Raw genomic sequence first — 288358 nt, 5'->3', positions numbered from 1 at the left:
TTTTTTTCTGAAGGCCTGGTGATTCTCTTCTGTTCGGATATGAGTTGGTAATGAGTTCCACAGTCGAGGTACTTGGACTGCAAATCTTGGTTCTCCTTTGCTTTTGTAACGGGCCTTGGGGATTTGTAGTAGATTTTGGTTAGCTGATCGGAGAACGCGATTGGGGTTGTGGTATTTTTTTTCTCACATAGATATTGGGGGGTGATGCCTTGTACACATTTGTGTGTCAGACAGAGGGCCTTGAATGTGATTCGGTCCTTGACGGGCAGCCAATGGAGGGACCTCAGGGAGGGGGAAATTGATTCCCAGGGTTTTTTGCCTGTTACCAGTCACGCTGCCGTGTTCTGGACAACTTGCAGACCAGCAATCTGGTATTTGGGGAGACCTAGGTACAGGGAGTTAGCATAGTCGAGCTTGGAGTTTATTAGAGTTCCCACTAATACTGTGGTGTCTTTTTTCGGAATGAAGGGCAAGAGTCTTCTTAGTAGATGCAGGAGATGGTGAGACCCGCTGACTACTGACCCAATTTGAGCATCCATTGTCATGTCGGAGTCAAAAATTACTCCTAGACTTTTGACTTTGGTGCTGGGGGTTATGGTCTGTCCAAATATCGGCGGGGGCGACCATGTTGTCCTGGCTTATCTCTTTGTATTTGCATGGACCAGAAGGAGTTCTGTTTTTAATCCATTTAGTTTGAGGTGACTCTCCATCATCCAGTTGTCTATCAAAGTGAGGGATTTTTCTAGTCCGAGGTAATGGTCCTTTTTGTTGTTTATACGAAAGTAGAGCTGAGTATCATCGGAGTAGGAATGTTAGAGTAGATCCTGGTTACTGATAATTTTGAGGAGTGGGCGAAGGTAAATATTGAATAACACAGGCGATAGGGGGACCCTCAACGGACTTCACATGTCAGAGTACGTGCTTCTGAAGAGAAAGGTCCTAGTTTCAATGTCTGGGATCGATTTTCCAGAAATTATGAGAACCAAGGTAGATCTGAGTCTGCGACTCTGGCTACCTCTGTGAGCCGAGTCAGCAAGATTTTATGATCTACTGTGTCAAACGCCGCACTAAGGTCCAGAAGTATCAGAAGACAAGATTCTCCTTCGTCTGCTGCTTCCCATATTTTGAGAAGTGCTGTTTCCGTGCCGTGACCTGGCCAGAAACCCGATTGTAGTGGGTCCAGTAGTTTGTGGGTGTCTAAATGCTGTTGTAGCTGTTGCACTACAACTTTCTTCATGACCTTGGAGAAGACGCTGAGACCTGTTATAGGTCGACATTGGTTTGGGTTCTTTGGGTCGAGGTTCTGTTTTTTTAAAATGGGTTTTATTACGCCTTATTTTAGGGAGGTCGGCACCATGCCTTCCTTAAATGATTGATTTATGAATGATTTTGCTAAATTGTTTCACGGATATTTTTGATTTTGTTAATGAAAAAATCTGATAATTCATTGCAAAAAATCTTGAGTACCATGGTGTGGGCATTGAAACATTTGACATTATTTGGCACCATTCAATAGAGCACTCTGTGTCTGTGTTTCACTATAAAATAAGGTTGCTTTGATTGTTAATCTGATTGGGGTGCTTTAGGTGTACTAGCAGATTTTTCGGAGAAAGCTATACTTCCCTGGTGCTGCCCTTGCATAGCACCCATCTTCATGAGGTGCCCAGGGCACCTGCCATACATGCTATGAAGCTGGCGCTTTAGGTATACTATACATATACTAGAATGAAAGTGAAGGGCGGGGCATGAAATGTCCCCGCCCCCACCACCTATGGGACTGTGTCATACCTGAAAATTTAATTAAAGTTTAATTTAAAAAAAAAATACTTACCTATGATTGGTTAGCAATGTTGACAGTTGCCCCAACCAACGGTCCTCTAGCACAGCCCTCAAAATTTCCACTCGCCTACTAGCATTTGGCGAGTGGATTTAAGCTGGGGGCGAGTGATGACAGGGCTGCATGAACAATCTCCCTCCAATCTGTGCCTACACTTAGAGTCCCGATGAGATTGGCGGCCGAAGAGGAAAGGTGCATGCTCGGGAAAAGTAGTCTAGTGAGCCGCGCACAGGCAGAGCAGTACACAGGTGCTCTCCTTACAATTCTTATTAAGCCATGGGACCTAACAGTATGACCTCTCTGAGCCTGCCCCCCTCCCCCGGGCCCCGACCAATGTAGCTGGAGAGCAGAAAGTAATGAGTGAGGTGGAGGATTGCAAAAATTACCACTCCGGTGCAGCGCTCACTGAAAGTTGCCCTGACATGAGAGCGGCAGCCTTCTAGTTTGTGCAGTTTTCTTCTCCTTGTGTTCTATGTAAGTGTCCAACAGTTCAGCCTGAGCACTGTGAACAGACTGGTCTCAATGTGTGCTGTGCGCTGTCAGTGTGCGCTGTGCTATGGTGTCAATGGCTGTGCAGTTGTGTGGATCTCAGCGCTGGATTGTACTCCCTCCCGCTGTGCTGCAGCTCCTCTCCTCTATGCCAGCCTGAATAAAAGGGGGAAGTGGGGACATGCAAGCGTGGAGCCGCACACACAGGCTCTTGATGATGAGATGAATGGGAGAGAGAGAGAGAGGATGGATGGGAGTTGCAGAGGAGACAGGAAGAGAATGGGGAAGAGACCCAGTTCTAGTGCCCTGTCCCTCTGGTCTGCCCCCGGTGCCCTGTCCCTCTGGTCTGCCCCCAGTGCCCTGTCCCTCTGGTCTGCCCCCAGTGCCCTGTCCCTCTAGTCTGCCCCCAATGCCCTGTCCCATTTTGTTAAAGTTGTTGTTGGTAATATTTAATTTTGTAACTTGATTTTGCATAAAACATTGTCATTCCATGAGATAATCTACGAGAGCGTGTTTACGGGTGCAATTAGGCGCAGGGCAGTGTATGGTGAGTAACTCTTGAGGCCTGGCTAGTAGCTCAGGACTTGAAATTTTGAGCCCTGCTCTAGCACCCTATATAAAGAAACAGGATGCGTCATTAGTGGGCAGAAGATGGAGAAGAATGAGAAAGAGAAGCACATCCCACCCTCCCTCCCTGTCGTGGCCTTTTCTAAGGGGTTTTAATTCCTTCTTGGAAAGGGGATGTTATATTTCATGTTTTTAAGTTTAGCTTGAGCTTAAATGGCTAAGCTAATTTTGTTTTATATATATGTGGTTTGTGGTGATCAGATGCAGTGTAGCTCCACATTAATGTTAACTTACATCTTTTTCCCACATCGATCCATTGCTTTGTTTAGACCGGGAGTCCAAACTCTATGTCAAATGGTGTCAGAGCACACACAGAGTTGACATCATTCACATTACAGTGTTTGGGTCTGGCTCAGGCCCAAGTGCTATACCCTGGGAGGAAATCACATGTTTCTACTAAAACTCCAGGTATTTCCCAATAATTTTGAAAGAGTAGCAGGTGAACATGGTGACTGACTGTTGGTCAGGAGGTCAGTGTCAAAGATAATGTCTATTTGGCATGAATAGGTAAAGTAACAGGGTCTCTTTAAGTGGACAATGGCATGTAGAACTTGGAAAGAAGAGACTTGTCATTATATCTGGTCATCAAATATATTAATATTCTGCATTCATATCATAAGTTTCGATTTTCTTAACAATTACTTGTCTAGGTCTCTTTTGTGTGTTAGTTCTCATCCTGCAACAGATGGGCCTTGTTAAATAAATTTGTATTTCTGTTTCTAATATCAGCTTTGTATGTTCATTCGACCATGCAGCATAGTGAAAAAGCTGAGAGATAAAAACATATGCTAAGATTAATAGTGGAATGTGGGTTCCAAAATAAAGTAGATATATAAATAAGTTTCACAACTGTGTGCCAGAGAGTGAAATATGATGTGTGCTCTTCTACCCAAAGAGTTCTGACATCAATTGAGGCTTCAAAAATGTTTTCAAGGGGTCTAAAATATGACAGACACAGCTATAGACCAGTGTGTTCCATTTTCACTTGGACTTAACAAATGAACAAACATTAAAAACCTTAACTGTATTCACTAAATCTGGTGGCAGAACTTGTGCTCACTTTGCCCACAGACTGGACACACAGTAATGGTGGTACGCAACTTATAAATATTTAAAAAGTGTGTAAGGTACTTTCTCTATAAAGGTTGTATTCATTAAGTTGTTGATTTCTGATGATTTTAGGTGTATAAAACAATTTTTGTGTTTATTAAACTTTTTTTAAAGCAACAATGAATTCATTGTGGCTATTAAATTGTGCTGTAGATTCCTGCCTTATGTTGAAAAGATTCTTCCACTGAAAGATCTTTTCTTAGATATTAACATGTTTCTCACAAGGGCAATGCTATTAATAGCTTAAAATATTAAGCTTCAAAGCTTGCACTCACAAACTCACTCATGCTGTATTTTTATGATTAACTAGAACTTTGAGGTGCTAGAGGGGGTTAAGACGCTGATTATCACAATAATGTGTAGAATGTTGTATAGCAAAGTTAGTGATTGATGTCTTCAGAACTTGGGTAACTGGTGATATGGACTGAAAATCTCTGGTATCATAGACTTTTGTCTTTGAACATGGAATTTAGACACCACATATTCCATATTTTTCATCGGCTCCACATTTTGTTGGTGCAATTCTGTCGACATGGGCATGCGCCCATTAATATCCTAATCACCCCCTGCGTCACAGATTTCCCTGCTGCCCGGGGCCCCCTCCCACAGAGATGCTGGCTTACCTCCTCTCCCATCAGCTCCTGCTGTGGGCACACACAGATTATGTTTCAAGATGAGTGGGGGAAGAAGTAATGTCATTTACCGGCCCCTTTCCCTTCTGAATGAATACAGTGAGTGATTGATAATGTGTGTTTGAGCTTTGGGCTGCACACCCTAATGCCCCTAATAGGCTGCGCACACTGCGCACACTGTCAATATAGTAATATGCAACTGTGTCGTACACAAGTTCAGGAGAGAGGTTTAGTGTTTTATTTGCTATGGAATGCACAGGTCAGTTGCAAACTGCATGTATTAATGTTCTGGTTAGGCTAAATAATAGGCTGTTGCTCATTTAGTTATTCCAGGTACAGGGGCCTGCTATTTTTTAAAGGGGATTTCGTTTTTAGAGTGTTTAACATATGAAATAATAAAAAAGATAGTTTTAATATAATATATTAAGCTATATAGATTCTTTGTTCAGGCTAGGGGTTAAATTGCTCAATTTAAATGTGTCTCTCTGTTCTCATTATTGTCTCGGAGTCAAAATCCTTGTCTGATGTGTGAATGATGTCTTGTATTCGTTTTTGTATATGAAAACCTATGGGTATTGAGATACAGAATTATAGTATTTTGCTCAAATATGTATCTAATGGTTTATGTGGTTGTTGGCAGATTACAAGAATTCTTGCACAATCTGATGCAGACTGTGAACATCATCAATCCTATGATTTATTGTTTCGTTCTGGATCATGTAAATTGTTATACAGTATGTACATTCAGAATGTTTGATACATCATATTTTACCTGCAAAGTGTTCTTTAGCAATGCCTTGATGCACAGCAATTAAAAAACATGTACCAATAGAAGGAGCACTATACCAAATGATAGATGAGTCCAAATTAGAGTTGGAGCGAATGGTTCCAGCTAAGCAAAAGTTTGCCATGAACATCGCCTGTTTACCCACAGAGCGCCCCACAATGCACTGTGTGCTGCTAGGGTGCATTCTAAGTTCTGATTGGGCAAAGCTTTGCCCAATTAGGGCATAGTGAATAGCTGGCTGATAAGGAGTGCGTCGTCAGTCATCAGCTGTCAATGGGCTTCCCCACTGACACCTGAATGAAAAAAACAAACATTGGCAGCAATATAAAAATGTATTTAAAAAATGGCATGGAGGTCACATGCCCTCAACATGAGGGGGTGCTTTGCATGATGATTACACCTTGCAGTGCACATTTACTTGAACGTGTCTGCTTTCAGAAAACATATAATTGTAGCAAGGTCTCTGGCTTTGTCCAGTCTAAGGAGCACTTTCCAGGCCAAATGTGATGGGTTGTGAGGCATAGTGGGTGCAAGGTGGACAAAGTTATTGGGCGCCAGACACTTCTTGGATGTAAAAGAGGTTTTATTTTTTATAATAGTCCCTTTTGTATTTGTTTGGGAAAGAGGGCACCCTTAAGTAGTTGTAGATTCAATTGGCAGACTCTGAGACCTCAATAGGAGGACAGCCATGCAGGAAAAAGCCCCAGAAAGGCACCACATCTGCATGTGCAGGAATGCTGTCTCCTATGGCAACAGTCTTAAACAGTTCCTAACTCAAACTTAACCGTTCCTTCAGCTTCACTACAACTGCCTCTTGTAGTTCTTCAACACTGAGCTTAACACTCAGCACTAGACCCTCTAATTCACTGACTCTTAATCCCTTGAGTGCCTCCAATCTTTGTGGTGGTTAGGGATGAGCTTCGAGTTCGAGTCAAACTCATGTTCAACTCGAACATTGCCCGTTCTCATGTTCGGCAAACAGCGAACAATTTGGGGTGTTCGCGGCAAATTTGAAAAGCCGCAGAACACCCTGTTAAAGTCTATGGGAGAAATCTAAAGTGCTAATTTTAAAGGCTAATATGCAAGTTATTGTCTAAAAAAGTGTTTTTCTGGACCCGCGTCCTACCCCAGGGGACATGTATCAATGCAAAAAAAAGTTTTAAAAACTGCAGTTTTTTTAGGGAGCAGTGATTTTAATAACGCTTAAAGTGAAACAATAAAAGTGAAATATTCCTTTAAAATTCGTACCTGGGGGGTGTATAGTATGCCTGTGAAGCAGAGCATTTTTCCCGTGCTTAGAAATGTCTCTGCACAAAGTGTAATTTCTGAAGGAAAAAAAGTCATTTAAAATCACTCGCGGCTATAATGAATTGTCGGCTCCCGGGAATTCAGAGAAAAGTCATTCATAAAAAAAAAGAAAAAGCGTGGGGGTCCCCCCAAATTCAATTACCAGGCCCTTCAGGTCTGGTGTGGATTTTAAGGGGAACTCCACCCCAAATAAAAAAAAATACTGTGGAGTTCCCCCAAAAATCCACACCAGACCCCTTATCTGAGCACGCAACATGGCCGGCCGCAGCAAAAGAGGGGGGAACTAGAGAGCACCCCCCCTGAACCGTACCAGGCCACATGCCCACAATATTGGGAGAATGCTTTGGGGGTCTGTGACCCCTCAAAGCACCATGTCCCCATGTTTATGGGAACAAGGGCCTCATCCCCACAACCCTTGCCCGGTGGTTGTGGGGGTCTGTGGGCGGGGGGCTTATTGGAATCTGGAAGACCCCCTCAATAAAGGGGACCCCCAGATCCCGGCCCCCCCCCTATGTGAATTGGTAATGGGGTACATTGTACCTCTACCATTTCACTAAGAACGTGTAAAGAATTGTAAGAATAAAACATACACACCGTGGAAAAAGTCCTTTATTAAAAAAATAAAAATAAATCCAGCGGTGGTAATCCACTCTCGGTCTACGCTCCAACGTTGTCGGTATCCTGCGAAGATCTGTTCTTCCAGGTCCGGGATTCAGAGCGCACGTATCGCCAGCCGCCTGTCTCCACTGAAGACAGCTTGGCGAATGACGCGGCTTGAGCCAGTGACCCCGCCCCCCTCTGATGCAAGGGAAAGCCTGGGCTTCCCCAGTGACGTAGTCAGAGGGTGCGTCAGAGGGGGACAGAGTCACATGAAGGGTGGCCCCGCCTCACCTATATAAGAGCTTTCACTGGCTCAAGCCGTGTCATTCGCCGGGCTGTCTCCGGTGTGGATAGGCGGCCGGCGATGCAAGCGCTTTGGATCCTGGACCTGGAAGAAGAGATCTTCTCATCACTGGACCCCGGCGGAGAGGAAATCACCCGTCGCAGGATACTGACAATGTTGGAGCGGGGATTGAGAGTGGATTATCACGGCTGTATTTTTTTTTTAATAAGGGTGTTTTATTTTTACAATTCTTTACACGTTCTTAGTGAAATGGTAGAGGTACAATGTACCCCAATACCAATTCACATAACATTTTTGTTAAAGGGGTCTTCCAGATTCCGATAAGCCCCCCGCCCACAGACCCCCACAACCACCGGGCAAGGGTTGTGAGGATGAGGCCCTTGTCCCCATCAACATTGGGACATGGTGCTTTGAGGGGTCACAGACCCCCAAAGCATCATCCCCATGTTGAGGGCATGTGGCCTGGTACGGTTTGGGGGCCGGCCAGGTTGCATGCTCGGATAAGGGGTCTGGTGTGGATTTTTGTGGGAACTCCACGCCATTTTTTTTTATTTGGGGTGGAGTTCCCCTTAAAATCCACACCAGACCTGAAGGATCTGGAATGGATATTTGGGGGGAACCCCACATCATTTTTTTTAATTGACGGCGGGGTTCCCCTTAATATCCATACCAGACCTGAAGGGCCTGGTAATTGAATTTGGGGGGACCCCCATGTTTTTTTGTTTTTTTTTTATGAATGACTTTTCTCTGAATTGGAGCCGACAATTCATTATAGCCGCGAGTGATTTTAAATGACTTTTTTTTCTTCAGAAATTACACTTTGTGCAGAAACAGTTCTAAGCACGGGAAACATGGCTCAAGCCGGTGTAACACTTAATTTAAATAGATGACGCCCACCTGCTTCCTACTTTGAATTAGGCGGGCTTACGCCGGACAATTTACGCTATGCCGCCGCAACTTACGGAGCAAGTGCTTTGTGAATACTGCACTTGCCTCTCTAAGTTGCGCCGGCGTAGCATAAATAAGATACGCTATGCCCGCACAAAGATGCGCCCAGGTACGTGAATCTGGACTTCTAACGGGGTTCTAAAGTTCACACAAACTTTTGGTCTATTCGCAGGTTCTGGTGCGAACAGAATGGGGGGGGGGTGTTCGGCTCATCCCTAGTGGTGGTATCTCCCTCAAGAGTCATCCATGCTTCCCTGCTGGGTCCCTAGCTTGGCATCCAGATACTTCTCAAGTTTTACTGCTGTTGACTGGCTCAGTCCCTGGCTTGACTAACAAGGCTGCACTGCAAGTATCACCTCCGCTGGTTGGGTCCCTGACTTGATCACCACCTGAAGTTTCCTGATTCCCCACCATGCCCGTTCAGTGAGAATGCTGCTCTGGTACTTGCTTCAGTTACTCTCTGTGGTCCCTGGTAATAAGGTGGTTGGTCCATTTGTGGTAACATCTTCCCTTCTACCTCCGACCACTGACAGGTTCTCTGGCCGGAAGAACCGCCACTTCTGGTTGGACTGCAAGCGGCAATCCCAACCCTGCGCTGCTCTCTTATTTCTGGATAGGCCCTCACATAGCCTAGCAACCAGATGCCCCCGGGATAGGCCCAATCTCCAGCATAGCAGCCCGGGGTCCACGACAAATGTCAACCCAGACAGCCGTCCAGGTGGCACAGAACAAATATAAATATATATTTGGCAATTTTTGAACCAGAGGAGCGGCTTGGCAATTTAAGTAATCATTTATATCTTTGGGGATTAATTAATTTACTTTTCACATTTGGCGCGGAAACACACCCCACTTGCACAGAACATAGATCACCTGACTTCAAGAAAACGCCTGCCCATTGGCTAAGATACCCCATATACCCATAACCTGACCTTAAGTTGTCCTTCTCATATCTAGTACCATCAAGTGCCCGGCCACCACCTGGTAGAAGAGAAAGGTACAACAAGGCCAAGCTTGGAGAGAAATCAATGGATCTCTAACAATTGACCAGGGTAACTACTCCTGGCAAGTAAATTTGTGAGGAGCATCCCTGACTAAAACCCAGGTTGCTACATCATGTTTTTTGGGGGGTGTTTATGTAATCTTTAGGCCTAAATAGATTTTTTAAGCATGGGTGCAAAAACAGCTCTGGCAGCAAAAGGATTAATTCTGCATAGATCAGTGCTCCTCTCCTGTAGTGGAAATCAGTGTGATCAGAGCACTCTGTCTTCCGGGACACACAGCCCTTACCTCACTGGACTAGTAGATATCCAATCAGCCCTGCAGTTGTGTATCTGCAGAGACAGTGTGTGAGAGGGTTAACTACACAACCAAGCCCCCATCATCCTAAGAGAATATCCCTCTTCAGGCTGCAGATAACAGACATTGATGGAATAAACCATCAGCTTGGACAGCCTCCTATCTACAAATGCCAGGCTCCATTTAGAGGAAGAAGGCGGAGCTACGTGGAAACTGTCAGTGGATGAAAATGTGGTGTACTTTTTGTTTCGTTTTCGTCACTGCAAAAATGCAGCTGACGAAAATGATGACGAAACTTCTTTCGTTGTCGAAATTAACACTTATTCTTAGTCATCTTTTTTCACAGTTACCTATACAAAAATAACTTCTCGCAAGTTTTAAATCCCTTTTTGTCTTTATTTGCTTTATATTAAAGTGTAAAAAATTTAATTTTAATCTATCCAGTATTATTTCAAACAACATGGTGCCCAGCCCAATCCTTTAAGGTCAAATGTTCTCCAGTGTCTCTTCCAAAATGTATTTAATAAATCTGTGTGTTGTTCCTCTTCATTGTTAGGAGTGTATAAATGATGCCAACAGCAAGTAAATTGTGGCTAACATAACTTGGTTTCTCTCAAACTCTGAGATTACATTATTCAGCTGCTACAGTGATTGTCAGTTTTATTACCCCTATATCTGCCTGTTTAACTGTTACTTTCTTCATTTGCTGTGTGAGTGATCGTGGCTTTAGTATAGATAAATATTGCAAATTAACAATATTTATGTTCTAGCATGCCTGCCAAAGCCCTAGTGGAAAGCCAGGCGCCTTCCAGTAACATATGTCAAGATAGACAACATACAGGAATGGTGTTAACCCTTATTATGCGAATGTTAGGTCTCCCTGGTATTCATCTGCATAATCTAACTTCATGTTGTATGCCATACTTCTGAAAATATTACAACTGAAAACATACAATGACAACTTAAAGACATTGTCACCAAGTACTGGGAGAAAGAGCAAAATATATCACCATGTCATTAAGTTCCTGTCATCTATTAATGGGTCTGAAAAAGTTGAGATTGTCAAGGGTTTGAATTTGAAAGAAATTTGTCTTTCCTTTTTGCTTTTACTCCTTGGTGGTACAAAGGATGCTTTCCACCCCATGTAATAATTTTTTAATATCTTGCTATAGAATTTTTAAGACTGTTTACATTTGTTCTTCCTCTAATTTCTTACAAGAAGCTCTAGGCTTCCTCTTCTAGCTCCTGCAAAAGAGCATGGCTAATGTATTTACATTTTTACCTCTGATACAATGTATACCTTCTGGTCTCTGATATGATTTCTCTCTCAATATTAGGATATCAGTGGCCAGCTGGATGCCCAATATGAATTTTAAGATCTTCTTTGAGAACCTGCAGCTTTCTAATGCTAACTGTAGCAAGCCATGACTTGTCAAAGTTGTATAACATGCACCTTTTTTAGTGCTGTGCACATTTCCCCCTCTTTTTAAATAGCAACATATTCATTAGACATATGGGGGTTGATTTACTAAAGTTAAATCCACTTTGCACTACAAGTGCACTGAAAGTGCACTTGGAAGTGCAGTCGCTGTAGATCTGATGGGAAGCTCTGAAATGAGGGGAAGCTCTGCTGATTTTATTATTAAATCATGTGCAAGCAAAAATGCTGTGTTTTATTTCCCTTGCATGTCCCTCTAAGATCTACAGCGACTGCACTTCCAAGTGCACTTGTAGTGCAAAGTGGATTTGCCTTTAGTAAATAACCCCCATGGTGTGCTTCCAATGTTGCATTTGGCTGCTGTAATTGCCCTCTGGAGGTCCATCAGAAATCTTCCCCATTGACTTCAATGGATTTCAGATTAAATGTCTTCCGTATGCTGAACATTTCGACCTGTTTGGCTGAACTGCCTGTGACTGTAATAGAGGCATATTTGAACAACACTATTTATACAGTAGCTTCAGATCCCCATTGGATGTCCTTATGTCCCCAAGCTAGCAATATCTGTACACATCATCTTTATGTCCTCAAGAACAAAGTGGTTAAATTTCATAGCATTCCTAACTGTTTATTTGCATTTACAACTTCTCAGACTTCTCACCTTTTAAAGTGACTGTAAATGTCTTTCTAGCTCCTCCTCTCTGGTGAGTGCCCAGTGGGACTTGTGATGGCTTTCTCCCAAGCCTTGCTGTCTGCATTTATAGACCCTCTGCTCCCTTGTCACTGGCTTTGATTGTCAGCTGCAATAGCTAATATCTCCCGCTGCCCCAGCAAAGCCAGTGAGGCCAGGAAGTGAGGAGAGAGAAGAGCTGCAGACAGGCATTGTGCTGGATCAAATGAGGACTCTGGTAACTAAAAGATATGTAGAGGGCTTGAGGGGGCAAAACTGATGCCTAAAGTTGTTTACCTTAATACAAGGAATGCATTAAAGTAAAATATTTTTAGGCTTTATAACCAATAAGATTTTCTTTTTAGATATTCAATTTAGAGATATCCAAGCTGCTTTGTAGTCTTCACTGAATTTAGTTGCTTAGTTGCATACAAAGAAGAGTTTGTGACTTTAAATGAGACACATGTACTGATGTGCCTCCATCTCTATTTATAGGAAAACAAAAATAGGTTTGGGACTTTGTGTGAGGTGTGTGACCAACTGTTGGTATATTACATGTGATCATGGTATACATTCACGTACGGAAAAGGTAGCTACATATAAAAGACAAATATTTTATTAGATAATCTAGTCAGCAAATTGTAAAAGTATACATCATGATTGAAACAATTAATTTATACATCAATGGTACTGTTGAGTCATAGAATGCTCATAGAGATGTAAAATATAGAAACTGTTTTATAAAAAAATCACAGTGGTATGGAATATAGAGATAAGCATCTAAATACACGCCAAAACCAAAAAGATTGCACCCTATTATGCTCTACGTCAGTGGTTCTCAACCTGGGGGTCGGGACCCCCTCGGGGGTCAAATGACGATTTGGAAGGGGTCACGAAATCCTGGGCTATCCCTGAAGCCCACACTGCTCTCCCAGCCTTTTCGCAGCCACCCAGCAGGACTGTTCCTGAAGCCCGCAGCCGCCCATTCAGTTCACGGCATGGCTGGGAGGCAGAGACTAGAGGTCAGCTGACTGGTGAAGAATGTGAAGTGGGAGGGGCTGGAGGAGACCCTATCTCCTGATTTCGGTATAGGTGTCACTGCTAGGAGACACCACAAAGCCAGAGACACAAGAGACACAGTGAGTAACACTACCTGTGATTAGAGTTGTCATTATAAGTCCCCACTACAGTTCTCAGATCAGCAGAGGACCTTGATCAAGAGCACCTAAGTTGGCTGATCAGAAATCTCCCCAGGATTGCCACTCTTTCCAACTACCCCCAGCACTGCTACTCATCCCCCAACTCTCCCCCAGCACTGCCATTCACCCACCCCCCTACCAAGGAGTAAGAGAAGGAATAAAAATAGAGAATACATGGAAGGGAGAGGAAAAGAGGGTGGAACTAAGAAAAAGGAGAGAGAATAAGAGAACAAAAAAGATGGCTAGAGAGAGGGATGGGGGAAAAATAAACAAATTAGGACAGCGAGGTATAAAAGGGAAAGAAAGGAGAACAAAGAGAAAGATTGGTACATCCTAAAATGTACCATAAAGGGTTTAATACTGTACGAGTGGAAGGGACTCGGGGAGCGCTAAATGTCTGTGGGTTAGGGCTGCAAATTACTTGTCTTGGGTGCTGACAACCCATGCTCCGAAAATAATTTTACTGTTAGGGGTCCCCACAACTTGGAAATTTTTATCAAGGGGTCACGGCTCTAGAAAGGTTGAGAACCACTGCTCTACATGTTTCATGAAATTAATTTCCATAGGAGCAGATGCAATCCATGTATCTACAAATGGAGATATATGAAATATTTTTTTTTTTTTGTTGGTGCCGCCCACTCCCTGGGTTCCCCTTCCCCTTCCCTCTTTCCACCTTCCCTAGTCTATACAGTTGAATTATTATGCTTTTGTGAATTTAGTAACATTGTAGTGTTATATCTATGGTTTACTTTTAACATCTGTTATATGCCTTTTCATTTAGCATGCTTATAAGCTGTACTGTATATTTGGCATTTATTTTCTGTGTGTACTTTTGAAAATGTTATAAAGATACAATTTATAAACAAATGGAGATATATAAACAACATGTATCTAGTTAATTGACACATAATATGTTAAAAAAAAAACAATTCAGAGCAATGCCCTTCAGAAGTTTGACTTACAGATCAACTAGGCTGTTAACACATGGTGTTTAGGACCGAGGGCCTACTGGGGAGGTCCACCCAGGAAATGTAGGAGCAATACCCGTGCACGTTAGATTGTGATAGGGACTACAGAAAAAGTGAAAATCTCCAATGGGGAATCACTGATGACTCAGCTAGTCGTCCACATAGGGTTCTATAAAAGTGTATAGAATGTATATATTTGCAATATAGGTATATTAATTAATAAGGTGACCTATATATAGTCTGGCTACTAATTCCCCAAACCAGGAGAAAGAAGAACTATAGAGTGAATATAATAGTGTACCAATATATACAATACCTAAATGATAGGATAGAGAATCCACTAAAACATATAAAGTGCACAATAGTAAATTAAAAGTGTGTTCCACTTTACAAGAGTATAGGCTACTAATTCCCCAAACCAGGAGAAAGAAGAACTATAGAGTGAATATAATAGTGTACCAATATATACAATACCTAAATGATAGGATAGAGAATGCACTAAAACATTTAGCGTGCACAATAGTAAATGAAAAGTGTGTTTCACTTTACAAGAGTAGAGAAAGAAAAAAAGAAAGGAAATAGTGTCAAAATGTGAGACCCCAAATGGGAAAAACCCACAGGGATCTGATGAAATATCAGTCCTAATGTGTTATTAAAATAAGGTCCAACAACTAACACCACTAACTAGTTTACCTTGTGTTATCTGATGTGTCAAATATGCCCAGGGAAAGTACAAATTCAATCCTCGTACGAAGAGGTATACCCCCTCAAACGTGCATTGGGATATCTCCCAGCGTCACACAGGTGTTCCATATGAGGAGATGCGTCATCGGCTGATCAGCTGTTGCCAATCAGGTATTTGGCGCCACGGAAACCTCCCTCATAGAATGAACGATGTTGACTAACCACGTGTCGGCGCCACAGTAGTGACAGCACGCGTCTGGCACGGAAGGTGTGGCGCTGATGCGCTGCTGCCACAACCCGCCTCCACCCTCACATCAAAGGAAGATACGAAAGAAGGGGAGGGCGGTTGGAGCACATCGCAGTTCCCATAACTTGGACAAAACCAGTGGCCCTAACTGTCCACACCAACTAGAAAGGAACAAAATAAAAACTGTGAAACTAAATCATATAAATATAACTAAAGAAATTGTTACCATTAGTCTCTTTGTCGCTTTTTTAAATACATTACCCTGAGTTATGAGAAAGAGAAATAGAAATAGAGAACACCCTGCTATATGCCTTTATAGTTCTTTATTATTCCTCACTTGGTATTTAGATCCACTATACATTTCCTTAAGAATTATTATTATGTTTTGGTGTATGTCATATTTCCTATTACCTTATACATTTGATTCATTTAAATTGGAAATACAAGCAAAACAAAACTTTAGTTTCATATAGAGTGCAGAAAGGTTTCTTTCATTCCCTGTATAGAAACTGAAAATGTTTTTAATTCAATAAACAATGACATTTGAACTGGGAATGTTAAGAACCTCTATAAGATGTTTATCCCTCTTTGCGTTTTTATTAGGGAGATGCAAGTGCAACAATAAAAACATATTAAGTATTACATACGGAGAACACCAACCAATTGTAAATTTATATTTTTCGTTCAGAATGTCCAAAAGAAAGCTAATGCATTTGGGATGTTCAGAATGGCATTTCTTCTTAAAATCTCAGATAAAAGAGTGTATACCCAGATTATAAAGTATTACAGAATATGTATATGTGTACTAGCATTGTGTTTTGAAAAGGGCTATGACCTTCGTCAATTTTTTATTTTTTTTGTCATTGTGGAGACTTCCACTCACTTAATGTTCTGCTGATACAACAGAAAGTAAGAAATTACTAGACATGTTGCACACTGAAATATTTTGTTTCGGAATTTTGTTTTTATCTGAAAAATACATTTATTTAGTTACTCCCAAAATTCGTTTTTATTTATTTAGTTTCATTAAAAAATGCATTTGTCCGAAAATCTGAATTAATTAAGATCGAATCTGTCATTGAAGGCTTATGTGTCTGTCGAATGTTCTAAGAAGATTCGACGGAGCAGCTAAACTGTATGACGCCGCGATCGTACAATTTCGGCCGAATGTTCCGCCTACAAGCTATAGAAGAATTCTAATGTTGTATGACTAGTAATAATGAGTAATGACTATTAATAATTATATTTATTAATTATTATTACTAGTCAACCAACATTCAAATTCTTCTATAGCCTATGGGCCTAGCATTTGACTGGAAATGTACGATTGCAGCGTCGTACAGTTTAGCTGCTTGTCGACTCTTCTTAGAACATTCCACAGACACCATAAGCCTTCAATGACAGATTCGACATTTGTATGTTTTTCGCTGCTTCGTCGAATCTTCGTTGTTCATGTCGAATACTCTACCCCAAAACTGCCTCTATAATGTCGAATTTTTTCTCTCTATGTCAAATCTTTTCTCTCTATGTAGAATAATATTGGACTATTAGAGTTAAGGTTAGGCACATTCGATTACAGGTTCGATAGACACAGATTTCTATTGTCAGCATCATGTCGAATCTCCTATCTATATAGGATTGTTGCAGCAACGAAAACGAAAATAAAGCATTTTTCTATGTCAGATCTTTCGGATTTCAGATTGTACATGTTCGTTTTCGTTTGTTAAAACGATAACGAAAATACCTGAAATTCTGACAAAAAATTAATGCACATGTCTAGAAAGTACCCAGCATCAAGATGTAGGACATGACTTAAAGTGGATGTAAACCCTGACATATACCCAGTGAAGTATACAACCTCAGATGATACACAGAGATGAAACAAATCTCCATACATAAGTTTTACATGTATATCTGCTGCTTAAGCTTATATTCTTTAGAATTCTTACATTAGGTATGAATTTCTACTTCCTCGTTCAGCAATAGCAGTGTAGTCTTGGCTTACACTCACTGGGAGACAGCTGATTGAAGGAAAGGCAGACACCCTCCTCCAACTTGGCAGAAGAACAAAAATACTTTCAGAGCTGTGACAAGACAAGACAAGCTCTCTGCTAATCTATTTATAGCAACCTCCCTCGACACAAATTTTCAGCTGCTTTTATCTCCCATCTAGTAGAATGTGTCAGAAGTTATCATGCTGATAACAGAAGAACGAAGTAGCATGAAGACACAGGACTTTGGGCTTTAGCGAGAGATAAGAAAACACTACAGATATACAGTATCTCAAAAAAGTGATCCTCAGAGAATAACATGTTGAACATCCAGTGACCAGTATGAGAGAGTGAGAGCTATAACACCAAAATGTAACACAATTGCTTCCCATTCACACCTGAGACCTTTTAACACTAACGAGTCACATGAGTCACATGACACCGGGGAGGGAAAATGGCTAATTAGCTCAATTTGGTCATTTTCACTTAGGGGTGTACTCACTTTTGTTGCCAGAGGTTTAGACATGGCTGTGTGTTGAGTTATTTTGAGGGGACAGCAACTGTACACTGTTATACAAGCTGTACACTCACTACTTTATATTGTAGCAAAGTGTAATTTCTTCAGTGTTGTCACATGAAAAGATGTAATTAAATATTTACAAAAATATGAGGGGTGTACTCCTTTTTTTGACATACTGTATGTGCCTAGATTTCATAAATCAGGTTTACATTCACTTTAAAGGCTTTAACTAAATTGTTATAAGGAGCAAAAAATGTTGTCACAGTTGCCCCACAGTTCATGAAAACCATCTACTGTCTCCCACATACAGTAAAAGCAATTTTGGGTGGATTTCTTCTTTAACCACTTCAATACAGGGCATTTTCACCCCCTTCCTGCCCAGACCAATTTTTAGTTTTCAGCGCTGTCGCACTTTGAATGACAATTGCACGGTCATGCAACACTGTACCGAATTGAAATCTTTGTTTTTTTCCCCACAAATAGAGCTTTCGTTTGATGGTATTTAATCGCCTCTGCAGGTTTTATTTTATAAACAAAAAAAGAGCGACAATTTTGAAAGAAATAGTTTAGGCCGATATATAGTCTTCTACATATTTTCGGTAAAAATAATTGCAATAACCGTATATTGATTGGTTTGTGCAAAAGTTATAGCATCTACAAAATAGGGAATAGATTTATGGCATTTTTTTCCACTAGTAATGGCAGCGATCTGCGATTTTTATTGTAACTGTGACATTGCGACGGACATATCGGATACTTTTGACACGTTTTTGGGACCATTCACATTTATACAGCGCTTAGTGCTATAAAACTGCACTGATTACTGTGTAAATGTGACTGTCAGGGAAGGGGTAACACTAGAGGGTAATCAAGGGGTTAATATGTTCCCTAGGGAGTGATTCTAATTGTAGGGGGAGGGGCCTCACAAGGGGAGGAGACCGATCTGTTTTCCTCTATCCACATCAGTCTCCCCTCCTCTGACAGGATGTGGATCTGTGTGTTTACACACACAGATCCACTGTCCTGCTGTAATCGCGGGTGCCAAGCGATGCGGTGGGAGCGCGCGCCACTGGTGGTGACCGCGCACCCCCTAGATGGCCGGGAAACTCAAGACGTCATATGACGTCCACCCGGAGGGAGGGAAGGTTCCTGCCGATGTCATTTTACAATGACTCGATAAGGAATCGGTAAATACCATAGGCCTGAGAAACACCATACTCAAGTTTCTGAAAAACGATCAGTATTGTATAGAACAACTTTGACTCCAGAGAAAACAAATAACAACAATAAAAACAGACAGAAAATGCATTATGATAATTTACTTTCTGAATTTCAGGTAGCGATATTGCCCAAAAAAAAAAAAATCCTAGTTCTATATGAACTGAGCCATATATCTTCACCCTAATCAGAAACAGAGCATTGCCCGGGAAACAACCGATCTTCACACAGTCAGACAAATATTAATCACATCCTGCTTATTTTGGTTCTATACCGAGTAGAATTGTGTAACGTTGTGCTGTTTATGTACTTTCAGCTGAAACTAAGTACTAATAAACTCTAGTAATTCCTAGCAATGGTATTGTGTGACAAAGCCCATCTGGGAGGTCTCACCTTTGCCTTTTTTACATTTGTATGTAATAGCAATGTATTTACATTTAAAACCTTTTATAGATTACAGTATTTATAGATTAAGTGTTAATAATATAGAATTTGAAATAAATAATGGGATTATGTGGATACTGGCTTTAAGTAAATAAAGATCCCATTTACTGACAAGATCATTTGTATTCAACAATCTACCTCAACCTATATACACAGGCAATGTTAGTACTGTATACAGTGATACAAGAATACATAGGTATTTCCCAGCAACGGTCTTGTAACTAATGTAAACAACAATAAATATGAAAGTTTTGTGCAATATGTTAAAGCAAAAGATACCCAATACTTCATATGCAACAATGGCTCATAGTATACAGGAAGATTGGAAACACAGGTGTAGCTTTTAGCTACTTAGCTATCATTTAATAAGAAGCCAGAAAGGAAAATCAAATATTACATGTTTCATTAACAGGTGTTACAAAGACAATCTGAAAGGAAATCTGTATTAAAAAGAAACATAGGTGCTGTCGATGCTACTTTCCTGGGGGTCATGCAAATCCATTGACTGATAATTGAGTCACTGACCCTGAACAAGCATGCCCTTAGTAAAGTCAGATAAAAGTCAGAACTCCTGATCTGCATACTTCTTTCAGGTCATTAAAGTTATTAAATCAGCCAGGCAACTTGCTTTTGTCAGAAATCGTGGTGAGCAATAGACATGTGCTTTCGTTTTCGTCCGAATGCATCTTCGCCCGAATTTCAGGTATTTTCGTTATCGTTTTAACAAACGAAAACGAATGTCCAGAGAACTAAAAGCGAAAGATCCGACATAAACATATGCTTTATTTTTGTTTTCGTTGCAACAACAATTCGATATAGATAGGAGATTCGACATGACGCTGACAATAACAATCTGTGTCTATCGAACCTGTGGTCGAATGTGCCTAACCTTAAAGGGTCACTAAAGGAAAAATTTTTTTTTGCTGAAATGACTGTTTACAGGGTATAGAGACATAATAGTTAACTGATTCCTTTTAAAAACGATAAAAAATAGATAAAAATCAATCATATAATGTACCTGTAGTTTTTTAGTTTCGATTTTGCATTTAGTTTCGTTTTAGCATGTTATGCTGTATCTGTGCTGGACAGTGCCATAGAGCAGTATTGGTTTGAAAACTAAACTAAAATCTCCCAGTACTGTGGTGATCAGGAAACAGACAACCAGGAAGTATCCAAAACAGAGGAGAATTACAGCAACATCAGAGCAAAAACGAACAATGAGGACATGAAACCAGGACTGCCATAAGGTAAAGGAAGCTATTTAGCTAAAAAAAAATTCCTTTAATGACCCTTTAACTCTATTAGTCCAATATTATTCTACATAGAGAGAAAAGATTCGACATAGAGAGAAAAGATCACTGCTGGAATTGGGTGGGGGAAGTAAAATAAAAATAGTGATGATGATGAATGTTATTGGCTGATTGTAACCAAAGAGGAGGAGCAGTAAAATAGCTAGAACTAACTTGACAATTCAACATGAACGACGAATATTCGAAAAAGCATTGAAAAACATATACACGTTGAATCTGTCATTGAAGGCTTATGGTGTCTGTCGAAAGTTCTAAGAAGATTCGACGGAGCAGCTAAACTGTACGATGCTGCAATCGTACATTTCCAGTCAAATGCTCAGCCCATAGGCTATAGAAAAATTCTAATGTTGGTTGACTAGTAATAATAATTAATAAGATTAGAATTTTACTATAGCTAGCTTGTAGGCAAAATGATTCGACCGGAAATGTACAATCGCGTACGTACGATGTACGATTAAAAGTCGCTGATCGCCGCCATTACTAGTAAAAAAAAAATATTAATAAATATGCCATAAAACTATCCCCTATTTTACCAAAAATATGTAGAAGAATATGTATCGGCCTAAACTGAGGGGAAAAAAATTATATATATATTTTTGGGGGATATTTATTATAGCAAAAAGTTAAAAACATTGAATGTTTTTAAAAATCGTCGCTTTATTTTTTTTTATAGCACAAAAAATAAAAACCACAGAGGTGATCAAATACCACCAAAATAAATCTCTATTTGTGGGAAAAAAAGGACGTCAATTTTTTTTGGGAGCCACGGCGCACAACCGCGCAATTGTCAGTATAAATGATCCCCAAAGTTTCAGAGGTCCCTTGCGCAACTGCACAGTCTGCAGAAATAATGGGGCAGATCCACAAAGGTAATTTCAAATTTTGCGCGTCGTATCTTTGTTTTGTATCCTCAAAACAAGATACGACGGCATCTCGGCTAGATCCGACAGGCGTACGTCTTAGTACACCGTCGGATCTAAGCTGCAATTTTTCGGCGGCCGCTAGGTGGCGTTTCCGTCGAATTCCGTCGAGTATGAAAATTAGCTAGTTACGGCGATCCACGAACGTACGTCCGGCCGGCGCATTGTTTTTACGTCGTTTGCGTTCGGCATTTTCCGGCGTATAGTTAAAGCTGCTATTCTGAGGCGTACTCAATGTTAAGTATGGCCGTCGTTCCCGCGTCCAATTTTTAATTTTTTACGTTGTTTGCGTAAGTCGTTCGCGAATAGGAATTTGCGTAAAATTACGTCACCATCGTAAGCATTGGCTGGTTCCGGTTTAATTTCGAGCATGCGCACTGGGATACCCCCACGGACGGCACATGCGCCGTTAAAAAAAAACGTTGTTTACGTCGGGTCACGACGTATTTACATAAAACACGCCCCCATTACATCCATTTGAATTCCGCGCCCTTACGCCGCCAGAGATACACTACGCCGCCGTAACTTACGGCGCAAATTCTTTGAGGATTCGAAATAAAATAAATAAGTTACGGCGGCGTATTGTATCTTAGATACGCTGCGCCCGGCGCAGAGGTACGTGGATCTGCCCCAATATGTGTGTCTTTGTCAAGGGAACATACACATGCCTGCAGATTGGATAAAAAATAAGAAGCAGTTCACTGAAGTGATAATTCCCCTATTCTCTCTCCTCTCTTTTGGTGAACATGCTCACTATCAGCACTAATTGGCTTAGTGCTGCTCATTCATCCTGAGTGATAAACCCCATACACACGATTGGACTTCCTTCTGACTTGTCCGTGGATTTTTGTCCGAATGGGCGTTTGCAGAACTTGTTCTGCATACACATGGCAGAACATTTTCAGCCAACTTTCACCAAATTACATGGTTTTTCAGCTCTTTACCGCCACCCTTTGGGCAACTTCTGCTATCGTTGTCTGATCTTTAGCATTGGTTCTGAGCATGCGTGTTTGTACTTTGGACTTTAGTCCGATGGACTTGTGTACACACAATATGATTATCCTCCATCGGACATTTGTTGCTGGAAAGTTTGAGAGCATGCAAAGCGAACATTTGTCTGTTGAAAAAAACTGAAACAATTGTCCGATGGAGCATATACACGGTCCGATTGTCCGATAAAACAAGTCCCCGGACCGTTGTTGTCAAAAAGTCAGATCGTGTGTATCGGCCTTAATTATGCTGAACAGGGAATGTTCAGAATGAAGAAAAGTTCAGGTACTTAACACTAGTTGCTTGTTAAATATGAGCATTTAGAGATTTTTAATTAATACATTACTGCATCATTTAGTGTTTTAAGATATGGCTGCCAACTTTATCATCTAAATAAAACACAGTATAGTAAATTTCATTAGAATGATAACCTACTGAAAGGATTAGTCAAGTTTTATATTTTAATCATAAAGTTCAGTTATAGTTCTTTAAAGTGTAAGTAACCCCCCCTATCATTTTCAGCCAATGAAGCTGCCATTTTGCCTCTGTTTAATCTACAACTGGCATGATGCTGCACATGTCTAGACACCAGCCATTGGATGGTTTGACAGTTTGGTTGAGAGCACAACCAATTGGAGTGTTACATTTCTGGCACATGGATGGGTTTGCTTCCGCTTTTGCTTCCGCTTTAAAGTCCATTGCAACCCACTCTTTTCTTGTATTGTATGTATCTGTCCTCTTTTCACAGGCCAGAGGGGTTTTACCAAAAATTACCACTGTGTCACCCCCTGCATCTAGCTGTCCAAAAACTTTTATTACCTTTATGCTTCCTCAGTATTCTGCAAATGAAGCGGATTCCATCAAGTGGTTAAATATCTCAGTAATAGAAATACAAATGGCTAATGTAGTCTTATGCCGCGTACACACGATCAGTCCATCCGATGAGAACGGACCGATGGACCGTTGTCAGAGGTTAACCTATGAAGCTGACTGATGGTCCGTCACGCCTACACACCATCAGTTAAAAAAACGATCATGTCAGAACGCGGTGAACTAAAACACAAAGACGTGCTGAAAAAAACGAAGTTCAATGCTTCCAAGCATGCGTCGACTTGATTCTGAGCATGCCTGGATTTTTAACCGATGGTCGTGCCTACTAACGATCGGTTTTGACCTATCGGTTAGGAATCCATCGGTTAAATTTAAAGCAAGTTCGATTTTTTTTAAACGATGGTTAAATAACCTATGGGGCCCACACACGATCGGTTTTGACCGATGAAAACGGTCCATCAGACCGTTGTCCTCTGTTTAACCTATCGTGTGTACAAGGTCTAATTCTTAACAATTGAAAAATGTATTTCAACGGTTGCTTTTGTTAAATGTATTTATTTATATAACTATTTTAATGTTTCCAATAGCTGAACATTAAGTGGAAGGTCTAGTATAAACTTTTTATAAAAAATAAAAATAAATTGAATTTCCACAATTGTTCTGATTATGCTTTGAGTCTTGAGGGTGTTGCCTCTAAGCTCAAAACATTAACCATCTGCTCTAATATGACCTTACAACACCCAGTTCCCTCATCTTATTTCATAACAGTAATATATATATATATATATATATATATATTTTTTTTTTTAATGCATTTTTTATTTAAAAAATGCAAGTATGTTAATTGCCTTCTTATTTCCATCATTGTCCTCATTTTTTGCATTCCCTATATCATAAAATAAGCTAATTTCATCAGAGAAGTCAATTAAAAGATACAATACAGAGGAGAGTGGAACATTCCAATGTACTGCCAAATCAGCCAGGGATTCCTTTGAAATATCAATTAATATAGAAGTATGCTGTGTATGTGTATAAGCAGTTGGATATACCAATGCAAACTATACTCCTGAGTATTCTTAACATGTGCATGGAACTATATGCATTATGAAGTGGTTTTGAAAGTAAAATCCCTAATGTGCTAGCTTGTGTCAGAATAACAATAACATCTGTCTTATAAGCTAAGCTAAGGCTACATTTTAAGGGATATTAAACATAGAAGAATGATGGTTTCAATATTACACCATTTTGGAAACTAAGGGGATATTGGAAGTGCAAATTAAATATTTGAACTGAAGGAAATTCATACATAGGCCCCTACTAAAAAACTTAACTGTGGTGGATACTTGAAAATTAGGTAATTAGGTCAAGCCACTACAACCCAGCAAGAAAAAGTTAACAGTAAGAGCTCTCTTCTCTTAATTTTCTTTTAATGTATTTTAATAGGGATAAGGTTTGGATTCACCACTACCATGGGTTTGAAACCAAACGTGCAGGTTTGAGATCTGCGAACCTGGTAATTTTTTGTGCAAATTCACCCAGGAGAACTTTTTCAAACCATTAAGAACTACACATTCTTTGAACTATGAACATCAGGGTTAGAAGGGCAAATAAATCTGATCAAGCTATAATGTAAGTGTATTGTAAACTGTATAGGGAAAGCTGTCAAACTGCATAGATAGATATTAGGAAACCGTACTTTCAATCGGTCAGTTAGGAAACTGTATTTGTATTCTGATTGATAGCTCTTTGGTCAATCAACCCTTTTGGTGCTTTTTTGTCCTTTATTTTGTGATAAATGCTATATACAGTGTCCATTCATACCCCTTGAAATTTTTCACATTTTGTCATGTTACAACCAAAATGTAAATGTGTTTTATTGGGATTGTATGTGCTAGACCAGGGGTCTCTAAACTTTTTAGCCCGGGGGCCACATTGTAGATTTTCTAAGTATTCGCGGGCCGAAAAAATGTATTTAGAAATAAATGAATAAAAATGTAAATAATCTCAGAGCCTTTCCTCATTTCTGTGTCCCCCACCCTGATAATACACCCAGATACCCCCCTAATATGATAACACCACTCATACCCACCCCCCCCAGCCTGATCACCACTACCCCAGATACCCCCAGTCTGATCACACACACCCCTATATCTCTCCACTCTAATCACACCCCCCCTTCCTCATACCTCTCTCCTAACACACACCTTTGGGTTTTGCATTTCTGCAGACAGTTCCTCCCAGTCCTGCGGCTCCTCCTCCAGATGATGACAGTGGAGGAATCTGCAGCACACCAGGGTGGGTTAGCTGTCACTGGAACAGGCACAATACCTTTCTAGAAATCTGGCGGTGGCAGCTGCACAGAGAGGGAGCCTCCTCCACTCCAACCTCATCACAGGGCTGGTAATTTGCACCCTAGGCAAGACCAGCTACAGGCCACTACAGTATGGGTGGAAATGCACCTGCATATGTGGTGTCACTAAAAAAATAAATGTCTCTGCATTGATAGTGTTGCTGGAAGGACAAATGTCTTTGTACTGGGCTGTGAAGATGTTGGTGCTATATAGACATTTATATGGGTAGAGTGGGGAAGGCTCTTGCTGTCCTTGTACATAGCTACAGTCAGTGTTGACACTATACTTGGTGCAGTAGAATGGGGATGGATGGTGTACAGATAATGGGGAGCTGCTCCCACTCCTTTTTTATGCCACCCCCCTCCATGTACACACTGCTCCCCTGTCATAAATATATCTCACAGCCTATCAGTGGCCTGTATTTAAGTATGTCTTTACAGGGCAAGCAAGAGGGAACAATGCAGGGGAGGCACAGTACATGAGGCAGGGGGAATAATACATGGAGCATGGGGACAGGAGGGCACAGTATAGGTTGGCACAGTACAGGGGGTCACAGTACAAGGGGGGTGTGACGGTATTGGTAGGATATCCCCATCAACGTTCCCTTCTTCCCATAACGAAAATCACCCCAATATTCCACGAGAAGGAATATCCCTGCAGTCGCCCAGAAAGCCACACATGCCAAGCTTACTGCTGGAACAACACAGAGTTTAATGTTATAACACACACAGCTTATATGTCATTTCCAAAACTGTTACAATGACAAATCTCCGCCCCCCTCTTACACAGTGGGGGGTCTTCAATACAGCTCCTTTGAAATAAAGATATTTCTTTGAACTAATCAGTATCTAGCCGGTTCGGCACCGCATATAGAGAGATAATTACCACAATGAAGCAATCAGCATAATTAACATGAGCCACTTATCTAATCACAGTAACCAGTAAACACAGGGCTAGAACAATTAACATTTGAAACAGGACTAGCTGCAGAAGGGTAAATACCATAACAGCCTTAAACAAGCAGGGAGGATTAAACTGAAGCATATAGGTAAAAAGTCCTTCACAATGGCCCCCCTTTCTCCCTGCTCCGGCAAACCCGGTTGGACCTTCCCTGGTCCAGTAGGGTTGACGGGTTCAGAGCTTTTAGTCCGAGTTTAACTCCGTTTGGCGTGACTGACCTCCCTTGGCAACTGCTTCAGACTCAGGTATGCCACCGGGTCGTCAGATCCCACGCCGTTCAGTCCCCAAGTCTTTGTGCGATCTGCAGAGTCACCAGAAGTCAGTGTGAAGACGGCGAATGGGTCTGTGCGCCGCCATCTAGGTGTCCATCTAGGTGTCCCGCTATGGGAGGGGCAGGTTATGGCTCTGAAGTGACAGTCACAGGAGATTCATAAAAAGAAAAAGTTATATTTGTTAAAATGCTGTAGCACCGGTGCTCAGAGTCCGGGGGGGGGGGGGGGGGACTCTGAGCCCCATAAGGTCAGCCACCCCCTGCTCCCTCCGCAGCTGCCGGTTCTCCTCTTTGAGCTTCTCCAGCTCCATCTCCAGTTCATGGAGCCTGGGGGGTCAGCCCGCTGTGACCTCAGGTGGTTGTTCTCCTCCTCCATGCGGCTTATGCACTCCTCCAGCTCTATGTACTCCTGCTTGCTCATGTCCTGCAGGCTTTCCACGTGGTCCTTCATCATCAGGAACTGGGTGGTGGTGTAAGGGGCCACCGGTGGGCCCTTGGCGAACATCTCGGCCCGCATCTGGGGCGCCCGCTGCGATTCCATCTCCTCCAGTCGCTTCTTCTCCTCCCAGGTCCGCTGGTTATATGACTTCCAGGACCTCTTCTTCTTGGAGGGTAGCTGGCGGTGCCTCTTTCTGCCCAGCTCCCTCCAAGGCCCCTCCGGCTCATGGCTGTCGCCCATGACCAGCTGACAATGGTGTTCCCTGTTGTCCGTAATAACAGATTGTACCATGAGGGCTTCGTAAGGGGTGCCCAATGGTTCTTCCTGACCCAGCTCCTGGGGATCCCAAGCCTACACAATGGGCTGCTGCTGGTGGGCGGTACCCCGGTTGAGACCAATTTGACCTGGTGTTGTCATTCATGGGGCAATTCTGCTTGAAGTGACCCAACTGTTTGCACCGGAAGCAGCGTTGTTCGTTGTCCTCCTGGCGTGGGTAGCGAGGGCTAGATGTCATCGGTCTGTTAGGCGGTTGGTATCTAGCGGCTGGTGGGTGTGAGGGCGCCGTTGGTTGTGGAGGTTGTACCCGTGGTGTGACCTGGTTTGTCTTGCGAGTATCCGCATATTCATCCGCCAACTTCGCGGCCTCTGGTAGAGTCATGGGCCTGCGATCTCTCACCCAATCCTTGACGTCCGTCTGGATGTGATTGTAAAATTGCTCCAGGAGCATTAGTTGCAAAATGTCCTCTGCGGTGGTGGCCTGGCTGCTGTTAACCCAGTTAGAGGCCGACAGGGACAACTGGCATGCCCATTCCGCGTAAGAGTCTTTCGTGGTTTTGCGTGAGTCCCTGAACTTCTGTCGGTGGGACTCTGGGGTTACTGCATAACGAGCCAGGAGCACTTCTTTAACCCTGGCGTAGCTATGGATATCCTGATCTGGCACGGTCCGGAAAGCATCAGAAGCTTTGCCTGACAGTTTGCCTGACAATATTGCAACCCACTCTCCTCTAGCTATTCGGTGCAGGTTACATTGTCGCTCAAAATCCGCCAGGTAGTTATCAATTTCACAGTCCTTTTCATCAAAAGCTTTAAAAGCGCTAAACGGAATCTTCCTTGTGTCTGCTGTGCTGTACTCACTGTTCGGAGAAGGTGCGGCTGCTTGTTGGACTGCTGCCAGTTTTAACTGTAGTTCTGCGTCCCTTATTTGTTTATCCTTCTGTAGCTCTGCGTCTCTTATTTGTTTAGCCTCCTTCGCTAACAGGTCCATCACTCTCAGCACCACATCTGCCGTTGGGTTCGGGCCGAACCACGCTAGCTTCTCTCTCATTAGCTTGTTGGCTGGCGATTCCTCCTCCTGAATCACTGGTGTCTCCATCTCTTGTACTGCTGGCGTTGCTGCAATCCCGTCCTCCTGGTCTATCTCCATTGATTCTGCTATGATGACCCGCTTGGTTTTGTTGCTAGCAATCCTTCCACGAACTTCCAGTAGTTCTTCCAGTGTCTGCTTGGAATCCGGGTGTGAAGGGGAATAGAAGGGAAAAATCCCACTGCTGCCAACCAATTGTGACGGTATTGGTAGGATATCCCCGTCAACGTTCCCTTCTTCCCATAACGAAAATCACCCCAATATTCCACGAGAAGGAATATCCCTGGAGTCGCCCAGAAAGCCACACATGCCAAGCTTACTGCTGGAACAACACAGAGTTTAATGTTATAACACACACAGCTTATATGTCATTTCCAAAACTGTTACAATGACAAATCTCCGCCCCCCTCTTACACAGTGGGGGGTCTTCAATACAGCTCCTTTGAAATAAAGATATTTCTTTGAACTAATCAGTATCTAGCCGGTTCGGCACCGCATATAGAGAGATAATTACCACAATGAAGCAATCAGCATAATTAACATGAGCCACTTATCTAATCACAGTAACCAGTAAACACAGGGCTAGAACAATTAACATTTGAAACAGGACTAGCTGCAGAAGGGTAAATACCATAACAGCCTTAAACAAGCAGGGAGGATTAAACTGAAGCATATAGGTAAAATGTCCTTCACAGGGGGCACAGTACAGGAGGTGTTACAGAGCTCTGTCACCTGGAAAGGGCATAGTATCCAGGAGTAAAGTGTCAGGCTTACCATGACCATCTGAAGATCAAAGCCATCCACGACTCCTGTGTGTAGCTCTGGGTGATCTGACTGCTCTAATGCTTCTCAGTGAAGGGGAAAGATAAACACACACCTGCATATTCTGATGTCTTTTATCCACTCAGCCTGCCGGTGTAGCAGTTCTTTGCAGGCAGTGTACCCCTCTCTGCATGCAATGCACTTTCTGCTCCATGGGGCAGCGGGAAAATGCCCAGCTCCCGAGATGTTTAAACACAGGGTCCGCCCCCGAGTGTCATCAGACAGAACTCTAAGCATGCCCCATTCCAAGCTCAGCTTATGAAGAACGGCTGGCTGTTAAACTGTGCACGTGCAGTTTGTATTTGCCAGCGTTCGGCAGAGTGTCATTGTTACTGATAGGCAGCTACCCCATGTTCAGTCTGCGGCGGATGAAACTTCAGGGGCTCCCCATACACCTCGGGCCCTTGCATTAAGATGGCCTTGCCTCCTCAGTGTCTCCACCCTCTCTGCAGTGTCAGTCTCCAGGTCTCCTGCGGGTTCCGCTCATTGCTCTCCCATGCCCCCTTCCCCCTCGCCGGGACATGTATCTTGCAGGACCCTACCTGACTTCAGCACACACAGCCAGCCCACATCCATGCTGCCCGACAGTGGGGCCCCGCCTCCTCCCTGCATGCATGGTAATCTGCCCACCGCTCCACCTTCCTCTGCTTCATTGGATCCGCTCTGTCAGCGGTACACATACATCGCCCGCCTGCCTTCTGCTCTGTCCCACTGTGCGTGCGGGGGAATTTAAGCAGGCAGTCTCTGAATGAGCTGCGGGCCGGATAAAACATTCAAGCGGGCCGGATGTGGCCCGCGGGCCGGGGTTTGGAGACCCCTGTGCTAGACCAAAACAAAGTGGCACATAATTGTAATGTAGAATTAAAATGATAAATGATTTTCCTTTCTTTTTACAAATAACTGTAGCCAGGGTTGGCTATTATGCCTACAATCTAGAGACATTTTTTGTGTTATTAATGTGGGATTGGCTCCCTCTAGTGTTTCCTGGACTCTATATGTTAATTAAATTTTTCCTGTGTTAGGATTTAGAGCAAAGCATCATGGGATGTGTAGTTCAGAATGCTGAAGTGACTATGCCAGCATGACTGATCTGAACTATAATTAGCAGAATGCTAAGTGGACAGAACAGATTGCTGGGAAAGGACATAAAAGGGCTGGTGCAGCCTATATCAGCCTCTCTGGAAGCCGTTTGACTCTGCCAGCAGGAGGTCTGTGTGACAGTGAGTTGCTGATGATTTGCGGCCAACACAGTGGGGAGCCGGACAGCTATACCCAGAGGGATCTCTGAGGATAGCATCACTTCTTCCATGCAGCAGACCAGAGGGTGTTCCAGGTCATCCAAAAACGCCTGCACTTCAGATGCCAGTGGACTGCAGCGTGGCCTGGCGGACGTCATTACTCAGAGCCAAGGTACAGAGAGAGAGAGTTCTGGCTGGAGTCTTCTTATCATTTGCATCTTTGCCAACTTAATCTGAAATCCAGAATGGTGAGCGGGCATAGCCCATGTTATAGTTAAGGACACTGCTTTCGGACATCATTTACACAGTTCAGCTGGTGGTACTTGTAGTCCCACAGAAGTTAAATCCTATGTTATAACAAACACTGAAAGCAGACACCTATGCCCACATTATTGATTCTAGTAGCCATATTGGATAAAACCTTTAGGATCATAAAAGAAGGAAGTCATAATACAAGGTTAAACTAAAGTTCTGCCAAATTTGCTACACTCTGTCATCCAGGATTACTTTATTTACAACATAAAGAGGCTAGCTGAAGACATCTGCATTTATTATCCTTTTTTCCTCATCTGTTTAATTGCATTGGACTGCTAAAGGGAGCCATCCTATTTGAATGTAATAGTTTGCATAGTGTTTCTCTATATTGTGCAGGATTTACTGGCCTGTGAGTTGAGGAGGCAGAAGGGAGAAATCTGACACAGAAGATATAGTGTCAGTTGTCTACCTTTCTGTTAACCTGTTCATAGCTTTTTGTGATTGGGTTAATATTTGTGTTCATTTACAATCAAGGGAACTTTGCACTAGTATATTCTTACTAACCGACAAAGTTGATTTATACGCATTTTGTGTTTTATTAATACAGTAAACATATTTGAACTGTTTCTTCAATACTGTGTGAGTCTCTATTTACTACTACAGTTGGTAATATGACGGAACCCAGGGTGTCAGAGGTAAGGTAGGATTTGCAGAGTCAAGGTAATCAGTGGGGTACAGAGTCTATTAGCAGGCCTCACTGCTACAAAATTATCTGAAAAGTGTGGTGTGCATTTGTATTCAGCCCCCCCCCCCCCCAGAGTCAATATTTTGTTGAACCACCAGCTGAAATTACAGCTGCAAGTCTTTTTGGGGATGTCTCTACCAGCTTTGCATATCCAAAGAGTGACATTTTTGCCCATTCTTCTTTGTAAAATAGCTCAAGCTCTGTCAGATTGAATGAAACGCGTCTGTGAACAGCAGTTTTCAAGGACAATTATATAGAAAGCACTGTTCATGTAATACTGTGATCACATCACAACATTGGGGACACAACTTTTATAATCCTAATGATACAAGTTTAGCGACAAACTAATCTATGAAGATATACCTTGCACAATTATGCTTGGTAACACAGAAGAAGACATAGGTTGCCAAACTCTTGGGCATTTTCTCATATTGTTGTTTAAGCTGAGGAATATCTTATATTTGTAATGCATATTCTTAATTTTATGTTTTTGCTTGTGTCAACAGATTCAGCTATTTTCCCGTGGCATATGGAGGATGGCCCCTTTACCATCATAGGGGCTTGGGCTTGGGTAGAAATCCTGTGTTGGTATTTGTCTCCCGAGATAGCGTTTTCCTGTTTCCGACCAGCTACGCTGCACAGGAAGTTTGTAGTTCGACATATTAGGGATAGTGGCAACCTTCACCTACATTTGAGGGATAAAATATTTGTTGATTACAACAGAAACACAATAATTTTTTAAGCTACTTAATTCCATCACCCCTGTACTTATCAGGCAGAGCCTCCTTGCCAGAAAAATTGGTATTTGCATTAATAAAATGCTACAGGAAAAAGGCATCTCTCTTCCATTCTATTTTCCATTCTATTCTACAATACTACATAAATATGATAATTCTATAATTGTTAAAAAATTTCGGACCAGGTGGACTTACCTTTTAGACCAAATGGGATACCAACCTCTAGGTGCATGGTGTAGCAATGGAAAGCCCTATTGTGCACAAACCTGTACCTATGGAGTGGGAAGCAGGATGTTTTTGGAGATAAGAGCTTCTTTATGTACCTATGCCATGTTCTGTTTAAAGGATTTGTTATTTAGTACTTTCGTAAATACATCGCAACACACGGCTAATCCATATTAAGATAGACTTTCTCTTAAGCCCCGTACACACGGTCTGACTTTTTGCCAACAAACTTCAAAATTAGCGTTTTCCAAAAAATCGACCGTGTGTACGCTCCATCGGACAAACTTTTTCGGTTTCAAAAGTTTGGCCAACTCCCTTCAGACAAAAATCCACGAAAAAGTTTGTTTGAAGTCCGATCGTATGTACGATGCTTTACACTGTACAATGTGACTCAGCACAAAAGAGATAAGCTGATTGGCTAAGATATTAAGTAAGATACATCACTCACTAACTACACTGCCCAGTGCCCAATCAAAAGAACGATACGAGTACACAAATTTACGAACAGACAAAGAGAAGGATTTACAAAACACACAAATGAAAATACGAACATATGAATGAAAATACGAACAGACAAAGGATTTAAAATACGAAATGCAAATCGTTCATTATAGATGTCATTTTCGTTCTTTTGCTGTTCCGGTGTTTCGTATTGTGGTAAGATTGTGCAATCGTACGTTCGTATTTTCGCTTGTTCGGTATTTAGCTTATTCGTAATTCCGTAATTTTCGTATTTTGGTTCTTTCAGCTTTTCGGATGTTTGAATTGATCCGAATATACGAATACTAACAAATTCGTATGAAAATCCATTTGTTACGAACGGGAACGCACATGTCTACTCAATCTGCCCTCTGGCCAGATCCAAACATTATATATAGAAACAGTATTTCTACTGTGTCTATATATGGCAGCCTCGCGCTGTCAATGGTTGTAAAGGAAGGAGTGGGTATTGGCAACTGATGATATGACCAACACCATTGACATTACATGGCTAAGAAAATATGTGTAAGGGGGGGGAACTAATGCGCAAAACCACTCTAGGACACTAAAACCTAATATTAATATATGAATAGGAAACAATAAAATAAATAAAATATGAAGGCAGCAGCCACTACTAAAAGATGCTCACGCACCAGCAACAATGTAAAGTATGGGGGGGTGTAATGGCGCTTGCCACTATTAACTTAATAATGGATAAAAATAATTAATAAAAATGTGTTTCACTCCTTATTCCTTAGAGAAACCTCCAAACATCAATTACAAATGATGAGAAGGATGAATACCGTGAAAAATAATGAATATCCAAAATAAGATTGACTAAAAACCATTAAGGTCATCAGACACTTTTCAAATAAATATCTCAAAATGATAATAAATAAAAGTGCGAAAATAAATCCTTCAGTGAATAAATAGTGACATCAAACATCCAGTGTGTAATATAATAAACAAAAAATGTTGCAAGAAAAAAATTGCAATAAAAAGAATATATCAAAAAAGGGGGTCCATGTGCACAATCCCTGTGCTAAAAAATTCAAACAAATAAATCAGTGCTTCAATAATGTTTTCAAACAGTGCGTAGTGTTTCAAAGAATAATAATCCAAATAAAGTATTTCCAAAGTGCAAATGTGCTTGAAAGATAACTGTAATCCACCGTACAATCTTTAAGTGTAACTGTGCAGAACCAACACCAGTGTATGGTAGTACAAGCCTCTCACCTTAAGAAAGGCTATAATGAGCCTATAATGAAATGCTGAAAAGCCCAGCAGGTATCCCTGTAGATCAGTGTTTCTAGGACAAATCCTTCTCCATAATCCCAGCTGCAGCTCTCACAGGTCCCAGTCAGAACGCTCCCAGCATGGATGGCACTCAATAAAACACATATGATATCCCCATAGTGTAGTATGCAAACATAGGTTTTAATGAGAAAAAGGAAATGCACTCACATTTAGAACGATAAAATAAAACATCAGGCAGCATAAAGCTGACAGGCGTGTGTCTCTGAGTAGTCTCCGTTCTCGGCCGCCGAGAACGGAGACTACTCAGAGACACACGCCTGTCAGCTTTATGCTGCCTGATGTTTTATTTTATCGTTCTAAATGTGAGTGCATTTCCTTTTTCTCATTAAAACCTATGTTTGCATACTACACTATGGGGATATCATATGTGTTTTATTGAGTGCCATCCATGCTGGGAGCGTTCTGACTGGGACCTGTGAGAGCTGCAGCTGGGATTATGGAGAAGGATTTGTCCTAGAAACACTGATCTACAGGGATACCTGCTGGGCTTTTCAGCATTTCATTATAGGCTCATTATAGCCTTTCTTAAGGTGAGAGGCTTGTACTACCATACACTGGTGTTGGTTCTGCACAGTTACACTTAAAGATTGTACGGTGGATTACAGTTATCTTTCAAGCACATTTGCACTTTGGAAATACTTTATTTGGATTATTATTCTTTGAAACACTACGCACTGTTTGAAAACATTATTGAAGCACTGATTTATTTGTTTGAATTTTTTAGCACAGGGATTGTGCACATGGACCCCCTTTTTTGATATATTCTTTTTATTGCAATTTTTTTCTTGCAACATTTTTTGTTTATTATATTACACACTGGATGTTTGATGTCACTATTTATTCACTGAAGGATTTATTTTCGCACTTTTATTTATTATCATTTTGAGATATTTATTTGAAAAGTGTCTGATGACCTTAATGGTTTTTAGTCAATCTTATTTTGGATATTCATTATTTTTCACGGTATTCATCCTTCTCATCATTTGTAATTGATGTTTGGAGGTTTCTCTAAGGAATAAGGAGTGAAACACATTTTTATTAATTATTTTTATCCATTATTAAGTTAATAGTGGCAAGCGCCATTACACCCCCCCATACTTTACATGGCTAAGAACACATGGCCAAATTTGGTAAATAAAGTCATCCCTATACCCATCCCTTCACTTATATAGCTGATGAAAGCTCAAAATGTGTAAATTAAATTAGTGAGGAATAGGGCTGGAAGTGTTGCTTGGACCAGGTTTGTCTTTTTTTGGCAGGCATTGTGATTGATGATGGATCCATCTTGAAAGACTCATGAAAGAACATTTGGGACATTTTCAATTAGCTGTGTGTTAATTTATTTTGAGGGGGACAGCAAATTTACACTGTTACGTATACAAGCTGTACACTCACTACTTTACATTGTAGCAAAGTGTAATTTCTTCAGTGTTGTCACATGAAAAGATAGAATAAAATATTTACATAAATGTGAGGGGTGTACTCACTTTTGTGACATACTGTATATCACTTTGAGGGTTAATATACCAATATACACTGCTCAAACTAATTAAAAGAACACTTTGAAAACATGTCAGATCTCAATGGGCAAAGATCTCATGCTGGATATCTATACTGAAATGGAATGGGTAACGTGTTAGGAATGAAAGGATGGCACATCATTTGATGGACATTAAAATTTTAATTTAAATTATCCACCTACAGAGGGCTGAATTCAAAGCCACCCCGAAAGTCAAAGTGAAAAGATTATGTAGCAAGCTAGTCCATTTTGCTGAAATTTTATTGCAACAACTCAAAATGGTTCTCAGTAGTTTGTATGGCCCCCATTTGCTTGTATGCATGCCTGACAACATCAGGGCATGCTCCTAATGAGACAACGGATGGTGTCCTGGGGTATTTCCTCCAAGATCTGGACCAGAGCATCACTGAGCTCCTGAACAGACTGAGGTGCAACTTGGCGTCACCAGATGAGTGAGTGAGAAACTTGTAAAGCGCAACACCTGCAAACTGAATCGCCTCTGGGCGCTGTATCCATTTCATGGGTGAGGAACCCCTTGACCTCAGATGGACCGAAACATAATGTCCCAGAGGTGTTCTTTTGGATTAAGGTCAGGTGAGCGTGGGGGCCATTCAATGGTATCAATTTCTTCATCCTCCAGGAACTCGCCACATGAGGCCGGGCATTGTCGTGCACCAGGAGGAACTCAGGACCCACTGCACCAGCGTAGGGTCTGACAATGGGTCCAAGGATTTCATCCCAATACCTAATGGCAGTCAGGGTGCCATTTTGAAGCCTGTAGAGGTCTGTGTGTCCCTCCATGGATATGCCTCCCTAGACCATCACTGACCCACCACCAAACCTGTCATGCTGAACGATGTTACAGGCAGCATGAAGTTCTTTGCGGCTTCTCCAGACCCTTTCACATCTGTCACATATGCTCAGGGTGAACCTGCTCTCATCTGTGAAAAGCATGGGGCACCAGTGGTGGACCTGACAATTCTGGTGTTCAATGGAAAATGACAATCGAGGTCCACAGTGTCCGGCAGTGAGCGCAGAGCACAGTAAAGGACGTTGGGCCCCCAGGCCACCCCCATGAAGTCTGTTTATGATTGTTTGGTCAGAGACATTCACACCAGTGGCCTGCTGGAGGTCATTTTGTAGGGCTCTGGCAGTGCTCATACTATTCCTCCTTGCACAAAGGAGCCTGCTGATGGGTTAAGGACCTTCTACGGCTCTGTCCAGCTCTCCTAGAGTAACTGCCTGTCTCCTGGAATCTCCTCCATGCTCTTGAGACTGTTCTGGGAGACACGGCAAACCTTCTGGCAATGACATGTATTGAAGTGCCATCCTGGAGGAGTTGGACTGCCTGTGGAACCTTTATAGGCTCCAAGTATTGCCTTGTGCTACCAGTAGTGACACTGACCCTAGCCAAATGCAAAACTAGTGAAAAACAGTCAGAAAAGATGAGTAGGGAAAACAAATGTCAGACACCTCCACCTGAAAAAACATTCCTGTTTTGGAGATAGTCTCATTGTTGCTCATCTAGTGCACCTGTTGTTAATTTCAATTAACAGCAAAACAGCTGAAACTGATTAACAGCCCCCTCTGTATACACCCCTCCCCCTCTACTACTTAACTGACCAGATCAATATCCCAGGAGTTCTGATTCAAAGGTGTTCCTTTATTTTTTGTGAGCAGTGTACTACAAACTGAAATGTCCTAGTATTATTATACATGTTATATTTCACTCTCAGTGACTTTTTCAGTACTGTATAGTAGCCAAGTGGATTTTGTCATCTGTTACTGTTGTCAGAAAGCAGGCACCACCAGTAGTGCTACATATGCATTTTTAACAACACTGTGCTATTCCAAGTTACCCATAGCAGCAGCAAATACAAACATGTGATTTTGAACTTTCACATGATCCGTGCTTTATCTCCCTCTGTATGCACAATATTCATTGCAGTGCCAATTGATTTGAGATATTTTGTTAAACAACTTTAGGACTGTGTCAACAAATTGGTTCAATTGTGAAGCACTGTATAACATGAACTATGTGTTGTATATACAAGGACAATTGTAAAAGAGGGACTATTGTTTACCTTACCTTCAATGCAGGTTTCCCAGGCTGGAGTTTTTTATTGGGTGATGTGATTTACATTTTTATATTTGAAAATGTGCACATTTCATATCTATTTTTTTCTAGTGAGACCTCACCTATGTCTTGTCTGTATACACAGCTTTTTCTTTGCAATTTTACGAAGATTTTATCAATGATTAATTATTATTATTATACAGGATTTGTATACTGTCAACAGTTTGCACAGCGCTTAACAAAATAAAGGGACACTGCAGGAAAGAGGAAAGAAGATTCTAGCCCCAGAATGTCATGGCACAGCAGACTCAATTAAATAGGGCACTTTGTTTTAAGAAATTAAATTTGGGATTAACTAGAGGAGGTGTCCCGTTAACCTTTATTAAGGGAAGAGCTTGCCTAAGTTAGCTTTAAGTAGAGCTTCACCACCAGGGTAATGCAAATTTACAGTCTAATAAGCAGGTTGTAGAAAGGGTTGTGACACAAGAAGCTACAGAGCTGTAATCCTAATTACCAGCATTTATTTTTGTCTATGGATTGAAGGTGAAAATAATAAAAAAAATATATATTTTGGAAGGGTAACAAGCTTACATATATTTCAGCTATGCATTTAGCTGTTGCGCTTCAGTTATACTTGAAATATATTGGGTCATCTCAGAATAAAGTACTGTTAAATTATGACAACTATGGGTTAACAGGAAATAACACTATCAGCTCAACTCTTAACAGTTGTACAAAAAATGTTGCTTGCTCTGCCTACACTATATGTTTTAACAAAAGAGTCAATGTAACAGTGCAGTTATCAAAATCTGTAATGGTCAACATTTGTCAAAGGATTGTGATGCTATTTGCTCATTATCCGTACAATCTTTTCTCAAATATTAGAGCTAAAAATTGGCCGCTATCCTGTCACAAACTTGAATTCCCTAATCAAGTCTGATTAGAAAAGACACAGATGTAAATAAAGATAGTTTTCCTGTTGGATGGCAAGTAGATCATTTGCTGCAAGAAAAGAATTATAAAAGTTTTCAGTAATATACAGGTATGACCAGAAGGATCGCCCATGATCATGAAATCTTGTCATTTCTAAAACTGTGTTCATTTTAGAGGATAGTAAGGTTGAAAAAAGGAAACATTTCCACTAAATTCAACCAAAAGAAAAAACATAAATACGATAAAAACTGGAATGCTCAGAAAACTTACAGCTTATCCAAAGAAAGGCAAAAAAAACTTTTATAGCATGGTCCAATATGTTCCAATAGGGAAAAATTCCTTTCCAATCCCCTAAGGCAATCTGATACTTCCTAGACCAACAATCTACAGCATTATTACTTATGAAAATTAATAGCCAGTTATATTTCCTGCATTTAGAAAAATGTCTGGCCTTTTTTTGAACCACTTTAATACCAGTATGTAACATCCACTTACTTTCCATGTCATTTTCAGTTTTCAATGCAGTGATAATTTGACTGACAATTATTTGGCCATGCAACGTGTACCTAAATTCATTTTATCTTTTTAGAAAAACAGACTAATGGATTTGAAACAAAACAATATAACTTACTTATAGTTAAAATTAGAAAAAAAATGCCTGGACCGTACAAGCACCCCCCACCCAAATGTCCCATTTTTGTAAAGTAGGCACCCTAATTTTTGCCACAATTATTTGGAAATTAAGAAACATGCTGGTATTGAGATACCTAATCTTGTGTGTGTCTACAATATGATGCCTTTAGACAGTCACTTTACCCCAGACCAATGTTTCAGTTATAGGAGAGGATGCCAGGTAGCCTTACCCATCAATTATGGGATCTTGGCACACATATCACCACCAGAATCTTTAAGAAGAGAGGTGATCCATGCAAAACGGATATATTAGTGATGGATGGAGAAGACTATAGATAATACACAGTGGGAGGATGAAAATGCGGGGGTCAATAGGCAGATATGCAAGGTGGGAGGTGAGGTGGTCACATGCATAGAACTGAGATGTGCAGAAGAGGAGGGTGGTGAAAGATTTAAAAACAGTCCCACAATCAAATAGCTTGAATTTATTGCTATCTGTGATCTTCTATTAGTGAATGACTTTTTAGTTCTTTACTTCTCTGTGTAAGGGAGAACTGTATAAACTTTTCTCTCCTGCCATCCACTCCCCAAACACTGCTCCTTTTCGGTAGAAATGGTCCCCTAAAGTCCACAGGGAAATCAACCTCAGTCTGGATTTTTGTTCACTGTTTACTCCTGCTGACCTATCGTTATCAAAGAAGATAGGGGGAAGCTTAAAGGCCTTGAGGTCGGTTTACTAAAGGATTGAAGAATGATGTATGATAAATTGTGTGAATATTCACATGACAAAATTTAAGTGAAGCTTCCAGGTCCAGGTTCCAGGTCAGTGACCCATAAGTCAATGAAGCCAGAGAATCAACATAGCATCCAGGCAGCTAGCATTTTCAGGATGCCAGTTTTCATGTTTCTGTTAGGAAATGTTTCTTTTCAAACCTAGTATTATACAGATGTCTCATCAAAGCCATAACCCATTTTTATTATCACTGTGTTGGTGCCATTTTGCCTATAGGACCCACTCTAACATGATCCACACTATAAGGTATAAAATACTCTGCTTATGTACTCCTCTTGACAAACTATTGCAAACAGTTTATTTTACTGTCAGGAGATTTATTCAAAAAAGAGGCAAAGAGAAAGCCAGGACCAGGAGTTTTTTGTACCTTATGTAGAGGGAGCGTGAAAGGTGAAACCCATAGAGGTGGTAGAAATAAGTACACGTTTGTTCTTATTTTCTCTGCTCTGATGACTCAGTTCCCTTTCTTATAAACAAAATGGAAAACCTTTATACACACAATGAAATATCTTTAACAATAAGAGATTTTTACTTGCATAATCATCTACAGATCTATCTCAACCATTGTACTGAATGAATGGGCAGACCTAAATAAACAGAGTAAAATAAATTTGGATTGGGTGGGGGGGTTCCAACCTTTTGACCTTCCTGAGCCACATTGGAAGAAGAAGAATTGTCTTGGGCCACCCATGAAATATACTAACAATATAGATAGCTGATGAGCAGCAAATTGCAGGCAGATCAAAAGTTACCAATCACTGATGTAGATAATGTACCTGTCTGAGTAATAAAACGTAATAAAAAATAAATAAAAATTATTGTAAATGAGGGCAACATGAAACAAGTGCAATAGTTGACACTGTTTTTGATAAACTAATGCATCAATATCTGGTTTGATAGATGTGGTAGCAACTCTCAATGAATTCTCAAGGTGTTCATTCAATATTTTGGTTCTAATTTGCTCTCCGTGTGATTTATCCATGGAAATAGTTTCTCACAAATATAGGTGCTGCCGAAAACTGATGACATAAATAAGGAGTGATTGTGAAGAGTAGGAGATTTTTCTTTGGGAAGATGAAACTTATAACAGTCCAATAAAGAGACACTGCCAATTTTTTCTTTGGCCACATGTGTTACAGGAATAGAAAAAAAAATCTAAATTTTTAAGTAAGTTTACAATTTTGTGTCGGCCCGTTGTGTTGGGCCGTTGTGTTGAGTACTAGAGTACATAGCCATCTTGGGCTGAATGTGGCCTGTGGGCTGCAGGTTGAACATCCCTTTGATTAGGATTTTATCTGAATTGCCTAAAACGGAACTCTGGGCAACGTTTTAATTTGTGTAGAAAGGTATGAGCACCTGTCAGTTTTTATTGCAGACCATGTACCTGTTGGAGAGATTTACTTTCACTTCCTGCCTCTGTCACCTAACAGGAAGTAAGGAAAGCTCTTCAGGGATAAAATAAACTTGATTGAGGCTTCAACCATTCTCCATTGTATTAAGAAGCATTTTTATTGCTTGTGTTTCAATTGCCGAGATTCTTCGCACTTCTAGTCCTAAGTGACACAACAGCAAACGAGCAGAAACCCTTCCTACTGGTACATAGAGAGCACTTTGGCTTTAGACACACATCACCCCAATCTACACTCCAGACAGATACAAAAACACACATAATTTTAGCGCTGTATTAATTTAGATACAACTAATAAAACTTATGGGCCAGATTCACAGAAGAGATACGACGGCATATCTGTGAAACGCCGTCGTATCTCTCAGAGTATCTATGCGACTGATTCATAGAATCAGTTACGCATAGATAGCCCTTAGATCCGACAGGTGTAATTGTCTTACGGTCGGCCGCCGCTGGGTGGAGTTTGCGTCGTATTCCAGCGTCGGGTATGCAAATGAGTATTTACGGCGATCCACAACGGTTTTCGCGGTCGTTACGTCGTCGCTAGTAATAGTGTCCCGTCGCAAAGTTAAGGCTGCTTTAACATGGCTTAACTTTAGTCGAGCCATGTTAAAGTATGGCCGTCTTTCCCGCGTCGAATTTCAATTTTTTTTTTCTTGCGTAAGACGTCCGGGAATACGAAAGTACGCTACGCACGTCGCCGTTCCAAAAAATGACGTCACTTCGTGCAAAGCACGGCAGGAATTTCAAAACGGAGCATGCGCAGTACATCCGGCGCGGGAGCGCACCTAATTTAAATGGCACACGCCCCTTTGAATTAGGCGGGCTTGCGTCAGAGGCCGCCGGCGTAAGTTTTCACGCAAGTGCTTGGTGAATTAGGCACTTGCGATGAAAACTTGCGGCGGTGTAACGTATATACGATACGTTACGCCGCCGCACTTCTGCGTGAATCTGGCCCTAAGTACCTAGATTTCACGCAACCACTTCCAGACTGCCCCATAGCACTGCCTAAAGATGGCCCTCCTATGCAAAATCACATGTATATACATGATATTGCACTTCTGTCTAGGGGCAAGCATCTGCGGATGTCAGGCACTGGATGGCCGATAGTTGGGCAGAGACACAGAACAGAGTGTAAACAAGGCATAGCTCCATTCTGACAAGGGGGAAGTAATGAATTGTGTGTCCCTGTAAAGCAGGGAATAAAATCCATCACTTCTCTTAGTTAAAGCAGCACATACAGTACATAAAAACACTGGCTAGACACACAGTAACCCTTTAAACGTGGACTGAAGAAGCGGCATGGCGGTGTCTTGATGCCAAGGATAAGGAGACTAGAGTACTACAGATAATCTATAAAGGTTCCTATATAGATTTAATGAGAGGATGTTTGCAGGAGAACCAATATGAGACCACTGGTCCCCTGGAAGTGATGATCTCTGATTGGATGTTTGTCCTGAGCCTTTATGACCTGTCTACAAATTGAAGGTCGTCTATAGCCGGTAAGCATGGAATCTCTTCACTCATGGTGGAGATTCACACAAGGAGATTATTCTTTATTTGGTGATGGAAGATCACTAGTTCAGCAAGCACTCAAGAGGATAATCTCTTATTTCACAAAGATTATGGACGTATAATTGTCTCCGTTCTTTTTATGTATATATTATACTAACTATAGAGCAACCACTAATTTTAGAGCAGCTCTGGATTTGATGAACGATTGCCCTAGATGTTTAACCCCTTTCCAGCCAGTGTCATTAGTACAGTCATAGTGCATATTTTTCCACAAAGTGTCAAAAGTGTCAGTTTCTGATTGTCTGCTGCAATATCGCAGTCTCGCTAAAAGTTGGTGAACGCTGCCATTACTTGTATTAAAAAATGAATAAATAAAAATTCCAATATATATACCATAGTTTGTAGATGCTACAACTTTAGTGCAAACCAATCACTACGTTTATTGTGATTTTTTTTTACTGGAAATATGTAGCAGAAAACTTATTGGTCTAAATTTATGAAGACATTTTTTTATTGGATATGTTTTATAGCAGAGCAAGTAAAAATTATATATTTTTTTCATAATTGCCAGTCTTTTTTGTTTATAGTGCAAACAAAAAAAAAACGCAGTGGTGATTTAATACCACCAAAAGAAAGCTCTATTTGTGGAAAAAAAATAAGTTTTACTTAACTGAAGCAGATTAAAATCCGGTCTCCTACCCTGCCAGACAGGGCTGTGCTGTGTGACAGTGCTGTGTATATCTCAGAATTGGATGGTCGGAAATACAAATGCGTTGGCAAGTAAAACAGCTCTCTTGTATGTAGTTAATCTGTCTATTTAGCTGTTAGCCTTGAGTTCAGTTTTACTATTCTAAGCATGTCAGTGTTTTCATGTGATCAAATATTTCAGTTGACCAACAATACATGAAGAGTCCTCGATAACGCTAGAATTGTGCTGGTCGCCCACTGACCTCATTCAGGTTACACTTCTGTCATGAATCATATGCTGAAAAACACTCCTATAAAGAGTACTTGATTGAGTTTTAATGTTGTTTTCCTCTGGCTTTCTAGTGCAATGCACACAACATAGTGCTTATTAATCATTAGGCTATTCAGTATACATCTGATAAAAGCAATTTGCCAGTTATGGATTGTTATTAAATCACTAGCTAAGTAACTGTTATCTGTCCATTAACCCTGTACTGTAAATAGTTCCTTTATGTGTTAAACAATTGGTAGATGTGATACTTATAAATCAGGATGGATTAAGTGTAGTCTGTACACCAGCTGTGCTCTAAAAAAAACTGTAAAAGGAAATAGCCTTCATTTTTTTGTTTAATTACCATTTAGTGTATATACAGATGCATTAAAACATTGTAATTTGTTTTATATTAGGAATAAGCCAAACACCCCCACCGGTTCGGTTCGCACCAGAACTTGCGAACAGGCAAATAATTTGTGCGAACATGCAAATAATTTGTGCGAACATGCAAACACTGTTAAAGTAAATGGAACACGAACATGAAAAATCAAAATCAAAAAGTGTTTTTTAAAGACTTTAAAGGCTTATATGCAAGTTATTGCCATAAAAAGTGTTTGGGGACCTGGGCCATGCCCCAGGGGACATGTATCAATGCAAAGAGAAGTTTTAAAAACAGCCGTTTTTTCAGGAGCAGTGATTTTAATAATGCATAAAGTGAAGCAATAAAAGTGAAATATTCCTTTAAATTTCGTACCGGGGGTGTTTATAGTATGTCTGAAAAATTGCAAATGTTTCCCATGTTTAGAACTGTCCCTGCACAAAATGACATTTCTAAAGGAAAAAAGTCATTTAAAACTACTCGCAGCTATAATGAATTGTCAGGTCCTGGCAATACAAATAAAAGTATTTGAAAAAAACAGCATGGGTCCCCCCCAGTCCATTACCAGGCCCTTTGGGTCTGGTATGAATATTAAGGGGAACCCGAACCAAAATGTAAAAAAAAAATGTGTGGTGTCCCCCCAAATTCCATACCAGGCCCTTCAGTTCTGGTATGGATATTAAGGGTAACCCTGCGCCATTTAAAAAAAATGGTGCAGGGGTCCCCCTCAAAATCCATACCAGACCCTCCAGGTCTGGTATGGGTTTTAAGGGGAAACCCCCACCAAAATAAAAAAAATGGCGTGGGGTTCCCCCAAAAATCCATACCAGACCCTTATCTGAGCACGCAACCTGGCAGGCCACAGGAAAAGAGGGGGGAGGAGAGAGCATAACTAAAATATAAAATAAGTGATAAAATAGGAAAACTGTTTTTACTTCTTGGGGGGGGGGGGGAGTATTTATTTTAATATAATTTGTTTTTAAGCACATCGTGTGCTTTGATCATGATCAGTTTTCATGTTAATTTGTAATGAAAACTATAGAAAAAAATAACAAAAAAATTACAAAATAATGGGCATTTTCATTGGGGCTTTTAATTCTTTTTTATGTGTATTTTGTTGTTTTTGTGCAATTTGTAGACAATAAGAGTTTAAATAGCAACTTAGGTATTTTAAAGAGACAATAAACGTGTTTGTCCTTTTCTTTTTGCTTGTGTATGTAACTGTTATTTATACATTAAGAAGCATTAAATAGCTGTAAAATACAAAAAAAATGCAAAACACTACAATATACTGTTTCCTAAAATGATTCACAGAATCCTTTCTATACCAGACCCTTATCCTAAATGGGAGTCTGATGAAGATGTTAATGTGGGGCCTTCACAAAAAAGGCATGGGGTTCCCTCTACAAATATATACTAGACTGTTATCCATGATAGTAACCCTCCACAAGAACAACAATAAAAAATTGCCGTAGGGTTCCCCCCAATTCTATTCTAAACCCTTTTGGTATTGAAAAAAGCATGCCCCCCCAAAAAAATACCAGACCCTTATCCTAATATGCAGCCTGGCAGCCCAAGAAATATCACCATATCATGCCATATGCCCTCAACATGAGGCAGTACCTTGTTAGGGAGGAATTTCCTAGCAAACCACCTTGTCCCTATGTTGATGAGGATGAGGACCTAATTCTGGCTTAGTGGACGGGGGGGGGTGTCTGTGGCAGAGGGGATTATCAAAATATACAATCTACCTTTAACAATAATGCAGCACCCAGATACCGGCCCCCTAAGTGAATGAGTAAGGGGTACATAGAAAAAAAGTAAACAGTAAATAGAGATTCTTTCACAGTTGTTGACAAATTCTGTATACAAAAAGTGTCCCACAATGTGCATCCATTATCATTCACATTATCCAGCAATGCAGTTTCACCTTAATCATGAAAAATCATGAAAAATGCCTGTCACCCCCTGAAAGAAAAAAATCCCATTGCGACCAACCAAATTGACCTGTCCAACAGTATGTGTTAAAAACAGAGGTTTAGTTGCACACATTTGCAAATACATGCGTAAGCTACAGAGCTGTTAAAACCAAGGGGTGGGGTCTCCAGGGTGATGTCAATTACCTATTATGGTCATAACCATGTCATACTATTCCTGCCCTTTAGTTTAAATGGCTGTAATCCCTGGCCAGTAAATGAATGGGGACAGGTGATGTCCCTGGTTGCAGAGGACACAGCAGGTACCAGAAACCACGGCTTCCGTAGCAAGCATTGCAGATAGGAAACTGTCATAAATAGTAACTATAGAAATCTCACTACTATATATATGCCGTTTGGCTCCCACAAATGCCCAAAGAGAAAAAGCTTAATCTGAACTTGTATTTGTACCAAATCTTACATTGAACCCTAGTCACCAGATTTGCAGTTACTCTGCAACAGATCTTTTTTACATTACTTACTGACCATGCCTTGTTCTGTCACTGTGTGGAGCTGGTGATCTTGGTAAAGACAGGGCTTTGCTCCTTCATGTAAGAGCCCCCAGCATGGAGAACAGTGAGCAGCTCAGTTGTGATATAATCAGATCTCACTCCAAATCAGTTGGAGGCAGCAGTGCCTTAGATCCCAAATTACCAATATACAGATATGAGGCTGTAGGCACAGAGGTGCCTGTGCATCCTTACATAGCAAGAAAAGAACTGTAATTTTTCAAGAGGAGTTTGGGACAAGATAGCAAATCTTGACTTTTTGAGTTTAGACCCACTTCAAACATCTCAAACTCCCTAATATAAATTTTAGAAAAGTGAGTCAGAACAGTTTAACTCATCCCTGTTCACCATGTTTGCTAAACTATTTTACCCAAATATATAGCATGGTCCACTGATTCCAGTATGTGTAATATACAAAAGAAAGCTTTCCTCTCTCCCTCCATGTCCCTTCAAAGCAACATACACAAGGAGGAACTTTTAAACTTGGAAGTGTAGTGAAAACTTTACACAAGCTCAATAGCTCTGGCGAGATGGCTATCACACAGTAAGTCCTCCTCCGATGGGCAGACAACAGTAGCTCAACCTATAAAAATACAGAAAGGAGACCCATGTTGAAACCTGATAAAAGAGTCCAAGATTATTTTAACTGTTGGTAAAAAGTCATAAAAAAATCCTAAATATTTAGTGGGCAATACCAACCCACCTTCATCGGGTCTCAACACAGGATAATAATTGGATGAACTATATTAGAACCAATATTAAATTCCATATGAGTAAAAACTTGACAGCAGTTACTTCTCAATAACGTTTTAGTGCACATGGCATTTTTCCATAGAGGAAACAATCCTTTCTCTGCATGTGTGTTAAAAAAATAAAAATAACTTTAACCAACCTATAAATGTGTTGGTAAGGTATTGTGCATAGATCCCTGATCTTTAATATATTTGATTTAGATATTTTCTGGTTTATGTCCCAACAATATATTTAGCAAGGGCTCTGCTGTTTCAAACCAAGGAAAGTTTCCCATAAAATCCCATTATACTGCTCAAACACAGCTGGTAAATCTCATGTAAGGTGAGTAACTGTTTGTGTACTTTCTGTCATACAAACCTTTGTTAACAAGCATGGTTCACAAACAGTGCAGGATTATTCTTTCTCTGTTTGATCTTTTAGCAATGACTGTGACAGATTTCCCAATAAACATTTCTATTTTACACATGTCAACAATACAACAATTATGTCTGGGAAAATCTATTTCCTCCTCGATATCAATAAGTAGTTAATACAACAATTTGAAAGAGTTTAATACATTTTAACCCCTTAATAATTTTAAGTTTAAGGTCAATTATGATAAAACAGATGCTCTAAACCAGACCTGGGCAAACTGAGGGCTCGTGGCCACATCCCGTTCTTTGCCTGTCCCTGTATGGCCTATGATGCCTCCACTGACAGAATGCCCTGCTGAGCCTGTCAGCTTCCTCAGTGAGGCTGGGAGAGGCATGCTGACAGATGTCTGTGGGCAGAGCTGCAAGAACTGGAAGGAGAAAGCCTGAGGAGCTGATTGGCCCAGCAGGGAGGATTAGTTCTAGCAAAAGAGCATAATAGTAGCTACAGTATGTAAGAACACTACAGAACCCTACAATTTAACCAATAGTAAAGTTTGGATTAGACTGTGGTGCGGGATGCATGTTATGCCCTATATGCAGAGATTTGTAATACTAGGTACATAGTCATTTCAAAATGTATTTTTTTAAAGAAAAAAGAGAGATCTAGAAAAAAATAGGAATAGTCTCACACTCTCTAAACATACTGTATGGAAGGCCTATCTCTCCCAGGATTCAATATATAATATTTTGTAGTGGTTCTCACTAGAACTGTGGATTGGTTCCATAATAAACAAACCAAATTGTGGACTGCTCTAAAAAAAAGTATCCACTCAAAAAAAAAAGCACTACCTAGAATATAACCCCTTGTGTAGGGCAGTATACCTCTCTCAATATCTTCTACCCCAGGTTGTAAGGGTTGACAAAATATAATTGGACCAATGACAACTCTATTTTCTAATCTAAAATCCCTACTCTCTTTGCACTCTCCTACATTCCTACATAATTTTAGCATGCCGGGACTTGCCCTCACCAATAGAATCAGACAAGTCAATTTGGTTGGATCTACTCTAACTTCCTAAACTTCCTAACTCCCTCCAACAACTCTCATTCACCAATAGAACACTTAGTCAGTTTGAACAATACTTCAGGAACACATACCACCCATTTTGTGACCATCAACTATAAACTGCTACTAAGTTAACTGTCTCCAGGCAACCTATAATTTGGGGAAAAATGAAGGATTCATATCCAGCTTGTAATGGAACAAAGCCCCCATAATAACACATAAATAGAGCTCTTTATTCGGGCAAGAGGGCCACGGATCGCTTAACCTTACCAGGATCTATTGTTTGGTGCCTTTACCAGTGAGGCTTGATGTAGGATGGCAGTGTCCACTCATATTGAGGCCTGCAAACATATACCACTACTCTAACAAGGCTTTCATTATGCAACAAGATGGGACTAAATGGTGTGTATACCTTTCTTACGTGTTAAATGCTCCAGGCACTTTGACAATACACTTCATATTACATAAAGGATCTCTTTGGGTACTCTACTGATTTATCTCCAATGACCTGGGTTACGTTTATGCTTTTCCCCCACATGCAGAATAGGATTGGTTTTGGTTTGCCACTGTGGGGCCTTGCTCAGACAAACCATTGATTTATACTCTCTTTATATGCACTAGAAAGCTCCCGAATAAGATAACTCTTTTGCGAAACATGTAGAGCGTACGCAGTGTTGTCAAGGTGATATCCCCGCTACTTTAGGAGTCTTGATACCTCCAATTGATGTGGCTGTCTAACACACACACATAGCTCTTTAGTACCCAATCACATGTAAGAAAAGTTTAAAAAAACAACATTTTTGCTAGAACATTATTGGATGATGGAAGTGACCAGAACATTACCTCATTCACTAAGCTCAGGGGCAAATTTCCTTCCAATGTGCAACTTCCCCTGCAAAGTGAGCAGCCTATTTGCCTTTAAAAACTCCCCCCCCCACTGTACTCTTGCAAGACATGAAGTCAACTTTCACAGTATATAGAAACCCACTTAGGCCATACTGTTCTTTAAAGATGAAAATGCAATGGGGTTGATTTAACAAAGCGAAATAGGCTGTTCACTTTGCAAGGGAATGCGGTGAAGCTCTGCTGACTTCCATATTCCAATCATGTGTATGCAAAAATACAGTTTTTTTTTTTCTTGCATATGATTAGGTATGTACTCTTTTCAAAATGAGTTTTCACCAAATTCACTAAGCTAAGGGAACTTTCCTTCCCTTGCAAAGGCAACAACCTATTTGCCTTTAGTAAATCAACCTAACACATAAGGTTTCTCAATGTCTTTAAAAAAAAAGAAGACACATTACAAACTTTTTCTTTAAATGTGCATAATAAGATTGAAATGCATTAAATTATGTCACATGCTATGTTTTTTGTCTTATGATCTTGAGTAATTAAATTGGAATTCCAATCTCTGGGGGATAGATTTACTTGTTCTTGAGAACTGCTGACACGAAACAATACACGATAGTGCTTAAGAGCAGATAACAAAGAAGACTGCTACTAACTAACCATAACAAAGTTGCAACATGTTGTGACATAAAGAGGAAGACATTCATTTTTTACCACGTTTCCATCTTTTTAGACGCATGGATTAAATGTAAAAAAAGATTCCTTCTTTCCGGGTCTTTTGGTAAGCCTTACAAGCTATCCATAATGAAGCATCACTCACAATTTCACTTTGTGGTCTTGAATCACTCACACAGTTTAGGCAAACATGAGTTACTGTTGTGTACTGTTCTATATTAGATTGTGTTTTCTTTTGAAACCACAGAAGCAAGTCATATTTCACTTAAGCTAGTGTTTTTTCCTTATATCAGTTCTGGAATTTTAACTTGCTTTGTGTTGTGTTTTTTTTTCTTGGTGGTGTATAGAAACATGTGCATCAATATTGTATATACAGTATATTTTATGATCTGTACCAGATTTAGCTGTATGTGATGCATTGATCTATCGGTAGGCTGAGTATAGGAGTAAAAAGAAGTAAAAAAAGGAATCAGGGAGAATAAATCAGTTTTAGCATATCAGTATCTGGTTAATCAAATACCTATGAAGCCACACCCCAACATGGGAAAAAAGAGAATATTTCTCATATGCAAAAGTAAAAACCACTAGATATGTAAAACATTTCAAATTATATTTTTTCATTAAAAAGACCAAGAATGTATCTTGGCTATATTGTTAGGAGTCCTTAGTAAGAACAGTCACCTAGCTTGAAGATTTGTTTAAAATATTTACTCATCAAGAACATTGGATGAAACCAACATGTTTTGGGGGTCAGGACTTTCCTTCTTCAGGGTTTTAAAAAGCAGTTTGTAAAAGAATCAATGTTTCGTAACCTGACTGTGAAGTGAAGACAGCTGACTAAATCAGCTTTGGTGGGTAGTAGCTGGCAGCGGGCTGGGTGGCTGCTCTGCTGGGGGCCTTTCCTTTCCTGAGGATATGTGGCATCTATGCTCCATACAGAGTGCCTTCTGATTTCTCCTTTCAATTTATTAATGACCATGATATATTTTATAAAAAATCTACTATGATTAGTCACATGAGAATATTTTCAGTGTTTAAATCGCATATGCTTATGCATCCCTGAAAGAGTGGACAAGAAACACGTGAAAACAAGCATATGGAAAACTGTAATGTTTAACCATGAGATTGTAATGGATCTTTTTTCTATGGTCTATGGTCTATGGTCTAATTAGACAATTTGTGAATGTTATATAAGTGGTGGTTTTGACTATTGCATATCGGAAATATCTCTTCACCTTTATGTGTTGGTGTGTGGCTTTAAGGTGCAATGTACCCATTCATGTATCTGAAGTTTGTGCAGGATTTGTTACTGGATAGAAGATGAGAAGAGATTAACTTACCTGAATAAGATCTGTGTTTTTTTTTGTTTTGTCACCAAGGCAGATTTTAGTATAGAACATTCACCAAGTAAAAGGCAGAGAGGACATGTCCCCCACAGACATTGTTGTAGTATGGCAGATCCAATGCATGTCCCTTCTAGAAGGTAGTGTGGCGTCTAGGCTAACACTATATCTCTAATATTGTGGCTCTCCTGGTAAGTTATCCTCATAATGCAGATTAGGGATGAGCCTGATGTTCGAGTCAAACAATTTGGTGTGTTCGCAGCAAATTCAAAAGCCGCGGAACACCCTTTAACGGTTATAGGAGAAATTAAAAGTGCTAATTTTAAAGGTTACTATGCAAGTTATTATGATAAAAAGTGTTTTGGGACCTGGGTCCTGCCCCAGGGGACATGTATCAATGCAACAAAAAGTTTTAAAAACAGACTTTTTTTCGGAAACAGTGATTTCAATAATGCTTAAAGTGAAACAATAAAAGTAAAATATTCCTTTAAATTTTGTACCTGGGGTGTCTATAGTATGCCTGTAAAGTGGCGCATTTCCCCATGTTTATAACGATCCCTGCACAAAAAGATATTTCTAAAGGAAAAAAGTCATTTAAAACTACTCGCGGCTATAATGAACTGTCAGGTCACGGCAATACAGATAAAAGTAATTGAAAAAAACAGCAGAACCAAAATTTTAAAAAAAGGCGTGGGGGTCCCCCCAAATTCCATACCAGGCCCTTCAGGTCTGGTATAGGTTTTAAGTGGAACTCCACACCAAAATGAAAAAAAAATGGCATGAAGTTCCCCCTAAAAATCCATACCAGACACTTATCCAAGCACGCAACCTGGCAGGCCGCAGGAAAAGAGGGGGGACGGGGGAGCATCCCCCTCTTGAACCGTACCAGGCCACATGCACTCAACATGGGGAGGATGCTTTGGAGACAAGGCCCTAATCTCCACAACCCTTGCCCGGTGGTTGTGGGGATCTGCAGGCGGGGGCTTATCGGAATCTGGAAGCCCCCCTTTAACAAACAAGTGTTTTTTACAATTTTTTCAACTTTTTTTGTGAAAAGGGGGCTTCCAGATTCCGATAAGCCCCCCGCCCGCAGATCCCCACAACATCCGGGCAAGAGTTGTGGGGATGAGGCCCTTGTCCCCATCAACATGGGGACAAGGTTCTTTTTGGCCCTACTGGGCCAATTCTGACATTTCTCTCCTACATGTAAAAATGTAGAATCTTTTTTAGCACCTCCAAGCATTATATATATTTTTAATCAGAGATCCTAGGGAATAAAATGGTAGGGTTTGCAATATATGACACACGGTATTTGCACAGTGTTTTTTTAAGTGCAATTACTTTGGGAAAAATACACTTTAATGAATTTTAGCACACAAATGCAATAAAATACACATGCTGCTAACATTTAAAAGATGATGTTATGCCAAGTAAACAGATAACTAATATGCCACACTTTAAAATTGTGTACACCATGGAATGGCACCAAACTACACTACCTAAAACCTCAATTGGCAAAGCTTTAGAAGTCTTTACAAGTTACCAGCTTAGAGTTACACAGGAGGTATGGTGCTACAATCGTTGCTCTCACTCTGACCACATCTGTGGTGCGAGGACCATTTACATATGCATGCAGGACTTATCTATGCATTCGCCTTAGCACGTGAGCATGGGAGGCAAGTGCACTTTAAATTAAAATAAATAATACAATAAAAAAAAAATTGAACATTTTTAAACTGTCTCTTTCATAGGTTTTGTCACTTTCTTTGCTATCAACAACATCCCTTGTGATAGCATGTGCAGTAACACGCCCTCTTTACTGAGACACCTAGGGTCTATTAGACCCCAGATCTCTCTATACAAAAACATAGAATTTCCAGGCTCAAACTTACTGACCAATCAGCAACCAACCAAATTCACCTGTCTAACTGTGTGCGTTAAAAAAAAAAACGGTTTAGTTGCACGCATTTGCAAATGCATGTGTAAGCTGCAGGCCCCATCAAGGCACTCTGTATACTGGAGTCCTAACTATAACATTGCATTTTAAGTCTCCTCAGTAGGAGCACATGACTGCTGATGGATAGATAAGGGGCAGGTGACTGGAGGTAGCCCAGCCCTCATTAAAGGGGCAGGAGCACACTGCACACTCAGCAAATGGAAGCAAATGTACCAGTGTGCTGCCTGACCCTAATGACATAAATACAACAAACAAAAGTCACTGCCCCTACCTATGACTGGTCTATACAATAAGGAGCGCTGGAAAGGGCGCATATACATACAAAAACTTACCGACCAATCAGCAACAAACCCCAGATCTCTCCTCTGTCCTTAAAAGCATCTGATCAAACCAAAATTGGTTTGATCAGATGCTTTCACAAGCCAGTAATTGCTTGTTTACATCCTGGGGAAACTGCAAGCGACAAAACACTCATTGCTTCTGATTTATTTGTTAGATCATAAAGATTATTGGGGATGTTCTGGTCCTCAGTCATCTCTTCAATAAATGGTGGAACGAGAGAGCCCGGAAAGGTGAAGGAAGGCAGTGGGAGTAGCAACTATTTTGCCTCTAGGGTTGCTTTTATATTAAAGAGCATCACTGGCAGAAAAAAAAGATACCGGGATGATGCCTGTAGCTCTTAAAGTCATATGACGTCCTTTGAGTGGGAAGTGGTTAATGAGGTCAGCTGCTGAAGTACTCCCTCCTTCTACTAAGGGCCCTTTCAGACGGGGCGGATCAGTAATGATCTGCCCCGTGAACCTTAGTTTGCTTAGCGGGACACTGTGCAGGGACCGCCCTGTCTTTTCTTAGCTCTCCTCTATGGGGGGGATCGGATGAACACGGACCGTCTGTCCATGTTCATCCGATCCGCAGACGGAAGGAAAAATAGGGTTTTCCTCCGTCTGCAGAATCGGAGGAATGTGGAGGCGGGCGAGATCTGGTGTTAGCGGATGTTCATCCGCTGACACCCGCAATCTCATTGGGACCAATGTTCAGTACAGACCAAAAGTTTGGACACACCTTTTTCATTCAAAGAGTTTTCTTTATTTTCATGACTATGAAAATTGTAGATTCACACTGAAGGCATCAAAACTAAATATAAAAATAAATAAAATATATTTCATATTCTAGGTTCTTCAAAGTAGCCACCTTTTGCTTTGATTACTGCTTGGCACACTCTTGGCATTCTCTTGATGAGCTTCAAGAGGTAGTCACCTGGCGCAGCAACCCATCACTCTCCTTCTTGGTCAAATAGCCCTTACACAGCCTGGAGGTGTGTTTGGGGTCATTGTCCTGTTGAAAAATAAATGATGGTCCAACTAAACGCAAACCGGATGCAATAGCATGCCGCTGCAAGATGCTGTGGTAGACATGCTGGTTCAGTATGCCTTAAATTTTGATTAAATCCCCAACAGTGTCAACAGCAAAGCACCCCCACACCATCACACCTCCTCCTTCATGCTTCACGGTGGGAACAAGGCATGTAGAGTCCATCCGTTCACCTTTTCTGCGTCGCACAAAGACACGGGGGTTGGAACCAAAGATCTCAAGTTTCAGACCAAAGCACAGATTTCCACTGGTCTAATGTCCATTCCTTGTGTTCTTTAGCACAAACAAGTCTCTTCTGCTTGTTGCCTTTCTTTAGCAGTGGTTTCCTAGCAGATATTCTACCATGAAGGCCTGATTCACACAGTCTCCTCTTAACAGTTCTAGAGATGTGTCTGCTGCAAAAGGTGGCTACTTTGAAGAACCTAGAATATGAAATATATTTTCAGTTGTTTCACACTTTTTTGTTATTTATAATCCCACATGTGTTAATTCATAGTTTTGATGCCTTCAGTGTGAATCTACAATTTTCATAGTCATGAAAATAAAGAAAACTCTTTGATTGAGAAGGTGAGTCCAAACTTTTGGTCTGTACTGTATGTCCCTTTTTCATCTGCACACGGATGGATGAAAAAGCGGACATACGGTCCGCAAGTGTGAAAGGGGCCTAACAGTTTTCTCATCCTGTAGGACAGGTACCAAGAAGTCATGGAGGAGTTTTTTATAGAAAAAAATGGATGTTGAGATGAGGCTGCTCTAGAATACAGGGACAGTTTTTTTCTTATCTGTGAGAAAGGTACAATTTTGGTACTAGGGATGAGCTTTATGTTCGGGTCAAACATGAGTTCAACTCGAACACTAGCTGTTCGCCCATTCGCCGAATAGCGAACAATTTGGGGTGTTCACGGCAAATTCAAAAGCAGTGGAACACCCTTTCAAAGTCTATGGGAAAATCAAAAGTGCTAATTTTAAAGGTTAATATGCAAGTTATTGTCATAACAAGTGTTTGGGGACCTGGGTCCTGCCCCAGGTGACATGTATCAATACAAAAAAAGTTTGGAAGCCCCCTTTAACAAAAAGGACCCCCAGATCCCGGCTCCCCCATGTGGATTGGTAAGGGGTACATTGTACCCCTACCATTTGACGAAAAAGTGTAAAAAAATAATTAAAACCACAGTACACAGCTTTATTAAAAAGAAAAAAAAAAGAAAATAATTCCAGCGATGTAATCCAGTCTCGATCTCCAGCGATGTAAATCCATTCTCTCGATCTCCAGGGAGGATACAACGCCGACACGATCCTGCCTCCACGGGAGGCACCCGATGAATGACGCGCTCCAACCTGACAGCTCTTATATAGCCCATGTTGAGGGCATGTGGCCTGGTACGGTTCAGGAGGGGGGGTGCTCTCTCATCACCCCTCTTTTCCTGCAGCCTGCCAGGTTGCGTGTTCGCATAAGGGTCTGGTATGGATTTTGAAGGGGACCCCCACGCACATGTTTTGCCTTTATATCCATACCAGACCTGAAGGGCCTGATGTGGAATTTGGGGGACCCCCCACACTTTTTTTATTAAAATTTTGGTTCTGGGTTCCCCTTAATATTCATACCAGACCCGAAGGATAATGGACTGGGGGGGGGACCCATTCCGTTTTTTTTCAATGACTTTTATCTGTATTGCCGGGACCCAACAATTCATTATAGCCACGAGTAGTTTTAAATTCGTTTTCTTCCTTTAGAAATGTAATTTTGTGCAGGGACTGTTATAAACACAGGAAAAATGCGCTACTTTACAGACATACTATAGACACCCACCAGGTACGAAATTTAAAGGAATGTTTCACTTTAAGCATTATTAAAATCACTTCTCCTGAAAAAAATGCAGTTTTAAAACTTGTTTTGCATTGATACATGTCCCCTGGGGCCGGACCCAGGTCCCCAAACACTTTTTATGACAATAACTTGCATATTAACCTTTAAAATGAGCACTTTTGATTTTTCATGTTCGTGTCCCATAGACTTTAACGGTGTTCGCGTGATCAATTTTTGCCTGTTTACATGTTCTGCTGTGAACCGAACCGGGGGGTATTCGACTCATCCCTAATTGGAACATAAGGAAGCTAGAATTTAGAAAAGAAGGTGAACTTAGCCTTTAATATGTTAAAAATTTGAATTCAAAAGTTGTCTTTAACCTCCCTGGTTGTATGATTATGTCAGATTTTTGAATCTCAAAGAGGTACATTGTTTTGCATAGAAATTTGGTGTTTTATATTGTAGGCCTGTAATTCTTAGGAATAACGCACTTAAATCTGTCTAGTAGACATCCCAGGTATGATCAAGTTTGAAACACAAAATCATAAATTATAATATAATAAATAACTATAAATAATTATAAAAAAATAATAATATAATAATAATAATAATATATTTTATTCAATAATGTAATAAAAATCAAAAACTCTGAAATTTGCTCAGTCGCAGAATTGTTGCTTTCATTACTTTCAGTGTTTGATGACTCACTTCCCCACAAATAACAATAACTCAATTCTGCAAGTGATTCTAATTCATTATCACTGTTTTTTTGCTGGTCTAAAACTGCTTTTGATCTAGAGGGATGCTTTTTGGATGCCATGGATGTTCTCATGTTTCCAGGCAGAAAGAATGGTATATATAATATAAAAGTGCAGGCAGGGCACTGGACAAAGCATTAGGGACAAAAGGGAGGTGAAATGGTTTCATACAGTAATGTAATCTAACAGATTACAGTGTATTGTATGTGTTATGTTTTGTGTCGATTTTTAATTCACCCCATGCGTTGCGACAGTCATAGGGAACGGAGCCTGGAACATTGATGATTCTGGCGGAGGATCCGGTGGAGGATACAGCGGGGGGACAAGATAAGTAACCTATACCAGGATACTGCGATGCAGTGTGGCTTGGGGTTACCGCTCTTGGTACTGAAAATTCACCCGAGCCACTCTCGGGAATACCACCAGGGAGGTTAACCCTTTTAATTTTCCATTGTGCACTGCAGGCATGTTCCACCACTGCCCCTATAAGTAAACAAGTCCAGTGCAATAATATACAGCTGGAGTAAGTGCATGTAGACTGGTAAAGGCTAAAAGAGGCTAGAGTAGGTCAGCATTACTGAGATGCAAAATAAACTATTTAAAAAAGGTGAAAAGAGCATTTTATAATAATAATAAATGACTGTGTTGTTTATTTGTGTGCCAGACGCAAGGTTGAATTTACAAAGACATTCAGGGAGATATAGTGCAGAGCTGGTACATACTGTATTAGGGAGATGCAATACATCAAGTACTATAAACAGATACAGAAACAAATATGTTATTCAATGGCTGTTACAGCTGTAGAATTCCACTGCAGTGCTAAGTAGCGCTGCCACTGTATAACATATACCATTTTATATTATTTTTAAGATGAAAGCAAATGCCAAAATAAAAAAATAAAAAAATATTACAACAAATGAATGCAGAAAGACTGGGATTACAAATTCAAATCAAAATGATGCAAATCCTTTAATAAATAAGTTAATGTCATATTTGTTTTGGATCATTTCCTGATTCACTAGGCTAGGAAGATTCTTCCATTAAATAAAGCACAGTCAAATTAAGTTTTTATAGTGTTTTTTTTTTTTAACAGTAGGCTTCTGTTACGCAGTGTGTGTGAGACACAAACATATAAAATGCAATCGCATGACCCTAACAATACAGTGAAAACTGATGATATCTTTATGCATAGACAACACTAGGATGAACTGAAACTAATATATGAAAAGGGTTTTTTTTTTGTTGTTGTTTTTTGTTTTTGGGGGGGGGGGGGGGGGGGGGGTTAATGGATGATGTAATATGTGTATGCCTACTGTATCTGGATTTTTCTAATGTATTTTGAATGTAGAATGCTCTAATTTGTATACGATGTTGTTGAAAACAATAAAAAATACTGAATTAAAGAAAAATATATATATGAAAGCGCATCACAGACTGCATTGCATTACAGTAAATTACATATTTTCCAATCATGGATCACCTATACAGAGCAGAAGAGGTTTTAGCAGGATTGAGTCTATAAACACAAAATCTATCAGAGGTATACAGCATAGCCATATGCAGGGGTTTAAGTCCTGGGGAAAAAATATGCATAATTACTAAACCGCATGTTTTAACTTTAGTTATTTCTAAATCCCGCGATAACTCGTGGCAGACCTCCGCAATGTCTCCTGGGAACAATGACAAAAGCTCCCAGGAGACATTGCAGCATCGAGGAAGTGACGGAATACCCGCACACTACCCGGTGAATCCATATACAGGAAGCGGCCAGTAACATAAAGGATTACTAAGGTTCCCCTGCCCCTGACAGTGACTCGAGCTGGGTATCGCCGCTTAGTGAAGGATTGGCTCGGGTGGCTCGGCTGCTCTAGTCCTGCAAAGGTAACTGCGTTCCTGCTATGAAAAAAGTGCAGGGACTCTGTTCCCACGCGTTCCCGCAGGACTTGAGCCCTGGCTATATGACATAAGCATGAAATGAATTTAACTGTATATAGCAGTTATTGCATATGCCTATAATGAGAATATAGACCACATTGCCAAAGAGGAGACTATTGAAATAGTTGTATCATAACAGAAGATATAACTATTCAGCCATTAAATTCTTGATCCATCTGGGTTTTCTGGACAACTGTAATACCCAAAATGCTCATAAAACAATACTAAAATTAATCTTGTGTTTGTAAGATCTGTGTTTAGCACAAGTGTCAATTTTGGTAACTGAAATGATGTTGGATTTAATAATGCACAAAACTGAAGTTGTTCTGATGCAACATGTACTGGGTTATAAATACAATCCTCAGGAACTTCTTTCTGGGCATGATTCATTCTTATGACCTTTCAAAAATGACTATGTTGTTTGCAGCCTCCCAAAATATGAAGTACTATAGCCCTCTAGAGGCCAAACTCAGTACCAGACAAAGCACCATAGCAGTATCACGCTTAAGAATTGCACATTCATAGCCTACTGCATTAAAGTGAAAACTGAAACGTTTTTCACATTGGCAGTATAATATAGAGCTCAGACCCTATAACAATCTTTGTCAACAATTATGTCAAAAAGTGAATATTTTATTTCAGCATATAACACAATAGCGCTGATACATTAAGTGCTTGAATAGTATAATATATCTTGTTTCCCATTGCAATGGTCAGTTTCTAACTGCCAATAATGCAGCCAGGATTTCAAAGCAAAACAAGGAAGCTGTCTAGTTTCTATAGATTAAAAGATATTTACACTTTTTAAATCTCAGACCCAATATGTGCAGAAACCACAGCAGCATTTGGGGAGATCTACTAAAACTGGGGCACACAGAATCTGGTGCAGTTGTACATGGTAAACAATCAGCTTCTAACTTCAGCGTGTTCAATTAAGCTTTGACAATAAAACCTGGAAGCTGATTGGTTTATATGCAGAACTGCGCCAAATTTTGCACTCTACAGTTTGTCCATGTGAAAATCGTGTATTTCTTTTTTTAATCAAAAATCTAAAGATAAACTTTGGGGAAATGTGCTTATTCAAAGGTAAAATTAACCTATCATTAAAATGACACTAAGCATTATCAAATCTCATTATTATTTTAAGCAAAAAAAAAAAAAAAAAGTATATTTTTCTTGATATGAAATGTTATATTTACTCCAAGTTTCCACTTGCCAGATCACATACTGCATATTAGATGTTTATGTGTATTGCTTTTAATTAGTCAGACCCTGTCTGGAAGGCTTGTAGTTAGAAACAGTAAAGAGATCAGCAAAGAACCAGCAAGAAGTGGAGTCTGCATATGCAGCAATCAAAGACATCTCTCTCTGTGACACCGGGCAATGTCAATCATAGCTCCCAACTGTAACTGATTTCGAGGGACTGTCCCTGATTTGGAGCAACATCCTTTTGTCCCTCTCTCCTCCTTATTGTCCCTGATTTTGGTCTCACCTATATAGTTGTATATAAAATACACTTTTTATCTATGAAAACGTGTTTTCCAGCGCTAAACTTTCATCCAAATTCTAAATTGCTTCATTTATAAATTCCAAAAGTCAATATAAAGGAATAGTAGTGGTAAAAAAAAGCACTTCCTGACCAGGCCGATTTTTAGCTTTCAGCGCTGTAACATTTTGAATGACAATTGTGCGGTAATGCAACACTGTACCCATATGACATTTTGATCATTTTTTGTACCCACAAATAGAGCTTTCTATTCTTGGTATTTGATCACCTCTGTGGTTTTTATGTTTTGCGCTATAAACAGATTGCCCCCTAGTGTTAACCCCTTCCCTGCCAGTGACATTTATACAGTAATCAGTGCATTTTTTACTGCACTGATTACTGTATAAATGTCACTGGCAGGGAAGGGGTTAACACTAGGGGCGATCAAGGGGTTAAATGCGTTAACTAGGGAGTGATTCTAACTCTGGGGAGAGGTGAATGACTAGGGGAGGAGACTGATGGGTGTTCCTCTATACTAGGAACATGCAATCGGTCTCCTCTCCCCTAACAGGACGTGCGCGCATTGGCTCCTGAGTTTCTTTGCAGAACTACAAATCTTACCTTTTTGGTCAAGTTTTTACAGGCTCAATAAGACTGTTAGGCATACAGTGCTTACTAAGGGTGGTGCCATAAATCTACTCCCTGATGAGGACAATAACCAGGCTTAGACATTATTCTGTTTGTACAGCAGCTACTTGCAGCACAGAGAAAGCAAGGGAGAGATGACACCATGATCTCAAACAACCAATATGTGCATCTTACATAAGCTCCTCCTTACTGCAGACTTTACAGGGGTCAGCGTAGAGGTTGCCATAGTGGGTTGATCAAAAAAAAAATCCAAATTCTTCCATCCACACAATTCAGGTGACTAGAGGAATCCCCCCCACCAAGGCATTGGGGTTGATTTACAGTTGCTCCAGAGCTTAGAAAATGAGGTAAAGCTTCACTTTACAAATAATATCCAAAAAACAATACTTTTGCTTAAAGGAGTTGTGAAGGAAATGTTATTTTTTGCTGAAATGACTGTTTACAGGGTATAGAGACATAATAGTTAACTGATTCCTTTTAAAAACGATTAAAACTAGATAAAAATCAATCATATAATGTACCTATAGTTTTTTAGTTTCATTTTTGCATGTTATCCTGCCTCTGTGCTATACAGAGCCATAGAGAAGTGATGGTTTGGAACATGAAACTAGAAACTCCCAGTACTGTGGTCATCAGGAAACAGACAACCAGGAAGTGTCCAGAACAGAGCAGAATTACAGCAACATCGGAGCAAAAACGAACAATGAGGACATGAAACCAGGACTGCAGTAAGGTAAAGGAAGCTATTTAGCTAAAAAAAAAAAAATCCTTTAGTGACCCTTTAACTACTTAACCCCCGGACCATATTGCTGCCCAAAGACCAGAGTACTTTTTGCGATTCGGGACTGCGTCGCTTTAACAGACAATTGCGCGGTCGTGCGACGTGGCTCCCAAACAAAATTGGCGTCCTTTTTTTCCCACAAATAGAGCTTTCTTTTGGTGGTATTTGATCACCTCTGCGTTTTTTTTTTGCGCTATAAACAAAAATAGAGCGTCAATTTTGAAAAAAATGAATATTTTTTACTTTTTGCGGTATTAAATATGCCCCAAAAATATATAAAAAAACATTTTTTTTCCTCAGTTTAGGCCGATACGTATTCTTCTACATATTTTTTGTAAAAAAAATCGCAATAAGCGTTTATTGATTGGTTTGCGCAAAAGTTATAGCGTTTACAAAATAGGGGGTATTTTTATGTCATTTTTATTAATATATTTTTTTTACTAGTAATGGCGGCGTTCAGCGATTTTTTTTCGGTATTGCGACATTATGGCGGACACTTCGGACACTTTTGACACATTTTTGGGACCATTGGCATTTTTATAGCGGTCAGTGCTATAAAAATGCATTGGATTACTATAAAAATGCCACTGGCAGTGAAGGGGTTAACACTAGGGGGCGGGGAAGGGGTTACGTATGTTCCTTGTGTGTTCTTACTGTGGGGTGGCCTCACTAGGGGAAACACTGATCTTCTGTTCATACATTGTATGAACAGAAGATCAGCGTTTCCCCCGCTGACAGGACCGGGAGCTGTGTGTTTACACACACAGCTCCCGGTCCCCGCTCTGTACCGAGCGATCGCGTGTGCCCGGCGGCGATCGCGCCTGCCGGGCACACGCACGGGAGTCGGGGGCGAGAGAGAGGACGTTATACTACGTGCTCTCGCCCAGCCGAGCCGACCTGCCGACGTAGAACGGCGGTGCGCGGTCGGCTAGTGGTTAAACATGATTGGATGATGGAAGTCAGCAGAGATCTCCCGTATTTACTTGCAGAGTGCAACTGCACTTGTAAAAGTGCACAGTCTATTTGCCTTTAGTAAATCAACCCCCATTGTTTTCTGACAGCGGGGACTCTCTGCTGTCAGAATACGCTGATCAGCAGCTGCAGCGGCTAATTGAGAAACAAATTTAACAAGCACATTGGACAGAAGTTGATCAGGAGCAGCCACAAACTGATCCCTGCTAAATGCCTGAATTTCAATCCTACAATGGCCACCTTTAACTACAACTTCTCCAACACTAAATGACAAAGCACTGAGGCCCAGATTCTCAAAGGAGATACAACTGTGTATCTCCAGATACGCCGTCGTATCTCTGAGTCTGAGCCGTCGTATCTATGCGCCTGATTCATAGAATCAGTTACGCATAGATTTGTATTAGATCCGACCGGCGTAAGTCTCTTACGCCGTCGGGTTTTAACTGCATATTTACGCTGGCCGCTAGGGGCGTGTACGCTGATTTATGCCTAGAAATATGTAAATAAGCTAGATACGCGAATTCACGAACGTACGCCCGGCCGACGCAGTACAGATACGCTGTTTACGTTAGGCTTTTCCCGGCGTAAAGTTACCCCTGCTATATGAGGCGTACATGCGGCGTACCAATGTTAAGTATGGACGTCGTTACCGCGTCGAATTTTGAATATTTTACGTAGTTTGCGTAAGTCGTCCGTGAATGGGGCTGGACATTATTTACGTTCACGTCGAAACCAATATGTCCTTGCAGCATACTTTGGAGCAATGCACACTGGGATATGTCCACGGACGGCGCATGCGCCGTTCGTTAAAAACGTCAATCACGTCAGGTCACATACCATTTACATAAAACATCCACATTTGAATTAGGCGGGCTTACGCCGGCCTATTTACGCTTCGCCGCCGCAACTTACGGAGCAAGTGCTTTGAGAATACTGCACTTGCCCGTCTAAGTTGCGGAGGCGTAGCGTAAATAGGATACGCTACGCCGGAAACAAAGATACGCTCTTCTACGAGAATCTGGCCTTGAGTCTGCATTACCACATGCACACTGATTTTCTATGTTTAAATTTCCATAACAGCCTACCTACTGCCCCCTTCCACCCAATGCCCCATAGCAGCCGCAAGGGCCTCTATGATTATAGTTATTTCACTGGTTCTGAGTTAATGTATTTCCTTTCCTCCTAGTAGAAACAACTTTGCTTCCAACATGTACTAAAAATTATGTCTGTAATTTAATTGGCTGCTGTTACATGCACTTTCCTTCCTGGATTTTTTTTTCTTTTTCTTTTTTTTACTTGATGCACACAATTCTTTTTGCTATAAGTGAAACTCTGCCTTGTGAAAATGCTAAAAATGGCTCCATCAGAGCATTTTCAGAACATAGTTACTGTACATAACTTGAAAAAATACATGTCCACCAAAGTAAAAAAAGAAGATATTAGTGAATAGGTTATTGGGACGGGAAGAAGTAAAGTTACTCTTTCTAGCCGAGGTATTACAATAATTTGCAACATCTTTATGTAACTCAAAGAAGGGTAATACCATGACAGCACATGTATTAGAAATGTAAAAACGGTGAGTCTTTTTTTGGAAAGCCTAAACATAACGAGATTTGGAGAATTCAGGTATTATATTTATGATTATCCCATGCAGGCGCTTTTTGACATTCTTAAAATAAACCTTTAAATTATAGACCCCAGTGTGACCTCAGAATAGTTTGTGTAGGGTTTGTGGTCACAGTGGTGTCTTTACTCTTTAATTCACCAAGTGAACGGCTGCTACAGAGAATGTTAACTCAGAAACATGTAACTTTTATCATTTCAGGGTTGTTGCATTATATGTGTGCTATAAAACAAATCTGATTATATCTATTAAAGGATATCGAGATGCTCTTGTGTCACTTTGCAAAACGTAGGTAGCCTTGACGTGTACAGACAACAGTGGACTGTATTATGATATTTCATGCAGATATGTTGTAAATGAGCTAAATATGGAAAAATGTGGAGCCAGAGACAGTTATTAACTTCAGTAATCTTACAGTAGACAGTTAAGACTACAGTATTGTTCATGGGATTATACATACAGATTAGCTGTGGATTACTTTTATTGCGTGCTGTCATATTTATTTATTTTTTCAAGAAAAATCTTTTTTTCTTTTTTTTTTAACATTTGTTATGCTTTTTGGGACTTTGTCAAACTTTTAAGTGCTTTATTTAAAACGTATAAACATATGCACATATTCCTAATCTGCTAGGTGGAGTTTAGACCGTGGCATGGAAATTTAGTTGCATTAGATTATTTGACTGTCTGCCACATATACACTGTACAAAAGGTACAGCCAATGACATTATTTTCTGTATTTTTTCTAGACCGGGGGGGTAAATTTTTCCACACTCAGTCCTCATACACACGACCGAGAATCTCGTCGTAAATGAAACGTTGTTTTCCTCAACGAGGTTCTTGTCAGGCTTGTCGAGAATCTTGTCAAGCTTTCTTTGCATACACACTGTCAAGACAAAATCTTGTCGTTCTCAAACGCGGTGACGTACAACACGTACAACGGCACTATAAAGGGGAAGTTTGATTCCACTGGCGCCACCCTTGGGGCTGCTTTTGCTAATCTCATGTTACTGCGTGTTAGTAAGTTTGGTAAGAGACAATTCACGCTTTTCAGTCTGTTACAGCGTGACGAATGTGCTATCTCCATTACGAACGCTACTTTTACCGAAGGTGTGCTCCCGTCTCATACTTTATTCTGAGCATGCACGGGTTTCTAAGCATACACATGAACGTGTTTCTCGTCGTAAACCAGCCAGACGAGAAACACGACAAGGAAATTGAGACTCCCAACGAGAAGTCTCTTTTTTTCTCGTCGAGATCCACAACAGTTTTCTCGACGAAAAACATACACACAACCGTTTTCCTTGGCAAAAATGCTCTGCCAGCATTTTTCTTGATGGATTTTGTCGAGAAAAACGGTCGTGTGTACGAGGCCTAAGGCGTCTTTCACATGGACCTTGCTGCTGACTCACAATTCATGGTGAATCACATTGTCAGCAGTAAATGGATTGCAATTGGCAGGCGATCAGGAGGGTATATGCCCCTTCTACATGCCTGTTTGAAAAAAAAATTGACACTGAAATCCCTCTTCATTGTGCCACAACCGCATCTATTGGACATAGTTTCATCGCTGCCAAGTCACCTCTACAGGGCATGATGGCAGGCGGTATCGTCTAGGGAACATGAAAGCCCTATTTTTTTTAGCTGCAAGAGCGTGTATGGGGCTTTCAGGTGGTCATTGCCTGGTTTTGTTAGGCAGCTGAGGTGCGTTAAACTGCCTGTCTATGTGAAAGTGTCATTCTTACAAGCATTAGACAACCGACATGGCAGGATTCTTAATTTATTTCAGTTTTTGCACCCATAGATGTACTGCTAATAGCAAGTTAAAATCATTACCCTTTCACTGCTAGAACTTTTTCTTACATTTTTTTGCACATTTTAGGTCAAAAGAATACTTAACCACTTCAGCCCCGGAAGAATTTACCCCCTTCCTTACCAGAGCAATTTTTGAGATTGTGCACTGCGTCGCTTTAACTGACAATTGCGCGGTCATGCGACATGGCTCCCAAACAAAATTGACATCCTTTTTTCCCACAAATAGAGCTTTCTTTTGGTGGTATTTGATCACCTCTGCGTTTTTTATTTTTTGCGCTATAAACAAAAAGCGTCAATTTTGGAAAAAATTCAATTTTTTTTCTTTGTCCTATAATAAACATCCCCCAAAAATCTATAAAAAAACAAATGTTTTCCTTAGTTCAGGCCGATACGTATTCCTCTACATATTTTTGGTAAAAAAAATCGCAATACGCGTATATTGATTGGTTTGCGCAAAAATAGGGGATAGTTTTATGGCTTTTTTATTAATAATTTATTTTTTACTAGTAATGGAGGCCATCAGCGATTTTTATCATGACTGCGACATTATGGCGGACAAATCGGACACTTTAGACACTATAAATGTGACTGGCAGGGTAGGGGTTAACACTAGGGGGCACTGAAGGGGTTAATATGCTTCCTAGTGTGTGATTCTAACTGTAGGGGGAGGGGCACACAAGGGGAGGAGACCGGTGTGTTCCTCTGTACTGGGAACACAACATCGGTCTCCTCACCTGACAAGACCATGGATCTGTGTGTTTACACACACAGATCCACGGCCCTGGCATGATCACGATGCCCCCCAGACGGCCACCCAGGATGGGAGATCCCATCTGGGCGATAGGGAAGTGGTTAAACACCCACACATTATATTTTTTCCAAAAAAGAGACTCTGTAGAATATAATCATGCCAGTTGTTTTGCCACTTATACCTACAGGTAAGCCTATAATAAGGCTTATCTGTAGGTACTGTAAATATCTCTTAAACTTGTACTGTTTAGGAGATATTCAGAGTGCATGCAACCCGTGACGTCACCATGCCAGGCCTTCAGAACCCATGCCGTAAACGTGCACGGCGGGAGTGACATCATCGCACCCCAGCCACTCATGGAGCCAGAGGCCGTGAACCCAGAAAGAAGACTGGGTGAAGATGGAAGCTCTCGGCAGTGACAGTGTACTGCTGTAAGGCTTTGTTTTAAGGTATGTTTCTCATAATGTGCTAGTATGTGATACATACTAGCTAGGGTTGAGCGAACCCAAACTGTAAAGTTCGGGTTCGTACCGAATTTTTTTTTTTTTTTTTGACCCAAACCCGAATCCGAATAATTTGCTGAAAGTTCGGATTCGGAGTTCGGCTATGTAATGGCACTGCACAAAGTGTCATTTCTGAAAGGAAAAAAAGTCATTTAAAACCGGCTTTGCGGCTATAATGAATTGTCGACTTTGTGGCTATAATGAATTGTCGGCTTCGGCAATTCAGAGAGGATTCATTCATAAAAAATAGCGTGGGGGTTCCCCCAAATTCTATTACCAGGCCCTTCAGGTCTGGAATGGATATTAAGGGGAACCCCGCCGTCAATTTTAAAAAAAAATGACGTGGGGTTCCCCCCAAATATCCATTCCAGACCCTTCAGGTCTGGTGTGGATTTTAAGGGGAACTCCACCCCAAAATCCACACCAGACCCTTATCCGAGCATGTTAACCTGGTCAGCCGCAGAAAAGAGGGGGGGACAGAGTGCGCCCCCCCTCTCCTGAACCGTACCAGGCCACATGCCCTCAACATGGGGAGGATGTCCCCATGTTGATGGGGACAAGGGCCTCATCCCCACAACCCTTGCCCGGTGGTTGTGGGGGTCTGCGGGCGGGGGGCTTATCAGAATCTGGAAGACCCCTTTAACAAAGGGGACCCCTAGATCCTGGCCCCCCCTATGTGAATTGGTAATAAGGGAACACTGTACCCCTACCATTTCACAAAGGAAGTGTAAATTCTTGTAAAAAAAAACACACCGTAGAAAAAAGTCATTTATTAATTAAAAGAAAAGGAAAAAAACTCCAGCGGTGATAATCCACTCGTTCCTGGCTTCCTGCTCCAACGTTGTCCTGATCCAGCGACGGGTGCGGGTGATCTCCGGTCCAGCGACGGGTGCGGGTGTATCCAGCGATGGGTGCGGGTGATCTCCGGTCCAGCGATGAGAAGATCCATCCAGAGCGCAGCATCGCGACCTCCTCTCACCGCTGGACACAGCCCAGCGAATGACGCGACTGAAGCTGTGACATTTCTTATATAGGGGAGACAGGGCCACCCGTCACGTGACCCCGCCCCCTCTGATGCACCTTCTGCTACGTCACTGGGTAAGCCCAGTCTTCCCCCTTCCTGGGCTTCCCCACTTCCTTCCATTACCAATTCACATAGGGGGGGCCAGGATCTGGGGGTCCCCTTTGTTAAAGGGGTCTTCCAGATTCTGATAAGCCCCCCGCCCGCAGACCCCCACAACCACCAGGCAAGGGTTGTGGGGATGAGTCCCTTGTCCCCATCAACATGGGGACATCCTCCCCATGTTGAGGGCATGTGGCCTGGTACGGTTCAGGAGCCGCACTCTGTCCCCCCCTCTTTTCTGCAGCCGGCCAGGTAAACGTGCTCGGATAAGGGTCTGGTGTGGATTTTGGGGGGAACTCCACGCCATTTTTTTTTTATTTGGGGTGGAGTTCCCTTTAAAATCCACACCAGACCTGAAGGGTCTGGAATGGATATTTGGGGGGAACCCTGCGTCATTTTTTTTTTAAATTTACGGCGGGGTTCCCCATAATATCCATTCCAGACCTGAAGGGCCTGGTAATTGAATTTGGGGGAACCCCCACGCTATTTTTTTTATTTTTTATGAATGAATCCTTTCTGAATTGCCGAAGCCGACAATTCATTATAGCCGCAAAGCCGGTTTTAAATGACTTTTTTTTCCTTTCAGAAATGACACTTTGCGCAGGGACAGTTCTAAGTTTATTTATTTTTTTATTCAAAAAGCTTTTATTTGAAACTTAACAGATACATACATGTCAAATAAATCCAGTATGTAGCAATACAAATGGACGCAGCCGTAAAGAGATGTACATATCCATAACATGTAACAAAGATATAGGGAATACAATATAAGCCATCAACCATCGCCACTGAAATTTGCGGACGCAGCCGCTATAGAGAACAGAACATTGAACATATAGCTTGCCTCGTCCGAGGAAAGCATCAGTGACTAACGGGGTTGTGGGTTAAGCACGTCACATAGCTGTAAATAAAAGAAAACATCAGAATGACTAAGAAACGTGAGAAACAGCAGTAACCTAAATGTCGAACTCTGCTTGGGTTGACATCCTTAGATGCCTACAACATCTTTAGGGAGGAACATATATAGCCACCAATGTGTTTCGTGCACACGTAACTTTGAAAGAACGAAAAAGAGGTAAAAAAAAAAAAAAAGGAGGGAAGATTCTGGGTATGGTAGGGGATCCCATCACAGCTCTAGTAAGTCCGACCACTGGGAGGTTTTACACAGTATCATTAGACCAAAAGGGATTTGTATTCGTCAGTCGTAGTGAAATAGATCCAGCAGGCCCAAGTCTCAAAGAATTTAGAGGGTGTGTCCCTCGCCTGGTGAATCAGTTCCTCCATCTCCATTGTTTTATGGATACGTTGGAACCAATCTGGAACAGACGGAGGATTGGGAGAAAGCCATTTGAGTGGTATACACATTCGAGCCGCATTCCCCATGTGCATTGCTAGAGACCGGTTATAGCCCTGCGGGATCGACTGTGCATAATGGAGGAGAAACTGAGCGGGCGTGAAATCCAATGTGATTGTAGTGACTCGGGATATAAAGTTGTAAACTTCCTTCCAGTATGATTGAAGCTTGGGACATGTCCACCACATGTGGAGAAAAGAACCCGTTTCTCTTTTACATCTCCAGCAAGTACTCGAAAGTACCGGGTTAATGCGGTGCAGCTTGAGAGGGGTTTTGTACCACCTGGAGATAATCTTGTACGCATTCTCCTGTGTCTGTACATTGACCGAGCCTTTGTGTGCCAATCTGTAAATATTCTCCCAATCCTTTTCCGAGAGGTAAAGTTCGAGATCTTGTTCCCACTGTCGGTTGGCCCAGTTGTCTTTACATGTGTGCGAAGAAAATAAATGTGTGTAAATAGTCGAAATTAGGTGCCTTTGTGGCCGTCCGCTAGAACATAAGATTTCAAACGGAGTTGTAGCCCTGGACCAATTCGATCCCGAAGCCTTTTTAGCAAGGAAATGGCGGATTTGACAGTATGTCCAGAATGGGAAGACGGTTTTGGAAATTTTGGAAGCAAGCTCCGATTGTAACAAGAGCTGCCCCTTTGGCGAAAAATTGACCCGCCTGTACGGTATTATGGGGCCAACCGTCTAACAAAAAGGCAGGGTGCATTCCGGGGATCTAAGTTTATTTTTATGTGGTTCAGGTTCGGGTCAAGTTTCGGGTCCCGAACCCGGACTTTTTTCCGAAGTTCGGCCGAACCCGCAGAACCCGATCATCCAGGTGTCAGCTCAACTCTAATACTAGCACATTATGATACTCCCTTGCAGGGAATTTTTTTTTCTTTAACTGCGGTTTACTACCACTTTAATAGTTGCCCTACTGTTTATAAACTCAAAAAGGATTCGCCCCGGGACTTTAAATGAAGTGGGTAACGTTTCCGCCAGTAAAGATAACAGTAATTGTATAATATATAATTTATTCAAGTAAAATTGTTTACATGTGTAAAGTAAAATTGTTACATACATAGATAACACCAACAATTGCCAATTGAAATGATACATAAACAATAAATATTAGTACACAAGTATAATAGTGGACAGAGTTCAAGTGCATCATACTACCGGACTAGCCTAGTTTCGCAAGATCCAGCTCGCTCTTCAGGGGTGTGTAACACTGTACCACTGAGCTTGACCATGGCTACAAATGTGTGGCCCCAAGACGGCAGCGGCAGGTGTCTCAAATGGGAGCTGAGGGGGCGGAGTCAAAAGGGGACCCCTCCAGGGGCCAAACGGAGAGCAGGCATGGCATAGGTATAGTGATGTATCCATAGAGACCTCATAGTCCATAAAAAGTATAGGCTGAGTATGGTGAATATCCCAAGTATAAAAGTAAGACACAGAAGGCAGAGATTGCCGCTGCCGTCTTGGGGCCGCACACTTGTAGCCATGGTCAAGCTCAGTGGTACAGTGTTACACACCCCTGAACAGCGAGCTGGATCTTGCGAAACTAGGCTAGCCGGGTAGTACGATGCCCGTGTACTCTGTCCACTATTATACTTGTGTACTAATATTTATTGTTTATGTATTGTTTCAATTGGCAATTGTTGGTGTTATCTATGTATGTAAAAATTTTACCTTACGCATGTAAACAATTTGACTTGAATAAATTATATATTATACAATTACTGTTATCTTTACTGGCAGAAACGTTACCCACTTCATTTAAAGTCCCAGGGTGAATCCTTTTTGACTATATGTAATAGGGATGGAAGTGTGTCACTGGGGACACCAGACCTTCTTTTTTTTCGTATACTGTTTATAAACCTACAACTTCAGTAAAAATTATACAGTATTTACATTAACGTATTGCACACAATCACGATATATAAAAAAAAAAAATACCAGTATTAAAGTTGCACCAATGCACACTAGTATCTGCATGATAAAGCAAGCAGCTGTCAATGCCTGTACATGTCCTCAAATACTTTCCAAACCACCCTGGGGCTTGTCTTTAGTCATTGTCCCCAGAGCTCTTTAACGGAAATTCTATTAAGTACTTCCACTTCCAAATACTGTATCCAATAATCAGCGGGGCCAACCATCACCGATTTGGGCCAGTCATGAGATACAGGTAAGGAGAGAAGAGATAGGGATTAGGATCCCTTGAGGCTTGACAGGTGCTATGGAGAGTATCTATGAAGATGTGCACCACTTAATGCTTATATGTTGATGCCAGTTTAGGACAAATGAATACAAAGAAACTCTCAGACTTTTTTTTTTTCAGCAATGGCATTTCTTTGTTTGCCTGCCTTTCTGATCATAAGTGCACAAAATGCCGTGAAAGAACTTCATAAATGTGGAATATACAGAGTGAAAGGGAGCAATTGTATAACGATCATAACTGCATTCTCGTTCTTTGTTAGTACATGACCTTTAATTTGCATAGAGTCTTTCCGGTACAATAAACGAATGGTGTCTTTACATGAACTTGAAGATTTCATTTGGTATAGGGTATGGAATTTCCATTAACTTGCATGTTTCCTTGTAAGTTCATTTGTATGTTGGTCATATAGTGCACACTATCATTACACACCTTGGAGGGTCTATTTTTTTCTGGTTTTAGACCACACACAGCATTAATCCTGCGCCCTAAGAAAAGCCACAGCCATGGTCTTGTGGCTTCCTGAGGCACTAAGTACCATGAGCTAACTACTGCTAGAGAATTGCTCTGTAAAATGGGACTGTATATCCATTTCCATTTGTAAAATATAGAACCAGTCTAATCTATAAGGCTGCAAAAATTGTCCTTCTACAAAAATCTGCAAGAAAAGGGCCATTTTCTGTGCCAAGAACAATTTGTCATTCTTTTACAGAAATGGAAAGTTATACCTTTAAACTAAATTCCACAGTATTATTTTATTCATGATAATTAATTTCCCAGATATTGCCATTTCCTTCTATGAATAATATATTTATAGGAGAATGCAGCGACAAAACTGTGCCAAAATTATTTGAATCTGCAAGATCTTTGTAAAATGGTGACCCTGAATAGATATCGGTATATGAAGGGATGTGTTTAAAAGAATGAATACTCTTGAAAACAGAAATTATTTTGTCTTCGTGTATAAGGGCATTTTATTACTTCAATTCTCAATTCTTAACCTCCCTGGCGGTATCCCCGAGCGTGACTCGGGGTGGATTTTCCATGCTAGGATCGGTATCCCCAAGTCACGCTCGGGGTAGCTGTGCAGAGTTTGCAGCGTCGCGGCTTACCTGCTCGCAGCATCCACAGACAAGTTACTCACCTTGTCCCTGGATCCTGTGATGCATCCCCGCTGTGTGAGTGAGCGGGTCCTCGCTCGATTCACAGTGTCCCCGTGTGCCGCCGATCTCCGTTCCCTGCGACGTTACGACGCACGGGGGCGGATAACGGCGCCAAATTCAAAAAAGTAAACAAACACATTACATACAGTATACTGTAATCTTATAGATTACAGTACTGTATGTAAAAAATACACACCCCCCTTGTCCCTAGTGGTCTGCCCAGTGCCCTACATGTTCTTTTGTATAATAAAAACTGTTCTTTCTGCCTGAAAACTGTAGATTGTCCATAGCAACCAAATGTGTCCCTTTATGTCAAAAATGGTTTTAGAGCAGCTAGAAAACAGCAATAATAAATTATAATCACTTGCAGAATTGTGCGATAGCGATTTGTGGGGAAATCCGTCATAAAAGAATAAAAGTAATGACAGCGACAATTCTGCAACTGAGCAAATTTCAGTGATTTTGAGTTGATTACATTATTGAATACTTTTTATTATAATTATATTATTATTTGTTATAATTATTTATAATTATTTATTATATTATAATTCATAATTTTGTTTTTTTAAAAACATCATACCCGGAATGCCTACTAGACTCTTGTTTGGTCAGATTTAAATTAGTTATTCCTAAGAATTGCAGGCCTACAGTATAAAATGCCAAATTTCCTTGCAAAATAATTGTACCGCTTTTGGTACGTAATTCCAGACAGAATCATACCGCCAGGGAGGTTAAAGAGGACTAGTTATAATTGGGCTTCAAGAATTTAAATATATTAAGTATTATTACATAAAAAAAAAAATAGAGAATACAATACTGTATTACATATCTGCTGGTACCTAGAGGGTTCTAATGTTCCCTCATAGCAGGAGTATCTGTATCATTATAGCTCATCAACAATGTGCATATACTGTAGGTGCATTATCAACTTTTTTTTCTTGCACTTATCGGGTGAAACTAAAGAAATACCATGCACTGTTTTCTTTATAGCACTGGAGCATTTTTTAAAGAGACCCTGTCACTTTGCCCATTCGCGTCTCTTGCTAGCCTAATGCCTTGTACACACGATCGGAAATTTCCGATGAAAAAAGTCAGACGGAATTTTCTCATCAGATATTCCGACCGTGTGTGGGCCCCATCTGACTTTTTTTCCGTCAGAGTTTAGAAATAGAACATGTTTTATTTTTTTCCGATGGAAAAAAATGCTATCGGAAATTCCGATCGTCTGTGTGGAACTCCGACGGAGAAAAAACATGCATGCTCAGAATCAATTCAATGCATGCTCGGAAGCATTGAACTTCATTTTTCTCAGCTTGTCGCAGTGTTTTACGTCACCATGTATTGGACGGTCAGAATTTGGTCTGACAGTGTGTATGCAAGACAGCTTGAATGGAATTCCGTTCCTGTGTACAGGGCATAACTCCAACCGACTTTTAGTCACCTTTGTAGCATTTCCCTGCTGCTCCTTCCACTGCTACACTGTCAGAGCTGCTGCAAAATATTCAGTGCACTGGGTATGGAGGAGCATGTGATCTCATCAGACAATTTAGATTTAGCCATTCAGACTAAAAAAACAAAGAGAAAACCAATGTGCTCCCATCTAACAAACAAAAAACAAGTCAGAGCTGCCACAGGCACTGAGGTTTCTTCTCATCAAACGATATACATGTAAGTACCGTATTTATCGGGGTATAGCGCGCTCCCGCGTATAGCGCGCACCCCTAAAGTTGCCCCCATTCCTGTGGAAAAAAAGAGTTTTTTGTACTTACAGTTTTGGTGTCTTGCGCGGCGTCCATCGGCGAATCCGGCGTCCGTCTGCGGCTTCGGGTGTCCTCTTCGTCGGATCCGGCGTCCTCGCGTCCTCCTCGCTCGTTTCCCGCGCCGAGTTTTGAATATTGCCCCAGCATATACCGAGCTCAGTACACTCGGGCAGGCTCGGCAACTGTCGCGCTCACGTCCTGTACGTCCAGGACGTGAGCACGGAAGAAGCCGAGACTGCCCGACTATACCCGAGTGTTCTGCGCTCGGTATATGTCGGTGCAATATTCAAAACTCGGAACGGGAAAGCGGGTATCGGCGTATATCGCGCACCCACGATTTTGCCCTGATTTTCAGGGCAAAAAAGTGCGCGATATACGCCGATAAACACGGTAGGTATTAATAACTTTATATATGCAAAAAAAAGTCCAAATGTGTAAGTGGTGTTGCTTCATATCCAACGCCCGTGCTTCATTAAGCATAAACAGTGACTGTGACCATGCATGCTTACTTCCAGCAAAAACTCCCAAGGATCGGCTGACACTTTACAATCAAGACTCCAATACTGCCCACTCTGCTTAGCCCAGGGTAATGTGAAATGGTAGCGTGTGATGTCACTTCCTCTCCAGACCAGAAGTCGGCCATATTGGCACTGTGAGGCCTTTTTGAGTCTGTTGTTTTACAAAGCTTTGTAAATGGCTTGCTACTGTTTTTTTATATATATAAAATTACTGCACTATGGAGGCATTTGCTTTGTCATTTTGAGCTGATTGAGTGGATCCACCTTACTGTGGGCTAGCAAAGTGGGCAGCAATGGAGTCTGATTGTAAAGTGTTAGCTGACCCTTGGTGGTCTTTGCTGGAGGTAAGCGTACATGCTGGCCGGTGGAGGATCACAGTCACTAATTATGCTTAACGAAGCACAGGTGTTGGATCTAAGGTAACAACACTTACTAAACATTTGGACTTTTTTTTGCATTTGAACATAAATACCTAATTACATGTATGTTGTTTCATGTGAAGAAACCTCACTGTCTCACTTGGATAGTTTTGTGTTACTATATATATATAGGACTATTACAGATTTTTCTTGTGTTCTTTGCACTGATTTGTGTTCTTTGCACTGATTTGTATATGTATTTATACATTAGGGTGTTGGAACACTTTGGGGTGCCTGCGGTAGCTCTGTCTATTTTTATATGTATGCACTTGGAACATTTATCATTAAGCTATATTTCTTTCATCACTTATTTATTCCATTTGGTGGGCTTACACCTCTGGAGGGTATTTAGGGGGTAATCCACAAAGAAGCGACGCAACGTAATTTTTCCTATTTAAGTTACACCGCCGCAAAATTTCTACCTAAGTGCCCGATCCACAAAGCACTTACCTAGAAATTTTGAGCGGTGTAACTTAAATCCGGCCAGCGCAAGGCGTTCCTCTTCTCCAGGGGGCGATTCCCATTTAAATGAGGCGCGCTCCCGCGCCGGCCGTACTGCGCATGCTCGTGACGTCATTTTTCCGACGTGCATAGCGCAAAATTACGTTACGTCGGGCTTTGTGGATCGCGACGGGACAATAAAGTTGCGTCGGGTAAAAAAAAAGATACAGCGCCAAAAAAAATAATTAAAATTTAAAAAAAATCGCGTCGCTAGCAAGAAAGGTCTGTTTTTACAAGGTGTAAACAGTTTACACCTTGTAAAAGCAGCCCTAATTTTGCGTTTGCAAAATAAAACTTACGGAGAAAAAACGAAGCTGAAAAGCTTCGTGGATCTCCGTAAGTCCTAATTTGCATACCCGAGGCGGCATTTCGACGTGAAATGCCCCCAGCGGCGGATGCGGTACTGCATCCTAAGATCCGACAGTGTAATTCAATTACACATGTCGGATCTTCGTCCTAACTATGGGAAACTGATTCTGTGGATCAGTTCCATAGTTAGGACCAGGGATACGACGGAGTAACAGCAGTTACTCCGTCATATCTCTTTTGAGGATTTGGCCCTTACTATTTTGTAGTTAAGTTCTGCAGTGTTTAGTGCATTAAGTTGCGTTTTTTTTGTGATTTCAGCTGTTATTGATACACTTATTACCACTTGTTGATTACTGATTGTTCTTTCACTCAGGGGGGTTTACCTATGTAGGGTGTTCACTGTCACATTTTGATTACCTTATTTAGTGAGCATCGTTTAATTTATATTCATCTGACAATTTAGTGCTTGGCCTGAGCAGCCAATAGTTAGATCTGAAAACTGTCATGTCATGGAGGGGGTATTATTATAAATCACGTATAAGCTCTGAAATCATCTAATATGCCGTTTCATTAGGTATTTTGGGGCAGCTACAGCAAAAGAAGAAGCATCAGGGAAATACTGCAAAGTTTGGGGGCTGGTTAGTCAAAAACTCTTTGCCCTTAATTTCTTTTTAAGCCTAAGGGGGTTTGAAGTACTGTATATGTAAGTTTACCACTACTGCCATATATTGTAGTATAATGCAAAAAGGTAGCAGGTGTGCACACATATAAATGAAGGATCAGTTCTGTAATGTATGAGCTGTTCAGGTGGAGAATGTTAATATACATGAAGACCCCTAATACATGTAATGATAAATCATCAGTTTATTGCCATAGCATACCTGAGTTAAACAGCCAATAAGCGTAGATGATCGTTTTTTTTATCTGATTGTTCATAAATGTATGCTATGTTTAGATGCTTTTTGTCTTTGCATGACTACAGGGAGTGCAGAATTATTAGGCAAATGAGTATTTTGACCACATCATCCTCTTTATGCATGTTGTCTTACTCCAAGCTGTATAGGCTCGAAAGCCTACTACCAATTAAGCATATTAGGTGATGTGCATCTCTGTAATGAGAAGGTGTGTGGTCTAATGACATCAACACCCTATATCAGGTGTGCATAATTATTAGTCAACTTCCTTTCCTTTGGCAAAATGGGTCAAAAGAAGGACTTGACAGGCTCAGAAAAGTCAAAAATAGTGAGATATCTTGCAGAGGGATGCAGCACTCTTAAAATTGCAAAGCTTCTGAAGCGTGATCATCGAACAATCAAGCGTTTCATTCAAAATAGTCAACAGGGTCGCAAGAAGCGTGTGGAAAAACCAAGGCGCAAAATAACTGCCCATGAACTGAGAAAAGTCAAGCGTGCAGCTGCCAAGATGCCACTTGCCACCAGTTTGGCCATATTTCAGAGCTGCAACATCACTGGAGTGCCCAAAAGCACAAGGTGTGCAATACTCAGAGACATGGCCAAGGTAAGAAAGGCTGAAAGACGACCACCACTGAACAAGACACACAAGCTGAAACGTCAAGACTGGGCCAAGAAATATCTCAAGACTGATTTTTCTAAGGTTTTATGGACTGATGAAATGAGAGTGAGTCTTGATGGGCCAGATGGATGGGCCCGTGGCTGGATTGGTAAAGGGCAGAGAGCTCCAGTCTGACTCAGACACCAGCAAGGTGGAGGTGGAGTACTGGTTTGGGCTGGTATCATCAAAGATGAGCTTGTGGGGCGTTTTCGGGTTGAGGATGGAGTCAAGCTCAACTCCCAGTCCTACTGCCAGTTTCTGGAAGACACCTTCTTCAAGCAGTGGTACAGGAAGAAGTCTGCATCCTTCAAGAAAAACATGATTTTCATGCAGGACAATGCTCCATCACACGCGTCCAAGTACTCCACAGCATGGCTGGCAAGAAAGGGTATAAAAGAAGAAAAACTAATGACATGGCCTCCTTGTTCACCTGATCTGAACCCCATTGAGAACCTGTGGTCCATCATCAAATGTGGGATTTACAAGGAAGGGAAAACAGTACACCTCTCTGAACAGTGTCTGGGAGGCTGTGGTTGCTGCTGCACGCAATGTTGATGGTGAACAGATCAAAACACTGACAGAATCCATGGATGGCAGGCTTTTGAGTGTCCTTGCAAAGAAAGGTGGCTATATTGGTCACTGATTTGTTTCCGTTTTGTTTTTGAATGTCAGAAATGTATATTTGTGAATGTTGAGATGTTATATTGGTTTCACTGGTAAAAATAAATAATTGAAATGGGTATATATTTTTTTTTTGTTAAGTTGCCTAATAATTATGCACAGTAATAGTCACCTGCACACACAGATATCCCCCTAAAATAGCTAAAACTAAAAACAAACTAAAAACTACTTCCAAAAATATTCAGCTTTGATATTAATGAGTTTTTTGGGTTCATTGAGAACATGGTTGTTGTTCAATAATAAAATGAATCCTCAAAAATACAACTTGCCTAATAATTCTGCACTCCCTGTATATTTTATTAGGACAGAGGTGTACAAGGTGTGGCAAATATTTCTACATAGCATAGAAACTCCTGAAAAAAATATTTATATGCGATGCTTCACTCTCACATTGTTATGACTGTAGCACAGCCTAGTTCCCTGTATGTGGTATAACATTTGAAACAGAGAAAAAGCAGACCATGTCTTTTACGTTTACAAGGAAACCATTGGAACAGTGCAGAAGACTTTCAAATACTAGATAGGTTTGGCAAAGAACAGAAAATACAATTAAGATGGAATGATGACAGACCAAAAAATGCTTTGTAGAGAAATGAAAACCACATAATTTATAACGTAGTCATAAAAAGTAAGAATGATCTTGAAAAAGTCAATACAGAAAATAGAAATAAAACTAAGTTTGCTCATTCAAATGTAAAAATAGCGCCATATATCTAAGTTTTAAAATGTTCACAATGTGATTTTTTATTTAACCCATAGTAGAATGAGACTAAACGTATTTTACGCTGACTTCACTTTTCCGGTACACTTACACCCCCTTCCTGCCCAGGCCATTTTTCAGCTTTCAGCGCTGTCACACTTTGAATGACTATTGCACGGTCAAGCTACACTGTACCCAAATACATTTATCATTTTCTTTACACAAATAGAGCTTTCTTTTGGTGGTATTTAATCACTGCTGTTTTTTTTATTCTTTACAAATTTGAAAAAAATTACATTGTTTTACTTAGTTTCTGTCAGTAAATGTAACTAAGTAATTTTTCTCCTTTACTGATGTGCACTGATTAGGCGGCACCGATGGGCACTGATAGGCTGAATTGGTGTGCATTGATGAGGTGGCACTTATGGGCACTGATTGGGTGGCACTGATGAGGAGGCACTAATATGCCGCACTTATGGGCACTGATAGGTGGCACTGATATGTGACACTGATGAGCACTGATAGGCGGCATTGATGGGCACTGTTAGGTGGCACTGATGCGCACTAATAGGCAGCACTGGTGGGCACTGATAGGTGGCACTGGTGGGCACTGATAGGTGGCATTGGTGGGCTATGATAGGTGGCACAGATAGGCGGTACTGATGGGAACTGATGGCATTGATGGGTGGCACTGATGGGTGACACTGATGGGCAGCTTTAATAGGTGGCACTGATAGCCATCGCTAATGGGCACTGATTGGTGGCACTTGTGGACAGTGGTGGGCACTGATTGCTGCCACTGGCGGGCACTAATTGCTGGCACAGGTGGGCAATGGTGGGCATGGATTAGTGATACTATATTGCTATATTGTAATCAGGGCACTGATGACATGTGTAGATGTCGCCCTGGCATGGAGATGCCGCTGCTTGGCTCTCCTTGCCATGCACTCTGACAGTGTGAGGCAAGGAGAGCCGATTACTGGCATCTCCGTGTTTACATGTGACCGGCTGTGATTGGACACAGCCGATCACATGGTTAAAGAGCCGCGGACACACACACTACCCACTGCGCCTCCCGGAATATGTACATCACATATCCCTGGAGGCATAGCCTTCCATTCAAGAACAGGGGGAGGGGTGGGCTTATCAGCATGTCATTGAGTGGTCACTGAACTCGGGAGAGCAGGGGGGTTCTCAATAACATCAGAGAGAACATGGTTGTGGCTGGGCATGAGAGGATCTCAGCGGGTCAACACTGGATCCATCGGATGGGTGAGTATCTGAAATGTGCAAATACCACCATCAGGTAAGCGGGCCCTTGTTCCTAGCAATTAATCAAGTTTAATCCTCTAAAGGAGATCTATCTATTTCTAACATCAGCATTGTAATTGCAATGAAAACAACAGTTTTTTTTAACAATCCAAACTAAGCTTACTTTTAAAATGTCCTTTCATGTTGTGAGTTCTACCTGTCTGCTAGCCATCTCTTTCCACAACTTCCTGGATTTTCTGTATATGCTTTGCCCAATCCTTTGGCTTACTTCGACTTCCCATAGTAAATTGCTGCTTATAATCAGTAATGATGTGGTGTGTTTTCTGTACCGCCTCCGACTCCTGAACCTCCTGAACCTCATTCTCTCAGGACCTCTGTAGAAGGCAGGCTCTGTGAAATGTGTGACATAGCAGTACCTACTCACAGGGTAGAGTGAATATTTGTCACAGAATTCAAGGAAGTAAATGTGTGGGATTCTTCACAAAGTAAGTTTACAAACTTAAAGATCATTCAGAATTAAGTGATTGCAAAGGTTCTGTTTTTTGTTTTAAATAACAGTCATGTTAAAACCTGCTCTGTGCAGTGGTTTTGTACAGAGCAGCCCCGATCCACTTCTTCTGGGGTCCCCCGCTGGTGCTCTTTGCTCCTCCTTTACAGTGTCTGCCCCCAGAGCCAGTGTTTTCTATAGGGGCAGACATTCAGGTTTTTCTCCCGAGCCAGCTCTGTATGGTCATAAACACACTCAGTGCGGCTCGGCCCCATCCCCTGCTTTCTGTTCACTGGCTTTGACTGACAGTAACAGGAGCCAATGGCTCCCGCTGCTGTCTCTCAGTCTATGAGGAGAAAAAGAGAGCAGCGCTTCTGTTTTCAGGCACACTGCTGGATTGAGTATTTATGGGGGCTAGGGGGGACAGCTGCACATGGAAGATTTTTTACCTTAACCTCCCTGGTGGTATTGCCGTGTGTGGCTCTGGGTTAATTTTCAGTACCAAAAGCAGTAACATCAAACTCGGGATTACATCACAGTATCCAGGTACAGGTACTTACCTTGTCCCTAGGATCCTGTGATGTACGCCCGCTGTGTCCCCCGGCAGGATTTACTGATGCATTACTGTTCCATTCCCTGCGAGCATCGCGACGCATGGAGGTGGAGCCGACGGAAATTCAAAAAGTACAAAACAAAACACACACAACACACACACACACAATACATTGTAATCTGTTAGGATTACATTACTTTATCAAATATTTGACAAATAAGTTTTGTCCCTAGTGCTTTGTCCAGTGCCCTGCCTGCACTTTTACCATTGTTTCTCACAGTTCCTCACAGGTGATTATCTTGTTGCATTATGGTCACAGCGGACCTAAATAAAAACCGTCAGCCTCACCCCCTGCTCCGTTCGTGTCACTCGTCACTCGTTTCCCTAAGGGAAAGTTACACGGCACACCAAGGAAGCGTCCGAGTACCGACCATCGCATGTGTACTAGTGTGTTTTTGAAGTGACGAGTGAGACGAACGGAGCAGGGGGTGAGGCAGACGGTTTTTATTTAGGTCCGCTGTGACCATAATGCAACAAGATAATCACCTGTGAGGAACCCGCTGCTTAGTTCACTATTGAAGTGCCTTGATTTGCTGTATCAAATGTGAGTACAATGTGTGAAGCTTTTTTACTGATTTTAATTAAACAAGTTTGATATACTTCACCATTGGAGTCGCTTTACCTTTCATGTGGAACAACGATTCGGCTTGTGAGAATCACTGGTGGAATTGGTCAGTTCGTGTGGAGAAATATTTTGCTGTTTGTGCCAAGCATGAGAATGCAAGGCATATCGCATTGGTAAGCGTAATTCTTATGGGTGTGGAGTCACTGAGCACTTTGGTGTGGTGAAAGGTCTCATATTAAGAAGATTTGTTTTCCTTTGGACACTTTAATTGTTTTCACCTGGAATATTATCACCTTGGATTTTCTATGTGGATGCTTTTTCACATATATATTTATACAATTTTTTCACTTTATTTATATATTCCTGCATTCCTTACCATATTTTTTGTATCACGAATGTATTGTTTAATATTTAGAAACGTTTAGTTATTTTTTAGCGCTACTATTTTGTTCATTCAGAATTTCTGGTACACATTATTATTATTTAAGTAGCTGCTTTTTTTTTTGAGGTTCGCACAGTCATTGGCGCAGTGGGTTGGAAGGAATCAGAAGGAGCGCCTATTATTCTCTTTTTTTTCACTATTTGTTTAATGACTAGCCTGCCTGCCTGCTCTATCTAACTCAAAAAATGACACTCTCTCTGTCTTAACCACTGCAACACACTACACAAGGCCGACTTCCAGGCGGCCTTATATAGTGTGGGGCGTGTACTAAACCCCCTAAACCATAATTGGCCAAATCCACCCTGGCTTTGGCCAATTATGGCTCTCCGTTTTTTGCGCGCTGTGATTGGCCAAAGCATGCGGGTCATAGTGCATGCTTGGCCAATCATCAGCCAGCAATGCACTGCGATGCCGCAGTGAATTATGGGCCATGACACGCCACTCGAACAGCCCATAATGTTCGTAATTCGACGAACGAACGAACATATGATGGTCGAGTCGAACGTGAGTTCGACTCGAACACAAAGCTCATCCCTATTAGCTACTATACATCAAAATTTTCCAAGAAGCAGAAAGTGGGAAACAGGTGACCAAAGATGACATTTGGAAATTTCTGGGCCTAATAATACTTCAGGGAGTGGTGGGAAAACCCCTGCAGAAGTGGTATTGGACAACTATCAAATGACTTGTCACTCCATTCTTTGGCACGGTCATGTCAGAGTACAGAGTACAGATTTTCCCTGATCATGAAATATTTACACTTTGAAAACAATGAAGAATTTGATGAAACTACTCATCCTGCACCAAAACTCAAGAAATTTTGGGAAGTATCTCAAATGATTCTAAAGAATTTCCAACGGAGCTATGTGCCAGAAAGAGATATAAGCATAGATGAAAGTCTAATAGCCTACAAGGGAAAGCTCAGCTGGGCACAATACATTGCATCAAAGAGAGCACGGTTTGGCATAAAATTCTTCATGCTATGCAAATCGTCAACTGGCTAAATTTGGTATTCAGTCCTATAAACTGGGAAAGGAACAAAATTCAATCCAAAATACAGCAACTACGGAATGGCAACATCTTCAGTTTTTTCACTCATTGAACCATTGCTAAATCAGGGCTATTGCGTAACAACCGACAACTTTTACACGTTTCCTGAACTTTATGAGTTTCTTCTGCAAAACAAAACAGATGCCTTTGGAACCATTAAGGCTAACCGGGGCAACTTGCCGCCAATGTTTGGCAATAAGAAGCTGAAGACTGGAGAAATGGTTGTCTGGCAGAAAGGCAAAATGATAGCACTGCGATGGCGTGACAAAAAAGATGTGTGCCTAATGAGTACAGTTCATAATACATAATACATAGTTCATAAAAGTAGTGATAGACTACAATAGGCATAAGCCAAACACCTCCCGGTTCGGTTCGCACCAGAACATGCGAACAGGCAAACATTTTTTTTTCGAACACGCAAACACAATTAAAGTCTATGGGACACGAACATGAAAAATAAAAAGTGTTAATTTTAAAAGTTAATATGCAAGTTATTGTCATAAAAAGTGTTTGGGGACCCGGGTCCTGCCCCATGGGACATGTATCAAAGCAAAAAAAAAAGATTTAAAAGCAGCCATTATTTCGGGAGCAGTGGTTTCAATAATGCTTAAACTGAAACAATAGAAGTGAAATATTCCTTTAAATTTTGTACCTGGGGGGTGTGTATAGTATGCATGTAAAGTAGCGCATGTTTCCCGTCTTTAGAACTGTTTCTGCACAAAATGTAATTTCTGTTTAAATTTGTTTTATTCACTTTTTTATACACAAATATAACTTACATTTTATTTCCTATAAGCATATATAAAAATTTACATTTAAAATGAACACAGCATCACATTGAGAACAATAACAACAATATGGGTCTATCCTACATCCTCCTGATTTTTCTTCTCTCTTCTACCTCAACTTTCCCCTATCCCCTACAAAATTTAATTTCTAAAGGAAAAAAAGTAATTTAAAACTACTCGCGGCTATTAATGAATTGTCGGTCCCGGCAATACAGATCGAAGTCATTGAAAAAAAATGCATTTTTTTTAAAATGGCGTGGGGTCTGGTATGGATTTTAAGGGGAACCCCACAGCCAAAATTAAAAAAATGGCATGGGATTCCCCCCAAAAATGCATACCAGACCCTTATCAGAGCACGCAACCTAGCAGGCCGCAGGAAAAGAGGGGGGACAAGAGAGTGCCCCCCTCTCCTGAACCATACCAAGCCACATGCCCTCAACATGGGGAGGATGTCCCCATGTTGATGGGGACAAGGGCCTCATCCCCACAACCTTTGCCCGGTGGTTGTGGGGGTCTGCAGGCAGGGGGCTTATTGGAATCTGGAAGCCCTCTTTAACAAAGGGGAACTCCAGATCCTGCCCCCCCTATGTGAATTGGTAACGGGGTACATTGTACCCCTACCATTTCACAAAGAAAGTGTAAAAAAAAAATTAAAAACACACAGACACAGCTTGGGACAAGTCCTTTATTAAAAATAATAAATAAATTCCAGCAATGTAATCCCATCTCTCGATGTCTAACGAGGTTCCATTCTCTAGCGACACTGCAGTCTCCACTCATTTTCCATGGAGGAACGAAACCCCCATGACGCGTAAGAGGGGGCGGGGTCACCCGTCCACATCATTGGGTAACCCCGGCTTTCTCCTTGCGTCTCCCCCACTAAAACAGTTTATATACTTCTTGCTATTGTCCCTTGCTAGTGTCCCTGAAATAATACATTATAATATTTATTTAATCATAACAAATGCCTTCTCTCTCTCCATAGGTATGCACATATTTCTATTCAATACAATCCTAACTAGACTGGTATCTTTGCGTTAGTATTGTATGCACAAATGTGTACACAAGACTGCCACAGCTATTGACACCAAGTGGGCTATTTAAACATGAGTTCTACATAGACTCATTGCTGAATGGTCTTTCAGTCTATATTGCCATGATTCCTGAACCTGAATGTGCGCCTGATCTTTGTTGCTAACCCAACTTCCATCTGAACCGCTCTTGGATCTTTCTTGCCTAATTATTATAATTACTGTTCACCTGGTACTGACCCTGTCGTGGGACCTGACTCTGCTCATATCTGAACCTTGGGGGGCTTAGATGGAATTGTGCAGGAGGCCACCCTCTTAAGCTCCTTGTACAGGTACATGAAACATAATAAAGCTGTTTTATATTGTGTGCAATGGTGTATTAATGTAGATTCAAACCCTTACAGAATGTCCTTTAGGGAGAAAAATATTTACTTGTTAAGGCTGCTGATGTGTATCCTGCAGCCTCCTTATGCTTCTTAACATGCATTGTCTACAGTCATAACAGGCTGAATATGTTATTTTGTCTTGTTACAATTTTAATGTTTCCTTAACCAGGATTCACTCACATGCATTTCACTGATAAATGGCTACATTTTTATAGGGAATATTTCCTAATTGTTTGTGGCTGCAATTTTTAAAGGATTTAAAAAAAATCATTATAATATTCCTGGGCATTGTGCATCAGCATAGAAGCTCATTCTTCCTTTACGAAGGCATGCAACAGAGTGACTTGTAGGCAAAAGACGGTGGGATAGAGGGCCAGAGCATAGTCATTCCATAACATAAAATGCCCAATTAGAGACCTTTAAATTAGTATCACCAGCTGTTAACGCTTATATGACATTTTATGGATGTGGTTACATATGCTATGGTTGACTTGTTTGAATTGCAGTATTTTTTTAGATTATAACTTTAAGCTTGGGGTGGTTGGGACACATCAGGCAGTTGTTGCTGACAGTGCATACATAGGTTATTATTACTCATTGTTTGAAAGCAAAAACATAAAACAATTAGTGCAAGAATACTGGGCACCTAAACCATTTCACATAATATATTTAACTGCACCCCATTATTCCCAAAGATAAAATAAAATGTTGGCATACACTAGTTAGACCTATTATCCCTGATTAAAACTGTCCTGTTGCCTACTACTGTACATGGCTGTATTCTCTGTGTTATTTATTTTTTTGTAATTTGGAAACTCTACAGTATACTGTATGCTAATACTAAGGCCGGGTACACACGGACAAACATGTATGGTGAAAGCGGTCCGTCGGACCGTTTTCACCATACATGTCTGCCAGAGGGCTTCTGTACGATGGTTGTACACACCATCGTACAGAAGTCCGCGCGTAAACAATACGCGGGGCGTGTCCGCGGTGTCGCCGCGTCGATGACGCGGTGTCGCCGCGACAATGACGCGGCGACGTGGGCGGCCCGCCTTTAAAATGCTTCCACGCATGCGTCGAAGTCATTCGACGCATGCGAGGCACGGCGGGCGGCTGGACATGTACGGTAGGTCTGTACTGACGACCGTACATGTCCGAGCGGGCTGAATTCCAGCGGGCTGTTTTAAAACAAGTCCAGGAATATTTGTCTGCTGGGAAAAGGCCCGGCGGGCAAATGTTTGCTGGAATTCGGCCCGCTCGCGCCCACACACGACCAAACATGTCTGCTGAAACTGGCCTGCGGGCCAGTTTCAGCAGACATGTTTGCTCGTGAGTATGGGGCCTTACAGGTAAATTAAAGTAGTCTGCAGCAGAACACAATGCAAATTATATACCTATTTGAAAAACAGTCTCAAAATGTTTCAATAGCTGTAAAAAGGATTATAAATGTGGGGTCAAAGCAACATTAAAGGGGTTGTAAAGGTAATTATTTTTTTTCCTAAATAGCTTCCTTTACCTTAGTGCATTCCTCCTTCACTTACCTCATCCTTCAATTTTGCTTTTAACCTCCCTGGCGGTATGATTCTGTCTGGAATTACGTACCAAAAGCAGTACAATTATTTTGCAAGGAAATTTGGCGTTTTATACTGTAGGCCTGCAATTCAGGAATAACTCATTTAAATCTGACCAAACAAGAGTCTAGTAGGCATCCCGGGTATGATTTTTTTTTAAAAACAAAATGATAAATTATAATATAATAAATAATTATAAATAATTATAACAAATAATAATTTAATTATAATAAAAAATATTCAATAATGTAATCAACTAAAAATCACTTAAATTTGCTCAGTTGCAGAATTGTCACTGTCATTACTTTTATTTTTTTATGACTAATTTCCCCACTAATCGCTATCGCTCAATTCTGCAAGTGATTATAATTTATTATCGCTGTTTTCTAGCGGCTCTAAAACCATTTATGATATAAAGGGACACTTTTGGTTGCTATGGACAATCTACAGTTTGCAGGCAGAAAGAACAGTTTTTATTATATAAAAGTGCATGTAGGGCACTGGGCAGACCACTAGGGACAAGGGGGGTGTGTATTTTTTACATACAGTACTGTAATCTATAAGATTACAATATACTGTATGTAATGTGTTTGTTTACTTTTTTTAATTTGGCGCCGTTCTCCGCCTCCGTGCGTCGTAACGTCTCAGGGAATGGAGATCGGCCGCACACGGGGACACTGTGAATCGAGCGAGGACCCGCTCGCTCACACAGCGGGGATGCATCGCTGGATCCAGGGACAAGGTAAGTAAATCAAGCCTGTGGATTCAGCGAGAAGGTAAGCCGCACCGCTGCACGCTCTGCACATCTACCCCGAGCGTGACTCGGGGATACCTATAGCAGCATGGAAAAAACACCCCGAGTCACGCTCGGGGATACCGCTAAGCAGGTTAAATGTTCTTATTTCTTCTGAGAAATACTCACTTCCTGTTATTCTGTCTGTAACTCCACACAGTAATGCAAGGTTTTCTCCCTGGTGTGGAGTGTCGTGCTCGCCCCCTCCCCTGGAATACAGGAGAGTCAGGACGCTCTCTACGTTGCAGATAGAGAAAGGAGCTGTGTGTTAGTGGGCGTCCTGACTCTCCTGTATTCCAGGGGAGGGGGCGAGCACGACACTCTACACCAGGGAGAAAGCCTCACATTACTGTGTGGAGTTACAGACAGAAGAACAGGAAGTGAGGATTTCTCAGAAGAAATAAGGACATTTAAAAGCAAAATCGAAGGATGAGGTAAGTGAAGGAGGACTGCACTAAGGTAAAGGAAGCTATTTAGGAAACATATTTTTTTCCTTTACAACCCCTTTAAGCATAAAAAGATATGTCACTAGATGGCATCACCCTGGTATGTACTAATCCAGCTACTATATCTTGTAAATGTGGGACTGTAAATATGCCCTTATATGGACATATTTAAGCTCATAATTATCACAACAATATTTTTTACACGGTATATAATTTATTACATACAAAGCTTAAAAACACTTATATCCTGTAACTTTCCAAAAATATAAATAGACTAAAGAAAAAAAAATATTATCTCCAATATGTGTAAGGAGATAAGAAATGTGTATTATATATGAACAGATGTATATCATTCAAAGACACAGAAGGCTAGATATAAATCTGTGTATGCATTTCGTGGACACATTTGATTCCTCAAAACTGGAAGATAAGCTTTCTTATATCAGTTCCAGAAAGACAGAGGTTCATCTAAAATAAATTACAACCATTACAGATAATAATATACATGTAACAAAACCACAAAACAAGTAAACTGTCCCTCTAAACACCTAGTGAAGTCTAGAGGTGAGAACAAAAAGATAAAAAAAAAAAAGGGGAAAAAAAACCCAGCAAGGGGCCCAAACTCAACATCCACACCAACTAACCATATTCTCAACATCTACACTTAACTCATACCTATGACACAACCCCCACACAAATAAAGCAGGTAATGTGGTTGGTTTCTGCTGTCTCCTCCCCCAGCCTGTGGGAAAACATGCATGTTTAAAGGAGAGGCGTATAAAGACTCACCCCACATCTTAAAGAATATAAATGCCCAACAAAAAATAAATGACATTTACTGCAATAATACCCAGACCTCTTGCTCATAAATAATAACTATAGCTATAAGTTACTTACTGCAGGTTCAGTAATGTATACGACCAGTGGTCTCCAAACGGTGGCCTTTTGCTTGCCTTTATCTGGCATTGGGCACACCTAAATCATGAAAATCGAAGCACCAACAACTTCTGTCAGATAACAGGGGGACGTATAGATCAATATGTCACGGGCCCCAATTAACTGATGATGGAGACTTCAGGCTTATTAATCTATCCTCACAGTATTTTGCTCAAGAGGAACTTGACTTACTCCTCTTAAGCCCTAATTTCTGTTCATCTAGGAACTTTGATTACTTTGATATTGTTAAACATATTCATTTATTTGCTTGAAATTTTAACTTTAAGTGCCGTTTTCAAAGTCTGAAAATCAAGCAGAAAAAGTTTACTTTGGAAGGACTTCTGTCTTGTTGGCATGAATTTACATGTGCTGATTACAAAGCGCTTAAAATATATACCAAACTTGAAAATTTGAGCAAACCTATAACAGGAGGTGTGGGAGGGTATCATTGGTATCCTCTGAGATTGAGACTACAGAAATAAATCTAGCAAATTCCACTCTCCAAAAAAATACTCCCGTTGAAGTCTGTATTTACTTGGTTATAAAAGACGTTGAATTCATCTCATGTCAGGCTACATCTATCTTATAAATATTCTTTACTAGAAAAAAAAAATCTGTTTATTAAACCATCGGATAAGGAGGGAAATATTGTCATTATCACATGAAAACAATATATATAGATGTATGAAAAAATCCTAAAAAATCTTCCTTGGTACCATAAAAAACTCACAAAAATGTTGTTCAACCTCATATCAGACTAATGCCCTGTACACACGATCGGTCAATCCGATGAGAACGGTCTGATGGATTTTTCCATCAGTTAACCGATGAAGCTGACTGATGATCAGTCGTGCCTACACACCATCAGTTAAAAAAGCGATTGTGTCAGAACGCGGTGATGTAAAACACAACGACGTGCTGAAAAAAATGAAGTTCAATGCTTCCAAGCATGCGTCGACTTGATTCTGAGCATGCATGGATTTTTAACCGATGGACGTGCCTACAAACGATCATTATTTTTTTATCGGTTAGGTATCCATGATTGACGTTGAACTCTTTATTCAAGTATCCTTCACTCTAAAGGCTTAAAGAATAACTAATGAAAGACAAAAACAGAACATTCCATAGCTCAACTCACCAACCAGTTTGCCAACCGACCAAATTAACCTGTCCAACAGTCTGCGTTAAGAAAAGGGGTTTAGCTAGCACGAATTTGCAAACGCATGCGTAAGCTGCAAGACCTCTTCACGGCACGCTGTGTATGCTTGCAGTCCTAAACGCTATTGAATTTATGAGTGTCTCCACAATGGAAGCACATGCATTAAATGGATAGATGAGGGGCAGGTGGGCCTGGAGGCAGCCAAACCCCCCTTAAAGGAACAGGAGCACACTGTACATAGAGACCTTGCAGCTTACGCATGCATTTGCAAATGCATGCTAACTAAACCCCTGTTTTTAACGCAGACTGTTGGACTGGTTAATTTGGTCGGTTGGCAGACTGGTTGGTAAGTTGAGCTATGGAATGTTTTGTTTTTCATGCTTTTTCCCTTCCACGTGCTCCTTGCTGTGAAGGCCAGTTATAGGTGGGGGCAGGGGCCACTTGTTTGTTAAAGAATAACTAAAGGCAAATATTTTTTTTAGTTTTGGATAGAGTGTAGAGGGATTAGAATGCTTGTGAGGTTTTATTGCTGCTATGTGTCGTGTTTACCATTATCATTGAATGTGAAAGTAAAAGAAAATCCCAAGAAAAGTAACCTGTGGTTCCCCAAGGAGTTCCCCTAATTTGCAGGGATTTCCTCTCACTTCCTGTTTAGCTGTAAGTCAGGAAGTGAAGTGAAATCTCTGCAATGGCAAACAGATCTGGAAAACAAATCTTACAGGGATTATAACCTTCACCTTTTCCCGGGCATGTAATTGAAAGGATTGGGGTTCCTGCCCAAAATGTTACCCTGTAGGTTGCACAAAAAGGAGGGCCCATTTTTTGCATTGATACATATCCCAAGTGGCAGTGCTCCATTCCCCATGCCCTTTGTTTGACAATCTGTTGCCTATTAACCTTAACCTCTACAACATCTATACACATATAAGCAGTGTCAGGATGGGTGGGCCTGTTCTGGGGAAATCTTTATTGATGCCCAGACAGTTCACGGTCAACTACCAACTACTGGAAGCCTGCAGGGCAAGCAGGCACGCATTGATGTCAGCACTGTTCATCCAATCACAATGCCCCTTCTGCTGGCCTGTGGCATCACAGCCTATTTAAGGACCACCTCATATAGACACAAAAAAATAGATACAGTTGATTTTTAAGATTAACCAAAATAGGGAATTTGGATTAAAGATCACAATTTTTAGACTTTATTATAGGCTCAGTGAATTGCCTGTGAATCAATTCCAAGCTGATTCTCTCATCCCAAATAATGTAAAAATGGTAAATACTTGTGATTATCATATATTATTGAAATACATTGAAATTAACTAAACATATTACAGTCATTTTTCTTAAGAACTGTATTTGTTTCATAAAATATCTGTGAGTCACACCAATCCCGGCTGAGTGAATCAACACAATTTGACTTCCTTCTGCTGTTTTAAGAAACCCAGAAAACATGTGTATCCTTCTGCCAGTTCTTTTTTGGGGCCTGTGGTTCCATGTAACCACACTAATGAAAACCACAGCTCAAAATGAAATGGTTAGCAATGAAAATTCTGGGATTCCTGTATTTCATACTTTCTTTTATATTCTGCCATCTTTCTTACAGTTGACTTCCAAAACACATTAATATAATCGCTTAACATTTATAAAGGGCAGAAATATCTTCTAAAGATTTAAAGGGTAGTAAAAAGTTCTTTCCCTTAACCCTATGCTTTATAGATGCCACTTATTTATTCAGGCATGTTATGTAAATTTAAATATTAATGGAAAATGTATATTGTTAACAAATATTCACAAAAGTGAACAGTAATAATTATTGTCATCAAATAGTGGTTTGCCGCCACTTGAAAAAACTCTAGTGTCAACTGTCAGTTAACATCACTCACAATGAGTTGTGTGATCTCTGACTAGCTGCCTTTTATAAATGGTCATGAGATCTCATTTACACTTTTGAGCGATAAAACAATAAAACATACACTACAACATATACCTGTCACTAAAATGGGATTTATGTGATCAACAATTTTCTTAAGGTTAAGGTTTCTGTAAGGTTCTAATCCAATTTATTGTCTATGTAGATATCCATATAAAAATGAACAGCCATTGAAAACATGCTGTGAAGTACTATCTCTTCTTGAGAAGACCAGTCTACATGTTCCTCATAGAAATAGAAATAATGATAAAAAGGTTTAAACCACTTTAAGACCAGGCCTTTTCTGACACTTTTTGTTTATATGTAAAAATCTGTATTTTTCTGCTAGAAAATTAGATAGAAACTACAAGCATTATATATTTTTTAGCAGATGCCCTAGAGAATAAAATGGTAGGTTTTGCAATTGTTAATGTGACACTATATTTGCGCAATGGTTTTTCGAACATAATTTTTTGGGGAAAATACACTTTAAGGAATTTTAATGCACACAAACACAATATACAATTATGGTAAAATATAAAAGACGGTGTTACGGCAAGTAAATAGATACCTAACAATTGTGCTTGTGGAATGGCGCCAAACTATGGTATTTAATAATCTTCATAGATGACACTTTAAAAGCCTTTACAGGTTAGCAGTTTCAAGTTACAGGAGGCCTGGTGCCTGGTGCTAGAATTATTGTTCTTGTGCTGACATTGGTGGCAATACTTCACATGTGTGGTGCGACCACCATTCATGTATGCATGTGGGACCAACATTAGCATTTGCGCTCAAGCACGGGGGTTCGCAAAAAAAAAAGTTTTTTATTGAATTTTTTTACACTATTACTTAAAATTTTTGATCACTTTAATTGATGGCACAATAAATATAAACATGCTTTATGGAGAGATTTCTGCTATATTAGACCCAAGATTGGTGTGATCAGATGCTTTCACAATTTAAATACTGCGCTGTTTACATCCTGGGTATACCAAAAGTGATAAAATACTTGTCTCTTCCAGTCTTATACCATAGGGCTGATCGGGGACCTTCCGGTCCTTGATCAGCTCTATGGTAAGCCTGCATAACCTCTGAGTCTGGGCTTGGTAGTGGGACGGTAGAGACCAGAAAGGCACTAGCGGGCGGCGGGAGGAGTCATTAATTAGCTGCTAGGATGACTTTTACAAAAAAGACAATTGCCTACTGAAAAAAAAACAATACCGGGGATGATGTCCGTAGCTGCAGGAGCCATCCCAGTAGCCTTCATAGACAAGGAGAAGTCCGTGGTAAACCAAAAATACCACAAAAGGACCAAATACATATACAAAAAGAAAAATCATCCAGGAAATGTGATCTTCTATAGAAATGTTACAAAATGGGGGGGAGACCAATAGACCTTATAGTTGGTAAAGGAAGCACATCCATGTTCTTACATGTAAATATTTGGGCACAAATCAAGCAGAGGCAAGACACTGTTAAATGCCCCCCAATGAGATAGGAACAACAGAGAGACAGTCCCCCTTCAACACATCCGTCATGGCAGTAGGAAGAAGGAATGCATCTCATCATGATGCAAAAACTGGAATCATGTCACTGAAAGTGATGCCGCAAGGTTTTACTGCCGTTTTCTCTCACTTAAGCCAATGCCTGGAGCAAAAGCCAATTGAATTTTTTTGGGGGAGACTGGAGCTCCTCTTTAAGTTTATTTGCAGACCAAATAAAAGGAAAGACCATAGAAAACACCAGAAAGACTAGGATAGCCAATCACCATACAAAGATCTGAGAGAACAGGCCAGGGGAGAAAGGGAACCTCCATAAAACAAAAAAAAAGCACAAACAAAAAATAAAATCATGTGCAAGGAAAGTAAAAAAAAGGAGCTTCACTTCAATCTCTAAGCTAATCCAAAAATTTCTTGCAAAGTCAAAATTTACTTTGAAAGGTAAACATGCTCTACTCCTGATGTAAATCAACCCGAATTTATACATGTTTAACATTTTGCTTAGTGCAATATTGCAAGAGCACGTTTTTGCATAAAAAGTAAAGAATTGCTGAGAGGGCTGCTTATTTTGCAATCATGGGGTTGGGGGTGGAAGGTGACCAGGCTGTTTTACTTACCTGGACTAGAGAAAAGGAAGGTCACCGACCTGTCTGTGATGTCTAGAAGGGCTGTTTATAACTTAAAGCGGGGGTTCACCCAAAAATAAACTTTTTAACATTAGCTACATCCCTCCAGCATACTGCTAACATCTGCAGTATGCTGTTTTTTTTTTTTTTTGTACTTATCGTTATACGAGCCCTTGTTATCCGGCTCCGAGCGGAGGATTACTTCCGGGTATAGGCGTTCCTAAGCGAAGAGGAGTTGATTGACGAGCTGCTAAAGCGCGTCACGCCTTCCGAAAATACTCAAAGTCACACTCGGGTGTTTACGGCGCCTGCACAGTCAGCTCTACACAGCAGGCGCAGGCGCCTTAAACGCCCGACTGTCACTTCGGGTATTTTCGGCAGGCGTGACGCGCCTTAGCAGCCGTCAATCAACTCCTCTTCGCTTAGAAACGCCCATTCCCCGCAGGATTCCCCGCTCGCAGCTGGATAACAAGGGCTTATATAACGATAGATACGAGAAAAAAAAAACAGCATACCGCAGATGTTAGCAGTATGCTGGAGCTAATGTCAAAAAGTGGATTTTTGAGTGAACCTCCACTTTAAGACTTACTGGACACATTTTGAAATCTTGTACCAAGTAAAACAATTCTGTGAGACAGACTGACACTAGCCCACTTACAGAAGATCACACCAGCATTATATATATGATATCAGTCTTTTTTATTTTATTTGAATTCTTCATTACAGTATATTAAAGTGTTACCAAACCCACAACAGTAAAATCAGTTTCTATATACAGTAAAGCATTCTTGTTATACTCTGCACATGCTCATCTGAGTGTGTATTACTAAAGAGTTTTTTTTTCTTCTTGAGAGGGTGCATGTGATCAGCAGAGGGCCAATCAGCACTGTCCAGACAGAGGGTCAGGGGTCCTGCAGCCTCATAGGACAATCGGGGGAGAATAAAAAAAAAAATTCTTATATACTGCTGATGATAAAAGGTATTTAGCAATTTATATTTGCTAAAATATTGTATTTCCATGTTCTGTGTACTGTGGAAGTCCAGATATAGTGAAAGCAGGCTCTTGGGTTTAATAACACTTTAATTTTGTAGAGGCTGTTCTTATGCCGCGTACACACGATCATTTTTCGGCATGAAAAAAATCGACGTTTTTCAGCATGTAGAAAAAACGTAGTTTTTCCAACTTCATCATTAAAACGACGTTGCCCACACACCATCATTTTTAAAAAATGCTCTAGCAAAGCGCGGTGACGTACAACACGTACAACGGCACTATAAAGGTGAAGTTCCATTCGCCTTTGGGCTGCTTTAGCTGATTCTGTGTTAGTAAAAGATGATTCGCGCTTTTCTGTCTGTTACAGCGTGATGAATGTGCTTACTCCATTATGAACGGTAGTTTTACCAGAACGAGCGCTCCTATCTCATAACTTGCTTCTGAGCATGCGCAGGTTTTTAACGTCGTTTTAGCCCACACACGATCATTTTTTACAACCTGAAAAACGACATTGTTTAAAATTACGTTAAAAAATGCAGCATGTTCGGAATTTTTTTTTTTCGTTTTTCAGAACCTGAAAAATCATGTGAAGCCCACACACGATCATTTTAAATGACATTTTTTAAAAACAACGTATTTTTCATGCTGAAAAATGATCGTGTGTATGCGGCATTATGGCAATATCAAGGTGCTTTGCATATATGTCCAATGTGTAGAAAATAAGCAGTGATCTTTTTATTTTTACTTCTAAAACATAACATTACTATGGGAAATCCCAAGCTTTCACTGTTGCTCAAGTAGTCATAACTCTTTCAATATTTTGACTGGCCTCATTCCTGCTAAAATACAATAACATACCTCATGTGTAATGTATCCAACACTTCTGTTTCAGTGGACCATGATCCCTGGTACAAAACCAATTATAGAAATCAAGAGGGTAATGTAAATAGTCCTTAGGTCAGAGTAGTATCATTACAAATTAAAGTATAAGGCATACAAATTGTACAGGGAACACCATTTACTGCAGTTTTCTTTACCAGAGAAAATTACAAAATGATGAGGTAAAAGGACAATCTTAAGTAAAACATAGTTAAACATATAAGAAATAGATATTCATATTAAATACATACATTTGGATATTATAATATATATAAAACATATAAAAATATATTAAAAACTTGCCTACCAAATTGTTACATATATATATATACCAATTTGGTGGGCAAGTTTTAGTTCTTGTGAAAATATAATTAATTTTATATGCCAGAACATGGCAACTCCACTCATTCGGGACCAGTACTCTTATCTCTCCCTAGAATGAGATAGGAAACAATAAAATCCTGACAACTGTGGTGTATGTTTAGCCAGAATTTGTACAGGTAGGTCTAGAACATATTAACTCTAGATGTAACTTGTTTAACACAATTTAAGGTGTTTGCCACACAGGGAAAATGTACTGCATGAGTATTCTCAAATGTAGTGCAGAGGCAATGGTGTTGATTTACTAAGACCCCTTTCACACTGAGTCGGTTTTCAGGTGTTTTAGCGATAGAAATAGTGGCCCAGATTCAGGTAGATCCGCGCAATATTTGCGTGGGCAAAGGGCAACGATTTTTGCTCTGCGCCCACGCAAATATTTCGATTTGCCCGCGATTCACGGAGCAGTAAATTGCGCGGGCGCTATGCTAATTAGCCCGGCGTAAGGGCGCCTAATGTAAATGACGGGGCGGGAATCATTTAAATTAGGCGCGCTCCCGCGCCGAGTGAACAGAGCATGCTCCGTCGGGAAACTTTCCCGACGTGCATTGCGGCAAATGACGTCGCAAGGACGTCATTTGCTTCTAAGTGAACGTGAATGGCGTCCAGCGCCATTCACGAATCACTTACGTAAACGACGTGAAATTTAAATTTCACGAGCGGGAAGGGCGGCTATACTTTAGCATTGGCTGCCCCTGCTATTAGCAGGAGCAACCTTGCGCTAAAGTCGCCGTACGGAAAGTCTGTACCTTGCGTGCGCAACTTTTGTGAATCGGTGGTAGTATGCAATTTGCATACTATACGCTGATCACAATGGCCGCGCACCCTAGCGGCCAACGCAAGAATGCAGCCTGAGATAAGAAGGCATAAGGAGGCTTATGTCTGTCATATCCTAGGCTGCAGTCCGCGTAGCGATGTTCCTGAATCAGGGGCATTCGCTACGCGGGAGCAAAACAGCTATTGGCGCAATAGCTTCTTGAATCTGGGCCAGTGCCTGTAAAGCACCTGAAAACCGCCTCCCATTTTATTTAGTGTGACTTTTCACACTGGGGCGTATCCATATGTGCCAATAATAAACAGCTTATTTTAATTTACTTACTGATTCACTCTGCCCTTTATGTTTTGTTTCATTTAAAGTCCCAACCTTCCCTTAGTCCCCATTAGGAAAAGTCCTGCAAACAGCATCTTTGGGGCGGTTTGGGAGTGCTGTATTTAGCTCTCCCAAAACGCCCTGCCCATTGAAATGAAAGGTCAACGCTTCCAAAGCACCTAAAAAATGCTTCGGACACGGGCACATTTAGCGCTGACGTGGCCAAGGCCCCAGGGTGAAAGGTGTCTAAAGGAGTAGATAATATCCAATGTTCATTGAGCTTAGTAAAGTGCAACTGTGTTCACTGCACTTAACCAATTATATCCTAGCAAAAGAAAAGTATTTTTAATTTCTCTCAGCTCCTCCCAGTTAGCCATGCTCCTGTTGTGGACAGAAGAATTTCTGTAATGAAGACCCAGAGGGTTAATAATAACAGATATGTATCCTGCATCTGCCCACACAAATTCAATCCTTTACCTAACTGGTGCAGCAGAGACTGCCATCAGCAACTTGGCTATGTGATCCTTTAGTTCACCAACAGGCAGAAGACTGTATGTGGTATTAGTTTAATCAGGGCTTTTTTTCAGGGGGAACTTGGTGGAACGCAGTTCCACCACCTCTAGCTCAGACCCTTTGGTGCCTGCTCACTACAATTACTTGTAAACACACAAGTCTGGTTTCTGTGTTTACAAGTGACAGCTTTGCACTCTGTATGTAATGCAATCCTGGTATTTAATGCCCCCTTAAGACCCTACACTATTTGATGTGATTTGGACTGTGTGTGTAGGGGGAGGGGTTTTGTGGGGCTGTGGTTAAGTTCCAGCACCTATTGTTTGAGAAAAAAAGCCCTGAGTTTAATGTATTTATGTTTCCTCACTATATGATAACTGCCCTTTTCTTGAAGTTATTTTTCATATACAGTACAGACCAAAAGTTTGGACACACCTTCTCATTCAAAGAGTTTTCTTTATGTTCATGACTATGAAAATTGTAGATACTGAAAGATTTTGGATTGCTAAATCCAAAAATCAAAGGTGGGACTTTAAATGAGACTGTGGCCATCTGGCACACAAGCCTCCATCCCTGGCAATATGCAAAACAGGGGGACTAATGGGGACTAAGGAAAGGTTGGGACTTTAAATGAAACAAAACATAAAGGGCAGAGCGAATCAGTAGGTAAATTAAAATAAGCTGTTTATTATTGGCACATATGGATATGTTGCAAAGTAGGTACATGGTAATATGTACTGTATTAAAATGCATAATGGAAACATGATCGATCAGTCATAGGGGAGTTCCAATAGTATCATAGTAAGCAAAGTAACACGTGATAAACAATGCAACCAGCAAGAATGCAGTCCCAACCTTCCCTTAGTCCCCATTAGTCCCCCTTTTTTGCATATTGCCAGGGATGGAGGCTTGTGTGCCGGATGGCCACAGTCTCATTTAAAGTCCCACCTTTGATTTTTGGATTTAGCAATCCAAAATCTTTCAGTATCAACTGATTAGGGATGGAAACATTACATATATTTACTTTATTATCCCGTGTATTTTTGGTTACCTACTGTCTATGCCGCCCTGGATCTTGTTATTCTTGTTTAGGATTACCTACTACACGTTCATTGTGAGGTTTATTTTATCCGGGGGGTTGGGTTTTGTCATCTCACTACTTGGGAGCTGCGATGCGCACCGCGGCGTTCCCCCGCCCCCCTTGTACATTGACCACGGGGTTGGAGGACGCACTTGCTATGCATCGACGCCACGCCCCTCACGCACACACGTGGCGTCATCAATTGCCGACGCCACGTGATGATGCCTTGATTTTCCATCTACGTGCGACAATGGGGAGGAACTGGGCACCCGCGTATAAGAGATCCTGCTTGTGCGCGGCTGTCGCTCCTCTCCTGCACGTATGGCGTGACGTTCAGACTTTGGCAGGCACGGTCTCCCTCCTCTTTCACCACTCTCACTGTCTATGTTCACCTCCCCACTCCTCTTCATCTACCATCAGGTATCATTATTATTATTATCTTCACCACCTCTTTGTCACTAGATCACGTTGGTGGATCTATAGCCACCACTTTGTATGACTTACACTTCACCCACACCTGTCTCTCACTTGTTTGGGTTTCCCATATCTTTAGTCCTATCTCTTTGGTCTCTGCCTTTCCAGCCAAGCTCATTACCCTGATGCATGGCCCTTTTTTCACATTGTGTTACAGAAGCCCCATGGGCTCATACTTGTCACTTTATTATTGGAAAAGGTACTTACCACTTCATCACTTTTAACATCTTTAGATCGGATCTCTTTTGCCGCCAATCTGCTGCCATGTCAGCTCCCGCTGGGGTTACTCTCCTCTCCCCCCTGATGCCTCTGATCAACACTAGTATTTCCTACCCTGTTATACTTATTATCCCAGGTAAGAGTGTTTGGACCACCGAGTTGTGCTCCCCCTCTTCCCTCTCTAGTTATTTACCTCTAACTAGTATCTTACTACCATTTATCTCTTATTATAGGTATCCTTAGCTCCTACTTGCTCCTGATGAGTGGAAAATGTCCACGAAATGCGTCAAGCCTACCCCATAGATGTTATGTTACCGTAATCATGGATACCACCATGGGCATTTGAATGTTCGAATCATGTACCCCTATGCATTATTTATTATGGATTTATACCATTTTGGATACACTGTTGATCACAGTACTTACTATATGTTACATTATCTACCATGTTACCATTTTCATGATCAATCAGTCATGCCACTACTATATACTATACACATATTATTGATTTACCATGTATACCTAATTGTTGGTTGCATTGCTTATCATGTGTCGCATTGTCCATCATGCTACTTTTACTATCTGTCATGACTGACCGTTCATGTTTTTATTTTTCTAATCTTAATTTTATTATTAATACCAATACTGCTTGCTGCTGATCACAGTAATTACTATGTGCTATACTGTTTACCATGTTAATATTGGAACCTTGCAAGACCGATCGGTCATTCCTCCATCATGCACTTTAACATATTTATTGATCTACCATGTATATTACCATGCATTCTTGCTGGTTGCATTGTTTATCACATGTTACTTTGCTTACTATGATACTATTGGAACTCCTCTATGACTGATCGATCATGTTTCCATTATGCATTTTAATACAGTACATATTACCATGTACCTACTTTGCAACGTATCCATATGTGCCAATAATAAACAGCTTATTTTCATTTACCTACTGATTCGCTCTGCCCTTTATGTTTTGTTTCATTTAAAGTCCCAACCTTCCCTTAGTCCCCATTAGTCCCCCTTTTTTTGTATGAAAATTGTAGATTCACACTGAATGCATCAAAACTATTAATTAACACATGTGGAATTATACATAGCAAAAAAGTGTGAAACAACTGAAAATATATTTCATATTCCAGGTACTTCAAAGTAGCCACCTTTTGCTTTCATTACTGCTTGGCACACTCTTGGCATTCTCTTGATGAGCTTCAAGAGGTAGCACCCCATCACTCTCCTTCTTGGTCAAATAGCCCTTACACAGCCTGGAGGTGTGTTTGGGGTCATTGTCCTGTTGAAAAATAAATGATGGTCCAACTAAACGCAAACCGGATGGAATAGCATGCCGCTGCAAGATGCTGTGGTAGCCATGCTGGTTCAGTATTCCTTCAATTTTGAATAAATCCTCAACAGTGTCACCAGCAAAGCACCCCCACACCACACACCTCCTCCTCCATGCTTCACGGTGGGAACCAGGCATGTAGAGTCCATCGTTCACCTTTTCTGCGTCGCACAAAGACACGGGGGTTGGAACCAAAGATCTCAAGTTTGGACTCATCAGACCAAAGCACAGATTTCCACTGGTCTAATGTACATTCCTTGTGTTCTTTAGCCCAAACAAGTCTCTTCTGCTTGTTGCCTTTCTTTAGCAGTGGTTTCCTAGCAGATATTCTACCATGAAGGCCTGATTCACACAGTCTCATCTTAACAGTTCTAGAGATGTGTCTGCTGCAAAAGGTGGCTACTTTGAAGAACCTATAATATGAAATATATTTTCAGTTGTTTCACACTTTTTTGTTATGTATAATTCCACATGTGTTAATTCATAGTTTTGATGCCTTCAGTGTGAATCTACAATTTTCATAGTCATGAAAATAAAGAAAACTCTTTGAATGAGAAGGTGTGTCCAAACTTTTGGTCTGTACTGTATATATTGCGGTACTTGCTTCATAAAGCAACATGAAAACTTACACTTTCATTATAAAAAGCTCATGTAGATTGTTGTGTTTATTTAAAGAAATAAGAGCCTGACTACAGAGGAGGTGACTACAGAAGCAGTTCATAAGGCAAACAGAAAAACGCTTTATGCACTGTATTTTTTTTAATCAAGTAATTTTCAATAAACCTACTTATGCACTGCATTTTAAACTGAAAAATACACATTTATGGTGAACCATATTAAGAACAGGAGAAGGTTAGCATATAAGCACCTTAAAATATCAGTCAACTCTTTTGGTAAACAAGATAGGCATTGGAGAAAAGAAAGCAAAAAAATTGAAGACAGTCTATATGAAGATGAAACATAGATGGTGGGGATAAGCTTTGGGTTTGGCTTGAAGGAAAGGTTGACCCAAACTCTTGCTGCTGTTGCAGTTGGAAGTGATTCATTTAGTAGTGGTATCAACACTACCACTAAATGAATGATGTCCCGGGCTACCCGTTGGTGTGTTTCACATAGTAAACAGTTACAGGTATCCCAGGTGAGGTCATTGACCAAATTTAGTCATAAATATCTTTGTAAAGGGGGGAGAAGGTCGTGCTTATAGTGAACAGTGTATCAAAAACTGTGTAATATAGTAAATTAATCTAAAGTGCAAATACGTTGCATATGTAAACAAACATAAACCTGTGTACGCAAACAAAAGAAACAAGAAGAAGTCCAAATAGCATAGATATGAAGTCCAAATCTCAAGTAGAAAAGATAATAAGTTGCGTGAGGATATGCAGAAATTGAGAGGTAGTTCCACCGCCACCAGGATGATATGACAAGGTCACTCTTTGGGAGATACACCAACAAAAAGATGGATACCCTTACCAGAAATGGTGGACCTCCTGTACTAGCAAGGTCATACGAGCCTGCAGATATAACCCTCTGCGGGGTGTTGGTAGGTCTTAAAAATAGATATCACCCAGTTGTTACCATCTTCCTCACTCTCCACGTCGGTCCTCTGTGTCACAAAGGAAATATCCTTCCCACTGATGGAATATAAACCCACTCCTGGGCTCAAGCTCGAAATGTAAGGGGAAAAAAAATACTCCAGATTTTTATCCTTAAAAATACTTAATTTATTTAAAAAACTGGAATCATAAGAACAACAAATATTTAAAAAAAGCCGTCAATAAAAAGTTGCGAACACCCGTGCTTCCGGGGTCACGTGGGTTTTGGTGACGTCAGCCCTGACATGTTTCGTCACATGTGACGTTTTCAAAGGGCATGAATATCTTTGGTTAATGGTGTCAGCCAGCATCAACATTTAGCTTGTTGGCATGCAGCAGCTGTCTGGCAAGATGTAATTTTCTGTGAGAGTTCATTAGGAAGAAGACCACTGTGCACAGGTTATGGCCTTTGTGAGTGAGTGAGTGAGAAACTTATATAGCGCAACACATGCAAACTGAATCACCTCTGGGCGCCTTTGTGACAGCAGGTTGTTGTTCATTGTGATTGATGATTGCTGTATAATGTAATTGCTGATGGATTAATGCCATGATACTTTTCTTTTTTAATAAAGCACTTTGTCAAGGTGTGGGTGTATTTATTTAGATTTTCCTTTATTTTTTGTGAAAGACTAACAAGGGGTGCCATGTACCCTTTACATCTCCACCTGGAGTGTAGATATCTGGCAGCTTTCAGTTTCTGATAAGTCACCTTCTTCAGACACCCACATCCACTAGAACAGGGGGTGGGGCCCTTGTCCCTATCAACATGGGTACCCTCACAATGTTGAGAACATGTGACCTGGTATGTTTCAGGGGGTGTAATTGAATACTTGTTGTCCCTCCCTTATCTGACCATCCAGCTGCATGCTCGCAAACCTGTCTAGATTTTGGGGGGATCACATGCTGAAAAGGGGGGCACTATACCAGGCTACATTATCTGAAGAAAACAATCATTCTCTGAAAAATATACAAAATGGGGATCCCCTCTTAAAATTCATACTAGACTGTTCTGCTAGATAATGGTCTGATGTGGATTTTGATCATGACCTCACACAAAAAATAAATAAAAAATATATGGCTCAGGTCCCCCTGAAAATTAATATCAAAATCCTTAGATTCTGGCATGGACTTTAGGATGGTGTGGGGTCCTCCCAAAAAATACATACCAGACCCTTATTCAAGCATGAAGCCTAGCTAGGCAGGAAAGGGAGGGGCAGTGAGCATGCACCCCCTTCTGAACCATACCACACCTCATATCGTCAACATGGGGAGGGTACCTAGCCAGAAGGATGCAGGACAATGCACCCTGTTCCCATTTGAGGGGGCCCAGAGGATGTGGTGGTCTGTGGGGGGACTTTTTTTAAATCTGAAAGCCTGTTTAGCTTAGAGGACCCACAGATATTAATCCCAATATTAGAATAAGTAAGGGCTACATATTACCCCTGGTTATTCCTTCATAAAAAAGTTACATAATAAAGAAACATACAAACACAATGAAGATTAAGAACTTGAATTGAAAAAATCCCATGATGTAAAAAAAAAAAAAAAAATGAATGGCCTGTGATGTTGAAAAAATAATGCCCTACAATGTAATAAAAATACTTTCCCATTATGTAAATGTACCACAATGAACATTTTTTGCAGATACGCCATCACAACTGACAGATCCGTAGCAAACTGCTGAATGTAAACAAACTAGCTGAGGTGCTGGATAACGCCATTGTTTAAAAAAGGTCATTGCTATGTAACGTGCTTGGTGACGGGAGTGACATTGTATTCACGTCATGTGACTTTTGTTTTTGTACCAAAGGACCTCAATGTGTGTGTTTAACAAATCCTTTTTTTGTTATTGTGTTAACCAGGGTACTATGTACACCTTACTCATTCACGTACAGACTTCTACATGCACCGAACCAGGAATAAGGAGCCCTTGTCGTCATCAGCATATTGAAGACATGTGACCCAGTGTGGTTTAGGAGAAGGGGTACACCCCCCCCTTTTTTTTCCTGGCCAACCAGGCTCGATTGCTGGACAAGGGTCTGATATGAGATTTTAGGAGGACCACATGCCGTTTTCTTTCTTTTTTTTGTGTGGGATTCCCCTGAAAATGCATGCCAGGCACTTATCCTTGAAATAGATGTCGATAGGGATCTCCAGTCACTTTTTACAGACACAACAAAGCCAGCTGGGAAATGCCATTTAGCGCCAATAGTTTTTGTTAAAGTGATTGTAAACCGCATAAACATTTTTTTTTTTCAAACCTGCAAGGCAAAAGGCATAATCAGCTAGTATGCACCGCATACTGGCTGATTATGAAATACTTACCTCAGAACGAGGTGAAGAACACTTACCTGGTCCACGCCGAGCGAGATGTCATCTTGCTCCGGCGTGTCTTCCGGGTATCGCCGCCCCAGCGCTGTGATTGGCTGGAGCGGCGATGACGTCACTCCCGCGCAGGGCGTGGGAGATTTAAATTCGGCAAGGTCCGGCGGCTGCCGGTCCTTTCGCCGTGGATTCCCCCCTGCGCATGCGCCGCTGCAATCAGCGCCGCATTGCGAGGAGAATATCTCCTAAACCGTACAGGTTTAGGAGATATTCTTTATACCTACAGGTAAGCCTTATTATAGGCTTACTTGTAGGTAAAAGTGAAAAAAGTGGGTTTACAACCACTTTAAATACCACTTTTGGTGTAGTACACCCAAAAAGTAGGACATCCCCCAAGCATTTTATTTAAAGGAATTGTGTATTTTCAATGTTGCTCTCTATTATAAAAGACCAGCTTCCAGCTGAATAGCATTTTCTTTAAAAAAATTGCATTGGTACATGTCCCATGTTTGAGGATTTTTTCACTTGTTTGGCAAACATCCAGCAAATCAAACTTTGCGTGGTTTGCTCATCATTATTAGATAACGTAGTAGGGCAATATAGAAGAACAAGAGTATAGAGATAAAGAGCAAGAGATGAAAATGGAAAATAAAGAGCAAACTTGTATATCAAAGATAACCTTTTACAGACATGACACAGAACAGAATTGTACAGGTTTCTATGGAACCCTAAGTTAAAATAAGAATATATTTTGTTAAAATAAATGTGCACATAGGTTAAAAGAAAATGCACAGATGTTGCTTAGTTTATTGATTTATTTTTCCAGCTTTCCTTTAATACAAACTGAAGTGGCATTTTGCATTAACCAACATACACATGCATTCACTCTCTCTTTTTACTAAACCCAGCTGACATGACATTTGTACAATAGCCATCACATAAGAACATTCAAATATTTGCTAAGAATCTGCAAGCTGCAATGCTGTCAAACCATTCTACTATTTATTATTTTGATTACATTTGCAAAAGGGATACAAAAATATATATATATTTTGTTGAACACAACAAACTAATGACACCTTAAATAAATTGATTTAAAATTTGCCCTGGGGTGGTAATTAAACACCCTAAACACCCTAAATACAAAAGTGCCAGTTTATTGGTTACATGTTTTTAGTTACAGAGGAGGTCTAGGGCCAAAATGATTTCTCTTGCGCTAACGTTCGGAGCGATATCTCACATGTGGAGCTTCAACACCGTTTTCATATGTCGGCGAAAATTACGTATGCGTTCGCTTCTGCATGCGAGCACATGGGGACAGGGGCGCTTTAAAAAAAATTATAATAATTTATTATTCATTTTTCTTTATTTATTTACTTGATTTTGACACTTTTTTCCCCAAAAATACATGTTTTGATCACTTTTGACAGGTCCTCTTTACAGTGAGATGTGGGGTCAATAAGACCCCACATCTCACCTCTAGGCTGGGAAGACTGAAAAAAAAAATGATCCTGGCTTCGATCGTAGCAGTGAGTCTGTAAAATCACTGGAGGGTGGCAGGAGGGGGGGACGTATTGCGGAGTATTGCAGGGTATTGGAGTATTGCAAGGTATTGGAGTATTGCATGGTATTGCAGAGTATTGCGGAGTATTGCAGGGTATCGCGGAATATTGGGGTATTGCGGAGTATTGGGGTATTGCGGAGTATTAAGGTATTGCAGAGTATTGAGGTATTGCGGAGTATTGAGGTATTGCAGAGTATTGCACAGGGAATTGCAGAGTAATGTGGAAAAATGGGAGAAAGAACTTGGAACTAAAATCGACATTTCCGACTGGAATAAAGTCTGGGCCAATACAAAAATGTCTTCTCAAAATATAATTGCTTTGGAAACAAACTATAAAATAATCATGCACTGTTACTTGGTTCCTGTTAAAATTGCAAAAAATCCTCAATGCTCCCCATTCTGTTTTCGTGGCTGTGGTGGTCTGGGAACGCACTTACATACATTCTGGGATTGTCCAATTGCAAAAAAGTTCTGGAATTAAATTTTCCTCATGATATCTAAAATATTTAAGATAGCCATCATTCCAGACACGACTATTGCGCTTTTAAATATAAAACTAGTTCATATTTCTTACACTCAATTTAGGCTCTTTCTCCAGATCACCACAGCCGCAAAGCAAACCATTGCCAAAGCTTGGAAAACCAATACATTAATGATCTCTGAAGCTAAAAACAGATTAAACCAAGCAATGATCCTTTCCAAATCAGAAGCCATAACCAACGATACTATACAAAATTTTGAGAAAATATGGAATGCTTGGATGACGTATTTTCTTCCTATGATCCCTGACAATTTCCTATTAAGACCTTGATATACTATAATATTATACAACAATATGAGTGGAAACAAGTACTAAACATGAACATTTGTCTTCTGTACTAACCTAATAATATTCTTACAATATAGATGCTCCGGAGAACTTTCTTACCCTAGACTCTTTTCTCTCTTTCTTACCTTCATTCTTTCCCTTTTACTATTACTCTGTCCTTTTTTTTTCTATTTCCCTATTTTTTTGTATTACCATATTTAAATGGTACTGTTTTATACATAAATACTATATTTAGTTATTACTTACAATAATTATACATTTTTGAAGTTTTTATTGAATTAGTTGATTTTCAATTCGTTTTCTTTCCATAGTGACTATATATTAATTGAATATGCTTGCAACTAAGTGTATGAGCACATATTTACATATTACATTTTTCAATTGTTTATATTAACTTAACATTTCAATTTCGAGTTGATTACCTGTTTATGTGAAATATCTAATCTTCAGATATGTATAATTCCATCCAATTTATTATCATATACTTAACTTATATTACCATTTGTTGTAACTATTTATTACTAATTGTAACTGTCTTTATTATTTAATATTCAATAAACAAAATTGACAAAGAAGTAAATTGACAGCGGGGCACATTTCTGCTGTTTAATAATGCTTAATGGATATAAGTTGCTTGCAGGACTTGGTGGACATAACTATCTGAAATATTACAATGCATTAGTTTTACCACAGTCACTAAACTCTGGAAAAAATTCCCTTGCAATGTGCAACTTCCCTTGAAAAATAAACATCCTATTTGCTTTTATTTAACCACTTCCCTGATGATGTCGGCCGGAACCCTCCCTCCCGGTGGATGTCATATGACATCCTGGGCTTTCCGGGCGGCTAGGGGAAGCCCAGGTTGTCATATCCATGTCCTGTCAGAGGAGAGGAGACCGATGTGTGTTTCCAGTACAGAGGAACACACATCGGTCTCCTCCCCTTGTGAGTCCCCTCCCCTTGTAAGTCCCCTCCCCCCAGTTAGAATCACTCACTAGGGAACATATTAACCCCATTGATCGCCCCCTAGTGTTAACCACTTCCCCGCCAGTCACATTTACACAGTAATCAGTGCAGTTTTATAGCACTAATCGTGGTATAAATGTGAATGGTCCCAAAAACGTGTCAAAAGTGTCCGATGTGTCCGTCGCAATGTCACAGTCACAATAAAAATCGCAGATCGCCGCCATTACTAGTAAAAAAATAAAAATAAATAAAAATGCCATAAATCTATCCCTTATTTTGTAGATGCTATAACATTTGCGCAAACCAATCAATAAACGCTTATTTTCGATTTTTCTTTACTAAAAATATGTAGAAGAATACGTATCGGTCAAAACCAAACTGCGGCCCTCCAACTTTTGCGGAACTACACATCTCATGAGGTATTGCAAGATTTTGACATTCATTGACATGATGGGAATTGTAGTTCCTGAACAACTGGAGGGCCATAGTTTGAGGACCCCTGGTCTAAACTGAGGATTTTTTTTTATTTATATATATATATATATATATATATATATATACATATATATATATATATATACATATATATATATATATATATATATATATATATATATATATATATATATATATATATATATATATATATATATATAATTGTGATATTTATTAACTCAAAAAGTAAAACATTTTGTGTTTTTTTTTTCAAAGTTGTCGCTCAAACCGCAGAGGTGATCAAATCCCACCAACCGAAAGCTCTATTTGTGGAGAAAAAAACATAAAGATTTCATTTTCGTACAGTGTTGCATGACCACGCAATTGTCATTCAAATTGCGACAGCGCTGAAAACTAAAAATTGGTCTGGGCAGGAATGTGGTGAAAATGCCCTGTATTGAAGTGGTTAATCAACCCCTAGGTCTCACCTCCTTCCAGTGCAGTTGCTAAATTCTAAGCCTCAAAGCTTCTTGTGATTTTTTTGGCCTTGAATTAGTCCACTGTGATTGGTCTCCTTTTGGCCCTGGATTGTATATTCTTTTAGGTCTTATTCTGCCTCTGATTCCCCTTGCTTTGAGCTCTTTAACCTTTACTGACTGTCACCTTCTGCTCTGACCTTCCATTAGTGACTACTTAGGAGCTGCCTGGAGAACCCCAGGTCCCTCTGTGCTTTATCAACCCTTCCTTCCTTCCCTCTCCAGACATTCCTCTCAATTCACTGAAATCCCAAAGGTCAGGTTAGAAGGATTTTTGTAATATCGTGTACCTTGCCTCTCCTGATACCCGCAGTCCTGAACATACTTTTACTCCATCCACCACTCTAAGTACCCCCAGTTCTGAATCTACCATTTTCCTCTGTCTGCTCTTCCAGGTGACTCCAGTCCCACACCTAATATTACTCCACTTGCCTCTCCAAGTACCCCCAAGTTACCATATCTGCCTCTGCCGGTACTTTCAACATGTCCTAGACATACTGTTACCTCATTTATCCCTCCATGTATCCCCCGTCCTGGCAAGATAAGCTATTTCCCCATTCTCTGCCACCTTATACTTTCTATACTCTAATTATGTGGTCACACCCATGTTGTACACAGTGCCAGCTTAATATCTGCCTTTCAGGACCCCCCTTATACCAGGTGTGCTGTCCCCTAATTTTCTGCAGCTGCTCGAACCCCCCCATATTACACACTATGACACCCCAATATCTTCACTGGTCCTGTGTGTGCCCTGCACCCCTGTTCTCAGGACACTGTGATAGCCAATTATTAACACCAGTTTTTCCTTAATTATGTACCATTCTGGGCTATCCTGCCCTGTGTGGCCCCTGTGACCCTATCATGGCTCATCTGTCAATCTCCCAAAGACACCACCACTAACATGTTGAATTGTTTGGGGCTGGTTGGTAGCGTAACCATACAACAATGGGCTGGGTCAAGAAGAGCTCACAGAACTTAAGCAGGAGGTGAGGACAGGGACAGTATGTACAGAAGCCAAAGAAGAACAAAAGTATTCAGAATTTTGGGCTAGAATGGGAGGCACAAAGTAGTTAGAGTTGGCGTGTTTGGATTCCAAGCAACCAATTTTCTACTGTAGCATTCTGTAATTGCAGGGACCTGCACTGTGCAGGAATTTCACTTCCCTGGCCACATGTAACACCTCTCAGGCCTGGAACCCCTGTTACCAAATGGGGCCCAGGCCTGGTATAGGATGGCTGCCTGTAACCCCCTTTCAGTGGCCCTGGGTTCAGTCAAAGGCCACACTGAAATCAATGTAAATCCAACCTGAAATTTTGTTGGAATTGTATTTACATTTCAGGATCAACTCTGCTAACATTATTCTGTATTGGTTTATTAGTGTCATGTAATTGTTCTGTAGAATAATCTTGATACGCTTATTTTTCAGTCTTCAGGTGTCCGGTACACCAATTAAAAAAAAAAACGGCTGTATTAAATTATTACATTAAGACACAGCTAAACCTGCTTACTGTTACTGGTTAAACACAGTTCAGGCTTGTGAGTTCAGACCACTATTGGGCTGTACAAAATAATATTGATGTTATATTTAAAAACTTTCATGCCGCTAGAAATAATTTACCTCCATCTCCCCTAATTGCCTACTTGTCACACATCATCATAAGATGTCTCAAAGTCCCAACAGTCTTCAGAGAGAGATACTTTCTATGGTCAATCCCATATCTCTAAACAGACACAGATTCTGTCTTTATAAATCATGCACAATACTTGGTAATTGCCTGACATTTTTATATTTTGTTTAAGGTAAAACACATTGCCCTTTAAAAAGCTTTATTAAAGGACCACATTTTTGTAACAGATAATACACATTTCTTTACTAATGCTCTTTGGCATCAGCTGATTTCATCACTTAATCATGAGATTGATGTAATACACATAAGACCAGAGAACAATGCTTGAATAAACTCATCTAATAGCCCCTTTTTGTCTCAACATGATTTTGAAAAAAAATTAAAATTTGCCCATCACATTTTACAAATACAGGTTTAAGTACAAATCTGATTTCTCTGAAGCTCTTTGTTCTTAAAGTAGGTTGTAATAAATGTATTGGATTGACAAAGACAGCTTCAGAATAAGGAAAACGTCAAGTAATGTGGAACATACATTTGTAACCCATTCAACTACAATTTTACTTACGAGTATGGAATTCTAGCACAATAGATCTCCTATCTGTGTTTTTCTGTTGTACAGTGTATATTATAAAATAAAAATAGCATTTTGTGGCATTCCCATAAAATTGGTTCATTAAATCAATGTTCACTTATATCAGACTGATGTCTTCAAAGTAGAATGTTCTGGGTGTGAGCTGAGACTTTCCTGTCTCATAGCTAAAACACAATAGAGTCTGCCTGAGCGGCACTCAGCTATTCAGAGAAAGCAATGTATTCTAGCAATGAATACAAAGCTTCCTTTGATTGGCTGAGTCAGAGGTGATGACATCATCAGCTTGCCTCTCTGAAGCCTCGTACACACGATCAGTCCATCCGATGAGAACGGTCTGAAGGACTGTTGTCATCGGTTAACCGATGAAGCTGACTGATGGTCCGTCGCGCCTACACACCATCGGTTAAAAAAATGATTGTGTCAGAAAGCGATGACGTAAAACACAACGACGTGCTGAAAAAAACGAAGTTCAATGCTTCCAAGCATGCGTCAACTTGATTTTGAGCATGCGTGGATTTTCAACCGATTTAAAGCAAGTTGGCTTTTTTTTAACCAATGGGGCCCACACACGATCGGTTTTGACCGATGAAAACGGTCCATCAGACCGTGGTTCTCTGGTTAACCTATCGTGTGTACGAGGCCTGACTTAGCCAATCAGAGGAAGTTTGTATTAATTGCTAGAATACATCACTTTTTTCTGAATGGCTGAACCTGGAACACAGTACGGTATGCTGTATGTAGCTTCAGCTACATATAGTTTATACAGCACATCCAACGACCTCACATGTTACCGAGAGACACAGTTTATTGGGACCAGCTTGGTTTAAACAAACTATGTAAAGTATATCAAAAGCTTGAGTTCAAATTTAAGGGTTCAAATCCCAAATAGGTCAAGAATTCGTAGTTCTTAGGGCCTCAGAACTGGAAATATGTTCTTAGTGTCTCCATACTGCCATGTTCACATTTTTGAACCCCTAAAAAATTACTTTTAGATCTAGGGCCACATAACATTTGGGTGAACGTTTGCATTACTCACGATGCAAGCAATAGGTTCACTTAATTACTGAGCCTTTATACCTCCACCATTGTTTTTGTCTGCAAGAGCAAAGGGAGGAATTCTCCTGTTTGCTCAAGTCAGTCTAATCAAAGCTTATATAGAGCTCCTTGTTCAACCTGACAGCAGGAGTGTCTGGGGACAGGAAACTCAGAAACTCAGCGCTGCATTGTGGGCAGAAGGAAGGTGAATAACATGTTTCCCCATGCTGAGAGATACTGGCCATTAGTATTCATTCCTGGTAGTTGAGTGGTCTGACAAGAGAGCAAAGTGAAGGCAAATATGCGCTGAAAACAGTTTAGGCTGACCTGTAAGTGCAATGTCTGCTTATGTTGCAACCCCCCACTATGTCAAATAAATAACACAGTAAAAGCTATAAAAATCTGGAACATTTAAAAAAAAAAAAAATTAAATACTTACCTTACACCACAACTTTCTATCCTTTCCTGTAGCCACTGGTGATGTCATTGGTCCTCATCATACTGAGAAAGCTCAGGAGACCAAATGTCATTAACAGATGCTGCAGCACCGTGCAAAAATTCACTCTCTTGGGATTTGGGAACCTTAACTTTCCCATGATCGTGTGAGAATGTTTTCCTTAAGATTTTTTTTTTTTACAGGGGAGGGGACCTTGTATTGGCAAAGCATAGGTTTACTCTAAAACGCTAAGGCTGCATTTGCACTACAGCATTTTAAATCGTGGACAGATTTGCCAGGGATCTGCCCACGATTTCAGAGGGCGGAGGTGTGAATGACAAAACGTGGGACTCGCATTTGAGATGCTATTTATTTGAATGGCACCTCAAATCACTGTGCAGATCTGCTGTGATTTTTGCGTGATAAAACTCTCTGCAATCGCGGCAGCCTGCATCGCGGGACACATGTTGCCAAAAAATTGTTCAGGATCTACTTTGGGGTAAAATACGTCCCACGATGAGCGTTGCTGCGATTGCAGTGCATTTTATCACGTGACAATCGCTGCAGATTCGCACAGTGCTTTGAGGTGCCATTCAAATGAATGGCAATCTTAAATGCGAGTTCCGCGTTTTGTCATTCACACCTGGGCGCTGTCATATCGCAGGCAGATCTGCAGCAAATCTGCCCATGATTTAAAATGCTGTCATGTGAATGAAGCCTAAACCTCACTAGTTTATAGCCTAGACGATTTGCTTGCAGACTACAGTTGAATCAGGGCATCTATTGTCATAGTCCATTATTTACAAGTTAGGTAGATAATTACTCATTTTTCTTTTCTAACAATATAACATTCATATATAGTATGTTACTCTTGAAGAAAATTGGACAAATAACTAGAGGATTGGGGATTTTGAGAAACTACCAATGCAGTAGGAGGTTAACAATCTTGTGTTTACCAAATGCACAATGCAGTAAGCAGCACAACTAAGTGCCTAATGAATGTTTAATGCATTCTAAGTACACTGCAAAAGTTCTACAAAATTCGTTTTTTTTTTTTTTACTCTACTGCTTTTGTTTTCTTTAGAAAATGTTAACAACAAATACGTGCAAAGTGTGACAGATATGGAGGCATTGCAAAAACTATTTATATTTTCTAACCCACTGCTAATTTGTTATTTTTGTTATTTTTTTTTAAGGGAACCTATACTAACAGGTAGCCTGTAATGAAGTCAGCCTTTTTGCTTGTCTGCCAATGTTACAGATACTTTCTAGTATCCTCTGGTGGTAGTGATGTGTGGTTCTTACTGCTGCACTGAAAAGGGGTCACAAAATTGGAGTGGGTCCATGACAACCTGGGCTCAGAGGAAGTGGATTAAAAGACTCTGACAATCATTAAATTCATTTAATCCAGAAGACTAGCTACATCTACTGATGGAAAGAAATCATGTTTGGGCGATATTAAACATATACAGTATGTTCTCAAGGTCTGGAGGTTGTGGATTGGGGTATACACATTGGTCGTTACGGTCCTCCATGTAAATTTATGAGGAGACCCATGGGAGGCACTCTTACATCAACCTATCACGGACACCACCCTAATTACTTACATGTTTATGGTAAACTAAGCAAACTGTCTATAAAAAACACAGCTTCTTAGCTTTGAAGAGGTCAAAAACAAGGTTCACAGTACTCTCGTCAATGAAACATTAACCCCTTAAGGACCGCCTCCTGCACATTTACGTCAGCAGAATGGCACAGCTGGGCACAGGCACGTACCTGTACGTCCCCTTTAAGTGCCCAGCCGTGGGTCGCGCACCTGTGACCCGGTGCGAAGCTCCGTGACCGCGGCCGTGGGACCCGCAGACCGGATCGCCGCCGGTGTCCCGCGATCGGTCACAGGAGCTGAAGAACGGGGAGAGGTGTGTGTAAACACACCTTCCCCGTTCTTCGCAGTGGCAATGTCACTGATCGTCTGTTCCCTGATATAGGGAAAGGCGATCAGTGACGTCACACGTCCAGCCCCATCCCCCTACAGTTAGAAACACATATAAGGTCACACATAACCTTTACAGCGCCCCCTAGTGGTTAACTCCCAAACTGCAATTGTCATTTTCACAGTAAACAATGCATTTTTATAGCACTTTTTGCTGTGAAAATTACAATGGCCCCAAAAATGTGTCAAAATTGTCCGATGTGTCCGCCATAATGTCGTAGTCATGAAAATAAATCGCTGATCATCGCCATTAGTAGTAAAAAAAAAATATATTAATAAAAATGCCATACAACTATCCCCTATTTTGTAAACAAACCAATCGTTAAATGCTTATTGCGATTTTTTTTACCAAAAATATGTAGAAAAATACGTATCGGCCTAAACTGAGAAAAAAAAAGTTTTTTTATATCTTTTTTGAGGGTATTTATTATAGCAAAAAGTAAAAAATATATTTTTTTTTTCAAAATTGTCACTCTATTTTTGTTTATAGGTGATCAAATACCACCAAAAGAAAGCTCTATTTGTGGGGAAAAAAAGGACGCCAATTTTGTTTGGGAGCCATATCGCATCGCAATTGTCAGTTAAAGCGACGCAGTGCCGAATCGCAAAAACTGGCCAGGTCCTTTAACTGCTTAATGGTCCGGGTCTTAAGTGGTTAAAGGGGTTGTAAAGGTTTGTTTTTTATTTTCTAAATAGGTTCCTTTAAGCTAGTGCATTGTTGGTTCACTTACACTTTCCTTCAATTTCCCTTCTTTTTTTTTTCTTTTGTCTGAATTTCTCACTTCCTGTTCTTCCTGGCTGGGGGTTAGTCAGCGTCCCAAGGGAGGGGGCGAGCACGCTGACTAACCCCCTGCCAGAATGGCTCAGATGATGGGGGCAAGCGTACTGAGGAGAAACAGGAAGTGAGAAATTCAGACAAACAAAAAAAACATTTAGATGGGAAATCGAAGGAAAAGGTAAGTAAACCAACAATGCACTAGCTTAAAGGAACCTATTTAGAAAATAAAAAAACAAACCTTTACAACCCTTTTAATGGCTATTCTGGAGAACAAGTTTGACAAATTTCAAAAGATTTGATAGCCCTGGATAGACCACTTTCCGCCTTCTCAAATGACCTCCCAATTCTTAGAACTGTTAATGTTCCATGTAGTACAGCCTAAAAAACCCTGGGGTGCCCATTCCCCCCACCCCCCTCTATTTCCCCTCCTTTCTTCTCTGTCTTTCTCTTTTCTTCCTGCTTCATGCTTTTACACGCTCTCTCCCCTCTTTGTGGAGCTCCTGTAAGGCCCAGATGAATAGCGCAGGCCATGGCCGTCTATTTAATTTTTTGTGTGCCAGGCCTTTCTACTCATGTCACAAAATCACTAGGACGGTCTAACGCATGATATTGATTCGATTGCCTGAATGTTGTCTTTTTTTGGGGTATTTCTTGTAAACAAATATTCTTTATGTCTAATACAGAAAATGTGTTCGTTTTGTGATCCAATGGTGCCACCATTGATTTTGAAATTCGACCGAATAAACCTTAAATTTCACTTCATGTTCCTACAGAAAGGAATTTTCTTGTCTGGGAATCTTCTTTTCTTTCCGGGAACCTTTGTTTCTTTCTGGGAATTTTCTTTTCTTGCACATACACATTTCTTTTTTGATTACATTTCTCGCACGATTCTCCCATCATTAATTAGAAAAAATATGTTATTAAATGATGATTATGATTATTAAAATTCAATTGCCGCCTGAAAATCAGATGTTAATGCAGCCCAATAATGGTACGAAATATGAACAAAAATTCTTAGATAAGATTTTCGAAAGAAAGTTTTTTCAAAATTTGACCCGTGTATGGCCAGCATTAGATGTTCAACTTACTCTTATAAACTGATGTCTCGCAAGTCCTGTCTCAACCACGACCTATTGCAGTATAAGATGGTTGCCGCTCTCATTTTATATTTGGGGAGCAGTATGTGTGCAAAGTTTATTGATATTATTAATGTTCACATTTCTCTTTTTATACCTGAAAATTGTAATACATTTTCAGTAAATGAAAGAAATAATGGGGGGTGGGGCACTGAGTAGTACAGCAAAGCTGTTTTTTCTTTTTTTTCTTTTAATAGGCTATTTTTTTTAGTTTGAAAACTATGCAATAGTATAAAGCCATGTAGTTGTTACACACTTATAAGTTGAGTATGTCTAATTGTGTTGTTTCCAGTTAGACTAAGGTGAAGAGCTCTGTTTGCACATTAGATTAGCTGCAAATGAAATGTCTGTTTAATAGACATAGAACTTTATAGCTTTGACCTAGTTCATATTTGCTTTATGTTGTACAGAACAGTTTTCACAATCTATCATTTCTAAATTGTGGTACTTATGTAAAAGAAAGGTTTAAACCCCTGAAAAGAAAGAATTAAAATGCCTATGTTAACATTACTTTCAAACTCCACAATAATTATGTGAAGATTGTAAAAAGCAGAAATGTAATACATTAGTGTTTGAAGTACAGCGATGGTGGCTTCATAACTTTCATAAAAGTCATGCAATGGAACAACTGGCCTTTGAGAGGATGACACAGCTCTGCAGTATGTTAATGAATTTTGGTTAGTACTCACATTTTCAAATTGGTGGTTTGGCAGAATGTACACAACTACAGCCTCTCTAACTTTTAATATAAAATTCTTTACAATATTAAATACTTTTCATTATTTTCTCTAGGGGCCCTACAGTTTTTTTTTTTGTAACATGATAAACTTGCTAATTATTTCATTTGGGCTCTTATCTTTAAAAATAAATAAATAAAAGTATAGCCCTTTCTCCTACCTTATCTACATTCTAATGCTTGATCCTCTGCCAATTTTAGGATTTTCAGATGCCTGTATTCCTTACTCCACACTTTAGGGCACAGCAGTGACGTAGGGGTCAGAGGATGGAAATGGCCCAGACACAGGCATCCAAGGGTCCCAAAGGTGTTAAGCCCTATACACACGATCGCATATCTGATGGAATCTAATCCAATGGATTTTTTCATCAGATATCCGATGAAGCTGACTTTCATCAGTCTTGCCTACACACCATTGGTTAAAAATCCGATCGTGTCCAACGCGGTGACGTAAAACACTATGACGTGCTGAGAAAAATGAAGTTCAATGCTTCCGAGAGCATGCATTGACTTGATTCTGAGCATGCGTGGATTTTTGACTGATGGATTTCCCCACAGACGATCGTATTTTTCTATCCGTTTTTTAACGATAAGAAAAATGTAAAACAGGTTATATTTTTTTTCACTGATGGATAAAAAAACGATGGGGCCCACACACGATCGGTTCGTCCGATAAAAACGGTCCGTTTTCATCAGACAAACCGATCGTGTGTACAGGGCTTTAGATGCTCAAAAAACTGATGCTGGTACTGGTACTGCAGTGCTGGAAAGGAGCTGAGGAAGGAGAAATAGGTGGTGAGAGGAGAGTATTAATGGCTCTTCTCTCAAACAGTACTGTGGTTTAGGTTTGGGATCCTGTCCCTAAACTTGCTCAGGAAGTGGCGCACCTATACAATGTAGTAACGCAAAAGTGTAATTAAACGCAAAAGTGTAAACGCAAAAGTGTAAAAAAAATCTTGCTTGGTGTGGGGTTCCCCCCAAAAATCCATACCAGACCCTTATGCAAGCACGCAACCTGGCAGGCTGCAGAAAAAGAGGGGGGACGAGAGAGCGCCCCCCTCTCCGGAACCATACCAGGCCACATGCCCTCAACATGGGGAGGATGTCCCCATGATGATGGGGACAAGGGCCTCATCCCCACAACCCTTGCCCAGTGGTTGTGGGGGTCTGTGGGCAGGGGGCTTATCGAAATCTGGAAGCCCCCTTTAACAAAATGGTAGGGGTACAATGTACCTCGTTATCAATTCACATGGGGGCGGGATCTGGAGTTCCCCTTTGTTAAAGGGGGCTTCCAGATTCCTATAAGCCCCCCGCCTGCAGATCCCCACAACCACTGGGCAAGGGTTGTGGGGATGAGGCCCTTGTCCCCACCAACATGGGGAAATCCTCCTCATGTTGAGGGCATGTGGCCTGGTACGGTTCAGGAGGGGGGGATCTCTCTCGTCCCCCCCTCTTTTCCAGCGGCCTGCCAGGTTGTGTGCTCGGATAAGGGTCTGGTATGGATTTTTGGGGGGAACCCCACGCCATATAAAAAAAAAGGTGCAGGCTTCCCCTTAATACCCATACCAGACCTGAAGGGTCTGATATGGAATTTGGGGGGGACCCCCACGCATTTTTTTTATTTTGGTTCGGGGTTCCCCTTAATATTCATACCAGACCCAAAGGGCCTGGTATGGACTAAGGGGGAACCCATGCTGTTTTTTTTTCAATTACTTTTATCTGTATTGCTGGGACCCAACAATTCATTATAGCCGCGAGTAGTTTAAATTACGTTTCCTTTAGAAATGTAATTTTGTGCAGGGACAGTTATAAACACGGGAAACATGCGCTACTTTACAGACATACTATAGACACCCCCCAAGTACGAAATGTAAAGGAATATTTCACTTTTATTGTTTCACTTTAAGCATTATTAAAATCACTGCTCCTGAAAAAACTTACATTTTTAAAACTTTTTTTGCATTGATACATGTCCCCTGGGGCAGGACCCGGGTCCTTAAACACTTTTTATAAAAATAACTTGCATATTAGCCTTTAAAATTATCACTTTGATTTTTCATGTTCATGTTCCATAGACTTTAACGGTGTTTGCGTGTTCGAATACATTTTTTGCCTTCTTGCATGTTCTGCTGCGAACCGAACCGGGGGGTGTTCGGCTCATCCCTACTATGGAACCTAGTGTGAAACCAGTGGATCAGTGGAGAGTAAAGTACACCCTGACTAAAACTGTCACATATGGGGAATTACATTTCATTTGAGGTGTCTGTGGGGGGGGATTACACAGTCAGGGTTCTTTATTCTAACTAAGATAACAGTTGTCTTATGTTTTTCTTCTGGGAACCCCTGCTCTGATATATTCATATGTATGAACCATACCTATAATAATTAATCAAATAAATAAAAGACAATACTTTGTATAATGGATTTGAAATGGCCACGGTCCTTTATTATTGGTATTTAATATATTTACCCAGGGTAAAAACATGTACAATTTATATAAAACACGACACTCACTTATATTATACCATAAACTGTCACTTTAACTTAGCCATACCAGCTCGAGTTAATACAAGAACATGTTCTAAAGTCTGGATAACTGTCCCTTTTTGTGAGAAAAGGACAAAACCACATAATAAGGACCGCGGCGATAGGTGGAAGGTTGTAATGCTCCTGCTTCTTTGTTGATCCACCGCCGACTGCTGCTCTTATGCCCTTTAAATCCCTTTTATAAGGGCTAGCTCGTGCCACTTTAAACATGTGACATACATTAAGCCAATAATACTGTCTTCAACTAACTGACAAATTAACCCTTAGTCTGCCCACCCAGGACCCATATGTGGGTGGAGCAAATTTCTTTGCTCCTCCCCCTTTCCTTCTCTTTGCATTTGTATTAATAATTTTTTATGTTGCTAATAGATATATATTTCCTTTACAATTCTGAATGATTTAAAACAAGGATAGAATAACAATAAACATTTAAGCAAATTGCTAAATGATTTCAATAGATTGATAGAGAAAATAAAAAATGTTTGTGTGAACGTGGACATGTTTTTATTTACTTCAAAAACTATCAACTACATACAGTATATTCAGATTATTTATTTTTTTCAAAAGAAATGGATAACAATTATCTACTATTGTAATGGTTCTCTAACGACCAAGAATGAGCACATGGAAGTTACACTTAGTGATGAAAGACTGTTAAGATATTAAAGGTAATCTACCACTTACAAAAGATGCCTAGACATGCAGCAATTTGGTAACCTGTTTCTGCTGAGCCGTTCAGTGATTAATGTTACAATGTAATGAAAAATTTGCTCCGAGTAAAGCTATGTTAAACAATTATCTGTAGTGTAAAAAGTAATGTTAGAAGCCATGACTTCATGCATCTTCTATGCAGCTTTCTTTAAATGTCATATTATTAAAAAAAATAATAATAATAATAACATTTCCACTAGTGATTACTGATGATGGAAGCATTCATTTAAAACTGAAAATCAATTCATGCAGTGTCTATGAATGTGATCTTTCCTTGCATGTTACAGATTTTTTTTTAAAGCAGAACTAAACTCAAGTTTAGGTCTACTTTAAAGTTGAACTCCAGATTTTCCTTTGTCTGTCTTGTACAGGCACCTTTTCTGTACAGGAGTTACTTATACTGATCTCACTGTATAGTGTAAGCCTTTCACAATATGCGTTAGAACTTTCAGCAAGTCAGAGCCTGCATCATTTGCTGGCAGGACGACGTCCACCATCCTTTAGCTGTTTACTCTCCAACTGAATTGTCACTGTTCCTGTCTCTTTTATTCATTGAATTTCAGTTCTGTTATTTATGGAGGTTTAGCATCACACATAGGCTTCTCTTTTTAGAAAGCTATGTGCAGCCCCTTCTACCAGTCATGATATGCTTGCATTGCACAAAAAAGCACAGATACCCAGTAATGACAAAAATATGCACCTACACCATACCTATACCGCATCTTTACTGCACGTTTGCTACATGCTGGTTTACCAATAGTGGGCTAGATTCACATAGATTAGCGGATCTTTAGATCCGCGTAATCTATGTGATTTACGATCCGCCGGTGCAATTTTGCGAGGCTAGTGCAGTATTCACAAAGCACTTACCTCGAAACTTGCACCGGCAGATCGTAACTCCCCCGGCGGAATTCAAATTCCGCGGCTAGGGGGAGTGTACAATTTAAATCAGGCGCGTTCCCGCGCCGATTTAACTGCGCATGCACCGTCGGCAAAATTTCCCAGTGCGCATGCTCCAAATGACATCGCTAGGACGTCATTGTTTTCGGCGGCAACGTAAATTGCGGCCATCCGTATTCCAGACCGACTTACGCAAACGATGTAAAAATTTGAAACTCGGCGCGGGAACGACGGCCATACTTAACATTAGCTACCCCTCATATAGCAGGGGTAACTATCCGCCGGAAAAAGCCGAACGCAAACGACGTAAAAAAAAAGCGACGGGCGGGCGTTCGTTTCTGAATCGGCGGAAATCGGAATTTGCATATTCCTCGTGTAAAAAACCAAAGCGACACCTAGCGGCCGGCGGGATATTGAAGCCTGAGATCCGACGGTGTAAGTCACTTACACCAGTCGGATCTAAGGGAGATCTATGCGTAACTGATTCTTATGAATCAGTCGCATAGATCCGACCGTCGGATCTCAGAGATACGACGGCGGATCAGGAGATCTGCCATTGTATCTCTTGATGAATCTGGCCCATTGTCTCTAAGTACACCACTGCTTCTTAAAGGGCCCCAACAATAGCCGACAGAAGAACAACACAATGGACTGCCCCTCCAGCAAAACCATCCTGCACATCACTTTTTATTCTTTCTCCTTTTTTTTATTTTTACGGACAGTGCTCATCCAGTCAGTCTAGACCTAGAATAATAGACCTGTTATTTATGGAGGTTTGCATCACACATGGGCTTTCCCTAGGCAGGTCTTCTCTTTTCAGAAAGCTATGTGTAGCCCCTTCTACCAGCCATGATATGCCTGCATTGCACAAAAAGCACAGAGACCCAGTAATGACAAAATTATGCACCTGCACCATACCTATACCGCATCTTTACTGCACGTTTACTACATGCTGGTTTACTTATACTGTCTCTAAGTACACCACTGCTTCTTAAAGGGCCCCAACAATAGCCGACAGAAGAACAACACAATGGACTGCCCCTCTAGCAAAACCATCCTGCACATCACTTTTGATTCTTTCTCCTTTTTTTATTTTTACGGACAGTGCTCATCCAGTCAGTCTACACCTAGAATAATTGTCAATAATGCACTTTGGCAGTATAGTCTCCTGTATTTTGTAAATTACGCTTTTTTACTGCCCACTGGTGCACTTTAGGTAACCTTGCTACAGTTTATACTGATTTGATAGCAAAGTGTCATATTATGCTTAGTACATATTACTAATCACTCTGTACGCTAAATTGTGTTACTGACGTTGTTAATCAGTTTACATGTTTGCCTCTTTACCCACCATATCAGGTGACAATATATTAAAGAGCAAGTAAACCCTGATGGGTTTTACTTCCTTTTTAGTTCCCTGCATGTTTTAGGAGATATTTACTATACCTAAAGGTAAGTCTTATTATAGGCTTAGCTATAGGTCCTATAGGTACAAATTCCCCATGGAGGCGTACAGCCTCTTTAACTTTGCCTTTGCTAACTAGTTCAGTGTCTGTTTTCTTGGACATGGCAATTTTAATTGTTACCAGATATTACTTTCAATGATTTCTGTGGTATTTCATTCTTTGTACACTCAACCTAGTGTGTCAAAGGGACTGAAGTTCTTATGGAGGTTAAGGCAAAGAACAGAGCACCCATCCTAACCATCGGCTCCTATGGGGGAGCCCTTTAAGTACGCTAGACAAAACAGTCCGCTTTGTGTTGGCTTTGCAGAGCTGAATGTAGCTTAATGGATGTAAACGTATGTAAATGCAACTCCATGGATCTAAGCACATCTAAATATGCCTAAACTTGCTTTTAAGCTGGAACATCTAAACTCAGGAAAAAGTGGTATCAGAGGAATAAAAGTTGTTCATATTTCCCAGATATTTACATAATTTCGAAAAGCCAGTGTGCATAGGGCAAGGCCAAAAACGGATTTCATATCTTTGTTAACTTGTTAGTATTAATGACAGGGTCTCTTTAAGGCAAATAAAATGTGTCTTGCATTGTAAATCTATTCCATTAGCACATAAATGGTATCATTCTAATAATATATGTCTATTTTACTTTTATTATGTTATTCTTATTAAGGTTAAAAAATAAAAACAGTTATATTCTAATTTGATGCAACCTTAGTACTACTTATTTTACATAAATGAAAATCTGTAACTGAGCCAGTTCAGACTTTGAATTAATATTTAAACCTCATTATAGTTGAATTCATTACACGCATGGCGGTAGCAAAAATATTTTTTCAGACCATCAGCTGAATTTCATAGCTTTTCCTAAGTACATCTTTTTTATTAAACCAATTGTTTGCACATGCCTAAATGGAGTCAAAAATCTATCAATAAGATTAATACCAGATGTTTAACTATTTATCAAACCAGTGCAAGGGCTCTTTTACAAATGCTGCATTTTTCTAAGAGGAAAGAGGTAAATTAGGTCAAGTTACTTGTTATACTGTGTACAGTATCTTCCCAGAGATGGTACGTCAGCTGATGAGGAGTAATTACAGGGACATTTTTTTATCTACCGTACTTGCTTTTCCTTGCTTATTCTTGCTTTTTCTGTAGCGTAAGCTTCTAGCTAACAAGCACAAATGGAGCTTATAGAGGAATCTTACCCATAACAGCTTGGTAAAAATGAATATTTATTATTTGTATTATTATACAGGATTTATATAGGGCCAACAGTTATTGAAGCACTTTACAACATGAGGGCAGACAGTACAATTACAATACAATTTCAATACAGGAGGATATCAGAGGGTACTGCATGTTAGAGCTTACAATCTAAAAGAGAGGGTCAAGTGATACAAAAGGTTATAACAGTAATGCCCCGTACACACCATCACTTTATGTGATGAAAAAAAACGACATTTTCTGTGAAGTAAAAAATGACGTTTTTGAAACTTCAATTTTCAAAGACGAAGTTGCCTACACACCATCGTTTTCTCACAATGTTCTAGCAAAGCGAGGTTACGTTCTCACCACTTTTTCCATTGACGCTTGCTTCATAAGTAGCTTCTGGGCATGCGTGGATGAAAAACCGTCGTTTTAAACGACGTTTTTTACTACACACGGTCAATTTCTGTGAAGTAAAAGTTGACGTTTTGAAAAACGACACATAAAATTGAAGCATGCTTCAATTTTTTTTGGTCGTTTTTTAGAAGACATAAAACGACGTTTTCCCCCACACACGGTCAATTAAAGTGACGTTTTTAAAAACGTCATTTTTTTTCATCACATAAAGTGATGGTGTGTACGCGGCATAAGAGCCGGTTCACACACAGGCAGCACGACTTTGGGGGCGACTCGGCAAGGCGATCTCAAGACTACTTGAGATGCAACTTGCAAAATGACTTCTGTATTGAAGTCAATGCAAGTCGCCATGAGTCGCCCCCAAAGTCGTACAGGAACCTTTTTCTAAGTCGGAGCGACTTGCGTCGCTCCTATTAGAACGGTTCCATTGAATAGAGCGGACTGTGACTTGTCAGGCGGCTGAGTCGCCTGACAGGTCGCCCCTGTGTGAACTTGCTCTGAGGTATAAGCTGATATAGAAAATTAAAGTACAGTTGCTAGGTGGAGGCAGGATAGGCTTCTCTGAAGAGAAAAGTTTTCAGGGATTGCCTAAAAGTGGATAGAGTAGAAGATAGTCGGACATATTGGAGTAGGGAATTCCAAAGGATGGAAGAGGCCCGGGAGAAGTTCTGGAGGCGAGCATGGGAGGAGGTAAAAACTAGAGAACAGGGGGTATTAGGAGGAATGAAGTGAACTCCCTTAACCACTTAAGGACCGCCTCCTGCAGATATACGTCGGCAGAATGGTACGACTGGGCACAAGTACGTTCCTGTACGTCCTCTTTAAGTGCCCAGTCGTGGGTCGCCGGCGTGCGCCCGCGACCCAGTCCGCGGGACCCGTGGACCCGATCGCCGCCGGAGTCCTGCGATTGGTCCCCGGAGCTTAAGAACGGGGAGGGCTGTGTGTAAACACAGCTTCCCCATTCTTCAGAGTGGCAGCTTCATTGATCGTATGTTCCCTGATATAGGGAAACACGATCAATGATGTCACACGTCCAGCCCCACCCCCTACAGTTAGAAAAACATATGAGGTCACACATAATCCCTACAGCGCCACCTATTGGTTAACTCCCAAACTGCAATTGTCATTTTCACAGTAAACAATGCATTTTTAAAGTGGTGGTTCCATCAAAAAAAAAACTTTGCTTTAAAATGTAGCTTACACCTAAATAAGAAAAAAATATTTTTTTTACCCACCCTGAAATGCCTGTTGCTATGCGGTCCCACGAAATCTGCCTTCCTATCCACCTAGGATCCTGATGTCAGCTACATCGACTTCTAACAGCGCTAATGCTCCTGGGAAATGATGAGTCATTCAGCCGTGCACCTCCCCTGTGCCTCCCCTGTACTAGAATCACGGTATTATGAGGCAGGAAGTGACGCGATTCCTTCAATATCTCAGCGCCATTTTCAAACCGGGCATAGCCCTTTGTTGTGATCACTACACGCCGAGATTTCTTGCCGCCTGCACCGGAGAACGAGCGCACAGACTGTGCTCTTTCAATTGCCTCCTTCTTGCCCTGCATCGAGAGGACTTGGACTCCACGGTCCCGGCTTGTTGTTGATTGGTTGCCATCACAACGGCATACACTTCCGCAGCCGACGCTCGTTGCGATGGCAACCCAAGTCATTGACGGCGCGGCGCTGCAGCAGTATTGCGCATGCGCGAGATTGGGGAGGGACGGGTCTTTCATTCGGGCGCGTCATCGCGTCATCCCAACTAATCCAGGAAGCAACTGCTTGTGGGTTTCACATTGCCCACAAGCAAAATGGGAAATCGCAGGAAGGCTGAGGAGAAATAAACATAAGGTATTTGTTTAATATAACTCGGCGGAACGGCGGGACTTTTAGACGTAGTAAGCGGTAATGTAATGATTGAAAGAAAGATAAATGAAAGGTCATATTTCTAAAAATTGAAAAACGGAATGTTTTGCTGTGAAAATGACAATGGTCTCAAAAATGTGTCAAAATTGTCTGATGTGTCCGCCATAATGTCGCAGTCAAGAAAAAAATTGCTGATCGCCGCCATTAGTAGTAAATATTTTTTTTATAAAAATGCAATAAAACTATCTCCTATTTTGTAAACGCTTTTTTCCAAAAATAGGTATCAGAATACGTATCAGCCTAAACTGAGGAAAAAATAAGTTTTTTTATATATTTGTGGGGGATATTTATTATAGCAAAAAGTAAAAAATATTGTTTTTTTTTCAAAATTGACGCTCTATTTTTGTTTATTGCGCAAAAAATAAAAACCGCAGCTCTATTTGTGGGAAAAAAAGGACGCCAATTTTGTTTGGGAGCCACATCGCACGACCGCGCAATTGTCAGTGCCTAATCGCAAAAACTGGCCAGGTCCTTTTCCTGCATAAAGGTCCAGGTCTTAAGTGGTTAAGGCCCCTTGAACATGGGTACATCTATCGTGTTTCCCGGAAAAAATAAGACCATGTCTTACAATAATTTTGTCTACAAAAAACAATCACAAAAATAAACCTTAGTTAAAAGTCAGTGTAAAACATATGTAATCCATTTTGTAAAAAGATTATATAATGTCCAGTGTGTCTCCTGTTGTAAATTTATTGTCAAAAATACCTTATTTATAGTCCCGCTGGGCGCTCACGTGATCCGCCATAGCTCTTCTTCCCCGCTCCTATCACTGCTGAGGGAAGGGTCGAGATCCCCGCTGATGTCAGCCCCGCTATTAGCACTGCAGAGGGAGGGGACACTGACATCAGCTGGGAGGAGAGGAGAAGATCTCTGGCGGGTCATGTGAGTGGCAAGCGGTGCTGTAAATAAGGTATTTTTGACAATAAGGTTAAAAAAGGAGACACACTGGACATTATATAATCTATAATAAATATCCCAATTAAAAAAAAAAAAATCGCAATAAGCGACTTTTTTGCGCAAAAGTTATAGCGCCTACAAAATGGGGAACAGAATTATGATTTTTTTATTTTTTTATTTTTTTACTAGTAATGGCGGCGATCTGCGATTTTTATGGCGGCGGACGTATCGGACACTTTTGACACAAATTTGGGACCATTCACATTTATACAGCGATCAGTGCTATAAAAATGCACTAATTACTGTATAAATGTGACTGGCAGTGAAGGGGTTAACACTAGGGGTGAGGAAGGGGTTAAATGTGTAGCCTGGGTGTGTTCTAACTGTGTGGGGGGAGGGGGGTGACTGGGGGAGGTGACCGATGCTGTGTCCCTATGTACAAGGGACACAGATCGGTCTCCTCTCCTCTGACAGCACGTGGAGCTCTGTGTTTACACACAGAGCTCCACGTCCCTGCTCAGTTACTGACGATCGCGTGTACCCGGCGGACATCGCGGCCGCCAGGTACACGCATCGGCTTCCCAGCGATGCGCCGGGACAGTGTTTACCCGCTGCGCGCCCCCCAGAGGCGCGCGCGGGTAATGTACTTGAAATGACGTCCAAAGACGTCCAGTTGGCACCTGAGAGCCGCGCTGTTGATGTCTTTTGTCAATAGCGCGGGTCTCAAGTGGTTAATCAAGCTGCAGTTAGAAGCTGATTGGCTACCATGCACAGCAGCACCAGATTTTGAACTCCAGTTTTAGTAAATAAACCCCTATGTGTTCAATGACAAATGCCGAAACACAGTTCATTCAACCGCTGGCTTTTTCTCATAGCCTGTCACTGTATATTTTGAAAAATAATGCAAAAACAATGTTCAATCAAAACCACAGCACACCCTCACTTCAGGTGTACTTCAACCTTCAGTCATATATCATCTACCCAGTTTTTCAAAAATATAACAGCTATAGCCTTTAGGCATGCTTTGGTAAAATTGGCCAGCAGCCGGACAATATATAAACATGGCCAGATAAAAGATGCTAAAATGTGGAAGCGCAAACAAGACAGATGTTTGGCTACTATAAAAGGTCAGGTGTACATTTACTCCTCATACACAGCCCCAAATGTAAGAATATGTTACTGTGGGGCTTCCCAGGTCATAAAATTTCCACTAAATATGGGAGGAGTTGCATAAAATTTTGTTGACCTTATCTATAGTAAAAAAAAGGAATGGGAAGTGGAGATATGTTAATGTTGGCCCACGCAGGCCAGGAACTTTGCACTTAGTATAGGCCATGTTGTGTGTGCTCTAAAAGGAGGACAAAATAAATGGTGGCACTAATCCCTGCCTTATCACAGCTCACAATTTCCATGTTGTTTTAATTTAATTTTAAATCAACATGAACATAAACATGCACAATTATGCACAATGATGCAAAATAAAAACCTAATGGATAATGATATCCATGGGCACATAAAATAAAATCAGTGGGATAAACAAGCTGTGAAAGAGTCCATAAGTCCAATTAATACAAATAAAAGCTAATGGTGGCAGCCGTCCTCAGAGAAAAGCCAGCTCTGTAAAATCGAATGAAAGGACAAAACAAGACGCGCCATATAAGTGTAGTATTAACATAAATAATTTAATAAAAGGATTAAGTACACTTACAGGAAGACGATTAAAAACGAGCTCATCTGGTTCTTGGGGAAGCTCCTCCAATTCATCTCACAGACATCGCTCTACGCACGGGGACCACAGAAGTTGCTGGTGCTGTGTAGTTAGCATTCATAGAAGCTGGGAAAACCACCGTGAACTGCAGGGTGGATGTGACATCACCAGAGACAGGGAGACAGTCAGGATACACACAGGAGTATGGGCACACTTGTATCTTGGCTGTCTCCCCATCTCCGGTGACATCACATCCGCCCTGTGGTTTACAGTGGTTCTCCCAGCTTCTATGGATGCTATCCAGCTACCACACACCACCAGCATCTTCTGTGGTCCCCGTGCATAGAGAGATGTCCATGAGATGAAGTGGAGGAACTACCCCATGCACCAGATGAACTTATTTTTAATTGTGTTCCTGTGAGCTTAATCCTTTGATAAAATCATTTATGTTAATACTACACTTAGGTGGCACTTCCTGTTTTGTCCTTTCATCCTGAATAGTGAGCAACTGGTGGGGTGAGAAAAAAAAGCAAAGATCTTCAGAGCCTGTTCTCATGTCATAAACACAAGGACAATGAAGGAGGTGGAGGAGTGGAAGAAGGAAAATTATGGGGAAGAGGAGGAGAAGTTGGAGGTGGAAGAGGGGTAGAAAGAAGCAGTCACATCAATAATGCTTGACACCAACTATTCTACATGTGACAGCACCTATACCTCTCCTTTTAGGCTTGCCTGGTTTTTCTTTGGTCGTAGGATTGCATACTTCATTATTGCTGCTTCCTGGCCTTTCCCCTGGGGACAGGACTTCTTCCTTCCCTCTACTGCTGCTTGCCATTTCCCCTGCATTATGGAAGTGTGAAAAGCCTATAGACTAATGCCCTGTACACATGATCTTTTTTTCCGTCGGAATAAACTCAGACGGGTTTTTTCGACGGAATTCCGTTCAAGCTGTCTTGCATACACACGGACACACCAAATTCCGACCGTCCAAAACGTGGTGAGGTACAATACTACAACGAGCTTAGAAAAATTAAGTTCAATGCTTCCGAGCATGCGTCGATTTGCTTCCGTTTTTTTTCTCCGTCGGAGTTCCATACAGACGAACCGAATTTCCGATAGAAACATGTTCTCTTTCTAATTCCATCTGAATTTCCGACAGAAAAAGTCCGATGGGGCATACTGTACACACGGTCGGAATATCCAATGAAAAAATTATGTCTGACTTTTTTCATCAGAAATTCCGATTGTGTGTACGAGGCATAAGGTTTCCCTTGTGCAACTTTTCCTCCAGTTCCCTGACTACACTGAAGTAAATCCCCCAAAAAATACAACTGGTTGCTGAATGCTGAATGCTTAGGAGAGAAAAGACTATGCAGGATTCGACATACCCCCCACATTTTGAACCTATGCAGATGAGTTCATCCCTACTTGTAAACTCTGAAAAAAAAAAACTGTCAGTGGGTTTGCATTATGTATCTGAGGATGTCCATTCTTGTTTCAACTTGCATTGAAATCGATTAACATCAAAATTAATTTGTTCAGTGAAACAAGGAAATTAGTTGATTAGTATGGGCTATAGTCCCCATTTTCTTAAGGTTCCTTTTGTTCAAATTTTCTTAAATTGGTCCTAGTATGTGAAATGGCTAGCTGCATCATCAGCACGTTTTTAAATACATTCCAAATATTCAATATTGATGTGAAATGTAAGTTTATTTATTTTTTAATTCTCCTGCACATGAAGGATTGTTTAGTCTAGGTTCACACCAGATGTGGTGGAACGGCATAGGGTGGTTATTCCAGTGAAGTACCATGGCATGACAAGGTAAAATGTCTTACCTCCCTATCTGTGTTGTGGTGGTTCGTGCTGAAAAAAGTACTGCATACAGTACTTTTTTCAGGACATTGCGATGTGAGGCAATCCACAAAGGCAGGCAATTAAACTTTATGAGATGTCTGTGTGACATCTCAATAAAGTTAGTTTTAAAAAAAATGAAGCGGTGTGATCCATTGGGAACAGTGCATCATCGCTATATAATAGGCTGGACAACTACGCACACCAGCTACTGCGTTGGAATGCAGCGACTGATGTGAACGAGCTCTTAAAGTGAAAACATATGCACTGCATGTCACTGTTCTCTATACAAAAGTAAATTAAGCCCTATGGGGGAATTAAAGATAGGTTTCTATATTCAGTGTAAGCTAAAGCTTATGAAACAATGGAAAACATTTTGGTAAGTAGTTTTGCTACAGTATAGTAGTCTCTTGCTACTTTTCTCATTAACAGAACACTTTAAATTATCTCCATTGCAAATAATCATTTGTTTGCTCTAATCTCACCTGCCAATATGCTGCCTTGATAAAATGTTATGTTACACTTGGACTACTGCATACAATGGGCTACATCACTACGGAAATGCAACTTCCTAGCATAGTTTATATGTTCCGTAATCAAAATACAAGATAAATGCTCTGCCATCTTGTTAAAAATAATAAAGCCCTTTTAAATATAATTTTCAGCATAATATTTAATTTTTTAGCAAAATTCGGTGCCATGTTTATAGAACTAGATCTAATAGGATTTGATGTTTCTAATGCATTTGAGGAAGCACTTGATAGCTTATTGGAGGGAGAAACTCCCTCTTCTTCAGAAACCTGATTGTAGATGTATCAATGAAACCCCTACATCCCGTATCTACAGGGAAAATCTTTTTCTTCAGACCATTCTAAATAGCTGCAGTTGTCAATGCCGAGGACTTCAGCCTTTTTCTTTTGTAAGCTTCTTTTCCAGGGGTGATGCTTTAAAAGAACTTACAGGAACAGGTTTAGAGCTGGCCCTGAACAATGGGTCTAGAATTATTTTACTCACTTTGACATGCATGGAGATATGTAATATGTACTGTAGGTGACCGCGATATTATGTCAATCTCGCTCCTTTTTTCGGCAAGATTGACCACCTACGCGATGGGAAAAAGCCGACATAGAAGTCGACGGGGAATCCGAAATGGATTCCTGACAATTCTAGACGCAGTGTTTGGTATGAATCATGAGGGGGAACTCCACTCCAAATTTTAAATAAAAAAACGGCATGGGTTCCCCTCCAGGAGCATACCAGGCCCTTAGGTCTGGTATGGACTTTAAGAAGAACCCCCCACGCCCAAAAAAACGGTGTGGGGGTTTCCCCACAATCCATACCAGACCCGTATCCAAGCACGCCGCCCGGCCAGTCAGGAAAGGAGTGGGGACGAGCGAGCGCCCCCCCCTCCGGAGCCATACCAGGCCGCATACCCTCAACATGGGGGGGTGGGTGCTTTGGGGCAGGGGGGTGCCCTGCGGATCCCTCACTCCAAAGCACCCTGTCCCCATGTTGATAAGGACAGGGCCTCTTACTGACAACCCTGGCTGTTGGTGGTCTGCTGGCGGGGGGCTTATCGGAATCCGGGAGCCCCCTTTAATAAGGGGGCCCCCAGATACTGGCCACCCACCCTATATTGTACCCCTACTCATTCACCTGGAGGAAAAGTGTAAAAAAAATAAACACACAACACAGGTTTTTAAAATAATTTATTAGTCAGCTCCAGGGGTCTTCTTTACTCTCTGGGGGTCTTCCTCTGACTTCGAGGGTCGTCTTTCGTCTTCTCCGCTCTCTTCTTCTGCTCTCCGGTGTCGTCTTGGCGCTGCCCAGTTCTTCTCCCACTCGCTCTCCGGTGCCTTCTTTGGGGGTTGGCCGCCACTATCTTCTTTGAAGCTCTTTTACTAGCGGCGGCCAGCCCGGTCTTCTTTGTCGCCTTCTGACTTTTCCGATGTTGACTCGTGTGGGTCCCGGAGCATGCTGGGACTGTGACATCATGAGAGGCCTATATAAATCGTTGCGCACCGCACACCCGGCATTACAGCAGGAGGGAGCGTCGAGTCAACATGGGAAAGAAGATAGTGGCGGCCAGCCCCGAAGAAGGCACCAGAGAGCGAGCAGGAAAAGAACCGGGGAGCGCCGAGATGATACCAGAGAACAGAAGAGAGCGGAGAAGACGAAAGACAACCCCCAAAGTCAGAAGAAGACCCCCAGAGAGCGGAGAAGACTCCCAGAGCTGACTAATAAATTATTTTAAAAACCTGTGTTGTGTGTTTATTTTTTTTACACTTTTCATCCAAGTGAATGGGTAGGGGTACGATGTACCCCATACTCATTCACCTAGGGTGGGGGGCCGGTATCTGGGGGCCCCCTTATTAAAGGGGGCTCCCGGATTCCGATAGGCCCCCTGCCTGCAGACCCCGACAACCAACAGGGTGCTTTGGGGTGGGGGGCGCAGGGCGCCCCCCTGCCCCAAAGAACCCACCCCCCCATGTTGAGGGTATGTGGCCTGGTACGGCTCAGGAGGCGGGGGGGCGCTCGCTCATCCCCACTCCTTTCCTGACCTGCCGGGTGGCGTGCTCGAATACGGGTCAGTTTTTTTGGCGTAGGGGGGTTCTCTTTACAATCCATACCAGACCAAAGGGCCTGGTATGCTCCTGGAGGGGAACCTATGCCGTTTTTTTATTTAAAATTTGACGTGGAGTTCCCCCTCATGATTCATACCAAACACAGCGTCTAGAATTGACGGGAATCCAAGTTGGATCCCCGTCGCTTCTATGTCGCGCTCACTGGAATGTGCTTTTCCTATTCCAGAGAGTGCGAGATGTCGGCACCCTGTCGCCGAGAACCAGCACGATGCCTTCGCGCTGGAAACACATTCTCGCGGACAGGTACTGTAGCACAATCCCCGTGAGGGCTTGAAAAAGTTTTTTGGGGGTTATGCTTGGGTGTAACTTTATTATTTATACTTTTTTCACTAAAACTTTATTTATATCACAAAGGGGGGGCCAAAAGATGCACATGCGTGTTGTTGTGATGGGTTCTCTTCATTGAGGCATTATTAAAGCTTTTTAGATCCCCGAAGGCTCACCTGCCCTTCATTAAAGCTAATAAAGCACAGATCATGCTTGTATGACATGACAGTAAAGAGGTTAACCTCCTTATTATTTTAGTAAAAAAAAAAAATACCTTTTATAGCCACTTTAAGGAGTGATGATGTGTGTATATTGTGTGTGTGTGTGTGTGTGTGTGTGTGTGTGTATGGTTGAGTGTGTGGGAAAGAGGGGAGTTGCAGAATTTTGGCTGATTTTGTCTATAAAGAATAATAGCATTTGTGCAGCTAGAATTCCAGTATGTGAGTGTAGATATGAAGGATATTCATCACCCACTGCATGTAATAAATCTTCAGTACACACATTTTTTATTTATTATAAAAATGATGCTGGAAAAATAAAAAACGTAATATATGTGTCTTAATATTTGCATGTCCTACGTTAAGTTTTAAATCTTTCTTAGTATCTAACATGCTTTTAAAGTAGTGTGCAGAGGTAATTTTTCACTCAACTTGACTAAAATCACAGAAAAATGAAATCAAAATATATTTAGTATAATTTGTTCATTTGACATTTACAAGGACCAATAATAGAAGCTTTGTAAAATGAGTCTAACTTCCTGAAAGTGGTTTCTTATACAAAGCCTCTTTCTCCCAGCTAAACCCCAAGCTCTTTGTGTGTACTGAGACACTCCGTGGCTTAGATTGCCAAGTGATATTTAACAGTGGATGTGGCTACGTTATTTATGTCTAGTACGTGGGTGTTATGAGGCCCATTAGAAAAGGAAATCAGAGTGGCTATTTTTGTTCAATCGACTTCTGCATGTGCAGACCTACAACATCTGCCACAACCTTCTCAATAAATAAAAATAGCCAATCATACAGTATGTTGATTACCATACAAAAAATTCAAGCAAAACAAAGCAAGGGGTATCAAACTGTAATTTTTTTTCTCTGTTTTTTTTAAATGTTCACAAACATAATGTGTTTCAATGTAAAGTCTGTAATAACAGTTTGGCCTTAAAGGGGTTGTAAAGGTTCATTTTTTATTTTCTAAATAGGTTCCTTTAAGCTAGTGTGCTATTGTTGGTTCACTTATCTTTTCCTTCGATTTTCCTTCTAAATGTTTTTTTTCTTTGTTTTCTTTGTCTGAATTTCTCACTTCCTGTTCCCCCTCAGGAAGCTGTATTGGCTGACTAACCCCCAGCCAGAATGGCTCGGATGATGGGGGCAAGCTTACTGAGGAGAAACAGGAAGTGATAAATTCAGACAAAGAAAAGAAAAACATTTAGAAGGGAAATCAAAGGAAAAGGTAAGCGAACCAACAATGCACTAGCTTAAAGGAACCTATTTAGAAAATAAAAAACAAACCTTTACAACCCCTCAGTTTTCTTGCAGGTTTTTCTCTTCAGGTTTAAAAAAAACATCTAATATGAGGTCAAACCTTAACCTCCCTGGCGGTATTCCCGAGTCTGACTCTGGGTTAGATTTTCATGCTGCGAGCGGTAACCCTGAGTCAGACTCAGGCTCGCCTCGCTGGATCCACAGGCATTGTTTACTTACCTTGTCCCTGGATCCAGCGATGCCACCGCGCTGTGTGAGCGAGCGGGACCTCGCTCGATTCACACAGCGTCCTCCTGTGCCGCCGATCTCCGTTCCCTGCGACATTACGACGCACGGGAGCGCAGAACGGCGCCAAATTCAAAAACGTAAACAAACACATTACATACAGTATACTGTAATCTTACAGATTACAGTACTGTATGTAAAAAATACACACCCCCCTTGTCCCTAGTGGTCTGCCCAGTGCCCTACATGTACTTTTATATAATAAAAACTTTTCTTTCTGCCTGCAAACTGTAGATTGTCCATAGCAGCCAAAAAGTGTCCCTTTATGTCAAAAGTGGTTTTAGAGCAGCTAAAAAACAGCGATAATAAATTATAATCACTTGCAGAATTGTGCGATAGCGATTTGTGTGGAAATTCGTCATAAAAAAAAAAAAATAATGACAGCGACAATTCTGCAACTGAGTAAATTTCAGTGATTTTGATTTGATTACATTATTGAATCATTTTTATTATAATTATATTATATGTTATAATTATTTATAATTATTTATTATATTATAATTTATAATTTTGTTTTTAAAAAAATGTCATACCCGGGATGCCTATTAGACTCTTGTTTGGTCAGATTTAAGTGAGTTATTTCTAAAAATTACAGGCCTACAATATAAAACGCCAAATTTCCTTGCAAATAATGCTACCGCTTTCAGCACCTTTTTTCTGAAAGATTCATACCGCCAGGGAGGTTAAGAGTTTCAATTTGTATGCATTCAGGCGGGCCCTTGCACTACATGGTTTTGGTAAACCTGAAGAGAAAAAACTGCAGGAAAACTGATAGTGTGTATGGGGCTTCAGAGTCAGGGTATTACAACCTAAAATTTTATGAACTGAAGCTAATGCAGACTAAAACAGGACTAAGTTATATGATACATAAACATATGAACATAACTTTAACTAAAGCAGGTCATAGACGGTTCGAATCTCGCCTGGTTCAGCAGGAACCAGCCGAGATTCGACCCATGTATAGGCAAGCTGATTGTATTCAAGTTGATCGATAGAACAACTTGGGTGCGAGCAGACTGCTGGATTTTACATGTGATCATTGCTAGCGGCTGTTAGTGGTTTCACCCCGCCGGGAGAACGCATGGCTCCACGGGTGGGATTCCCCTGTCAACACTGTGTTGATGTGGAGGAATCAAGCGATTTTCTTTTCTGCATACTGTGGTTATGGGAAAGAAAGTCGCTCCATCTATGGCCAGCCTAAAGCTCAAGAAAAGCTTTAGATGGAGTAAGCAAGAGCTAGACCTCCTGTCAGGTTTTTATTACTATCTGTGTCCTAGTTAGGGTGATTCAGCCTCTTTTTGCCCTGATTTCCACTGTAAGGCTTCATGTACACTGGCAGCTCCTGGCAGCTCCTAAACTTGAGATTAGGAGCTTTTGGTGTTTTTTTTTTTTTTTTTTGCCACTGCTCCTGAACTCAGCTTAATAAAAGCCTATGGAGTTGATTTACTATAGGCAAATAGACTGTGCACTTTGCAGAAGTGCAGTTGCGCTCTGCAAAAACTGTTTCTCCAGAGTTTAGTAAATGACAAGAAGCTCTGCTGACTTCCATCATTAACTAGCAAAAATGCAGTTATTTTTATTATTTTATTTTCCTTGCACGTGATTGGGTATTCTTTGCAAGGTGAAGCTTTTTCTTCAAAGTGCACCCAAAATGCACAGTCTATTTGCCTTTAGTAAATTAACCTCTACGTGTCCATGTACACATAGGCTTTTAGCAGAGTTTAGGAGCTGCTGCATTTAGGTGAGGTTAAGCCTTTCTTCTCCTGAATGCAGAAGAATCCCGTTCAGGTTAGGAACATTTTGTAAATCAACCCCATTGGGGAATTACCCGCTAGCTGTCACAGCATGGGTGCAGGAGGTGCAGGGGCTGGTGCATTCATAACATGTTACATGTTACACCCTGAATATGGGTGTAACATGCAACATGTTATGAAAGGTGAACTTATCCTTTAATAAAAGTGCAGGGCTTACAGCAGTCATATTGTCAGAGTGCATGGGAACTGTTAAGGGCTGACAATATTTATTTTGCCATTGGTACATGTATCCCATAGCAGTGCTGGGCTTCCCAGTCCTTCTTTCTTAACAACAGCTTGCTTAGTAGTGCTACAAATGGTCAAATGGTCAGATATGAAGAAACAAAATTCACCCCCATAACCCCCATAGACTTTAGTTGTGTTTGTTAACAGGGTTCGCTAACTTGAGTAAGATTTGCAAAAAAGTTCACAAACTCGATCCAGGCTGATTCATTTATCCCTATTCTCGATTGGAAACCTATAACAAAAGAAGAAAAATAAAAAATGGCAAGGTTTTGAACCATTTCTTACCAATAATTTGAAAAGTTTTGGAATAGGTAAACTTTAACTAGGAAATCTTTTGCTGGCTTACCAATTCCTAGGGCACTCTGTCACTTACCTGCTTTGGTGCATTAGTCAAAACGCCAAAATGGAAAAAAATTCCACCTGAACCTTATTTTCATGGGCGTATACCACAATGCACAGAAGTATGTTTTCTTGCATTGTGGTGCACTGCAATGCACATGCATTGTGAAAGTTCAGTTTTAATGGCCCCTCACAATGCAATAGAGTGAAACCAGCCTTAAAGCATCATTATAAATGATTTTATAAATGCACAGTTATAATGCAAACAAGTAGGTTAGAACATTTGTTTTAAAGTACAATAATGTTAAAATAAAAAAAAAAATTAAAGCTACACATGTGTCTTGAAAGAGTGTGAAGAAATATAATTGTTTCAGTTGTCTGTCCATGTTTAGCCTACTAGCTCACATGGCTATACTTTCTCACACAAGAGTGCTTTTGTTCCGATTACAAAAAGTCTTACATCATACCCAATTTAATAACCAGGAGTGCAAGTTAAATACATGTACAACATTCTTTTAGACAAGGGAAATCCCTGTTGTTGACCTGACTTAATAAAATGGTTACAAGTGGATCAGTCCTGGAAATTGTCCATAGTGTGCCTGTCATCTGAAATACTCATACCTGAGTTTATCACCCTATATTACATGGTAATATTTTTATCCATAACAAATCATTTTATTTATTTTTAAGTACTTTTACAGACTTTCAAGTTCCTGATTCAGCAGACAGGATATTCCATGCTTAAGTGGATATCTATATAAACGATTTGAATAATATTATTATATTTTGCTCTAGTTCAGTGAAAGAACAAGTGATGTAGGCTTAATCAATAAGTCCAGTCAATATAGGGGACGTGTCATTTGAGAACTCTTGTGCTGCTATTCCTGATTTACTTCATATGTATTTTGAGTCACTTACTCTCTTGGGCTTTATGTTGAAATTGCATTAAATACAAGTTCTAACCTTAGCCTGGTGCCCCAACTGACATGTGGCCTGATAGGGTTTATTCAGCTGGATCATTCAATGCAAAGTACAAGCCTGCTCTGCTTTGCATTGACCAGAACATTGCATTAGGACTGCACTGGTCTATTGATGTTCGTTGCTTCCCCTCAGGCCTCGTACACACGACCAATTTTCTCGGCAAAAACCAGCAAGAAACTTGCTGGGATTTTTTTTTTGCCGAGGAAACCGGTCGTGTGTACATTTTTCGACGAGGAAACTGTCGAGGATCCCGTCGAGCCAAAAAGAGAGCATGTTCTCTTTTTCCTCGACGGGAATAGAGAAACTTGCCTTGTCGAGTTCCTCGACAGCCTAACAAGGAACTCGACGAGGAAAACAATGTGTTTCGCTCGTCGAGTTTCTCGGTCGCGTGTACGAGGCTTCACACATTGAGAGCATGTAAAAGCTGAGAAGAAGAATGCCACCAGGAACACAGGTGGAGAAAAATTAGAATCCTTGTCATGTTTTACTATTGTCTCCAGCACCAATGGGGAGATTTCCCCTTACTTCCTGTATGCTCAAAAGCACTAGGATGAAGGGAAATCTCTTCAATGGAGCATAATATAGACATACAGCATGTGTCTTTAGGAGAGTGAGGGCTGAAGGGTTGGAACTTCTAATAGTCCTTCAATGCTACAGTATGTGTAATCACTGTGACAAGGAATTTACCTAACAGGGGTGCACACAGCAGCAAACACTGTCCAGTTGTTTTAACCCCTCTTCACCCGATTAAAAAAAAAAAATGGATAGATTTCCACTTTCCAGTTTGAAAAGATACAGGAAACAAAGGAGAATTAGGAGGACATGAAAATACATAGAGCATCAAAACCTCTGCTGTCCTGTTGAAGGTCGGTCTCCTCTCAGTTGAAATTCTCCATCTATGAGTTAATAAAGGGAGCAATGCTCCTCTGTGTCTATGCTCTAGAACTTCTACCCACAGAATAAGTATTATAAGACATCATTACAGCACCTAGAGTACAGGATGTTAGGAAATTCCAACACTCTGAATTCTAATGTATGATTCTATTCATACAGGCAGGGCAGGACTTAGGGTGGTGGGGGCCCCTGGGCTTGAGTGTTGAAGGGGCCCCCTGGAGCCGAGAATTGGGGGGGATCGAAGTTGTTGAGCGGGGGGGGGGGGGCGAATTGAAGTTGTTGAGCGGGGGGGAGCGCATTAAAGTTGTTGAGCGGGGGGGGGGATTTTGCAGTTGTTGAGGGGGGGGTGCCTCTCACCTGTGCCAACAGCCGGGGCCACAGACTGTCATTAGCCCGGCTCTCGGCTATCTTCCCTTCAGCAGCCACAGTCCTCCACACACCACTCCGGTTCCTCCTGCTTCTGTGCTGCCTCCTCTTGCAGTGCGGGAAAATTAACCCTTTTGCGGGACTGCGGGAAGAAGCTGTCTGTGCGGGAAAGTCCCACAGAATCCGTGCGTGTTGGGAGGTATGCGCAGGGCCGCCATCAGGAATTTTGGGGCCCCTTGCACAGCTTAAGGCATGGGCCCCTGAAGCAGAGAACCTAGGGGGGGTGGGGGTGCTGCCGCCTGAAATTGAGAAGCGTGGGGGCTGCCGCAAATTGAGAAGCGGGGGGGGCCTTTACAAAAAAAAGAAGAAATAAAGAAGAAAACAAATATATATAAATATATGTAGCCATCCGGGGCCCTGGGGACCTCTGGGCCTTTTAATAAAAAGAAAAAATAAACCTCTGGGCCCTTTAATAATAATAAAAAAAAACATTTATAAAAAATACATAAAAAAAGGGAGGTTGCCAAACCCGGGGGCCCTGGGGACCTCTGGGCCCCTGGGAACCTCTGGGCCTTTTAATAAAAAATAAAAAAATAAACAAAAATAAAAAAATAAACATTTATAAAAAAAATAAAAAAGGGGGGTTGCCACATGGGGCCCTGGGGACCTCTGAGCCCTTTAATAAAAATATATATATATATATATATATATATAAAAAACAAATTTAATTTTTTTTATAAAAAAATAAAAAAGGTGGGTTGCCATCCGGGGGCCCTGGAGACCCTTGGGCCCTTTAATAATAATAATAAAATATATATATATATACATATATATATATTATATATATATATAAAAATAAAAAATATATAAAAAAAACATTTTTTTACAAAAAATAAATAAAAAAAAGGGGGGTTGCCATCCGGGGCCCTGGAGACCCCTGGGCCCTTTAATAATAATAATAAAATATATATATATATATATATATATAATATTATATATGTAAAAATAAAAAATATATAAAAAAAAACATTTTTTTACAAAAAATAAATAAAAAAAGGGGGGTTGCCGTCCGGGGCCCTGGGGGCCTCCGGGCCCCTGGGGACCTCCGGACCCCTAAAAAAAAAAAAAAAAAAAAAAAAAAAATTTTTTTTTTTTTTTTTTTTAAAGGGGGCCCCCTATTGGGTGGGGCCCCTGGGCTTGAGCCCAGTCAAGGCCAATGGTAAGTCCGGCCCTGCATACAGGGTGTACTCTAAAGTGTAATTAAACCACTTTATTCTCCTATGTTAACCCCTAATACGTGAATAGTGACTTATTAAAATTGAATACTATATAAAATACTGTGTATGTGAAAGTACACACATTTCTTTATTTCAACAGAGCAGAGCATTAAAAACAATTAAACTATTTGCAGGGCCCTGCACCTAATGTATAATAATCATTATAAGATGCTTCAGACAGCCAACAGAGTCTCTTCAGCAGTTTTAGTTTGCTCCTAGCTTGATAAAAGGCTAGACATGGTCCAAAACATGTGTGAAAACAGAATTTGACTGGTTTGTATTGCCTTGATTTTGTATTGAAGCCAAACAGCCTTCAATAGGAACAAAGACCTGGGTGCAGATGTAGTACAAGTTTGGCTGTACTACAGGTTGCAGAAGGATTTGCTCCAAAATTCAATTTCCACACATCATTTATAATCCAAAGTGAAAGTTTTCACCATGACAAGATACGTCAAACATGTACTCCAGAACAGCATACCTAAAGAGGCGCTGGGAACTTTTAAGCCCTGTACACACGATCGGATATCTGATGGAATCTAATCCGATGGATTTTTTCGTGGGATATCCGATGAAGCTGACTTTCGTCAGTCTTGCATACACACTTTCAGGCTAAATTACGACCGTGCCAAAACGCGGTGACGTAAAACACTACGATGAGCCGAAAAAAATTAAGTTCGATGCTTCCGAGCATGCGTCGACTTGATTCTGAGCATGCATGGATTTTTCTCCGATGGAGTTCCACACAGACGATCGGATTTTTCAATCGTTTTTTTATCGATAGGAAAAATTTAAAACATGTTCGATTTTTTAACACCGATGGAAAAAAGACCAATGGGGCCCACACGCGATCGTGTGTACACGGCTTTAAACTTTCAAGTGTAGTCAGATGAAGAAGAAGTCACAAACAAGCTCAATAGCTCTGACGAGGTGGCTCCCACACAGCAAGGCTTCCCTCAGTGGGCACCCAACAGTAACTCCAACCATAGAAATACAGAAAGTAGTGCCAGACCAAAATTGGATAAAAAAGTCCAAGATCATTTTAATTGTTGATAAAAAAATAAATATAAAAACAGCCAACTAGTTTTGGAGCAACATCACTTCCCCTTCATTAGGGCTTAACACATGATACAACTTGGATGCACTGAGAGAAATCTGTGACTTCACAGATCTATATTAGAACCAGTAGTAAACTCTCTGCTTTTATATGATTTTTTGATCAACAATTAAAACAGAGGTAGAGCATGCAGGGAATTTCCCTCCTATATGATTCAACTGTGATCAGTGTAATCAATTGGAGCCTTATGCCTTGTACACATGATCGGAATTTCCAATGAAAAAAGTCCGACTGACTTTTTCCATAGGAAATTCTGACCATCAAAAATTCAGATGGATTCCATCAGAGTTTATATATAGAACATGTTCTCTTTTACTCCGATGGAATTCCGTCGGAATTCCGATTGTGCTTTTGGTCGGGCAAAAGCCTGATCGTGTGTACAAGGCATTATGCTTAAATTGCATAGAGAACTATGGACAATTAGTACAGGTAACCCAAAATGATGATAATGTCCATGGCAAGTTCCCGTTTTGTATTACACCCAAATAGGTAGGAAGTAAGGAATTATATCCTACATAGAGACACACACTGAAATAACCCTTTTAGAAATTATTGAAACCTGAAGAAAAATATTGTAGCTGGATTTGGGCTTTATGTTTTGAGTTCCCCATTTATTGGGTTTGAATCTTTATAATATTTTGTGTATATATTTATGTGCAATATATTAGTATCCTAGTTAAAACTGAACTCAAGACAAACAGCCAAAAAACATGTTGAAATACATACTGTATCTAAGATCTTTTTACTTCCCATATTTGACACACTTTTGTTAATTTATTTCTGAGCCTTACACAACTCTGCAAGAGTATTTTCTTTACTGCAGTTAACCACTTAACCCCCGGACCATATTGCTGCCCAAAGACCAGAGCACTTTTTGTGATTCGGGACTGCGCCGCTTTAACTGACAATTGCGCGGTCGTGCGACGTGGCTCCCAAACAAAATTGGCGTCCTTTTTTCCCCACAAATAGAGCTTTCTTTTGGTGGTATTTGATCACCTCTGCGGTCTTTATTTTTTGCGCTATAAACAAAAATAGAGCGACAATTTTGAAAAAAATGAATATTTTTTACTTTTTGCTATAATAAATATCCCCCAAAAATATATAAAAAAACAATGTTTTTCCTCAGTTTAGGACGATACGTATTCTTCTACATATTTTTCGTAAAAAAATATCGCAATAAGCGTTTATTGATTGGTTTGCGCAAAAGTTATAGCGTTTACAAAATAGGGGGTATTTTTATGGCATTTTTATTAATATATTTTTTTTACTAGTAATGGCGGCGATCAGCGATTTTTTTTCGTTACTGTGAGATTATGGCGGACACTTCGGACACTTTTGACAAATTTTTGGGACCATTGGCATTTTTATAGCGATCCGTGCTATAAAAATGCATTGGATTACTAGAAAAATTAACACTAGGGGGCGAGGAAGGGGTTAAGTATGTCCCTGGGTGTGTTCTTACTGTGGGGGGGGTGGCCTCACTAGGGGAAACACTGATCCTCTGTTCATACATTGTATGAACAGAGGATCAGCATTTCCCCCGCTGACAGGACCGAGAGCTGTGTGTTTACACACACAGCTCTCGGTCCCCGCTCTGTAACGAGCAATCGCGGGTGCCCGGCGGCGATCGAGCCCGCCGGGCACACGCACGGGAGTCGGGGGCGAGCGGGGGGCGCGCCCCTAGTGGCCGCTCAAAGAGCTGCCGTATAGCTACGGGCTCTCGCCCAGGAGAGCCGACCTGCCGCCGTATAATGACGGTGGCTGGTCGGCTAGTAGTTAAAAAGTAGCTCAACTTTTGTTGAGAAAAAAAAAGCGTTCCCCTCTGGGTGATCTATGTACATTGCAAGGATTTTAACAAACTTTGTTGCAGATTCCTACCTTTTGTTAGTCTGAAGAAATATCTGTTTGTTTAACTCAATGTGCAAAGTGAATGTGAATGGGAGTTTCTTTATAAATATCAAACAGCTGCTGCATCTGCAGGATTCCAAATGAGGAAAGGGCGGGGTCTGCGTCCCTTTATATGTTTCCTTTTGAAAGTATCTCAGCAAAAAATGAAATTTTTGTTGCAGGGGATGAACAAAATCTGACTTGTGTCTTAGTGCAGACTTCTGAGAAAATAAGTGATCCAAGCACACAAGCTGGAAATGATATTCAAGCTGCCACATTGCATTACATTATACAGAAAACGATTGTAGATTTAAACGGAAAGAATTGTAATAACATTCAATTACAATATGGCATGTGTAGAAATCATATATGCTATAGATTTGCTATTTTTTCCTACGTAAGTAGAGTTACCCTTTAAATAACACAGCTTGGTCAGTCAACCTGCTGCATTTATTGGCGCTTTTCATATCTACCTGGAAATGTGGATTTAACCGGTTAAGGACTGCCGCACGACTATTTACGTCGGCAGAATGGCTGGGCACATGGACGTACAGGTACGTCCCCTTTAAGATGCCCAGCCGTGGGTCGCAAGCGCGCCGTCGGCAGCACGCTTGCGACCCGGTCCTGTCCTCCGTGACCGCGCCCACGGGGCCCGTGGACCCGATCGCCATCGGTCACCTGCAATCGGGTCACAGAGAGGAAGAACGGGGAGAGGTGAGTGTAAACCAACCTTCCCCGTTCTTCCTAGTGTGGCTGTCAGTGATCATCTGTTCCCTGTGTTGGGGAATGACGATCAGTGATGTCACACGCACAGCCACGCCCACCCACAGTAAGAACACTCCCTTAGTACACACTTAACCCCTACAGCGCCCCCTCCTGGTTAACCCCTTCACTGCCAAATGTGTCAAAAGTGTCAGATGTGTCCACCATAATGTCTCAGTCACAAAAAAAATCGCTGATCGCCACCATTGGTAGTAAAAAAAATATATTAATAAAAATGCCATAAAACTATCCCCTATTTTGTAAACGCTATAAATTTTGCACAAACCAATCAATAAACGCTTATTGCGATTTTTTTTACCAAAAATATGTAGAAGAATACGTATCGTCCTAAACTGAGGATTTTTTTTTTTTTTTATATATTTGTTGGGGATATTTATTATAGCAAAAAGTAAAAAAGAATTGCATTTTTTTTAAATTGTCGCTCTATTTTTGTTTATAGCGCAAATAATAAAAACCGCAGAGGTGATCAAATACCACCAAAAGAAAGCTCTGTTTGTGGGTAAAAAGGATGCCAATTTTGTTTAGAAGCCAAGTCGCACGACCGCGCAATTGTTAGTTAAAGCGACACAGTGCCGAATCGCAAAGAGGGGCCAGGTCCTTTACCTGCATATTGGTCCGAGTCTTAAGTGGTTAAACATCCTTCAGATTGTATCGTTAAGTTGTGATGTTATGTATAAATACATTATTGTTATTATTATATTGTTTATTGGTAAATTTTTGCAATTTTATCATGTATTTGACATACAGTACAGACCAAAAGTTTGGACACACCTTCTCATTCAAAGAGTTTTTACTTTATTTTCATGACTATGAAAATTGTAGATTCACACTGAAGGCATCAAAACTATGAATTAACACATGTGGAATTATACATAACAATAAAGTGTGAAACAACTGAAAATATATTTCATATTCTAGGTTCTTCAAAGTAGCCACCTTTTGCTTTGATTACTGCTTGGCACACTCTTGGCATTCTCTTGATGAGCTTCAAGAGGTAGTCACCTGGCGCAGCACCCCATCACTCTCCTTCTTGGTCAAATAGCCCTTACACGGCCTGGAGGTGTGTTTGGGGTCATTGTCCTGTTGAAAAATAAATGATGGTCAAACTAAACACAAACCGGATGGGAATAGCATGCCGCTGCAAGATGCTGTGGTAGCCATGCTAGTTCAGTATGCCTGAAGGCCTGATTCACACAGTCTCCTCTTAACAGTTCTAGAGATGTGTCTGCTGCAAAAGGTGGCTACTTTGAAGAACCTAGAATATGGAATATATTTTCAGTTGTTTCACACTTTTTTGTTATGTATAATTCCACATGTGTTAATTCATAGTTTTGATGCCTTCAGTGTGAATCTACAATTTTCATAGCCATGAAAATAAAGAAAACGCTTTGAATGAGAAGGTGTGTCCAAACTTTTGGTCTGTACTGTACATGCTGAACCTAAAAGCAACCAAAAAAGTTTTTCAGCAAAGGAGACATGCAAGTTTTCATTTTTTTGCCAAAAATCTTTTTCCCAGTTCCCGGTGAGTTTTGGTTTCTATGTATTTTGGATGGTGCAATGTACAAAGAATGGTGATGGCTGCAGTTCACCTGTAGCGGCTACCTCTCACAAATGCTGTATATGTATATATGGTAGCAGTTTTATTTATTTATACATTTACTACATGTACAGTATTAAGTTGCAATGCACCTGAAACAGTAGATGAAGCAATATACTTCCCCTTAAAATGGTTGGGTCCATAAAGCATATACTGTTTTTCGTTCTTTCTATCGTCGATTTTTCAGACGATAGAAAATTAGAAAAGTAATGGGCAGAAGGAAATGAGTTTGGTGTTCTTATTACTTTTGGGTGTATTTGCTCGTTTTGCCCCAGGCAGCAATAACTTAGACTATAGCCCTAAATATCATTGAATGCAGCTGAGGTTAAACTTTTTGCTGCTCTATAAATCAAGAAACTTGTGAAAGTGCTGTAACTAGCTTGTTGAACTGCTCGCTGATAGGAAATAATGGACATATCCTTCAAAGACTTGTGAGTTACATTTTCCTGAAAATGATAATTATCTTTAATGGAATGAACATATATTCAGTTCTCAACTGATTTACTGTAGTAACAGTACCATCGTGTAAAGGCCAGAAAACTGTCATCCTAATGAAAACATGAAAAGGATATTCAAACAATTGTCAAATGTTGTCAGAACGTTCATACTCCCACTGCACATTTGTTTTTGCATGACTTTGTCAAATATATGAAAATCTTAAAGCTCTGTTGAACATATCTTTTCAATTAATGGGATGCAGTCATTTCTCCAAAGTGAGGGGGAATCTCATCCTCTGAGAGCTGTCACCAGAACATATGTTCCCATTGGGAAATGTTGCCTCCATTAATTTTCTAATGACAACTGTAAAATGCCAGATTCCCCCTCATTGTCTCAGTGACAATTGTAACAAGGGCATGCAAGCAGTATAAGTGAATTTGCCCATTGGGGGACATAGAAAACACTATAAACCTAGAAAAGGTTTAAGCTGGTCTCCAATTTAAAAGCAGGAAACTATTTTTTGGTTTTAAATCTTTTTTATTAAAGCAACTGTTAATGGGGTTGTAAAGGTTTGTTTTTTATTTTCTAAATAGGTTCCTTTAAGCTAGTGCATTGTTGGTTCACTTACCTTTTCCTTCAATTTCCCTTCTAAATGTTGTTTTTATTTGTGTTCTTTGTCTGAATTTCTCACTTCCTGTTCCTCCTCAGTAAGCTGTTCAGTGAGCTGTTCTGATTGACTTTTCACTGCTCGGATGATGGTGGAAAGCTTACTGAGGTCAAACAGGAAGTGAGAAATTCAGACAAAGACAAAAAAACACATAGAAGGGAAATCGAAGGAAAAGGTAAGTGAACCAACAATGCACTAGCTTAAAGGAACCTATTTAGAAAATAAAAAACGAACCTTTACCACCCCTTTAATCAGGGAAGCAAACAAAGAAACTCTGAGGCCCCGTACACACGTCCGAGAAACTCGACGGCAAAACACATCGTTTTGCTCGTCGAGTTCCTTGTGAAGCCGCCGAGGATCTCGGCGAGCCAAGTTTCCTCATTGACTAACGAGGAAATAGAGAACATGTTCTCTATTTGGCCCGACGAGATCCTTGTGGGTTTCCTCGGCCAAAAGTGTACACACGACCGAGTTTCTCGGCAGAATACGGCTCCGATCGAGTTTCTGGCTGAATTCTGCCGAGAAACTCGGTCGTGTGTACGGGGCATAATAGCATGCAAAAACACTGTCACTATTTTAGAAAAGTACCCTTAATGCCTTTAAACTCTTTTTTTAAAGAAGTCACATGACTTGGGGATATGCTCTGTTTGCCACAGCAGGAGGACTCATCATACAGCAAGTGTCAGTGAAAAACTATAGGTCAGAAGAGCTGCTATCAAAAATGCAATGCAATTTTTTTTTTATTATTATTATTGGATATGTTTTATAGTAGAAAGTAAATAATATCGTTTTTTTTTTTTTCAAATGTTTTAGTCTTTTTTTGTTTATAGTGCAAAAAAAATGCAGTGGTGATCAAATACCACCAAAAGAAAGCTCTAATTGTGGGAAAAAAATTACATACAGTTTGAACTTGGGTACAGCATTTCACGCCTGCGTAACTGTCAGTTAAAGTAACGCAGTGCCGTATAGCAAAAAGTGGCCTGGTCATGAAGGGAGGTAAATCTTCTGGAAGTCAAGTGGTTAAAGCAAAAAGCAGTGCTGCAGATTGTTAAAAAAAAAAAATTTCTTTGCTTCACAGAACATTTTTCTTGTCTTTATAGTTTTTTCAATCAGATCTTTGTCACAAAAAAATGCATTCTCTTAAAAGAATCATATTGCACATATTTCTGCTATCGTTATGAAGAAAAATTAGGGATCTATTTTTGAACAGCACCTGTCAAAGTTTTTTTCATACCAATCTTTAAACACTTTCAAAATGTGACCAATTTGCAGAAAATTAGGAGCAGATGACGTACACCATAGGTCTGTTTTCTTGCAAAACACATTTAGAATAAATGTGCAATCTGCATTCCTCACTGCCTGAGCCTTCATTTTGGTTTTTGAGGTACAGCTTTTTGTAAAAATAAAAAAACATTCCATGACAGCTTTGTCTTTATGGACTTTCTTCAATAAAGGTCAATTTTGTGTTTAATCCCTTGTCAATATATATACACAGGTGTTAAAAGATATAGGGGCAGATCCACATACATCTGCGTGGGCGCAGCGTATGTGAGATACGCTATGCCGCTGTAACTTACTTTGCTATTCTTTGAATCCTGAAAGAATTTGCGCCTTAAGTTACGGAGGCGTAGGGTATCTATCGCGGCGTAAGGGCGCGGAATTCAAATGCGGTGAGTAGGGGGCGTGTTTCATTTAAATGAAGCGCGTCCCCGCGCTGAATGAACTGCGCATGCCCCGTCCGTCAAAACTCCCAGGGTGCATTGCTCCAAATGACGTCGCAAGGACGTCATTGTTTTCGACGTGAACGTAAATGGCGTCGAGCCCCATTCACGGACGACTTACGCAAACAACGTAAAATTTTACTTAAAGGAGTTGTAAAGGTAAAAGTTTTTTTACCTTAATGCATCCTATGCATTAAGGTAAAAAAACATCTGACAGCACCGCCCCCCCCCCGAGCCCCCGTTTTACTTACCTCACCGTTCGAAAGTCCCGGGCGCGTGCTTGTCGTCCTGCTCGGTTCCCAGCCTGGCCGTTGATTGGCTAGGCTGGGCGGATTGATAGCAGCGCAGCCATTGGCTGGCGCTGCTGTCAATCACAGCGGATGACGCGGCGCGCCGGGGGGCGGGGCCGAGTGATACAGTCGGCGGCTATGGCCGCTGCTGTATCACGGGAGCGCGCTCGCAAAAGCTTTCCACCATGCGAGGGAGCTCGCATGAACGTGGAAAGCTTTTGCGAGGAGGAGCCGAGACAGCCGCCGAGGGACCCCAGAAGACACGGATCCGGGTCACTCTGTGCAAAACGATCTGCACAGTGGAGGTAAGTAGAACATGTATGTTATTTAAAAAAAAAAAAAAATTGTACCTTTAGTGTTCCTTTAACTTAACATTGAGTACGCCACCAGATAGCAGCTTTAACTATACGCCGGAAAAAGCCGAACGGAAACGACGTAAAAGAATGCGACGGCCGCTCGTACGTTCGTGGATCATCAGAAATAGCTAATTTGCATACTTGACGCGGATTACGACGGGAACGCCACCTAGCGGACGTCCAAAAATTGCATCTAAGATCCGAAGGCGCACGAAGACGTACGCCTGTCGGATCTAACCCAGATGCCGTCGTTATCTTGTTTTGAGGATCCAAAACAAAGATACGTCGCGGGAATTTTGAAATTACGCCGGCGTATCAATAGATACGCCGGCATACTTTCTGTGTGGATCTACCCTAAACTGTGTAAGGATTTGAACTGCCACTACCAAGCTCTTAAAATACTATTTTCCTGGCTGTTTTGTTGATATTTCCAAAGCCACAGACCTAAAAGAAGTTTGCAGCAGTTCTGACCAGGGATGGGCTCAATGTTTGGTTTGAACAAAAGTTGTTTAGGAGGTTATCCAAACACCTTATGTTTTGTGGGAGCCAAACATCACATATAGTGACGGTATTTCTACCACTATGATATATGATTGTGTAGCGCCCTCTACCTTAGGTAGGTGTTAGAGGTGAGGATTTTTGTGATAAGCTGCCAGGCAGGTACATTTCGGCAGGCCTATGCTGCATGCTAGGCCTGATTGTTTTTGATCTCGGGGATGGGGAGTTGTTAGTGTAGCAGTGGGTTTGACTACCTGTCCATCAATTCTTGGGCACCTCCCCTGCTTTCAGGGAGAATGTTCTGGAAGAGGGGCTGGGCTGGGAATTGGAGTTACAGGGAGCTTATGTGAGGAGCCCTTGCCAATCCCCAATTGGAATTGGCAGGGGGCCGGCCCCCTACATAACGTCAGGTCCAGCCCACTGGAGGGGAGTTGTCAGCTGGGTGAAGTGAAGAATGGAGTGTTAGACTGCAGCAGGAGGCCCATCGCCATCTGGGGGGGCGCGTGCCTTGGCGGAAGAGCTCGGGAGCTGGGAGGGAGCCTCTCTCCCTACACGGTCATGGAGGAGGTGTCCTGGAACAGAGGAGCTGGAGAAGCAGTCAGTATGCATGTCCGGGTAAATTCTTCACCAAGGAGGGCAGGAGAAGTTTGGTGAGTGAGGCACAGTGGATATCTGGAGGAGGCATGCTAGGGGAGCTGGATGCATGGCCAGAGGAGAGACTGTGGGGTTTTGTGTCAAATCAATGTGGCCTGCGGGCACAGGATTTGCAAGTCAGGCTAGCTGGGATTAGTAGTCCACCAACTATCTAATGCTGCTAAACAACTAGACCGCCAAGAAGGGATACTGCAGACCCCTGGCCTAACATAATTCAGCAAGACCAGCAACCATCAGGGATTTTTCAGAGGAATCCCTGGTGCAGTGTAAAAAATTATGGGGCAGCGATGTTAACACTGTACAGTGAAGTTTGTGCAGGAGGAGAAGAGTCATTGGAGTAACAGTCTGCAGGAGTTGGGGCAGAGGAGAGACTGTAAGTGTTAGAGTCCATCATTTACTCAAAGTGCAAGTGTTCAACAAATCTTTAATAATGATGGCAAAGTGATCTGTTCTATGGGCATCCCATACCCTTTCCCCAACCAAGTTATATCCTCCAAATAAACAAAAACAAAACAAAAGCAAATGACTGTTCATTGCCTTTGGAATAGTGATGTATGGAAGTCTGGCAGCAGGGTGAACATGGTGGATGTTAGTAACTACTGTAGTAGCAACCATCTGCTTTAATTGCTTCTTTCTCGCCTCAAAAACATAAAAGCCAGCAGCTAAAAGTACTGTAGCTGCTGACTTTTAACATAAGGACACTAACCCAGATCCAGCTCTGTCCTCACCTAATCAAATTCATCAACAAGCTTCGGGTCCATAGCACCAAGATTATCTGTAAGGGAAACCGGCTGTGAATGTATTGTGTCCAGGGGCGGACTGACCATTGAGTCACTCGGGCACTGCCCGAGGGCCCCATGCCACTAGGGGGCCCCATCAGGGTTGCCAGGCTCAGTAAAACCAAGGACAGTATGTAAAAATCTGTGTTTTTTTTAGATCTGTCCCTGATATGTCCGAAAATGACATGCTTTTAATGTGAATATCACAAGATTTTAGCTGCCCGCCTCTGCACTACCTCCTGGCGTGGTGGCCATCTGTAAGCCAGAGGGGCCCCATACTCTTCTATTGCCCGGGGGCCCCATGAGTTGTCAGTCCGCCCCTGATTGTGTCCCAGAAGCCTGCTGGTGAAGGGAGGGGGGGGTGGTTAACTTCCGCTCAGATCATCTAGATGATCAAAGGTGTCAAATCCAGGTAGCACCCCCCCCCCCCCAAAAGTGTTGAACGATAAATATTTGCGGGGAGGAGGCCTTAAAGCAGGACATGCCCTTAAGGAAGCAGCATCACCTTGATCCTTTACATCACCAGGCTCCTTTCATTTGACGGTTCGAGGGGCGCTAACATTACTACCCAATATGCCCACATGGCTACCTTCACTCCTCATTTCTCCCCAATATGACCATATGGCCACCTTCACTCCCTATCACTCCCCAATATGCCCACATGGCAACATTCACTCGCCAATATGACCACATGGCCTTTTTTGTGGGGGGGACCCACCATTAACATCTATACCAATCCCTTATTAACCTCCCTAAAGTGTGGCAGATTTAAAGTGGTTGTAAACCCACTATAGGAAAAAAACTAACACCTGCAAGAAAAAGGCATAATTTATCTAGTATGCATAGCATACTAGCTCATTATGTAATACTCACCTGGGATTGAAGCCCTCGCTGCGGTGCCTGACACAGCACCGGCCCGCGACATGTCGTCCCGGAGTTACTTCCAAATATTGCGGCTCCGGCACTGTGATTGGCCGGAGCTGCAATGATGTCACTCCCGTGCCAGTCACGGCATGGCCTCCTTTAGAAACGCCACGATCAGCGTTTCTAAAGTGCGCACGTCTCTATTGTAAGTGGAGGTTTAGGAGATATTTCCAGCACCTACAAGTAAGCCTTAATCTAGGCTTACCTGTAGGTAAAAGTAGTTGTACAGGGTGTACAACCACTTTAAGCCCAGGTTCACACTGGGCTGCGGGAGTGAAGCCGTGTGAGTTCAACTGTAAATTGTGGGCCGAAATTGCAAAAAGTAGTACAGAAACGACTTTTTGAAATCGGTGCAGTGCCACAGATGTCACATCGCACCGATTAGGGCGGTCCCATTGCCGGAAATTGCCGGCAAATGCCGCCGTTTTGACATTTCAAATTGCATATCAAAACGCACCAGTGTGAACCAGGGTTTAGTGTGTTATTACTCAGAATTACAGGCCTACAATATAAAATGACTAATTTCTATGCAAAACAATGTACCGGTTTGAGATTCAAAAATATCACATAATCATACCGCCGGGATGGCTACGGGTCTGGTATAGATGAAGAGAATTTCCATCCACTTTGTTTACAAACAAAAGTAAGAACATCCAAAGCTGTCATTTACTGGCAATTTAAACACAATTTTTTCTTTGTAAGTGTTAGTTTTGCTTTATTAGGTTGTATATGCATACTTCACATGCAGGTTTAGGACATCCCCAGCTATGTATTTTTAACCACTTCAGCCCTGAGCCTCGTTTTGAGATTTGGTGTTTACAAGTTAAAAACTGATTTTTTTTTCTTTATAGAAAACCCAAACATTATATATATATATATTTTTCTCTAACACCCTAGAGAATAGAATTGTGGTTGTTGCAATACTTTCACTGTATTTGCACAGCGGTCTTTTTTTGGAAAATACACTTTTTTTTATAAAAAAAATAAGACAACAGTAAACAGTACAAGAAGCGGATCAGGTTATGTGCTGCCAATGAGCATGCTAATAGGAACAGAAAGTAGAATGACAAAGAAGTGAGCTCACCACAGTGCTTTTCATTGTCTAGTCACATGCTGCAAGGCAGGTCCTTAACAGCCTGGACTCAGAGGAAGTGGGTTAATTAATGTTGGTCATCATTCAGCAAACAAGAGTACAAACATCTAGTGGTGTGTAGTGCTACCCCTGAAGAAGCTGCTTGGCATATTGGATTCTCTGTTCTTTGGCCTAAACTCTGTGAAAAAAACATATCCGCACCTGGTTTCGTGAAAATGATCACAACAAAATGTATGGGTGCACAAATATAGACACCCTGCATATGACTAAACTATAGCTCCCAGGAATAAACACCAGACTGGTCTACTAGAAGAAAAGTGAATATATTATCATAGATTAGAGTAAATGGCAAGACATGCATAAATGAACAGGTAGAAACATCACCTTGTTCATAGTGAGCTAAACAATGCAATCACTAAGTTATAGCAGCTTAGATTAGGGCACTGTACCAAGTGAGCAAAGTTAACCCAGCAATAAGCATTGTCAGAGCAAAAAAAGTATTAGTAGCAAACAGTAAATAATTATTCCGACAGTAACTGCTTTGCAACCAGTAGTCCATGACCACTTCAGAGTTCATCCTATATGGGTGCCTGTGACTATGTGCCTGTGTGGATAGATGTCTGTGACTATCAGTGATTAATGTAAAGTCCTTGTAAAGTAGCTAGTTGATAGGCAGCTCTTAGCTCCAAACCTTCAACGAACTAATGGTGGGGCCCATTCTTTAATGTGGTGCACATGAGTATGTCCCCTCAAAATCTGCATGCAGTGAAAGAAGCCATTGAGAAGATGGACAATCTCTCTATAGTTTCAGGCTCTGCTAGCAGCAGTAAATCAATTGTGGTAGAGGTCTCTCACCTGAGCAACTCCGGTTTACAGCACACAGGTTATTGGTGCTCCAGTTCAAAATCTCAGGCCACAGAGTTCTAGCAGGGAGATGCTCACACAAAAAACAGCAGTGCACACACTACAGTCTCCTCACAGCAAAATAGAAAGTCCTCCCTTTTATAGGAAAACAGCTTATTTTTTTCTGGGAACTGAGAATTTTAGCCCGCTGGTCCATTGATTTTCACAGCAAGATTCCTCTTCTGAACTACATCTCCCACAGTTCAATGCGGCCTATACTAAAGTCTCTTGAGCTCCTTCTGCTTATAATCTCCTTCTGCTTATAGTCCCCTTCTGTTTATAGTCCAGTGGGGGCACAGAGAGCAACTACACTACAGTGTCCTAAATTGCTCTCTCTGTCTAGCCAAGCGCCTGGCTACAGGTGAGAAAAACATTGTGTGGAAAAGCTTCTGTAAGGGAATTCCAGTATGGAGATTTGCACATAGATATGTGCATGCACATATCATTACTAATAGAAATGAGCATAGGCACATTGCTCACAGGAATGCTCAGGAGCGTGCCCACAGTTTCTGACTTTTAAAGGAATAATCTTTAACACTGTCAGTGCTGACTGGCCTTCAGCTTTTCCTATATCCTGGGGGGATCCTGTATCTGACATCTGTTGATGACCCAGCTTTTTACTGACCTGATCCTGGATTCTGCCTGACTTCGGATCTGTTCCTGACCACGCTTCCGCCTACGTTTCTGTACCTTGTTGCCTGCCTGCTACTGACCTTGGTTACTGCTTCCGACTTGGCTTCAAACCACTTCCGAGTGCCTGCTTCCACTGTCCTTCATATCTGCTCCAATCATCGCAGTGTGTTCCTGCCTAACACCTGCTGAGAGCTTCGACAAGCCATACTTTTAGAATCTGCCGTACATGCAGAGTGCCCCTTTAACCTCAGTTGGTCCAGCGTGCATCACATCTTCTCCTGGCCTGATGTCCAAGCCTGCATCTCTTGCTGCAAGTTCTGCTATCAACACCTGCTGGCACTCGTATTCCTCCTGTCCCTTGGCATCATCTGTTCCACCTTCAGTGGGCCTGGGCTGGAGATACAAGAGAGGTCAACCTTGTCAATTCAGTCTCCTACCAGGCATATGATAGCTTCTGTTTGAAGGTGGACAAACTTTATGTTTTTAATTTATCTTGTAACAGGCTATTTATTTATTGCTAATGTTTGCTTGAAGTTCATCTTTGAAGCAGAACGTTGGCTCACAAAATTAAAAAGAAAAAACATAAGCAGGAAGGTTTTATTTTTTTATTGCAGAAGACACATGCTATGTCTCTGCTTCAAAAAAGCTTCTTACCTCCCTGTTTGCTTACTTATTCATAACTTATTCTATGTTCAATGAGCTATGCCTGTGCAACTCAGCGTACATTCTTAGCATACCTCAGTGCCAGGATGAATTCATTCCACTGTACATGCATATGCGTTATAACATCACTCTGGGACAACCAATCAGGATGTCTAAAGATGCCAACGCTGACTGGAGCATGGGGCTTACAGATGTTGCATTGTTGGTCTAGATCTAAGTGTAGTCAATTTTAGCTCTACTTTAACTTTCAGCAAAGGTGCTCCCACAGCTGCTATAATACCAAGGTGAGAAAGAAAAAGTGCAGCGCTAAATATTGAGTGAAGGGATTCAAACAATACGGTAAGTAGTACAATTCGATGAAACAATTCAAATAGAATTGGACCCAGGAGACACTCACTAGATGATATGGTGAGTGAAAAAAAGGAAAAAAATAACTGAAACAATGTAATAGTGTGGAAAGCCACTAGGAGGTGGTGTTCCTGTAGGAAATGTGTGCAGCACACTAAAGTGGGTGATGTGACACCTGTAGGTGATGACGAATGGGGTGAACCAATCACAAAGTCCAAGCAAAAAATGTATATATATGGCAATCCGATATCGGACTGATATGTACAGTCTTTGAGAGATGGAATTGGTCGGAAATTCTTATGAAGGAAAAACAAAACGGCCACTCAAAAAGAACTGGTGTAAGATTGTCCTCTCTGGTATGCCGATCAGACGATCAGTGTAGATGGTGAAAACCTCAGCAACGATTCACAGTGATATCCAAAAAGATAAATAAATGGATACTCTTACCAGAATATGTGGACATACACGTCAGCGACGGTATGTCGATCAGGCATACACGAACTCCTAGGCAAAGATGGTGTTGATGGGAAACGTTCCAATATGTCAAACTTTAATCCCCGGGAGTCGGTAGAATCCAAGCGGCAGAAAAACAAATCTTGCAGGAGAGATTCACAAACAAATCTTGCAAGAGAAGTTCACAAGCATAAATATGCAGTGAGCGAAGCCGTCACGGAATCATGTAAAGAAAAAAGTGACTCACATGGTGCGGTAAATCCTTTAAAAAAGCCTTTTATTAAGGCATGGAAGGCAAGCAAATAAAACAGAAAACTGGATACAAAACATATAAAAATTGGTAGATAAAAAATAGTACAAGCCGGGTCAGGGACAAGTACAAGTGATCACGTATTTAAAAATTGCGTCTTGAGCAGGTAGCGTATGGGCTATGTACCCGACATGTTTCAAGCAAAAGAGCTCTTCAACTGGGGCATATCCCATACATGTGCCCAACGCCATCTATTTATGCCTTAAAAAATTAAGCAATGATGACACCATGCCTGGAACAGCTGAGACAGCTGGGGGGGGTGTAACCAATCACAGACCTCTTCATCTAATACCGCCCACTGCTGTCAGCAAAGGACGTTATGCAGTGTGCAGAGCTGATTCCTGTATAACTATAGTGAACCACCATTGGTTGCCCAAGCGTCCAGGCGGGGCACGTTGCGTGTCATTTACGCCCCCAGCACAGCACATAGCGTCTGTCACTTCCGCCCATAACACAGCACCTGGCGCGTCATAACCGCGTCATGTCCGCCCTTGATGGAGCTGGGAATGCGGCAATCAGGAAGTCATACAAACTATTGCACGCATTGAGGGCGCAGTGTCTGTGTAGTCCAAGACACACACGCGCGTCGCCACGGAAACCGCGGAGACGCGACGTGTAATACACGTGACACATGTGCGCGCCGCGCTGGAACGCGGACCAGCGAACCGGCCAATGGCAGGGAAGACAACACGGCCAATCACAGGAGAGGTCAGCATAATGTGTATGCAGGTCGGCGTCGTGATGTCATCACGCTGCGCCCTCACAGTGCGTTCCATGTATGCCATTGGCCCGCATAAGCAGATCAAAGCAAACGTGGACATCCGACCTACAGTTTGAAGGGAAATGACCTACGCGTGCCCAGGCCAATTAAAGCTGGGTACATAAAGGCTGTGCGGCATCATTGCTATTATTAACAATCTATATATAATACAATAATTAAAACCTTTGTGAATAAACAAACACTGTAAATAAAAAGGTAAATAATAAAACCATACATCGACTTGCTATGCAAATGCAGGGGGATGGATGACTAAACTTATACACTAAGGGAAATGTGAAACCGTACCCTAGTCAAAAAAGGGGATAAGAATACAGTGCAAAACGATGATTTATTAATAAAGGCATTGATATCCCACTCTATATTGAGTCCATGGGGGAAAAAACAACGTAACTGATATATCCAGAACATCTCGAGCTGGGACACGCCCCTGATCTTGGATTCGCCCCTCCAATGGGGGGTAAATTTTCCAATGATCTGGAAGCTTGTCCCCTCTGTTTTTTTGTCGTGATGTTCCAGGTAATGTTTGGGCACACTGTGATTAGTTTTACCTAATCTAATCCGTGTTATATGTTCGTTTACTCTAATAGCAAATGTACGTATAGTCCTGCCCACGTATTGTTTCTTACATGGACAAGTAAGAAGGTAAACGACATAACGTGTGTCGCAGGTTACAAAATCCCTCATGTGATAAATGGTGGATGTCACCGTAGATGTAAAACTGTCTATCCTTCTGCTGGTGAACACATTCAAAAGGCAGACATTGCATCTCCTACATGCATGAAAACCTTTCATTTCTGGAAAGAATGATGGTTTAGTGGGAGGGTCTGATACATTAGGAGCAAGCTTGTTCCTCAATGCCATGGCTCCTCTAAATACTACTCCAGGTCTATCAGGAAGTACAGGACCTAAAAGGGAATCGCTCTTCAATACATTCCAATGTTGGTTAAGTATACTCTTAATCCGTTTATGTTGAACCGAATACTGGGTGGTAAAAGCCCATTTGAATCTGTCATCTGGGGGGCGTTTTGGTTTTTCTACAATGAGAGAATTTCTATCAGTCTTAAAGACTCGATCGATATCCTCATCCACTTTGGCCGGTGAATAGCCTTTTTCAACAAATTTGACCTTTAGGGACTCAGCTTGTGTGACAAAATCAGACAAGTTGGTGCAGTTCCTTCTAATACGAAGCAATTGGCTGAAGGGTATAGATTTCAGCCAAGAGCTGTAGTGGCAGCTGTCGGTGGGGATATACCCATTCCGATCCGTTGGCTTAAAAAATGTTTTAGTAACCAATTGGTTGTTGTCCACTGAAATTTCAAGGTCAAGGAAGTGTATAAGGCTGTGGCTGAGATCGTATGTGAGAACAATGCCCATCCCATTGTCATTAATTGTGACCATGAATTCATGGAGGGATTCCTCGTCGCCGTGCCACAGGAGGAGGATGTCGTCTATGTACCTGGCCCATAACAGGACCTCAGGGCGGTGGAGGGCATAGACGACATCCTCCTCCCATTGGGCCATGTACAAGTTCGCCAAACTAGGGGCAAACTTGGCCCCCATTGCGACCCCCTTGGTTTGAAGAAAAAAGCGCTGGTCATACCAGAAATAGTTGCCCTGTGTGGCAAATTGTAATAAGTCCATGATAAAATTCTGCTGTACAACCGGGAGTGTACTGTCCCTGGAGAGGGACAGTTCTACATATTTAAATCCTAACTTGTGTGGTATGCATGTATATAAGGACGTAACATCCGCAGTTACAAGTAAACAACCCTCGGGAAAGTCCACTGCCTGTAGTTTGCGAATGGTGTCATCTGTGTCCTTGAGAAAAGATGGCACAGCACGCACCAGGGGTTGTAGGAAGAAATCTATATACCTCCCAATACGGGAGGTTACAGAGTTTATCCCACTAACGATGGGTCTACCTGGGGGCTTGGTGACACTTTTGTGTATTTTAGGGAGGAAATACATAACTGGGATGCGAGGAACGGTGGGTATAAGATAATCTTTTTCTTTTTTATCCAGGATTCCGTTTGTAAAACCCTTGTTGATTAAACCCAAAAGAGATTTCTGAAGTGTCTTTGTGGGATCGGAAATCAACTGGGAATAGGTGCTTGTGTCATCTAGGATGCGGCACATCTCCAAGTGGTAGTCAGCCTTATCCATAATGACCAAACCACCCCCTTTATCCGCAGGCGGGATTATTAAGTCCTTTCTCTCACAGAGGGACCTGAGGCCTGATTTGATGTCGGGGTGATCGTAGGTGCGTTTTTTGGGTATAGATTCAAGATCCTTAAGTACAAGGTCTCGGAACACCTTGATGGAAGATGCTGTAGTGGTTGGAGGATTGAACAATGACGGGTTGGACATTCCTGAGTGAACTATCTCTCCAAGGGGTGTATAGGAAGTTTTAGGCTTGTAGGAGTTAGACAAAAAATATCTTTGGATGTTTAATTTTCGGGTGAATTTGTGGATATCGACAAAGGTGTCGAATTTATTAAGTTGTTTCGATGGCACGAACTTTAATCCTTTGTCCAAAGTAGTAAGTTCTGCTTTAGAGAACTCCACTTTGCTCAAATTGAAAATGCCACTACCTTTCACCGTCTGCCTCTTTTTCCTTGCCCTCCTCCCCCCTCGGGTGCCCCGTTTTGTTCTATGCCCCTTTTGGAGCCCGTGCGGACCCTGGGAAAATCCCCCTCACGGGAGGGTTCAGGATGTGGGTGATTGTAGGAATAGGGCGACCTATTATAGGAGTCTTGATCCCCCTCAGTATAGGGATAGTATCCCCTGGACCCACCATGGGGTCGTGAGTCCCCCAATGGGGAGAACCTGTTGTGGGTATATACCGGGGTATGATCTCTGTAAGACCGATCATGGTACCCGCTGCCACGGTTATCATAAGAGTCACGGGGGGATCTGTCTCTCGTGTTGGACTGATGGGGAGATCTATCTCTAGCGTATAAGTCTCGAGGGGATCTGTCTCTACTATGGTAATAGGCAGAACCCTGATCTTTGGGAGCTTGGTAGCTGCCCCTTCCTTTCCCACGTCCACCCCTCCCCCTGGATTGACCTTTGATGTGATTACTAGGGATGGAAAACTTGCCGGGAGGGTCTGATTTCTTAAGCGGAGGAGCCTGAGGGATGGAAACAGGAGCCAAAACTCTAGAGACGTTAGTCTGGGGAGCCGTTGTGTCCATCTCTGTCGAGATCACCTCAATTGATGGCACAAGTGACTCGTTCTTTTGCCATTTAAAGACTGAACCAACTTTATAATCGTTGGTATCCCGGATATATTTTTTTTGTTTTTTAAGACGTTGGTCTCTCTCCTCCTTTTCCAAAACACTTTGGAGGTTAGAGGAGAGGGAAATGTAATCCGAGGATGTTTTATGTGGGAGGAGTTGTTCACGAAGGGCCTTGATCTCTACGTCTATGGCCTTTAGTTTGTCCTTCTTTTTCCCTGTAAGGAAATTTAGAAGATTCAGACCAGCCTCATTAAAATAACGGGACCACGTTTGGGTCTCTTCGTCTCCTTGTTGTGGGTGAATGTCCCACCTTAATCCTCTCGGGACCATCTTCTCTTTTTGGTATTGATCCAAGAAGGCTATGTCCCATTGTAAGTGGATTTCGGTGGTCATGAGATTTTTGAGTCTCATGAAGACCCCACTAATTTCTACACTGGTGCCAGTAACTGTAAAAACACCCTCAGTGTTTAAAGAGCGGGTGGATCTATAGTCGAAGACATCCATAGTGAATACTATAAACAACCAAATAAATGGTGAATAGTGGAAAATTAATACCAAGGGCACGCAACAGAAAATACTTAGCTAGTGAGATGTACTTAAAGCGGTGTTCCAGCCGCAATTTTTTTTTTAAAGTCAGCAGCTACAAACACTGTAGCTGCTTACTTTTAATAAGGACACTTACCTGTCCAGGGAGCCTGAGATGCCGGCCCCCCAAGGCCATCCTAACTAAGGGAAACAGGCAGTGGAGCCTTGCGGATTTACTGCCAGTTTCCTACTGCGCACGTGCGAGTCGCGCTGCACTTTGTGAATGACCAGCTGTCTTCTGGGACACACACCGTTCCCAGAAGACAGTGGGCCCCATTTTCCAGGAGACAATGGGAGGGAGGAAGAAAATAAGGAGCTCCACGGAGAAGCAAGTGGCAGATTAGGAAGACTGTCTAGCAACGGGTGTTTCTGTTTTTTTAGGGTGGACCTCCGCTTTAAGTCATACAAGTGTAATATATGATTGCTATGGGATACTGCACGTTACCTTACAACTTTATAGTGAATAAGGCCATTTATGTAAGTATATTTCTTCTGAATTACTTTTTTTGTGACCACAAGCACTGATTGGTGTAATATACAAAATGTAATAGAACATTGAAATTGTCATACAGTCGGTATATTTTGCCATCAGTTATACAAGCCTTCCTTCATCCCTTCTGTAGTTTGAATAAAAGCAGTTTCAGTTTTCTATGTTCTAAAGTATCTCTTTATGTCTTTGTTCTCCTTTTTCTTTTTTTTTTTTACCTATTATAATTCTACTACCTAGTTCTTTCCCTTGTGAATAAGTAATTTGCATGCATTGTTTTTAATGTATTTTTCCATGAGTAAGTTAATGGAATGTTTGTATGGAAGTACAGTGCTCAGCTGTTTTAGATCAAGCAACATGTCCTACATAGTAATCAAATTAGAATAGTTTACAATTTTAAAATGTGTGTCAGATAACAAGCTGTACACAACATATACCACACAACTTTTATCAACATGAATGAAACCTAAAATTATCTAAAAATATATATATATATTTTTTTTAGGAATTCTGACAGACATCTGCACTTCACCTAAAGAGAGATATGAGAATGTAAAGCCAGGCATAGATGGATTGAATCTTAGCCAGTTCAGCAGGGACTGGTTGAGATTTCATCCATCTATGGGCATGCTGGCTTTACCCAAGTCAATCCATCGATCGACTTGGATACAACCAGTTGTTGGATTTTTTTACATGTCATTACAGTCAGTGGCTATAGCTGCTAGCAGTAATCATTGTGTTCTGCTGGCTGGGAAAGTTCCCCAACAGCAGAACACAATAGTGCTGCGGGAAGTATTCCCCTCTCAAAGTTGAAGTGCTAGCAATTTAGCTAAGCTAGCATTCAACCGCTGGGCATGTGGATGGCTGGGAGAGAACTTCTTTTGGCGCTGCAGCAGCTGGGGCAGGGAAATTTGCCTGGTACAATCTGCCATCGGTGTACCGATAGTAGATTTCCCGCATGTACTAGGCTGTGACACACCTAATTCTACACCTTCAGTCCTATCAGTGCAGGCTTCAGAGAGGACTGAGGGTATAGTGGGGTTGGAGATCCCATCTGAAAGGGGCAAGGGGAGGTCCGCTTTATTCTTTGGTGTGGGTCTTTGAGGTACGCTTGCCAACAAACTGCATGGCAGGTCGACATATGTCTGGTCAAGCATGTGGTGCCCAAGCGGGTGATGTTTTGGCCACGCAAGATACGCTTGAGACATATATTGCAAATAGCAGCAGTGCGATCTGATGCACTCGTCTCAAAAAAGGCCCACACCAAAGAACTTTTGGAATAACGCTGAGACACAGCAGCGCCCCTGCATATGCGTAGCTCTGCGTTGTGATGCAGTCAGTGTGCTGCCCTTAAGCTGGCCCCTGGAGGGCATCCTGCTTTATTGGAGATGTGCCTGTGCCTCCTCCTCCTCTCTCCTATCAGGCACCCACGTAGAGTCAGTGACCCCATCATCCCCTCCCTCCTCATCACTGTAGAAAACCTGGCAGTATGCTGCAGCTGGGGGAACATGACTGACAGATTGCTGTCCTTCTTGGGCACCCCCTCTCTCTGGGATCACGTTACTGCCTTCCTCTAGCTGTGTACCATCATTGGAGCCTTCAAAACACTGCACATCCTCATGCAGAATGTACCCAACACTGTGGTGTAACAGTTCGGGGACTCCTCAGGAGGACATAGTGGGGCTAGGGAAGGAGTGACTGATGCCATTGAGCAGAGGGAAGAGAACGCCTTGGCAGCTGCTTTGCCAGACAAAGTACCCTGAGCCTGGGTGAGAGAGGATGAGGACAGCTTGGTCTTCCACTCTACAAGGACGAGCGTGTCCAACAGCCATGTGCTGATGAGGATGCACCGTGTCCACGACCAGCACTGTTGCCTCTAGACGCAGAGCCTGCTTGCCCTCGTGACTCTCAGCCTCTCCTTGTTGTCCTTCCAGACATACTAATGGCCTGCAGAGGACAAAGGCAGTACACACACCTCGTAGCTTTAGGTGCAAACTGCAGAGGACACGGGCAGTACACACCAAGTAGCTTTAGGTGCAAACTGCAGAGGATAAAGGCAGTACACACCACGTAGCTTTATGGTGCACACTGCAGAGGACACGGGCAGTACACACTACGTAGCTTTAGGTGCAAACTACAGATGACACGGGCAGTACACACCAAGTAGCTTTAGGTGCAAACTACAGAGGACACGGCCAGTACACACCAAGTAGCTTTAGGTGCAAACTACAGAGGACAAAGGCAGTACACACACTACGTAGCTTTAGGTGCAAACTGCAGAGGACATGGGCAGTACACACCAAGTAGCTTTAGGTGCAAACTACAGAGGACACGGGCAGTACACACCAAGTAGCTTTAGGTGCAAACTGCAGAGGACAAAGGCAGTACACACCATGTAGCTTTATGGTGCACACTGCAGAGGACACGGGCAGTACACACCAAGTAGCTTTAGGTGCAAACTACAGAGGACACGGGCAGTACACACCAAGTAGCTTTAGGTGCAAACTGCAGAGGACAAAGGCACTACACACCACGTAGCTTTATGGTGCACACTGCAGAGGACACGGGCAGTACACACTACGTAGCTTTAGGTGCAAACTGCAGAGGACACGGGCAGTACACACCAAGTAGCTTTAGGTGCAAACTGCAGAGGACACGGGCAGTACACACCAAGTAGCTTTAGGTGCAAACTGCAGAGGACAAAGGCAGTACACACCATGTAGCTTTATGGTGCACACTGCAGAGGACACGGGCAGTACACACTATGTAGCTTTAGGTGCAAACTACAGATGACACGGGCAGTACACACCAAGTAGCTTCAGGTGCAAACTACAGAGGACACGGGCAGTACACACCAAGTAGCTTTGGGTGCAAACTGCAGAGGACAAAGGCAGTACACACACTACGTAGTTTTAGGTGCAAACTGCAGAGGACACGGGCAGTACACACCAAGTAGCTTTAGGTGCAAACTACAGAGGACACGGGCAGTACACACCAAGTAGCTTTAGGTGCAAACTGCAGAGGACAAAGGCAGTACACACCACGTAGCTTTATGGTGCACACTGCATAGGACACGGGCAGTACACACTACGTAGCTTTAGGTGCAAACTACAAAGGACACGGGCAGTACACACCAAGTAGCTTTAGGTGCAAACTGCAGAGGACAAATGCAGTACACACACTACATAGCTTTAGGTGCAAACTGCAGTGGACACGGGCAGTACACACCAAGTAGCTTTAGGTGCAAACTACAGAGGACACAGGAAGTACACACCAAGTAGCTTTAGGTGCAAACTACAAAGGACACGGGCAGTACACACCAAGTAGCTTTAGATGCAAACTGCAGAGGACAAAGGCAGTACACACACTGCATAGCTTTAGGTGCAAACTGCAGAGGACACGGGCAGTACACACCAAGTAGCTTTAGGTGCAAACTACAGAGGACACGGGCAGTACACACCAAGTAGCTTTAGGTGCAAACTGCAGAGGATAAAGGCAGTACACACCAAGTAGCTTTAGGTGCAAACTACAGAGGACACGGGCAGTACACACCAAGTAGCTTTAGGTGCAAACTACAGAGGACACAGGCAGTACACACACCACATAGCTTTATGGTGCACACTGCAGAGGACACAGGCAATACACCACATGAGAATACTGCAGCTAGCACAATCACCTGCCTGCCAGTAAATTAGGAATAGCTAATCTAGCTAAACTATACAGTGTATAAATATATGTACAACACCTGGGATGCATATATATCCTCTACACTCTAACTTTAACTGACTAGCCTGCCTGCTCTATCTACCTAGGAAAAATGACACTCTCTCTCTCTCTAACCACCGCCGCAACACACTACACAAGGCCGACCTGCAGGCGGCCTTTTATAGTGTGGGGCGTGTACTAAACCCCCTGAGCCATAATTGGCCAAAGCCACCCTGGCTTTGGCCAATTATGGCTCTCCGTTTTTTGCGCGCTGGGATTGGTCAAGCATGCGGCTCATAGTGCATGCTTGGCCAATCATCAGCCAGCAATGCACTGCGATGCCGCAGTGAATTATGGGCCGTGACGCGCCACTCGAATTTGGTGCAAACGGCCAGGAACGTTCGTATTTCGGCGAACGGTCGAACATACGATGTTCGAGTCGAACATGGGTTCCACTTGAACACGAAGCTCATCCCTAATCCCCACTGAGCAGGCTGATGACAGGTCCATGTCTGCTCCACTATGGAGAGCAGACGCAGACACGGTCTGCTATTCTCTATGGTAGTGGTCATCAACCCTGTCCTCAGGGCCCACTAACAGGCCAGGTTTTATGTACAGGCATACCCCACTTTTAAGTACACAATAGGGTTTATTTACTAAAGCTGGAAAGCGCAACATCAGGCTCACTTCTGCATAAAAACCAATGAGCTTCCAGGTTTTATTACGAAAGCTTAATTCAACAAGCTGGGGTTAGAAGCTCATTGGTTTCTATGCAGATTTTGTGTTTTCCAGCTTTAGTAAATAAACCCCATTGTGTACATAAAAGTGGGATATGCCTGTATTACCTTGGAGAGATGGAGACTAGAATACTGTAATCACTGAGCAGCAAATTATATCACCTGTGATGTATTTCAGTTATCTTGCAAACCTGGCCTGTTAGTGGGCCCTGAGGATAGAGTTGATGTCCGCTGTTCTATGGGATGGTCGGTTGGAAATGGACTGCATGTACATTTCCATCCAACTGTCATGTGATCAGCAGGACGGATTCTGTATGTATCCCTGTCAGTTTTTAGTGGAGTGAATCGGATGCCAACAGGTGATAAGGGACATGTCTGCTGACAACCGCAGCTCCATTGAGAACAATAGGTGGTCCGATTGGGTCTGCCTGAAAAACTGGCAGGCAGACCACTTCAACACTGTTCAAGTTTTATTTTGTGGATGTTTTTTTCCATTGGAGTCATATCCTGTTTATGGAATTTTTTATGGAATACATTTTTAAACTTTTTTACACTGTGAGGAGGTGTTACTTCTTTTCCTTTTTTTACCCCTATGCCTTGAACTCACTATGTTCAGTTAAGGTTGAATATTGCTTTGTTCTATCAAGTCAATCGATTCATCGCAAAAGATCTTCACTCTGTCGCAAAGCAAGGAGTTCGGAAGCAGATTTGATCTGATCAATCGTTTGATTGTCTATGCTCGTTGGATCCACCGCCGTATGGTGAGTTGGGTCCACCAGATCCGGTAAGAGTACCCCCTTTGATCGGATGGTGAATATACTCCTGGGTGTGAATGACCTACATTGATGTTGAAGGAACCATTTCTTATTCTCCATGCAAAAATCTGATGTTTTTTATACCATCATTTCTCTGGACAGTTTATTTTTTTTTGTCTTATGGACACTTGCACTATTTAATTCTAATGAGATTAATATGTTACATATTGGATATATTGTTTTTGTGATTTTACGTCACCTTTAGGCCCCATACACACGACCGAGTTTCTCGGCAGAATTCAGCCAGAAACTCGATCGGAGCTGGATTCTGCCGAGAAACTCGGTCGTGTGTACACTTTTCAGCGAGGAAGCCGACGAGGAACTCATCGGGCCAAATAGAGAACATGTTCTCTATTTCCTCGTTGTTCAATGAGGAAAGTTGGCCCGCCGAGATCTTCGGCGGCTTCAACACAGAACTCGACGAGGAACTCGATGTGTTTGGCACGTCGAGTTCCTCGAACGTGTGTACGGGGCCTTATTTTGTGATATTGTTTCACCTTACCACAAATTCCTATCACATTGGGATTTCTTTTGTCTTGCCTATAGTGGCGCTGCATTTTGTTTTTATATTTTGTTACATAATCCGTTGTTGTGTTGGCAGCCACTGTAGACACACACTTTGGGAGGAGTGCAGTATTTTATTATTTATTAGACGTGATCAGTCTGCTGGTGTAAAAGGGGCTACAGAACTATAGGATTTAGGAGAACCAAGTGAATTTTCCAGATTCTAGCACAGGTGCAGTAATTAGTAGCTCCCTGATTGCTTCCACCTTTTGCTGTTTAGAATGAAATGTATTCATGTGTCTCAAATGTCATACAAAGAGTCATACGATAGCACAATATATTTCTAGTGCTTTGTAACGCAACCAAGACCTGCAGTGATGACGTCAGTTTATGTAATACATAATCAGGTCTACGGAGTTAAAGCCAAATGAGACGCTATCTATATTAAGTTAAACACGTCAATTTAAGCAAATGAAACGTATTCTGGGTTAGCACAAATTGTACCAGAAACAGCACAGTGCCTGCATCTTGTAACAGATCCTGAAAATCAAATCATGGAAAATACATCAGCATGTACCAATACTTGACTTAATACAATCCAGATTCAGCTAATCTTCTATGAGACCACCCTATTTTATATTTTGCTTTCATTAAACTTCAGGGAAAAGGAATAGATTTAACATGGTGCGAGGATGTGTGTTTGCATAGACACTTGTGTAGTTCCACATTAGTGTTAGTTTGAAATACATCAGCTGTGCAGGTATAAAATACTTGTTGGAGGAATGTTAAGAGGCAGAGCCATAAATCACTGGTTTTAAATACTTAAAGCAGGGGAAAGTGAGACCATCACTTCACCACGATGGGAACAAAATGACTTTCCCAACTGCAGTAATATAACAAACATCGGCCATAAAAAAAAGGGTTGTAGAAATCAATCATGATATAAGTGAAATTTTGATTGCTTGCTTATTGTTAACAATCAGCTCTGCTAAGTGGCCAAATAAAACCAAATAAATTGAAACTGAAACGCTTATTGGCACGAGAGCAAGAGAGACATCTGTGCAGGAGAATTTGGGGTTTTAAGTTACACACTGTATTCCTTGTCGCCTAGCAACAGCATTTGCAGTTTCTTTTCATGTCTTCTTTTCTACTCTATCCCATGTTTACAATCTAATTACCGATGTGACATCATAATCCAGCCATTGAGTGGTTGTCACTGGGGCCTTACTTTTAAGCAAACACTACTTAACAATTCATATGTCCCGCCGCAGATTTACAAAATAGATCAACGTGTGTTTTTTCATTGAAAGGATTAGGACAGGGAAGTCTTCTGAATAAGGCTCTTTCTTCCCATAGTATTAGAACACCTGAGAATGTTTCAAAAATAATAAAGTGCCTAGATCACAGTACAGTATCAACAAGGCAGAAAATAAATGTATTTTGGTTGATATCTTTGTGAAAAAGGATAGAACATTTATTACCAACGTGTAAACCTTGTTCCTAGAGCAAATGGTGCTATTTAACTAAATGAAACTTAAGCAGTAAATGCCATGAGTTCAAACAATATTTTGTCACCAGTTACCTTTGATGTTTTTTTCTTCTATTATGATTTGTGGCATCTCATTTTTCCATTTGCTTGCACAGCTAGTGACATGCATTTTGACTAGGTGCAAAAATCTCGAACTAATGGAAAAAAGCTTAGTTACATAAGCCATGCAGTGAATATAAGAGCTCCTATTTGTAGGTGACATGTTGCTGTGAATGAATGCTACTTTAGGAAGCTAGTCTAAAAGGTTTCATAAACAAGAAAATGTTTATGCTAATCGTGGTCAACTTAGAAATTGAAGGAGGCCTAAACGCCTCCACCAGGTCCAGGCCACATGCTAGGTTAGTATTTGAATTGTATTAACATAATGTAAAATGCATTCAACACTGTGCATGCGTTACAATGTGTTATTAATTCTGAATGGCACCCCAAATCCTTGGTATGGTACTAAATTATGCAAGAGAAAAAAAAGAGCGGAGGGCGCACCGACCTAGTGTGATACTGATAAAATGAATTTATTCAAATATTAAAATCAATGGTTATACTCACAAAATTGGAGTTAAAATCAGGCTTTAAAAATAGTGCAGCAGATATCCAGCAACATCAGTGGAACACGGTATTCGTTTGAACCAACAGTCAATGTTACAGCTGACGCGTTTCAGGGGCGTACCCCTTTCTTCAGAGCTTTATGGTCTGCAGTGCTCCCTCGCCGTAGTGCTTGTGGGAATATATATACACACACACACATACACACACACACCCATGTGCACTGATATGCATGTGCTGATAGGTCAGGGTCATGGCTAACTCCTCCCAAAAAAGGAGGGGGGCTCGCCTTTGGCCCCTCCTCCTATCCCTCAGAGCTATTCTGTCTGCATGGGTTTAGATGTGGACCGGGTATTCAGGGAAGGGGTTACTCCTGTATGTGATTCCCCAAGTGGAGATAGCATAAAGAGCTTACCTATCTCCTGATTGATGCCACTCTCACATGCATTGCCCGAACGGCTCCATGCATAACAGCCGGAACGCACGCCCGCCATGACAGAACGAGGGTGCGTTCCAGCGATTCGCGCGCATGCGCACGACGTGCCGCCCGCCGTGCGCGGCGCATATCTGACGTCTCCCTATGTGCAGAGGGGAGACAGGACGCTCCAACCTCTGCAGCCAAAGGGCTGAAACGTCACTACCGCTCTATGGTGGCTTCTCCTATGGAGGAAAGACATCGATGTCCACCCTCTAGTGGTGGGAGGGTGGAAAGGTCACTACCCATGCAGACAGAATAGCCTATATACATGCCTAGAGCTAAAGACAGGGGACAAAGTCCCTATGTGATGCCAGCCCCAAATTTGAGGCTGGACTAGTATGAGACCACCCCCATGGGAGAGATAGGTGCTCAGTCACATTTATATAGTAATTAGTGCATTTTATAGCACTGATCGCTGTATAAATGTAAATGGTCCCAAAATTGTGTCAAAAGTGTCCGATACGTCCACCGCAATATCGCAGGCCTGACAAAAAAATCGCTGATCGCCGCCATTACTAGTAAAAAAAAAAAATCATAAATCTATCCCCTATTTTGTAGGCGCTATAACTTTTGCGCAAACCAATCAATATACGCTTATTGCGATTTTTTTAACAAAAATATGTAGAAGAATACGTATCGGCCTAAACCGAGGGGAATTTTTTTTTTTTTTTTTAAATTGGGATATTATTATAACAAAAAGTAAAAAATATTGTGTTTTTTTTTCAAAATGTTCTGTCTCTTTTTGTTTATAGCGCAAAAAATAAAAATCGCAGAGATGATCAAATACCACCAAAAGAAAGCTCTATTTGTGGGGTAAAAATTATAAAACTATAATTTAGGTAGTGTTGTATGACTGCGCAATTGTCATTCAAAATGCTTCAGCGCTGAAAGCTGAAAATTGGTCTGGGCACGAAGGGGGTTTAAGTGCCCAGTAATGAAGTGGTTAATAAAACGAAACCCTCCTATCCTTTCCAGCCAAAAAAGCTGTAATCTTAAGACCCGTACACACTACAATAATTTTTTTTTTCATTCAACACAGCGGGTTGAATAAAAAAAAAAAAACACAGCTCAGGTCAGAACCGCTGTACTCACAATCCAATGTTAGTACAGCAATCTCCCCTGCTGAGCTATTGTGTTCTGACAGGGGAGAGGCTATTGGCTTAGATCGCTGATTGAGAACTGGTTGTCAGACCTTTTAAGGCCATGACCCTTCACCCTGTGGACTGCACATGTGATCAGTTATGACACCAGCCATTTGATGGCTTGACAGTTCATTTGAGAGCACAAGCAACTGAGACAGTTATCATTCACAGCATGCCTTGAATGTGACTGTTTCAGTAAAACAGCTATACAGAGTCCTGGAGTTCCCTCCCAGCAAATCGAGCAGCCAGCTTTCAGGTATCGATTGCCAAACGCTTTCATTGGCTGGGCCGAGATGACGTCACTCGAGATTTCACTCATTCGGAAATTTTACAAGTTTGTACAGGGGCGCACAGGCATGTAAGTAACCTTAATGCAGAAGACACATAGCATGTTTCTTCTGCATTACAAATCCTGCCTGATTTTTGCCTTAAAGTTCTGCTTTAACCACTTGCCGTCGCCGCACCGTCATAATACGTCCACAAGGTGGCTCTCCTAGGCGAGAGCACGTATTATGACGTCCTGCCTTTTAGCCGCCACTAGGGGCGCACGCGCGCCCCCCGCTCGCCCCCGACTCCCGTGCGTGTGCCCGGCGGGCGCGATCGCCGCCGGGCACACGCGATCGCTCGGTACAGAGCGGGGAACGGGAGCTGTGTGTGTAAACACACAGCTCTCGTTCCTGTCAGCAGGGGAAATGCTGATTTTCTGTTCATACAATGTATGAACAGAAGATCAGTGTTTCCCCTAGTGAGGCCACCCCCCCCCCCACAGTAAGAACACACCCAGGCATACTTAACCCCTTCCCCGCCCCCTAGTGTTAACCCCTTCACTGCCAGTGGCATTTTTATAGTAATCTAATGCATTTTTATAGCACTGATCGCTATAAAAATGCCAATGGTCCCAAAAATGTGTCAAAAATGTCCGAAGTGTCCGCCATAATGTCGCAATACCGAAAAAAAAAATCGCTGATCGCCGCCATTACTAGTAAAAAAAATATTAATAAAAATGCCATAAAAATACCCCCTATTTTGTAAACGCTATAACTTTTGCGCAAACCAATCAATAAACGCTTATTGCGATTTTTTTTTACGAAAAATATGTAGAAGAATACGTATCGGCCTAAACTGAGGAAAAAAAATGTTTTTTTATATATTTTTGGGGGATATTTATTACAGCAAAAAGTAAAAAATATTCATTTTTTTCAAAATTGTCGTTCTATTTTTGTTTATAGCGCAAAAAATAAAAAACGCAGAGGTGATCAAATACCACCAAAAGAAAGCTCTATTTGTGGGAAAAAAAGGACGCCAATTTTGTTTGGGAGCCACGTCGCACGACCGCGCAATTGTCTGTTAAAGCGACGCAGTCCCGAATCGCAAAAAGTACTCTGGTCTTTGGGCAGCAATATGGTCCGGGGCTTAAGTGGTTAAGTGTGCCGGAAATTAGCTTGGGCTGGCACATCGGGAGCCATTCTAATTGTATTTTTTGCGGTAGAGCTGCCCAAATCTAAAACATGTCCTCCCCTATGTTTTACTGTAACCCCACCATCCAATGTTTTTCCCTTTTCTCATCTGTCTCTATTAAGCTTCCCTATAACTGTCTTCCATAGGTTATGCCATAAAAAAATGAATGCTAAAAATTAAAATTGTACCAACAGGCAGGCTTTTTTTGCAGAAGAAATATACCATGGCTCTTCTACAATAAAGAATTCTTAACTGTAATAAGACTGATTGAAGATGTTGCCAGCGTGCTGGAGGGAAGGTAAGTATAGTTCTATTTTAAGTTCTGATTATTTGTTTATATATTTTAACTACACTTACTATCACAGGTTTCCAATAGGAATGACAGGTTTGAGTTGAGCATGGGCTTGGTGCAAGCCCAACCCATATGGTTTGCAGAACATGGTGAACTAATGTAGCCATCTATAGCCATAGCTTCCAACTACCAATATTGCACTTACTGGCCTCTGAACTAAGGTCAGGTGGTTTAGACTGACCAATAATGGGGGCTTTGTTATGTGCCAGCCCCTCACTATAAAAAAAGTGTGGGTCCCAGTCAGGTATATTTACAATATGCCTAGCGGGGATAGGGAAAGTTTAGGAGTGCTGCTGACAAAGTTCATAAGAACAGATTAATATTGGACTTGTAGGCACTTGCTCATCTCTTATGCCGCATACACAAGGTCGTCTTTTGTCTTGTAAAAAAACATTGTTTTTTCTCATGAAAATAAACGAAGTTTTTCAAACTTCATTTTAAAAAACGACGTTGCCTACACACCATCGTTTTTTCAAAATGCTCTAGCAAAACGTGGTTACGTACAACACGTACGACAGCGCTCTATTCCATTCAAGCTCGCGTCATAACATGCTTCTGAGCATGCGCGGGTTTAAAAACGTAGTTTTAGCCCACACACGATCATTTTTTATGACACAAAAAACTACATTTTGAAAAAAATTAAAGCATGTTCGATTTTTTTTGGTCGTTTTTTAGAAAAAAACGACGTAAAGCCCACACACGATCATTTTAAATGACGTTTTTTAAAACGACGTTTTATTTCATCACAAAAAACGACCGTGTGTACGCGGCATAAAAGTAGGCATAAACCCTTACTAAATGCCCTTAAAGGAGAAACATGCTACATATCTTGGGGATTGTGGGGTGGGGAGGGATGGGTAATGCTGCTAATGTGTGTCCTGCAGTCTTTTATGGTCATATGCAATGTTTGCAGTCATATCAGGATGAATGTGTGTTTTTGATAGGGCATATTTTATATTTTTTGCTAGCTGCAATTTTTTTTTTTTTTCAGTGTGTCTCTTAGCCCACTTGCATTTCTCTTCTAAGCAGCTACATGTGTATTTTCATAGGGTAGATCATTTTTAAATAATCAGTGATTTAATTATGCTTAAAGTGAAACAATAAAAATGAAAAGTTCTTTAATTATAGGGCCTGGGGGTCCCCTTAGTCTGCCCGTAAAGTGGTGCATTTGTATTGTGTATAGAACACGCTGTAGCAATCAACAGCTTAATTTTTCTTCCAACCATAAGGCATTTTCTTGGTGCACATTGGGCACCTCTTTCTGGGTGTCTCTGCTTTGCTATCTTTGGGCTCATGTGCTTTGTCCTGCAATAAAATAGCCCCTTAAACATTTAAGGGGCTATTCAATGAGTCAAGCTAAAATATGTCATGCAATGCTTAAACTGGTTTGCCTAGGAGACAGGAGCCACACTGGAGCATAGATTCTTTCAGCTCTGAAGGGGCAGGCCCAGAGGTGGTTTACACCATGCCAGCTTGAGCCAGGAATGGTGGTATGTGATAATGGCACTAACCTCCTGTCCACGCTTCGACAGGGAAAGCTGACACATGTGCCATGCCTGGCACATGTCCTCAATTTGGTGGTGCAGCATTTCCTAAACAGGTACCCAGGATTGCAAGATCTTCCGAAACAGGCCAAAAGAGTCTGTAGCCATTTCAGGCAGTCATACACAGCTAGTGTTTGTAGCAATAGGAGGAAGGAGATGGACAGCCGCACTCCGAAATAACTTTTCAAAAAAGTTGTCTTTTATTTTCAAGCAGGAACATGCATAATCACCACAACCATAAACCAGGACAGCCGACTAGTTTCGCACTCTTGCTAGTGCTTAATCGTGGCTGGTGTTTGGTTGCCTGAAATTCAGCAGGAACTCCACCTACCCGTAAACCATGACATACCCACCAGGTGGAACTCAACTTTGACAATGCTGCAGCGGATGCACATGCAGCAACAAGCCGTCAACGAGTACCTGTGTGAGTATGGCACAAGAACAGGCTTAGGGCTTTTTCTCCACATGCCAATGGCTGCAGATAAAGGATGCATGCACTGTACTGTCACCATATGAGGATGCGAGAAGGATGGTGAGCCGTCACAACACATGCATCAGCAGGAAGAAGAGGAGGACTTCCTTTCTTTTCAAGGCTTTATGCAGACACCTTTCTTGTGACGCCACAGAACACACAAGAGTAGAGGGAGGAGGAGGATTCTGGCAGTTTTTTTTGGCATTAAAGCAGAGGACGACATACGTCAACCCTTAAGAGATGATTTTTCGTCCCCAGAACCCATGGGAGTAGTTCCAGAGAATGTAATCCTCAGTGACCATGAATACTCTGCTTCTCATGCCTCCGCAAATGCCTCCTTGATCCTGATAGCACGGGTAACATCACTAAACAGAGAAAATAGTGCCATGCCTGAGGACAGACCACATCCACCTTTGACTGTGGACACAGACGCTGCTGGTCCCCTCACAGTGGCATGGAAAATTCTGCCTCTCTTTGTTGGCCTCCCAGACGTGATGGGGGGGCTTATTACCAAAATGTAATAGAGAAGGGGAAACGTGTAATTGGATGTACTTTAATCAATGGAAAGTGGTGTTTTGTGAGAAATGAAAAAACTATAAAAAACAAAAAAGGGGAAACAACAGTGTTACAGTCAGAAAAACTGCAACTGACAATTCAAAAAAATGGCACAGGACAAAAGAGCAAAAAATAAAATAACATGCAGCAACCAAAAAACAAGAAGAAAAGGTGGTATATAGAATTGTATACAGCACTAAATGTTATGTAATGCAGTGTAAAACATTGCACTACACAGATACACTCTACTGATGCACTACAATATACTGCAGTAAAACTGCACTGACGCACTATAATATACTGCAGTAAAACTGCATTGACGCACTTCAATATACTGCAATTAAACTGCACTGATGCACTACAATATACTGCAGTAAAGCTGCACTGACGCACTACAATATACTGCAGTAAAACTGCACTGACGTACTACACTGACACCCTTTGATATACTTCAGTCAAACTGTGTGGGATGGGTCTATGAGCAATATCACCATGACTTTCTTCAATAATGGCTCTGACAGTGGTGTGTGCCCTGATTGGGGAAAGACTTCATTGCTTCAGCCAATCAGGGCTTAGAATGCACTGTTCAGCATGCATTGTGGGGCATTCGGTGGGTCAAACAAATGACCAAATGCCCTTCCAATTCGGGTGTTCACCAGCTAATGTTCGGGACAATCTTTTGCTCGGCTCGAACTCTACTTAACAGAACAAGAAAAAAATCATATGAAAATTTATAGAGCATTTCCAAAATCAGTACATTATTCAGTACCTGCTTAAACACACTTATTTTTCATTCACAAGTGTGTTGCGTGATATCAGGCATCATCCATATGTGTATTTCTTACTTGTTGTCACATTTAATGCATAGTGCAACTCATTCATTTCATTAATTGGGCTGCCTACAGGCAACAAGAGTGGCAAAGAAGCTCATGTATCATCTTGAGCTTCACGCTCTGCATGGTCTTGACTCTTAAAATGCTTGTTTTGCCTGCCATGTTGAGGGTGCCATTAACAATGAACTTCACTGCAAGCACAACATATGTTTTTTAGAGTATTTTGTGAATGTGTGCAAAATTGCATAATTCTGCATTAATTTACACACTACTATGATGTGAATGCAGCCTTATGCCGCGTACACACCATCACTTTCTGCGATGAAAAAATGCAACGGTTTATGTGCTTTAAAAAAACGACATTTTTCAAACTTCAATTTGAACAACGACGTAGCATACACACCATCACTTTTTCACAAAGCTCTAGCAAAGCGCAGTTCCGTCAATCACGCACGACGTCACTATAAAGGGTCGTTTCCATGCGGAAGACGGCCTCTTTTGCTGATATCGTGTTGTTGCGTGTTAGTAAAAGTTTGGTGAGATACGATTCGTGATTTTCAGTGTTTGTGCTTTAAATTTCGTTTTCTGTCGTACAGTTTGTCTATTTGTCGTCGGATCTGTGATACAGTGCTTGTACTAAGGACGTATTTGTTTTGGCATTACGTTTTGTGTGCACGGTGCTGTTTAGCAGGTTGTTCTTCAGAGGCCATTCTGTACTTCAGGGCGTAATTTTTAGTCTGATCTGATTTGACGACCGTTTTCTAGCCATGTTGCGGGTACGAACTCGTCGCCGAGATCGTGCTGTGCTTGTTGTTAGGATGTGTGCTGCATCCCGGCGACGGTCCATGAACAGGGTGAGGAGGAGGTTGTGGACCAAGAACTGGTTGCTATGCAGGGACCAGTTCTCTCATATGCCTCTGCTGCGGGAGATCCGAGAAAATAACCCTGATGATTTCAGGAATTTTCTTAGGATGTCTGACCCCGTATTTCAGCAGCTTTTGGCTTCGGTGTCGCCATATATCACCAGGCAGGACACCGTTATGCGGGAAGCCATCACTGCTGAGCAGAGGCTAGTTGCTACGTTGCGCTACCTTGCAACAGGGAGAAGTCTGCAGGACTTGAAGTTCTCGACGGGCATCTCCCCCCAGGCTCTGGGCCTCATAATCCCGGATACCTGTTCGGCCATCATTCAGGTTCTTCAGGAGGACTATGTTAAGGTAAGTGGTGTTCTTTCAATGGTCAAACTATGGCCCCTAAAAAAAAAAATAACCTGTTTCTAATATGCTCAGAATGTTCACTTTGTCTCCATGTATGCTGTTCTACACAATTTGTAAAGCCCTACATGTTTATTGTATTTAGCCAACCTGTCCATCATTCTATGTTGTGGCCAAACCCACCTAGCATAGTCCCTATATCCCCGTTTATTTGTGGCCTCCATTGTAGTGCTGCATTTTGTGTGTCCCTATATCCCCGTTTATTTGTGGCCTCCATTGTAGTGCTGCATTTTGTGTGTCCCTATATCCCCGTTTATTTGTGGCCTCCATTGTCCAAACCCCCCCCCCCCCCCCCCCCAAGATTGTTTGACTACATACTAATATTTTTTTTTTTTTTTTTTTGAGAGGTGGTTTCTCAGGTGACAAACTCATCTTGGGCCCCCACTCCCCCTAATTATATTTTTTGAACATCAGAGGGGGTGATTAATGCTTAGTGTTCACATGTTATTTTTTAATCTTAACCTTTTTTCTTTAATTTTTGGTGGGATCCCTTGAAATTGTAGATATATTCTGTGCACAATGTTTGTTTGAATGGATTTTTTCTTATCTTTCTATCCAGTTCCCCACCACGCCACAGGAATGGCAGACTGTGGCAGCGGACTTCTCCCAGCGTTGGAACTTTCCGAACTGCGGAGGAGCCATTGATGGCAAGCATATCCGCATTGTGCCCCCACCCCATAGTGGATCCCATTTCTACAACTACAAGGGGTTCCACAGCGTTGTTTTGATGGCGGTGGTCTCTGCCAACTATGAGTTTATGTATGTGGATGTAGGGAAAAATGGCCGGATGTCGGACGGCGGTGTCTTTGCGGAGACGGAGTTCGCCCAACGGCTTCAGTCGGAGGACCTAGGATTGCCACCTGCGGAGGAGAACGAAGAGGGTCTGCCCTTCGTGTTTGTTGCAGATGAGGCTTTTGCTTTGGGTCCCCACCTCATGAGGCCATTTCCCCTACGCACCCTCACCCATGAGAGGAGGGTTTTTAATTATCGGCTGGCCAGAGCAAGACGTGTGGTAGAGAATGCCTTTGGAATCATGGCCAGCCGATTCCGATTGTTTTTAACAGCAATCAACCTTGCGGAATACAAATGGAATCACGTTATTTTATGTTGTTGCATTCTCCACAATTTTTTAAAAAGACATTCACAAAATTACCTCACGGTATTGCCTGATGAGGCAGATGTTGTGGCTCCGGAGCCGGGACGTGAGGCTAGCCATAGAGGCTTGGCCCCCCAAACCGCACGTGCAGTGCGTCAATCCTATGTGGACTATTTTATGGGGAGGGGGCCATTGCAATGCCCGATCTTCATTAAATAATAAAATATTCTTTTTTCTTGATTAAACAGTGTAAATTTATTTTGTATCTTTTTTTTTTTTTTTTGTGTATTGTTTCTTTTTCCTAGGTTCTCATCCAGCCATGTGTTTGGGATGTCCTAAATTCCCATGAGTGTAAATCTTAATAACTCTACAAATATGCCTGAGTAATTTAATGAGTCAGCATTGATACCAATAACTACACACACATTTTTTGTAGTGCAATTATTTTTATTTTTTTAATTTTTTTTAATTAGTACAAAATAGAATTTTTTATTATATTTTTTTTAATTAGTACAAAATATATATATTTTTTTATATTTTTTTGTCTTTTTTTTAATTAGTACAAAATATATATATTTTTTTGTCTTTTTTTTAATTAGTACAAAATATATATTTTTTTTTATTGTTTTGTCTTTTTTTTAATTAGTACAAAATATAATATTTATTTTTTATTTTTTTGTCTTTTTTTTAATTAGTATAAAATTGAATCTTTTTTAAATTTTTTTGTCTTTTTTTTAATTAGTATAAAATAGAATCTATATTTTTTTTTTGTCTTTTTTAAAATTAGTATAAAATAGAATCAATTTTTTTTTTTTTGTCTTTTTTAAAATTAGTACAAAATAAAAGGACCACAAACAATTAAACCCTCCCCAAAACATTAATAACATTTTTGAGCTGACGTTCCAGCGTCTTCGCTTTGTGGCGAATTTCCCGGCAGGCCAGACGTATGTCCTCGACTTGGGCCCTGCATGTCAGAACCTCGGCGATGAGGAGCTGGGCACTATACGTGTCCAGTCCCTGACCAGCCCGATTTCCTCCTGAAATGTGGAACCAAAACATGTGTTAAAAGATTGTATGCCTATATCTATATTCACTGAAAATGTGGTAGATGTTACTTTACCGGATGTTGAGGCAGGTTCCCCTTCATCTACATCCCTCGGGGGTGTGGCTTGGTTGGCTTGTGCCTCCTGCCTTGCTGCTTCATTGTGCCCTACGAGATTGAAGAAAGGGAAAACAGGAGGTTAAAACATTAGAGCGGCCTGAAATGACCCAAAAATATTTGAAACTAAAAAAAAAGAGGGCAATATTGTTGTTTTTAAAAAGCGTTCAAAGAAAATAGACCAGTATTTAATCCATTCACAAAGTAATTTAAAATCTGGTAACAATTGGTTTATTTTTCTATATGTAAGCTAACCAAGTATCCCCTGGATCTGCTCACCCCTGTGTGTCACCCAACATAGGTTGTGATTGTGACAAACAATTGTGCTACTGAGTACACATGTTCAATAAAAAAATGATGAGCAAACGCTCCTTTTTGGGAATCTCAAGGTATTTAAGTTTGTGCAAAAATAAGCAGAAACACATTGACATCAATACCAGAATTGAAGACACCTTTAAGCCCCAAAAATGTCACAACTTTCATATTTGTGTCGAATAATTGGTCCTAGGAGCCCACAATTCTTACAATTACGTTTTTATTTATGATACAGTGCTTCAACTCCCCTTTGCACATGCAAACTAGGCATGATGCCATTTCTCAGTAATATGGTATTGGATTATTGAAAGTCAGCGAATGAACGACGACTACGACGACTGAATCATGCGTCCACATTCATAATATTAATTATGGTCAACCTGCAAAAAAAAAACACATGGCACAAAGAACACACCCAAATAATTAATACACATGGAAAAAACTTACTTCTTCTTCGAATCACCCTATTTATTTTGGCAAGTTGGTGGGGTTCCCTCTTCTTTAAATCTGACCACCTTTTGCGCAGGTGCTCTCTGCTCCTGCGTTTTCCAAACTTCCGCTGGAGCCTACGGATGACCTTCTCCATTATTTTGGCTTTAACTTTATTTGGATGCATGTAGGGGCCATGCTTGGCATCATAGTCCTCCCTCCTCAATATGGTGACCATCTCAACCATTTCATTAAATGACATGTTGGAGGCTCTGCATCGGAATCTGCCGCGTGGTTGGGCCTGGCCTGCCTCCTGGCTTGAGCTGGAATTGTCATCCATGTTGTCCATCATTTCTCCCTCACCAAACGACAGAGAAGGGGCGTGGAAAGGACGATACCGAACATCAGGGGCGGGGTGTCGTGCGGAGCGTCACGCGTGCGTAGTGTAAAAAGGGATTGGACGTGTTTGTAAACGCCGTGCATAGTCTGTGGAAGAAGGCGGAAATCACGATCTTTGCTAACGATGATACGTAAGTTATTTTTTGCGACTTTATTATAGTGAAGAGGGAATGAGTTTGTGGGCTAGTTAGGGGAAGTAAGCTAGTGGCTTTAATGACATTAAGGTTTTGGCTTCTGTTTCATGTGCAGAAAGAATGGATCCCTTCAAGGATGCGGAGTTCCTGACAGAATTTATTCAAAAATGGAAGGAACATCCTGTTCTGTGGCAAACCAAAAATACAATCAATAAAAACAAAGATGCCAGGGAAAAAGCAAAAGAGAACATGCTTGAATTTCTGAAAACAAGGGTCCCCAACGCCACAAAAGCCACAGTGAAGAGCAAAATAAATTCCATCAGGGGCACCTACAGGGCCCAACGGGTCCAAGTCCTGGCCTCAATGAGGTCTGGGGCTGCAGCTGACTCCATCTACAAACCAACCCTGTGGTACTACAGTCAGCTGCAGTTCCTGGACGACCACATTGAGACCAGGGCATCCATGTCTACCCTTCCCCCAAGAGGTAGCTCCCAGCTTCCCAGCAGCCAATCCTCCAGTCTTCTCTGCAGACAAGAGCAGGCAAGCTCGGAGGAAGAGCAAGAGTTCCTGGAGGACCCCAATTGTGACCCATGGAGCATGGTATGTGTTTTTTGTATGAATTTAGTTAGTATATGACAAGTCTAGTAATAATGTTAAATTTATGTTACTATTGTTCTAAATTCTAAGTGAATCTCCAAAGTTTTGGGATAAGATCAATAGTCAGTAGTGGCAAAACAGGATGGGGACAAAATTGCCCAATTAATAATGTTTCTGAAGGAGTGGGTGGCATTTTCAGAGAGGCCAGTAGGGGGGGGGGGGGTAACGCAATACACCTGCAAGGGGTCCCAGATGGAAAACACCCTTTTTGAGTACAATCTAGTTGACACGAAATTTACTAATTAATTTTTGGGGGAAAAGGCCACTTATTTCCTAAATTAGGCCTGCAACAACCCACATAATTCCAGGGGGACCATGTCTGAAGGTGTGTAAGGGGCCACATAATTAGGGATGGCGACCCTGTGTGTAATATATATTGACATTCAATTTGCATCACTCATGATTTAAAAAATGTGTGTGATTAATGACAAACACAAATAAACTATGTTCCTTTTTTTGATACACAGGCAGACCAAAGCCAGGAAGAGACAGGGCCCACAGTGAGCCAGGAAGAGACAGGGCCCACAGGGAGCCAGGAGGAGCCAGGGCCAACTGCAAGGCAGGAGGTGGCAGAGCCCACTGGGAGCCAGGAGGTGGCAGGCCCCAGTGGGACCCAGGAGGCACCCCGGCGGGATACCATCTCCCGGATCCCTCCATTCCGCAATCCCGCTAAACGGCTCAGGAGTCTGCGCCAAATGGAGGAGGAGACCCAGGGCCTGCTTCGCCAAGCTACTGCAGCCATCCGAGAGCCACCCAGTGAAGTTGAGGGGTTTGCAGCGCTCATTGCAGCCAAGCTCTACAATCTGGAGCAGAGCCAGCGTATGCGCTGCGAACAACTCATCTTCAAAGCCATAAGCATGGCATCCCTGGGGCAGCTCGATGACGACACCGACATTGTGCGGATTGCTCCTCCTGTCCTTGCTGCTCCTCCTGCTCCTGCTCCTGCTCCTCCTCTTCATGAGGCTGCTCTGGCTCCTGGCACTTCATCTCCTCCAGGAACCCAGCCCCCAAGGACTCGGGCTACAGGGAAGGCTGCAGGGAAGACTGCAGAGAAGACTGCAGGGAAGGCTGCTGGGAAGAAAAAGCCCAAAAAATAAAACGGTGCCCCGTATGGAATTTTAATGTTGACTCACAGGCTGAATTGGTGGCTTCGGGGACCCTTGTTTTCAGCAAAGTTCAAGCATGCTCTAAAGTGCTGCCTTCCTTGGCATCTTTGTTTTTATTATGTTGTGTTTTTGGGTTGTCACAATTTTTTTTTGTGAATTTTTGGGCAGAATAAATGCAATGTTAATTTTTCAGCCAAATTTGACCATGTTTCTTTATTGTAGATTTGAGAGATCATTAGTGAGTGGGCAGACCCATTCCCAAAAAGGTCTTGGAAACATTAACAAGGTCAAAAAACATGCTTGTGGGTGAGTTCAACAAAAAATTATGTTGTTGCAGCCACTTCACACACTCCCAAATCAACACAAAATAGAGATTTCAAATAAAATTGGTGACAAAATAAAAATCCTAAAAAAAAAAGGTGGACCAATATATATATTTTAAATTTTAAAGATGGAAGATACAACTAAATAACAGAACACAAACATAAACATTATCAAACAAGAAAGAAACTAATTAAAAGCTTGTCATAACTATGTAACAAGATCAGCCGCAACAAACGTCCATTTCTGGGTAGCAGTTAAAAGCAGGGGTTAAAGAAGCGCTTTTTTTTCTTGTATATAAGCTGAAAAAGACCTTAACGAATGTGCTTATTCCATTCTGAACAGTCGTTTTACATGAATGAGCGCTGCCGTCTCCTAACTTGCTTCTGAGCATGCGCGTGCTTAAAACAACGTTTTTACGTACACACGGTCAATGTTTAGAACACAGAAAGCGACGTCGGCCAAAAACGACACATAAAATTGAAGCATGCTTCAATTTTTTTTTGTCGTTTTTTAGAAGACATAAAACAACGTTTTTGCCCACACACAGTCAATTAAATTGACGTTTTTCAAAACGTCGTTTTTTTTCATCGCAGAAAGTGATGGTGTGTACGCGGCATTAGGCCTTACACAATGAGCTGCATAAACAGATAAAATATTTCCACAACAAAAAGGTATCTTTGGTATATACGGATTTGATTATTTAGGCAAAGTCAGCTGATACATCCTGATATTCATCACACTTTCAGTATTTGTCAGGCAAGAGAGTAAAGTCTGCTTTAGCAATCAGAAAATAATATAATGTTTTGATCTGCTTGGCCTTTGTGTGATCGCCTCAACCTGTTGAATAGAATACTTTTTCTTGGAATACATTTCAATCCTCTTTAGATTGGGTTTTTCACTCAATTTGAGTGGAATATCTTTGTTCCCAATGCAACAATATAGCAAGACCATACTTCTGTGACAGAACAAAAAGGCCGTCCTGCCTTTAATTCAGGAGATATGATCACTTCAAAGCATTTCACTTACAGTCTTGCTGTCCCTGCAGGCTATGTTTGCCTAAACGGGGGAGGAATGCCAGGGTAATATAATACAATTTAATAAATGATAAATATAGAAGATGAAAATATATGGTGTATAGGCCTATTTTTTTGTTGTACTTAAAGCGGGAGTTCACCCATTTTAAAAAAAAAAAAAAATCTCCCCTTAGCTTCCTGCTCGTTCGGTCTAGGGGAATCGGCTATTTATATTAAAATATGAGCAGTACTTACCCGTTTTCGAGCTGCATCTTCTTCCGTCGCTTCCGGGTATGGGTCTTCGGGAGCGGGCGTTCCTTCTTGATTGACATTCTTCCGAGAGGCTTCCGACGGTCGCATCCATCGCGTCACTCGTAGCCGAAAGAAGCCGAACGTCGGTGCGGCTCTATACTGCGCCTGCGCACCGACGTTCGGCTTCTTTCGGAAAATCGTGACGCGATGGATGCGACCGTCGGAAGCCTCTCGGAAGCCTGTCAATCAAGAAGGAACGCCCATTCCCGAAGCCCATACCCGGAAGCGACGGAGAGGATGCGTCTCGTAAACGGGTAAGTACTGCACATATTTTAAAATAAATAGCCGATTCCCCTAGTAATAACGAGCAGGAATCTAAGGGGGAAAAGTGCCCTCTAAGGGTGAACCCCCGCTTTAAGTTACATTACTGTCCCTGTCTGTATTTGCATTGTCAGAGCAAGAGTGGCCTTACAAATAAACACACAAACACACAGCCATCCAGTCTGCAGCAGCTGTCATCTCTCCGTCACTGGCTGTGGATGAGCAGAGCTGCATCACAGAGATTGTGACAAGCTGCTCCTGCAGCCATGGCCGAAGGAGAGCTGACCCACCGCACAAGATATAGAGACACTGTGATTGGCTGCAGTGAAGTCTGGGATGGAAGATCCTACCCAGGTAACTGTAAAGGACTGCTGGGAGCTGCCAAAATCTTGGTGGGGTGTAGCACAAGAAGACAGTTTCTATTAAGGAAAGTACTGTATAGGACTACAAGGAGGGATGGTGTGCTGTGAGAAGAGAAAAAAGAAAGGAGAATACTGGACCGGGGCAGTCTCACGTGGGGAGTGAAGGAAGGTGGTTTGAGTGCTGCTGAGTCAGAGATGCAGCTTGTCACCAGAGTTTGCCACTGCGGGACTGTGCTACTGTACTCACCTGGATGCCACTGCCATTGGAGGGACCCAATAAGCAGACGGATAGGGGCATCATTGGTTTTGTGGGAGGGATCATTGCAGAGTTGCTTGCAATGCCACAGGTTCCAGACCAGAAGGTCTGGAGGTGGCTTGACAAGGACCGCTGGGAGCTGCCTGAAACTAGGTGGGGTTTAGCACAAGGAGACAGTTTCTATTAAGCAAATAACTATATAGGACTAAACATCCAAGAAGGAATGGTGTTCTGTGAGAAGAGGAAAAAGGAAGGAGAATACTAGACTGGGGCAGTCTCTTGTGGGTAGTGAGGGAAGATGGTTTGAGTGTCAGAGATGCAGCTTATCACCAAAGTTCACCACTGTGTTCAAGTGAGACTGTGCTACTGTATTTGCCCGGAAGCTGCTACCATTGAATGGACCCAGTAAGCAGAAGGATAGGGACATCACTGGTTTTGTGTGAGATCATTGCAACAACTTGCAGAGTTGCCTGCATTGCCACTGGTTCCAGACCTTCAGGTCTGGAGGAGGCTTGACAAGAAGCTGCACAATGCTGAGAGGCCCCTGGCCAAAACTTGGGACTTTGTTTGGGGATGGCAGCTGGTACTATATTTGGGGGGGCAGCAATCTGTCCGCCGCTGCCCCCCCTCAGCCTGTAGGTCAGGTCTTCTGCACCCCTCTGGTCACTCCGTTCACCCCCTCAGTCGGTCAGTCAGCATCCGAGCACTAACCTCATCTATGGCACGGGCTTCCTCCAGGCGGTGGGTGGTGGCTTCAAACTGAGTCCTCCTTCCTCGGCTTCATGACAGCGCAGCTTACCCTGCGTGACGTCTCCTCTCTCCTCCTCCTGGACCAAATGGATTGCTTCTCCTTTCAGCTAATCAGAAAAAGGATCTCAAGACCTTCTTTCTGATTAGCTGAGAGGAGAATCAGTGTGACAATAGCGAAAAATATATTTGCTGTTATCACACAATTAAGCCTATTAGAGCCTCAGGCTCTAATCAAGGGCTTAAAAAAAACTATTGGAATTAATGCGTCTGACGCATAGATAGGGGGAGTGGCAACACAGCTTGAGAGCTCCAACACAGGAATCTGTGTCCCAATGTTTAGTACCATACTGGCCAGTGGGAGGGGTTTTGGAGACATTCTAGGACCATGCAGCCTCAAGGCAAGTATTTAGGATTCAGGTACCCTAAGGAAATTGGGTCAAAAATTCCTGGTTCTCAGATTGTCTTTGTTGTATTGTACATGTCTGTTTAATTTTTTGACGGTTCATTGCTGTTGCCATTTTTTTGTTTTGTTTTTTGTGGTTGTTGCTCCATTGAATGTGTAACGAGACCCTTGCTCGCTCGCTTCCGCTCCCCCGACACTCCTCTGCTACTATTGAGTCAGCTTGCAGATCACAACGTCTGATGGTTCGGTCATCCAAGGCTCCGGGATCCGAACTACAGCTATGTGCCGTTCGGAAACCATTAGAACAAACACCAGGCAGGCTGTATGTAAGTTCAAACAGGAAGACTTTTATTGGAAGCACACAACACACTTCTATACAGAATTTGGAACATTCTGCCCCCAACAACCGCTTTCCTATTGGTCAATTGTAAAGTACATGTAGTCCTCCTTCAGGTCCTCTTAGCCATGCAAATGAGGACTTGAAAATGAGTCAGCAAGGATTGGTCTGATAGCTTGAATAGAAGGACTGCTATGTGTAATGAGACAGAAGCCCCAGGGGGCAATCAATGTACACAATAGCCAGACACAGAACAATGGAGCCGTCTGGAGCCTTAAGACAGAGCAGAAGACCCCCCACTGTGTAACAGATTTCAAGGAGGAACACTTCCGCATTCCAAGGTCCATGACAATACTTCCCCTGGGAAACAGTCCAACAGCTACAGTGGGACCCCGAACGGGTCAACTCGAGGATGTTGGAAAAGTAGTCTTCAGGTTCCAGGTCTTTCTGCCGGGGTAACCCCTCCCGTCTCAGTGACAGCATGTCCCGGGTCCCCAGTATCTTTTCTGGCCCATAGTCTGTCGGTAGAAGGCACGCCCCCAGTCCCTTCCAAACCACACAGTGACAGTGGGTTCTGTCACAGAATGCATAGCCCAAATAAATCCTTCTTCTTCAGCCTTGATGTGTCAGAGAAAGTGGCATTGCTGGAAGCATTGTTGTCATCCTGAATCAAGTGACCCATACATCAGAGGCTCCTTTGAGGGTAAGCTTCTCATTAGGAAAAGCTGGTATAAAGACACTGGTCATGGGGCTGATTTGGCGAAATGTTTCACATCCACCTTTACAGCAGCACTGCAATGGTCTGTGGACTGGCCCTATAGATATTAATCAGCAACAATACCCACAACTCTTCGGCCAGTTGGCAGGGATATGAAAACATTTCCCTTTGCGATGGGTTCCACATACACCCCAGGAACCAGACTCAGACTAATTTATTCATTCCAAGAGTCAAGCTATAATAATTTTATAACATTGTCTTCTTAAAGGTGGACCTACTAAGGCAGGTTTGCATGAATAAATTCTTGCAATGACGACATAAAGCAACAGTATTATCTTTCTTCAAAACTGTACCTTTTATCACTAAAAGCCTTCCTTGGGTTCCAGTAAAATGGCTTGTAGGTGATATCATCATGGAGCTGTAGGTGGGAATATTTTTTTTTTTTTTAATCTTTGTGATCAGACTGCAATAGTGTACCAGTTTGTCTCTGACAAACATTTATGGACACAGGCATGAACTGCAAAGATAACAAGTTTTACATTATTGTTTCATCTCTGAGCCAGCTTTTCAGTCCAGAAAGTAGATACTGACCCAAAGGTGTGCGCAGGGGGTGTGCCAGGTGTGCCTGGGCACACCCTAATCACTAAACACAATACCAATTCCCCCCAGTGTTGCCCCCTGCCCCGCAATGCTGTTGGCTTCTCTCCTCTCCCCTGGCTGCTGAGGGGAATATTTCAGGATTTGGGTGAAGAGGCTAGTAAATATGTCATTTACCAGCCTCTTCTTTTACTAAATAAATACAGTCGCTCAGTGTGCTCATTCATAACTGAAGCATGGTAAACTGTTTACTATGCTTTAGTTTGTGAATGAACAGGAAGCCGCTCAACACAGACATCTTCCCATTCATTCACTATTCAGAGAAAGGCATGTGTGTGTGAGGTTTGGGGTGCACACCCCTATGCAATAGGCTGCGCACACCTATGACTGACCCTGATAATGCCTGAACAAAGAAAGCCTCAAACTTCTGATGAGAAAGGCACATTGGCTGCACCCCTGACTCCACCCACTTTGCCCTGCCCATGTATATCCCACCTTTTAAATGAAGCGCCCATGAAATGCAGCCCACCAGCTTCCATCAAATGCAGCCTACCAGTGCCCATCAATGAATGTTTGCTTGCTTCCATTAATTTGGGAGTCAGGGCACAGACACAGTCCTCCGCCGCCACCGCGCCTCTGACACTATGTGCAAATGGAGCCGCGGCTAGCTGCTGAGGCTGAGACTTAGTTGCTTGCTGCAGAGAGAAGAAAGTAGGAACACCAGTGGCCGGGCACCCTAGGCAGCAGTGCGCCCTAGGCGGCTGCCTAGTTTGCTTAGTGGTAGCAATGGCCCTGGTAGGGGGAGTACTGAGATCTCCATGAGAAGTAATAAATACCTGTAAGTGTTACACTTGCATTTTACTTATGATGCACTTCACCTGAAAAGGGAAGTTCTGCTTTTTCTCCCCCTCCCCCCTTCTGTAACAGGTTTGGATCTTTTTCTTTTTTTTTAGGGAGCAGGTTCCCAGTTTTCACAGAAGCCTACTCCCACTCCAACCTAGGCGATCTGAGCAGAAATTTCCCCCCCTTCCTCCCTGCCTGCAGGTCCATTCACAAACCGCAGCGTGACTCACCCATGTGCAGTGGGGTGGGGAGCTACTTGTGAAGCTGTAGGAAGACACAGTTGGCTTCCCACATCCAAGTTGGCAGAGCCAGTGACCCAAAGACCAGTGAAGAACTGGCCTGGTTGAGGATAGCACTGGATCCCCTGGACTAGTAAGTGTATGTAATTAAATGTCAGCAGCTACACTATTTGTAGCTGCTGAGTTTTAATATTTTTCAGACCGAAGATCCTTTTTAAGACTTTATAACATAATCATAAAATATATATCGAATGCTTTAAAACTGGAGAGTGCAAAATCTGATGTTGTGCTGCATACAAACCAATTAGCTTCCAGTTAATTGAACAAGCTGAAGTTAGAAGCTGCTTGGAGAGAGGTGTTTTTAATAGTCATTTAATTACTGAAAGTCTGTTCTCTTAATTATTCATTTATTTATTTTTATAAATATTTTTTATTTTATCTCCACATGGTGTTACTTTTTTTACCTCATAAACCCTCAATGCTCCTCATTGTCCCTCATTTGGAACCAAACCGTATTGTCCGTCTTCCTCCTTAGCTGTCATTGAAATGGTCTGATTGTTGTTAGACTACAATACGTTTTTCATCCGACCTCTGAATTATCATAGTTGTTATTTTGGAAAGGCAGAACATTTAACCAATCACTTTTTTGTGCATATATTATTTAGGGTCTGTATAGCTTGGGACTATTCCCAAATCTTTGTCCTTTCCCATATCTTTGTGCTAAAAGGTGTCTCTCCTTCTTGCATGGCACGTGCGGTGAGGTCAGTGGCTGTTGAGGCACTTGCTAGTATAAGAGCCAGATACATACAGGTTACATACGCTGCGATCGTTAAAACAAGAGCAATAATTCTAGCACTAGACCTCCTCTGTAACCCTAAACATGTTACCTGTAAAAAAAATGAAAAGCATCGCCTATGGAGATTTTTAAGTACTGAAGTTTGGCGCCATTCCACAAGTGTGCAGAAACATGACATGTAAGGTATCTATTTACTCGGTGTGAAATCATCTTTCATTATACAAAAAAATCAAGCTAACTTTAGTGTTTTGTTTTTATTTATTCTTTCATTCATGAAAAGACTTGTTTGAAAAATAAATTGTTGCGCAAATACAGTGTGACATAAAAAGTTGCAACAATCACCATTTTTTTCTATAGGGTGTCTGCTAATATATATATATATATATATATATATATATATATATATATATATATATATATATATATACACTGCTTGCTCAAAAAAATTAAAGGAACACTTTTGAATCAGAACTCCTGGGTTATTGATCTGGTCAGTTAAATAGCTGAAGGGGGAGGGGTGTATACAGAGGGGGTTGTTAATCAGTTTCAGCTGCTTTGCTTGTAATTGAAATTAACAACAGGTGCACTAGATGTGGAAAAATGAGACAATGTTTTTTTCCCTACTCATCTTTTCTGACTGTTTTTCACTAGTTTTGCATTTGGCTAGGGTCAGTGTCACTACTGGTAGCACAAGGCAATACTTGGACCCTATAAAGTTTGCACAGGCAATCCAACTATTCCAGAAGGTTTGTTGTGTCTCCCAGCACAGTCTCAAGATCACGGAGGAGATTCCAGGAGACAGGCAGTTACTCTAGGGGAGCTGGATAGAGCCATAGAAGGTCCTTAACCCATCAGCAGGACGGCGCTTCTTTCAAATTAAGTGCAATGCACTACACCTGGTTACAGGCCTATAAAGGCACTCAGCTTAGACACAAGCCTCGTTCTATTATTGTCAGCCGTAGCTCTGCCACGCTACAGAGAAGGGTGTCATCGCTCCCCATGCCGGAAGATCGCTCCAGCCTCAACTACCTCTTTAGTGTCATCTGCAGTTATTGCAACTGGGAGCCATTGCTGGGGACAACCTTTAGAGATTTCCTTGCTGAATATCCTTCACCACAACTTCCCTAATTGCCTATCCTGAAGCCTGCAAAATGGATAAGTAGCTATTCTATTACTTGTAGTGCTATAGCAAGATCTGCTACTTATGTGCCAGCTATACAATTTCTATTGTTTATCATGCCTTCTGACTATCACAATATTTAGGATATACTGTTGTGCTAAAGGACTGTCTTCAAGGAATATCTTAAAGGGACATCTACACTCAAATGCCCTGAGCTTTATTCACCTCCCATACGTAACTAGTAGTTGCCACTACAACTTGTGTATTACTACATGTACTCTCAAAGTACCTGAGCTATACTGCCGCTCATATGTAACTAGTAGTTGCCACTACAACTTGTGTATTACTACTTGTACTCTCAAAGTACCTGAGTTATATTGCCTCTTATACGTAACTAGTAGTTGCCACTACAACTTGTGTATTACTACATGTACTCTCAAAGTACCTGAGCTATGCTGCCTCTCATATGTAATTATTAGTTGCCACTACAACTCGTGTATTACTACGTGTACTCTCAAAGTACCTGTGCTATATTGTCTTTCATACGCAACTATTGGTTGTTACTACAACTCATATTTACTACGTGCTTGACAGAAGTATAAATTGCTTATAGGCCTTGTCCTAATTAGTTGAACATGTTCGCTCTAACTTTTCTATGCTAGGAGTTGATGCTATTTCGTAGCATCTCCCTTAGTGGCCTAATACATCCCTATATGCTTAAAGTGATATGATGTAGAGAACCCCCAAACTCCTGTTTGTGAGGAGTGACGCCCGGGGTCCCATACTGATAATCACTTGCATATTGAGGTGTATTGGAATATTGACCTTAAACTATATTTTTAGACGCTAAGCTTTGGTCGCATGTTGTAATGCGTCCATGCTTAGTAGCTCAACGCCTTTCTTTATGTGACACAGAGATGATGTATAGATCCCCCAAACTCCTGTTGCTAGGAGTGACGCCTGGGGCCCAATACTGAGTTGTCACATAGAGAATCATATTAAAATCCTTGCTAACCGCAGTTGTGGTTTACTCCGTTCACCAGTGCTGTTACAAGATGAGAGCAGGTTCACTCTGAGCATATGTGACAGACGTGAAAGGGTCTCCGCAGAGAACTTTATGCTGCCTGTAACATTGTTCAGCATGACCGGTTTGGTGGTGGGTCATTTATGGTCTGTGGAGGCATATCCATGGAGGGACGCACAGACCTCTACAGGCTACACAATGGCACCCTGACTGCCATTAGGTATCGGGATGAAATCCTTGGACCCATTGTCAGACCCTACGCTGGTGCAGTGGGTCCTGAGTTCCTCCTGGTGCATGACAATGCCCGGCCTCATGTGGCGAGAGCATGCAGCCAGTTCCTGGAGGATGAAGAAATTGATACCATTGAATGGCCCCACGCTCACCTGACCTAAATCCAATAGAACACCTCTCTGGGACATTATGTTTCGGTCCATCCGGCGCCACCAGGTTGATGTGCCATCCTTTCATTCCTAACACATTACCCAGTCCATATCAGTATAGATATCCAGCATGAGATTTTTGCCCGTTGAGATCTGATATGTTTTCAAAGTGTTCCTTTAATTTTTTTTGAGTAGTGTATATATAAGGTTTGGGGGTTCTGAGTAATTTTCTAGCAAAAAAATTATGAAGTGTCAGAATTGGCCTGGGTAGCAAGTGGTTAATTACCAGAAGTAAGTAATATACAACTAATTATTGTATATTGTTTTTAGGGTAATTTACTATATATTCAAAAACTTTACTCAAGCAGGTGGCTTAACAGACAGATTACTGAAATTTAAAGTTATAACTTCCAACCAGTAATTTCACAGTAAATAGATAAATAATACATTATTATGCTATAACATATAGCATAAAAATATATGATTTCGTTTGATTAATACAGTATCATTTCAACAGCAGATTCTCATTCTCCCTCTTAACTGTGTGAGAAAAACATGGGATTGTGGGTAAATCTTATACCCATAAACCAATGTTTTTTCCTTATAGTTAAGAGGGCTGGGCTGGAAGGGGGTATTTGTCTTTTAGACACATGCCCCCTTCTATGGCACTGCAGTGTGAGGCATGCTTTCACTGCAGCATTTTTATTAGACAGCTTGGGCCAATGGTAATTAACCATTGGTCCAAGACTCCAAGCTGTCCATTGAGCTCAGTGCCTCTGACAAGAATTGAGGAGAGGCACTGTGAGCTCATCCTCTCAGTCTGCTGCAAACAGAGTGTGCCAGTTTGTCTTTAAACTGGCCACTCTGTATGTAGCTTCTGACATGCTGCGCAAGGAGCCCATATCTCCGGGAACCATAGGTCGTAGGAGTCCCAAAGTTTGACCAGTGGTGGGGTAGGACTTTATATGCCTGCCCCCCAAGTCTCTGTGACCCCAGGTCGTCAAGCTACGACCCTCGAAGCTCGACCGTTTTTTTTATGTTCCACTGACTGCACGTCCCTGCCTTCTTGTCTTAGAATGTTGGAAGGTGTGGACACTCAGAGGTAACATCTCAGAAAATCAGTATTGTAAGGTGCGATAATCTTGGTCAGTTGGCTTTTACCTACACAAATACAAAATATAAACAATAATAACCTGAACAGACATAATATAAGTTAAAGTGATTGTAAAACTTTAACCTTTAACAGTTCACAAAAGTGCATAAATAGCTGCACTCCTGTGACCCACAGGAGATGTATAGACAAAAAAACTTTAGCCATTCTTCTTCTTTTAGATAAAAAAAGACTTTTATCTTTACAACCACTTTAAATGTATTATATATAAAATAAAATATTCTGCTCTCAAACTGCACATTTATGCACATTGTATGGCATGAGGGAGTCCTTAAAGAAACCAAGACACGTTTGTAGGTTTAGCCTTATGGGAAGGTGACAGGGCACTGCAGTAAGACATTTTGGTGAATGAGATGAAGATGAACTTAAACTAGAGATGATTCTGTTAACTGAATGAAATCACAAAATAGAGAGAGCATTAGACTGTGTATAATATTACATATGAACTGCTGTTTTCTAAATTGCTCAGGTTAGCAGGTTTGTCTTCTGCACACTACTTATCTCTAAATCCTTTTAGTACATAGTTCACATAACATAACCTTGTCATGCAGAAAAAAGTTTTGATCTGCTGAATTTTTCTGACACATTGTGCATTGAACTGGCCCTCTGAAGGGTAAATGGACATAACTATGATACACAATATTTCATATATTCATTTCCAAATAATTTTCTTGTTCATGAACCATTTTATTGTGCAGTATTAAGTTCCCATCTGTTGGCAAAAGCTCAAAATTGCAGCTGTAGAAAAAAGTGCACCTTTGGGAATGCTGTAATTAGGGCTTGTCCACATTTATGTATACTCTTGGAGGATTAAATATCAGTTTCCCCATCATGATCATTGTATTTTTATTTCATACTTGAGACTAAATAAATTCCAAATAAATTGCTTACATTTGTAGTGGTCATCTACTAATTTTTGTTTATTTTTGGACTATATACACCAAGTGATTCTATACAGTAATATAATACAATGTATAGCCTTAAAACAGTAAATTAAAGTTAATCAAACAAAACACTATGCCCAGTTGTTGTTGATTAATATATGTAAAGCAAACCTGTAATTTCACTTGCCTCACATTTCTCTCACAATTTTAAGTAGCACCCAGGAGGACTTGTGATACCTGTGGCACTCTGATATTAAAACCTTAACTTCCCCCAAGAAAACCAAGGGCTGTTCTAGCCCCTTCTGTCCCTTGCAGCTCCTTATTGGGTTCTCAAGTGAAGAAAAGTGTGGTTAAAGATTCTGATAGGAAGTTGCAGGATAGACAGGTTAACCCTTGACAGGAAGTTTGCATTTTCTTGTTCAAAGGTTTTTATTGAAAGATCAACAGAAAATAACAATTATAATGTATTAATTAAATTACAGTAATTTTTGCTTCCAATGCCTCCCGACTCATCTCATATTCAGCCCCTAACCCATTAAAGTAATGGCAGAGTCTAGGAATCAGGATGGAACCGAACTTTTGTAGGTACAAAGTCGTAAAGCCATCTGGGCCTGGGCTTTTCCCCTTAGCTGATTTTTTTAAGGCTAGTCTCACCTCCTCCTCTGTTATAGGTTCCTCTATTTTTGCAGTCATTTGAGAATCTATTTTTGGTAGGTTTGCCTTCTATAGTACTACTCTTATTTTGGCCTCTTTTTCACCGGGGTTCCACTCCTTTTGCTGTACATCATATAAATCTTGGTAATATTTTCTGAACTCTTCTGCAATATCCCTAGTTGAGTTAGCTAATTCCCCGTTCTTTTTTTGGATCTTCTCTATAAAGTTTTTCGCTTTCTTTCTTTGGACAATTCGTGCTAAGTGCTTACTGGGTTTGTTACCCCCATGTATATTTCTCTGTCCCTTCTATTTAGTAGTCTCCTAGTTTCTTGTTTCTCGTCCCTTTTTAGAGTCAATGCATGGAGAGCATCTCTCTTTTGGCCCTGTGTTTTATGGTGTTGTTCTAACTTGTATATTTCTTCTATTAAGGATTTTAGCTTCCTGGTGCTTTCTTTCTTTTTCCTTGCGCCCTCAGCAATAAAGATTCCTCTTACATATGCTTTGTGTGCATCCCATAATGATGCCCCCAAAATCTCCTCCGTATCGTTCTCCCTGAAGTAAAACTCTAGTTCCTTTTGGACTCTCCCTACCACCTCTTCATCTTCTAGTAAGCTTTCGTCCAGTCTCCACGCAAATTGATTTGATTTCTGCAATGAGGTACTAATTTTTTTAGTTATAGGGGCATGATCGGAGAGTGTCGTGATCTCAATCCCTGCGTCGATTACCCTATCAAGTAGCCTGTGGTCTATGAGGATATAATCTATCCTCGAGTACGTCCCGTGCACAGGGGAGTAGAAGGTGTAGTCACGAGTTTTGGGATGTAAAATTCTCCATACATCGATCAGTTGATTATGTGACATTCGTTGTTTCATTTTTTTTAAGTGTTCGCCATTAGTCCCTTGTGCACAGGACGTGCTATCGAGTATGGGATCCATGCAGCAATTGAGATCCCCCATTAGTACCACATGTCCCTCCTCGAAATCTTTTAATTTCCTTAGAATTTTGTTTACATATTTGGCTGAGTTCACATTAGGGGCATAAACATGTGCTAGAGTAAAATCCACTCCTCCTATTTTAACGTTCAAAAATAAGAATCTTCCTTCGGGGTCGGTCAGTCTATCACCTAGTGTAAACCGGACGCCCCTCGCAAATGCTATGGCAACCCCGCGTGATCTCTTTGATATTGTGTCTCCATAAAACCATGTGGGGAAGTTGTGGGAAAACATCTTGATGTTGGACTCTGATGTCAGATGAGTCTCCTGTACAAAGACGACATCCGCCTTATAGTACTCCAGTTCTTTAAGGATTTTGAGTCTCTTGACATGAGAGTTCAATCCTCTTACGTTATATGAGAGAAATCTGATATCCGTCATCTAAGGGAAATTGCATGTGTCTATCTCTTCCTTGTGGAGTCTCCGAGGTGGTCCCCTCCCCTCCCTCCCCCCCGCCCCCCCATGCCTCCCCCTCCCCCAGCACCCTTCTCCTCTTCCCCCCTCGCCTCCCCCCCATGGCCCATTCTTGGCCTGGGAGCCCCTATTGGTATCCTCCTCTCCTTTACCATTGGCTCCCCTCCTGGTGGTGATCTCTGGGACTTCCCATGACTGCCTTCCCCACCTACTCCCACCCCCTCCCTCCATACACTCCTCTTTTCTTTTTCCTTCCTTTTTTTTTTCCCCCTTTCTCTTTTAGTCAACCCAATCAGGCAAATCTGGGACTGGAAGATCCAATCTTTGGCAGAACCCTGTCAGCTCCTCTGGGAATCTCAGCCGGGCTGTTATCCCCCCCTTTAGGCCTATAAGGCATGCGGGGAACCCCCATTGATAATTCACATTCTGTAAGCGCATTTGTTCTATGAGGGGTTTCAAGTGTCTTCTCCTTGTTAGTGTTTCCTTTGATAAGTCCGTGAAAATCTGGATCTCCCCTTCTTTGTATCTAATGGGGGGTTTCCCCCTTAGCCTACTCCAGATCTTGGCTTTATCCTCATAATTCCGGAACCGGACAATGACATCCCTGGGGCCCTTTCTTTCTGATTGTTTGGGGTTCCCTACCCGGTGTACCCGTTCAATTTTAAGGGGCTTTATTTCTGCCGATTGGTCTAACAGGGGATTAAATATGATGTTGATAATGTTCCTTAGATCTTCCTCTTTTTCTTCTATTAACGCACGGATTCTGAGATTCTGTCGCCTGTTGCGATTTTCCTGGTCTTCTATACGATACGCTAGGATTTTTTGGTTATCTGACAGATATTGAACTTGTGTTTTTAATTTATTAAGTTCGCAGTCTTGTTCTCCAATTCTTTTTTCCGTCTCTTCCACTCTCTCTAAGAGACCCCCCATGTCCAATCTTATCCTATCAATTTGTGTTGTAATAACATTTTCCATCCTTAGCAGCATCACATCCATTTCAGCTTTTGATGGCGGCCGGGTCTCCTGATCTATCTCATCTAGTCTACTTCGCTCTTGTTCACTTTCTGAGGTAATTTCCCCTTTAGAGCCATCCGCACTGTCTGCCCCTGTCCTAGTCTCGGCTTTCTTCTTTTCACTTTTCTTTGCCGTTCCAGGGCTTTTGGTGTTGCCCTCTTGAGTCATATAGTGCTGTATTGAACTAGTCCCAGGTTTGCTTTTAGGCCCATTTGGGGCGACGCCTCTTGTGGACCTATTCATTTTATTAATAGGTCTTATTCTCTTACCCAGTTTGAGAGTATTCTGGTGTTTACGATCCTGGGCACTTTTAAGCCGATTTTGTATAGGGGTGGCACAAAGACTGTTCCCCCCTAATACGCATTCGGCCACGGAAAAAAAAAAAAAATTGTATTCCGAGAGCACAATCTTAATTGGGGGCAGACATGCTGCAATGCAAGAAGTTATATTAAAATTACCAGGGATACTTCTATTCAAAGTTTTTGAGTCTTAGGTAGAAACCTGCGGTCTCAATTATTATGATCCCGGACACAAAGGTCCAAAGGGTCCGCAGTACAGTTCCTTGGATCACAAGGATTTAAAAAATACCTTCAAAATCTACCAGTCCTAGACCTTTGACGTTTAACAGAGTTCCTACGCTCGGGGGGCTGGGTTCGTAATGCTTATAGAATTTATATGTTTTACTTCTCGATCTCCCGCAAGATTGTGAGTGTTATAAATTTTTTAATTCCTAAACACTTTTAGGACTGTTCTATGCAGGGAAGATATTAGCCCTAGTCCCCCCAACAAATATTCAATCAGGCATAAGAGAGAGACAGAAAACAAAGATTATGCTCCATGCGCCAAGGTCATGAGTAGGACCGGGAGTGTAACCAAACAAAAGAGTATGCTCAGGATGGCAAAAGTGTGGATTGCTGTGCTCTGGTCAAAGCTCTGAGACACAGAAGGACACCAGACCCTGCAGTCGCCACAGCCGCAGGTGTATGGATCCTGGCAGTCCACCACACAATCCCTTATGCCTCTGGGGTCTGAGATTGCTATACGGGCAAAGTACAGCACTTCCACACCCCTGCTAATACTCCGGATGTTTATATATATTAGTGAGGTCCTGCCCTCGGAATATACAGTTTATATTTATAGCTTATAGGTTCAAGGTATTTTTGCTTCACTACTTATTTTAATACAGCAATTGTCCAGGTTATCTCGGGAGGCCCTTGGCAGAGAGCAGCTGAAGGGGCGCACTATCTAGTCACCCACATGAAATTCCTTACTTGGATTGGAGTTCAGTCCCCTTATTGCATTATCATACAGTATCAATACAATATCAATACATTCTTGTACTCAGTCTCTGTGGCAGAAATGGCAGAAAGTTGATTTTTGGGTGAACCCCCGCTTTAAGTTTTACTTCTGATTTCACTGAAGATTGTGATATTCTTGAAAGGTTATTTTTCCAACACATTGAAAAATCTCCAAGTGCTAAAACATGCTCCTGTAAGGTTTCTGAGGTGCTCATAATTGCCTTTTGAGTAATTTTTTTTTAGCATAGCTTGGTTTTATTAAGTGGACAAGATACTGAAAAGTAAATGTGAAAGATTGGTTAATGTTTCTATGTGTACGAGCACAGGCAGACTACATCATACATGGCTGTCCAACTGCGGAAATAGTGTTCATCCATGTTGGATATTTTTTCTTTAATTTCCCCTTAATGTAAGCCACAGTTTTAGTGAACAGCACAACAGTGTAGCGTTTTAGTGCTCATTAATGAGGTTGGTCCATAGGACTAATATATAATATAAAGGTTACACAAAAGAAGCACCAATGTGAAACGTTAAAGCTGAACTACACTGCATCTGAGCAGCACACCATCCAGCATGTCTCCGTGCTTTCTTATGCTGAGAGATCACTTTAAAAAATGCCCCTCTAACACTTCTGGCCACAGCCATCTTAACTAAGGGCAGATTAATTGACTTTCTGGAATCAATAAGCCATCTGCCCTTAGCTCAGGCATGCAGACAGGAGGGTGTACTTAGCAAGGAAATCCCCTCCTTTCCTCCTGAAGACTCCTAGGACGTACAACATCATTCTCCTAGGCATGGAAACCAGGAAGTAACTAAAAAAAAATAAACAAAAAGTAAAAAAAAAAGACAAGTAAATGTTATATACTTTCCTATCTGTTTGTTAACATTAGCAGTACAAGGATTAAAAATAGTCAATGTTGATTGAGAGAGTGAAGTTCCACTTTAAAGTAAATATAAAGTTATTAAACAATATATGTTCTGTAACTTTTCCAGATAATGTATTGCATGAATGAATATTGTATAATATACTTGAGAATTTAATTTGTTGTCTTATTAAAATGTGTGTGATGCCTATACTGGCATGTAATCATATACAATATTTAACCATTTTGCAGTAAAGAGTTACTAAGCCCACAACAGCAAAATCAGTCTGTATATGCAGTATTGTGTAAAAAGGCTATTTGATCCTACCCCAACTATCTCCTTATAAAACAGAGCCTTGGGGGCAAGTTGCACATGCTCAGTTTGGTGTGTATTGTTAAAGATTTTTTTTTTTATTAAAAATTTACTTGGGGAAAACTCAAATCACAAATATCTAGAGAAACCTTATTCCTTCCCAAAATTCTTGGTGGTCTAGGATTTCCAAACATTTCATTATATGATGAAGCCGCTCAACTAGCACAATCAACAAAATATCACTCCAAAACTGAGATTCCCCTGTGGGTTACTATCAAAGCAATAGATTGTGACCCACTTTCCATACACAATATTTTATGGCTACGTCCCATAGATCGTAAAACTTTAAAGAATCCAATCACTAAACATTCTCTAGCTATTTGGGATGTACTCAAAATTTCCCATGGTCTGCAATCCAAACAAAATCCACTTCTATCTTTCCTCAAAAACATAGCTTTTTATCCAGCATGCATGGATATATCCTGGATCTTTTCGGGCCTTGTCTAAAGCAGGTATAACATGTTTACATCAATCCGTCCCTTTCCAAACTTATGGGCTCCCCACTCAGAAATATTTTGTTACCTTCAAATTAAGAAATTTTGTATTCCTTTCTTAACCCCCTGAGCGGTGATCTTGAGTCAGGCTCGGGGTGGAATTTCAGGACCAAAAGCGGTATCCCCGAGCCAGACTCGGGACCGCCTCACAGTGTCCACAGGCACATGTTACTTACCTTGTCCCTGGATCCTGTGATGCCTCCCCACAGTGTGATCGAGCGGTGTCCTCCTCACTCGATTCACAGTGCCGATTGCCGCCGAGCTCCGTTCCCTGTGACGTTACGACACACAGGGGCGGAGATCGGCGCCAAATTAAAAAAGTAAATAAACACAGTACATACAGTATACTGTAATCTTATAGATTACAGTATTGTATGAAAAAAATAGACACCCCCTTTGTCCCTAGTGGTCTGCCCAGTGTCCTACATGCACTTTTATATAATAAAAACTGTTATTTCTGCCTGGAAACTGGAGATTGTCCATAGCAACCAAAAAGTGTCCCTTTATGTCAAAACTGGTTATAGACCAGCTAAAAAACAACGATAATAAATTAGAATCACTTGCAGAATTGAGCGATAGTGATTTGTGGGAAAATTCGTCATCAAAAAATGAAAAGTAATAATTTTTATTATTATTATATTATTTGTTATAATTATTTATATGTATTTATTATATTATAATTTATGATTTTGTGTTTCAAATTGTATTATACCCGGAATGTCTACTAGACTCCTGTTTGGACAGATTTAAGTGAGTTTTTCTTAATAATTGCAGGCCTACAATATAAAACGTCAAATTTCCATGCAAAATAATGGCACCGCTTTCAGCACCTAAAATCTGAAATAATCATACCGCCAGGGAGGTTAAGCATTGATGGATACTTAGATAATTTTTCTTAATTTGAACATATTTGCATGAAAGACCCCTATGCCAGAGGTCTCATATCAACAATATACTCCACATTGCTTGTTAAAGCGGTAGTAAACCCATTGATGTAACACTTAAAAAAACTGTTAACATTCCCGGCATGCCGGGAATGCTAACTGCACATTGGTTGTGCTCTCAACCAAACTGTCAAACCATCCAATGGCTGGTGTCATAACTGATCACATGTGCAGCTTCATGGCAGTTGAAGATTGAACAAAGGCCAAGATGGCAGCTTCCTTGGCTGAAAAAGATAGGAGGGTTTACTACCACTTTAAATCAGATGTTAAATTACCATTTTATATGGTTAAATGGGAATAAGATCTTGATCGAACTATAGATGAAGCAGAATAGTCTGCAATTTGGTCCAACATCAAATCTTTTTCACCTAATGTAATAGATATTGAAACTGCTTACAAGGTACTTTCTCGCTGGTATTTGGTTCCTGCTACAATAGCTAAAGTAACACCTGATTATTCAGGTCTCTGCTTTCACGGCTGTTCTGAACATGGAACATATATACACATATGGTGGAATTGTTCTATTATACAAAAATTCTGGAAACATGTATTTTTACTCGCTTCAGAAATGTTTGAAATCACAATTAGGCCAGATCTAGAAATTGCCCTTTTAAATATAAAACCTGATTTCAAGCTATTCATACAACTTATGACTGCCACGAAACAGATGATAACTAAAGCATGGAAAACACCTTTACTGAATATAGCAGAAACCAAACACAGAATGAATCGATCATTCTTACATGCAAAGATGGAAGCCTTAGATAAAGAAAATTTGAAAGGGTTTGAAGTTCTGTGGAAACAATGGGTCACACATTGTTTACCTACAAACTTTGAACACCAGGTACTCCTGTCATGGTAATTGACATTTTTCAATGTGATAATATTAATACTTCATTAAAAGATTATGCCTCCAGAACCCCCATGCCCTCTGTCCCCCTCACCCTTCTCACTCCTTATTTTCTTTCTTTCTTCTTCTTTCTTTTTTCTTATTTCCTTCTTATTATCATTCCATATGGTATTTAAAAGACATGTGCATTCGTTTTCGTCCGAATGCATTTTCGTCCGAATTTCATGTATTTTCCTCATCGTTTTTACAAAAGAAAACGAATGCGCAGAATACGAAAACCGAAAGATCCGACAAAAACAAATGCTTTATTTTAGTTTTCGTTGCAACAACAGTTCGATATAGATAGGAGATTCGACATGACATTGACAATAACAATCTGTGTCTATCCAACCTATGGTCGAATGTGCCTAACCTTAACTCTATTAGTCCAAGATTATTCTACATAGAGAGAAAAGATTCGACATTATAGAGAGAAAAGATTCAACATTATAGAGAGAAAAGATTCGACATTATAGAGAGAAAAGATCACTGCTGGAATTGGGTGGGGGAAGTAAAATAAAAATAATGATGATGATGAATGTTATTGGCTGATTATAACCAAAGAGGAGGATGAGTAAAATAGCTAGAACTAACTTGACAATTCAACATGAACGACAAAGATTCATCAAAGCATCGAAAAACATACAAACATTGAATCTGTCATTGATGGCTTATGGCGTCTGTCGAAAGTTCTAAGAAGATTTGATGGAGCAGCTAAACTGTACAAGGCTGCAATCGTACATTTCCGGTCAAAGGCTCGGCCCATAGGCTATAGAACAATTCTAATGTTGGTTGCCTAGTAATAATAATTAATAAATATAATTATTACTAGTCATACAACATTAGAATTCTACTATACCTAGCTTGTAGGCTGAACATTCGTCCGGAAAGGACTTTACTCATATTCATAGGAATTACTCATATTTTCCACCATTTGATCGATAATGATCCTCTAATTATTGATTTAAGTTAATACCAAAATAGTCTGAAAATACTGTATCATTATGATAAATAGGGAATATATATAACATTAAATTTACCATTTGTGTGTTATATCATTACAATGTCTTAACCTGTATCATTATTGTACATGTAACTGCTAAATTATTTTTAATTAATACATTTATTTTTTTACTTTTTTTTTTCCCTTTGAATACAGAATGAATCAAATTTTACAGCCTAACCAGAGACTAAGGCCCCGTACACACCATAGAATCCATCCGCAGATAAATCCCAGCAAATGGGTTTCAGCGAATAGATCCTATGGTGTGTACACGCCAGCGGATCTTTTTCCGCGGATATATCTCCCCTGGGATGGATTCCAGCAGATCGAATATTTGCTGACATGCAGAACATATCCATCTGCTGGAGTCCATCCCAACGGATGGATCCGCTGGTCTGTACAGACTCACCGGATCCATCCGTCCGAAGGGATCCCCGCATGCGTCGTAATGATTCAACTCATGCGTGGAATTCCTTATATGACAGCGTCGCGCACGTCGCCGCGTCATCATCGCGGCGACGGCGCGACACGTCATCGCCAGAGGATTTCGGCGCTGATTTCAATGCGATGGTGTGTACACGCCATCGCATAGAAATCCGCGGAAATCCTCGAGAGGATTTATCCGTGGAAACGGTCCGCTGGACCGTATCCGCGGATAAATCCTCTCGTGTGTATGGGGCCTAAGGGTATACCTAAATTATACCCAACATTACCCCCCTCCCACCATACCTTACCCCCCCCCACCATCTCGGGACTCCACATTACTAATTTGTCCTGACAGCTACTTAGATTTTCTATCTTTCCCTCAAGTTTTCCAGATATCCCGTTTTTTTTAACTCGGTCCAATTTACCCATTTTCCCCTATCCTCAACGTTTTCCTCGTCTGCCCTATCCCTCCACTCCTCCCTCCTGTAGGTATCCTCCACAGACTCCATCCACTCCCAAACCCGTGGGCTCTCTGCTTCCCTCCACTTTTTTGGAATCAGTCGTTTGGCTGCATTCAATAAATGGGGGGTCAGCGATCTTTTATATGCTTTTATGCTCTCGTTCCCCCCATGGAATAAAACAACCCATGGGTCTTCTATTACCTCTTTTTTAGTAATCACCTTAATAAGTGGTAGGATTTTTTTCCAATAGTTTTTAATTACCGGGCAGTCCCACCAAAGATGAGCCATTGTCCCCTCTACTGTACATCCTCTCCAAAAGTCTGCTGACTGTCCTCTGTATTTACTGGTTTTATCTGGGGTAGCATACCACCCCGTTAAGCATTTGAAGTTCATCTCGGCAGTCCTTACATCTGTTGCGGAGGTGTGGGTCATTTTTATTATTCTGGTTACTGACGTTTTTCCTCTGGGAGCTTTCAATTCTCTTTCCCATTTTGAAATATATTTTGGGATTTCTAACTCTTCCCTTTTAAACAGAAACCTGTAGATTTTAGAGATATTGCCTTTTGAGCTATCGGTAGTGCAAAGTTTTTCTATCGGTGTGTATTCTTCGCTTGGTCGGAGAGGTAACGGTAGGCGCTTAATAAAGAGCGCCAACTGCATATAACGCCATTCATCCAGTCTCATGGATTCTATCTTTGTTTTAATTTCGTGATATGTCAATATCTTACCCTTTTGTATTATATCCCTGACCTGTGTCCTATTTTTAATCCAATTCCCCCCCACCCCTTCAGTCCCAGGTGCAAATAATTCATTATCTTTAAGGTCCATTAGTGGAGAATTAAATTTTGATTTCAGTTGTTTGTGTACTCTATCCCAAACCCGCAGTGCGTTACTTGTGATTTTGTGTGCTAAAGTGTCTAAAGTTCTGAGTTGAGGTGGGTTCCAAATGATTCGCCCCAATTGTGCCCTTGCCAGTGCGCATTCGATATTAATCCATCTTTTATCTGGGTTTTCTTTGGCCCACTCTATTATTCTCGCGAGAACCGTTGCATCGTAATATTTACTTATGTCTGGGACCGCCAACCCGCCCATTTTCTTTTTCTGTTTTAGTACTTGAGCTGAAATCCTCTGTCTTTTATTTTTCCAGATATAGTTCATCAGAAGGGAGTTTAATATTTTTATATACATCTGTGGTAGTGCTACTGGTACCATTTGAAATTTATAGATTATTTTTGTGACTAAGACCATTTTTACGACGTTTATCCTACCAAACCATGAAATTGGCCGATGATAGATTTTTTTAACCTCTTGTTTAATTTCGTTTAGCAGGGGGATGTAGTTGGCTCTATACATTTTCCTTAGAGAGTTTACAAGTTTTATACCTAGGTAGTTTATTTCTTTTTTCCAGGAAAAACTGAATGCTGTTTGGAGGTATCGTTTTTCCCTCTTAGGGATATTGACATTCAGTATCTCCGTCTTAGATACGTTCATTTTGAAATTTGAGACCTCACCATACTGTGTAATATTTGCCATTAGGATCAGAAATGTGTTTCTGGGGCTACTTATAAAAAATAGGACGTCATCCGCAAAGGTGGCCAGTTTATGTTCTTCTGCACCAACTTTAACTCCCACAATCTCAGGGCTATTTCGAATCATTGCTAAAAGGGGTTCCAGCGACAGAACGAAAAGAAGAGGGGACATGGGGCACCCCTACCTGGTCCCATTCCTCATCTCTAGGGGGGTGGATAGAGACCCGTTGATTTTAATCCTGGCGCAAGGGTGGTGGTACAGAGTTTTAATCCGCCTCACCATCCTCGGACCTATGCCTATATTTTCTAATGTTTGGAACATGAGCCCCCAGTCTACCCTGTCAAACGCTTTTTCAGCGCCCACTGACAGGAGTAGACCGGGGGACCCACTATCTTTAATCTGCCGAAGGAGAAGGAGCGCCCTGACCCTATTATCCTTACCCTCTCTACCGGGTATAAAGCCCACCTGGTCGGGATGCACTATAGTTGTCATTATCCCCTTTATGCGTTCGGCCAGAATCTTGGCATACAGCTTAGTATCTGCATTTAATAATGAGATTGGGCGGAAGCCTGAGCAGAGTGTGTTATCTTTTCCCTCCTCCTCGCGATCTCAGGCGTGATGCATCCAAGGAGGACGTGAGGCGTCTGATGGTGGGAGGTGCCGGACTGTCCCATGGCTGGTAGCGGTGCATGCGGGGTTGAGTCTCCAGCGAACTCATCAGCGGATCGACAGAGGACAGCGTGAGAGGCTGGAGATCTGCCTTCCACACGGGAGACTCGCCACCGCTCCCCGCTCATGACCCGACGCTTCCGGGAGACCTGGAGGAAGGAGATCATAGCGCCGCGTGGATCCATGTGATCGAGGCCCCGGATCGGCTGCAGAGTGAGACGCAATAGGAAGCGCGGATAGCACAACGATAAGATCCCCAACCAGATACCCGCGTGGAGCTACACAACCCGGTGGACGGACGGAGGGTGAGGCGCTCAGTCTGAGTCGGGTCTAGCCCCCCCCGAATCCCCCCCTCCCCTTCTCTCATCTTCCCACAGAGACTGAAGTGACCGGAAACTTCTCGTCAGAAACTCCAGGCAGGTCACTTCCAGTTTGTGTCAGGGACGTCCACCGTGTGTGCTGATTCCACCTCATCGAGACCTACACCAATAGTGTACACAGAGAACGCTCCTGGAGTTCAACCCAGCAATAGGAGGATTTCGGTGACAGGCATCATCCTTTGACTGGAGGGGATTCCCCTGGGAAACCATCCCAATATCTCGAGGATTTCGTTGACACGCATTATCCTCTAATTGGAGGTAAGCGCTCTGTGAGCTCAATCATTGTGAAGTTCCATACAGATTGTCCATATTGATGTCCAAGGACAGAAGCTTTTTACTAGTTGATTCACTTGATTTATATACACTGGACTTTATCCATATGTTTGACACATTAATAGTTTTTTGGTTTTAAGTTTTGGACTTTATTTATGGTTTATGTTTTGTCAATTTTTGTTGATCTATAGATGTTATCAGTCTTTTGACTGTCTTTATATTCACTTTCAGTTTGCGCTCATCACTTCCACTTTATACCCTATATTTGTTGTTAGCACATTTTAGATTTGAGCAGCATTTTGAGTTTTTGGTCACTCATCATTTTCACTGTTGGCTAGCGCTTTAGTTACCCACTTGTTTTTTAAGCTTTCTATGTGGCTGCTTCAAAACACCCACCTCCCCCCTTGGTTGGGGGTGACTTCAACGACACCTTGCACCAGATTGATGACAGATCCTCCCCTAAACGCCTTAGACCATGCCCCGACCCTGCCAACCCTCACTTTTCGCGTCCACTATGGACTCCCTCCACCTTCGTGACCTCTGGCGCTTGACTCACCCCGCTGACAGGGAATTTACCTTTTATTCTAACCCTCATGCCGTTTTCACTAGAATAGACTATCTTTTTAGTTAAAAAAAAAAGGGGGGGGGAAGTTGGGACTTTGAGATGCGATTTTAGCAATACGCAATTAAGTATAAACATGGAAAAAAAATGTTACCATGTGGCCAGGCTCAAAGTTGTCAACCAAAAAGCACTAAACCAAATTAATCTGTCTAACTGATGTAAGTAAAAACAGAGGTTTAGTTGCAAGCATTTGCAAATAACTGGGAAGCTGCAGCGCCTGTGACACGGCACTCTGTGTAGCTGCAGTCCTAACTATGAATTTAAGGTCTCCTGAAAGGGAGCCCAGGTGTGCTAATCAATAGGCAGAGGACAGGTGATATCCTAAAGCCCGCCCCTACCTATAGTTGGTATGGCAAAAGAGAGCACTGGAAAACAAAAGAAAAATAGGAGTGGAGCAAAAACCTTGCCCAACAAACCAATATACCACCAAACTAAAAGCAGACCAACTCAAACTGGGTCTGCCAGTAAAAAAATGACAATGCATAAATAAACTGATCGGTGATAAATCTGTGCAGGCACTCCATTCCACTCCTAAATCGCATCTCCATCCCTGAATAATGTTCAAAAAGAGGGGGGATAGGGGTGGGACTTTAAATGAGGCATATAGAGATACTACCATAGACCTCCATCCCTGTAAATAGATAAAAAATGGGGGAAGTTGGGACTTTGAGATGCGATTTTAGCAATACGCAATTAAGTATAAACATGGAAAAAAAATGTTACCATGTGGCCAGGCTCAAAGTTGTCAATCAAAAAGCACTAAACCAAATTAATCTGTCTAACTGATGTAAGTAAAAACAGAGGTTTAGTTGCAAGCATTTGCAAATACTTGGGAAGCTGCAGCGCCTGCGACACGGCACTCTGTGTAGCTGCAGTCCTAACTATGAATTTAAGGTCTCCTGAAAGGGAGCCCAGGTGTGCTAATTAATAGGCAGAGGACAGGTGATATCCTAAAGCCCGCCCATACCTATAGTTGGTATGGCAAAAGAGAGCACTGGAAAACAGTTTAGTTCAGACGATTTAATCCCTAGAGTGTCAGCCACTGACATCCTTGACATTGCCGTTTCTGACCATGCTCCAGTTGCAGTCCTACTTGACAACCTCGACCTTCCACCCCACCCGAAGATCTGGCGCTTTCCCTCTTACCTCCACAACCATTCTGACTTCCAACAATTCATGGAGAAAGCATGGATGGAATATTCCTCAGCGAATGCCCCTCACGCAGATGACCAAACCTCTTCTGGGACGCTGGCAAGGCATTCCTCAGGTGGCGGATCATATCCTATGCTACCTCCTTTAAAAGGAACACTTTATCCAAGTACAAACTGGCCAGTTCCCGACTACACCAGGCACAAAGGGTCCTTTGTTCATCCGACTCCCCCAACAACAGAGACAAATGGCACGCAGCCAAGAGATCCTTTGATACCTGGGCGGACACCCTAGAATCAGTCAAAAAAGCAAACTTAGATGCCACCCTCCACAAATTCGGGAACAAATCGGGCAAATTGCTCACTAGACTCTGTAAAGGCTCCTTCAGACCCACCCATATTACGTCCCTGAGAGATCCCAGCGGCACCATTAAAACCACACCACCAACGATAAATAAGGCCTATACGCTCCAGACCCCATTGATAAACAAATGGCGAACGCTTTCCTAGAAAACCTAGCACTTCCCAAAAACACCCCCTCCCAATTAGAAGCCCTCAATGCACCCATTTCTCTCACCGAGATTTCGGGCACCATTCGCAAACTTGCCCCCTCTAAGGCACCGGGTCCCGACGGCTTCACTGGCGGATTCTACAAGACCCTACAAAATATACTATAACCGACCCTTCATAAAGTATAGAGCGACGTGTGGTCCGGCGGCCCCTGCCTCCCTTCGGGAAACCAGGCTATTATCAAACTGCTATCCAAGAAGGGAAAAGATCCCCTTGAGCCTGGTTCATATAGACCGATCTCCCTACTGAATCTGGATGTCAAAATTCTATCCAAAATCGTTGCTAATAGGCTCTCTGACATTATCCCCTCTCTGATCCATCCAGCGCAATCGGGCTACGTGAAAGGCAGAACGGCTACGCTGAATATCCGTAAAGTGATGCTGGCTCTGGAACATGCTAAACAACACCCTGAAGGTGACTTTGCCATCATTACCCTAGACGCGGAGAAAGCCTTTGATAATGTTAGTTTCGAATGGCTCTCTCTATCCATGGCAAAAATGGGCTTCTCCGGTCCCTTCTGCCACCTTATCGACGCAATGTACACAATCCCCTCGGCAAAATTGGTAGCTGCGGGCATACTCTCGGAAGACTTCCGCCTCCACAAGGGGACACGGCAGGGTTGCCCTCTTTCCCCGCTCCTTTTTAATATAGCCTTAGAGCCCCTATCCAGACACTTATCCAAGCAGCCCCCCTTCATGGTATACAAACTGGTGCCCACGATCTATGCTCCTCTCTCTTTGCGGACAACGTCCTTATCTTTTCGGCAAACCCCTCCTCTGACATGCTCACCATCAAAAAAATCTTTGATAAGTTTCGCGCCTGCTCGGGTCTCCGAATTAACTATGGCAAGAGTGAAATTCTCCTCCTAGGTACTCGGCTTGACCCCCCTTGGACACGACATTCCATCTTCTCTGTCGCTAAATCCTATATCACGTACCTCGGCATTAAGATTGGTAAACTGCCCTCCTCTCTGTACCACCTGAATTACCCCCCTTTGATTTAAAAAATTTCTCAGGAATTGGTGAACTGGTTGGATCTGCCCCTCTCGCTCCTGGGAACATGTCACCTGGTTAAAATGGTTAGTTTCGCCAGACTATTATACCCGATGCAAACTATCCCTCTGCTCCTTCGCCATAAAGACGTTAAACTCATTGAATCGGCTATCTCCAAATTTATATGGCAAGGCAAGAGACCCCGCATAGCCTTGAAAAAACGTTTTCTTCCCAGACGCGAGGGCGGTGTTAGTCTCCCAAATGTTAGAAACTATAATTTGGCATGCTTGTTGAGAATCAGCCTAGATTGGATATTGCAATCGTCAAGATATTCAAATTATTCCCTTGATTCTGCTATGGCGCACCCTTTCTCCCTGGTGGCCCTCCTCCACTGCAAGTGGAAGTCGATCACCCCCACACTCCAACATAACTTGTTGCTCAGAGACACAGTCATTGCCTGGAGGGAAAGCAGGAAAAGCCTTGGGCTCTCCCCATTCATGTCAAGGCACGTACCAATTCAAGGCAACCCCAGTTTCCCCCCGAGTCTGTACCATAGACCCTTCAAAGTCTGGCAGGTAAGGGGGCTCACACATTTTGCCTCCCTGTGTGATACTTCAACTGGTCCTCCTCTATCCTTCACAAATATAGCCAAGATTTTTGCTCTGCCCCAATCTCATGCTTTTCACTTCTGGCAATGCATGAATTATCTACGGGCAACCTGCAATGAGCCCTGTAAACGCTTTTTCACCAACTTTACTGACCAGCTACTCTTGGAGGGCTCCTACAAGATCTCGGACATCTACAAACCATTGCTCCTCAAGACCTCCCCCTCTCTGACATCCTCTTCCGCGGCCAACTGGGGCAGGGACTTCCCTGACGATGACCTGTTACACAAGTTGCTGCAAGGCTTCAACAAAGTCCAACAACTAACTCTGAACGAAATCTGGAAAGAAACCCAATTGAAGATACTTCACCGGGCTCACATACCCTTCCTTCAATTCCGCGCAGGACCCAAACAGCGCTGATTGCCCCCTATGCCATCATCCGAAACCTTCCTTGGCGCACCGCTTCTGGGCATGCTCCTACATCTCTACCTTCTGGGACCAGGTGCTGGCTTACATCTTCAAAATCACCCTGCTGAAACTGCCTAAGGACCCTTTCCTCCTCATCTTTGGCTACTGGGATCCCCTGCTGCTCCAATGGTCTTGACAGGTTGGCCCATCCGCCCCTTCCATCACCCAGATTCAACGAGACCTCCTTCTCCTCCTCTACAAAGAACGAGCCACCACGGACTTCAAGCGGGACACTGCAAAATCTTGTTTTCTCTCCATTTGGCAACCTTTCATGTACTTAAATTTGTCCCAAGAAGATTTAGCTACATTTGACCAATACTCCTTCTCGTACTTTAAGTCTCCTCCACCCTCATCCTCAGGAGGGGTTTCCTCGCCAGATACCCTTTCCACCGCTCCTGATTGATTCTCTGCTGTTAGTCCGGTTGTCACCCCCCTAGTCAATGCTTGCTGACTATCGGTGCTTCCCCCCCCACCCCTTCCCCTCCACTTTTAGTTTTATATTCTGTTTCCTTTATACTTTTTTTTTACCGGTATCTGTAGGCTCTGTTTAGCCAATCCTCCATGCAAACCCAGGCCCTCTGAATTCCTTACAGATCCTACCAGTTCATACCTTTGAGGTGACAATGGTCACCATTTACCTCCTTATGGTTCATGTGATTAATATGCCACACTCTGTTATGTTTGTTGGATGCTTTGATTATTCTGTCAATGGCGTGTGTTTACTGGGGCAACTGCCCTTTTCCTTTTGCCATGCTTGTTTATCTTTTATGTATCCTTTGTAAAAAACTCAATAAATACTTTTTGAAAAAAAAAAAAAGTGCAGCTGAAGTTGGCCTTAAAGAGAAAGTAAACCCTCTCTTAAAAAACAAAACAAAAAAAACCTGCAAGACAAAGGCATAATGAGCTAGTATGCATAGCATACTAGCTCATTATGGATTACTTACCTGAGAACGTAGCCCCCGCAGCCGTCCTCGGACACCTGCTCCGTCACCACCATGATACCCGGAGTGACTTCCGGGTATGGCTGCTCCAGCGCTGTGACTGGCCAGAGCAGTGATGACATCACTCCCACGCATGCACGTGGGAGCCGCCACTATCGGCATGATGCCGTTAGTAACGGCACGCTCAGTGCGCCTGCGCGCCGTTGTCTACGGCACATGCGCCGTAGACATCGGTGCTGTCTTTCTTCGAAATATCTCCTTATCTCCTTAACCGTGTAGGTTAAGGAGATATTTCTTGGACCTACAAGTAAGCCTTAATTTAGGCTTACATGTAGGTCAAAGTGGTCTGTAAGGGTTTACAACCACTTTAAGGACTGTCAGTTTTGAGCCAAAACTTTCATCGATACATTTTGTCTTCTCATGCCTCGTACACACGACCGAGGAACTCGGCGGGTGAAACACATCGTTTTTCCTTGTCGAGTTCTTGTTAGGCTTGTCGAGGAACTCGACGAGCCAATTTTCTCCATTGCCGTCGAGGAAAAAGAGAACATGCTCTCTTTTTGGCTCGACGAGTTCCTCGACAGTTTCCTCGATGAAAAATGTACACACGACCAGTTTCCTCGGCAAAAAAACTCTCACACCAAGTTTCTTGATGGATTCTCCCGAGGAAACTGGTCGTGTGTACGAGGCCTCAGATATGGCCATTTTTTCTGTTGTTTTTACCTGGATACTGCACTTTCATATCTAATTTTTATGAATGGGTGAAAAGAATGCAAAATGTAGCATCTTCAGTTACATCCCTAATTCCTGTATGAGAACCCCATCCTTAATCCCAACCTACTTTCCACTATATGTGAATGTTTGCTTTAATCTACAGACAGAAATTAATTTTAAAATTATGCAGGTATTGCTTGTCTTGTGAAATATCTCAGTGGAACATCAACACAACAAATGTCAAAGCTTGTCTTGAGTTTATGATGAATAAATTATTGCTAATTAAATGCCTACATCTGTACTAAAAAGAACAAGTACACAAAATAACCAAGGGAAATGTACATATAGCATTTGATAATAGCTTTACCTGTCAGGACAAGGTTTCCAGCTTGCCAAACTAAATACGCCGAAAGCAAGATGTATGAGTCAAACAACTGGCTTCCATTCAGCTAGAAGCAAGGTGGAATCTGTATACGTCTTGATGGGACATGTTTTCTAACAAATTGTCACAGACATTTCTGGTTTGTTTATTTTTTCTCTTTGCATGAGTTGTGAAACCAAAATTGAAATGGTGCCAAATTGTTTAAAACATGGTTTTGAAATTACCCAAACAAGAATAGTGGTTTTTCATGAATTACAAAGACATATAAACTGGCAGTAGGTGCTCTGAGTATTGATATTTAATAGTACTGTGAGTATTTTTATAACTGAATTGAGGCATTTTCAGTTTTATTTACAGAAATCTATTACAAAAGCATTTTTGTCACACATAATACATTATAAGAATACATTTGGGTTTATTTACTAGAACTGGAGAGTGCAAAATCTGGTTGTACATGGTAGCCAATCAGCTTCTAACCTCAGATTGTTCAATTAAGCTTGGACAATAAAACCTGGAAGCTGGTTTTTAGCAATGTGCAGTTTTAATAAATCAACCCTAATGCATAAGAAACCTAATAGAGTTAATTTTGTAAAGTGTCCACTTTTCACAGTGAATGTGATTATGTTCTAGTCAATCATCCAATCCATTTTCCCTTGCATATGGTTAGATATTCAAAGTAAACAGTTTCAACTTTTTAAACATTCACAGCCTCTACTCTTTTGGGAAATCAACACCAATGTGTTTAAAACATATTTATATAACTTTCACAGCTTTTCAGACAAACAACTATTTCAACTTTCACAACTTTTCAGACAAATATGTAAATGTAAAGTAAGATAGTGAAATAATCAAGTAAATAAATTGCATTCTTCACCTACAGTATATCGTTCCATTATCTCCACATAAACTTTGAAGTATCACCTGCACCTAATTAGAAATGCCACCATTTTGTACATTGCAATACTAATTTCTCTTCAGGTATATTCAGCTTGCTAAGAAACTTTTTCATAAATACATACCCTACAGATCCCACTTGGCTGCATGAAATATTTGAACATTTCCAACAATAATGTATATCGAACATATGGTGATATACTATTTATAAAGTTGATTATTTCCTTGCTGCTTTTCGCGATGCCAGAATGGTGGGAAAATTTGGAATTATACCAACATCTGCAATATATAGGTACACACTATTTCACAATGTATCAATGTATTGAGTGTGTCCAGATGAAAAACAGGCTTCCTGTGTCAAAAAATGTTTGTATTGTATAGATATCCAAGGGAACCAATAATTCCATTTGGATAAAGCTTATTTATCTAATGCTTTGTAACAGCCAGGTCAAGTTAAGGATATAAATCTCCACTGGGAAGCAATATAAATGTGAACAGCTGTAAAGATGCTGGCCAGTAATTGGCTTTTCAAAGTAGTCCACTGAGAACTGAGTCTCCTATCAGAAAGTTCACAGGGTAAGAATGCAAGATGGCACTCTCTCAGAAATGATAACATTAAAATATTTCAAAGTGCATACATTTTTAAAATGACTAATACGTATGAAAAGAGTATGAAGCTTTTTTATCAAATTCTTAAGATTGACTAAGTGGGGTTGATTTACTAAAGACAAATAGACTTCACTCTGCAAAGAAAGTTACACTTTACAAGTGAATTTTCCCCAGAACTTACTGAATGAGGTGAAGCTCTGCTAACGTCTGTCATCCAATCAAGTGCAAGCAAAAAGTTTTTTTTTTCTTTGCATGTCATTGGGTATTCTTTTTACCACATTCACTAAGCTCTGGGAAAATTCCCTTGCTGGTGCAACTTCCCTTGCAAAGTGAACAACTTATCTGTCTTTAATAAATCGACTTTGTTTGTGATATTTCCATCCCTTTTACAAGGAGACAACAGGGGAGGATTTACAAAAATGGATGCACACAGAATCTGGTGCAGCTGTGCATACTAACCAATCAGCGTCTAGGTTTTAGGCTGGCCATACATTATACAATTTTCTTATTTGATTTCCTTTAGATTTACCTTCAACTATGTAGTACAAGGGCCTGTCTCATTGCATACAAATTGAAAGTGTTTAGGTCTGACCTTATAGTATATGATTTGGGTAAATCTAAAGAAAAATTGTACAATAAACTTGTACAATATATGGCCAGCCTTATTGTAAAAGCTTAAAGCGGTGTTCTGCCCCCCAAAAAAACTATACAGCTATATATACTGCAGCTGCTGGCTTTTAATAAATGGACAATTACCTGTCCTGGAGTCCAGCAATGTCAGCAGCTGATGTTTCAATCAGCTGTTGGGTGCTGCCACCGCCAGTGTAGCCTCTTCGGCTTCACACCGGGAACCCTACTACGCATGCGCGAGGCCCGCTCCTCTCTCCTACTGGCCCAGCGGCCGGGGGGAGAAGGAGGGAGCCCCATGCTGACTTCACAGGCCACAGCCCGGACTCTTGGAAGTGGGAAAGGATACCTCTCAAAGACAGATATCCTGTCCCCCCTGAAAGATGCCAATTGTGGAACCAGAGGGGGGGATCCGATCCGATCCACTTTTGGGTGGAACTCAGCTTTAATTGAACAAGCTGAAGTTAGAAGATGATAACTCTCCCCAACAGAAGTTTCACCTGTGCACTTACACAGAAGAAGTTCAGCCTGTTTTGCTGATTAGGAATTGTCAGTTGTCACAGGCTACATTCACACTGCCATACATGGGTGGTCAGGGGTGGCCTCTGGCAAGAATCAGTTTGAATGTGGCCGTAGCACAAAGTACAGCAAATGAACTGCCCTATCACCGATCTGAGAATTGCCTTACAGGCAACCTCTGTTTTCTGATGTGGTTCCCAGGGGGGATGCTATTCATGTTGCCAACTGTGACCAAATATAAAATATTAACATACTTTCTATGGGAACAATGTTTTGTATAAATAAAGAAAAAGACAGAAAGTACATATTTCATCATAAATATTGTATTAATAAATTAAGCCATTATTAACGCCAATGCTATTAAAGTGCAGATTGCAGATACCCTAATTAAATCCCCCTCCACCACCATCAAATTACAAATGACCTAATTACCCACTCCTACTACATTACACATACACAAATTAACACCCACTATCGCATCCCATTGCAATAACATACTTCATACTCTTCTAAATTCCTTCCATTGTCTCCTTTTCCTCATCTTTTTCATAGGCTGCCAAGTAAAACTGTCAATACAAAATGTTTCACCAAGGATCAGTAAATCATATCTCTGTTGAAAATGGGTGCATGCTATCCTGCACAGGCAACTGCCTGGTTTTGTAGCTGAAGTGCTGGCTTCCCTATGAAAGTAGATACCTGGCGTCACAATTTGTTGTATTAAATGCCAAAATGCACCTTCATGGGGCATACTTTGGTGTTATCTGCAGTCAACAGTAGCAGTCTCTTTAGTGTTTTACAATACTTACCTGTGTGCCCCTAAATTAGTTCTTAGTTTAAGAGGGTGAAATGCATGTACTGTATTCCTGCTGCAACAGAAAATCAGGGGTTGGAGGACAAAGGAACTGACATGTATTAACACTTTACGTGCATTACCACTCATGCTGCAAAGAAGAAAAATAATCAAAAAAGTAATCCAAAGTTAATTTACTTGTCTAAAATGATGAAGATGGTTTATAGAACCTAATGCCATCTAGATGTTTTCCATTCAACTATCTAATGCCAGAGTGTTAGTGGACAGTAGGGATTTTGATAGTTGATTGATTGGGGTGGAGCTTATCTCAATTTGTCCAGAACTGGAGGCTACATGTACTGCCTGTGTCTAGGACCTAAATGATCTTGACAGGGATACAAAGACTGGTAAAGTTTTTGAGTTTTTTTCTACACTCAATACAATACAATAACCTTATTTCTAAGAGCATAATGACAACTTCCTGTAAGGTAAAATTCTTTCTCTCGGCAACAAAGCCTTCAAACGTTAGACCTGTAAGCAGGGTTTAGGGAGAGGGCCCTGGAAGAGAAGGCCATGTTGGAGAATCAAAGGAAGTTTTAGGGGGATGTCTCAGTTTGATGAGCTACATCAGGAGAAACCAATATCTGCTGAGGATTGAAAGACTAACATGCATGGCCGCAAATAAAGCTTGCGTAAACTTCCCAGACATCAGCACACTAGTGCATTAAACCCTTAAACTATCTTATCAATTAAACGTTCTTCCTTACTTTTCGTTAAAAGTATTGCCATCAAAAGATAACAGTCCTGTGGCATGAAATGAAATGGTGGTGTAAAACGCTAATGACTCATAAAAGCATCATCGTTACATAAACAATCAGGCATCATTATTACATATACAAGCAACTAAGATATATATATTTTTTTTTTTAATAGAGTAGGGAAACTTTTTTATGTGAGGTAAACCACCTTCTTTCATCAGAAGAGGTGCCCTCATTGGAAGATTTCCCCTCTAATTCTATCCTACTGATAACTCCTAATTTTGGATTTCCCCTTACTTTCAGTCACCAGGACAAAAAGAAAGAGAGTGAAAACCTGGCAGAGGTCTTAATGCCTTACATATGTATCAAAAAATACTTTATTTTAATATATATTTTTTTTTAATCAAGGGGATGTGTCTTATAATCAGTGTTAAGTGTCCCTTATTTTGACAGTTTTTGCTTTAGTTGAAATCCTCTGTCCTCTGATCCCTGCCTACCCCCACAATTCTTGTCCTCCAGTGCTGCAGGGGTTAATAGAGCTGAGGGACCTGTCACACATTAGGAGTGCTGACTATCCTTGCCCTTTCTGCCCCCTCCTCCATTCACAGAAGCTGTACTATAGCTTTTAAAATACATTTTCAAACTTGGAAGCTATAGTAAAGCTCTATGAATGTAGGTGGGGGCAGAAAGGGCTGGCATAGTGAGCACCCTCCATGGGTGGGTGGAGGGGGGGGGGGATCAGAGGACAAAGAATTTCAACTAAAACCGCAGCCAGCAGCAAAAGGGACACTTTCTATTGATTGTAAGTCATGTCCCTTGTGATGATTTTTTTGTAGAAAAATTGTAATTAAACTTAGGATTTAAGAATTTAGAGGACTTTGATGATTTTGTTTTTTAATACAAACGCTTTTATTGAAGGATTAATAGCAAGACAGAATAATGACATTTACATACATTGTCGGGTAACAGACAAGAGAAACATTGGTACAATGCTCATATTGTACTATCGTCCTAATACTAGGGGATAACCCAACAATCTTCTGCATGAGCTAACCTCATTTGTACCCAATGTCTAAACATGTGCTCATATTATCACCAAAAGTGGGGTTGGTAATGGTTCAACATCGGAGAACATCGGAGAACATCGGAGAAAGTGCAGAGAAGGGCAACCAAACTGATAAGAGGCATGGAGGAGCTCAGCTATGAGGAAAGATTAGAAGAACTAAATTTATTCACTCTTGAGAAGAGGAGAATCAGGCCCCATACACACGGGAGAATTTATCCGCGAATACGGTCCAGCGGACCGTTTCCGCGGATAAATCCTCTCGAGGATTTCAGCAGATTTCTATGCGATGGCGTGTACACACCATCGCATTGAAATCCGCACCGAAATCCTCTGGCGATCACGTGTCGCGCCGTCGCCGCGATTATGACGCGGCGACGTGCGCGACGCTGTCATATAAGGAATTCCACGCATGCGTCAAATCATTACGACGCATGCGGGGGATCCCTTAGGACGGATGGATCCGGTGAGTCTGTACAGACCAGCGGATCCATCCGTTGGGATGGATTCCAGCAGATGGATTTGTTCTGCATGTCAGCGAATATCCGATCTGCTGGAATCCATCCCAGGGGATAAATATCCGCGGATAAAGATCCGCTGGCGTGTACACACCATGGGATCTATCCGCTGAAACCCATTTGCTGGAATTTATCTGCGGATGGATTCTATGGTGTGTACGGGGCCTAAGGGGGGGATATGATCAACATGTACAAATATATAAGAGGTCCATACAGTGAACTTGGTGTTGAATTATTGACTTTACGGTCAACACTGAGGACAAGGGGGCACTCTTTACGTCTAGAGGAAAAGAGATTTCACCTCCAAATACGGAAAGGTTTTTTCACAGTAAGAGCTGTGAAAATGTGGAACAGACTCCCTCCAGAGGTGGTTCTGGCCAGCTCAGTAGATTGCTTTAAGAAGGGCCTGGATTCTTTCCTAAATGTACAGAATATAACTGAGTACTAAGATTTGTAGGTAAAGTTGATCCAGGGTAAATCCGATTGCCTCTCGGGGGATCAGGAAGGAATTTTTTCCCCTGCTGTAGCAAATTGGATCATGCTCTGCTGGGGTTTTTTGCCTTCCTCTGGATCAACTGTGGGTATGGAGTTGGGTGTATAGGATTTTACTGTGTTTTTTTATTTTTTGTGGTTGAACTGGATGGACTTGTGTCTTTTTTCAACCTGACTAACTATGTAACTATGTAACTATGTAACTATGTAACATACATATAGAATAAAAATATCAAAATCTAAGTAAATCCGTTATACCAACAAGGTATAATGGTAAAGACCAGAAAATAACATATAAAGAATGATAAAACATGAAAAAAGGATAAAAAAAAAGACCAAATCAAAACAGAAGAACAACTAAAAGGAAGACATGCTTTGTTCCATAGCAGGTTACCAACCTGCCCTATAAAGCCCTGTACACATGATCGGTTTGTCTGACCGTTTTCATCAGACGAACCAATCGTGTGAGGGCCTCATTGTTTTTTTATCCATTGGTCAAAAATCCACGCATGCTCAGAATCAAGTCGACACATGCTCGGAAGCATTGAACTTGAACTGAATTTTTCTCAGCACATCGTAGTGTTTTACGTCACCGGGTTGGACACGATCTGATTTTTAATCGATGGTGTGTAAGCAAGACTGATAAAAGTCAGCTTCATCGGATATCCGATGAAAAAATCCATTGGATTAGATTCCATCAGACGAACCGATCGTGTGTACAGGGCTTAAAAGTAGTCATTAGAGGGACATTTTACGCCCTGGTAAAACTTTTCTATGAGTTAGCTGCTCTCAAATGAAATCCACCAGTTCCATTTACAATCAAACACCGACATTGTGTCCAAAATGTTGTGTTGTATCCTTTCCATGAGCCTAATGGCCTCCATCCTCTGCACTACCTGAGGCCACGGCACCGTAGGAGTCTTCAAATTCCATGCTATGGCCCACATAACTGCACAAAACAGCGTGGGGGCCAATTTCTGAGCCGGCGCCACCACCTCTGGCACTTGCGCAAAGAGAAGGCACATCGGAGCAGTCAGTGTCACCAAGGAACCCGTTATTTGGCTTGCCTTAGAGGCTACTTTCTGGACTTTGATGATTTTGTTATGAGGTTGCGGTAAATAGTGTTACTTGTCTGATAAGCATTTGTGTATATTGTGTATAACAATTATAAGATATTTGATGTCCCTGGTCCACCATCACCAGAAGTAATAGTGCCTATGAAGTTATGCTCACCAAAATGGTATGGAATCAAAAGCTAGTTACGAAACGATATATGCAGCAAGAAGATGAAAGCACAGGGTTAAAACCTCAGGGAGCCAAGAGTTGTTAGAGAGCAGTGCTAAAATAGAAATTGATGAAGAATATACCTAATGCTGTGGTATTTTGATGTATAAGATACATTTTACTAGGTCATTTTCTGACCAGAGCATGCTATACCTGGCCAAGACAAACAAGCTAAATGTGTACGTTTCTTGCCTTCAAAAAAGAATGTTTAGATGTTACTAGAAATATAATGTTTAAATGAAATTGGGAAGCCAAATATTTTTCTTTCATATTTGTAGTACAAGTGACATCAATCTTATGTGAAATTCACAGTATGTTTATTTCTTCTATAACTAAATGCTATTCATTGTGTACAATATATATATATATATATATATATATATATATATATATATATATATATATATATATATATATATATATATATATATATATATATATATATATATAATGAATGGTAAAATGTATATGTTATTTAAAGCTGTACACTGGGCAGATTAAAAATTCTATATATACTGGGATTGATTTACTAAAACTGGAGAGTGCAAAAGGTAATGCAGCTGTGCATAGGAACCAATCAGCTTTTAACTTCAGCTTCTTCAATGAAACCTGTAAAAATGTATATGTTGTTTAAAGCTGAACTCTGGGCAGATTAATAAGAAACAAATAATGCAATTTTTGTTCATGTAAGCAGTGTCAGTACCTGATTTTGATTTTGACTAGCCCCTTGTGGTCTTTGTACAGAAGAGGGGGTAGTAAAGCAGCACAAGGAGCCAATTAAGTGTGTTACAGTACAAGAAGCATGCTGTTAGGAAGAAAGAGCAAAAGTGTGAGGAAGATGTGCTCAGAATTGTTTTGCTTCTCATTTCACTGTCCATTCACAGGGTGATAGTGGGGAGGAGACCTGTAAAATAAAGTGAAGTTAAGGTGGAGCTTCAGTCCCCCCCCACCAAAAAAAATCTGCTGACTTTTAATATTAGGACACTTACCTATGCAGGGATCCGACAAAGTCGGAACCCCAGACGATTTTTTAATTGGCTCTCAGGTGCTGCCATCATTCCTTGTATGGGAAATCGTCAGTGAAGCCTTTGTGGCTTCACAGCCGGTCCCCTACTGTGCATGCGCGGAGCACGCTTCACTTTGTGAATGGCCCGGGGGCAGGGGGACGCTGCAAAGTCAAACGCTGCTTTAATGCATAGAAAAGTAAGACCCCTTTCACACACGTGGACCGTTCATTTCAGACATGTTTTTTTAAAAACACATATTAAGTATTTATTTATTTATATTTTTATCAGTTTCTCATCAGCTGCTCATCAGTTTCTCATCAGTTTTTACATCAGTTTTTTTGCAACCACTACCAATGCAAAAATTGATTAAAAAACAGACCATTTGTCCATTTACATCCCTTTTTCGACCATTCCCATTTGTTAAACGGAACAAAAATAGAACTTTAATCCATTTCATAAAACGGATGTTGACGGATGCAGATTCAAACTGATGTAAATGGATGATCATCCGTTTCCATTCTTTTTTCCATAGAGATGCATTGATATTTCTTTTTCATCCATCAATAAAAAATGGACAAATGGTCTGCATGTGTGAAAGGGGCCTAAGGTTATCTCCCCTGCCAGACAGGAACATGCTGTATACATTAGTAGAATTTTGTTCAAAATATTTAGTTTTAAGAACATTTGCTCAGCTTTCTAATCATTAGTGGGGTTAACTCGACACCTGTTATCGACCGAAGTGACAAAAAAGTTTGCAAGAGCGAGATGAAAAATGTTTCTTGAATTTGAAAATCTACTATTGTATTGCCAACTTAAATCTGAGGAGGACTCAATAGACAAACATTTGAAGACTTTTGCAGTTTAACAGGTCTTGTACAGTATATGTGTTTCACCTCTGTATTTAGTTATTTGCCTGGAGTTCATCTTTAACAAGAACAACTGCATGCAGTGTTCTATTGTTTCTTCCCCAATAAATTCAGCAGTCGGTGGTCTTGCTATAATCTGTTTAGCTGGCTAACCTTCTTGTGCCAAATTATTTATTTGTGTATATAAAGAAGATATATACTTTGACATTCTTTAAAATCCTTGTGGTTGTAAGATTTTATTTTCACTGCTCTGTTTGGGACTGAGAAGACTGCGAAGGCTCTCATTGCCAGATTTCACACATTATTACCAATGAAAAGCCTGTTTAAAGAGTTACAACTCTACTCTCTCTGCTTTGTTACAAACGCTCTGCACAGAAGTGATGATCTGAACATTTTTCTCATGTGACTTAGGTATAATTAGAGTAATATTCTATTATTATATGCATTACCGGTATATTGTGCATTAATAGAGGATTTAGTCATAGAGACAGAACTGAATAAGGCTAATACAATGATGCCCTCAATTAGTTTGCCATACAGCTAATACAAGGTCTATTGTTGACAAAACCAGAAAAAAAGAGAATACACAAACTACACATTTAGGCAATGTTGCCATATAGGAGATTTGAAATCATGGGCAGAATCACCGGGATTCTAAAGAACGGCAAAATGTGCAACACACATTTGGGCGCCATTCATAAATGGCACCCCAAACGCGGCGCGATTTTGCAGCAATTGTCAAGCAACAAAACACTCATGTAAAATCGCTCCTTGACTTAAGGCCAAAATTTGATCCCTGAGCTTCTTTGATTCAACAGATGCTCATATGGCATATAAAAGGCATCGGTGATTACTTCATGGTGCCAACATCCATGATGCTCATATGGCAGTCCATTCAAATGAATGGGCTGCCCTATGCACGACTCGTGTCCCTGCATGTAAATTGCGCATTTTAAATCGCTAGCTAAGCAATATGTGAACAGGGCCTTAGGAAGAAAACCTTTGTGGAGCTTTTCAATATCTGTACCTTTTAGCCACATAAAAAGGTACAGATATTGAAAAGCTCCGCAAAGGTTTCCTTCCTAAGGCCCTGTTCACATATTGCTTAGCTAGCGATTAAAAACGTGAATTATCGGGGGGCGTGTCCGAACGTGAAGCAGGGAGGACGTGTGGAAGCTGAGCTCCGTTCTGACAGAGCGAATCCACCGCCATCCTTGCCTTAATCCACACCTTACTCAAGAACAAAAGCAAAGCCTGCCTTGGGAGGCTACCTGGGGTAGACCCGGAGTGTTTTTGGGGCACAATTGCCGAGGATTCCGGGTCGCGGCCGGAGGGAGACTCGCTCCACGCCGCCGCCATCTTGCGGCCTACGCTACCTCCGGAGCCCGCGGCGCCTGCATACTACCCATTGGAGAGGAGTACTGCCTACACCACCAGAAGAGGCACCCCCGGAGGCTACAACCTACCCGCTCTGCTAGGGATATACCCCTGAAATCCCGGCCGTGGAGCGTGGCGTTCTGCGGCACCATCCTGCGGCCTACACTACATCCGGAGCCCGCGGCGCCTGCATCCTGCCCATCGGAGGGGAGAGCTGCTCCCACCAGCAACCAAGACCCCGGAGGCTACAACCTGCCCGCTCTGCTGGAGAGCGGCCCCGAAAATCCAGCCGTGGATCGCGGAGCTATGCGGCGCCACCCTGCGGCCTAATATCCGGGCTCTTCTTCCAGCGGGTCACAGTGAGTAGCCAGGCTCCGGCCTACCCCTGACCTACTGACTTTCTGGGCTGTCTCTGGCTTGCGGCCAGGTGTGGGGATACGACCGCGGCTTGGGGGGGTGACACAGGGCCCTCACAGACTCGGAGATCAATCAGCCAGCTCCCCCCTCTCAGGAAAATCAGCGGCTTCGGCCTACTCCTGGAAGTCGGTGGAGACATTGCTACTCCACGCACTCCCAGACTTCTCAGATAGCCAAACTACCCCTATTCCCTGATCAGTGCCTCGTTGGACTCACCCACAGAATACTGGGCTCATTCATTAACCGCTGTCTGAATTAATCCCAGGAACACTTGCATCCAGAAAATTTTAATGTAGTCCACCAGTCTAGAGAGCAAAGGGGGAGCGCTATTGCTACGCACCCAATGGCTTTGTGACACCGCATAAACCGCTAACAATTGTAACAACATCGCCGCTTCAGGAGTGACCCTCCTTAGGAGAGACTAGCCGCAGACAGAGATGGACACTTGAGAGTGGAGCCCCATACCGGCGGGACACTTAGCAACACAAAGCAGCAGACCAGGCGAATCGCACGACCAGTGACCAGTTCCCACACCCTTGAGTAACACTTAGACCATGACAAGGAAGAGGAAGGAAGACAGAAAGCCGCACAAACTGATGGAATTCTTCCCGCTCAGTCAGCATGGAGATAGGCGGAATAGCGTCGGTGTGTCATCCACGCCGACGCGCCCTGCTCGCTCTCCTCCCCTCTCCTCTGCCTCACATAGCAGGCATAGTGGATCCCAGGGCAGCCCACAATCATACCCAGACACTCCACAAACAGCCAGTCCAGCAAAGGCTAGGTTTAGGATGGAGGAGCCACAATGCAGCCCAGTGCCAGGACCTGATGCTGATTCGGGGGATGACACGAGGGAACTACCTGCTCAGATCGAAAAATTCCCCACCACAAACCAGCCTGTCATGGATACCATGCTGAAGGACATGCTGCTCTCCCTCAGGAGCACCATCCAGGCAGACATGATGTCCTGCATGAATAAGTTTAACAAAAACATACAAGCAGTGGAATCGAGGGTGGAACATATTGAAACCAAGATGGGCGAATACGCCACTACGATCAATGATCTGGTAGACGCCCAGGAACAGGGAGAAGATGAGTTGGAGGGTGTCAAAGCTAAATTAGCAGACTTGGAAGACAGGAGTAGGAGAAATAACTTAAAAATAAGAGGAGTCCCTGAATCAGTACAGCAAGGTGAGCTCAAAACCTACGCCACCACTATGTTCTCGGAGCTACTCCCAGATCTCACAGTGATCGACATTACGATCGACAGGATCCATCGTCTCCCGAAACCATCTTATCTTCCCGAAAATATACCCAGAGATGTTATCCTGAGAATGCACTTCTTTCACGTTAAGGAGCAATTAATGGCGGTCATGCGCTCCAAAGACCGCATACCGTCCGAATATCAACAATTGCAATTCTACGCCGATCTTTCTCAGTATACCCTGAAAAAACGGAGGAATCTGGCTACTATAACTAAGGCACTGAGAAATCATCAGATAACCTATAGATGGGGCTTTCCAACTAGCATCACCATTACTAAAGAGGGTAGAAACCATGTGGTGAATTCGCTGGATGGTGGCTTGGCCTTACTCAGAGCTTGGAATATTCTCCCTGATGCAGCAAACGATACTGACGCTGTGAAAAAACCGAAACCGGTGACCCAGGAGTGGACGAAGGTCACCGCCAAAAACTCTACAAAACACACCTAAAGCCTGGCTTACATGACCGCAGTACTGAGTCCCGCTGAGGAGGGGCTTGGCTTTCTCTAACACAAAAGTTTTCCCCCCAATTGTGCCTGAGCAGCTTCTTGCTGCACTTTGAGATACTGTTGTTCTCGCTTGACCAATAGGTCAGTTCTTCAGTTAAATGTTTGCTACGGCTCTGATGCCGGAATTACAACCTTGTTTTTCTATTTTCTTTTTCAACTTATTTTGTTTAGTACTTTTGTCTTGTTTTTTTCCGTCCGCCGAAGCGCACCCGGAGGGCCGGCTGGCCATCCACCAAGATCCGTCTGAGACTTCACTTATTGAACAATTACCTCACTACCTGCTACCTGGATTCGACTGTGAACCTCCATGGAGCGCCACCGACACCGATGAAACCCAGAGCCGTATGGCCATCTTCACAACCGTGAGTAATATGATTACACTCACTATGTGCTTATACAAGTGCTGGGACAGCTCTATATACACATTGAGGGAGTCTGCTCAACTTCCACCCCACCTCTCTCCAATAGGGAGCTCTCATATCAATGATACTACTCAGGTATTATGGGAGTGACGTTTCTATCCATCAATACTAAGGGACTAAACCACCCCGTAAAGCGTAGGGAACTGTGGGCCGAAGCCCTGCAACATGGAGGAGACATCCTGTGCGCCCAGGAAACGCATTTCTGCACCTCAGCACAACCCCACTGCTCTCACAAAAGCTTTCCACATGTTTTCACGGCGAGTGCCGACATTAAGAAGCGGGGCGTCCTCACGGCTATACGAGACTCAGTATCCTTTAAATTGCACGAGGAAATCAGTGATAGCAATGGAAGATTCCTGATCATAATATGTGACATTAACTCAGTTACATATACGCTGGTCAACGTATACTCCCCTAACCGTCATCAATTACGCTTCATCAACAGACTTATGAAAAAGGTTGAGCGTATCAGGAAAGGCGCCTTGCTCGTCTGTGGAGACTTCAACCTGGTCCCTGACCGATCCATGGATTCTACTTACACACCCTCCCGGGTGGGCCCTTCGCTTCAGCAAACAATACGACAACACAGTCTATTTGATGCTTGGAGGTGTCAACATGCTGATGAAAGGGACTTCACCTTTTTTTCATCCCCGCATAGATCTTATTCGAGGATTGACTTATTCTTGGTTGACTTTGGCCTGTTAAACAAAACTACCAAAACGGCCATCAATGCTATCACCTGGTCGGACCACGCGTCCATCTCTCTCTCACTAGCTGATGCTTTTTCAGTGGGTGCATGCCCAGTATGGAGAGCTAACCCCTCACTCCTACAACTACCAGACTCGAAAGCCTCCTTGGAGGATCACTTGAAGGAATTCTTTGAGGTTAATGTGAACTCAGTTAGCGATTGTTCTGTTTTGTGGAATGCTCATAAAGCTTACATGAGAGGAATATTTATTAAGATTGGAGCAGGGGTAAAGAGGCGGAGGCAAAAACGTATCAAAGACTTAACCAGTGAAATTGAAGTTTTAGAAGACCAGAACAAAAAGGCCCCATCTCTTTTGATCTCTAATAAACTCACGAAGCTACGATGTGATCTTAGACTATGCCTTCTGGATGACTTTGAGAAATCATCTAGACGACTTAAAGCCCAATTTTACGCTAATAGTAACAAAGCAGGCAAAATCTTAGCTCGTCGACTCCGCGGCTATAGATATAAATCTAAGATACCCTTCATCATCCACCCCACATCTAGAATTAAACATTACCATCCTAGGGATATAGCGGATGCTTTTGGCAGCTACTATGCCTCCCTCTACAATCTCGAGCAGGACCCCCACACCTATCAACCTAAACCTGCCCTGATAGATGACTTTTTGTCCAGGCTGTCACTTCCCCGTCTCACATCCGATCAACTCCAGATGCTAAATTCCCCATTTTCCACACAGGAAGTTCACAGGGCCATAGATTCTCTGCCATCTAATAAATCCCCAGGCCCAGATGGGTTTATAGGGGAATATTATAAAACATTTAAACTAATATTGTCTCCCTACCTGGTTGAGGTGTTCAATGGTGCGGTTGCCTCGGCCTCTTTCCCCTCAGAAATGTTGAAAGCATTGATTATTACTTTACCTAAGCCAGGGAAGGATCCAACTGAACCGCAAAATTTTCGGCCCATCTCGCTTCTTAATATAGACTTAAAGTTGTATGCTAAACTCATTGCCCTTCGTTTGAATACAGTTCTCCCGGGCCTGGTGCATCCTGATCAATCTGGCTTCACGATGGGACGCCAGACGTCGGATGCCACCAGGCGCTTAATCAACATTATCCACTGCTTAAATAGAACAAGAACGCCTTCTCTGCTCCTCGCTTTGGATGCAGAGAAGGCGTTCGATAGAGTTCACTGGGGCTACTTAGCTAGGGTGCTGAGTGCTTTTGGCTTTACAGGATCAATTTTCTCGGCCATTATGGCGTTGTATACCTGTCCGATGGCACAGGTGTTCACGTCTGGAGTTTTATCCAAACCATTCCAAATCACAAATGGCACACGCCAGGGTTGCCCGCTCTCACCACTGATCTTCAACTTGGTGATGGAACCCCTGGCGTGTTACATTCGCGAACACCCACAGATCTCTGGTTTTAAAACCCCCAGATCCACACATAAGATCAGCCTTTTTGCGGACGACGTAATATTGATACTGTCAGATGTGGAGAGATCCCTGGCTTCGGTACATCAGGTATTGCAAATGTTCGGTCAAATGTCCTATTACAAGGTCAATGAACACAAATCCTACATTTTGGGCTTAAACATAAGTGATGGTCTACAGAAAAAGCTAGCCAACTCCTTTCCATATACTTGGGACAAGGTGGGGATAAAATATTTAGGCATCACCCTAACACCAACAACCGCCACCTTGGTCAGAGCCAACTACACGCCCTTTCTGGACAGGCTTAGGGGCAAATTGCAGGAGCTGGCGAAAACGGAATTATCCTGGTCGGGTAGATTAGCGGCCTTCAAGATGGTAGTATTGCCGCAGATGATATATATGTTTAGAACGCTCCCTATTCCAGTGCCAAAATCCTTTTTCAATGCCGCACAATCACTTCTCAGCAAATATTTATGGCAAGGTCGGAGGGCCCGTTGTGCATTCTCCAAACTAGTCAAGTCTAGACGAGCGGGAGGAGTGGGCATGGTGGTGCTAAGGGATTACTACATAGCAACTCTTCTAGCCCAAATTAAAGCATGGTTTCCAAATTCAGGGCATAGGAGATGGTCGGAATTAGAGAGTTATCAGATACCAGGCCATGATCTATACACCTTCCTCATAATGTCTCGTAGCGTCAATCTGCAACGGGACGAGTTCTCCCCGACAATTCTAGCATCGCTTCAGGGGTGGGAGGTATTTACCTCTCTTAGTTTTCACCAACAAGTGTGCTCAAAGGTACCTGTCCCGATCCAGTGTCTAACCAGTGCAATTCCTAATGTGAATTTGGACGAATGGGTGGCCAAAGGGATAAGAGACGTAACGGACTTAATGGTAGGCCCGGCCCTAAAATCATTTCGTGCTCTTCAATTGGAATTTGGCTTATCGGCTAAAGATGTTTACTATTATTTGCAGATTAGTCACCTTTTGCGAACTCATCCGATAAAGACCATCTCCTTGCCATGGCAGGTCACCTTATTCTACACTAGCCCTACGGTCAAGACTAGGGGTATTTCTATGTTCTACATGTTACTCAATGATAAAGAGGTCTTTACTAAATCTTCAGCAGTACTTGAGTGGGAAAGGGAGTGGGGTACAGCATATTCCGTTGAACAGTGGCACAGGGCTTTTAACATAACATATACGGCTACAAAATGTGTGAACTTGTGGGAACTTAACCAGAAAATTTTATTAAGATGGTACTTAACTCCCTCTAGAATAGCAAAATTCGCCCCACAAGTCCCGAACTGTTGTTGGAGGTTGTGTGGGAATTTAGGAACTCTGTTCCATATTTTCTGGGATTGTCCTTTGGTGACTAAATACTGGAAGGATGTCTTTCAGGTTATACTCGATGTCCTAGGTCTACCACTACCAATGGAGCCAGGTATGGCTTTGCTTTCGTTGGGTATTGAGTCTCTCCCCCCTGATAAAAGAATAATAGCCACACACATTCTCCTAAGTGCGAGACTAGTACTCGCCCGCCACTGGAAACAAGTTAATCCCCCTCCCCTACTAGAGGTGATCACGACTACCCACACTCATGCCACATACGAACTACTATTCGCCTCCTCGCAAAATTCCATACATAAAATACGCCCCCTGTGGCAACTATGGCTTGATTGGTACGAGCGGTACAAGATTCTTTGAATACAAATCTTGCAGAATATAGAATTTTGATTCCTTGACTCTTCGGAACGTGAGTGTTGTCTCCATTGGTGTGGTAGAGGGCGGACGGAGTGTTGCGCTTGTTTATTTTGTTTATTTTACTTTTGTACCTTGTTTCTACTGTTTTATAGTATCTTAAATTTCTTTTCTTTGTTATGTTATTATCTATGATTTCTTGGCCCATTAGGCCTTCAAAAAGTACTTGAACGCTTCACTTGAGATTACATTGCTAAGTAATGAACGTATATGTTGCTGTTGCTGTTGCATCAGCTATGGGCTTCGAGCCTTGTTATCTGCTACTTGAAAATTTTTCAATAAAAACGTATTGAAAGATAAAAACGTGAATTATCGTGAATGTTGGCACCATGAAGTAATCACTGATACCTTCTATATTTCATATGAGCGCACTGCCTCAGTGCTCCTCTCAAAAGTCTTAATGCAAGCAGAGAGCTGGCTCTTGGGAGGAATTTTGATGCAAGTATCACAATGACTTAGTGGGTGGATATCAGTCTGGGGCAGCAGGCATTCCTAGGCAGGCTGCATTTACATGCCCTAGGTAATGTGATGCTGATCTCAAAAATAAATTAAAAAAATTAAGAAACTTAGAATCCTTAAAGGGGTTGTAAACCCTCATGTTTTTTTATAGGATGCATTAAGGTGAAAAAACTTCTGCCGCTGACCGGCCCCCCGCCCCCCCCCCATTTTACTTACATGAGTCCTGAATTCCCCCACTCTTCCTCTCTTCTCGGGTTTCTCAGCTCTTGATTGGATAGATTCATAGCAGCGCAGCCATTGGCTTGCGCTGCTGTCATTCAAATCCAATGACTCGGGAGCGAGCCCGCAAGGTAACCTGCCAGGAGAGAGCTTCTGCTACGGGGTTATACGATGCGGGGAGGAGCTACCAGCGCCGCCGGGCGACCCCAGAAGTGGAGGTAAGTATGACATGCTTGTTATTTAAAAAAAAAAAAAGCATTGCAATCACTTTATTGTGACACGATGCATTAATAATGTCCTTGAATTTTTCTAGTGATGAGAAAAAAGAAGACAGTTCAAAAATTTTGCAGGAAATTAATTATTGTGGTAAATTTGTAGGATTCCAAATCGAAACTGATTAGACAGGGATTCCGCCACAAAAAAAATTGACAAATGATTTTATCTATGGTTTACTGCTTTTTATCAACTGTAAGTAGCCATTTGGCTTTATTGAATAAACGTTATATATACAGTATTACACTATTGGAGCTCTCTAACCCTTCTGGTTTTGGCTGGTTTGGATATCCCACTGTGAGTTTGACCACTCCGGAGGACCCATCCTACCACCAGAGCGGACCAGAGGCTTCCTGGTTTACTATACCCTATCTGACCGTTCTAGCAATAGGTGATCCCTACCATCTAGTGAGCGTCCCTGATCACAGGGTGTGGGGTGCCACAGAAGGCTCTGCATGATTTCTTGATGGTGGAATCCCTGTCTAATCAGTTTTAATTTGGATTACTACATATTTGCCACAATGATTATATTTCTGCGCAAATCTCGTCTCTAGAAAAATACAAGGACATTATTTATGCACATTGTATCATGTCACATTAAGGATTCTAAGTTTCTTCCTTTTTTTCCCCTTTTTCTTTCCTTTTTGAGATTAACACAACTTTTTGTTTAATGTATATGTTGCTATGTTTATATCACATGGCTAGTCGCTGCAGTCCCTCATATTCACTAAGCTACTTTAGTGTGTTATACCACTTTTTATTGATTTACATGTGATGCAGAGCCTCCAGTTAGGAAATGGGGCTGGCCCTACATGGCTTGCTGCAGCTTCTAACATACACTATGAGAAGCTCACATTGTGCAGTGAAAACAGAGTAAGCTTTTTCTGAAAGAAGAACCTCCAGTACAACTGTGAAAGACTTAAAGTTGGCAGAATTTTTTTTATCTAAATGCATATGTGTGCAGCAGCCCCCCTCAGCCCCCTCAGCGCCCCTACGACTTAACTGATCCCCTTCTCTTTACAGCGATGTTGCATGAGAGCTACAAAGTCTGGAGGCTGAGACAGCAGTGGGTGCCATTGGCTCCTGCTGCTGTCAATCAAAGTCAATGAGGGAATGAGGAGAGAGAGGGGGCAGTGCCAAGCGGCGGCTCTGTGTCTGAAAGGACACACAGAGCAGTGGTTCGGTTTGGGTGCCCTCATAGCAAGCAGCTTGCTGTGGGGGCACTTGGCAGTAGGGAGGGGCCAGGAGCGCCAGTGAGGGACCTAACAAGAGGAGGATCTGGGCTGCTCTGTGCAAAACCATTACACGGAGCAGGTAAGTATAACATGTTTGTTATTTTTAAACAAAAAAAAAAAACAGGACTTTAATATCACTTTATTGTAAGGCTAGATTTCATTTTTAACACTTCACTAACCCCTCAAAGTCTACCTACTACTCTGTAGTAAATTCATTGTACTCCATGCTGGGAGCAGACATAGAAACCAGGCTGGTCCAGAGTCAAAACTACCCGTGCATGACAGTAGGTGCTAAGAATAAATAAGGTTTTATATCTGCTATTTTTAAACAGAAGAAGGAGGAACCCATCTCTTGTAGCTGCTGTTTGGTTCCACCTTACCAAAAGGGCAGAATTTATTCCCCTTAATTGGAAACAATGGGGTAGATTCAGGTAGCTTTGCGCAGCGATACGGCGGTGCAGCGTATCGTTTTTACGCTACGCCTCCGTAAATTACTGGAGCTACGCTTCATTCACGAAGCATTTGCTCCGTAATTTGCGGCGGCGTATCGTAAAAGGGGCAGGCGTAAGCGTGCGTAATTTAAAGCGGTGGTTCCCCTAAAAATAAACTTTTAACATTGCTTTTCCCACATTAATTACGATTAGAATCGGCTGGTTTTATTAAAAAAAAAACGTCCGTACATACCGTTTGCTATATTCGTTCCCACCGCCACTTCCGGGTACGATGCTGGCGGTGGGCGTTCCTAATTGATGGACAGGCATCCGACCGACGCATACATCGCGTCACGAGATGCCGAAAGAAGCCGAACGTCGGTGCGCATGCGCCGTATAGAGCCGCACCGACTTTCGGCTTCTTTCGGCATCTCGTGACGCGATGTATGCGTCGGTCGGATGCCTGTCCATCAATTAGGAATGCCCACCGCCAGCATCGTACCCGGAAGTGGCGGTGGGAATGATTATAGCAAACGGTATGTACGGACGTTTTTTTTTTAATAAAACCAGCCGATTCTAATCGTAATTAATTTGGGAAAAGCAATGTTAAAAGTTTATTTTTAGGGGAACCACCGCTTTAATGGTTCAATAAGTTTTTATTATGAACATTTTTTTAGACAAACATATCAACATATCAGCATCAACCGGGTCCTGGACAAGGGGTGGCCCGGTCAATAAAAGTGGGAGCAGAAAGATGTTACAGATTGAAACATAAAAAACATTTAAATTACCATATCAAATGCTATGAGAAAAAAATACAAATAAATGTTGTTGAGTGGACATATTGCTGATATAACAATGTATAGATAGTGTAGCCATACATCGGGTAAAGACCACCCATGTCCTGTCCGCCCCTCTAGGAGCCTGCTGCGGCCAGGAACTGGGGCGGTGGCGTCAGTGATGTTTATACAGTCAAGGCTGGGGTACAAGAAGCCACCAACCAACATAAAGAATACACCGTAGTCTGTGAGCTCGGTAGGAACACCGAACCCACAAAGAACAGATTAGTGCATAATATGGTTTATTTAATTTGCCCTAAAGAAGGGCCACGTAACAAAAAAGAAAAGAAGCTAGAAATAAATAGTAGAGTTCAGTTAAGAGAAAAAAACAAAAAAAAGGACAGAGAAAAGAAAAGAGGGGGAAAAGAGGGAGTGGCGTGTTCCTTTTCGATGCGGCCCTATGCTTTCATGAAGTAGAGTGGGCCAACACCTAGTGCTAAGCAAGACATTAGAGTGGGTTCAACCTGAATTTCATCTTATCTGAAGTGGAATAATCATTCCATACACTCCAGGTGGAAAAGAATTTAGCATGGGTGTAATTTAAATGCGCGTAATCTAAATGATCCCATAGGGGGCGTGGATCATTTAAATTAGGCCTGTTCCCGCGCCGAACGTACTGCGCATGCTCCGTCGGGAAACTTTCCCGACGTGCATTGCGGTAAATGACGTCGCAAGGACGTCATTTGCTTCGACGTGAATGTAAATGGCGTCCAGCGCCATTCACGATCCACTTATGCAAACGACGCAAATTTCGAAAATCGCGACGCGGGAACGACGTCCATACTTACCATTGGCTGCGCCTCCTAATAGCAGGAGCAGCCTTACGACGGAAGCGACGTACGCAAACGACGTAAAACTCGAACGTCGGGCGCGCGTACGTTTGTGAATCAGCGTAAGTATGCAATTTGCATACTCTACGCTGAAAACTACCGGAGCGCCACCTAGCGGCCACCGTAAGAATGCAGCCTAAGATACGACGGCGTAAGAGACTTATGCCAGTCGTATCTTAGACTACAGACGGCGTATCTAGCTTTCTGAATACAGAAAGTAGATACGCCGGCGCTACTTAGCAATTACGCGGCGTATCTATGGATACGCCGACGTAATTGCTACCTGAATCTACCCCAATACTATTTTCCTACTACTATTTATTCTATTACTAGAGCAATGCATAAAATAGCTGCAGTGCTTGTGACTCATTTTTATTTTTATTATCAATCATAATGAATATACAACTGGATCTGCATGCCTGCAAGCTGCATCTAGAAATATGTAATGGTAATTTAATCTAAAGTCCTAAAGTCACCTGGAAACGATGTTATTAAATACAATTCAAAATAACAATTTAGTGCATTAGCAACGCCTTCACAGCTGTTGATTTTTATGTTTTTTTTTTTTGCTGAAATAAAATGTAGTACATTTACTTTGACAAAGGAATTAATATATGAAATGCCAACTAATGTGTAAGAGCAATCAGTAAAATTGCCAAAATGAGTGTTACCTCAATTTCCCAGTCACTTATTGGGTTACAGGTAATAGTTCTGCCTGAATGAACAGTGATTACATTAAATAGAAACAGCCTGTATGATTATGGAGCAAAGGCCTCAAGAAAGATGTACTTTGGACACATCGTAATTTTTTTTTTGCTAACAGCGAGGTGAGTTGGCATATGAATATGGCAGGGACTTAATCTGTTCGGTACAGATGGGCTCTTTGTTTTGAACTACACTGACTTTATGAAAGCATTCTTCAGTTACAATTTCAAGTACAATATGAACACAATTAACATATCATGTGATACTTATTAAGTACCCTCTTAATAAATAATTGAAATTATTTAAAAATGTTATGTTTTGGGTAGTTGTGGGTCTCAGTTTTCTAGGAATAAACCAATAAAACAAACAGTGATTAGTAAATGAGTTATTCTTTATTTTCTTTACAAGTGTTCACATTTTGGAAGTATTGCCTGGCACTGTAGTCCAGAAGAGCTACACTAAGGGGTTGATTTACAACTCCAATTCAAAAAAAGTCAGGACACTGTGTAAAATCTACAAGAGACAGAATACATGGATCTGCAAATCTTATAAACCCATATTTTATTCGCAATAGAAAATAGAAAACATATTGAATGTTTTAACTCAGAAAATTTACCATTTAAAAAAAGAAAAGGTAATTTTGAAACTGATGGTAGTGACGTGTCTCAAATTTTTTTGGACAGGAACAGGTTTATCACAGTGTAGCATCCCCTCGTCTTTCAACAACACTCTGTAATTGTCTGGGAACTGAGGAGACCAGTTGCTGGAAATTTGGGAGAGGAAGGTTGTTCCTTTCTTGCCTGACATAGGATTCTAAACTGCTCAACAGTCCTGGGTCTTCTTTTTTGTACAGTATTTTGCATTTCAAGGTGTGCCAAATATTTTCAATTAGTGAAAGGTCTGGACTGTAGGCAGGCTAGTTAAGCACCCGGACTCTGCTATTATGAAGCTATGCTGTTGTTAAAAATACAGTAGTCGGTTTAATATTGTCCTGCTGAAATATGCAAGGCCTTCCCTGAAAATAACGTTATCTGGATTTGAGGATATGTTACTCTAAAAGCTGGATATATCTTTTAGCATTTATGATGCCTTTTGCAGATGTGCAAGCTGTCCATTCCACATGCAGTAATGCAACCCTATGCAATCAGAGATGCAGGCTTTTGAACTTAGCACTGACAACAAACTAGAATGTCCCTCTCCTCCTTAGCCCGTAGAACGCGGCGCCCATGGTTGCCATAAAGAATGTCAAATTTTGATTTGTCTGACCACAGTGCAGTTTTCCACTTTGCAACAGACCAATTTAAATTAGCTTAGGCCCAGAGAAGAAGGTGGCATTTCTGGATCATGTTCAGATATGGCTTCTTCTTTGCATGATAGCGCTAGAGTGGTTCTAAAAGCTCAAGGTTTTTTAACTTTGTGTATTCTATGCATGAAGGTAAAAAACCTGCTGTGTGTAGCAGTCCCCCAAGCCCCCTTAATACTTATCTGAGCCCTATCTCAATCCAATGATGTGCACAAGAGCATTGGCTCTCTGGGGACTCTTCCTCCTCTTAGGCTGAGACAGCAGTGTGAGCCAATGGCTCCCACTGCTATCAAACACAGCCAGTCAGCCATTGAGGAGAGAGAGAGGGCAGGGACGAGCCAGGGCTCTGTGTGTGAATGAATATACAGAGCTGCGGCTCTGGAATGAGCCTGCTTGGGTGCCCCCATTACAAGCTGCTTGCTCTGGGGACACTCAGTAGGGGGGAGGGGCCAATAGCGCCGGCAGGGAACCCGAGAATGAGGATCATGGCTTCTCTGTGCAAAACTTTTACATAGAGCAGGTGAGTATGACATGTTTGTTTTTTTGTTTGTTTTTTAAAAGAAAGCCTTTACTATCACGTTAACTTGCATTTTTGGATGGCACGGCAAACTGTGTTCACAAACAGTAGGGTTGATTGAGTAAATCAACCCAAGTGAGTTTTTAAAGTATTCCTGAGCCCATGCAGTGATATCCATCCCAGAATCATGCCTGTTTTTAATGCAGTGCCATGTGAGGGCTCGAAGATCACAGGCACCCAATATTGTGTTTCCACCTTTTTTCTGATTGGTTTCTCTGCAAAGCTACCCTTAATTTTGCAGTAAAATCAACCCCTCTGACTCACTAAGATGCTTTTTTAATACTTGATCATGTTACTGACCTGTTGCCAATTAACCTCATTAGTTGCAGTTATAGTTAAAGTGATTGGATACCTAGACTTGGCGCCCTATGAATGAGGAATATTCAAATGAAGCACGCCATTTACCGCAAAACGTACGTCGGAGCAGAGGATTCGTCACTTCCGGGTCCTGATTTGTCACCCCACACCAGGCTTTACCCCTACGAGCGGGACACGGAATGCACCCTACTGCGTTAGGAACCCGCCAGATACGCACATGCTGTTTTTCCCTAGTGCCAGGCAGGCACTTTTACATGTGAGTACAACCTATTACTTTGTCATTGCTTTAAAATGTTATTAAATATACTAAACTATGACACTTTCTCTCTCGTCTCCTGTGGAGTAAATTTTTATGCCCTAGCTTTATCCATAGGGTCCATTGGAGCAGAGTGGTGTTGGCAGTGGGAATCAATTTGTTATAAAAAATGCGCAATTTGACCTACCTAAAAGTGGTCAAACACCTGTGGTGAGTTGCCACCTTTACATTGAGCACCTGTGGTGGAAGAACTAGAAGCTTCATTTAAAAGCATTTTTTGGTGTTGGGAACACTATCACTAATTTTAGCTTGCCATATGTTCAACAACATATGTGTTTTTTTGCAGTGATATATGTTATATCCACTTGTATATGCTTAGCGCCATCTTTTATATATTTTTTTCCTACAGTTAAAGTTACCTAAATGTTCTTCCAGCTCTTCCTTGTTAGTACCACTTACTTTGCCAGCTTTTTGTTGCCCTGTCCCTACTTTTTTGAGCCGTGTTGCCACCATCAATTTCAAAATTATCCTATTTTCTTCATAAAACAGTACATTTTATTAGGAAAAAATATAGTTGCGCTAAACCAAAAATGGTGCTGCAAATAGGAAAGCACATCAATAGACACAGGGCCCAGTGTGAAACCAAATGTGCCTAATATTGACAAGCATCAGTGTTAACACAAATTGTTAAATTGTGAGTATATTAATATCAAACATCAATTAAATAAATAATCTCAATTAATAATAAATAAAGTGATAATCAAACATTCAAGTGCAATTAACCACGTTTGGCAGATATGACACTAACCAACATGTAGGCTAAATCTGCAAGTAAACATAAGACCCAGTCTATCTAGTGGATGGGTGGATGATGAAAAAAAGTCAAATTGAGTCAAAGTAAATAGAGTCCCAGTGAATAAAGAAAGTCCATAGATGAACTCCTAATTGAACACCCGTGCACACTCCAACAAATTGAATCCTCGTGATCCCGATAAGCCCGTTGTGAATCCGCCACCTTTAATCAAAATCTGCTTACCAGATACAAAGGTCCTCATGGACCAAATACAGCATATCAATCCAACAGGGCACTGGTTAATATTGTATCCACGATCTGGAAAAACTCTGCATGAACAACTCAATGGTATGGATCATGTAGGAAGAAAAGGGCTTCACATAGCATACAAGCAGGGGGTAATTTATTGGTAAAACAAAGGTAAACAACTCACATTTAAATGGATAAAAAAAAGGCTTCAAGCCTGTAGCACCGGCCGGACGCTAACAGGCAACCACTCGTGTAGAGATTCTGCGATGAGGGGGATGACGTCATGCTTGGTGTGATGCTTGTCAATATTAGGCACATTTGGTTTCATACTGGGCCCTGTGCCTATTGATGTGCTTCCCTATTGGCAGCACCATTTTTGGTTTAGCGCAACTATATTTTTTCCTACATTTATCCACTGTCGTTTCACAGAATAGTTGTTGCTTATTAATCCAGATCTAAGTATTCCTTCGACTTAGCGCAGTTGTTTCCACCATTCTACACAGTACATTTTATTAGTTTAAACATTTGATATGTTTCTATTTTCTATTGTGAATAAAATATGGGTTTATGGGATTTGCCTGTGGTGGAAGAACTAGAAGCTTCATTTAAAAGCATTTTTTGGTGTTGGGAACACTATCACTAATTTTAGCTTGCCATATGTTCAACAATATATGTGTTTTTTTGCAGTGATATATGTTATATCCACTTGTATATGCTTAGCACCATCTTTTATATATTTTTTTCCTACAGTTAAAGTTACCTAAATGTTCTTCCAGCTCTTCCTTGTTAGTACCACTTACTTTGCTAGCTTTTTGTTGCCCTGTCCCTACTTTTTTGAGCCGTGTTGCCACCATCAATTTCAAAATTATCCTATTTTCTTCATAAAACAGTACATTTTATTAGGAAAAAATATAGTTGCGCTAAACCAAAAATGGTGCTGCAAATAGGAAAGCACATCAATAGACACAGGGCCCAGTGTGAAACCAAATGTGCCTAATATTGACAAGCATCAGTGTTAACACAAATTGTTAAATTGTGAGTATATTAATATCAAACATCAATTAAATAAATAATCTCAATTAATAATAAATAAAGTGATAATCAAACATTCAAGTGCAATTAACCACGTTTGGCAGATATGACACTAACCAACATGTAGGCTAAATCTGCAAGTAAACATAAGACCCAGTCTATCTAGTGGATGGGTGGATGATGAAAAAAAGTCAAATTGAGTCAAAGTAAATAGAGTCCCAGTGAATAAAGAAAGTCCATAGATGAACTCCTAATTGAACACCCGTGCACACTCCAACAAATTGAATCCTCGTGATCCCGATAAGCCCGTTGTGAATCCGCCACCTTTAATCAAAATCTGCTTACCAGATACAAAGGTCCTCATGGACCAAATACAGCATATCAATCCAACAGGGCACTGGTTAATATTGTATCCACGATCTGGAAAAACTCTGCATGAACAACTCAATGGTATGGATCATGTAGGAAGAAAAGGGCTTCACATAGCATACAAGCAGGGGGTAATTTATTGGTAAAACAAAGGTAAACAACTCACATTTAAATGGATAAAAAAAAGGCTTCAAGCCTGTAGCACCGGCCGGACGCTAACAGGCAACCACTCGTGTAGAGATTCTGCGATGAGGGGGATGACGTCATGCTTGGTGTGATGCTTGTCAATATTAGGCACATTTGGTTTCATACTGGGCCCTGTGCCTATTGATGTGCTTCAGTATTGGCAGCACCATTTTTGGTTTAGCGCAACTATATTTTTTCCTACATTTATCCACTGTCGTTTCACAGAATAGTTGTTGCTTATTAATCCAGATCTAAGTATTCCTTCGACTTAGCGCAGTTGTTTCCACCATTCTACACAGTACATTTTATTAGTTTAAACATTTGATATGTTTCTATTTTCTATTGTGAATAAAATATGGGTTTATGGGATTTGCCAATCATTGCATTCTATTTTTATGTAGTTTTTAAGCAGCGTCCCAACTTTTTTGTAAGTGGGATTGTACTAAAGGCAACTTTTCAAGAGAATTTTCCCCCGGAGCTTAGTGAATGAAGTGAAGCTCTGCTGACTTCCATCATCCAATCATGTTCCAGCAAAGATGGTTTTATTTTTGTATTTTCCTTCTGTGTGATTGGGTATTCTTTGCAAAGTAAAATGTTACCACATTCACTATACTCTGGAGCAAATACCCTTGCAAAGTAAACATCACATGTTAATTTAGTAAATCATCCTTTATATGATTAAAATAAATTGGACACTCCTCCAAATTATTGAGTTTGGTTACACAAAGTCAGATCAGTCATTTCTGGTAATGTAGTGATGTCACTTCTGGCTGCTGGGCTTTGGAAGGCATACCGACTCCAAGGACAGTGCGGTGGTGCTTATAATATCCAGGCTATATGTATGGGTGCCAAGGTACTGGGCACCCTATATTGTAAGTGTAATATGTTTAAATTGTATGGCATTTATTCATTTGGAGGAAATAAATACTACATTATGAGATTACTTATCTTTTGGTTGGGCTGAATGATTGCTTTTTCTCAGAGAGAGGAGTGGAAGGCTACTTGGAACCAAGCCACTTAAAGGGACCTGTCACTTATTTGGAAAGCACTGTATGACCTTCTGTAATAAAAGGTAATATATCTGTGGTGAGTACATAAGTGTGGAGCACAGGGTGGAGCACTCACCACAGAATTGAGTGGAAAAGACACTGAAAGAACTTTATTATATGAGCACAGTGTTGAACCGCTTAACTTTCTTTTATTTATTTTTTCAAAGCCAGATTCATAAAGACATGGTCTGACTAGTTTGTTATAGAGAAATATAGTGGACTGCACAGAGCCTAATTTTAACTCCTGGGATGAACTGAAACAACAACCCAGGTCTTGTTCTCCAACATAAGTACCTAACTTTGCAAATGCTCTTTTGGTTGAACGGGCACACATTCCCACAAACACACAGCAAATCTATTGGAAAGTCAGTCTAGAGTAGAGGGTGTTATAGCCAAAAAGTGGGGTGCAGGGTGTAGTGGCTTACTCCATATTAATGTCCATGGTTTTGGACTGGCAAGTCCAACAAGCTTATAATGTATAGGCATGATGGTCAGGAGACCACAAACTTTTGGCCACTTAAGCCCCATACACACTATCAGTTTTCCTGCTGGTTTTCTCTTCAGGTTTACCAAAACCATCTAATATATAAGGTCAAACCTCAAGAGTTTCAATTTGAATGCAATCAGGCAGGCCCTTGCACTACATTGTTTTGGTAAACCTGAAGAGGAAACCTGCAGGAAAACTGATAGTGTGTATGGGGCTTGAGTGTAAATGATTTAACCAACACAGAAACAACCCATAAAAATCCAAAGAGCTGCAAACACCTGCTATCTCTAGAACTGCCTCTAACAGGAAACAACTGATCAAGGTAACTGTCATGGTGGATATATATTTTTCCTTTGCCTTCAAGAAAGAGTAAAACCCTTCAGTTCTTTCTACTAGTTGCTATACACAGAAAAGTATATTGAGTATTTACTGTAGAATTAGCCCAGTTGTAGATGTCTAGTAAACATCCATCATATGTTTGCAATTCCTTCCACGATAATAAGAAAAATAAGCAGTTCAGTAGTCAATTGTTTTTCTTTACCAAATTTACTATGCAGGCTATTTAAACAAAAAATACTTTAAAAGAGTATACCTTTTGTTCTTAACACCATGATGTGCAGTCAGTTGATGTCACAAGTTTCATTTGAATCTGCAGAGATTTGATATCAGTTGCAGATAAAACATACTGAAACAATAGTGTCACATGTACTCAAAAGCCATTTCAGGTCACATCTGCTAAGATGCTACTGTATATTAAATATGAATTGTCAGAACAATCTTCAACGTGATTAAATTACCATGATACCTTAAGGAGATCACGTCAAGATGTGTGAAATGTGCCAATGTTAGTACTTCAAAGGAAGACAATTTAGTTTTTTTTCTAAATTTTAATCCCTCTTTCAGATGTAGATGTTATTATTTCACTTTAATCATTTCAATACTCTATTGCCTGCACAGTACATTCATGCAAAACAGTTGTCACTCATGCATGAGCATTTTTTTATTTTACAATTTTAAAATCATTCTGCTAAAAAATGTTGCCATGGTTCATCAAAGTGCCTAAAATAACATTTGTTTGCCTTGTAAGAGGAACCAATAGATTTCTAACATACAATGGAAAATGGCTGTTTGATAGGGGAATATAGAGACTTGGCTTCTATGACATCATACAGAAAAGGCATATTTCAGATACTTAACACTAGTCTCAATTGCCATGATCTGTTATCAAAACGTTCAGAGCACTGAAATACTTACCAGTGTGTGAATAATATCAGTGGCAGAATAGATAGTGATTTGGTCCATTACATCACCCAACAACTATAAGAGAGGTCCAACATTACTATTAACATTTGAAATCTGTCAGAACTGGACAACACTGTACAAAAAGGAGGGGGCAGATATAGCAATTGGCAAACCAACCAACGCATACCAACAAATGGGACACAGGTGAGTTATTGGGGTTGAATTTTCCAAAGGAAAATAGGCTGTTTACTTTGCAAGGCAATTTTCCTTTATCTTAGTGAATGTAGTGAAAAATGCACTACGTGCAATCATGTACAAGGAAAAAATATATATTTTTGCAAATGACTGGATGAAGATAGTTACTAAGCTAAGGGAAAATTCCTGTGAAAAGTGAACAGCTTATTTGCTACAGTATGTAATAAATCAATCCTGTTGTCTTTACATATGTATTAAGTATACAATACTTTTAAATATCACTTAAGGTGCATTAGAAGTCCAATGGTTCAGACTTTAAATAAGGGTCCACATTTTAAGGATTGTTGTAATACTGTACATGATATACAATGTTCTGGCCTATTTTGGAAATATCTTTACTGGGATAAAAGAAAACTTTAATAATGCCTGACAAAATAGCATAATAATGCATGTTACCACAATGTGCGTTAACACACTGTAATGCCGAGTACACACGATCGGTCAAACCAATGAGAACGGTCTGATGGACCGTTTTCATCGGTTAACCGATGAAGCTGACTGATGGTCAGTCGTGCCTACACACCATCGGTTAAAAAAACAATCGTGGCAGAACGCGGTGACGTAAAACACAACGACGTGCTGAAAAAAATGAAGTTCAATGCTTCCAAGCATGCGTCGACTTGGTTCTGAGCATGCCTGGATTTTTAACCGATTGACGTGCCTACAAACGATCAGTTTTTTTTTCTATCGGTTAGGTATCCATCGGTTAGTTTTAAAACAAGATTGCTTTTTTTTAACCTATGGATAAATAACCGATGGGGCTCACACACGATCGGTTTGGTCCGATGAAAACGGTCCATCAGACCGTTCTCATTGGTTTGACCGATCGTGTGTAAGGTGGCATAAGATGTGCATTGCAATTCAAAGTTAATTGCACACCCCAACATGCATTTACAGTACACCACAATGCACGGATTCATGTGTTCTTTTTGTTTTGTTGTCTTGCACTAGAGAAAAATTATGCATGTTGAGGCATCAGCGTTGAAGTGAGTTGTGGTGATGGTTTAGATATTTGCATTTGATGGTGGATTTTGCCTAATCATTTTCTGCTCTTTGGTCACGATTACATGCCACCAAAAGTTATGCAAAACCTATCTGACATGGAACCTGGGTTGTTACCTTTGGCATTGTTATGACCTCAATCTTATTGTAAAAACATTTATCCTCGTGAATGTTATTTTATTGCATTGTACATTATGCATGCTTCCAAAAAAAAATTGGGGAAAAAACAAAAAACAAAACATTTAACAAATATAAAAAAGGCGTTATCCCAATTTGGCAGCAAAAGTGGAAATTCGCTTTAAGGTCTTCATGCTCCTTGATATCAGGAACATGTGAAGCAATTTCAAAATGAGGACACGGTTTTCATAAAATTACAGCCTTTTTTTTTACCAAATCACACAGTTAATTTTATATGTTCTATTATCAAAAAATGCACACTACTTTTGTGAAACAGCAAGAACAGACAAGAGCAGAAACAAAGTCATTTTTAAGACGTGAGAAGTGACATTATTGATCGAACAGTTGCCTCTCTTGTTTTTTAATACTGACGCCTGAAAGTTCTCCATAAGAAGTTAATCTCATCAGTGCAAGAAAGACTTACAGACCACCACAATGGGTCTGTTTTCCTTCACTGGCAGCAGCTAGGTAAAGCTCCATGTTGTTTGATCCAGGCTTTTTAACCCTATATTCTGCGCTAGGCTTCAGGTCTCTGAAGAATCAGAGGGATAAACGAGCTGCTGTGACAGAAGGAAAACAGACATGTCCAGTGACTTCATGAATCAGCAGCTGCACTAACAGATGAGGTAATACCTGACCCGCTTGCCTCTTAGGGACTTTGGCTACATAGGTTTAGGATAAACATTGCCAAAAAATCTCATTGCGAATAAACAGTTCTGGTTTATAGTACACAGGTTCAAACCACCTTTGTTTTATGGGTTCCTTACCCTTGATACATTGCAGAAGCTGGGTAGCCTGAAAACAATAATCCTTTTAGCTAACGGTAATACATGCAGCCCTTGGCTCTGTAGGTGTGAGACTGCAATTCAGAATAGCACCTCTACTACAGTTATAGGTCAAGAACAAATCACAGCACATGTGGCTTTCTGGCTGAATTAAGTTAATGGATGGAGCAACGGGCTTTCACATGCTCAGCTTAACAATACTGTAGGTGAGCGCAGTGCTACTGAGAGTCATCATTAATGCGTTACAGATACAGTTTGCACCTCGGAGCTCCTATAAATTGTCTTTTTTTTATTATCATGACAGAGTATTTATTAAATTGCAGATGTTCACACCATCATAAATTGTTCTCATTTTCCATTCCAGGCCTGGATTCATTAATCAAATGTAGCACTACCCCCGAAGGAGCTGCTGGTTTGTTTTGGGTGGCATGTTACCTCTATTCCTTCCGCCGTCTAGGGTGTACGATGAGAGCTGAGAAGAACTGCAATGTCCACACTTTAGGTGTCTTTTTCTGTGCTTTATTACCCAACGGGGTAAAATAATAAACGTAGTAGTAGTTGAAGAGGTAAGAAGGATAGTAAGTAGTAGGTTCAGGTGTATAACTTTCTTTGGAAACAATCCTGCTTTCAGCGATAAAACTTTCGTCGCCACTCTAGCCAGAATTATTGCGCACCTGCATAGGCCTTTCTCACCAGCCTAGCAGCCAGCGTGTCACACGGAAACTTTAGCAAAGTCTCTGCCACAGACCTTCCCAAAGGTGGAGACGTATTCGGTCCAGAATCCTTCTTAACACAGGATTAAGCACCCGGATCTCCCTCTCGAGTAAACTTTAGTGAATTCAGAGCTGACAGGCGACCATCATTCAGCCTCTCAGCAAGCGTGCATCCTTCAATGAAGTTCAAGGCCTCTCCTGAGATACCAGCCTCTTGCTCGGTACTCCCCCAGACAGGTTCTTCATCGGGCGGCTTCCTCCCTCAGGACGGACAGCACAGGACCACTCTGCAACTGTAGACCCAGTCTGACTACCAGGCCTACACAGTAGATCACAACCCCGGACCAACGTGGTCCCGGAGCCAGGAACACTTGAACACGCACCCCCGGCCGTGTGGGCCACACACGGGGGGTGGTGGGACGACAGACCAGCGATCAACGACCGCGAACCAATGACGTCTGTTCCTTAAGTACTCTCCCCCAGCATGCACAGCGAGGTGATCAACCCTCACTGATTGGCTGCTGAGGAAAAACACCCAAAATGCCCTGACTCGACTGCTGCCACCCTTGGCCTGGGGTGGTACCAACACCCCAGACAGCAATAGTGGTCACTCACAGTACAGCCATGGCTGGAACAGAGGCCTAAATTTGGCAAAAATAACACGGTCAGAGGCAACTAAATCTCTGACCACCCTCTAAATTTAAGGCAGCGTCAGCTATGAAAGTAGCAGGGTCGCTACACAAACATAATACTTATTGCAATCAAAAATAGTATATTAAAAATGTAATCACAAACACAATCGCAGAAATGTCACCCTTTTAAGAAATTCAATAAAGCGGTTGCACCACTTTTCTGTCATTAATCTCATTTGTTAATTGTGTATTGCACCAAATTGTTAAAAAGTGTATCGCACCAAATTCATGAAGCATATGCAACATTTTTGGTCCCGACAGCGACTCATGCACCAAATTCAGGTAGTGCTATACAGTAATGAGCCACATTCACAGTGTGGCACAACAAATGCACCAAATTCTAAATAAAATACAGACAGTTTGTATCTTACGAAAATTAAGCTAATTAAGACCAATTAAGCTAATTAAGACCAACCACTTTTGGAAGAAAACCAACACAGACAGATTTTGGTAAGTGTCTCACATGCATTCTCATGCCCCTTTCACATGAGGCGGACATTACCAGGAGTCCGCCTGCTCAGCAGGGAATCTGTCTACTGATCCCCGCTGTGCAGGCAGATGGCTTGTCTGTGTCCACTCCGCTTATGCAAAGTGGAAGCACACACACAGTCACAGCCCACTGTGCTCTTTTGGCAGTTGGATGTAACCCAACGGCCATACGATATGATCTGCTAGATGGATAAGGAACGGATCATCTGTCTGTTTTTAGCGGATAGGATTGGATGTCGGCAGGTGTCAATGGACACATACAGACACATTCCGCTCCATAAAGGGCAATGGATAGTCTGATTGGGCCTGCCTAAAAAACTGACAGGCGGACCCGATCGGTCCTCCTGTGTGAAAGAGGCCTAAGTAGCACAGCATGCGCCAAATTTGAGTACAAGTTCTAGACAGGTACATTAACTTACATTACTTTTAGAACACTTGAGAGACACTATCACAAAATCTGTCTTTGCCGGTCTTTATGAATTCAAAGGATTGTATCAATGAGGAGGTACAATTAAAGTGCTGCTAAACAATATGCTTTTTCTCTAAATCAAATTCGTACGCATCCACTACTTAATGGTCCTGTAATCAACTTTCATTCCTTACTGTGCTTTTCTGCCTCCTTGTAACATCCTCCGTGAGCTCCCAAACCTCTTCTTTTCTCCTCTAGTGGCGGTCACATGCACTTCTCTATGCACACTAGAAAACCCATAGTGCCTAATACATATCAGGAGTGAACAAGAGAGGGTGTTTCTACATAAGTAAGACCATGAAAAACATATGTAGGCATCCACTAACAGGAAGTCATATTACAGCAGCAAAAAAATAAGGAATTTTGCGATTTTTAGTGTCACTTTAAAAGGTGGTTTAGGGTGGATTTTAGGCTGAAATGGGCTTTAATTAGTGCCTAGATGATCATTCATTAAGCTACAATATTACTTATTACATACAGAAAATATCAAGAAATGTAACTACACGTATTGATAAGAAATATTGGCTAGTTTAATACATTTCGCTGAAATTTTACCTCTTTGGCAAAATACCTTGAGTCAAAGGAGCTTTATAGGTGGCTATTATACACAATGTAACATATCATAAAAATCATGCATGTATCATGTGTGGCGTGCACCGTGCATGCTCCAGGTGATTCAATTAGGCAGCTTCATATCTCTTAAATGGAGAGAATTGTGGATCAACCTCATGGTGCTTGGGCACTATTTTGCTACACTGTACTATGCCTAGCCATGCCCCAATGGGGGATTAAACCCTTGTATAAAAAAGACCAGTTTGAAGAGCCTTTGTTACAGCCGCCGCCGGAGGAGGAGGAGGAGGAGCACCGAGGTAGAGGTGGACAGGCGTGACAGGGTATTAAAATCCCAGGTTTAGAAACAGGTCAGGTTGGATTGCTGGGCACTGATCATGCTGCATTGCTAAACACTGATCAGGCTGCATTGCTGGACACTGATCAGGCTGCATTGCTGGGCACTAATCAGGCTGCATTGCTGGGCACTGATCAGGCTGAATTGCTGGACACAGGTCAGGCTGCATTTCTGGGCACTAATCAGGCTGCATTGCTGGGCACTGATCAGGCTGCATTGCTAAACACTGATCAGGCTGCATTGCTGGGCACTAATCAGGCTGCATTGCTGGGCAATAATCAGGCTGCATTGCTGGGCACTGAGCAGGCAGCATTGCTGGACACAAGTCAGGCTGCCTTGCTGGGCACTAATCAGGCTGCATTGCTGGGCACTAATCAGGCTGCATTGCTGAATATAGGTGAGGCTGCATTGCTGGCCACTAATCAGGCTGCATTACTGGGCACTAATCAGGCTGCATTGCTGGATATAGGTCAGGCTTCATTGCTGGGCACTAATCAGGCTGCATTACTGGGCACTAATCAGGCTGCATTGCTGGGCAGGGATCGGGCTGCATTGCTGGGCACTAATCTTGCAGCATTGCTGGGCACTGGTCAAGTTACATGTTAACTTTATGCATATGTGAAAACCTTTACCCTGGATCTAGCCAAAAATATTGTTTAGGAAAAAAAGTGGTGGTGATAATGTCTGTGGCAGATAGATCTGTGAAAATTTAGGTAAGAAGAATCTGATGGCACAACTATTGATCTGATTGTAATTTGATTGATGGTGATTTGATGGAAGGTAGAACCTGGCAACTAGGATCGATTGGATCAATTTACCTGAACCCTGATTTATAACAAGAGGACAACCTGCCATTAGTGGATAATCATTTCTCTTCATTAGACTTCATTAGACTTCATAATACCCTTTACCTGTATGGACAGGTAAAGGGTATTTTGAATATGACTTACAGAGGAATCTGCATTGTATCTGTATTGTCCTAAAGTATGCTTGACTAAGCTGTTCCATATTATATCACAATCACTGCAAGCTATCCAACGCAGAACCCATTAAAGTAACTACAAATTGGTGCACATTATGACAAAGTAAGTAAAAACTGTTTCTGCAGTATCCCTCTTTTTTTCTGTGTGGTTTAATTTACATCTGGATGAAATAAATCAATGATCTTTTTGTCCTCACTGTTCACATTACTTGCTGTGTGGCCATGAATATAGGTCATATAGATGATTAAGCCCTAGCTATTGAAAAATTCCAAGAAGTATATAATTAGGCATTGTTTTGTATGACAACACGATCTCTGATGTTGCCTGCATGATTCTATATGTGTCTCTGTCCTAAATAGTTTAATATGCATTAAATAAGCAGTCCTCTAATGCTATTTATGTAATTGTGCAAACCATAAACAGATGGTTTCGGTGCATCACTTGCTGCTTTTTCATCATAAATAAATAAAGACTTTTTTTTTTAAGGTAACTACTATAGTCTGTGATTAATAAAGCCGTGCGTATAGTTACAGCAGTTTTTAAATCAAAGTCTGACTCCTGGCACTCATTTGGGATTTTTCTACTAAAGTAAATATAAATCAGTGGTTTGCCTAGCACAACTGGGTCATCAGTGTTAGTAGAATTATTATTTTTCTACGGCCAAATGGATTTTCTGCCTTTATGATATTTTTTCCTAGACAACTACAGAGTGCCTGGGTGCAGTGTAGCAGACCATCTCTTTCTGCCTCTTGATAGCAAAGTCAGAGGGAGACGTATTTTCAGGACAAAGCACCGTTCTCACCATGCTGCTTGTTGGGGTGGCAGAGGTTACCAGTGGTGGTAAAGAGATGCAGTCAATAATGGACATTAGGAAGATGAGATATGAGTCTGAATCTGTAGTGACAAGTTGTTATATTAGTGTAATGTTACCTCTAAGTAAAAGGTATGTGTTTTGTTATTTACTTTGAGAGCTAAAATGGTAGCCCAGTGTCAGCTGTAAGAGCTCGTTAACAACAGCACCCATGCGTCATGTTGCGGTAAAGCACCATGCATGCATTGGTGATATGCAGTGCCATTCATTCTGAATGATACCCAACATACCTTACTGATGGACTTGTGTTGCAGTGCACCAACTGTTGGAAAAGCACGACAATGCACATTGAGCAGACGTCCATTGGCGAGCTGGGCTGGGGTGCCATTCAGAATGAATTTCAGAGCATTACAGCAAGGCATATAACGTCCATTGCGGCATATTGCAGTAAAGTGTGCCGTAATGTGTACGTTACTGCAATACATAGGGGTTGATTTACTAAGGGCAAATATACTGTGCACTTTGCAAGGTGTCGTTGCACTCTGTGGGGCAGATCCACGTACCTGCGCGTAATCTTCCGCCGGGCCCAGCGTATCTAAGATACACCAAGCCGCCGTAACTTATTTTTTTTATTTTGAATCCACAAAGAATTTGCGCCGTAATTTCCGGCGGCGTAGTGTATCTCTGGTGGCGTAGGGGCGCGGAATTCAAATAGATGTAATGGGGGCGTGTTTTATGTAAATACGTCGTGACCCGACGTAAACAACGTTTTTTTTTAACTGCGCATGCTCCGTCCCTGGGGGTATCCCAGTGCGCATGCTCGAAATTTAACCGGAACAAGCCAATGCTTACGACGCTGACATCATTCTACGCAAATCCCTATTCGCAAACGACTTACACAAACAACGTAAAAAATTCAAAATTGGACGCGGGAACGACGGCCATACTTAACATTGAGTACGCCTCATAACAGCAGCTTTAACTATACGCCGGAAAAAGCCGAACGCAAACAACGTAAAAAAATGCGCCGGCCGGACGTACGTTCGCGGATCGCTGTAAATAGCTAATTTGCATACTCGACGCGGATTTCGACGGAAACACCACCTAGCGGCCGCCGAAAAATTGCATCTAAGATCCGACGGCATACTAAGACGTACGCCTGTCGGATCGATCCCAGATGCCGTCGTATCTTGTTTTGTGGATACAAAACAAAGATACGACGCGGGAAATATAAAATTACGCTGGCGTATCAAGAGATACGCAGGCGTAATCCTTTTGTGGATCTGCCCCTGTAAGTGCAGTTGCTCCAGAGCTTAGTAAATGAGGTAAAGCTTCACTTTACAAAGAATACCCAATCATGTGCAAAGACAATAAAAAAAAATGCATTTTTGTTTGCACATGATTGAATGAGGGAAGTCAGCAGCACTTCTGCTCATTTACTAAGCTCTGGAGCTGCTCTTGCAGAGTGCACAGCCTATCTCCTGCCTTAGAACAAAGTTTTATAATGGAGCGCTGAGCACGGCGCTCCGAGCCCATGCAGTTGTGTGACAATAGCGAATTAATATTTGCTATTTTTACACTGATTCTTCTCCCGGCCAATCAGGAAGGGGGTCATGAGATCCGATTGGCCGCCAGGAGGAAGAGAGAGGAGACGCTGGAGAACCGAGGGAGGAAATGGCCCACACATCGGAGAGAAACTGCTGGGGAACCGAGGGAGAAAATGCCCCCACATCGGAGAGAAGCTGCTGGGGAACCGAGGGAGGAAATGTCTGCCGCCTGGAGCGATGCGCGCAATTAGGGACTGTGCCGCCGTGACCCCTGCGACCCAGCTAGCCGACCAGGGGGTGACTTAGGGCGGATTGTTTGCCACCCCCCCAAAAAAAATACCAGCCGCCACTGTTGGGGGAATACTTTTAAGGAAGTATTGATTCATTTATGTCTATACCTGCTTGGAGTTCAGCTTCTATGAGAGTTAGTTGATAGAGTAAAACTCATGGTATCTGCAGACCCTGTGTGACTGCTGTGCCTTCTAGTGCTGTAGGGGCTGGCAAGGAACCACAAAGCGCAAAATAGGACCAGGGATTTGACATTTATGAAAGTGCTGGATTCTAAAGATTTGGTAAAGGTAGCTGTATCTCTGCAATACAGCACTGGGCGGCAGAATAGATATGAATTCTATTTTGCATGGGACACTAAGATTTTGCTATGGGCAACTTTAATACACTCTGTACAATTCTTTCACTGTTTAGACATGTACTAGTAAAAACAAACATTTTTGTTACAGCAAAAACTGCTAGTGTCACATTTTTGTCTTATTTTTGAAACGTCTCCAAAATATGTCATCCTTATCCAGCAAATGTCAGTGTAAGGGAGTTCCTTGAATCTTTTCCCTCAAAGGGTGTAAAGCATTTTTCAAGCCAATTTGTAGCATCAAGGTGGGGTGATTCTAGTCCTGAAAACTTACAAATAGTGGACTAAGCAACAACAAGGAAAACCTGGAACCGAATTGAAAATAACTTGTGCGTACCTAATTCAAGTAATTAAAATAGCAATGATATCACCAGACCTGAATGAGGTATTATTTTACATAGGTTGTGCTTTATTGACTGTTTATTCAAGAAACATCTGTTTTAATATCTCAGCAGAACAAAATGAACTGCTTACATAGCCAGTAAGAGATGCTGCAAGCGCACTGTACCTTCTTAAGGGTGACCTCAAGAAAACCCAGACTCTAAGTGTATTTTATACCATGAACTGTACTCGGCTTTATACTGTCAATAGCTATGCATAGTTCATATATGATTATTGTGATTTTTTAAGAAGGCTGGTTTGATTTTGATTATGGGAGCCTTGTTAGCTGAGGAAATCAATATTTTTATTACAGACAGAGAGATATTGGTCTGTATTGCAGGATACAACTTGGTTGGGATAAAGAAAGATATGAGATGCCCATAGCACTTATTGAATTTCCATCACTTGTATGGAGCATTGATTAGTAGAATTTTCCCTGAAAAACGATGCACTTCTAATATTCACAGTCTCTTCCCCTTCATATCTCCACTGCAGACTATTGCTCTTCCTCATATGCACTGGCTCCTACAGAGTATTAATCCCTTGAACTTCTCTCCTCTTGTACAAATCCTTTGCTGCAAAACTGTTAAATTTCTGTCTCATCACTTCCAGTAAGGCAAAAAGGGATCACTCTGAATAACCCCAGCTTGCTGACTGTACTTAGTCACTGTAGTAAAGTCTCTTGAATGGTGTTGCTTGAACAAATCACTAAGCCAGAGGTATACAGTACCTCTCCCCGGCAGCTCAGTGATTTTAGTAGCCACACAGTTTCTTTACTAGGCCAGAGATACTCTGTACCTCACCCCGACGGCCTAGAAAGTTAGCATCACATGGAAATAAACGGACTACAGGGCGGTCAATTTATATGGATACACCTTAATAAAATGGGAATGGTTGGTGATATTAACTTCATGAAAGAATACAGTTATGTTAAAACCAAGCACACCATTGTTTTTCTTGTGAAATTCCGAATAAGTTTGATGTGTTACATGACCCTCTTCCTATTGAAAAAACAAAAGTTCAATTCAAAATGGCCGACTTCAAAATGGCCGCCATGGTCACCACCCATCTTGAAAAGTTTCCCCCCTCACATATACTAATGTGCCACAAACAGGAAGTTAATATCACCAACCATTCCCATTTTATTAAGGTGTATCCATATAAATAGCCCACCCTGTACTTTCTTTCAGCATCGTGGAGTGAAATATACAGACTCACGTTGCCTGTGCAACACCACCTCCAATCCTTGAATCAACATGGCCTAGACTGACACTAGGCCTAGACTTGCCAGAGCTGTCCACCAATGAAATCAGCCTGACCCCAGATAATGTTGTCTTCTGGTGATATATCTTCAGATTCTCCTTATCGGTATTACACCCCATAGTTTGATGCCTACGGTTCATGCTGATCAGGCTTTCTTGTCTTTTGATTTTTTCCTTTGACCCAGATTAAAACGTATCACAAACATTAATTAAAGCATTAGTTGTTCATTGTCTTTTCTTCTTTTACACACCTAGCTGTGCCACAAATCTCATGTCATTGTTCCCCTTATTCTTCTCACTGCCTCTGTTTGATTGAGAAAAATAGAAATGAATTGGTACTCTGTATCAAAGTTTTTGTACACAGTCTTCCTGTTGTGACTGCAAACATGAATAAGTAATTAAAAGTGGGAACAAACTCCCTTGGTTGATTTTTACCTATAGGTAAGCCTACAAAAAGGCTTACCTATAAGTACAGTAAATATCTCTTAAATGTGCACAGCTCAGAAGATATTTACTTGTGACGCTACCGGTAATGTCACCGGTGCATGCGCTTTGAAGGAACGGCATCCCCTTCAGAGTCCTGTGCCGTTGCATACTAACACATTATAAGTTTGCTTTGCATTTTTTTTTTTTTTTAAACCAACGGTTTATTGATTACTACCACTGTAATCAATAATGTCAAATGCTCGGTTGAGATTTATTGTCTTTTTGATACTATGAGCTTTGAGAATGGTATGTCTCAATTGCTGTAGCCAACTCCCCCGACCCCTTTTTTCCTCCCATACATTATTCTGGTTCATAGATGAAATTAAATCAAAATTTTCAATGCCAGCTCTATCACTACATTTTTATGGCTATGTAGTAAAATTATATCTAAAATACAGTTTATGTAACATATTTATTGTGTGATTTGCAAACAAAATCACAAATAATGATCGACGTCTGCAAACTTTGCGATGAACATTGAAATCTCAGAAGGGGAAAATCTTGTTACTCAATTCTCTCCATTTGTAAGGCTATAATAAGTAAGATATTGTGGTTTAAAAGGCACGGGAAACCTGGCACTGCTATAGGGGATATGTATCAATACCAAAATTCAAAACAAACTTAAAAAAAAAGTATTCTTCCCTGCACAGAACTTGTAAAGGTAAAACCTTTCTTTTTAATTAAAATAAAAAAGAGGTTTATAGTTACCTGCTCTGTGCAATGATATTACATAGAGTAGCCCCTTACCTCCTCTTCTGGGGTCTCCCACCAGTGCTGTCTCTCTTGAGTGTGTGCCCATAGCATTGCTGCCAGCGCTGATGAAATTGCCACTCAGGCCTCGTACACACGATCGAGTTTCTCGTGTGTACACTTTTCGACGAGGAAACTGTCGAGGATCTCGTTGAGCCAAAAAGAGAGCATGTCTTCTTTTTCCTCAACGGGAATGGAGAAATTTGGCTCGCCGAGATCCTCGACAGCCTAACAAGGAACTCGACGAGCAAAACGATGTGTTTCACCCGTCGAGTTTCTCGGTCGTGTGTACGAGGCTTCAGACGCTGATTTTAAAGCATGCCCATCCAACAGAAGCTGGTCATGAGACAGGGAGCTGTACACACAGGCCAAAAGTCACCTGTTCCTCCCGAATCGACCATTTTTGGCCAATTTTTGGCCCATGTGTACCCGACATCAGGGAGGGGGGACACCCAGTGGAAGGACTTTAACAGCTCCAAAACATGCTGACAATATGGTTTCTGTGAGCCCATATTTTTATAGAATGGAGGCTAGTTTATCCATTCCTTCAAATTATTGTAACTTTAGGGAAAAACTAGGAAGAAAGGGCTATGCACTATAATATGGATTGTTCCTTATTTATGGTGGCAAACGTGCAAACATGTCAGCTAAAAGTTCTGAGATGAAATCTTTGTGAATCCAAGGGAATTCACCATAGCACCATAGTAGGGTTGAAACCAAACCTAGTCCCTATGAACTATGGAGGAGTCCAAAGTATGTCACAAGAATGTACACGAAAGCAAAAGTGTTTTTTTTTTTCTTTCTTTTGGTGTGGATAAAAATAAATAAACTACAAAAATGCATTTTTGCCGGCAATAAACCATTATGACTAGACCTAAACCTATAAATTATTGTGTCACCTAAAGAGGAATTCTAGGCAAACAGCTACAGTAAACACTCAATTAAATACTGTATAAATCATATTGTTTAATCTAAATCTGCCAAAACAATTTTAATTATGTTAAACCAAGAACCTGCCACTGTGTGTAGCCAGGACAATCACTCTGCTACTTTCTAGTTTGAAGTGATTGTAAAGCATTTTTTTTTTTAGAAAAAAAAGAGGTGTATACCTACCTGCTCTGTGCAGTGGTATTGAACAGAGTGGGCCCTTGCCTCCTCATCTGGCGTCCCCCGCTGGCACTGTGCACTCCTCCTCCCCTGTGTGTAGGCAAACTCCTGAGGAAGTCTGTGTGCATCCATAGACACACACAGTGTGGCTCTTCCCCGCACCCAAATGCCTATTCATGGGATTTGGCTGACATTGGCTCCCGCTGCGGTTTGGGTCTCCTGTAAGAGGAGAGTGAAGAGCTGCAGCCAGAAACAGCATTGGATTAATAGTTAGGTGCTGGGGTTGGGGGGCTCAACAAATGGTAACATTTTTTTTACCTTAACTTGCCTAGCAGTATTCCTGAGTCTGGCTCGGGGTGGAATTTCAGCACCAATAGCGGTAACCCATAGCCAGACTCGGGATTGCATCGCAGGATACAGGCAGTGAGTTACTTACCTTGTCCCTGGATCCTGCGATGTCTCCCCGCTGTGTGAGCGAGCTGTCTCCTTGCTCGATTCACACAGTGCCGAGTGCCGCCGAGCTCCGTTCCCTGCGACGGCGGCAGAGATCCACGCCAAATTCAAAAAAGTTAAAACACAATATACATACAGTATACTGTAATCTTATAGATTACAGTACTGTATGAAATAAATACACACCCCCTTTGTCCCTAGTGGTCTGTCCCGTGTCCTGCATGCACTTTTATATAATAAAAACTGTTCTTTCTGCCTGCAAACTGTAGATTGTCCATAGCAACCAAAAAGTGTCTCTTTAGGTAAAAAGTGCTTTTAGACCAGCTAGAAAACAGCGATATTTAATTAGAATCACTTGCAGAATTGAGCGATAGGTATTTGTGGGGAAATTCGTCATCAAACACTAAATCTAATTACAGCGACAATTCTGCAACTGAGCAAATTTCAGTGTTTTTGATTTGATTACATTATTGAATAATTTGTATTATTATTATATTATTATTATTTGTTATAATTATTTATAGTTATTTATTATATTATAATGTATGATTTTGTGTTTCAAACTTTATCATACCCGGGATGTCTACTAGACTCCTGTTTGGACAAAATTAAGTGAGTTATTCCTAGGAATTACAGGCCTACAATATAAATTGCCAAATTTCCATGCAAAATAATTGTACCACTTTCAGCACCTAAAATCTGAAAGAATCATACCGCCAGGGAGGTTAATGAAGGGAAAAAATGTTTTAACTTTAGAACCACTTTTACTCTACTATCTTTGCTGCTTCGTGTATCACATCCCTCCAAAATCACATAGGTGATTACACTAATTAGTTAATTAGAGAACTGGAGGCAAAGAGATGCATTGCTGGACCAGGAAATAAGTGTTTTATGTACTTGTCTATGCAATGTGCCCAAGATATATACACCACACAACTGACCAAATAGAATTACAAATATTTTGCAAGGTAAAACAATACCATATAGGGCCTATACTGTACAGGCATACCCCACTTTTAAGTACACAATGGGGTTCAATTTCTAAAGCTTGAAAGTGCAAAATCCGGCTCACATCTGCATAGAAACCAATGAGCTTCTAACCCCAGCTTTTTCAATTAAGCTTTGGTAATAAAACCTGGAAACTCATTGGTTTCTATGCAGAAGTGAGCCTGATTTTGCACTTTCCAGCAATAGTAAATAAACCCCAAGGTGTACTTAAAAGTGGGGTATGTCTGTATTTATTTAAGCTTTGTGTTTAGCCATTTCCCTGAAGTTTAACTTTAAAGATGTAATACTTTATATTTTGTAGAACACATAACCGGGGAATGCATTCTGTTCAGATTTAGTCAAGTCATGAACTCTGCAGGATGTAGGCATTTTCATAAGGTGACTAGAGGTGATTGTTTAACTTATTCATTCACCCAAAACAACATAACTTAAAGAATATAAATGTAATCTGTCTCTTCTATTGACCTTTTATGATCTGTAATGTGTTAGCTGGGATCCACTATGAAGAGAAATAATAGGATTTTTTAATACAGCTTACCTGTAAAATCCTTTTCTTGGGAATACATCATGGGACACAGATCCTTAATTACTTAATGGGTTATGTAGTCACCACAGGTGATTGGATACCGGCAAACCCAATTAAAATTGAGTTCCTTCCCTATATAACACCTCCCAAATGGAGAGTACCTCAGTTTTGTAGCAAAGCAATAAGTGTTCCACATTAAACTCCAAAGAGGGGTGGGAGCTCTGTGTCCTGTGATGTATTCCCAAGAAAAGGATTTTACAGGTAAGCTGTATTAAAAAATCCTTCTTTCTTGATCATACATCACGGGACACAGAGCCTCAATTACTTAATGGGATGTTCCATAGCAATACTAAAATTTGAGGGGAGGGAGACACAGATCAGAATAAGACCGCCATTGAGCCAGAGGATCTATACTGCTGCCTGCAGCACACTATGCCCGAAGGCGGCATCCTCGTAGCCTCTCATATCTACCTGGTAGAATTTAGTAAATGTGTGGACCGAAGACCAAGTAGCAGACTTGCAGATCTGAGCCATGGAGGCCTGGTGATGCACTGCGCATGAAGCACCAACTGCTCTAGTCAAATGCGCTTTCATCTAAAAAGGAGGGATCTTCTTTTCTAAACCATAGGCCTGAATAATGACTTGTCGAATCCACCTTGCAAAAGTTGATTTTGTCGCTGCCTGGTCCTTCTTTGGTCCTTGTGGCAGAATGAATAGACAATCAGTCTTCCTTATCTGAGCCGTAGCTTGCAGATAAACCTTTACCGCTCTTACAACATCCAGAGAGTGTGAACTCTCTTCCTCCTCAGACTGCGGATCTGGAAAAAAAGACGGTATGACTATATCTTGATTCAGATGAAAACCTGAAACCACCTTAGGTAAGAAAGTTGGGCGAGGACGCAGCACCACCCTGTCTTCATGACAAATCATATACGGTTCTTTACACGAAAGAGCCGCCAATTCTGATACCCTCCTTGCTGAGGATATGGCTACAATAAAATACAGTTTCTGTGTCAACAGACTTAGAGAAACCTGGTGTAAAGGTTCAAAAGGTAGCTTCTGTAAAACAGATAAAACAGATAATACCAAATTCAAATCCCATTTAAACGCAGTGCGCCCTGAACAAAGGCCCTGACTAGGGAATGAGAGGCAAGCAGTTTTTGAAAAAATACAGACAAAGCCAAGATTTGGCCCTTGATAGTGCTTAAGGCTAACTTCATATTTAAGCCCAACTGAAGAAAGGCAAGAATCCTATTAATGGCAAATTTCCAAGGATGCCACATTCACACCAGGAAACATATGCCTTCCAGATTCTGTAGTAGATGAGCCTGAAGGCCGGATTCCTTTTTTTTTTTTTTTTTTACCACCTCAGCTTTTTACCAAATTCTAGAGACCAGCTCATGATTTGATGCTTCTTACGTCTCAGTTTGTGGTTTGCATCATATGTGGTATTTATTCTGCATTCTCTTTTTTTTTTTTTTTTAACTTAATCGTAAGTATTGCGGTTTCTATGTCGGCCAACCGTTGGGGCAGAAATACCTTGACCGTACTATATCCCCTTCGACCCCCCATCAATGCTGGTCGAGACCCAATACCATTTAACAGAGCTTCTTAAAATTATTTACGCCCCCCCCCCCCCTCCCCTCATGGCTCCCAGGGATCACGTCCTATTCCCCTCTGAGATATCTCCTAGCCAGTTCAGCAAAGGAAACTGTGTTTACGCATCCCTCTAATAGAGATCCGTAAAACGAAGAAAGAAGGTGCCAGTGGATTAAGGCCCACTTTCACGTTTCTTGTTCCTAGCATACCCTGACTCTCTCCGCATAGCTCCATGTTTTTTTGTATTCCTTCCATTTTACCCATTTCTCCCTATATTCACTGTTCCTTTCCAGATGACTATCCTTTAGTTCTTCTAACCTGTACGTTTCCTCTACTTCGTCAATCCAGTTCCAGACGTGTGGGCTTTCCTTCTCCTGCCACTTTTTAGGTATGAGTCTCTTGGCTGCGTTTAAGAGATGGGGTAGTACCGACTGCTTATATTTTTTTACCCCTTCCGGACTACCATGAAAGAGCACGGCCCAAGGGTCTTTCTTTATCTCCTCCCCCGTTATGGCCTTTATTTGGCTCAATATTGTGTCCCAATAGATTTGAATTTTTGGGCATAGCCACCATAAATGGGCCATCGTGCCTATTTCTGAACAGCCCCTCCAACACTCAGCGGACTGGTTTGCTTTAAATTTATTAGCTTTATCCGGGGTGATGTACCACCCTGAGAGGCACTTATAATTTGCTTCGGCTGTGCGAACGTCTATTGCGGAAGAGTGGGTTAATTGAATGATCCTCTGAAAAGTGTTTGTCCCTCTCGTGCTTCCTAACTCTCTTTCCCATTTATCAATAAAAGGTGCTTCTCCCCGAGACCCTATCTTAACCAATATCCCGTAAAGTTTAGTGATAGTGCCCTTTGAATTCTTCGATTTACAAATCCTCTCAAGTGGAGTCAGCTCCGCCTCCGTCCGTAATGGGCGGGGGAGGTGCTGCACAAAGTGATGTAGCTGGGAATAATGCCACCTATCGAGATTCCAATAGTCCGTTTTGGATTTCAAATCTCCGTAGGTCATTATATCTCCATTTTTAATGATATCTCCTAAGTGCACAGTGTCTTTCCTAATCCAGTTCCCTCCGATTTTGTTTTCCCCCGGTGCAAAAAACGGATTTCCTTTTAAATTCATTAGTGGGGAATTAAATTTCCCATCTAATTGTGCCTGGGTTCTGTCCCACATTCTTAAAGTGTGTCGTGTAATGTCATGTGTTTTGTGCTCTAGTGCTCTATATTGTGCAGGGATCCATATGATATTGTTCAAATATTTGCTAGTTAACGCTTTCTTAATTTGCACCCATCTTTTATCTGGCCTATTCCGGGCCCATTCAACCGCCCGCGATAGAACCGCCGCTTTATAATAGCTTTTGATATCCGGAACCGCCAGCCCGCCCTGCATCTTTCCCTGTTTTAGTGTGGAGAGGGATATTCTATGCTTCTTGTTTTTCCATACATAGTTTAGTAGCAAGGTGTTAAGAATGCTCAGAAATTGCTGTGTAAGGGCAATTGGGACCAGTAAAAATTTATAAAGAATTTTAGGGACTACCACCATCTTCAGCATGTTAATGCGTCCGATCCATGATATTGGTTTATTTACAGTTTTTTTTAATTCGTTCTTAATCTCATTTAATAAGGGGACGTAGTTTATTTTATACATCTTCTGTGCTGTATTGGCAAGTTTAATACCTAAGTACTTTAGTTCTTTAGTCCAAGGATATGCGCAGACTTCCTTTACTAATCCTACCTCTCTTTTATTTAGATTGATGTTCAAAATTTCTGATTTGGTAAAAATTAATTTTAAAGTTAGAAATGGCACCGTATTGTTTCAATACTTTAGAGAGCTTTGGGATGGATTTGACCGGGTTGGTTACATAAAATAATATGTCATCGGCAAAAGCCGATAATTTGTGTTCCTCCCCGTCTACTCTTACTCCATTAATATCAGGGTCCTTACGAATAGTAGCCAACAATGGCTCCAATGATAGAATGAAGAGAAGGGGAGACAGGGGACACCCCTGCCTAGTCCCATTTTTCATCTCGAATGGTTCCGATAGCGTACCGTTTATTTTAATTTTTGCGGTGGGATGGAGGTAAAGTGTTTTAATCCAACGGGACATCCTGCATCCTATCCCCATGGCAGTGAGGGTCTCCGTCATGAGCCCCCAGTCTACCCTGTCAAAGGCTTTTTCAGCATCGACTGACAGGAGCAGACCGGGGGACTCGTTCTGCCTAATGGTCTGTAGCAGGAGGATTGCCCTTAGACTATTGTCTTTGCCCTCTCTGTTGGGTACAAATCCAACTTGGTCGGGGTGCACCAAAGAGTGCATGACCCCCTTCAGGCGTCCCGCCAGGATTTTGGCAAAAAGCTTTATGTCTGTATTTAACAGAGAAATGGGTCTGTACCCCGAACAGAGAGAGCTGTCTTTCCCTTCTTTCAAAATTATAGCAATCACGGCCGCTGTAGCTTCACTGCTAGTTTCGAATTCGGAGCCTAGCCCATTAAAGTATTTACACAACCTTGGAATCAGTATGTTACTAAATTTCTTGTAGTACATGGTAGAGAACCCATCCGGGCCCGGGCTCTTTCCGCCCGTGATGGAATTTAGAACTGTTTTAATTTCTGCCTCAGTTATGGGGCGATCCATGTTCAAAATTTCCGTCTCCTCCAATCTAGGGAGTCCTGCCTTAACGAGAAAGTCTCTGGTCTCTTCCTCCCTTTCCCCTTCCTGCCAACCTGAGTGTTTTATTGTGTATAATTCCTCATAATATTTTTTAAAACTGTCCGCAATTTCACCAGTTGCGTACACCAAATTCCCGTTTTTCCCTTTAATTTTTTCAATGTAGTTCCTAGTTTTCTTTTTTTGAGCCATTTTGGCTAAGAGCTTACTTGGTTTATTACCCCATATGTACCTCTCCTTGGAAATGCAGTTTAGTTTGTACCTTGCTTCCTGTTCCATAATTTCCTTGAGTGCATCTCTTTTCAGGGTTAAATTATGGTAGGTCTCTTTTAGTCTTTGCTCTTTATGTTTGCGTTCAAGGGTCTCTATCTCTTTCATAAGGGAGTTAGTTTTACTTTTCCTTTCTATTTTTTTTTTAGCCCCCTCAGTGATTAAGATTCCTCTTATGTATGCTTTGTGCGTCTCCCACAGGGTTGCACTGGAAATCCCTGCTGTATCGTTAATAAGAAAGAATTTTTTTAGTTCGGCCTCGACCCTTCTTGCCCCTCCTTCGTCTCGAATCAGGCTATCGTCTAGTCGCCACGTCGGCCGCTGTCTCTTTTGTGTGGATAATATAATTTTCATTGTTATTGGAGCATGATCTGACACCGTCATGATTCCAATTTCAGTCTCTGTGATAGAGTCGAGCAACCCATGATCCGCCAAGATATAGTCTATTCTAGAGTACGTTCCGTGGGGAGGGGAGAAAAATGTATAATAGTGTTCGTTTGGATGAAAAATCCGCCAAACGTCCACTAGTTGACGGTCGTGTAGCTTATGTTTAATTCTCTGTAATTGCTCATTTTTTGTCACCTTCCCACGGAACGTGCTGTCTTCTGTCGGATTGAAAACAAAGTTTAAATCCCCCATCAGGATTATGTATCCTTCAGCAAAATTATTCAGTTTTCCCAGAATTTTACCTAAGTATTGGATTGGGTGTACGTTTGGGGCGTATATGTTTGCTAGCGTGTAGATAGTATTATCGAACTTTATTTTGAGAAATAGAAATCTCCCCTCTGGGTCCGTCAACCTCGCCTCAAGCGTAAATCCAAAGCCTCTTGTAAACCCGATAGCCACACCTCTTGCTCGTTTTGAGATGGAGTCACCATAAAACCAAGTAGGATACGCCGGGGAGTATAGCTTAATATTTGCGTCTATGGTCAAGTGGGATTCTTGAATAAATACCACATCCGCTCTAAGTTGTTCAATCTCGGCCAGAACTTTTAGTCTTTTGACAGCTGAATTTAAGCCCTTTACATTGTAGGATAAAAATTTAACTTCTGTCATTTCCTATTACTGGATCGTTTCCTTAAACGTGCTGAACTTTCTAAGAGATCCCTTGGGAGCCATAATCCCTTTTCCCTCCCTATTTTGGAGGGGGGGAATGTTCTCTCCCCCTCCAAAGCCACCCCTCCATCTCCCCCTCCCCCCCCCCCCTTGCCTAGGCCAGTACATCGCCTCTGAACCGTGGGGATCCTCGGTAGCCCCTACCCGTCGGTTCTTTTGGATGAGGTGTGGCCCCCAGCGCCCCTCCCACGCGTTTCCCCCCGGAATTTCCCGGGGGAACGATCTTGTATGTGTGGGGATACAGATCCGCACCACCTTGTTCCCCTCTCTCGTCGCCCGCCCTCCATCCCTCCCGCCTCTCCCGCCCCTCTATACCCATCCCAAAAGGCCACCCCTAGGGGCAGCTATTTTCTAATCGCTATTCAACCCATCCGGGTAACTCAATTACCGGGATATCCAGTTTACGACAAAACCCCCCCAGGTCCTCCGGAAATGTTAGTTTAGCTGACACTCCCTCTTTATAGCCTATCAGGCAGGCCGGGAACCCCCATTGGTAGTTTATGTTAGATTTCCGCATCTGTTCCAATAAGGGTTTTAAATGCCTTCTTCTAGACAGGGTTTCCCAGGCCAAATCCGTGTAGATCTGGATCTCCATCCCCTCATATGATAAGGGAGGCTTTCTTCTCAGTTTCTGCCAGATTTCCTTTTTGTCTTCGAAGTGCCTGAACCTGACTATTATATCCCTGTACCAATTTCCTCCTCCCTCCCTAGACTTTCCCACTCGATGTACTCGTTCTATTTTTAGGGGACCTTCCATCCCGTTGTTTAGGAGGGGGAGGAACAAATCGTTGAGAATTTTCCTCAGGTCTTCACCCTTCTCCTCCTTGACCGATCTTAGCCTTAGGTTTTGCCTTCTGTTACGGTTCTCATAATCTTCCAGTCGGTATTGCAGCAACCTCTGATTTTGTTTCATATTTAGATGTTGGATATTTAATTCCTTTATTTCGAGATCCTGCTTTTCTATCTTTTTCTCAGCTTCCTCAACCCGTTCTAGCGTGTGAAATAGGTCCGTTCTTAGTGTGCTGATTTCCTGTCTTATTACATTCTCCAATCTCATTAGCATAGTATCCATTTCCCCCTTGGTGGGAATATGAGAATCCGAGCTGTGGTCTTCCATTTGGCTGACTACATGTTCGAGTTCAGCTGACGTATCCGCACTTGGGGTTGCCGCCCCCCCTATTCCCTTTTTGTTTGTCCCAGTTTTTTCTGCTTTTTTTGCCAGTCCTGGACTCTTGGAACTGCCTTCAGGCGTCATGTAGTGTCTAATCGTACTGGTGGTGGCGATATCTTTAGGGATTTTAGGGGCAGCCCCCCTTGTTGATCTGTTCATGTTGTATTTCTTTATCGCTCTAATGCGTTTACCCAGTTTGAACGGAGGATGGAGAGCTTCACTCCCCCCTCCTTTTTAAGGGAGGTTTTTAAACCTCCCTAGGGGGCACTTTGATGAAATTTCGGGGGTATTAATTATTTCTTGCGAAGAATTTAACACCAGATATTTCCAGAGGTTGAGAAAGGGTCTGAGGATTCATCCGTTTGTACTATGATGGGTTTTAACCCGATGGGTTGCTCGCCCACTGGTAAGAGGGTGAAGCTGCCCCTGAGTGGGTTAGAGGCTTTTCTAAGGATTTTACCGTTGCAGAGAGCCTTGCATCCTTCGGGAAGCAGCGATCCTATGGGGCGGGCCGTATTTAAACCCCCCACTTTTTTTTTTTTTTTGTAGATTAGTCTATACTTTGAATATAGTAGGGCTTGTTAAAGACTAGCCGCTAGTGCTGTACTCCCAGCCCCCCCGAAATTTGCTGAGATTTGCTGCGTTTGCTGAGGTTTTTATAGATGCCGGATCTAGAGTCTTTCAGATCACAGACACCGCCCCCCCTAAGTTTGCAGAATGTGTAGGCTGAGGACTTGGAGTCCTGATGAAATTGGGTCGTTATGTAGGAAAATAAAATATTATCCTATTTTGGGTTCGTATCCAGCCTTACTTGATAATATGGGATATGTTGCCTGCCGTCCCCTGTGGTAACCCCCGGGGCTTCGGGGCTTATCCCTTCCTAGGTTTAGCTATGGTTAGTAGGGTCAGGAGCAGAATCTGATGCTTTTCTACTTGTCCGCCAAGGTAAGTGTCCGCAGTATGTAAGACAGTCAACTCATGAATGCATTAATTCCAATACAGGTAAGTGTACATAAAGTTACATAAAGCATGTGCGGACAGCATTTAAAACAGGTGCCCCTCTGATGTTTCACGAGATTACCAGGTTACACAGAGTCTCCTCTTAAATAGTTCCCTCCATACACTTATTGTAACCATCCAAGGGGGATCTGAGAATACGTCCTATACAGCAGTTCTCATACCCTGTCTCCACTGATGGGAGGCAGGTCACAGGTTACTCCCCTTGCTACAATGCAGTTCATATGACAGGGATCCAAAAAAGAGAGGGAGAGAGACAACAGAAAAAAAAAAAGGAAAAAAAAAAAAAAAAAGGAAGGCTAGCTATTACCAGTTTGCCGTGTGCTGTTGATTTCACTCCTTCATTTCCTGAGCAGGTAATCTGTGGTCGCTGTGCGCAGAGGAGCGAGGGGGACTGCCCACCGCCACGCCACGAGGGGGGGCTTCCCTGCTCTTCCTCCGTGCCTTACCTTGCCTCCAGTCTCATGGGGGGATGCGGGGTGCGACGGAAGGTGAGGGACTACCGGAGAGCGGCGGTCGCAGATGTATTCCGCGGGATGGGTGGACTATCCGCTCGGTGGGCTCCCTCTATGCGGCACATCCGCTGCCGCTGGGCCACCTCCGGGTCTCTGTCCTCCCATCTCCCGTTGCTCTGTCGGATCCGTAGCGCGGGCGGCTCCTCCCTCAGACGTGCGTGTGTCACGTGCACCACGTCATCCCGCTCTCACCTGGAAAGGGGGTGAAGGCCGGATTCCTAGCAGTAACTAGAGTGGATAGGACTGGCCCTGAGAGCCCACGCTTCCTCAGAATGTGGGTCTCAACAGCCAAACCGTCAAATTTAGACTTTGTAAGGCAGGATGGAATTTTGGACCCTGCGAAAGTAGGTCTGGGCGTAATGGAAGAACCCAAGGTCTTCCTACTGCCATCCTTACGACTTCTGCATACCAGGGTCTCCTGGGCCAAGCCGGGGTGACCAAAATCACTGACTTTCCTTCCTTCTTGACTCTCTGAAAGAATCGTGGGAGAAGCGGAACTGGAGGGAACGCATAAATCAGGGAATACTGATCCCATGAGATTGTCAGGGCATCTGAGCCTTGAGCACAGGGATCTCTTGTTCTCGACACAAAGCTGTCCAGCTTTGCTTGGAATCTGGAAGCAAACAGGTCCACATCTGGGGTTCCCCATTTCTGACATATGATTTGAAACATGTCGGGGTGTAGAGACCATTCTCCTGGACTCAGTTGCTGGTGGCTTAAAAGATTTGCCTGCCAATTTTCTACCCCTGGAATGAAGACCGCAGATAGGCGAGGAATATGCCTTTCTGCCCAGGCCAGGATGTGATTCACCTCCTTTTGGGCATTCAGACTTCAGGTGCCTCATTGGTGATTGATATAGGCCACGGCCATAGCATTGTCGGACTGAACCCGAACAGGCCAGCCTTGCAGTCTGTAACCAAACTTTGAGGGCCTAATGAATTGCCCGAATCTACAGAGCTTTTCGGCTCCGGACCACTTCCCCTGGGCAGATGCTTCTTCTAGCACTGCCCCCCAGCCCAGAAGGCTGGCGTCTGTGGTCACCACTTTCCAAGAGTGAAGGATTTTCCTTCTGACAGATTTTGGGGGAGCAACCACCAATTGAGGCCCTGGGGAACCCATGGAGATAAGATCATAGGAAGATCCAAGGCCTGAACATCTTTGAAGACAAGTATACCGCTCTAAAAACAATCAATCCCCATTGCTTCCGTCCCAACAAACCAAGAGGGTGCTGGCTGTGCTCAATTACCATGAGATGAAATAAAAATCCTGGTTCGCGGCACTCCTCAAAAAACGATGTCTTTATTCAAAACATGAAAAAACAACAAAAAAACAGCTACGAGTAAGCATCACAGGATGCGAAACATGTCAGCTCTTTTTTCCTAATCCACTTCTTGTTTGACTGCATGAATTTTGGCTGTTTTTTCCATTTGAATTTTTGTTGTTTTTTCATGTTTTGAATAAAGACATTGTTTTTTGAGGAGTACGGCGATCCAGGATTTTTCTTTCATCGACTGAACATCTTTGTTCCAAGCTGACAGAATTCCACCCTGTAACAGTCTTGAGTGAAACTGGGCGTAAGGGACAGCCTCGAATGGGGCTACCATCTTCCCAATAATCTCATGCATAGACGGATGGAAGGCCTTCTTTTTGCCTTTAAGTACTCTAGCCTTTTTTGAGGCTGCAAGGAAGATTTCTTCAGATTGAGGACCCAGGCTAGGTACTCTAAATATTCCACTGTGCTGTGCACATTGTGGCCCAAGCGTGCGGCGGACTGATCTATGATCAACAGATCATCCAGGTAGGCTGTTACTGCTATGCCTCATGCCCTAGGGCTGGGCCAGTATTTTTGTGAACACTCGAGGTGTTGTAGCCAGCCAAAAAAGGAAGGGCTACAAACTGAAAGTGGCGATGATCAACCGCAAACCTTAAAAACCTTTTGTGAGCGGGAAATATTGGCACATGTAGATATGCATCTCTGATGTCTATTGATGCCAGGAATTCTCCTCCCTTCAGGGTGGAAACAACTGAACGGACAGACTCCATGCAGAAGGAGCGAATGTTCAGGAACTGATTCAGGCTTTTCAGATCTAGGATAGGTCTGATATCCCTGTTTGGTTTTGGAATTGTAAACAGGTTTGAATAGAATCCTGACCCCTAATCTTCTGGGGCTAACTCCATGATTATCCAAGGCCAGCAGTAGAGGCCTTCTTTTTTCTGTATCTTTGGCAATTCTTGATTTAAAAAAACGGGGTGGTGGAAGTTCTCTGAATTCTAGCTTGTAGCCTGAGGACACTGTGGCGATGACCCACTGCCCTGAACTTCGTTCCGCCAGGCTTTTGCAAAATGCAGCAGCCTTCCCCCCACTCGGCTAAGCGGGGGACATCCCTTTATAGGGAAGTTTTGGGGGGTCTGCTTAGACTTTGAACCCCAAGTTCTTTTCTGCCATTGGGTTTGGCTCTGGGCTTTCCCCTAGCGTTAGACTGGGGAGGTCGTCGCCACTGCCTGGAGACTGAGTTTCCAGGGGCTGGAGAAAGAGAACGTTTAAATGAGGGACGCTTAATCTTCTTCTTAACCGCCAATAGAGTAGACTTGCCTCCGGTAATCTTTTGAATGTATTTATCCAGCTCATCCTCAAACAGGCGTTCTCCCCCAAAGGGGAATGCTGCCAAATATTTCTTGCAAGAAGCCTTGGCTTCCCAATGTTTTAACCAAAGGGACCTGCGCATGTGTACCTGCAGGAGACTCAAGCGAGATGCTTGTTGAACAGAGTCCATAATCGCATCAATCGCAAAGCACAAGGCCTTAGGAAGGTCCTCATAAACCTCAATCTCATCTGTAGGGAGGAGGTTAATCATCTGCTTCATTTGTTCCTTGAGGAACTGACATACACCAATGGCTGCAACTGCAGGTTGTACTACAGCCCCAGCCATGGAAGAGGAGGCTTTTAATAAGGACTCCAGCTTTTTATCAGTTGGATCCTTAAAACCCTGCTTGCCTGTTTTCTATAGGACAGGTCAGGTTTTTGTTTGCACAAGAAATAGCTGCATCAATAGCACTTACCCCCCATTTCTTAGTGAAACCTTCCTCCATAGGATAAAGAAGGGAAAACTGCCTAGGAGGAGAAAACAGTTTATCTGTGTGAACCCAGTCATCATACATCAGTTTATCCAGCAAGGGATAAACTGGAAAGGTGCATGCAGCCTCTGAGATCCCAAAGAGGAAACAGAGGGCCTAGAAGCTTTAACAGGAGGCAATTTGTAAGTGGCACGCACCATCTCTGCATAATATTGCACCTGCATCTTTAACGACTGAAGTCGCAGGAATCCTCTCATCCTCTGAGTCCTCAGACTGCACATGATCCTCATCTCCAGAGAGGGATTTTTCACCCTCAGAAGGCTCACCTGAAAAGAGTGCCAGAGCAGATGTAGGGGATCTACCCCATTTTCTGCTATCCCTCAAGGAGGTTGCGACAATATTAGCAATCCTTCCTTCTAAGCCATCTAAAGCAATTTTTAAAGCATCCTTAGTGACGTATACAGGAGCTTCCATAGGAGAAGCTGCAAAACCAGACAGGGGCTTATCCTGTGAGGCTGCTATCAGGCTGATAGAGGGGGATGGTAAACTGCAGGCAAGCTCAGAATCCTTAGCCATACGCAGGGATTTTCTGGTGCCCCTTTTACTAGCCCTTGACCTTCTTCTCTGGACATAGTCCTTACTGCAAAGCAAAGGTACTATCCACAAATACAAATGCAATCACTGTTGTGCTATAGCATGGGTCTTCAAACTACGGCCCTCCAGGTGTTCAGGAACTACAATTCCCATCATGCCTAGTCATGTCTATGAATGTCAGTGTGTTACAATGCCTCATGGGATGTGTAGTTCTACAACAGCTGGAGGGCCGTAGTTTGAGGATCCCTGTGCTATAGTCTTACAATACACAAAATATCAGCTAACTGCACAACCTGATGCCGAATAGGAGTCTTATGCCGCGTACACACGACTGTTTTTCGCGATGTGAAAAATGACATTTTTTTATGTCATTAAAAACGATCGTGTGTGGGCTCAGAGCATTTTTCGCGACGTTAAAAATGGGCATTAAAAATTTAGAACATGCTCTAAATTTTTGCGTCGTTTTTAACATTGTCGTTTTTAACTTTGTAAAAAATGGTCGTGTGTACGCGGAATAAGGTTTGCCTGGTTCAATCCACCGGGATGCTTACAGCCCACAGCTCTGTGTCCATGCCACTTACCGAAGGCTCTGGCGTGCTGGGCTTTTGAACCAGCCTCTTGGCGCCTGCACACAGGTGTCCCGTGTTGCACACAGATCACTAGCAACCACTTGGCCCTCCCCCTATCCATGTCTCATTCAGACAGCAAAAGCTTGCTCCCGGCGCACACACGCGCCGCTGTCATGGCGGTGCTCAGGAGACGAGGAAGAGGAGGGAGAGATTACTGGGGGGCATCATTATGGACTCCTGTGCGCGTATTGTGGCAGAGCCTGCAGCGGAAGGAGGTGAGTGGTGTTAAATTTTGTCCGACTTCACTGAGCATGTATCCTGGATGGCTATGTAAGAAACCAGGTTTGTACATACTCCCTTCAGTGGTGAGAACCAGGAAAGACATCATACTCAAAAAATATAATACACAAATAAAATCATCCTCTTCTTACCTTATCCATGCCGCAGGAAAGCTACTAAAAGTAGTTCCAGCTTTCACCCATCACGGTGGGCAAGTTGTGCCAACCTTCAGGTTTATCAAGGGTTTTATTAACCACATCCCTACTGCGTCATTGTAAAATGACGGCGGCAGGAACCCCTCCTCGATCCGGGTGGACGTCATATGACGTCCTGCGTTCCCGGCGATCTAGGGCGCGCGCGGCGACGCTCGTGACCCGGCGCGGGTGCCCGGCGGCCGCGATTGCCGCCGGGTGCCCGCGATTGTCGGTAATCACGGCAGGAGTGTGGATCTGTGTGTGTAAACACACAGATCCACCTCCTGTCAGCGGTGAAGAGACCAATGTGTGTTCCCAGTACAGAGGAACACACATCGGTCTCCTCCCCTTGAGAGTCCCCTCCCCCCTACAGTTATAACACATCTTAGGGAACATATTAACCCCTTCAACGCCCCCTAGTGGTTAACCCCTTCCCTGCCAGTCACATTTACACAGTAATCAATGCATATTTATAGCATTAATCGCTGTATAAATGTGAATGGTCCCAAAAACGTGTCAAAAGTGTCCGATGTGTTCGCCGCAATGTCACGGTGACAGTAAAAAAATCACAAATCGCCGCCAATACTAGTAAAAAAATTAATAAAATAAAAATGCCATAAATCTATCACCTATTTTGTAGACGCTATAACTTTTGCGCAAACCAATCAATATATGATTATTGTGATTTTACCAAAAATATGTAGAAGAATACGTATCAGCCTAAACTGAGGAAAAATTTTTTTTTTTTTTTTAAAATTGTGATATTTATTAAATAAAAAAGTAAAAAATATTGTGTTTTTTTTTTTAAATTGTCGCTCTTCTTTTGTTTATAGCGCAAAAAATAAAAACCGCAGAGATGATCAAATACCACCAAAAGAAAGCTCTATTTGTGGGAACAAAATTATAAAAAAATTGTTTAGGTACAGTGTAGCACGACCGCGCAATTGTCATTCAAAGTGTGACAGTGCTGAAAGCTGAAAATTGGCTTGGGCAGGAAGGTGCGTAAGTGCCAGGTATGGAAGTGGTTAAAGAAAACCTCATACCTGGACCTGTAGAAGACTCTGTTAGAAACTTTTCATGCCACAGATGTATTAGTACACCAAAATCTGGATCCCAGAGCCCAGACCTCCACAGAGAGACATTACAGGCAAACCTTGTTTCTTCTTTACATGAGACCCGGGTACCAACCATCTTGATATCGGCCCGAGGAATGGATCCGCTTATAGCTCCTAGGTCTCCGCAGTCAGACCATCAAAAGAGCATTTTTGTTCTTAGCACATGTTGAACGTGACCAGCCACCTTAAACACTGGCCAAAAAAAACTGAGGTACTCTCCATTTGGGAGGGGTTATATAGGGGAGGAACTCAATTTTAATTGGGTTTGCCAGTGTCCAATCACCTGTGGTGACTACATAACCCATTAAGTAATTAAGGCTCTGTGTCCCGTGATGTATGATCAAGAAATCTCTTTCCTTCTCCAAAAGACAATCTTCCAAAGCAGACCATCTCATCCTCCAGCTTTACTTCAACTGAAGTCATCAACAGCTATGAAACTTAAAATTTCAGACTCTGTTCCTTGCCATTGAACTTCCTCATTGTGAAGCCAAGTAGTGATCTGAACACCCTGGAAGATGTCTTTTTTAAGGGTCAGAAATAAAAGTTCAAAAGCATTTCTCCACACGAAAGAGGCAAAGATAGAAATATGGGGGCAAATCCACAAAGCAGATGCGCCGACTTAACTCGAGATTTCTAATTTTACTCCGTGCGTATCTTTGCGCCCGATCCTCAAAACGAAAAATCCGGTTTTTCCGTCCTACTTAAAATAATTACTCTGGCGCATCCTCTGACGCAAATTACGCTAGTCACGCCGCTTTATTTGATAGGCAAATATGCAAATGAGGGAGATAGGGCGATCCTCAAAATTAAGTGTGTGCGCCGTAGATTACGCCCTGTGCGCCGTAGATAACGCCCTGTGCGCACCTGTTAGTTTTCTGGAGCAAAATTAGACTTTATAAAAGCAGCCCTAATTTTACACCAGCCCTGTAAAGGTCTGCTGAAGCAACACCATTTAGGAAGAGCTGCCAACACTTCTTTGCTTGACTTCATTGTGACTGCCAAAATGCCTGGGCCATCAATGATTATAACGGCACTCGCCACTTTACAGGCGCAGAGAAGGAGGAGGGCACAGAGGAGGAGGAGGAGGGCACAGGAGAGGATATACCGCCCACGCCAAGATCTCTTTGGCATGACTGCGTCTGAGGTCATTGGCAACTTCAGATTTAACCAGGAAGCCATCCTGGACTTAACCAGGATCCTGCAGGATGATCTGAACACCCCAACCCAACGATCCCATGCCCTGCCAGCTCACATTAAAGTTATGGCCACCCTGCATTTTCTGGCCACTGGGTCTTTTCAGAGAACATGTGGAGGTCTGGCTGGGATGGTACAGTCCTCGATGAGCAGGTGTGTGCACCAGGTTGTCCCTGCAATACTGAGACGCATGGGCAGTCAATTTGAAAAGCCCACCCAGGAGGACCAGCGAATGAAGAGCATGGCTGATTTCTATCAGATTGCACGATTCCCACGGACCATCGGGGCCATTGACTGTACCCATGTGGCACTACAGCCCCCCCATGATACAGAGCACCTGTTCAGGAATCGCAAAAACTGGCATTCCATCAATGTCCAGGTAATCGTGGATGCCCATGGCCTCATCTGGCATGTGTGTGCCAAATTTCCAGGTTCGTGCCATGACAGCTACATCTTTAGGCAGACCAACATAGCACGTGAATTGGAGCAGAACGTGTATGGAGACAGCTGGCTGGTTGGTGAGTGACATGTGTGTCAGGTATGACTGTCCCCCCCCATGATGCAGACATCACATGGGGCACATGCATGACTAATATCCTCCTGTCTTTTGCCTTCCAGGTGACTCTGGATATGCCCTGGGCCCTCACATGATGACCCCATTCAGGAACCCCCAAACCCCAGGAGAGCAACGCTACAACGAGGCTCATATTCGCACCCGGGCAGTAGTGGAGCGTACTTTTGGCCTGCTGAAGTCCCGCTTCAGATGCCTGGACAAGACTGGGGGTACACTGCTGTATTCCCCAGACTTTGTGTGCCAAATAATAGGGGCTTGTTGCATTCTTCATAACTTTGCAACGAGAAGGGGACTGGAGATTAACTTACGTGCTGACCTGACCCCCCACCCAGGCAATCCCCCCCTAGCCCACTCTACCCGGTCTACTGAGGGCACAGTAGCCAGGAGACGCCTGGCAGAAGGCATCTTTTCTCAGTAAATGGCCAGAAATCATGTCACAATGTTATTATTTCTTTTCAATGCAAACGCACATGAATTATGTGACAATGTTATTATTTGTTTTCACTGCAAACGCACATGAATTATGTGACAATGAGAATGTTGCTTTGCACAGTAAACGCACATGTTTAATGACACATTGAGAATGTTTTTGTCTCTGGAAACGCACATGATTTATGTCACAATGAGAATGCATGAATGCACACCACTGTGGTCCCTAGCACAAACACATCACATGCACATCGAATTGGATTAGATCCAAGTACCCCCCCCCCCTTTGGTACTTGGGAGCAGTAACGCCCCGCCACGGCTCCAATTATGTCACTGTGCATTCATACACCATTCAGGAACCTAGGATGACTTCTCCCTGGTCCTGGGGATCCCTTCTCCACCAAAACTGAGGGTGACACCCTTATTTTGTCAGGAATGCCACCCCCCCACATTCACACATCATTCACACACATAAACCAAATCATAAGTACAGTATAATAACCAAAATTTTTAAAGCAAAAAAAAAAAAAAAAAAAAGTACCCCTGGTATTTAAGTCCGGCGGCGAGTGCTCCGTCTAGGCTGCCCACGGGCAGGGGCACGGGCACGGGCACGGCCACGGGCACGGCCACCTGGAGGATCTTCACGGGGGGGGGGAGCAGGGGAGGGAGTATCTTCATTGGGGGGGAGCAGGGGAGGGAGTATCTTCATTGGGGGGGGAGCAGGGGAGGGAGGAGCCTCCCCTGGTGTCTGACCTCCGGCTGGCCTGCCCTCCAAGGCCACTGCTATCCTGGTCAGGCAGGCAGTGATGGCAGCCGTATTGGCCTGGCCAGCCCGTGTGTTCTCCTGCACAGCCCGGGTGTTGTCCTGCACAGCCCGGGTGAGGGCAGTCACCTCCTGGCCCACGCCTGTTGTGGCGGTATGCAGGGACCACAAACAGGTGATGACACCCAATGAATTGGTGGCCACATCACTGAGTGACTCCCTCATTACATCCAGGCTGTGCTCCATCTTGGCCATAGTTTTTTTGATGTCACCCAGACTGCGGGTCTGCTTGGCATTGTCCCTCAGCAGACTGGCCGGCATATGCTCAGACCCCACCCTGGTGTCCTGGGTCGCCATCCTGCCTGCCCCTGAGGCTTGTGGCCAGGTAGGAGGGGATAGAGTGACCCTTGTGGGTTGCGGCATGTTGTGGGAGGAGTGGGAGGGGCTACCCCTGATGGTGGCCTGACTGGTGCCAGCCTCTGGGGGATCCTCTGGGGTAGCCTCTGGGGTAGCCTCAAGGGGAGCCTCTGGGGTAGCCTCAAGGGGAGCCTCTGGGGTAGCCTCAAAGGGAGCCTCAAGGCTAGCCTCAAGGGTATCGTCAAAGGTCATCAGATCTGTGGCAATAATGATTTCCCGGCCAATCTGGAGATCTTCTTCCTCCTCCCCCTCATCTTCCTCCCCCTCATCCTCCTCCCCCTCAGCCTCCTCATGAGGGGAGGTTTGGCCACTCCCCTCCCCTGGGGACTCCTCAGCAGCCTCCTGTCTTTGGGGTGGTGCAGCAGCCTGGCCTGATGGCCCAGCAATCTCCTGGTCATCTGTGGAAGACACCAAACAATCACAGGTTTGAGGATCCACACACTTGGCACATGTTCCCTTCCCCCACCCACACATGCTAATCACCAAATAAAAAAAAAAAAAAAACCTTACCTGGCCTCACAGGAACATCAGACTGATAACCAGGCAGGCCCACCACCTGCTCTGGCTCGAAACACCGGGCCACTGCCCATTCCTCCTCAGTCAGCCGGATGGGGCATGGTCCCCCTCCTCCAGTGCCCCTCCTATGCGCAGTGAGCTTGGCCACCTTATTGCGGACCACGCTCCTCAGATCATTGATCTTTTTCTTAATGCCAGCGGGGGTTCTCGTCTCCCCTCCCCCCGCCGCATTTATGTGATCTGTTATTTTGGCATAGATCCTCTTCCTTTGGGCCGGGGAGGTGTTCCGGCTATCAGGCCCATGTAGATATCTTCCATATTGTATGACATACCTGGCTAGGATTTGCTTTTCAACATGTGAAAAATTCAGCTTCCTGCGTTTGGGGGCCATCACAGACACCACCCAGCAACAAGAAGCCAAACAGGACAAACACACAAAAATACACACACAAGCAGACAGCTACTACAAAGTCAAATACAAACACACAAAAATACACACCAAACAAATACACAAAAATACACACAGACGCAGACAGCTACTACAAAGTCAAATACAAACACACAAAAACCAAACACAAAATCCAAGCAGAAAAAAAACAAACAAAAAAATTAGCAGAAACAATCAAACAAAAATTACACTTATCACAAACAAACAACAACTACTATCTACTACTCCTCCAACACTTCTCTATCAAACACAACTTACCAACAAACACTGACAAACTAAGAGCAGAAGCAAATTGCTCATGGAAGGGAACACAGGGAAATACTTTTGCAAATGAAGTGTGTTTGACTGGAGCTAGTTAAGCACAGTGCGATCCTCAAACTAAGTACACTTGGCCTTTTACCTATCTCACTGATTGCGCCAAGCAAAGTTCTGCACATGCGCAGTGAGCAGCAGATTCGTGCGCGCATGCGCAGTACGGCCGGACCTTCATTTGCATGGGGTCACGGCTCATTACAATGAAGCACGCCCACTTCCTTCCCACTTGCCATAACCCCGCCTTACGCCTCCGAATTTACGTTACGGCAGGCGCACTTTTGGGCGCAAATGCGCTGTGGATTTGTTGAGCAAATCTAGTGATTTGTTGAGCTAGAACAAGTAGGTAGCCAGTGAAGTCAGGGTTTCTGTAAGCTGATTATAGAAATATGATCCACGTAGTAGTAAAATAATCATAAGAGTGACAGATCCAGAGCTTGCACCTCTTAAAAGTGATTAGCATTAAACTCTCCACATTTCAAATATCAACCAAACCCTTATTTTGACTACCCAAGTCAAACCAAGAACAATACCCAATACTTTCAGGCAGAGGGAATCATTTTACTTTCTCGCCTTCCTTCTACAATTCTTTTCCTGTCAAAATGGCCCGTCATTTGAACAGAATAGTGGGGACTTGGGGGCTGCCACAGGTAAATGCAGGCACGTTTAGGTTGGGGAAGCTGGCAGCAGCCCCCATGAAAAAGTCACTTAAAACAAACCGTCACTCGCTAAGTGAACTTCCCCTCATCTGCTCCCTCCCCCTCATCTGCTCCCTCCCCCATTTATCTTTCAGGATCATGGCTTGTATATTTTACAAATACTAAATATATTTTTTAATTTGGATATAAGTGCAGCCCTCAACTTCCTGATTCTCAGCCTAGGAGAGAATGGTGTAGGGATCACCTCCCCTTGCCTTCTAGGATGGCCATGTCATCTAATTCCATGGGGCAGTACAGTTTTTTTGTGAGGGGCTCAGGTGTGACTTAAGATTCTGCTTGCATGCAGATGTGCAGCTGATCTCTGCCAGGTATTTGGGACATGTTGCAGGCAGGTTCCTCTACTTGCCAAAAAATGCTTAAAGCGACCCTCCTATGTTAGCACTGCTCAGCGCTCAGAAATCAACAATTAAGGTCTACTATGCAATCAGATGTGTCAATCTGATAATCGTCATAAAATCACATACTCTACTTGAAAGACCTGCCACATGTTTGTGCACACACGAGATCTCACGATGCATCTGAACGTTAGGATCAGGAAGTCTTCCCATACAGGAAATTCAAGATGGCAACATGTGGCTAGAGTGGCACTGGAAGAACTTTGGTTGCAAGCAAAACAACGCCGGATTCTATGGACTAGTATGTTCTTTTTATTATAATATGCAGGCAATTATTAGATAGAGGTCATTTAATTTTAGTTATGTAGGGTGTAGTTTCTCTTTAATGTACAGTAGTCCATTTTGGTGTATCTGCCATAAGTCTTTATAAATATTGCAACATGTACAGTATTTATCGGCGTATAACACGCACCCTAACTTTAAGAGAGAAGTTTCAGGGAAAAAACTTTCCACGTCCCCCTGCGTATAACACGCAGGCACAGTTTACCCTCTATTTTCAGGATAAAAGGGTGAGTACCGTATTTTCCGGCGTATAAGACGACTTTCTGGATGCAAAAAAATGCATCCAAAGTCGGGGGTCGTCTTATACGCCGGGTACGGTCTCAGTACTCACTTTTTTTTTCCCAGCGGTGACAGTCTCCATACGGCGAGCGCGAGTGTGAATGATTTCAAAGCCGCGCCTTCTCTTCAGAGTGTTCTGTGATAGGAGGAACAAAAATCTTCCCAGCAGCGCCTCTGTTCTGTGTTCCTCCTATCACAGATGCCTTCTCATCCTCGGACGAGATGAGAAGACGTCCGTGATAGGCGGAAACAGAACAGAGGCGCTGCTGGGAAGATTTGTGTGCCGCCTATCACAGAACACTCTGAAGTGAAGGCGCGGCTTTGAAATCATTCACGCTCGCAGCATGGGGGACTGTCACCGCTGGAAAAAAAAAGTGAGTGTTATTGCACTGGGGGGGCAACTAGTTCAGGCATGTAATGGCACAGTGGCAATGTGGGGGCATGTAATGGCACAATGGCAATGTGGGGGCATGTAATGGCACAGTGGCAATGTGGGGGCATGTAATGGCACAGTGGCAATGTGGGGGCATGTAATGGCACAGTGGCAATGTGGGGGCATGTAATGGCACAGTGGCAATGTGGGGGCATGTAATGGCACAGTGGCACAGTCTGGGCATGTAATGTAATGGCACAGTCTGGGCATGTAATGTAATGGCACAGTGAGGAATGTAATGGCACAGTGAGGAATGTAATGGCACAGTGAGATTTGAAAAAGCCTGTTTCTGTCAGCGGTTCTGGCTCCCCCTCAGCTTCCAGAAAGACTAGAAGGAAGGGGGTAGTCTTATACAGTGAGTATATCCCAAAATCAAAAATTTTCCTGCAAAATTAGGGGGTCGTCTTATACGCCGGGTCGTCTTATACGCCGGAAAATACGGTATTATATGCCAATAAATACAGTATATGGTTTTTATTCCTGTGCCAAGATCAATAATAGCAAGAATGCCCTGAGCTCTATCTCATGATAGAGAGAATATGGCAAAGCTGTACTAGACTCTACAAGTAATGCACTTCCTCACAGGCCAGCCACCAAGCATCTTCTCACTGGAACTTTTCACAGAAGACTGTCTGACACCAGGAGAAAAAACCATAGTAACTTTTAAAAACAAACTCATTGCAGTCAATCAGTGAAATGCTGAAATGTAGCATTCTACAACAAGGACTAACCCCAAGCAGCCTGCACGACTCCGGCAAAGCTCAATTTCTCCTTGTCTGTCACTCAAGATCCCAACATTGTTAGAATGGTTCTGGATGTAAAAGATGATAGAGCCAATCACTTCACTCTACCTTATCAAAAGAGTTCATCTAAAGGAAAGTGTGATTTCGGATAGAAGAAGCTATGAGAGCCTTACAGGGAGAACAGTATGTATGTAACTGTGTGAACTGGTATGTTCTGTTGTACTTAATAAGAAAAATGAATTCAGACAGGTAAAAATGTGGTTATGCAGCATTTTTCTATCACTGTGTGCTGGGAAATCCCCATGCGTGCAATTGAACTAGAGTTTCATAACTTGTGGTTTTGCAAGAATAAAAAAAGGACTAGATAATAATATAGTAGGCAGTTTTGTCTGGTTTAGAACGGGTTAATTTTTACAAAGAGTTCATTTTAGGTATTATAGTAATGAGTTCTTGGTTTCTGCTGTTTGACTTGAAGGCTTTTTACATTACTTGTAAGGTTACTGAGCTCTTTGGCAGTACTATAATATCTCTGCATATTATTACATTCTAACTCAGCAAAATATCAACTAGAGACGATGCATTATAATATATATATATATACATATATATATATATATATATATATATATATATATATATATATATATATATATATATATATATATATATATATATATGGCTTTAGGCAGCTAGAGAAATGCTAGAAATGCTAGAAATTAAGAATGCTTTCAAAAGTATGTATTTTAATTGTTTAGTTTGATCAATTTATAAAACACAAAACACAAAGTGAGCGAACAGAAGATTTTAAATCAAATCAATATTTGGCATGACTACCCTTTCAACTCCTTTACCCTTGCACACTTTGTACACTTGCACAAAGTTAGTGATTTTGTAGGATTAGAATCAGGTGTATGATTAACAAATTATACCAAGCAGATGCTAATGATCATCAGTTTTATATGTAGGTTAAACAGAGTCATTAACTGAAACAGAAACAGCTGTGTAGGGGGCTTAAAGAATATAAAAAAAAAAAAATCAATTCCTGATATGTACCTGCTGTACCAAGAACTTGTATGAAAAAGTATCCTGTTTTGTATTCCTTCTTTTGTGTGAAATCCCTGGTGTTCCTGTTAGCCCCTCTGCTTTGCTATCAAAAATTGAGTACACCGTGGTCAGCTTTCTATCTGTGCTCAAAACCAAGCCTGCTTTGCTCCAATGATCAGACTTGTCCTGACACACCACCTTATCCATCGGGGGGCCCCCCCTCGCCACCAGGAGCCATGCACTGGAAAGATCGCTGTCCTACTGTTTCTCCTCCCCCAGCTCTCATTATGCAACTGAGAACAGAGATTATGTGATCACTTATAAAAAAGGGGAAAAGGGTATTTATAATGTGTTTTATATATACACAAATGTTTTGCCTTTTAATTATATTTTAAACCAACTGAGTTTTTTTACAAGGTGAGTGTTTACATATGCTTTAAAACTGGGTAAGGAACAGCCAAGCTCTGCTACTTGCTCTGCTTATGTCACAACTCATACATCATGGCATGACCGAGAACAGCAAGACACAAGGTATTTATACTGCATCTGCAAGGTCTAACTCAGTCAAAGATTTCAAAGCAGACTGGTGTTTCAAGATCTGCTGTTGGAGCTTATTTGAAGAAGCACAAAGAAACAGACAATGTTGAGGAGCGTAGATGCAGTAGTCAGCCAAGGAAACTTAATACAGCAGATGAAAGACACATCATTCTCACTTCCCTTCAGCATCGAAAGATGTCCGGCAGTGCCATCAGTACAGAACTGGGAGAAACCAATGGGACCCGGATACACCCATCTACTGTCCAAAGAAGTCTGGCCAGAAGTGGTCTTTATGAAGGAATTGCAGCCAAAAAGCCATACCTCTGATGTAAAAAAAAAAGCCAAAGTGACTCAACTATGCATGAAAACAAAGGAACTGGGGTGCAGAAAAATGGCAGCAGGTGGTTTGGACCGATGATTCAAAATTAGAAATCTTAGGCTGTTAACAGGAGGCAGTTTGTTTGTCGAACGGCTGGAGAGCGATACAATAATGAGTGTCTGCAGGCAACAGTGAAGCATGGTGGAGGTTCCTTGCAAATGGAGTTGGAGATTTGACCAGAATCAATGGTGTCCTCAATGCTGAGAAATACAAGCAGATACTTATCTATCATGCCATACCATCAGGGAGGTGTGTGATTGACCCCAAATGTAATCTGCAGGATGACACTGACCCCAAACATTTTGCAGGTTAAAGAGTATGTAAACCCCAAAAAATGTATATTGCCGATATGTGGCCGCTGTACCATGTACTTGTATGAAAAAGTATCCTTTTCTTCCAGTATTGCTTTCTTTGTGTGAAATACCTGGTGTTCCTGTCAGTTCCCCTGCTTTCCTATTAATACTGACCACACTAAGCAGAACACACTATGGTCAGTTCTCTAGCTGTGTTGGGAACTCAGGTTGCACCCCTCCAATGATCAGACTTGTCATGACAACCCCCTTCTGCACAGCCATTCACTGGGAAGCTCAGTGTGCTGTTGCTTCTACCACCAGCTCCCAACAGAGGGAACAGAAGGAATGTGATTATGTATTTATATATATTTTTTTATCTATACACATAATGTTTTGACTTTGTTTTAATTTTAAACTGAATGTTTTTTTCTTTTTTATGGGGTGATTGTTGAATTTTTCAGAAAAAGAACATTAAGAAGGCACATAATGTTTCAAGGCTTAGCACACAGAAAGAAACCAGAGAGAGTTGATAATTGCAAATTTTTCTAACAAATACTGTAAAAGGCACGTCTACCACTGGGCTTACTTAACAAAATGCAAAGTGTGATAATCCAAAGCAACCAATAAGAAATTATTCGTTACTGTTGTGACCTTTAAAAGAGAAGTCTAGTTGCTGTTGCTGTTGCTGTTGTACACATTGTGATTTCTCTTTGTACTGCTTCTGTTAACAGGCCAGTCACAGATTTATTTAAAAAATCAAACAGGAGCATTTAGAGGAGCCCACTACTTCCAGTAATAGTGTTCTGTGTATAGCCCCAGCTGGAAGCATCTTTTTAGGAAGGCGCTGCACAGCTCAGAGTTTCTTGCCACTTTGCTACAGCCTGCGTTTTCTCCCAGTCATTGATAGTCATTGATAGTTGTGTGCGACAGGCAAACAGGAAAAGAGGACAGTGATTGGAAATTAAAGGAGAGAGAGGAAGGAGATAGAGCGGCAGTGTTGGAGGAGAAACCCGGGGGCATGAGCGAGGAAGCAAGCAGTCTGGCTGGATGAAGAGAGAGGAACCCACATA

Source organism: Rana temporaria, chromosome 1 (assembly GCF_905171775.1).
Source record: "Rana temporaria chromosome 1, aRanTem1.1, whole genome shotgun sequence".
NCBI lineage: Eukaryota > Metazoa > Chordata > Amphibia > Anura > Ranidae > Rana > Rana temporaria.
The sequence above is the reverse complement of the archived record's forward strand: the minus strand, read 5'-3'. Positions refer to the sequence as shown.